The sequence below is a fragment of the Colias philodice genome, chromosome 25, assembly GCF_061535455.1.
Source record: "Colias philodice isolate Cphi_HAF_F1 chromosome 25, ilColPhil1 Martin Lab GWU primary, whole genome shotgun sequence".
Taxonomy (NCBI): Eukaryota; Metazoa; Arthropoda; class Insecta; order Lepidoptera; family Pieridae; genus Colias; species Colias philodice.
In genome coordinates, this window is record NC_143110.1 from 2,086,452 (window position 1) to 2,320,877 (window position 234,426).

At 33.0% G+C, this 234,426-nt stretch overlaps 11 protein-coding genes, 3 long non-coding RNA genes and 4 other non-coding genes across 25 annotated transcripts; 11 read left to right on the forward strand and 7 right to left on the reverse strand.

The window, feature by feature from the left end:
- The first annotated feature begins 10,531 nt into the window (after positions 1-10,531).
- On the forward strand, positions 10,532-27,246 carry LOC149477204 (uncharacterized). Of its 2 annotated transcripts, XR_016317606.1 has the most exons (16): positions 10,532-10,773; positions 11,209-11,340; positions 12,074-12,682; positions 13,360-13,482; positions 14,482-14,609; positions 15,416-15,490; positions 15,832-15,961; positions 16,904-17,022; positions 17,684-17,732; positions 18,225-18,247; positions 18,556-18,670; positions 20,100-20,222; positions 20,860-20,970; positions 21,942-22,057; positions 22,583-22,778; positions 27,175-27,246. XR_016317606.1 is itself a non-coding variant. In XM_089710572.1 (15 exons), exons 1-15 carry the CDS (start codon positions 10,666-10,668, stop codon positions 22,680-22,682), a joined length of 2,061 nt encoding a protein of 686 aa, XP_089566698.1. In that variant the 5' UTR covers positions 10,532-10,665; the 3' UTR covers positions 22,683-23,060. The 2 variants fall into 2 exon arrangements, 1 of the variants encoding a protein (XP_089566698.1); XM_089710572.1 differs by lacking the exon at positions 27,175-27,246 and having other exon boundaries at positions 22,583-23,060.
- Positions 25,347-32,452, reverse strand: LOC149477205 (PSME3-interacting protein). The gene is made up of 7 exons (XM_089710643.1): positions 32,320-32,452; positions 30,606-30,704; positions 28,913-29,033; positions 28,188-28,296; positions 27,315-27,409; positions 26,650-26,770; positions 25,347-25,526 (listed from the first exon to the last, which is right to left on the reverse strand). The coding sequence occupies exons 1-7, from the start codon at positions 32,414-32,416 to the stop codon at positions 25,443-25,445; spliced, it is 726 nt and encodes a 241-aa protein (XP_089566769.1). The 5' UTR covers positions 32,417-32,452; the 3' UTR covers positions 25,347-25,442.
- Positions 32,453-33,933: 1,481 nt separating this feature from the next.
- strat (RAB interacting factor STRAT) lies at positions 33,934-35,030 on the forward strand. The gene is made up of 2 exons (XM_089710830.1): positions 33,934-34,176; positions 34,528-35,030. Exons 1-2 carry the CDS (start codon positions 34,036-34,038, stop codon positions 34,762-34,764), a joined length of 378 nt encoding a protein of 125 aa, XP_089566956.1. The 5' UTR covers positions 33,934-34,035; the 3' UTR covers positions 34,765-35,030.
- A 1,836-nt stretch (positions 35,031-36,866) lies between these two features.
- On the forward strand, positions 36,867-36,939 carry TRNAV-AAC (transfer RNA valine (anticodon AAC)). The gene has a single exon. It is a non-coding gene; the product is annotated as a tRNA-Val (tRNA).
- Positions 36,940-39,387: 2,448 nt separating this feature from the next.
- On the forward strand, positions 39,388-39,460 carry TRNAV-AAC (transfer RNA valine (anticodon AAC)). Its single transcript has one exon. It is a non-coding gene; the product is annotated as a tRNA-Val (tRNA).
- Positions 39,461-53,317: 13,857 nt separating this feature from the next.
- LOC149477209 (uncharacterized) lies at positions 53,318-77,778 on the forward strand. Of its 3 annotated transcripts, XM_089710579.1 has the most exons (6): positions 53,318-53,410; positions 53,541-53,571; positions 73,571-73,649; positions 74,170-74,196; positions 75,412-75,492; positions 75,769-77,778. In XM_089710579.1, exons 1-6 carry the CDS (start codon positions 53,355-53,357, stop codon positions 77,388-77,390), a joined length of 1,896 nt encoding a protein of 631 aa, XP_089566705.1. In that variant the 5' UTR covers positions 53,318-53,354; the 3' UTR covers positions 77,391-77,778. The 3 variants fall into 3 exon arrangements, with proteins under 3 accessions (XP_089566705.1, XP_089566707.1, XP_089566706.1); XM_089710580.1 differs by lacking the exon at positions 74,170-74,196 and having other exon boundaries at positions 53,319-53,410; XM_089710581.1 differs by lacking the exons at positions 74,170-74,196; positions 75,412-75,492.
- Positions 77,779-80,998: 3,220 nt separating this feature from the next.
- Positions 80,999-90,696, forward strand: LOC149477210 (facilitated trehalose transporter Tret1-like). 2 transcript variants are annotated; one of them, XM_089710595.1, is made up of 8 exons: positions 80,999-81,101; positions 81,581-81,810; positions 82,295-82,615; positions 82,820-82,946; positions 83,230-83,307; positions 84,045-84,262; positions 85,482-85,664; positions 89,812-90,696. In XM_089710595.1, exons 1-8 carry the CDS (start codon positions 81,044-81,046, stop codon positions 90,052-90,054), a joined length of 1,458 nt encoding a protein of 485 aa, XP_089566721.1. In that variant the 5' UTR covers positions 80,999-81,043; the 3' UTR covers positions 90,055-90,696. The 2 variants fall into 2 exon arrangements, with proteins under 2 accessions (XP_089566721.1, XP_089566722.1); XM_089710596.1 differs by having other exon boundaries at positions 81,088-81,105.
- Positions 90,697-91,243: 547 nt separating this feature from the next.
- LOC149477211 (facilitated trehalose transporter Tret1-like) lies at positions 91,244-103,201 on the forward strand. 2 transcript variants are annotated; one of them, XM_089710600.1, is made up of 11 exons: positions 91,244-92,109; positions 96,751-96,822; positions 97,888-98,120; positions 98,631-98,784; positions 99,352-99,521; positions 99,867-99,987; positions 100,528-100,626; positions 100,810-100,868; positions 101,323-101,481; positions 101,918-102,100; positions 102,789-103,201. In XM_089710600.1, exons 2-11 carry the CDS (start codon positions 96,786-96,788, stop codon positions 103,017-103,019), a joined length of 1,446 nt encoding a protein of 481 aa, XP_089566726.1. In that variant the 5' UTR covers positions 91,244-92,109; positions 96,751-96,785; the 3' UTR covers positions 103,020-103,201. The 2 variants fall into 2 exon arrangements, with proteins under 2 accessions (XP_089566726.1, XP_089566727.1); XM_089710601.1 differs by lacking the exons at positions 91,244-92,109; positions 98,631-98,784.
- A 5,868-nt stretch (positions 103,202-109,069) lies between these two features.
- Positions 109,070-118,619, forward strand: LOC149477212 (facilitated trehalose transporter Tret1-2 homolog). 2 transcript variants are annotated; one of them, XM_089710604.1, is made up of 10 exons: positions 109,070-109,109; positions 112,395-112,627; positions 113,674-113,827; positions 114,283-114,452; positions 114,916-115,036; positions 115,596-115,688; positions 116,293-116,351; positions 116,724-116,882; positions 117,491-117,673; positions 118,355-118,619. In XM_089710604.1, the coding sequence occupies exons 1-10, from the start codon at positions 109,073-109,075 to the stop codon at positions 118,580-118,582; spliced, it is 1,437 nt and encodes a 478-aa protein (XP_089566730.1). In that variant the 5' UTR covers positions 109,070-109,072; the 3' UTR covers positions 118,583-118,619. The 2 variants fall into 2 exon arrangements, with proteins under 2 accessions (XP_089566730.1, XP_089566729.1); XM_089710603.1 differs by lacking the exon at positions 109,070-109,109 and adding an exon at positions 109,295-109,376.
- An 11,486-nt stretch (positions 118,620-130,105) lies between these two features.
- Positions 130,106-190,183, forward strand: LOC149477213 (serine protease inhibitor dipetalogastin). Its single transcript, XM_089710589.1, has 12 exons — positions 130,106-130,245; positions 162,357-162,492; positions 178,561-178,701; positions 179,157-179,304; positions 179,720-179,881; positions 180,532-180,675; positions 182,996-183,160; positions 183,595-183,756; positions 184,220-184,345; positions 185,945-186,121; positions 187,649-187,807; positions 188,703-190,183. The coding sequence occupies exons 2-12, from the start codon at positions 162,444-162,446 to the stop codon at positions 188,779-188,781; spliced, it is 1,512 nt and encodes a 503-aa protein (XP_089566715.1). The 5' UTR covers positions 130,106-130,245; positions 162,357-162,443; the 3' UTR covers positions 188,782-190,183.
- Positions 161,026-161,117, reverse strand: TRNAI-UAU (transfer RNA isoleucine (anticodon UAU)). The gene is given in 2 exon segments: positions 161,026-161,061; positions 161,080-161,117. It is a non-coding gene; the product is annotated as a tRNA-Ile (tRNA).
- Positions 161,556-161,647, reverse strand: TRNAI-UAU (transfer RNA isoleucine (anticodon UAU)). The gene is given in 2 exon segments: positions 161,556-161,591; positions 161,610-161,647. It is a non-coding gene; the product is annotated as a tRNA-Ile (tRNA).
- Positions 180,942-181,710, reverse strand: LOC149477216 (uncharacterized). The gene is made up of 2 exons (XR_016317610.1): positions 181,068-181,710; positions 180,942-181,028 (listed from the first exon to the last, which is right to left on the reverse strand). It is a non-coding gene; the product is annotated as an uncharacterized LOC149477216 (long non-coding RNA).
- Positions 190,184-194,138: 3,955 nt separating the features above from the next.
- Positions 194,139-195,864, forward strand: LOC149477217 (uncharacterized). Its single transcript, XR_016317613.1, has 3 exons — positions 194,139-194,710; positions 194,837-194,898; positions 194,974-195,864. It is a non-coding gene; the product is annotated as an uncharacterized LOC149477217 (long non-coding RNA).
- A 488-nt stretch (positions 195,865-196,352) lies between these two features.
- On the forward strand, positions 196,353-202,758 carry LOC149477218 (facilitated trehalose transporter Tret1-like). The gene is made up of 9 exons (XM_089710602.1): positions 196,353-196,499; positions 198,060-198,169; positions 198,490-198,609; positions 198,870-199,025; positions 199,346-199,513; positions 199,761-199,893; positions 200,904-201,133; positions 201,589-201,783; positions 202,103-202,758. Exons 1-9 carry the CDS (start codon positions 196,436-196,438, stop codon positions 202,367-202,369), a joined length of 1,443 nt encoding a protein of 480 aa, XP_089566728.1. The 5' UTR covers positions 196,353-196,435; the 3' UTR covers positions 202,370-202,758.
- A 26-nt stretch (positions 202,759-202,784) lies between these two features.
- Positions 202,785-210,371, reverse strand: LOC149477219 (ovochymase-like). Its single transcript, XM_089710629.1, has 7 exons — positions 209,962-210,371; positions 205,309-205,388; positions 205,141-205,192; positions 204,703-204,893; positions 204,220-204,374; positions 203,553-203,681; positions 202,785-203,071 (listed from the first exon to the last, which is right to left on the reverse strand). The coding sequence occupies exons 1-7, from the start codon at positions 209,982-209,984 to the stop codon at positions 202,925-202,927; spliced, it is 777 nt and encodes a 258-aa protein (XP_089566755.1). The 5' UTR covers positions 209,985-210,371; the 3' UTR covers positions 202,785-202,924.
- LOC149477220 (uncharacterized) lies at positions 205,731-208,332 on the reverse strand. The gene is made up of 3 exons (XR_016317608.1): positions 208,094-208,332; positions 207,544-207,680; positions 205,731-206,705 (listed from the first exon to the last, which is right to left on the reverse strand). It is a non-coding gene; the product is annotated as an uncharacterized LOC149477220 (long non-coding RNA).
- A 1,082-nt stretch (positions 210,372-211,453) lies between the features above and the next one.
- LOC149477221 (complement factor I-like) lies at positions 211,454-222,732 on the reverse strand. Of its 2 annotated transcripts, none has more exons than XM_089710622.1 (9): positions 222,646-222,732; positions 220,155-220,263; positions 218,629-218,752; positions 215,838-215,905; positions 215,303-215,354; positions 213,439-213,638; positions 212,931-213,085; positions 212,222-212,353; positions 211,454-211,609 (listed from the first exon to the last, which is right to left on the reverse strand). In XM_089710622.1, the coding sequence occupies exons 1-9, from the start codon at positions 222,646-222,648 to the stop codon at positions 211,466-211,468; spliced, it is 987 nt and encodes a 328-aa protein (XP_089566748.1). In that variant the 5' UTR covers positions 222,649-222,732; the 3' UTR covers positions 211,454-211,465. The 2 variants fall into 2 exon arrangements, with proteins under 2 accessions (XP_089566748.1, XP_089566746.1); XM_089710620.1 differs by having other exon boundaries at positions 213,439-213,641.
- Positions 222,733-234,426: the final 11,694 nt, after the last annotated feature.

Here is a 234,426-nt window from a genome sequence, read left to right on the forward strand (position 1 = left end):
ACGCTGATGGTACGATATTTTACTAAAACCTTTCTTATTTTAAAAAAAATACGTGTGGCACTCGGGGACTGCTAAAGCTATTGCATAGCATGCCTTCAAGCCACACCTCCGTGCCCGTCGGAGTGGGGAGCGTGAGGTTTTTTCGTTACGGAATTTCTGGATTTGGTCCCCGCACTCAGGGCCCGCGATAGAAGCTATGCAATAGCTTAAAAATTTCTTTGTAACGAACTCTGATAACATTAATGAGTCTACTTCAATTTTTGTTTTCTTGTATCAGAATGAAGCTTTAAATTTGTGGCAGTTTATTTTTTTTAAATATTGCAGGGCCCTAAAATATTAATGATTCAATCCGCCTCGTGCTGTCTAAAGTTAACTCGTGGAAATTGCCTAACTTCAGACGCTGTTCGGTAGACATTCATGGGTTTTGTTCATGTGTGTTTAAATAGTCAAGTATTTAATAATAAACAGTGGTTTCAATAATATGGCCTCTTTGGTAAAATAGTTGCGTTATTAATATTGAGAGAACTTAGTTTAAATAACTTGTGAAGATAGATTAACAAAGATATTTTGGCCTATCCAACACAACAACTTTTTTATTGTAAAGAAAATTTATCAGTTCTTTCGAAATGAAAACATATTAAGAAATTCATCAGCCTCCCAATAAAAGAAAAATACTTATAAATAAGGTATTATGTATAAAAAGTAACATGGTCTTATAGTTTTTAAATAAATATAACCTTATATTTTTTGGAAATATTTTAATATTAACGTATACGTATGTATTTACAACATATTTGTTTACCTTGAAATATAGTCCAATATAAACAGATAGGTATGAGATAATATCAAGTTATCAACTAATATAGAGAATTGGGATTTATTTATTTGTTCAATATAATCATTTCGAACACTTTACATTCGGTTTTATGAATTGTTCGTATCAATTAAATAAATAAATAAATAAATATTATAGGACATTATTACACAAATCGACCTAGTCCCACAGTAAGCTCAAAGGCTTGTGTTGTGGGTACTAGGCGACGATAAATATAATATTATAAATACATATATAGATAATAACACCCTATTGATAAGCGAATTAATGAATTTATTGCAAAATGCAATTTTATCTATCTACTATATTAGCAATAGTAATGAAAAGTATAATATAAGTAATTAAAATAAAGGCTTATATTACTGATATGGATCGATGATTATAATTTATAAATATAGAAATTAATATATTATGTATGTAGTTTCACTAACACTAGAATATGTACTTACCTACTAATAACAAGCTACCTACGGGAACTGTTGCCTGAAATAAATAAGTTATTAATACAAATTGGTGGTAAAAATTATTTTTTATTATGGTGGTAAACATATCTTATTTCCTTTTATAAATTCCTTTAAACTCACAAAATTACTAGAAAAATTTTATATTTTTAGTTTTTACCCAGTGTGATTGACAAGAACTTTTAGCGTGAATGTATTTTAAAACTAGTAAAAAAAAGTCCAACGTAATGTTTTATAGTGTCTGTCAATCATTTTTCTGATATTCAGTCTGTATGTTTATTGTTTATGTTACGATTTATTATATATTACCTATTGTTTTAATATTAGAAGAAAAAAATGTTTATTCAACACCACGCAAAAACAGACCAATAAGAGAAAACGAAAGTATAAACAGTTGAATATAGAATAGAACCATTAGTAGGTAGGTACTAACCTTGTACTAACGTATTACGTAATAAAACCGTCTGTTTGAAGAAAAGAAGGAAGACAATGTCTTCCTTCCTTCATGATGTCATCATCTAGGAAAATCTAATCTATCAATGGAAAATTCAAAATGCGCGGGAAAATCCACGTCTAGACGCGGGAAAATACCGTCTCCCACGCATAGATGTCGCAAGAGCATTTCTGTTTATTTGAAAATGTCCGTACTCACGTTTGTGTGTTGATATCATCCAATAAACAAATGAAAATTTGTTTTAACAACTTACATTTCCGTTTGGTTAGTTTTACTAATTTTTGAATAAATAAATAAATAAATATTATAGGACATTATTACACAAAATCTGAATGAATCTTCTTGTGTTGTTAGGTTAGCCAAGGTTTTGTAAGGATTTTCAAGTACCTCAGTATAATTCCTGATCATCTTTTAAGTCTTTAAAAGTCTTCTTCTTCTCTTAATTAATGGCTCCATCCGATTAGTAGGGACTCCGCCGATATCCAGTAGATTATTAGGTAGGTAAATTTCAGTCTTAAAAAATCTTCCTTGACATTCAAAACTTAGAAAATAGTTATTACAGCTTTGTGAATGCTTATCGGCGGTGGTGATCTTTTTTTGAGGTACGTAAAGCTGGCGATGAAAAATTAGCGAAATTAAAAAAAAACAACACCAGAATTTGTTGCTTATTTGTTGCTAATTAGTTGCTATAATGACGATTTTGTTGCTCAACCCGTTCGCTGAAAATCAGCAACAGTTCTAGCTTAACGTTAAGGTAGCGTGAAGAAATCGGAAAAAGGGATGGATCGTTGCAAAAATGCAGGTGAATTTGTTGCTAATTTGTTGCTGCATAAAAACAGTGAAAATTTTGAATTTTTTTCATTGGCGCCAAAAATAACACAGGCCACGTCAACTTAATTGTCGATTTTCGGTAGTGAAACATAAAAAAAAATTTGTTGCTCCTCACATCGTTCACTGGCACAGTGTACAGAGCCAGCAACAAAATAGAAACCGGAAGTAGAGTTAATTTTGAAACCGGTTTGCTAGAAAATCGTCCACGCCAGCTTAACTGTCGATTTTCGGTAGTGAAACATAAAAAAAAAAATTGTTGCTCCTCACATCGTTCACTGGCACAGTGTACAGAGCCAGCAACAAAATTTAAACCGGAAGTAGAGTTAATTTTGAAACCGGTTTGCTAGAAAATCGTCCACGCCAGCTTAACTGTCGATTTTCGGTAGTGAAACATAAAAAAAAAATTTGTTGCTCCTCACATCGTTCACTGGCACAGTGTACAGAGCCAGCAACAAAATAGAAACCGGAAGTAGAGTTAATTTTGAAACCGGTTTGCTAGAAAATCGTCCACGCCAGCTTAACTGTCGATTTTCGGTAGTGAAACATAAAAAAAAATTTGTTGCTCCTCACATCGTTCACTGTCACAGTGTACAGAGCCAGCAACAAAATAGAAACCGGAAGTAGAGTTAATTTTGAAACCGGTTTGCTAGAAATTCGTCCACGCCAGCTTAACTGTCGATTTTCGGTAGTGAAACATAAAAAAAAAAATTGTTGCTCCTCACATCGTTCACTGGCACAGTGTACAGAGCCAGCAACAAAATAGAAACCGGAAGTAGAGTTAATTTTGAAACCGGTTTGCTAGAAATTTGTCAATTTATTAACTCTACTTCCGGTTTCTATTTTGTTGCTGGCTCTGTAGACTGTGTCAGTGAACGATGTGAGGAGCAAAAAATTTTTTTTTTATGTTTCACTACCGAAAATCGACAGTTAAGCTGGCGTGGACGATTTTCTAGCAAACCGGTTTAAAAATTAATTCTACTTCCGGTTTCTATTTTGTTGCTGGCTCTGTACACTGTGCCAGTGAACGATGTGAGGAGCAACAAATTTTTTTTTTATATTTCACTACCAAAAATCGACAGTTAAGCTGGCGTGGACGATATTCTAGCAAACCGGTTTCAAAATTAACTCTACTTCCGGTTTCTATTTTGTTGCTGGCTCTGTATACTGTGCCGGTGAACGATGTGAGGAGCAACAATTTTTTTTTTATGTTTCACTACCGAAAATCGACAGTTAAGCTGGCGTGGACGATTTTCGAGCAAACCGGTTTCAAAATTAACTCTACTTCCGGTTTCGATTTTGTTGCTGGCTCTGTACACTGTGCCAGTGAACGATGTGAGGAGCAACAAATTTTTTTTTATGTTTCACTACCGAAAATCGTCAGTTAAGCTGGCGTGGACGATATTCTAGCAAACCGGTTTCAAAATTAACTCTACTTCCGGTTTCTATTTTGTTGCTGGCTCTGTACACTGTGACAGTGAACGATGTGAGGAGCAACAAATTTTTTTTTTATGTTTCACTACCGAAAATCGACAGTTAAGCTGGCGTGGACGATTTTCTAGCAAACCGGTTTCAAAATTAACTCTACTTCCGGTTTCTATTTTGTTGCTGGCTCTGTACACTGTGCGGGTGAACGATGTGAGGAGCAACAAATTTTTTTTTTATATTTCACTACCGAAAATCGACAGTTAAGCTGGCGTGGACGAATTTCTAGCAAACCGGTTTAAAAATTAACTCTACTTCCGGTTTCTATTTTGTTGCTGGCTCTGTACACTGTGCCGGTGAACGATGTGAGGAGCAACAATTTTTTTTTTTATGTTTCACTACCGAAAATCGACAGTTAAGCTGGCGTGGACGATTTTCGAGCAAACCGGTTTCAAAATTAACTCTACTTCCGGTTTCGATTTTGTTGCTGGCTCTGTACACTGTGCCAGTGAACGATGTGAGGAGCAACAAATTTTTTTTTATGTTTCACTACCGAAAATCGACAGTTAAGCTGGCGTGGACGATATTCTAGCAAACCGGTTTCAAAATTAACTCTACTTCCGGTTTCTATTTTGTTGCTGGCTCTGTACACTGTGCCAGTGAACGATGTGAGGAGCAACAATTTTTTTTTTTATGTTTCACTACCGAAAATCGACAGTTAAGCTGGCGTGGACGAATTTCTAGCAAACCGGTTTCAAAATTAACTCTACTTCCGGTTTCTATTTTGTTGCTGGCTCTGTACACTGTGCGGGTGAACGATGTGAGGAGCAACAAATTTTTTTTTTATATTTCACTACCGAAAATCGACAGTTAAGCTGGCGTGGACGAATTTCTAGCAAACCGGTTTCAAAATTAACTCTACTTCCGGTTTCTATTTTGTTGCTGGCTCTGTACACTGTGCCAGTGAACGATGTGAGGAGCAACAAATTTTTTTTTTATGTTTCACTACCGAAAATCGACAGTTAAGCTGGCGTGGACGATTTTCTAGCAAACCGGTTTCAAAATTAACTCTACTTCCGGTTTCTATTTTGTTGCTGGCTCTGTACACTGTGCCAGTGAACGATGTGAGGAGCAACAAATTTTTTTTTATGTTTCACTACCGAAAATCGACAATTAAGTTGACGTGGCCTGTGTTATTTTTGGCGCCAATGAAAAAAATTCAAAATTTTCACTGTTTTTATGCAGCAACAAATTAGCAACAAATTCACCTGCATTTTTGCAACGATCCATCCCTTTTTCCGATTTCTTCACGCTACCTTAACGTTAAGCTAGAACTGTTGCTGATTTTCAGCGAACGGGTTGAGCAACAAAATCGTCATTATAGCAACTAATTAGCAACAAATAAGCAACAAATTCTGGTGTTGTTTTTTTTTAATTTCGCTAATTTTTCATCGCCAGCTTTACGTACCTCTTTTTTTGGCTACCCTCGTTTGGCCGGTTAATTATAAAAAGAAAACTTAATAATTCTGAAACATTAAAATTGCCACTTTTAAACCACTAGACGAACAATTTTTTTTTAATAATTATTACATAAATCACGTCTATGAAGCAATTATAATATAATTATCATACTAAGATTATGAAACACGTGAAACACGTTTGTAGCGTCTGATGTAATATTGAATTAAAATGGCCGACTGTTGTGGTTGGTGTCACTGATTTCTCTAATTAAACTTTCAACCTGATAAAGGAATGCTTCGTTAAATCTGGTTTCTATCCTTTGTTTTATATCAAACGTTTTACAACCTTATAAACATGCTTATAAAAAATTGTTTCAACAGATACCGTCTTATATGAAACCATGATAATATTTTAGACCATAGACAAGGACAAGTTAAACCACTGTACTAAAGTTAAACCATGATATTATAAGTTTTAAACCAGATCTTTTAAGTTTTTGTAATAAGACGGAAAGGTTTCGATTACTTCTTAAAACTTGACGCAAAAGCCTTATATTACGCGTTATTCCTACAAATTGATTTTAAAAGAAGAGAAGATATTTTCTCAAATAAGTGGACATAATTTTTGTAATAAAATAAAGTTGTAATATGTTACAAAAGTTAAACCATTTCTCATTTCACGAGCACCCTATATTCGCGCGTACATTCCATACGTCATGTTGTAAATCATTTCATGCAATTGCGATAATCCATTTTCAGAATTCAATATTAAAATTATCGTGTAAATACAGATACAGCGAAAAATTTAATATAATTAGGTAAGGTCACGTCGAAAAATCGTTCATAAATTAAACTATCGTTTTGTACGTGATTGTACTTATCTTACATCGTTTTCTCGCAGAGTAATGTATTTAGTAAATTTAAAAATTTTGCTTTTAAATATTATAATATTATGTACCTACTAGATTCTCGTAGTGTTTTCTAGATTTTTATCACGAACGTTTAAATCTTCTATCTTTTTAGAATTTCAAGGATGTCTACAAAGTCAAATCTACTTGGTCCATGCTTGTATCTGTGTATTTCATTAAAATTGGTTCAGAGGATTCAATGGAAAATGTGAATACAGAAAAAAAGATCAAGTAAGTATTTCTTCTCTATAAAATAATATATTAGTCGTTTCGATTCGCGCATGTGGCAAGTATGTGAAGCGCAATTTAAGAAAATCTTTGAATGCAATTTTTTTTTCAACAATTTGAGCTTTCCCTCCAGGAGGCATTATAAAGTTCACCTCTATATTACTAAACATAAAACACACTAAATCATTATTATAACAAGTCCATATGAAATCCACATTCCTCTTAGCCAAGTGATCTTGCAATCTTGTAATCGAATAAAACGGTCGACCGGCCACTATGAGCGTTAATGTGTCGAAATTAAACGCTTTCAGGATTTTACTGTGTGAATTGGGAAGCATATTAACTAAATATTAAGCCAATTAGAGCTACTCTTGAGCTACTAGATAAGGCTTTTGTGCTTAGTGATGGACGTGTAAACTGTAAAGTGTCTTTGTAAATTTTAATCATGGGAGAGATCAGATATGGTATTCTTAGTGATCATAGTTAAATCATTGATTAATTTTTAAAATACAAAGTTTTGCCTGGTTCAACCTGAGAACGAATAGAAATAAGCCTGTCAACGATTACCAATATTTTCAATGTAGGTAAGTCTTTAAACGAAAACAAAGTAAGTAGGTATTGTCGGTACGATTTGTGATACCTTCAGGTAAATTGCAGTGGATCATAAAATATAATAAATAATTTATAAAAAACTGTAGGTAAGTATTTTATTTATTTTACTTATATAAACCTAAACTACAAATTATATTGAAGGTATTATTATGTAGGAGAATAAGGTACAATTTATTAAATATATTATGTTATGTATGGTCGGTCTATCACAATATTGCCTACCCAAAGTAAAATAACAAGCAAAGTGGACAATATAATATCCTTCAAGGTACCCTTTCGATAAACAGGTCCCTCAAATCGGTCAACTTGTGGCCATATCATTAACATTTAAATTAAATAGGTACTAACTTTGGACTATACGGCAGAGACGTAATTACACAGTTGGAGCCCCTTACTGAATAGTACAATTAATAGTATTTTATATTTTGCACATAGTCTGTCTTTTAGTAAAGAAATTCGTTGATGTTTTTCAGCTATATGATTAAAGAATATAAGTAAATTCCATTGACTAGGTGCACATAATATTATTATCTCATGAATGTTTCTAAAAGGGGTTGGTGGGAGATTATGTACTCGATCGCTGCTTGAAAAAGTCTCTTATATGTGAATTGTGAAGTACTATAATAGCAAATAAGTTAATTATTAGGTATATTATTATAGGTATACGTATACGTCAAAATAGTGACTGAATTATTGATCTTAAAAATGGTTACAAATAATTCTTAGGCCCTGCAAGCTCCGGGCCCCAGGCTTTTTGGCAGTATGTCAACTTAGTGTTACGTGACTGACCAAAGGGTCGAACATAAAGGGGATTCTTAACCTAATCGTATTGGGAACCAATTATGCTTTTGCGATACAGAATCGATCAAATTGAAACGTCCGTCTTGGGTATTAAGAAATTACATGTTTACGTTTCCTATATATTATGAGTCGTACATAGGGCGAGTTTGTACGTTATGTGTATTTTGAAAAATATAAAAATACTAGCGGTCCACCCCGGCTTCGCCCGTGTACCTACATGTTTAAACTACCTATCCTATCTCTCAAGTTGGATCGAACTGCACACGGTGTGCGAATTTTATTATAATCGGTTTAAGTGGTTTAGGAGTCCATTGAGAACAAACATTGTGACACGAGATTTATATAATATTACTAGCGGTCCGCCCCGGCTTCGCCCGTGGTACGTGTTAACATTTTCTCTCCATAAGAACCATCCTCATACTTCAAGGAATATTATAAAGAAAGAATTAGCGAAATCGGTTCAGCCGTTCTCGAGTTATGCGCTTACCAACACATTTTGCGATTCATTTTTATATATAAGATATTAGATAGATTTACATTGACTCACAGCAAAAAACAAAATAACATTATGTAACTAAGTAGATTTTTAAGTGTGTGTTTTAACCGTATATGCGATCGGAATTGCGGGCAAAAGCTAGCATATAAAACTATCATAACTTTTCAGCAGAACCATATACATGTACCAAATTGGTACAGCAAAGATCACTGCGGGCCCCTAAACGCGAGTTATTAAACAAAACCCGATAAATCCCCCTCACCTACACTTAACGGGCATCAAATATCGTCCGATCAAAGAACTTGTGAAAGCTTCCGCCCTTTCAGAAGTGATTTACAGGATATTGCTATGTGCGGTGTTATTCTGATGCCTGTGAATAATTCCATAAAATGTTAAAAATACTTTGCTCTGGAAATCTTGATACTTTCTATCGTGTGAAAATAACCTAGTGGCTACGTATTTTTTATCTTTTAACAGGAGATTGATATTTTAATATAAATAACAGCTGTAAATCAGTGATACAGTATTACAATATAAGGAAATATTATAATACTGCGCTAGTGATATTAGGTACTGTTATAGGTTTTGACTCATATTTTTGACGTTATAATTCGATAGAGCAGGCTGCACGCACGAAAAAACATGACTCATGCGGCGTTACCTCGCTCTGAGGCGTTCCATGTGAGGCTTGAAGTGCAAGCGAGAGCGCGGAACGAGCGACAAAGAAGCACAATCGGACGTTGTCACGATCTACTATCGTCAGTAAACCGACTTTACAGACAACCAATTTTTTTTATTTACACAGGGTATGGTATCACCAATTTTAAATTATAATATTTTAACATACATCAATTGGTTGTAAGAGTTTACTAAAATAATTTCAAAAGTAATATTCCTAACAATCATCAGAATAAGGCGCCATAAATGTATTGTACATCCATTAATCATCAACTTGATGCCGATCAAGCATGACTTGTTGTTTTACTAGGAACAAGGTTAATCAAGTAAAAATAGCGAAAGAAAATTAATTGGAGTTTTTCATTCGCTTTGCGGTTCAAATTTCATAATTTTGTACACGTCAGCGCTTTTATATCAGCTCATAATAATTTAACCTATTGAAATATTCTACTGAAGTATTAATTGTATTGATCATGGCTATTATTAATTATTATAATAAAATATGCATGAAATAAAATTAATATGCGTGCATAGTACTGTTTGGTACGGCCTTTATTTGGATGTTACTAAGCATAAGGCCGCCTTTCTATCTGCAAGAAAACTTGCGCTAGAAATGTCCGACAGTCTGTCTGACAGCAGCTTGCAAGTCTACTTGCACTTTGCAGGTGGAAACGCGGAATTCGACTTGCAAGCTGCTGTCGGACAGACTGTCGGACATTTCTTGCGGAAGTTTTCTTGCAAGTGGAAATTGGAAACGCGGCCTTAAATTTGCATAATATTATCAGACTATCAGTAGGTACTGTTGTAAAAATCGTACCGTGATGCTAAAAATGCGAAATATGAATGTTGAAATTTTTAATAAATAGTAATTTTAAAATTAGTTATAGCCTAAGCTCAGAGCATTAAACTAAAAAGCATATTATAATATTCTCATATATTATTTATTAAGGACATTAATATTATGTATATAAAAAACCCCTAAAAAACGGACATCATTAACTGCATTGCTACTCCCACAGAACATTATGTGGCTACTCCACTACAACTTCCATCAAAGTCATTTTCTAATATCTTGATTCAAGTTTATTATTAAAAAAATTAAAAGAGTTCTCAGGTTCGAATTTCAACTCATCATTTTTTTATTAACTATTAACGTAATTTAATAGTAAACAATTTTAAACATAATAATATGGTATATTTTTTAAATTCAATTTCAAATAAACGAACTTAGTTTGTACTTTTATAACATAATGACATTATAAACTAACGTGAAATGGAATGGTGAATACATAATACATATTACTCGGACATATTATCTATGGATTGTTCATGTCAAAATGTGACATTGCGTGAACATAACTATTTCTTCGCTCAAAGCTTTATTTACATGAATTTTCGGCATAAAGTAATAATTCAAATAGAAATAGCGAAACATTCATGATCTATCCAATATAATAAAATACATTCTGATTTCTAAGAATGGCTAGTCTTAATATTTGTCGGATATGCCTTAGAACTGATATGAAAATGTACAACTATGATCAATACCTGTTAAAATCACATTACGAGGAAGTAATGGATTTAAAAGTAAGTATTGTTGTATTTATTACATTCAAAAATAATATTCAATAGTTTTTTTAACTTAAACTGCAACTTTCCACCCAAAATTGAATATAATATACTTAGGTATATTCGATGTATTATTCCGAGACTAAATGGTAGGAACAAACATAATATACAATAGGATAAATACAAAACCACCAACGCAATATAAGATAATGAAACTGTCAAAATTAATACTCATGTTACAAGGCAGCAAATATGCTAAACAAGCTATATTATAAACATGAAAATTTTATGTATGTTTTTCTCTTTCACGGGAAAATCACTGAAGGGACTTTGATAATACTAAGCAGTTATATATCTTACACATAAGCTATAGAAATACTTGCATTTACTCCCTGATTAGTTTATGGGTGATACCACATAACACAGTTAGTTTAATTATAATTAACATTTTAGTTGGATAAAGAGGATGCGCTACCAAGGTGCTTCTGCTATGAATGTGCATCATTACTGCAAAAATTTCACAAATTCAAGGAGAAATGCTTCAACGGGAAAAAGGTTCTCGAGGATATTTTATGTAGAGGCAGTGTAAGTTTACAAACTAATAAAGAATACTAGCGGCCCGCCCCGGCTTCGCACGTGGTACATATGAAAAATAGATGTTGGCCGATTCTCAGACTTACCCGATATGCACAGAAAATTTCATGAGAATCGGTCCACCCGTTTCGGAGGAGTATGCAGACTAACATTGTGACACGAGAATTTTATATATAAGATATATAAATCTATTAATAGCCACATTTTGGAAAAGCCCTCCACGAGCGCTAAAAAACTATCTACACATTTTTACACACTCTTTATGAGCTTCACCTGTATATTTGTATGTAACCAATTCTTTTAGACTCAATTTGACCCATGTTAAACAGACAGATTTAATTCAAACTTTGTACATTTATCAAGGATTGACAATACAATAATTTCATGACTTTGTTTGCATGTTTTTTAGTTTTTTCAATCTGTAATAATTATTACTAATTGTAATACTATAGTAAAAAGTGGACTCAAATTTTATGTCACTACTAGCTGCGCTCCGCGGTTTCACCCCCATGGCTCCGTTCTTGTCGATCTGAACGTTATGATAAATAGCCTATAGCTTTCCTCAATAAATAGGCTATCCAACACCGAAATAATTTTTCAAATCAGACCAATAGTTCTTGAGATTAGCGCATACAAACAAACAAATAAATTCTGCAGCTTTATAGTATTTGTCTAGATTAAAATTTCTTTGTATATTAATTATACAGTTTATTTCTTATTTCAGATAACTTATGAAGCAGTGGACATATTGGACAGGGAATATCTTAAATTATCTGATTTGGGATATAGTCATGATAGATGGGGTACCATAAATAACATAGAGGACATAAAAATTATAGTCCCTAAACGTGAAGTTACTACAGACACTCAAGATTTAGACATAGATAATATTATACCAGTTAACAAAGTTGAAATCTTCACAGATTATGAAAATTTCACAGACAATGATGATGTATATCTCACAGATGAAGAATCGGATTATTTTGAGAAAATTAAATCAGATAATAAAAATTTTGCAGATAATAAAAAATCCACAGATTGTAAAAATATCGCACATATTGAAATTGATTTGCCTAAGCAAATGAAAACAGATACCAAAAATATCAAAGGCTGTAAGAATACCACAGATAATAAATTGAATATTTCTCAGCGAATGGAAACAGACGATATAGATTCTGATATAGAAGATAATAAAGAAAGAGTAAAAATTAAACTTGTGAGAAAGAAAAAAAAGAAAATGGTAAACAAAAAGTGTGGCGCTACAAAGATTAGTTTCATTTATGAAAGTGATAATTGGAGGATTATTACTTTGACAGAAGAGGAAGCTATGAAGGTAACAATATATTTTACTTTCTTCTGTGTTTTGTTATCATTTTTAAGCTATTGCATAGCTTCTATCGCGGGCCTTGAGCGCGGGGACCGAATCCAGAAATTCCGTAACGAAAAAACCTCACGCTCCCCACGGGGACGGGCGCGGAGGTGTGGCTTGAAGGCATAGCATGCAATAGCTTTACCGCAGCAGTCCCCGAGTGACAAACGTCTTTTTTGTCAGTTGATATATTATGTGTTAAACCAGTCGGTTTAACACACATAGCCACTCACCTACATGCAGCAGGGTCAATATTGTTAGTGCACCTTTAATTGGCTCCTTAATTGTGATGTGTATATATTCATTTTATTTTCTTTATTTAAGAATCATAAAAGGGTGGGTACATGTGTACTAAGGCTAAATACATTTTTGTTTTTCGTTACGCGTGACATTTTCCGTTACGCACCATCTTTTTCTTATCCCAACCAAGCGTTATTCGACGTATTTCTGTAAAGTTGCATATAGTAAATTAATTTTTGAAAAAATAAGGTCATAAAGAAGTTTCACTTCTTATACTAGTACACGCACACATTTTTATAAATATAAGTTGGCGTATGCACAACATGTTATATGTTGAAATGAAATGAAATAATTTGTTTCCATAGTTTACACTTTATTTATTTATCTTAATTCTATTACAGGAATTTAAATTGCGCGGTGAAGATCGAAAATATATAAATTCACCATACAAATGCACTGATTGCTTAAAAGGCTTCCCGAGAAAGGACAATTATATACGACACGTCGAGTATGTACATAGAGAGGTATTTATTTATTTATTTATTTTTATTTTATTATTTATTGCACACACAAAAGAAATAGAGACACATACAGTACAGACAAGAGGAAAATAATGTGTACAAACGGTGGCCTTATCGCTAGGTAGCGATCTCTTCCAGGCCACCGTAAGTAATATGTAAGGAGAGACGTATGTACGAGGTATGTGTTTTTAATGAACTACAAAACAGAAGGTTTTCAATTTTGTGATTTTCACAATTCTACCATGAACTAGCTGTGCTCCGCGGTTTTACCCGCGGTGCTCCGCTTCTGTTGGTCTTAGCGTGATGATATATAGGCTATAGCCTTCCTCGATAAATGGGCTATCCAACACCGAAAGAATTTTTCAAATCGGACCAGTAGTTCTTGAGATTAGCGCGTTCAAACAAACAAACAAACTCTTCAGCTTTATAATATTAGTAGCCTGGTAATGACATGAAAGATAGACAAACGTTAATATTTTCTCATAATCCTACAAAGTACGTCTGTCTGTTCGCTATATACTCAAAATTGCTGAATTGATTTTTGCTTTCGTTTTTACACAACAGATAACATGGTTCTCTAGGATCGTTTTAGTATATTTAACTAGATTTGCGCCCGCGGCTTCATCCGCGTTTTCTAAGAAAAATCCGCATAGTTTCCGCACCTGTCGGATTTCCGGGATTATAAAAGTAGCCTATGTCGTATTCTGGGTCTTCAGCTACTCACATACTTAATTTAATTGTATTCGGTTCAGTAGTATTTGCGTGAAAGAGTAACAAACATCCATCCATTCACATTCCATCCTCACAAATTTTCGCATTTATAATATTAGTAGGATTTGTTAATTTATAGACTATGCTACACAAGAAATAAATATTCTCAATTCGACTGATTTTTGTTCTAGTTTATTTGAAATCAAAATAAATAAATTTTATCCAGTTCTGACCAGGTTTTTCTTAACAATTATTCTAATAACAAAACTGATATTTCTATATAATTTACAGGCAAAAGGCAAGCTTGTGTGCAATTTTTGCAAAGCGCGATTCAGAATCCCTTGCTACATGCGTTATCACCTGAAAGATCACTACACCAAGTATGAATGCGCCAGATGTCCTGTTGTTTGTATGACTGAGTGAGTATACACATGATAATATCACAGAATACATAATCACACCCCGGACACTCCATACAAAATTATCGTTTTGACAGTCACACTGTAGAGACTGCAAATGTGTGTGTTGACGCTTTATGGTTGGCACATTTTTGACTAGCGTAAAAAAAAAATCACGTTTTTCTGATGAAATACATCCGTAAACAGCACAATATCTAACCATTTTCTACGAAAAACGATAATTACAAATCCAAAATAATAAAATTACTTTAAGTCAATTTGATTAATGTTGTCAATCTTCGTAGCTACTATTATGTATTCTGTGACATAATAGTAGCTAAACGCTACAGAACGGACACTCTCCGCCTCCCGCCAAAATTAAACACTTACCTCGCCCCGCACGATCAGGCTATAAATGGTCCATATTTTTCTGCAAGGACGATACGCAACGAAGATTGACAACATTAATCAAATTGACTTAATTTTATTATTTTGGATAAGTAATTTTATTATTTTGGATTTGTGATTATCGTTTTTCGTAGAAAATGGTTAGATATTGTGCTGTTTACGGGTTATTTCATCAGAAAAACGCGAATTTCTTTACGCTAGTCACAAATGTGCCACCCATAAAGCGTTAACACACACATTTGCAGTCTCTACAGTGTGACTGTCAAAACAATAATTTTGTATGGAGTGTCCGGTTTGTGCTAATGGCTTAGTATAAAGAGAGAAAATTGTTATGTCTACAAACATCTTACTTTAAACGCGATTAAAATGATTTGTTGTAAAATAATAAATTGATTTAATTTAGTCTATTTTATTTTTAGGCAATCAGCACTGCACCATGAAGACTCTCACAGTGGACAAGTTAAGAAATGCAAACATTGTAATGTGGAATTTAGGTAATTTATATGATAATATTATTATTTGTTTAAAATAAAATAGCCTATAGTATAAATAACTGTAGGATTGAAGTGTTCCTCTGAAATTTTATACATTTGTTCTTATTCAAGTTCTACTTTATGCTTTATTTATCCATACTATCCATACTATAATATTAAATGCGAAAGTAACTCTGTATGTCTGTCTGTTACTCAATCACGTTTTAAATACTGAACCAATTTGCTTGGAATTTGTTATAAAGATATTTTGATACCCATATGGCGTGATTGAGTAACAGGCAGACAGACAGAGTTACTTTCGCATTTATAATATGGACATTAATAATAGTAACATCTTGCAGACACTCATCCACATTCTACACGCACTTACGAACGCACAGAAGTGACCACGTGTGCACGTCGTGCGGCGAGTCGTTCGTCAGCGAGATCGGCCTCAAGCAGCACCGCAGTGCCAAGCATCGGAGCAACATTGTAAGTATATATTATGTCGTGGCCATATCGTAGATTTGCTCATTTTATGAAATGGCCAATTTAGTTTGGCCATATTGTTAAATCGTCAACGTTTCACGATTTTCGATCTGGCCAAACGTGGATGGCCATTTCACGAAATGCGACCATTTTTGTTTCTTTTTTAAAAAGCGCACGCTCGCTTTGCTTGCTCGGCTCGTGCGTTGTTTATTAAAGTCTAACCTAACCTAACTGTTTTCTATTGAAAAAACCATTCGCTTCTGGTATTCGCCGGCGCTACCGCGGCACTAACTTAAATGACAATAAACAATTTCTTATAAAATATTCTGAATTTTTTAATGTTTTCTCTCTAAGATATTGTATACGATCTGGCCAAATGTCGATGTGCCATAAAACTATGATGATCAAACTATGTTGGCCATTTCATGAAATGAGCAAATCTACGATATGGCTACGACATGTACACACAGACACACGAACACAACTCGCACACAGTACACAAATAGACACATAATTTTTTAAGCATACTATAAATTAAATTTGTTACACAAAACCAAACAAAAATACAAATCTAGCCAAGCAATAGGTAACTGGGTGTAAACGCACGAAACATACAAACACACAAGCAAGCATACTAGCTCTAGAATTTCTATAAAATATAACGTCTAAAACAGGCACCTTTCTATAAGACTAAATTAGCTTCAGAGCTCAATAATTATGTTAGCCCCAATATTTCTTGGAACAGTTTGGAATAAACTGTTATAATTATTGCAAAAAATGGGTAAAAATACTGCCGTGATACGAGACAATTAATTAATAAAAAGACGTTTTTATATTACAACATACTAAATTATCTAAAAGTATATTGAATGAAGCTATAAATAACCAAACAAAAATTAAAAACTACTTTAGAAACTCAAAACACCACACGTTTACATTTTGCAGGACAATCTTGATGACGAGGATGAAAACACGTTTTGTGTTCGTTGCGACAAAAACTTTGACACAAGGAAGGCGTATGAGGAACATTTCATACATTCTGTACTACATGCCGATGAAGGAATGTGAGTATTATTTATACTTAATATTATAAAGCTTAAGTTTGTTTGTTTGAACGCGCTAATCTCAGGAACTACGAGTCCGATTTGAAAAAAAAAGACATATGGCACTCGGGGTCTGCGACGGTAAAGCTATTGCATGCTATGCCTTCAAGCCACACCTCCGAGCCCGTCGGAGTGGGGAGCGTGAGGTTTTTTCGTTACGGAATTTCTCGATTCGGTCCCCGCGCTCAAGGCCCGCGATAGAAGCTATGCTATGCTATATAATATATATTTTTTTCGGTGTAAGATAGCCCATAATTATTGAGGAAAGCTATATGCTTCGACCAACACCAGCGGATCAATAGTATATAGCAGTCAGGGATTACATATCCAATGTTTATAACAAATAAATAAAAAATGTTGTGTGGTTTTATGAAACCACGGTAAAAGTGAAACTGTTCGAACGGTTCCGAACACTGCTTTGTGTAGCGCATGTCGCGTGACGGTCGGCTGCCGAGTAGGTATACCTACTTACAGTAGCGATACACGCGACATGCGCTACACAGACCAAACAGTTTGAGACGATGTAATAAAAGTTTCACTTTAATACCACTCTAGTTTGAATAGGCCTTTATAGTGTCAAAGATTTTTGATGGAATTTATAAATAATGAAATTTTGTTTTAGCGACGATTCCCAGCCGAAAAATATAATCAGAAAGCAAATACTGGAAAAGGTAAGGCAAATCCATAAATTATTTTTTATATGGCTAGCATATTATGGACAAAATTATGTTTTAAGTTTTCGAGAATTCATGCACTTTGTGAATATAATAAACCAGTAATTTGAATAAAAATAAATAAACTAAATCGGTTCAGCCGTTCTCGAGTTTTGCGCTTACCAACACATTTAGGGATTCATTTTTACTATCCATACTATTATATATATAGTTAGTTACTCAATCACGCCTAAACTATTGAACCAATTTTCATGAAATTTGGTATGGAGATATTTTGATACCCGAGAAAGGACATATATAGGCTACTTTTTATCCCAGGAAAATCCCGGAAATCCCACGGGAACGGGAACTATGCGGGTTTTTCTTTGACTGGGCGGGCAAAGCCGCGGGCGGAAAACTAGTACATAATATAATAATTGTTTTGTGTAATATAGTAGTTATATATACGTAAAATGTATTTATTTTAAAGTAAATTTTAATTGATTCCAGGTTAAAGGTGCAATTAGTAGTAGGTGAGTGGTTAACATAATAAATGATTAATTTTTTAATAATTAATTAAAAAAAATTGGTTGTCTGTAAAGTCGGTTTACTGGCGATAGTTGAACGTGACAACGTCCGATTGTGCTTCTTTGTCGCTCGTTCCGCGCTCTCGCTCGCACTTCAAGCCTTACATGGAACGCCTCAGAGCGAGGTAACGCCGCATGAGTCATGTTTTTTCGTGCGTGCATCCGGCTCTATCGAATTATAAGACGTTGTCACGTCAAAAATACAAAGATATTTTTTTATTATTATTATTTTATTAACATAGTAGCAATTTCAGTGACACAGGTGCTATTCGAAAACAAATTCGAAAACCGAACACAGGTGAAACGAATCGAAAGTGGATGGGAATCGGGCGGAAGAGGATACCAAGGAAACCAACGACTTGTCACCAGGTGAAGAAATATAGTTTTTAATCTATACATATTGTTAGACGTAACTTTTAATTTAATATTTTTGTAGATGAATAGTAATCTACACTAATAATATTATAAAGAGCAAAACTTTGTTTGTTTGTTTGATTGTAATGAATAGGCTCATAAACTACTGGACCGATTTTAAAAATTCTTTCACCATTCGAAAGCTACATTATCCACGAGTAATATATTATGATAGGTTTTATCCCGGAAATTCCACGGGAACGGGAACTATGCGAGTTTTTCTTTGAAACCGCGGGCGGAGCCGCCGGCGGAAAGCTAGTTGTCAATATAGTTGTCACTATTTCCTGTCCGAACATGCTTAGCTGTCGAATACTATAAAATGCCGCCTTCCTTTGAATCGTGGCGCAATCGTGCCTAGAGGCACAGACGATGTTTATACGACGTTTGACCCAACTACCCTCACTTTGTTAATAGTCGTTGACTAGCTGTGATTTGTTATCAACTGTCTACATCAATTAGGCAGTAGAATCGCAGTACATTCTTAATACATTAAATATATGGGAAAGTAGCTAGAAGGTAGAATAGTGTCTTTTTCAGTTTTTCGTGAAAAATCGGTATTTTGTGAAAATATCGTTTTTTTGTGAAAAATCGCATTTTTGTAGGTTCAATGGTCAGTAAATATAACGACAAACTAATATTTAACCTAGATCCCGTGTAATTTCTGAAAATATTATAATAAAATCGTAGGAAAGTCAAAGTTAGTTTGCAGTTTAGCGTTTAGCGTTTGAAGCGATATAGGTATAGATCCCACCGTGGGATTATTGCGTTCATAGTTTTTTTGATGAAACCAAAATTTTATGTATAATGTAGACTATATAAATAACAAGTGAATGGAATTTTTTTTCCAAAAAATCGATTAGAAAAAATTTAATTAAACATGCTTGCGGCCAAATTTTGACTGGCAACCTAGTCGATATAATATATTCTCCTCATTATACACACATAAAATTTTGGTTTCATCAAAAAAACTATGAACGCATTAGTCCTACGGTGGGATCTTAGACTAATACTATTGGTTATTTACAAACACATTCCTCGCTACACATCCTCGCACATTATTGGTTGAAAAGCACCCTTATTGTGGTTTTATTTTTATTATGACCAACTCACTTAGTATTTAACATCATTAAAATCTATACTTAATATTATAAAGCGGAAGAGTTTGTTTGTTTGTTTGAACGCACTAATCTCAGGAACTACTTGGTCCGATTTGAAAAATTATTTCGGTGTTAGATAGCCTATTTATCGAGGAATGCTATAGGCTATAATATATCATCACGCTAAGACCAACAGGAGCAGGGCACTGCGGGTAAAACCGCGGGGCACAGCTAATATACTTGCTTTATAAATGTGTTTCTAACTAATTATTATTATTTTTTCGCAGTGCGGCAAATTTTTCAAAACGCAAAATGAGTGTATGAAGCATCATTACAAAGAACACCCGCGTACTTCTTTCTTCCCGCCGAGTGAAAGACACATTTGTGAAATTTGTGGCGCTTCGTTGGCGGTAAGTCTTTTTTGTAATTTTTTTTCTCAAATTTAAATTATTTTCATTTGCTAGAATGTTAATTGTTAGTTTAATTAGTAACAAATATAATATAGTTGTAATACCAACAATATTATGTGGCCAGTTGAATTTATTATTTAACCCGCATTTGTTCCCGTTTTCGTGGGATGTACGGCATAAAAACTATTCTACATGTTAATCCAAGTTACCCTCAATATGTGTGCCAAATTCCAAGAAAGTAGTTTCAGCAGTTTTTGCGTGAAGGAGTAACAAACATCGATGCATTACAAACTTTCGATTTTATAATACAATTAGTAGGAAGGATTTGAAGCTTTTTTTGGAAAAAAGACGATCTTTTTTTAGCTTTTTAGGAAAAAGACGATTATTTTTGAAGTGAAAACTTCTTTAGCGGCGTTGAGCACTTTTTCTGTAATGGGTATAAAATCTTAAACTCGCGTCAGGACACGTGACCTGATCGAAAAAGCGTAAGACGGATACCATTCCAAAATATCAAACATGCTCAACGATAATAATCAAGTTTTCACTTCTGCCGGCACTCCCGGAGTGCAACCCGTCTTTTTTTTATTTCTAGACATATTTTTGGAAAAATATGATTATATTTTTATCGATTTCACAGCCGGGAAGTATAAAGGCCCACCACAACAGCCACACGAAGCAAATATTGCACACTTGTAACATTTGCGGCCGGCAGTTCGCCGCTAGCGTTTCTTATAAACGACACCTTTTGGTATGATTATTTATCTATTTAAGGGCCGAATTTTAAATCCTTGGTTAAAACTTATTCGTCGAATAATGTATTAAACTACCATTTTAAAAACGTATTCTAATTGCCCGTATTTGACAGTGACAGTGACAGTGACGTGACATTTTAATAGCATCGTTTAATACTTTATTGGACGGATAAGTTTTATCCAAGCATTGAAAAATCGGCCCTAAACTGACTACTTACTTGACTGACCGATTGGCTTGGTTGGTATTGGCCCTGCCTTCGAAGCCAGAGGTCGTGGGTTCAATTTCCACCCGGGGCAAATATTTGTGTGATGAACATAGATGTTTGCTCTGTGTCTGGGTGTTAATTATCTATATAAGTGCATATTTATTTAAATTATATATGTGTAAGAAATAACACGCGAGTCCTGGTTAAGTATTAGTTTGAATGTAATAAGAATGTACTGCGATTCTACACAGCTACCTAATTGATGTAGGTAGTTGATAACAAATCGCAGCAAGTCAACGATTATTAGCAAAGTGAGGGTAGTTGGGTCGAACGTCGTATAAACAACTTCCCAACTCCGAGCCCTAGGCACGATTCGTACTGTTAGTTTGTGGTGTATTTGTGTTTAAAAAAAAAACACAAATATAGTAAAAAATATTTATTTTCACAACATAACTTTTATTCACAATATATGTATATATTTCACTTTATGATTCACAGTATAGAGCTTAATGAATTCTATAATATAGAATAGGGATTCGTCCCCTGCACCCCGCGCGGTTACTAGTGCTCCTTTCAGGCTAAGCCGGAAAGACCGTAGCTTAGGTGGTTTGCGACCATTAAGAGAGAAGCCCGTAAACTAAAAAATCAACGCGTTATATACATACAATATTGCTGACACCGCGATATAGGCCGGTGGGGTTTATAGCCCAAGTCAGCAATATTGGACGGTGTATTGGATTTTCGATGTTTTTTTTTTTTAGACGCACACAGGAGAAAAGCCATTCCCATGCACGCAATGTGGGAAACGGTTCACGCAAAGCAACAGTTTGAAGCTCCACCATAATACTGTTCATCTCAAACAACCGCATCCGAAAAGGTACAGCCGTTTTTCATATGTTTAAATACATTCAGTTTTATTTTTGCAAAAAAAAAATTATTTTGATTATTTTTCCGACCCAAATATCGACCAATAGAATTGCACCATTCGACGTCACGTGGTACAACCTACATGGTATTATACTGATAATTTTTTGAAAATTTTCTCTGGTCGTTGACGTCAAACTGACAGGTTGAATTCAATTGTGAAATTATTGGCCGACATTTGGGACGGAAAAATAATCCCCCGAATACCACACGAGCTTCAAAATTATCTGGCATTTCCCTCAAGGTTCCCTGCAAACAAATAAAGTCGTCAAGTTTTTCAGGAAAAATCACTCGCGCTTCGCGCTCGTGATTTTTTAACCTTGACTAAAAACTTGACTCCTTCATTTGTTTGCAACGAACCTATCGGAAAATACCCGATAATTTTGAAGCTCTTGTGGTATTATAAGTGATTATTTAAGTACTAATAAGTAATGTTTCTTTTTGTTTTTTTTTTTTTAATAAAAAAATACCGTTTCAGAAATAGGAGAAAGAAAAAGGAAGAGTTGGAAATTACATTTGAAGATACTCCAGAAAAAATTAAGAAGCCGGGAATAGAAGTACTGAATTCATTATGGTAAAATTGGCTAGAGTACAAATCTATAGGAATATTATAAAGCTGAAGTGTTTGTTTGTTAGAACGCTTTAATCTCAGGAACAAGGGAAAAATTCTTTCAGTGTTAGATAGCCCATTTATCGAGGAAGGCTATAGGCTATATATCATCACGCTAAGATCAACAGGAGCGGAGCAATGCGGGTAAAACCGCGGGATACAGCTAGCGTGATGTAATATACTAAATATAAATTTGAAATAAGACTATATAGTTTCATAATTAATAAGAACATGAATTAGCAAGTTTTAGCTTTTAGGTAATTCTGGAATAAAGCGCGTCACACACGGTGAAGATACTATATTTTATCTTAAGATACTGTAATATAAAATATGACAGTGTCTTAAGATAAAATATTATACCTTTACCTTATGCTTAAGAATTTGTAAATATTTTTTAAGAGTAAGGAATTTTATGTTTAAAATAGAAATAAGGAAAGCGCCATCTAGTCTTAAGAAGGAAAGTACGGATTTTTTGTAGAAAAATGAACAATGCAAAAAAAATTTCACGTATTTTTATGTGATTATCTATAATTTCAAACTTATATTATTATTTATAGTGTTCATCTAGTTATAGTATATTCTTTTTATTTAGTTAATAATAATAAGAGTCTTATTAAAATATAAAACATTACAGTGTTCATTTAACAGTTTTATATGATGTTTATCATGTTCTTTCAACTAGAAGGCTGGACTGATTTTCGTGAAATTGACAAGTAACAATAGATCATAATTTGAATAAATGGTGGTTTGTGTTGAAAAATAATAGTTTTTGAACTATAAAGTGTTACACTTTATAGTTCAAAAATTAGTATTTGTTCTTGTAGAATTATGCGTGGCATGTGATGTGATTTTTATATTGTAGTAAATACATTCTCAAATAAAGTTGTTTTATTTCTTACCCAAACGATACATTATTTCCTATAAGTAAACATCACATACATAAATAAGAGTCCGCCTCCTAGGAACAGTGGTTGACGCGTGAGCGTAGCTCCGAGGGGTCCTGGGTTCGATTCCCGGTGGAGTTGGCGAAAAAAAAATTTCTCTGTCTGGCAGGACACAGAAGGCTGATCACCTATTTGTCCCTAAAGAAAATCGATCAGTGAAACAGACGTATAATACATCTGCCCCTTACCCCACTAGGGGACATGGGACTTCACTGACTTTTTTTTTACATACATAAAATATGATGATGAACGGCAAAATTCAACCAAAAATAAAGTTGTTTATAAGGTTAGTACCTACCTACTAGATTTCTGTCCGCGGCTTCGCCCGCTTTTTCAAAGATAAAAGCGCATAGAACTTATTGTTGCTGTGGGATTTTCGGCATAAAACCTATCCTACATGTTAATCCGAGTAACCATTTGTGCCAAATTTCATTGTAATCGGATCAGTTGTATTTGCGTTAAGCGCGTCACACACGGTGAAGATACTATAATATTTTATCTTAAGATACTGTTATATTTTATATTACAGTATCTTAATTTACAACAGGATGATGTGCGTCATTTGTAACAGGATGGCGGTTCTACAGGGGTCTTAGTACGCAATGACAAAAAGAAAAATGATGGTCCGAACGCTGATACCGGATGCGTTAAGATACTGTAATATAAAATATAACAGTATCTTAAGATAAAATATTATAGTATCTTCACCGTGTGTGACGCGCTATACTCTTTCACTTGTCCGTCCTCACAAACTTTCGCATTTATAAGTAGGATTAATAATTATAGATCATAGTCGATAGAGCAAGAAAAATGACTATTTAACGTTCAAAGCATAGAAAGAGAGAATGAGTCACAGTAATTTTATTGTTTAAAAGGATCTACAGTTCATTATCTTTCGCTATAAAGTAGTGAATTCGAATATTATGCTTCATTTTGCACGACGGAGATACATAGATAAGATACTGAGATTTTCTCTCTTACCAACGTATTCGAGAGCTTTTACTCTATGTTAGCTACGCCCCATCCAATAATTTAATTTAAAAAAATATAATTTGTATAAGGGTATTGTAGTAAGTATCAATGTTTATTGTAATCTATTCGTTTTTAAGTATAATCTGTAAAATACGTCATAGGCACGTTAGGTATTTGGGCAGTTCTTCGTCCTCCACGTACCTGAGCAAACATGCGTTGTAAGAATTTATTTTTTCTAGTTCCAAATCTGCAATAAAGCCAAATCTACAAGCGACTAGCCTTCTTCATCACTACAAAGTATAAAACAAAGTCGCTTTCTCTGTCCCTTTGTATGCTTAAATGATAAATCTTTAAAACTACGCAACGGATTTTGATGCGGTTTTTTTAATAGATAGAGTGATTCAAGAGCAAGGTTTTGGTATATAATTTATTAGGTTTTAGACAAAGCGGGCGAAGCCGCGGGCGGTAAGATAGTATTTATATAACCATCATCTACAATCAGGCTCCTTTAATACTTTTAGGATCATTATCTATCTATTTACGAATATAAAGATGACGAGTTTGTTTGTTTGGACGAGCTCATCTCAGAAACTACTAGACCCATTAATAATGTTAACATGTCTTTATGCTATTATAGGGCATAGGTTTTATATTAATATAAGTATGCTACTTAAAAATGGGGGTTCAAAACGAAGTCGTGAAAATAAAACGCATCATAAAACTAAAACATGTGTATTTCATATTATATTTATTGCGGGAATCAAAATATATTACAAATACATAGATAATTCTAAAACACTTAATACTAATGTTTAACTCTTAGAATCTTCCTTTCTCTTGTCGCTCGACTCCGGTTTCCGTCCAAGCAAATCTCTTTTGCCGCAGCATTTGTCGTTCTGAAATCGAAATATAAAGAAATAAAATATTATCTATAGGTATCTACTAATATTATTATAAAGCTGAAGAGTTTGTTTGTTTGTTTGAACGCGCTAATCTAAAGAATTACTGGTCCGATTTGATAAATTCTCTCGGTGTAAGATAGCCCATTTATCGAGGAATATAGGCTATATTATATCATCACGATAAGACCACCAGGAGCGGAGCAATGCGGGTGAAACCGCGGGGCACAGCTAGTATATTATAAATACGAATTCAATCTATACCAATAATAAAATTATAATATTGAAATAATCGATTTTTACTAAATGCATATGGATGTATCTATATTGTATACACTACATATTATACCAAAATAGTAATTTTTACAATGTCTTGTTGCGGTATGAGGTCCTGTGTTCTATGGAACTGTTTGTAAAGTTGTATTTAGTCATAGATTATTTTTAACTGGTAGCACGCAATTGAAGCCACATTACATATTTTACAAGTAATTTTTTGTACTAAATTTCCAATAACAGGATATTATATTTGAAGGATTCTAGATTGAAGGCGGGTTAGAATCCCGCCACGTTATCAATTTTTTTTATCCTTTAAAAATATTTATACAACATATGAATGGCATAAAACCAAAATATCAAATTCAGGCTTATAAGCGATAAACCGCCTATACAACACTATGTTTTAATATTTTTATTCCTTTCGTTGTTACTGTTATATCATTACTAGCTTTCCGCCCGCGGCTTCGCCCGCTTTGTCTAAAACCTAATAAATTATATACTAAAACCTTCCTCTTGAATCATTCTATCTATTACAAAAAACCGCATCAAAATCCGTTGCGTAGTTTTAAAGATTTAAGCATACATAGGGACATAGGGACAGAAAAAGCGACTTTGTTTTATACTATGTAGTGATTACATAGTATAAAACAAAGTCGCTTTCTCTGACCTTTACCCCTTTAAGCCTATACCCCTGTATATGCTTAAATCTTTAAAACTAGGTATGCAACGTATTTTGATGTCGTTTTTTTTAATAAGATAGTGATTCAAGAGGAAGGTAGCATATAATTTATTAGGTTTTCGACACAGCGAGCCATAGAAATCTGGTAAAATATAGAACAAATACCTCATCATTATCAGAAGAATCATCGCTGTCTGTAGTGCTATCGGAGTAGTGTCCGAGCCCGGGCAACACTCCGACACATCGCATAGCACCCAGTGTTTCCATGTCTTCTATTTTTGGTGCACTGAAAGTCAAACCAAATACAATTATTAAGCTATTGCATAGCTTCTATCGCGGGCCTTGAGCGCGGGGACCGAATCCAGAAATTCCGTAACGAAAAAACCTCACGCTCCCCACGGGGACGGGCGCGGAGGTGTGGCTTGAAGGCATAGCATGCAATAGCTTTACCGCGGCAGTCCCCGAGTGCCACACGTCTTTTTTTATCTTATACATATTATATTTATTTCTTTGCTATGTATGTTTGTCACTGAATGTTAGACAAGATTCGACTGATTTATATGATATTTTTTGTGTCTTGAGGTGTTTAGTGAATCTATAATCTATACTAATATTATAAAGCTGAAGAGTTTGTTTGTTTGAATGCGCTAATCTCAGGAACTACTGGCCCGATTTGGAAAATTCTTTCAGTGTTAGATAGCCCATTTATCGAGGAAGGCTATAGGCTATAATATCATCTCGCTGAGACCGACAGGAGCTGAGCCACGCGGGTGAAACCGCGAAGCGCAGCTAGTAAGTGATAAAATATAAGTATAATTAAAATATTATACCTCTCACTGACAAGTCCATTTTTAGGTGGTGTGGCTCCTTTTTCCTGTTTCTGTTCCCCTTCCATTTCACTGGCCTTCCGCTTTCTTACCACTACCTGTTAAAAATAAAAATAAATAATTTGGAAAATCCAAAAGTGCACGCCTCATAATTTATTTTTAATAAATATTTATTAATTATTATTTTTGTTTATTTAATAACAATTAAACCACATCGAATCAGACCCTGAAAAATGAAAGGGTTCTATTCCTGAGCATACTCAAGCGTAAGAGAAAAAAAAAGACTCGATTAGTAAAGTATTTCGGTCGCTATCGTGTTAACAAGAAAAAGGATCCGCACATACAGACACACGGACGTCCAAGACAGAACTTTTTTAAACTGTTTTTTAACTAGTTTAAATAACAAAAATGACATCAAAAATATCATGAACGTTAAAAATAGTGTTTTTTCTTAATATGTGTGTGTATGTATTATCTTACAAGTGCAATGTATGATACATAAAGACATTTTAAGTTTGAAAAATCAGATGTTTTGCGCGAAGTGACAGTAGTACCCACCTCAACGCTTCGCTTATGAGGCGTGCAAAATAGTATTATTAATAAAAAAAATATTTAAAATTAAATGATTATAATATTATGACTAGTACACAAAAACTATTATGTAACAATATTAAATTACGATCAGCCGATATTTTTCAGCTACTACAGTTATTTCCGATTTCAATACAAGAAAGAAAAAATCTTTTCATTTTATAACATTCAATAATTAATAGCTTATTATATGGAGATTTATTAGATTTATTACTTACACACTTTTTATTTGGATTTTTAATGTGTTGTGCAATATTATCATCACTATTAACTTCTAATTCTCACCCCTTGAAGTTTATTCTTCTGTGTGTTTGTCTGTGTGGACCTTGTTGGCGCCAGCTGGGCTCTTAGCCGAGTTATTTCTTCACTTTCAGCCAAATTCGACACTCGTTCTCTGTAAATAATATTATTTTATTTATTAATTAATTACTTCACCATAGAAGACATGTAAGATGTAATCTATAATAAAAAAAAATCGCATAATGTGTTGGTAAGCACATGACTCGAGAACGGCTGAACCAATTACGTTAATACTTTTTTTATAATATTCCTTGAAGTACAAGGCTGATTCATAAGAAGACAAAACATAAACATTAACGACGGGCGAGCCGTCGCGGACAGCTAGTTTTTGATAAAAATATATCTTACGGAACATATTTTGTTTTGTATTAAAAAATAATGAATCACTGAAAATTAATATAAAAAAAAGTCATGAAATAGTGCAAGATTCTTTATTGTATACTTTCATAGTCTGCATGATAAAACTCTTCACCTGACATCGAAGAAGGCAGAAAATTAAACATTGATTCTTATTAATATTGCATAGCTTCTATCGCGGGCCTTGAGCGCGGGGACCGAATCCAGAAATTTAGTAACGAAAGACCTCACGCTCCCCACTCCGACGGGCTCGGAGGTGTGGCTTGAAAGCATAGCATGCAATAGCTTTACCGCGGCAGTCCCCGAGTGCCACATGTCTTTTTTCTTACAAAATTAAACAAAATGCCAATTACCTGAACTCCTGCATTTCCTTATGCTCCTCAATGCTGATCTGCTGTGCTACCTCCGCCTTTGTCCTTTCTACCAGGTCGAGGAAACCGACTTCGTCGTCATCTAACCCTCTGATCATGTTCTCTGGAAATTAATAAAACATATATAAAATACAACCAAAACATTTTACCCTTAGTGAAATGGTTACTAAATAAATAAATGCATAAACATTGAACTGTGAAATTCTAGGTTCAATCTTTAGGGTTTATATTTCTATCTTTCTTAATTCTATGTTTCCAAGAAACTTAAATAAATAAATATTATAGGACATTATTACACAAATCGACCTAGTCCCACAGTAAGCTCAATTAAGGCTTGTGTTGTGGGTACTAGGCGACGATAAATATAATATTTAATAATTACATATATAGATAATAACACCCAGACCCAAGAACAAATAATTGAGTTCATCACACAAATATTTGCCCTGACCGGGGATCGAACCCGGGACCGTCGGCTCAGTAGGCATTTACTTTACCACTGCGCCAACCGTGTCGTCCTAAATAAGTCCTAAATAAAAAACATGTGTAATTAAGAGGGATTAGGGGGTCAGCGAAAATTTAGCTATTCGCGCCTTAGGTGAGGGGTGAGGGGGTTCGCGTTTAGTATGGAATCAACGTGCTCGAAATTAAAAATCTTAAGCGCCATTCACATTTTTATCAAAAAGTGAATGAAAATATTTAGTATTTTCTAAATAGAAGTTAAAAGTTACATAATATAAATTTTTTTTTTTTTTTTTTTTATTATTATTATTGACATCTGCGATCAGTCAACGGACTATGAGCAGATATTTGGACAGAATGATTTGGCGATTTGAGAACCAGAACCAGTGCCCTAATTCCCCTTTCTAACGTAGCTCAACATCAACATTAGCTCTTTTCAGACGTTTCCTGGGCTTTAGTTTCAGCAATTGCTGGGAGAGCGGATTAGGATGCATTACAAGTCTTTGCTTATGCTTCTTGAGGTATTTTGTAGCTTCCTCCTTAATTGTAGGCATTTCTAAGTACTCATGAATTTCAGAGTTGCGAGTGAACCATGGAGCTGCTGTGAGCACTCTTAGGATTTTGTTTTGCACCCTTTGCATGCACATTAGGTTGGATTCGCTAGCGGAGGCCCAGAGTTGAATACCATATGTCCAAATAGGTTTTATTACTGCGCAGTACACTCTAAGTTTATTGCTTAGAGAAAGTGTGGATTGTCTACCCAAGAGCCAAAGTAAGTTTTTGAAGCGGAAGTTAACTTCTGTCTTCTTCTTCTTTATATGATCTTTCCAGGTGAGCCTACGATCCAAGTAGAAGCCGAGGTACTTCACGCAATTAGACTGTGGTAGAGTTTCTTGGCCCAAATGGACAGGCGGGCAGAGACCATGTCTAAGTGCAAATGTGATGTGATGTGATTTAGGCGCACTTGCTCTTATGCGCCACTTATCTAGCCAATCTTGGGTTTTATTTAGCTGATTCTGAAGAATATAGCTAGCTTTCTCTCGATCTGGATTGCATACTAGAAATGCGGCGTCATCGGCAAATGTTGCTATAGATACCCCTGGGTACATAATATAAATTGGCAGCTTTTTGTTATTAATGCTAAATTATATAAGTATGTACTATCAACAATGATTAAAACCTAATAGATAATAAGAATAAAATAAATACGCACTTAGCTTATGGGCCTCTTCATATTCAGCCTCTTTCTTCATGCGTTGTTCTTCCAAACGCTGATACAGTGGCCTCGTGTCGTACGGCTCCTCTGGGGCCTCTGTAATAAGAATTCAAGTGTCATTATGAAAATTGTGTGTTTGTATACTGAAATCTACGTCGTAAGTAAAATGGTCTAACTTAAATTTTAAGATATGAGTACTTAATAAAAATATTTTGGAATTAAATATGGTAAAACTGTACATTATAGGACATCGAATTTACGTACATCTACATAATACATGAATTTTTGTTTCACGGGAACATGAATTTATAAAAAAAATACAAATTTGATGACGGATAAATTTTCACCAAGTCCCAAATTCAGATTATCGAAAATTGTAATACATATCGATTATGGATTTGTTTTACTAACTTTGTTATCAAATAAAGAGGCTAGAATAATCTTCTTTTTAAAAATTTATAAATATCATAATGCTGAAATACCTACATCAATATTTCTAAACAAAGCAAATCTATCGAAGTACACATAGGCGATAATTCAAGCAATGAATTCGGGGTTTCTTTAGAGAACTGCCGCACGTATTATAGGTTTTTTGTGGGGGGGGGATGGGGGGGAGGAGGGGGGGACCCTCCCACCAAAAGGGGAAACTTAGGAAACCAATAGTTTTGGAGAAAAATCAATTTTCCTATTCTAACCTCAAAATGTATGGAATTGGTGTAACAAAAATTTTACGATACATAAATAAAATACAAACAAGTTGTGAAAACCTACGTAGTTTTTTTTATTTGAGTGGGAATCGCCCTAAAGTCGCTTCTAGCACTCGCCGGCCGCTGCCGCGGCACGCTCGCTTCGCTCGCTCGGCTCGTGCGGCAGTTCAAATGTTAACCTAATACGCTCGTCGCTTCGCTCCTCGCTACCTATTTGAATACTAAAAGTAAAAGTTTAATAGTTTTTTCACCTACGTAGATTTTTTTTAAGCTATTGCATAGCTTCTATCGCGGGCCTTGAGCGTGGGGACCGAATCCAGAAATTGCGTAACGAAAAACCTCACGCTCCCCACTCCGATGGGCACGGAAGTGTGGCTTGAAGGCATGCTATGCAATAGCTTTGCTGCCCGAGTGCCACACGTCTTTTTTGTTTGAGTGGGAATCGCCCTAAAGTCGCTTCTGGCACTCGCCGGCCGCTGCCGCGGCACGCTCGCTTCGCTCGCTCGGCTCGTGCGGCAGTTCAAGAGTTAACCTAACACGCTCGTCGCTTCGCTCCTCGCTACCTATTTGGATATTAGAAATAAAAGTTTAATAGTTTTATAACCTACCTACGTAGATTTTTTTTTTGTTTGAGTAGGAATCGCCCTAAAGTCGCTTTTGGCACTCGCCGGCCGCAGCGTAAAGTCACAGTACAGTGAAATGGAACGTCTTGGTCCGCTTTTTTTGCACAACAAAACGGATAAATGCACTTTTTTGGCACAAAAAATTATTAACTTTAAAAATTTATAACTAAAAAACTACAAGTTTCCTAACGATAATATTTTGGAATTACAATCTTACATTACCTAGCTAACTAAAAATATAAATATTTCCAACAAATTCGTGCGGCAGTTAACTAAAGCCAACCCATGAATTCGTCGTTTACATTTAATATTGTTATATTAATGTTAATCGTAATGATACGATATGAAACGTAACCTTATTTGATTGAAAAACACTGATACCTTGAGGCTGATCTTCTGTACGGACTTTTTCCCATTCCTCTTGACGCCGTCGTCTGGCTTCCAAAATTTCCGATTCAGATATAAATCCGGAACTCATTTTATTATACTTTAGTCTACTCGGATTTTTAATTAGATAAAGTAAACTGACGTTTTCTGTGTTGTCAGTTTTTGATGAAATAAAAATAGAGTTGTCACAAAGTGAATGATTCAAAATCGGGAATGAATGAAATTGAATCGATCGTCTAGTGAATATTTAGTGTGTAACAATATAACACCAAATAAACACAACAATTACAACAAACACAACGTAATTAGTTACAATTAACGAAAAAATTAAGAAAACAGTAACGTAAACATCGTAAAAATAAAAATAAAAAAATGATTATAATTACATTATACTAGTAACTTATATCTTATATAGCTTTATATATTACAATTAGAAATAATGTTATTTTATAGTTTGAAATGATGAACTATTCACACTCATTGTTCATTCATCTGATTGAATGAGAACTGAATTCCTCACTATTACTTTAAATGTGGCAACATTATTTTACAAAGTGACATTAGCTGCTGTCAGTTTACTTTATCTAATTAAAAATCCGAGTTAAATCATAAACGTTATGTTGACACTGACAGCAACTATGACATCGAAATTCTAATGTCAATGTCAAAATCATTTTTTTTTTAATAAAAATACCGGCAAAAATTGAAAACATTCCCCGTTTTCCAATTACAGCACTAGAGCGCATTATGTGGCATAATGCTTAACGTTGAATGTTCCAACTACAGCAACGCTTCGCACAATCGAGCACTAGAAAAAGTAATGCGCGTGAATTGATGCGTGCAATCGATTTATCGTAACTAATTATTAATTGTTGGAAAAAAATTTAAAGCTTTCGTTTCATTGTACTTTTTTCGAAATAATCAAAGTTAATTCAAATTGTGTTAAAAAAATAAATATAAGTATGGATGAAGGTACAAACATTGAACAAAAGGTACAACTCTATGAATATTTTTTTTTCAACACTGAATTTAGCGCAACCTGCTGGTGCGTTTCATGTTCCAATTATTAAGCATCAGCATAATTCGGCATTGTGCGGCACTGAGTCGCATTATGCTCTGTAATTGGAAAACAGCCTGTTGCTGCATACTTTTATTGATACTCACTCATTCGTACGAATAGCGAGGTAAATAACTAAATAAATTATACAATATACATCTGCCTCACTAAGGTCTCACTGGATATTGGCGCAAGGATGTTATGGTAAGTAAAAAACTAACAATGTACATACAGCATAATATATAAATTTATATTGCTCTAAGCATTATTAATTAAACTTTGGAGTAGTTAAATTTCTCTAAACCAACAATACATTAACTGGTCGTTGCTCTATGTTTTAACGAAATTGTAAATATTTTTTTTTTAATTTAAAGATAGGTAGATATGCTTCATTTATTATATTATTTTAACAAAGAAAGTAATCCATGAATTTATAATTTCAATCACTTTTCCTATGCACTTTTCAATCACATGTTTTTAAATTTTTAAACAAGCTTGCGGTTACGCACCCACTTTCCTTTTTTTAAGAAAAAAAAAATGAAATTGACAACTGACATTTGACAATTTGTTAGGTTATGTTTGAAGTTCTAAGGTGAAAATAACCAAATATTTTTATTATTTTTAGTAAATATTTACAGCTATATTAGTCAATTATGTCTGAATCGGACGCTATAGATAATAAAGAAGCCCAAAACGAATTGGTGGAAGATGGCACTAACAAATTGTTAGTAAGATGCAAATTTTGCGGTTCAAAGATTTTAGACCGGAAATCGGGAAAATATATGAAACAAGAGGTATTTTATTCTTTCCATTTCACTACCTTGCACTTAATTAGATAATAAGCTAATATTTATTACGTAGCGTAAATTTAGTAATCAATATTAGCCGCCGTATACCGCTATGCCCTGGTTAAGCCGGGAACGGCGCTATTTTCCAACATTTTCATATTTCACTTATAGGCTCTTTAATCTGGCTTCATCTGAACTGTTTATACATAATACTCCGTATAAAAAACGATACTTCAATTATTAAGTATCTAAATCTTGTATACTTCCGCTTTCTAATCTCAGTATGAAAGACGACTTTAATAAAAATACTTAACAAATAATAAATATAATAATGAACATAAATTATGACGTTTGCAGAAGGACCTCCCTCTAATGGAGCAGGATAAGAACTCAGATGGACAGGTCCAAAGTGAAAAAATCGACGAATTTTATTTCGTAGAAAACATGTACACTTTTGAGAACATTGGTTTTACGCACACAGTAGATAATTACAAGTATTTAAGTTGTGCGGATTGTGACGCAGGCCCCGTCGGCTTCTACGATATGAACACTAAGCATAGTTATGTCGCTCTGTCTAGAGTTAAACATGAATAAGTTTAAGTAACGTTACGTTAACGCTTTTGCAAGTCTGAATATAGAATAACATTATGTGAAATTGTGAATTTTATTATTTGTCAGTCAATAGTGTAAGGGAACTTGTGGTTTTCAAATGTTAAATTTATGATTAAAGTAAATAATATGGAATATTTTCCGTCAGACCCCACAATAAGAAATATTATTATTCTTTAGCTGTTTGCCATGACTCTGGAATTTGTATAAAAAAAAAAAATAGTTTATGCCACTGGCAACATTAAATTTTTTTTTAATGTTCAGAGATAGGTTAGATAGGTAGTACCTTTTTATTAGTTTACTAGATATATGTAAACAATTTTGTATTATTTTTTTGTTAGTGTGGTCACTGGTCAGTTTGAACAGCTTACACTTGATTACTTAGTAAAGGACATTCATTATTCAGGGTATACCTATATAATATATAAAAGGATATCATAAGCTGTAGAGTTATTCTGACTTGCATTTACTATTTTAAATTTCATTCAACAATAACATTAACTAAATTTAAAAAGAGATGAAATTCAATTGCAATAAAAATTTATGCATATAGAAAATTAAATATTTATTATTTTAATATTTTATACTATATTATGTAAAATTATATTTAAGAGCATGGGGAAACTACCTATGCATTTTGTAAAAATGTATCTAAATTAATATTATGTTTATTAATCACTACATAGTATAAAACAAAGTCGCTTTCCCTGTCCCTATGTCCCTATGTCCCTTTGTACGCTTAAATCTTTGAAACTACGCAACGGATTTTGATGCGGTTTTTTTTAATAGATAGAGTGATTCAAGAGGAAGGTTTATATGTATAATAACATCCATTAAATAGTGGAGAAGTACTGTTATTTTTGAGGTTTCTAATGTGATGTCGTAAATTTTTACATTTTTTCCGCTTACATTGCAAACGCAGGCTGAACCCTACGAGTTTTATCATAATAATGTACTAAGTATTATACACATTGAAAAGGTCTACAGAAAAGTCCGCGATGGTGTATGTCTATCTCTTATGGATAACCCACAATAACTTTTTTTTGTCATTTACTTTTTACGACAAATAATGGCTAATTTTCGATGCGATTTTAACCAATACAGCATTAATCCTTAACCAATTAAATACCTTGAATACATTGTTCATTTAATATAGATCTATATGGCCCTTTACACCGTATGATTTAAGTGAATATTTTCGAAGATTTTACAGATTTAAAAATTGCGGGACGTAGCGTTTGCGGTGGTACCGGCCGGCCGCCCGGCTATCGGGCGAGTCGAGCGGGCCGCTATGTTTTTAATTGTATATACAACGTTCACAGTTTTTCTGTAGTGTATTTTGTATCAGCAATGCAGTTTGCACCCGTGCGAAGCCGGGGCGGGTCGCTAGTTATTATATAAAATTAAAAAGCTCTGAATATACATAAAGTATTTAATCGAGAAATCAGAGTTAAAAAAAATCAATATTCCTTAATCCTTGATACCAGCAAGAAAAAAAAATAAACTTGTGTTTATAAATTATAAGCATTTTATCTCTATGCTCATTATATTATCATTCCAAAGCTTATCAAATGAAATTCAGGTGAAAACATTATTATTTTTTACAATCTGTAAATAAATGTGTTATCACTGCTTTTATGGACTTTTATTATGTACCTTTAAATAAAAAAAAATGTATTTTAGTGTCACTCACTAAACACTACATTAATTTGATGTAAACTGCAACGTCTGCAACCCACTGAAGTATAAAAAATATACATAAATACATTTGTATACTTCAGTGGTTGTAGGTATACATAAGTATATAACTACTTAATTATGTATACAGTGAATTCGATTTTCTAGAAATGTAAGAACTAATAAATTAATACCTAATAGTCTTAGTTCTATATAGACGTTGTTCTGCCCTATTGCCCGCTTTTCGTGTTTTCTCTTCATAAGAACTTTCCTTGTGTCTTAACACTCTTAAAAAAATAGCCAAATTGTTCGACCCGTGCTCGAGAGCATCATAATCTGTAAAATTTTCTAATATACATAATATAATGTGGTCTTTGAAAATGTACGGTAATTTTGATCCACGAATATCGGTTTCCGTGGTGTAGCGGTTATCACATCTGCCTAACACGCAGAAGGCCCCCGGTTCGATCCCGGGCGGAAACATACTTTTGTATTTTCCTATTACTTTTTTTCATGTACTTACAAGTTATTTTTTAATACTCGTGGTTTGATTAATTAATTGAAATCATTAAAAATTGCACTAATTTTATTATATACATAACAATAATTAATTATTAGATTCCTATTTCCTAATGCTATGAAAAACTTCTTCTAAGGACTGCGTAGGTACTAGGTAGGTACTGAAGAATTTAATTAATAAAACTAACATGCAAATATGCCTAATTATACAAATAATGCTAATAAGAAATAAGCAATAGGTACCTACGCAAATACTTAGCTGTTGGTATGTAATGGTCGCTCTCACGGTTCAAAAGTCAGCATACATAACACATGTAGGTACATGGCGGCTATTAAAAGCGCTTTTCTATTTTGGCGCGAAATTTGAAATTGGAACATCACCGCAAACAATTAAAAAAAAATTACTTCAAGATTTTTAATGCGAAGTTAGCACAGGAAAAAAGTTATACAAAATTTGTGTTAGTTTTCATAATTTTTTAAGCGCTTTTTAAATTTCTTATAACCGTCGCATTTTCTATGCAAGTTTTTTTTATCCCGAAAATCGCAAATCATATTATTGTAAGTGGAAAGGTGTAGAATGCAGATAGGTTAGTGTTCCGGGAGCAGCACTTTGAATTTATCTTTTTCGCTCACGTCGAGTCACGTCACCCACAAAATTTCGCGTCATTTGTAACAGGATGGCGGTTCTACAGGAGTCTTAGTACGCAATGACAAAAAGAAAAATGATGGTCCGAATGCTGATACCGGATGCGTTAAGATACTGTAATATAAAATATAACAGTATCTTAAGATAAAATATTATAGTATCTTCACCGTGTGTGACGCGCTTTATAGAATAATCAAGAGTCTCGTGTTTATTTAGAAAAAACTTAGCTCGTTTCATGGCCACATAGAAAGCTAGCGAGTACCTCGTTACTGCACAATGCGATTATGCGCGCGGTGTGGACGGTTGTGTTGGATCGCGCGATCCACCTCACCATGGACATCTCAGAAAGTCGAATATCTCAAATTGAATAGCATTCATTCTTGCAAAATTGTGTTCCACTTCATCTGAAACTAACTCTGCGTACAGCTGAGTCCCAGATTCCAATCGATTTTTGTAAAGTTGTTTCACCCAAAACCGTCGATTTCTTTTTTTTTATTTTTTGCGCAAACATTTCAGTATAATAAAAGTTACTGCTGCAACGGCAAGACGCCGCCGTTGTACGTGTGACTCCATATCGTACAAGAGTTAGACTGGCTGAATCACGGATCGCCTTAGGATCACTTGGAGCGCATATTTTGGATCGCAAGTTTTTAAAGTGGATCGGCCTAACATGATCCACGATCCATGCTCCGCGATCCTGGATCGCGGATCGCGGGATCACTGGATCGGCCGGTGTGGACCCAGCTATTTATGCATCTCCGGACACACTACCGGATCGTGAATAATTTACGTGGTTTTGTACTGAATGATTTGAAGGTAGATTAATTGGCAGTACATAGGTAGGTACATGTATTTATGGTCCAACGTGTGTAAATAAATTTAAACTTAACGTCTTAGATTCTTTGTTTTGGCCCTATCACACATTATTAAAACGAAAGTTGTCTATTTTCCATCTTGTTCGTTATCATAAATTAAGAAATTTCAATAACTATGTACTTAAAAAGATCTTAGGCTATCTTATCACTTTTATTACATATTCAAAATATCAATCGAAATAAAACAGTGTTTTAAATCTTAAAAATATTTCATTCCAGCCTTGAGGAAAATTAAAAATAACGATTTAACTTTTTTTTTAAAGTTAAGTACATCGTTATTTTTAATCCTGTAAGTTTTTACTTACAGGATCGAAAAATTTCAAGGAATAAAATAGGTGGTAAACCGTAAAAGGTAAAACCACAGACTAATAATAATATACTACGTATACAAGTAAAACTATGTCATGACGATTTAAAAGTGCTTCTCGAAGTACCTAGTATAATTGAACAAATAAATGTTTAAGTTTGAGAATAAATACTACGTATACGCACTTTTACTCGTAAGCAAGTCTAGATAGTTGGGCCTAGTGACATAAAGCCTATGCTGGGTCAGTGACCTGTAGGCTGTATAGGTAGTATTTGGCCGGAAATTGAATCCGAACCACGCAGCTTTTAGTTTCAGACCTAGGTTATAGTGTGTATCCGTAATATGTAGTCTATAGGGCTGCAACCTACGTGTAAAATAATATTATTACGAATTTTCCTTCACACTATGATTAATCGTATTTTGCGACGATATAAGCTTTTATGGATTTTGAATACATAGTTTTTAGAGGTTGGGTAGGAAGTGTTTGTGATACTTAAGTACTAATAAATAAAAAATATATTTTAAAACATATTTTTTTTCTAATTTGAGAAACATGGTTGTTTTTTGTTGTCACACCTACATCGGTTTCCGTGGTGTAGCGGTTATCACATCTGCCTAACACGCAGAAGGTCCCCGGTTCGATCCCGGGCGGAAACATACTTTTGCTTTTTGACAACCATTTTCTAAGGCTATGTATTTTCTTCCTTTTTATTAAGTACTTACTTAAAATTTTGCCTTGATTTTTCAACTAAAAAATGGTCCTTACTTTACGTACTACTACTAATTGTATATCCCTTGTAAATAAAAATGTAAACAAGTGATAGCCCTAATTAATTTCTATCTAATAATCGATGGAGTTGATCAAATTTTCGCCCCATATTAGGAAAAATACGTGATATGCTGTGACATTCGTATTGAGTCGGTAGAAATATTTCATCAAAGTAAATAAGCTGCTATTTGGACGCATGCACAAAGCTTGAAATGTTTTCTGATTTTAGCATTATTTTAGTAAAATAACATTGGTTAAAAATCTTTACTAAAGGTAAATAGGTATAAATTATGGGATATTATAATAATTTGATTAACGAGGCAGTCAACTAACTTACACATAGACACATATTATACCTAGGTAGGTATTATAATGATTAAGCTCTAATTAATTAATAATTATAAAACTAACCATTTGTTTGAAGAAGGTAAACTTCATTCGTTTCTAATTGCCTACGAAACAATTTGAAAAACACAGTAGGTAGTAGAAAAATGTATGCGATAGTTAGTAAGGATGATGATGCTAGAACCTAAGGCTAGTTTAGAATACTATTTGAGGGCCATATGTAATACTATGTAATATGTATTATGTCATTGTTACTGAGGTTTTCACTTCTCTGAAATGAAAGTTTCGTGCTTACCATACCAATTCTATTCATTTAAACATAGTCCTTATGTTTTACAATACTTACACAATACAAAACTTATATTATTATTTAACAGTTAGTGATAATATAAGTACATAGTTACTATGTAATGTTCCGGAACTTCGGGGTACCCAGATACCAGTATAAAATTACGAGGGAACGAAATATAATTGATAGAAAACTCCCCTTTAAACTAAATAACTAAATTTTCTTCAACTCTTAGACTATTTGTTACTTAAGTACCATATTTATTTTGAGTGGCCCTGCCTTCCAAGTTCCAAGCCAGAGGTCGTGGGTTCGATTCCCACCCGGGGCAAATATTTGTGTGATGAATGATGATTGATGATTGATGTTTGCTCTGTGTCTGGGTGTTAATTATCTATATAAATATTTATTTAATAAAAATTATATAATATATGTATGAATGTTTATCAGTCATCTAGTTTCCATAACACAAGCGAAAGCTTAGTAGGTATGGGATCAGATCGTGCCGTATGTATTTATTTATTTATTTACCTACTTGTCTAGTATTACCAACATTCACACGCATCTCACCAAAAGCTACAAGTGTATAAGATAGCATCTTCAGTTAGCAAGTAGGATTGCTATCTTTATTTAATGGTACATACTACATACGGTGTTGTGAAGATCTTATCAACTGGTCACGATCTCGGATTATATTGGATTAAAGCTTTATAGTGAGAGTTGTTAGGTGTGAATGAATCCCTTACTTGACTAGCTTTCCGCACACGTCTTCGCCCGCTTTGTCTAAAACCTAATCTAAGTATACTATATTAATAAAAGCTGACGAATTTGGCATATGTATAATCTTGGCTTTTCAACTCTTTATTCTATTCTAAACTAAGTTCTGAACATACAAATCTATTCTATACTAGCGGTCCGCCCCGGCTTCGCCCGTGGTACATGTTTACGTTTTCTCTACATAAGAACCATCCTCGTACTTCAAGGAATATAATAAAAAAAGAATTATCGAAATCGGTTCAGCCGTTCTCGAGTTATGCGCTTACCAACACATTTTGCGATTCATTTTTATATATAAAGATTTAAGCCGTGATAGTGTAAGAGACGGACAGTTTTTCGCATTTGTATTTCGCATATTAAAGTATTACTGTATATGTATTATTATGTGTTCAAAAAACTCTCTTTTATCATATAGTTTATGCAAATTAACGTGATTGGTCCCAATTAGTGCTTCATTAAAAATATACTGCTAAGTTCTAGCACAGACTAATAATAATATACCTACTATACTCTGTCCATTATATTATTTGCTTTTTGACAGCTTCACGCCTATGTATAATTGTATTGTCTATGTTAAAATGTCATACAAATAATTATCGTACTTCATGGACAGGTCCCGCCCACTTAGTGATGCCTACACAGAATTATTCAATGATGGGTCGATAGATTAAAATAATCGATAGAAATACTCTGTAAAATATATCCGATACAGAAAAACTCTTCTATTATGTTATATAATTTAAACGTAAAGACAACCAAATTGTAAGATAGAAACCAATAAATAATAAAATATTAGTTTAGTTTAGTTTTAATATACAATGCATAGATATGTGGTCTTATTATTACATATCTTATTAGTACGTTTACGTTGTAATTATTATTTACGTACCTGATTCGATTTATGATAATATTTTGAATTTATAATTGAAATGGTATCACAATCGATAATCTTTTGAACATCACTTCTGGTATCACCCGTCGAGCTGTCAAAAAGCAATTCTTATAGTGGACAGACTATAGGTTCTAGCATTGAGAAGAATCTCTAACAGTAAAATGCAAACCTTTGATCTTTGTGTTACAATTGAGATGCTTAGCTATTATTAGCGAATTTGCGATAAATATATTATAATATTATGTATTGAAATAGTACATTTGTAATACTTTTGTCTAACCAAGAGTCGTGTTATTTTCTCGTTTTATGACTTTCACATATAGGTAGCCAAAGTTTATGTAAGTAATAGTTGCGAAAAGTTTAATGTCATACAGATTATATAACTAGTGGTCCGCCCCGGCTTCGCCTGTGGTACCTACATGTTTAAACTATCCTATCTCTCAAGTTGGATCGAACTGCACATGGTGTGCAAATTTTATTATAATCGGTTAAGTAAGTGGTTTAGGAGTCCATTGAGGACAAACATTGTGACACGAGATTTATATATATTTAGATTTACAATGAATTCTACAAATAATAAAGTATTTATATATTTGAGTATTGTATTCGACTAGATATTTTTCGTTGTTTTGAAGCGTCAAATTACCTAAGTATATTATGTAAAAAATCTTGAAAAATTAACTAGTGGCTACTGATCATAAATTCTTCAAATAAAATATGTTTTATAATTACGAGTGTGTACTTATCAATAGGGTTGTCATATGGGAAATTATAGTAGGTACCGGTAAAACCTGCTAGCTTTGCCAACGGTTGCAGACTTTGCCATAGCCAACTTTTGAGGGAAAAAGTGTAGTCACATCTTAATATCAGTTTTTTGTCATGTATGCATGCCTGTTTAGTAAAATTTATGAGTTAAATGGCAGCACCGAATGAGATGTGGCAACCCAGTTTGTTTTTGAGATGTCATTTTCGGCGGTTACTTTTTTCGAATGTTGGCGGTAAGAAACTTAGTGCTCCGGAACTTTTACAAAAACAAACGGGAAAAGCATTGCCTACGTAAGTATTTTTTTGATATTATGTTAACATAATGTTCTTTAGCTAAATAAAAGCTGATTTACTGTGCTACAAGCTACCTTTACTTCGCAATTGGTATTGGTAAATTCAACAACCCCAATCACAACGTCTGTGATGGTGACTTTGCCATGTTTTGTTGGAGGTTAGGGCTGCCACAAAATTTCTGATGAATATTTTAATTAAATTGTCATTGTAAGTACCTACTGACTGGTGAAAAAAAATATAAATAGTTAGGTAGCCAGGTATGAAATACACAGTGCATGTGCTTAAAATGAAGGTTGTTTTACAAAAGGTATTTATTTATTTATTTATTGCACACACAAAAGAAATAGAGACACATAAAGTACAGCTAATAGGAAATAATGTGTACAAACGGATTTTAAAACTTGATTGGATTGGTTCCTATCAAGTTTAAAATAACAACAATTTTTATATTCAATCAAGATCATATAAATAAGAATTTGTCATTGTTTAAATCTTTTAGGAATGTCGTGTAATGTGTGATATTAAAAAAAAGTTAGTTAGTTTAATGAATACTATTTTTTTTGTTTTATTATGTAAAACAATTCAAAGTTAAGAAACTAACTAGAAGTAATTGATTATGTTTTTTTTTTACTTTTACTAAATTGTTCCTACTACGAAAACATTTTTATTTGACAACCCTAACCCTAACTTCTTCTTATATAGGAAATATTTTGGAAAGGTTGGTGAATTTGCCACCTTCTTAGAGAGTTAAATTACCAGTGCTAAATAATATAAAGTTTTTACTTTATTTTACGGGATATAGGAAGAGTGCAAATATATTACTTTTTAACCTCATAAACTCCAAAAATTTCATTTTTTCTTTCATATGGCAAATTTACCAGAAGTGACAGCTAACTTTGCCATAATTGTTTTTATGCTTAAAATATTATAATTTACAAAAATGAAATAGATATTTAGTAATAATGTAAATTTTCATGAAATTTACTACGTCTAGGTGCAGGTTACTCATTACGTTTTCATACAATTATATTTTTTTAAAGCGAATCAAACTTTTTGACACATGAAAAAGTGGCAAAGTAAGCAGGTTTCACGGTAGTAACAATTTAGTAATCTGTCGTATAGGCAAAAGTTTATTGACTTGCTGGCCATAAAACAAACTTCCGATAGTAATTAGTAATTATATTTACAACAGCTACGTTGCTTACCTACATATTTTTGGTGCCTATTATCAAAGAGAATACAAATACTACGTAAGACTATTATTATAGGTTTTATCTTTACACATAACCCTATTTCCTTTTATTAAAACAAATACATATACTACACCAAAGCTTACATCAAAATCAGTACAACTGTTTTTACCGTGAAACGGAAAATACACACATTCGTGACAAGATTCATATTATACACAATATAATTAGTAAATTATTAATAAATAACGTTTTATGACTTTTTTGCATTTAGCATGATAATCTAAATATTATGCGAATCACAGATTAAAATACCTACGCAATTTTCATGCAAAGTTGTGGTTTTGTTCATTCAATAATAACAATTAGAGACTTATGCAATATGCTAATTGTTTACGTTTTGATGTACTTACATCACATTTCTTTCTCGTGTTTAGCATTATTATATAACAAGCTGAATAAAAACGTTGCTATGACAACCTAATCATATTAAATATATTATGTACTAGCTTTCCACCCGCGGCATCGCCCGCGCAGTCAAAGAAAAACCCACATAGTTCCCGTTCCCGTGGGATTTCCGGGATAAAACCTATCCTATGTCCTTTCTCGGGTATCAAAATATCTCTATACCAAATTTCATGCAAATTGGTTCAGTAGTTAACCCTTAAATTGTCACCCCTAGATAACTTGTGTTTATAATGTCCAAATTTGGAGGATGTATTGGAATTAGGATAGAAAAGAGGAAAATGAAAAAAATAATTAAAAATTTTAATTTTTTCTATTGTTTTCACTATGTCACATAAAACGGACACTGCCAATTATATGTACATGTTCGAACCGTCACATATAACGGACATTGCACATTATTCCTGCAACCGTGGTACATGAATACAATGCACATTTTCAACTCTGTAATTCAAAATTATTATCAAATTATAATTATGAACGATCTAGAATAAGCTTTTCAAACATCTGTCTTAAAATGTTGGTTAAAACTTTAACGATATCGTTAAAAATAATGGATTTTAAAAAACGACACTACCAAAAATCACAGCCTAAGAATATGCTAAGAATTGGAATATAAATAGTATTACATAGCCTGAGAACTTATCTAATACACCAAGAAAGTCCTCTTCCCATTCCTTATATTGTACAGATTGAAATGTGTTTGCTTCATCGTATGCAAAGAAGTCGTATTATATACCATGCCTGAGGTACCAAAACAAACAGGAAATTTAAATCGCTTTTTTTTGGATTCTTTGGCAAATATTATATCCATTTTCTGCCAGTTTTTTTAATTTGTAAGGTATTATTATTTAAATTTTCAAACATTGGGTGGTATTTCTGGTAAGTAACATCATGCTGTGGCTGAAGAACTACTGAGAAGTAGGGAAGATTCATCTCGCACCGCATGTAATGGCTGTAATTCTGCAGCAATAATATTTTGTTGATGGTAAAAATTCTGACTTTTTGGGTCTTCATTGTGTCTCAAATCAATATGTCGTATAATTCCGAAGGTATGGTGCTGGGGGTAAATGATTGACACTGTTATCATAGTGAAATCACTCCCGTAGGTCTACATTTCCTTCAAAATCGTCATCTCAACTCAACGCCAGACTCTTCAGCTTCCGCCAGAGGTAGGGAGGGAATTTTTTATTGATTGCCAAGTCATGCTCCTCTAAAACATTTTAAAAATAGAGAAAAATATATCAAAATGATGACGTTGAAAATGGAGGGCCTTATTGGCAACGTCCGTTACATAGGACATGTGAAGAATACCCTAGTATATACTCCAAGTTGTCAACGTCCGTTTTATGGTACATCGTATATAAACTAAGATTTGTATTCCAAATATTGTAAAATATGTAAAAATTATGTCATAATACTATACTTACAATCGTATTCTAACTAATAATATAACATTATAAGCAAAATAGCCAAAATACTTACAGTTATTATCAATTTTATCGGGAGAGTCAAGAGATCCGTTTTTTGCAATTTTCAAACGGTCACCATTCGCGACTGTACTTCGCTTTGGTAAAAAAACCTGCATGTACGCGAAGGACATAGCTAGTACCTTCCCAATATACCGATTAGCAAAGCTTAGGTCTGCTATAACAGCGCCAGCATGTGTGTAAATTGGTGTAAATACTATGTCCTTTAAAACTGACGAAATCAATTTAAGGGTTAAGGCGTGATTGAGTAACAGTCAACAGACAGACAGACAGACTTTCGCATTTATAATATTAGTATGGATTTATACTTTAGGACCATTTCTCAGACTTTCGGAAAATACAAAAAGAAAATTTTAAATATTGTTTAAGTCGTTTTAAAGGAGATTGAAAACATTGTGACAGGAGAATTTTACAAATGGTGTTTATACGCGAAAATATAGAATTTTTCGCGAGCCCTTGCCATCTACATTTGAAAAAAATCGTGTCATGTTTATTTTAGTTTGTTAGAAGTAATAAACAAATATTATGTTTATCTCTGTATTCGTTTTAGATGCAGAAAAATCATTTACACACTGACAAGGGACTAGGGAGAGAGGCATTTTTAATGATAACGTTGAGGAAATTTTCTGAAAAAATATATACATTAGAATCCTATTTCTTTTTCTAAACTCGTATATATGTCGTCGTCGTTAGGTTGAATCTGCTATTTGATTGAATGACTAGCGTCTTCATTGAATGACGATTGAATGAGTTCTCTCATAAAAGACGGACATACAAAAATCATAAATATAAGTCTAGTTGGTGCCCTTTGTATGTAATCTTAGTTTATGAAATCGTTACGTTTGTGTTAACAGCCGTTTTAATTACATGAATAATAAGTTTATCTTCTAATTTTACATCATGGTGTAATGAATATGCCATTTCGTTATATGCTAATTTGTTATTTGGATTTTATAATGCGAAGTCAGTAATAGGGTTCCCGAACTTTTTGCTACGGAATCCTAAAAATTTTTTACTTTTTGGATTTTAGACATTAAATCATGGTAACTACACGTTATGTATATCTATCCTGACTTCTAAAAACGAGCAGACATCGATTTATGTATCAAGGGATTTATAAGTAGATATACATTTGAAGGTGTGTGTGTGTATTTAATTTTAAATCATTCAAATGCTTTATAAATCAGAATTTTTCTTAGGAAAGAAATAGTTGAGACGGGATCCGAACCCACGTCTTTTGCCTTCTACTTATACACATTTAGTTCAAAAATAATAATCTTCAATCGCATTACGACGTAATTTACTGTTAATAGATAAAAAATCAACGTCAAATATATTTTAATTTTTTATAACACAATGAGTTCTTTGACCTTAGTCCGTCGTAACTTGTAATTGTATAATCATTTAGTTTTAGCTGACAAGTTGAAAAATACCTATTTGACTAAATTTTTATTAATTGCATAATATTTTGTGTCATGGTCAATACTGGGTTTGAAAGAAATTTGTAAGCTCGGATGTTACAATGTGGATAATCGTGTTAAAAATACCAATAAATAAAAATTATTGAAGTGAAACTTCTTTATCGGGGTTGGAAAAAAATTTAGTGTAACATTTTTCCGTTACGCGTGACATTTTTCCGTTACGCGCCATCTTTTTCTTATCCCTATCACGCGTGATTCGACGTATTTCTGTAAAGTTGCAATGTAGTAAATTATTTTTTGAAAAATAAGGTCATAAAGAAGTTTCACTTCTTACGTGTGTAATGTGGTTCTTCTAGATAACTATGTTGAAAATATTTTTGTATTAAAAAAGCTAATATTTTAGCTCCACGAACGAACTAACCTAACCCACTCCCTTATCCAAATCAACGAGAACGACTACTCTAAATAACGTTCAGTCAAGAAGTTGAATGTTCTAGTCAATCAGTCAAATAGCAGATTCAACCTGATGACTGCGACAAATATACGTAGGTATGCATATTGCTTTAAATATTTATCTGTCTGTCTTCGCTTCGCTAAAGCGTATCGAAAAGACGCGTGTAAATAAATCTTATATGAATTACATACCCCTCTAATATGTGAAGATTTAAACTTAACTATTTCCGTGTAGTTTTCAACAACAATATCATGTTTTGCTTCGCTTCGCTTAATTAAACAATTAATAGACGTTACTTTTTAATAATATACTTAATAATTTTTTCAAACCCTTAAAAATATCAATAAATAAAATTAACAACACTTTTCTTCACAACTGTAAAGTAAAGTTGTCCACAGTCATTAGATCGACGTAAAGCCATGCGTTTTGTGTTTTACTCATTTATTTCATTGAAAAAGGTCATCTTTAGTTTTTATTGCAACATATTAATAGATGAAGACGACAATTGTCTTTGTAAACTTTCGGAGCCTTGTATTTGACCTTAAAGAATGGTATCTATAAAAGTAACTGTTTATTGGAAGTTAACATGCATTACATAACAACACATTAGTTTATAATACCTAACTACCTAATTGTTAAACTTTATGGGACCTTTATTTTTTATTTTAACAATAACCTTCTAACAGATTTAACCACAGACTAATAATAATATACTACGATTTAACTATCTACAGGCACTCCGAAAATATATAAACGAATACAAAACCATTCTGAGCGTCTTATTTTTTACTTGTTTTAGTTGTGTTGTTTTAGAAGTATATTGAAAGCTTGTAATTTTTAAACTGCATGTTGCTACATGCAGTTTAAAAATTACAAAAATTACAATTACTTTATGCTTAAAGTTATAGGAAAAAATAGGTAACATTATGTGGATTACGGCCCGAAACCATTGATAAAAATCCCGAAACCCTCTCGAAAGCTTGTTTCTTTGCAGTGGGAACAAATATTACCAAACTGATCAAGAATAATTACGATGAATATTTGCTATACTTTATTACTTACTGAATTAATGTTTTATTAGAAGTTTATGTGGAGTTTCAGGTGGTTTTAGGTAAATAAATAAATAAATTATTATCTTTACCTTAGATACTGACATTCATGATCTTTGTGTCTGGTATTTACGAGACAAGAGTAACATATACTATTTCTTACGCGGTTTAACATCTCATTTCCATGGAAATTTTCTTTGACCGCGAAAAACCGCTGGCAAAAGATAGTATAGTTGCGAAAACTTTTCGTGGGTGATCATGTAAGACAATCACTTGTTAACAGTCACATAATACTATCTAATGTAAATATAATTTAAATACAATGGCGCGAAAGCGTGTTCATTAGAATGACATTTAGTGGAGATATGTTTCAATGTTTTTTTTTTGTTTTAGGGGCGTGATGACCAAGGCTTAACCTTTAGGGTTGATATAATATTATGTTTTGTTATGTATTACATACATTATGTAATGTAGGTGGAGTTAAATAGGGCATGAGGTGGAATTATTGCATGATAATATTTTCACAGGAGTTTTTGTTTTTGTTGTAGTAAAAGTGATCAACTTTTATAGCGGGACGGATTGAAGATATTTAAATGTTTAATCTTAATGTTGCAATCAGACTTGTATGTATTACATTAGTATAGTATCATTAGTAAGGGCTAAGCTTTGAAGTATATTTATAAACACACTGTTGTGCTTTTCTTATTATAATATTTATTTGGGTTGCTCTATAATAGCCTTAATAGTGAATAAAGTTTATAAATTCATTACGTAACAGTCAATTAAACAAACATTGTAAGTACAAAGCTATAAGGTAACAAGGATTTTAAACGGAACTTAAACCGGTTTAAACTTTAACCGGTATCCGTGAAAGTTCTAATTTAATAATTACGAGAAATGATAATATTATATTGATAAGCGGTATCGATTCAAATGTTTAAAGTATATTAATTGCAATTTGCACTGCTTTGGAATATCTACATTCTACGTACATTATTATATTATACATAATTATAGGTACTAGCTTTCCACCCGCGGCTTCGCCCGCGTTGTAAAAGAAAAACCCGCATAATGCTCGTTCCCGTAGGATTTTCGGATAAAACTATCATATTTTCTCTTTATACTATGATATTATGTCCTTTTTCGCCTCACTAAGTATCAATCAAAATTCATCCAAATCGGTTCAAAGACAAAGACAAACAGACAGAGTTACTATCGCATTTATATAATCTAGGATTAGGATAAGGATACAATATTCAGGATAATTAGGATATTTGGGGTAGCTAGGATAGTTAGAATTAACTCAAAAATAACTAAAGTGGTTTCATCAAAGCTCTTATGCAGAAAATCTTCAGAAAAATTCATAAATTAAGTTGTAAATTATTATTTTTATTCCTTTGTAAATTGAAATAACTTTAATATTCAGCAACGAAAAAAAGCCATAACACCACATGTACATAGTAACATGCTGAAGAAATGTCCATTTCAAAAATGTTAAATGAAATTTAAAATCTCTAATTGTTTAAATTCTTCAGTTCCTAGCCATTCGTTCCGGCGTCGGATACAGACGATTCATAAAAATACTAATTATACAGCATTAAAATTATAATTCCTTACATAACGCAATAGTTAATAATATGTAATAAGAACATTATGGCTGCAACTTGCATTATTTTTACAATTTACATAGAGCAATGAAGATTGCTATGTTAAACAGTTTTACGACCTTTATCAATGGTTAATTAAAATCTTTTATATTATAATTTATAAGTGCGAAAGTGTGTTTGTTTGGCTTTCTTTCACATCGTAACGGATTGATTTTATGATGTGATATTTGTATGAGGAAGATAATTATATAGTAGGTACTAGTTGCGCCCCGGAGATTTATACACATTTATCCGTTCCTGTTGGTCAAAGCGTGATGATAATATATAGCCTATAGTCTTCTTCGATAAACGGGCTATCTAACACCGAAATAATTTTTCAAATTGGACCAGTAGTATTAGCACGTTCAAGCAAACAAACAAACTCTTCAGGTTTATAATATTAGTATAGATACTTTTTACCGCCCCGTATACATCTTATTTCCATGGAAATTTCCTTTGACTATGCGAGCAAAGCCGCGGGCTGAAAGCTAGTACATAAATGCCACACGATTTACAATAATTAATACATTTTCAAAATAAGAAACCTTAATTTGAATATTAAAAAGCTCCCGAACTTTACAATGAGACAAACATAAACTTAACTTACTTTTCCAGCTTATAGTAGTACTCAAAATGTTTTTGTTTATGTTTACGAAAAGCCTTTTTTTAAGTACCGATTCGATGTCACTTCTACCGATAACAATTGACAAGAAACTCGATAACTCTTTTTTAAAAGCACCTTTGTTTTCGTAACACACGTATTCAACATGTCTTATAAAAAAGCTGATTAACTTTGAGATTGTTGTTTCTAATTTGACCAATTAAATATCTAAGAACCATTATTTCAAATTAAACTTTCGATTAAAAAAGAAGCAACCATAGATACATAATTTTTGTAACACCTATGTAAAGCTTTGATAATTTCTTATGTATATTGTTTATGCTTCTACAAAATACGTTTGTTGAAAAAGAAAATAATTTTCTTTAGACAACACTCGTGTTATTGAAAACAAAAGATTTTCTTTCTTGATTAATGGGTACATAACAAATGGACTTAATCTATCAATCACTTGCACAAAAAAGTTTAGTGAGCTTATTTTAATAAGATAGACATAGTTTTATATTCATATTTCATTAAATTGACTAAGGAATATTAAAGTTATGCAGTTAATAAAAGTTATGCAGTTAATAATCCTTGATAATCCTTGAAAATTTGCTTAAACATTTGCTTTGTATTTTTTATTATTTTGATGTCACCTTCATAGTTAAAATATGAAATTTATTGTCTTTGAATTTGAATAATTTTTGTCATCTTTATGGTGGCAATATATTTTTAATTTTTATAGTGTATTTCCAAAAGGTCTTTATTTTAGCTGCTTATCTTTGGAAGAATTTCAAGAACATAATTGACAACATTTCATTTTTTATAAGGCCATGAAAGAAAAAAACCGTTTCTTTATTTTGCTCTTGCGATTACAGAAAAAAAAATATTTCATTTTTTAATCGCATATTTTAAGAGAAATTAAATAAAAACGATAAATGTGATGATGACGTCATACATACGGAGGAATAAAAATGAGCCATAGCCTAATTTAAAAAAAGTTAAAAAAAAACTATCACTGACGTTTACAGGGTATGGCATGTGTCAAATTTCATATTAATGTCATTTTTGTGAATTTTTCATGTCAACAAACTTTTAAATCGTGTTATTGTGTTTTGATTTTCTAATTTAATCTCATTAGCGCGATGTTTGTTTGATTGGAGGTGGACCAATTCATTTATATTATACAAATAGTGCCTAGTTATAGTGTTCATAATTTTCTTGAAATAAAAGACTTTGTTTACTTACTAAAAGTTGTATTTATTTAACACTTTCCAACGTTTTTGGGATAGTATATTTGTTTCCTAGAAATTTTCAGCACCCCATAATAAATCCTGCATAAAGTCATCATCATCAGTACTTGTGAATAAGTTTCTTTTGTTTAAAATTTGGATCAGCAAATAACAAATTACAATATTTACAAATCTTGACGAATCAAAGTGACAAATGTGCCAAAATGTCAACTGTCAAGTTTTTTTTTTTTAAACTAGTTATGTGGCAAAGGAAAAAATGTATTCCTCCGTATGTATGACGTCATTTGGCGCTTACGACATTTTAGAATGAGATGATTTTAAAACTCAAAAATATGAATGAAAACTTCGATATTTAGAAAAATCAAAAAATACATGTATCATAATTTTTGATCTAGTTTTCATTAAAATAAAAAAATAAGTAGCTTAAAATTTTGAAATGTTGTCAATTGTATAGAAATAAAACTAGACATCAATATTCAATTGCAATGCCATTCCCGATTAAAACCATAGATAAAAATAACAAAGCTGTCTTTTGTTTCGCCGACTTTATTTCGAATTGTTCTGAAACTGTGAAACAGACAAGTCCATAAACCTTCGGAATTCCTTGCGCAATTTTTACCTAGTTTTATTTTGATTAATTAAGACATTGTTCTTAGTTTTACATCGTAAAGTGTGCAAGGAAGATTCTTGGGATGCGTCGAAGATTCTTAGTATTTGAAATTTAAACTAATGACCCCCAAAGGCGCGAAAACTAACCCATTATTAAATAATCCCACGTAAGGAGAGAAAAGTTTCAAAATGGAGGTCGCATTAGAATGGTGGTAGTGTCACAGAAGAGGTTATAAGCGTGCGCTATGAAACGCTCGTGTACATTCTGTGTTTACGATTGTCAACGTGACGTATTCGAACGGTCAGTTTGAAAATAGAAGACTGAATTGGATTCGGCCTTTGCCCTTAAAAAAAATTGTCTATGCTTTTTAAATGGATTCCCGCCAGTGAACGTGTGTTGTGATATTAATAGTTTTTATTTTTTATTTTAGCGGTGCTAATTGTGTTTGGAAATTAATCATGGTGAGTTTTCTTTTAAATTAGACTAGATGTGGAATTAATTAAAAAATTAACTAACGGTTCGATATATTATGTTTTCTCTTGATTTTTGTCGTAAAATAAAATCTTACGTTAATTATTATTTTAAATAAACAAAATATTATTTTTAATTTATTTGGTTAATTTAATACATTTAAAAATTTATACTCATAGACATAACAAACTTTAAATAATAATTTAATAATCAACCAAATAAAATTAATATGAAAATTATCCGCAAAATGCACTTGCGGCTATTTATAAACACAATATTAACGAGAAAAAGTACAAATAATATATAAAAATATAGTATATAATTAAAACGTGCAAAACTTTTATCTCAAACAATCCCAGTATGCAATCCATATATTTTTTTAACATCTTCACGGTTCATTGTTATTTACGTAATAATGATTGTCGTACGAAGATACCTACTGTGTGAATCGTGTTATCAGGGCAAAATATAAAAACGCATGCAAAACCATTTTACTTGAAATTATTTTAATGAGCCATTTATTACGGTGTGTGCGTATTATGAAGGCAAATAAGGCATACTTTTCTATGTTGTCATGAAGTAAAAAAGTTACTATGAAAGCTACTATTTAGTAGTAAGCAACTACTATTTGGTAGAAAAGCTTACTATGGAAGGTTATTGACATGTTAGAGTTGTTTATAATAGGTAGTAGCTGTCCTAACTAATTACTAACTACATATATACAAGCAGTCCACCCCGGCTTCGCCCGTGGTACATGTTTACGCTTTCTCTCCATAAGAACTATACTCATAGTTCAAGGAATATTATAAAAAAAGAATTAACGAAATCGGTTCGTTCTCGAGTTATGCACTTACCAACACATATACATAATTATTAATATATTGTAGGTTCCAAATGTGAAGCGGTAAAGATGTAATTTTCTTATGAGCTCAATGAAATTTTTGCAATCAGCGTCAATATATACAGACTTCTTAGAGAACCGCTGAAAATGGCTATATCGATTTTTATGAAATTTCTGTGTTTGATAGGTCTAAGACTAGGGCGTAGACTGTATTTTTCCTCCTAAATGATATGTCAATTCAATTATATAATTATTTTCTTCATAGTATCATAATTTGTTTTTGTAATGTCTGTAATATATTATTATATTATGGTCCGGGAGCCAGCAGCAGATTTTATGACCAAGTTCCTCTCAAGCGGTAATTAGTAAAATGCATCAAAGTATAGTATTATGAAGCCTCGTGAACGTCAGCTGGAGCTCGGTTGGGGGGAAGAGCGGTTGTAGCCTCCCGTATCAGCTGACGGTTTTTCCACCAAGATACAGCCAGCTGACATATATATTTATCCACAGTTACATATAAGCTATCATCAGGTAAATTTTTGTTTGAGAGGAAATAACGGAAAATAAATTTTTCTTTAAAATTAACTTTCATGTTCGAGACACCAGCTGACGTATAATATACACCATGTTGTAACCAGCTGACTGTTTTTTTTCGTTGAGATATTGGGTTAGCTACAATTTGACAAATTTTTAGCTGAGAGGAAATGAATGAATGAATGTATTTTTTTTCCTATGTGCGTGGGAGGCTACAACCGCTCACCCCCCCAACCGAGCGCCAGCTGACGTTCACGAGGCTTTATAATACTATACTCTCATGCGTCTGACGAATTATCTCTTGAGAGGAAATAGTTAACCAAATTTGCACCTGGCTCCCTAACAAACAACAATACATAAATTAACATACATATATTATTCATAATTCTGACTTATATATGCATTTGACAGACATTGCGATTGTTAAAAATATTTAACAATGAATGAGGAGGAATGAGGTAACTTATGACGTCACATTTAATTCTATATTTAAATATTTGCATTAATTGTTTTATAGAAAAGTCAACAAAATGATATTAATAATGTAAACAAACATTCAAGAGTTCAAAACATCTTTATTGCGCGAAATCAAACAATTTCCAATTCTAATCAGTAATCAGCAACAACACAAAGCAGTCATAAACATTAAAATATTTAATATTTTTTGTAATTACGACTGACCGGTTGGCTTGGTTGGTAGTGGCCCTGCCTTTCAAGCCAGAGGTCGTGGGTTCGTTTCCCACCCGGGGCAAATATTTGTTTGATGAACATAGATGTTTGCTCTGTGTCTGGGTGTTAATTATCTATATACGTATTTATTTAAAATTATATATATATATATATATGTATGTTTATCTGGCATCTAGTTTCCATAACACAAGCGAAAGCTTAGTATGGGATCAGATCGTGCCGTGTGTGAAAATTGTCCTGAAATATTTTTATTAATATGATACTATTTTTTCTTCCTTACTTTACCTTTTTATCGCTCTAATCCATAGTAATATTATAAATGCGAAAGTAACTCTGTCTGTCTGTCTGTTACTCAATCACGCCTAAACTACTGAACCAATTTTCATGAAATTTGGTATGGAGATATTTTGATACCCGAGAACAGACATAGGCTACTTTTTATCCCGGGAAAATGACGCAATCCCGGAAATCCCACGGGAACGGGAACTATGCGGGTTTTTCTTTGACTGCGCGGGCGAAGCCGCGGGCGGAAAGCTAGTGCGGAATAATGTGGCATTCTGAAAGAATTTTCAAAATGATTGATCGAGCTTCCTGCTTCGTTGTATAATTGTTTTTTGGTACATTTTGTTCGTTTACAAAAAAAAATTGCTCTTTATTTTATTAGATACTTATTACTATCTTTTTTATGTAAGAGGAGGCAAAAGAGAAGACGCGTCATCTAAGTACCTGGCGAATATTATCATGGAGGCAAATAAATAAATAAAAAATGTTTATTTCGAAACAATACATAAATACAAAACAATTTTGACACGACGATCGCCTCAACTAGGAACATACCTGTGCTAGAGACGATCAACGCCTTCCTCTCCAGACTTAGCCAGTATTGTTTAGTTAATTTTAATTTAAGTATGTTTTGAAGTAATTAAAGTGTTAATGCAATACGTATGTCGCAGGCAAATTGTAGTATTTCGCCGTTTACAAACGGTCGGCGTTTTGTATTAAGTAGAAAATTCGTAATCAGAAAATTCGTAATCAGAAGATTTTGGTTTAGATAAGGGGGTGGGTTAGGTTAGGTTCGTGTTTTTTAAGACTACACAGAAATAGGAGCCCCCCGAAGTGGGGCTCCGTCGGCTCGCGACCGTCTTTTTGTAGAATTTTTGAAAAAGAAGAATTTTCGGCATATTACAAAATGCCGACCGTTTGTAAACGGCGAGATTATACAATTTGCCTGCAACACATACATTAGTATATATTAACAAGACAAGATATTTTTAACATTTTATTTGTGTGCTTTTTGAATAATATTAAAATGTGCTATATTCTTTTTTGATTTAATTAACCTTGTTAATTCAAAATCATTATTATTTATTAGAAACAAAACAATGTTCGTATCTATAATACCTACAATATTAATAACTTAAATTGGTGCAACTAAGAACTTCGTTAAAAAGATAATAAGGCTCCAGATAGTATAATAATCGAAAATCATTAAGGTAATATTTTTATTTTTTTCCTAATGATTCGGACACCCACCGTTTCTAAACTATTATGTATACTATTATATTATCTGTGCTATTATATAATAATTCGTGAATGAACATTTTGTAATAGCAATAACAATTTACCTTTAATCATTTGTAGTGAAAGCGCGCGTAAAATTTTTAAACGTTCAAATTTTCTTAACAAGTCGTAATTAGCATTTTTGAACGATTTTGATATGGTTATGACTTATGAACGTAAAAGGGTTAACGTCTAAAATAATTACATTTAAGTATATCCCATCAAAAACATCCTGTAAAAAACCCAAGTCTCGCAGCTCAGTCTTTCTACCGTCAAAAGTTGTGAGATCCATGTAATACCAACAAAATATAATGAACAAGATTTTAGTATTACAAAATATCGAATATATACAGAAGTAATCTAATAAACTTCTAAAGCTTGCAACATTACCTATTGACCGCTTGCACAATACGCAAATAATTTGAAGATGCAACCTATTTACTTATGCATTACTAGATGGCTTCGGCTTTGCTATGGTGATGTAATTTGCATGTGAAAGGAATTCTATAAAATTACAGCAAAAATAAATTCTGCTATCAATCAATTCGGAGCTTTTTAGCTCTTAAGGAGACTTGCCTTAAATATAGCCTCCTTAACATTTTAATAGCATACAGAATATAGACCTTATGGGACTTACATCCTTTAGGTATTTAAATTGTTACGAAGTTTATTATATTAAATTAATGATAAAGTACCTACTTTCTATAATTTCGAGAAGTTTCAGTCTTATTAAGTAGAGTCTATTACCGTGATAAAGTCCCATGTCCTCTTATGTGATACTAGCTGTGCGGCGCGGTTTTACCCGCATTGGTCTTAGCGTGATGATATATACTCTATAGCCTTCCTGTATAAATGGGCTATCTGACACCGAAAGAATTTTTCAAATCGAACCAGTAGTTCCTGAGATTAGCGCGTTCAAACGAACAAACTATTCAGCTTTATAATATTAGTATAGATGATGCAAAAGCTCTTCACATTTGTTAATTTATACCTACTATTCTGATAACGAAGGTGAAATCAGAAGTATCTTGACGTAGGTAACGTCAAGATATTTCCAAAAGTCACAGAATACTTAATAGTAACCCACTTGTATTATCCATTGGAACAGTAAGGTTAAAATAAGATGTAATACGCATATGAAAGGTGTTAACAGAAACAACACAGGTCGTATGCTTATGAAGTCAGATGTCACTTTGTCACATATTTTAAGTAATATGCATTAAGGCCCTTCGCTCATGGAGCTACTCAAAAAGAACTAGTCACAAACTCAAATTACTAACGAGTTGCCTGAGCGTCACAGCCCATACATCTGCCCACCATACACTAAAGTGCAGTAACAGCAAAATCACGATTTCGAGTAAAACGCATTTAAAGTTAAGAATTGATTTTAAAAAATCAACAGAATGATAAGCAAAAAAATTTGAATGCAGAAAGGTTGTAAAGGCATAGGTTCACACGTTAAAGCAATAAAAAAAAAATATATCTTAATAACTGAATTTATTATGGCCATTTATTCTTTTTGGTGCCTATTACTGCATAGCCTTTTTTGTAAAAAATACCATTTTAAACTTAGTAAAATGCAGCAAAAAGCCCTATTACTGCGTTTGGATCAGTTATTTTGTCAAGAAACCCAACTAACATGCAGTAAGGTCAAAAAAATACTGCATTTTAGTTAGTTTTTTAAGAAAAAAGTGTTCAATTTACTAGTGCAGTAAGAAAAATAGCTAGTTCACAGTTGCAGTATTTAAAACATTAACTGCACTTTAGCTAGGAATAATCATATCTGTGTCATTATGCTATCCAAACTAATCTGCAGTAATGCTGTATTTTACTGCGTGTTAGTCAGTTTATAATGATAAAAGAATGTTAAGTATTCACAACTAAAATGCGACAAGCTTTGATTTTACTGCATTTTAGTTGGGAGTTCGTGACAATAAATTGTATTTTCTTAATTTGCAGTAAAAATAGCTTGTATGGCGGTAAATTTTACTGCGTATTAATTTTTTTTTTAATTTTATTCCAGAAATATAAAACTATCTAAAGAACTGTAAAATTATATTGCTTACTGCATTTTAGTTATGAAACCTTAAAATTTAATCTGCAGTATAATTTATACTGTATTTTAGTTGGGAAATCACGCCAAATTGTTAATTTTTTTCGTTTGCAGTAAGTGAAAACTGTTAAATAAAAACCATTCTTATAGTCTTAGAAATAAGTAAGTTAATTCAATAGAAAGCTTAAGAAACCCGCTTTCAGAATCACTAATAAAACGAAAAATCACAAAAGGGCTGTTACTGCTCTTTAGTCTCTGGTGGGCAGACATGTTCTATGGAGATTCGCACACGACGCGACTAGTTACTAACTGGTGAGTAACGCGTTAGCAACAAATCACGCGCGACGCGTCGTGTCGGTCTCCACGCTACTGGTTTCCCGAGTTTCTTTGTTTTTTATGATAAAAATGAACGAGCAAACATTGACAAGTAACTGAAACCTTATAACTTGAGTAGCGTTGTATGCGAGATACAATTTGTAACTGGTTTGTAATCGTAATTACTATCAGTCATTTTTGAGTAGCTCCATGAGCGAAGGGCCTAAGAGTCAAGACAAAGTTTTAGTTACGGTTTCAATAGTCTTCATATGTTCTATTATGAAAATACAAATGCAGTTTTAATAGTGATGACTACAAAATGCAATAGAGCATTTGGTATTTAAGTTCTTCAAAATAAGTGCGAACCTTTTATATTAACGTTATGTTTATCTTTGACTGAATTTTATACTCTATCGCTAATCTTAAATGAGGGTCATAGCGTATATGCAAAGATAAATAAATAAATATTATAGGACATTATTACACAAATCGACCTAGTCCCACAGTAAGCTCAATTAAGGCTTGTGTTGTGGGTACTAGGCGACGATAAATATAATATTTAATAAATACATACATATATAGATAATAACACCCAGACCCAAGAACAAATAATTGAGTTCATCACACAAATATTTGCCCTGACCGGGGATCGACCCCGGGACCGTCGGCTCAGTAGGCAGTTACTTTACCACTGCGCCAACCGCGTCGTCACAAAGACAAAGGCAGGTGTTTTAAACATAACATGTCATCATTCTGTTTTAACTTACATAGTTAAACTAGATCATTACTATACTATCAATTTATTTTATACAAGTAAATACACCAAATAACTACACTTTAAAATATTCTGCATTTTTGCTATAACTAAAAAACAAAAAAAAAAACAAACATAATGCCCACTTGCACAGTGCGCTATTTTTAAGAACGTATGTGTGCACTCGCACATTGCCATTTAACATTAGAGGTTTCTCAAAGAGTGTCAACAAATAGACCGAAGATTTGCCAAAATTAGTTCTTGCCTCACACTATTTTATACCCAGTGTAGTTTCACACGTCTGCATTATTTAGCAAATTGTGATATAATTTGACCTTTAATGAATAAATGTTTGCTTATCTCAGTTGTTTTGTGCTGTCAGCTTGATGTTTTAATCTTTGATTGCAATTTAAAAATTCAGTTCGCATCCTTACGAAATATTTTAAGCTATGTTCATTATGTTTTTAAATTGTGTACTTATAATATTTGAGAAGCTTACACAAATAAGATTGCATTTACCTTTAAGATACAATATTATTAGAAAGACGGTTATGAAAACAGTATTGCAAATGTTAATCTCAGCAAAAGTTCAGTGGCTGCTATTAGTCAGAAATGGTTTGATACAATTGCTTACTTGTATTATTTTTCATTATGCGTTGCTTAATTTCTGCAGATCCGTTCTTGGAAAAAAAATTAAAATAAGTATATCGATTTGAAAGTCATTGACTGCAATCGCTTAAAATTAAAAAGCTTTCCTTCAAACAGCTTTCAAGACGTATCTTACATAGTTATAAAATACATTATACGAAGATGAGATAAACAAGAGAATTGATTCAAAATTGTGTAACTGATAATGTTTATCATTATGTACCCGCTTTACAATGGGCAGTGTTGGCCCAACAAATGCTTGTCAAAGTTTGCTGCTATAATTATGAATAAACATTTACAATGACGGCCGATTATAGCCACTGGCCCTCTATCGTGATTGCCTGTACTCGCCCAACGCTGCCCATTGTGAAGAGGGCCCATTATGTATGTAAAGATTGCTACATATAAATACATTGAGGCCAATTGACCACTCACAGAAAATTGGTCCACTATTATTATTATTTAAGACTTTTGAGTCGTGCGAAATCTATGTAATAAGTAATTGAAGAGATGCATTCTGAAATATTGTTTTTGTGTATTGCCGATTATTTGGAACAAGGTTAAATATGATAGTTAAGTCGATAATACCAAAAATAAAGATATAAATCATAACGATTATTGAAGGTCGAAAGTTGAGCACTTAAATTTATCGACGGAAAATTCCTCTGTACTCAATATATTATTACTTCAATAGGCGGATCCACACAGAGCGTTCAGCCTCGCGAAGCAATTGCTTCGTGAGGCTGCTCGCTCTGTGCGGATATACATTATCAAGTTCGAAACAAGAAGAATGTGGGAATATTTAATAGATTTTTCAATTTAACTGCACCTTATATATATGACCATTACTCCAATACGACATTTGCACAAAATTAAAATAAAAACAAATAAGAAAAAACTCAACGGCTTTTTAAACTTCAAACTTTAAAAAAAAAGACGGGTTGCACTCCGGGAGTGCCGGCAGAAGTGAAAACTTGATTATTAACGTTCAGCATGTTTGATATTTTGGAATGGAATAAATGAATGAAAAAATCCGTCTTACGCTTTTTCGATCAGGCCACGTGTCCTGACGCGAGTTTAAGATTTTATACCCAACGCCGCTAAAGAAGTTTTCACTTCAAAAAGTTTAAAAATAAGTTTATTATTTATGTTGTGCAATTTGAACTATATCCTACATGAATAGAGTGTATATTGCAATGCATTGCACATTCACTGTCAGTGATTAGGACATGAAAAATGATTTGCGGTTTTATAAAAGCCTTTGTGGCAAATTGAGTAATAAAATATTGGAGCTTTATGTTGTAATGGATGTCTTAGTATTTTAAATGAGTGTCCATCAATTGTCTTGCAAATAGACGATTAATTGATCTACCATTCTATTTCTATTGTGGTTCGGTTGAAAGCAATGTAATTGAGAAGGTATGAGCTAATTATCAGGTAGAGACTTTAAATAATAGCCTTTTCGGCCGGATCATTTTCCTAAATGAAAAGGAAATTGATTAACTATATTATTATTAGTCCAGATTGACAACCTAATTAATTTTTTTTTGGCATTTGTTGAAGTTAAAATTCTATAGACGCGTTGAGAGTAATGAAAAGTCGCGTCATGGCAATACCGTCACGTCACGAAGTCAGGCGACGATTTTGATCTTTGAATCTTGCCAAAGATGTTTTACTCCAGACACGTGTGCTCGGCGTACACGCATTTTTTAATTATTATAATTTTCCTGAATAATTCTGTAAGACCTTCAAGCTTTCAAAACTTAAATGATATTTCCAAACACGTCTTAAATAGCATTGGTACATCAGCAAGTTATATATATTGTCTCACAAGGCAGGGGTCAGAGGTGAGGATCGAACCTGTACCCAGTTTCTACAACCTAGAACTTTCTCTAGGACCTGACCTTAGCATTTTCACTAACGTCTCATCTTAATTGAAAGGGTACTGTCGTGGAGATTCTCTGCATAATATAATATATAGATTTCTACATATATGCAGTTTCACGTTTAAATTTACGTTTTTAATATGTATTAGTAGAATGTTTTTATAGATTTTTAAGCTATTGCATAGCTTCTATCGCGGGCCTTGAGCGCGGGGACCGAATCCAGAAATTTAGTAACGAAAAACCTCACGCTCCCCACTCCGACGGGCGCGGAGGTGTGGCTTGAAGGCATAGCATGCAATAGCTTTACCGCGGCAGTCCCCGAGTGCCACACGTCTTTTTTATTCAGTAATATTATTATTATAAATGACTCTACTTTATAATTACGAACAAAACCGGGTTTGGTATTTCTACTCCTCCACACATTCTGATATTCATCATCATCATCATCAGCCCATATAATATTATGTACCTACTGCTGGGACACACGCCTATGAGGGCACAGGCCATAATCCACCACGCTGGCCAAGTGCGTTTTTTTAAGCTATTGCATAGCTTCTATCGCGGGCCTTGAGCGCGGGGACCGAATCGAGAAATTCCGTAACGAAAAAACCTCACGCTCCCCACTCCGACGGGCTCGGAGGTGTGGCTTGAAGGCATAGCATGCAATAGCTTTACCGCGGCAGTCCCCGAGTGCCACACGTCTTTTTTACACGCTTTATATTAGCTTCACCTGTATGTTTGTATGTTTGTAACCGACTTCTTTGGGCGCGATTTTGACCCACTTTAAACGGCCAGATTTCGTTCAAACTTTGTAGATTTATTGAGGACCGATGACAATACACTAATTTGATAAAATTATTCCATTTTTTAGTTCGGTTTCTATAAAAAGCGTGTTTTTTAGTTTTTTTAAACTATTATTATTATTTTAAAGGCACCCGGCCAAGAGCGGGTTGGCGGATGTCACATGTCGTCGAACTTTTGATTCTTCGACATGTCGGTCGGTTTCTTACGATGTTTTCCTTCGCCGTTCAATCTATACTAATATTATAAAGCTGAAGTTTGTTTGAACGCGCTAATCTCGGGAACTACTGGTCCGATTTGAAAAATTATTTCGGTGTTAAATAGCCCATTTATCAAGGAAGGCTATAGGCTATATATCATCGCTAAAACCAACAGGAGAGAAGCACTGCGGGTAAAACCGCGACGTACAGTTAGTTTCTGATATTATGTAATTTCTTTATAAATGCAAACAGTTGAACTTCCGCATAAATAAGAATTCTCGAAGTTCATAGAACATAATTAGAGATCCTCGTTGCGCAAGCGCATCTCAGCATAATGACTCGCTATTGGCTAATTGATGGCTCTCTCACGATTGGTCTATTTTGAATAATGACATTCCATTTTCGTGTCTTTTTATAGTCTGAAAGAAAGTTTGAATTACGAAGCTTTTTGAAAGCATGAAACGTACCTATTAATTTGGTATACAGGGTGATTTTTTAACACACGTAGGGACAGATGAAGCTAATAAATAAGCTTCATCGGTATATTTGTATGTAACAGATGCTTTTAGACTCGATTTTGACTCACTTTTACAGGACAGATTTAATTCAAATCTTGTATATTTTATGATGATTTCCTCATAGCAAATGACTTTACTATAAATTACCTGTACCTTAAGTAAAGTAAATTATTAGAGGGTTATCTATTCCTATTTTAAAGTAAAAAGATGAGTGAAGATATTATGCCAAATTTATATTTTAAACTAGCGGTCCGCCCCGGCTTCGCCCGTGGTACATATTTACGTTTTCTCTACATAAAAGCCATCCTCGTACTTCAAGGAATATAATAAAAAAAGAATTATCGAAATCGGTTCAGCCGTTCCCGAGTTATGAGCTTACCAACACATTTTGCGATTCATTTTTATATATAAGAGGAAGAAGAGAGATGATTAGTAGCGGTAAACAGGTGATAGTCGTTAAAATAAAATAGAATTTCGACCACCTGTCAAACCTAATATTTAGCATTAGATTCGCTTTCAATACATTGTAAATAAATAAAGCCTTGGCTAGCTAATCAAAGTGAAGGGTGTCAAATCATCTTCAAAGGTCCTACCGATTTTGTATACTTTATGTCGCAATTTTAGACCTTGCTGTGTATTAGAAGCATTAAAGTTAATAACAGTAAAGGACATGTTATTACAAATAAATCTATACATAATATTCTAAAGCTGAAGAGTTTGTTTGTTTGAACGCGCTAATTTCAGTAACTACTGGTCCGACTTGAAAAATTATTTCAGTGTTAGATAGTCCATTTATCGAGGAAAGGAGAAAAAAATATATCATCACGCTAAGACCAACAAGAGCGGAGCAATGCGGGTAAAACCGCGGGGCACAGCTAGTGTTAGATATCGAGTATCAGTTATGTAAGAGTAAAGTACTATATTATGTGTGGTTTAAGATACGATAATGGATCATTGATTGGCTTATTTTTTTGTTGTGGTGATTGCGTATTTTTGAAATATGGACTTAAAACCAATGCAATAACCTTTCTTTTCATTTACACTGATGAGATAAATCTCCATACATCAATGTATATTTCACAGAACTCCCTTCTCTACTTAAATGGGAAAAAAACTCTTCCTGTCTGTCTCTTCTGTACGCCTAAATATACTCGACTGAATTAAATGAAATTTGCTACAAAGATAGTTTGATACCTGAAAAAGGATATCGGATTTTATCCCGGAATTCACACGGGAACGGGTTTTCCTTTGTTATTCAATAAAGAAACGTAATTATGTTCTTAAATTACAAATAATAATTTGGAAGCAATACATTAACTATAACAGAAAATAAATGTTTGTTGTAGATAATTATAATTATAATCTTATTATAATATATAAAATTCTCGTGTCACAATGTTAGTCTGCATACTCCTCCGAAACGGGTGGACCGATTCTCATGAAATTTTCTGTGCATATCGGGTAAGTCTGAGAATCGGCCAACATCTATTTTTCATATGTACCACGGGCGAAGCCGGGGCGGACCGCTAGTCTTATATATAAAATTCTCGTGTCACAATGTTAGTCTGCATACTCCTCCGAAACGGGTGGACCGATTCTCATCAAATTTTCTGTGCATATCGGGTAAGTCTGAGAATCGGCCAACATCTATTTTTCATATGTACCACGGGCGAAGCCGGGGCGGACCGCTAGTAATATATAAATCGGTATTTGAAAATGCTCTATCATCATATACTTAATTATTATTATAAAGTTACTTGCAAATTCTGTGTTGTAACTGAGTTGACAAACTATTACACACAACATTTGACAAATGACTATAAATGTGTGTTATTCAAGTTAAAATTAATCGTTCATTGACAATGACTCGCTAAATAAATGTTTTGTTTCTTATTTCACACATACGGACAGTTGAACTATGACATAACTTTTAGAAGTTACATCACAGACCTACTATAAGGTGCTATATAAGTCTTTACTTATCATTGACATTAAATTCAATAAACATAAATATTTGAGAACCATCAAATCAAAACATTTTATCCTTGTTACCTCTGTGAGTCAATCGAGAGTTTCGTACAAGAAATTATTGGGCGTCTCATCAAAATAAAGCTACTCACGAAAAATTAGCTTGATAGTAATCAAGTGCAAAAATGGGCGATGAATCCTGAACTATTATTAATACGAATTTTATGCCAATAAAAGAAACAATAGTCACTTAAATGGGTTTTAAATTAAGTAAGAGTACGTTGAAAATGTCACTACCAAACTAGACGAACGAAATATAACGATATCATATCCATAATATTATAAATGCGAAAGTTTGTGTCTTTGTTACTCTTTCACGTAAATACTACTGAACCGATTACAATGAAATTAAGCACACATATAGAGGGTAACTTGGATTAACACATAGGATAGATTTTAATCCCGGAAATCCCACGGGAACGGGAACTATGCGAATTTTTCTTTAAAACGCCGGCGAAGCCGCGGGTGGAAATCTAGTACTATCATAAAATTAGTTAAAAATAAAAATCTGTCGTCAAAACTCGACAGAATCCAAAAAGAAACCTTTCAGAACACCTCTGATGACGCCCACGAAATAATAAAAACAGTTTTCACCTTTGCTAACATCAATTTCACATTGTCTTATTTTTTGTGCAAATGTTTCATCATCGATTACCTATTATAGATACATATACATAGATGTATATAGCAAAACTAGCTTTCCGCCCGCGGCTTCGCCCGCTTTGTCTAAAACCTGAATTATACACTAAAACCTTCTTCTTGAATCACTATTCACTCTATCTATTAAAAAAACCGCATCAAAATCCGTTGCGATGTTTTAAATATTTAAGCATACGGAAAGCGACTTTGTTAAACTATGTACTATGTAGTGATGACGAAATTCACAAATTAACACGTTGATCATGCGACATACTCGCTCTACCATTAATCTTGTTTCATATAATCTGATCGGCTCATGACAAATTAAAAAAACTGATATTAATCCACCATTCCCACAGCGTGTGAGAAATTATTGCAGCACTATTTGTAATGGATTGAGATATTTGGTCTCTTTACGTGGTTTTGATTGGCTGATGGTACAAGAAAATAAATTGGACGTTTTTATGGTGTAAGTACTAGAGGTCCGCCCCGGCTTCGCCCGTGGTACATATTTCGCAATAAAAGGTAGCCTATGTCCTTTCTCGGGTATAAAAATATCTCCATACCAAATTTCATGCAAATCGGTTCAGTAGTTTAGGCGTGATTGAGTAACAGACAGACAGACAGAGTTACTTTCGCATTTATAATATTAGTATGGATTTTTAAAGAATCTGCTCCAGTTGATTATACAATATACCTACTGGCAAAAATATAGTAAACAATGCCCGATGTTATAAAAAATATTAATAAACAATAGATTGGTTTTGTGTTGATATGTAGATTAGAGGTTGATCAAAAAATAAACAACATTTGATTTTAATACTAGATAGAAGATATTAAATTATTTATTTCGGACGTATACTGCACCGTTTAAGGCTTCGATATTAAAATAATGTTTGTTCTATCATACTAATCACTACCCTTGATTAAAAATAATAATTACCTTGGCCTTGCCAGAACTCGAGAAATGATGACGACTCTTCTATAAGCTCTGCTCCATAATTTCCATTTGGGCAATATTTCAATAATTTATGGAACGAAGTTCTTATCGCGCGTTACGAAAGGGGTCTAGACGGAATTAAGACCAAAAGTTGAAGGTAACGACACTTTTTGCTAGTTGTAAGCTGTGCGGCGTGCGCGTGTTTCTCTGTCTGTCTATTTTCGTAACTTCGTTCCATCCGGGTGTCCCTTGACACCTCTCAAGTTAATCAACAATTAATCACAATTAGCGTGACATGTTAAGTTTTTATATAATTCGCTCCGAATACACACAACAATGACTGTGTTGATGGTATCGGGAACAAAAACCTTTCTCACGTCTGGTAATTGTAGTAATTGATAGCAAATATTTGTTTCTTTTTACCCGACTGCGAAAATGTAAGGAGGGTAATGGTTTGGGTGTGTTGCCTCAATAGAAAACAAATGTGTGCGTGTACTAGTACACACGTAAGAAGTGAAACTTCTTAATGACATTATTTTTCAAAAAATAATTTACTATATGCAACTTTACAGAAATACGTCGAATCACGCGTGGTAGAGATAAGAAAAAGATGGCGCGTAACGGAAAAATGTCACGCGTAACGAAAAAATGTTACACTAAATTTTTTTCCAACCCCGATAAAGAAGTTTCACTTCAAAAATATTTTAAATTTCGGATTGTCTGCTACATGTGTACAAACATATACATTATACATAACTAGCTGTGCCCCGCGGTTTAGCCGCAGAGCTCCGCTCCTGTTGGTTTTAGCAATGATATAAAAAGACTAAAGCCTTTGTCGATAAATGGGCTATCTAACACCGAGAATTTTTTTCAAATCGGACCAATAGTTCCCGAGATTAGCGCGTTCAAAGTTCAAACAAACAAACTTCAGCTTTATAATATTAGTATAGATAAAAGTTTATTTTTATTTAAAACTAAAGTTTGTTAGATATATTGGTCCTATTTTTAAACACTATTGTGTTTGGCGTGGCGAAATGTTTAAAAATTGCCCAATACGTAAGAATCACTTGAGTTCACGCTTCGCTGTTTTGGGGTCAATTTGAAACACAAACTTTAGTCTTGTGTGCATACATTATCATCATTTTATGTATTTTGTATGAAATTAAATGTGGGATGGTAGTTTTATGGGTTATTACTGCTTAATCGAGGTAATGTGAATATTTATTATTTGTTCTTCACAAACTATATAATTTTATATAATAATATTTGTCTTTGATTATTCCGTTATTATAAACTGTATTGTTTACCTTGTGTTTGATAGAATCTATACTAATATTATAAAGCTGAAGAGTTTGTTTGTTTGTTTGAACGCGCTAATCTCGGGAACTACTGGTCCGATTTGAAAAATTCTTTCAGTGTAAGATAGCCCATTTATCGAGGAAGGTTATAGGCTATATATATCATCACGCTACGACCAACAGGAGTGGAGCCACGGGGCTGAAACCGAGCGGAGCAGCTAGTGTTATATATTATATTATAATGAAGGATAAACAGAAACACTAAAAATAGCGATACATTTTTCGCAACACTTTGTTTGTACGAAATTTATCGTATAAAAGGATCATATTTTGGCAAGTTCTAGCCAAATATAATATAATTGCAATAAGTAAAAAAATCATATTTAAAATATTTAACTTCTTTAGTTCCGCTTGTGCGTCAAAATAACACTTTTTAAGTGGTAATAAGCAATTTATGTCTGTTATATAAATTACAACGAATTACCAATGCTCACGGCACGCGAACAATCAAATTATACACTATACTATAAAAATACAACAATAATATTACCGTTAATTTAATATAATGGCATGTTGGATGAATTTGACGAATAATTTAAGCATTATTTGTGTATAATATTGCTCTTTACATGTTGAAATCGCGAGTGAATGTAATGGGTAATAAATCTCATATTTTTTAGAAGGCTGTGTTGGAAAGGGTGTTTTTTGAGTATCTGTATTGTACAAAAGTATAATATATGTTAGGTACTCATTATTGTATGTATGTTTCTTGGCCATGCTCTATAATGTAAACGGCTGAATAGTCTGTATTTAAAAGGTGTCAATAGATTTGTTTTAACTGTGATAATGACACTCGAAACTCTTCGTTAAGTTCAAAAATATTAGTTAATTATTTTCGATGCCTCTATGTTTGACTAAAATGCTGCTTTATGATTATAATAATAATTAATAATGGACTAAAATGTTCTGCTCAATTTCACCGTAGGTCGAAAAGAAAACTAAAAAGATATATGGCACTTGGGGCTAGGAATACGACTAACAGATACTTACCACGTGTTAGTTACATAATGTAAATTAGCTTGAAGCTAGATTGAAGCCAATTTATGGAGCTTTAGCATATCCAAAGATCCATAAATTAGGTTCAATCTGTCACTGACATATGCATCGAATCATGTATTGTTAATCAAGGAAGTCGATTTTGCATTTCAAGACGAGCGTTGCAGAATCGATATTTGGCGAATCGATTCGTCTGTTACATCACTTGGTCTCGATTCGTGACAATGGATGTGGTATCGTAAAACATAATATTATTATATAGATAGATATTTGTTGTGGATACGTAACTTTGTTTGAATGCTATCTAGCTTAGATCTAGATTTTAAAAGTAAACTGTTATCTTTGTAACTATATATTGTTTGAAGCAACAGATGTAATTACTAAAGTTATATAAAAATCAGACGAATTCACATTAAAAAGTATTTTTTTGAAGTGAAAACTTCTTTAGCGGCGTTGAGCACTTTTTCTGTAATGGGTATAAAACTTGACCGTGACCTGATCGAAAAAGCGTAAGACGGATGGATATCAGACATGCTCAACGATAATAATCAAGTTTTCACTTCTGCCGGCACTCCCGGAGTGCAACCCGTCTTTTTTTTTATTTAAACAAGATACGGTTTAATTTTGCGACAGTTTTAAGACATAAGAAATAAACATATAAGAATATAGAATAAGAAATAAATTGCGACAGTTTTAAGACATAAGAAAAAAAGTACCTATACCTTTTTTAAATAATATAATATAACTACATAAGCTTATTTTTCGTTACGTACAGATTCTGTAAATTATGGAATTATTCCATACTAGCTGCTCCGCGCGGTTTCACCCCCGTGGCTCCACTCCTGTTGGTCGTAGTGTGTTGATACATAGCCTATAACCTTCCTTGATAAATGGGCTATCTAACAGCGAAAGAATTTTTCTAATCGGACCAGTAGTTCCCGGGATTAGCGCGTTCAAACAAACAAACTCTTCAGCTTTATAATATTAGTATAGATAACTGCAGGTAACTACCATACCTGCATAAAGTCTGCATTGTCGAATGTTAGAGTTCCTGGATATACCTACCAGTTGTTTTTCTTCTCCGATTTGAGCGATGGGAAGATAAATTGAGCACTCACTTCCATTTTTGCACCTATGATGTTTTTTTTTGGGAGGCCACTAAGCTACAATTATCTTTCAACAGATTGTGTAATAATTTAAATATTCATACATACTCATAATTACAGAATTAAGAGAAAGGAAGTATTTAGAATGAGAGTTCAACAAGATGCAACATGCATTACGCGTGTAAAATGACTACATTCGTACATAATTACTTTAAAATTCTAAATAAATGGTAAGTACCTTTGGCAATTGGCCATGCATTTTCTATATCGAAAAGTTTTGCTCAATTATTTACTTTGCAGTTAATAGCTTTATTTTAGGAAATTAGAAGCTCAAAAACGATTTATGGACCATTTTCAAAAAAAATTGTTAGTAAGTTTACAATAATTATTTACATTTTATGAGGAAATTGGGCTTTTTTAATTATTTCGATATAGAGGTTTTATTTTTTAATAAAACTTAGCGCTTTTCAAATAATAACTAAGATTAGGGTTATCCTCACCTATAGGCTTAGATCATTAAGTCCTATAGGTTAAATAACTATTTATATTTGTTTTACGTGAATGATACATAATATGTAACAACTGGTGATGAAACTTTTTAATAAATAAAAAAAGACGTGTTGCACTCGGGGACTGCCGCGGTAAAGCTATTGAATGCTATGCCTTCAAGCCACACCTCCCCGCCCGTCGGAGTGGGGAGCGTGAGGTTTTTCGTTACTAAATTTCTGGATTTGGTCCCCGCGCTCAAGGCCCGCGATAGAAGCTATGCAATAGCTTAAAATAAATAAAAAAATTTTAAATAGCTTTGTCTTGATAAATACTGGTTATTATGTTTTTCATCCGTTAGTAAGTAATAAAAGGTCAAAGTTAACGCATATTGGTCAGCATTTTCTAACCAATCAAGAGAGCACATGTGCGCAATTTCTCTAGTTTTCTAATAATTGATATGATGTAATCGGCTTGGGAAAGGTCAAAAAATGATGACTAATGTTAGAGTGTACAGTATTCTGTTACATGCGTTTTGTTTATGACATAGGTAGCTTATGTAATGCGTGTGGACGGGCGGGTGGAACGCGACTTTTTTTTATTGTTTTTAAATCGGTGGTATTGTTTAGTCTGTGGTGTTTTTGTTGTTGAAGTAAACAATTAATCAAATGTATAAAAATTACGATTTTTTTGTATGATACAAACATAATAATATTGTTAATAAGTATTTGATTAGTAAACTAAAAACTTTTCTCTTGATATCCAAATTCATAAGAAATTGTAGTTTTAAAATTATGTAGTAAGTAGAATATGTTTGTCACACTTACTACAACAAAGAAGCATGCATATTATGGCAGGCCGCAACTGAATAAGATCGATTAATAAGAATTGCGGACATATTGAAACAGCTAGAATAAAAAATCTCGCCACTGTAAAAATTATTTATCCCAACAAAATAATAAATGGAAATAAAAACATTTTTATTTAAACACTCAAGTTACAAAAGCGAAAAGCATCCTTTTTATTTTTAAAATACGAAACAAAGCTAATGAGCAAGTCATCAATCTGCATGATAAATAACAATTAATGTTTTTTTTTCAATTGCGCAATATGTCTAGCACTAAGCATTGTCTATTGTGGGTTCAATTCCCAGCAGGTGACGTGTTAACAATGGCTTATCTTCAAAGCAATTTAATTAGAACTTGATTGATTGCTATTTGTAATTTTTAACGTAAGCTTAAAATTTTGAATAATTTGAAACTCACTGAAACTTGGGAAGAACTATATTATAACATAATCACTTTTCACACAATTGAGAAATTTGATTATTTTTTTTTATTCTAGATTTGTTGCGAAATTACAACATTGACTATTTATTGTTTTCAAAGGAATCTCTTGTATAATTAAATTGAATACATATTTTAATCAAAAGCACTTAAATGAGTGTTTAATAGTGCTCAAAGCCAGCTAAAAACTCCTGCCTCACTTACGATATGTGAAAATCGGTGTGTTGTTCCTTTGGAAGATTTTTTAGATTTTTTTAAAATTGTGTACAATTAAAAAAAAATCTTCCAAATATAATTCCTTCTTTATGTAACGTAACTATGTAATAATAAATATTAATTTTTAATTCCAGATGCTGCGGTGGTGTGTTGCGGTAGCGCTGGTCGCGCTCGTCTGCGCGGGAGCATCCGATACACACTCGAGTCGCTTCCGTAAGTGTTTACAATCAATAAAAATAATGATTTGAAGTTTTTTATAGTATTGGTTAATTTTTATTAGCGTTAATTAGCAGTTTTATGTTTATTACATAGATAAGAATAACAGAGGTTGTGAAAAAGCCTGTAGATGTTAACCCCAACTATTTATACAAATCCATTCTCATATTTGATGAAAATGTCTTACCTCTAAATTACTGAACCGATTTTGATGAAATAATTTTGGCATTGTGATAATTGAAAATTCAAAAACAAAGATAGTAGTATTTCATTGAGATTATAATTTGTTGAGCAAGCGACGCAAGGGCGAAAGCTAGTTCTTGTATTCAATTTAGAATAATTATTATACTTTAATTTAAATCTTATCTTAAGAATATTGTCCTTTTAGTTATTTATAGCTATTGTATTATAAATTTATTTTGTGCTAACAAATATGTGTTTCAAGTTATAGCATCTAGTATTTGTGTCATATAACCCACAATGTAAGTTCATGTACTAACTAATACTATTTTTACAGAACTGAAAAAAATAAGATCTAGGAACGGTACGTACACAACACATTACAAGGGCCTTTTAGGGAATCAATTTTATTTATCACTATCACACAAAAAATTTCGAACCAATTATCCCTTATAACTCAAACAAAGAGAATATAATAATATTTTTTAATAGTAATTATAAATATAATTTATGATTACTATTCAAACTATGTACACTGTACAGGGTGTCCCGCGCGTCGTCGCGTCGCGTCGGTGTAATAAGCGCATTAAAACATAATATAGTTTTGCTTACACTGATTACGTAAAAAATACTTAAAAAAAATATGATGTCAATATATTTTTATTAGATTTTTCATAAACCGATTCGGAATATATGTAGGCATTTTGTCTATGAAAAGATAATCTTGGGCGAAAGGGCATATTCCCATTTAATACACATAGAGTTTAAGAAATCATCCAAAAGGAAAAAAATAGTCTGAAATTTTATAAGTATTTTTACGTAATCAAAACTATAAATTCCATTGAGCTTAGTACACCGACGGTGGGACATCCTGTATATTTATAATTATATCTTTTAAATTTTGCATATATCCTATCACCTTTAGAATGAAAGGGTCATGGATTTTAGGTAATGGCTCTCACTTTGCTTAGACCTACACTGGAACACAGCTTTTTTTTAATTGGTTATCGTGTATTTATTTTAAATATTGGTTTTGGAAGGATATGGTTGATTATGGTCTAATTTATGTAGTCTACGTTTTCTTTTTAACAGGTTTCTAACAAATTATTAGTCTTACTTCAGTATTTCAATTGTTGGTGAAGCTGCTGTAAATTTTTTGGTTGTAATTGTATTCGTTTTTCTAATTTCGTCTTTTTCACTTGAAGTTATTTCAATAACAAGAAATGTATCTGGAAGATTTTCTGAATTAACAACATTGGGTCGTCCATTTTCTGTAATTCTTTTAATAACAAGTAATGCATTTGAAAGTATATCTGAATTAACATTGGGTCGTCTTTTCCCGTAACATTCTTCTTTACTAATTTTCAGGTTTGGACATTAATAGGCGATATTCCCAGCATGGTTACTAATTAGTCAAATTATCATCGACCATAATAATTTGAATAATACCTTCTAGAATTCTTCGACTTCTGTAGTTAGTTAACGTCTTCTTCTCTTCATGGAGAATATATCTTAGGTGATGGCATTAACGTTCAAAGTCATTTCCTATCATTTTCCTGATATCAAGGAAATTTTTCAGCTGAACATGGCGATTCAGATGAAATGATAAGTCAACTTCTGCATTGGATTCAGGGATTTTCTCAGCAAAGGAATAGAAAAGGTCTGTGTTAGGCTAATAATAGTGAATACGTTTATTTAATTTATTGTTATTTAGGTATTTTAGTCAATTCCTGGACACCATAATATTGTTTTCATCTAGTCGAGTTCGCAACTGACTGAAATTAGGATGTAACGACTTACATTAAAATAATTTTGTAAATAATCATGAAGTTTAGTTTTGAGATCACCAAATCACAGCTAAGCGTTGCAGCACATTTTCACTATTGGCAAATTTATATATTTACGAGATTTTAATATTTATTTTCAATAATTTCAGCTCGCCAGTATTTCGGAGGGAAGCCTGAAAGACCACGACCTTTTGAGCCCGCTTCTTACCTCCCACCAGTGACGGGATATCCTCCAGCAGGGTCGCGACCAACGCCATCCTACAGCGAAGGACCTTCACCAACTTACCAACCAAGCTCGCCGTACCAACCTTCAGAACAACCTTCTCAACCGAATTATCCCTCAAGCTTCCAACCAAACCAGCCAACTTCTCCAACATACCAACCACCACAAACTTCTTATCAACCACCGCAGACATCTTATCAACCGCCACAAACGTCGTATCAACCCCCTCAAACTCCTGAACAACCTGCGGAAAAACCGTCATATACTTATCAACCCACATTTTTCCCCAATCAACAAGTAACAAATCAACCAAGCCAACCTTCTCAAAACCAGCCCGAGACGGATGAACCAACCCAAGACGGATTTATACCTAACCAAACGTCCCCATCACAACCTAATCTGCCAAGCAGTCCTGAAGGAACTGCACCAACATACGAAACATCTCAACAAACAGAGGGAACTCAAAAACCACAAGAGAACGACTATGTTCCAGCTCCTTCAGAACCTGATGATGACGACAGACATCCTCCACATATTCACGCTATTTCTGTTGAATGTGGCAAAGAAATGATGACAATTAACATCGAGTTCAACAAAGCTTACAATGGAATCATCTACTCCCAAGATCACTACAAAGAATCTGAATGTATTTACGTCAGGGAAAACTCCAATCAAGCAAAATACTCTTTCACCGTTAGTTTAAATACATGTGGTACAAGATTCTTCAGTGATTTCGAAAATGAGGGACAGGCTTATCTTGAAAACGTTTTGGTACTGCAAAACGAACCAGGAATTCAAGAAGTCTGGGATCACATACGCAGAGTGAGATGTCTATGGGAAGGAAATTTGACTAAGCAATTAGTGTCTTCATTAAGTGTTGGTATGTTGAATCAAGTGACAAGCAATTTCAGCGGTGATACAGCCATGGCTCGTTTGGACATTCAAACTGGTAGAGGACCATTTGCACCTGAAGCTAATGGTTTAATCAAGATTGGAGAAGTAATGACTCTAGTAGTTTCTGTAACAGGAGATGCTGGTTTTGACATCCATGTGCGAGAATGTATAGCAAGAGACGCGGATAACAACAACGTTGTACCTCTAACCGATTCAAACGGTTGTGTGCTCAAACCGAAACTGTTTGGAGCGTTCCAGAAAACACGAGAAACAGGCAACACAGGAGCGTCTATAATAGCATACGCGTACTTCAATGCTTTCAAATTCCCAGATGAGATGGACCTAATCATTCAATGTGAGGTTGAATTATGTAAGACAGACTGTGAAGTGTGTCCAAACCCGGGAAGTACAGAGCCCAGAAGGAAAAGACGAGACGTCATTCACGTAGGTAATAGAACAATGGAGCCAGTGACGACAATTGGAAAAGGCTTAAGGGTTGTCTTTGCTGAAGATTTACCGAGAGAGCCAGATTTCTGCGTATCTCCTGTAGCAGCTATATGGGGAGGATTCATGGTACTTCTAGGATCTTTAATGAGCAGTATCATAGTGTCATTCTGTTGGCAAAAGGCACACAGCGATGTGAAACTGTCGTAAATAATGTAATTTATATTTTTAAATACTCAGAAGTACAAGAGGTTTGGAAGTTTACGAAAAATTAAGAAGTGTAGAGAATAATCGGTACTGTAGATAGATGCTGTAATATACTTTTAACATTAGGTTTTAAGATAAACTTTTATAAAGATCCTGTAGGAAAAAGTAAAAGGATGTTGAAAATCTATGGTTTTCAGTATTTTGTAACGAAACACTGCCAATAATGCCTGATAGTTACTTTAACTCAGTTTTTTAATAAATAAGAAGTCATTTCATAAGCTTTTAGTTGCCTATTTATAACAAACTTACACAAACATAATGTTAGATAAAATAAGTATTTTTAATTTATATGTGATGTACATAATAGTTTAAATAAAAAGTTTAAATATTATTGGTTTGTTTTATTTTAAGCCATATGTAGCCTAATTATATTACAATGAAAATTTATAGCAACATTTTTTTTAAATAATTACCTTTGCTTTTATAAAGAGAAACTATAATTAATTTGGTGTTTATGGAAAAAAACATATGATTTAAGATAGGATTATAATATATTTATCTGTATTCTGCCACGTTGTCATTTCATACGTGTAACCTTGGTACGGATAGCAAAAAAAATATTATTTCCTTAAGTACTTGATTTTTTACTTTTAAATTCAATGTTTTTAAATTGAACGTTGATTTATGATATTTTTGGAGTCATAAAATTAAAATTAGCCGCTCGTCCTGGTTACGACAGAGATTGGATATTTAATGCAGCAAAAATTTTAATGCAGCATAGTATCCAGTCTGTGATAGTATCAGTCCGGATTTCGGAATAATGCTGCATTCAACAAGTGAAAGATTTTTTTTAATCAGCTTAGTTGTAATTGAATAAATGAATTATATTTATAGATTAATAGGTTCTTATTGTATAGAATTATATCGATTTATTGCAAACTATTAAATCGATTGAATAAAGCCTTAGTATATTATTTTCATTTTAAAGTGAAAATATAGATATAAACTAAATATTTTATTTTTTGCTATCTGTACATAAACGTAACAATAAATAATACTATCTAATATTTACACAAAGATAAACAGATGAAATGCTCGCACTGCGTATACTTTAATTACTACTTAAATATATTTAAACGATTAAAATTGTCTGTTATTGTAAATATTTGATGGCACTTTTAACCACTTTTGACGTAATCAAAGACGAAGGTGTAATAACATTATTTTAGAACGGCTAAACTGATTTCGTTAAATTTTTTTTATAATATTCCTTGAAGTACGAGGATGGTTCTGAAGGAGAGAAAGCGTAAACATGTACCACGGGCGAAGCCGGGCGGACCGCTGTATAATAATACATTTTACTATTATCAATTCAATATTCAAATATATTTTTTTAAATATTGTTTACAACTTCTCTCCTCTTCATCTACCATAAAACTACTAAATACTAAATTTATTATCACTTAAATAACATTTGTTCAGTGTCTGTGCTATTCGTCTTAACTAATTGTTAACTTAAAGATAAGCAATGTATTTGAGAAACCGATAATACACAGAGCAATGATCACTATGAGCTGGTATTTTTTCCTGTTATATACTAATATAGTACATTGTTCTGCCTGCTACAAGCCGAAAAAAGTAGCCGCATTGATCGATTACGCTTCGTAGCACATTTTGATCCATTTTTATTATACAGGCTGTCCCACTTTTGGTATACTACGCTCAAAGGAGGTTATAGTTTTGCATATGCTGAGTACGTAAAAAATACTTATAAAATTCCAGACGCAGTTTTTTTTTCAAATAGATGAATAATTATTAAACCTCTATATGTACACCCATGTCCCATAACAAGCAACCCGCCCAGCTTTGCTACCAGCACGTGACCTATCGTTTAAGATTATGTTTTCATAGACAAATTGCTCACATTAGCGAAGCGGTATATGCCGGCTGCGCGAAGCTAGAGAAGAAAACATGGATTTCAGGAAAAAATTTAGCAAACATTTTTTGATAAAATTTTGTTGTTTAAGTATTTTTTACGTGATCAGTGTATGCAAAACTACAAGTCCCTTCGCACCCTGTATAGATTAACTGTTTACTATTGCTCTAACCTGTAGCTTTTTTCGCATGGATTTCCTCATAAAAATAAGTTTAACAGATGCAAGAAAGTTTACCACAAGAATGCAAACTAACCCTAGTCTTGATGGTTTTGGCTAGGAATTTAATCTTCTATAGGTATACAATGATATTAATTATATATATAAAATATAATTGTAGGTAGGTATAATAAAAATGAATCGCAAAATGTGTTGGTAAGCGCAAAACTCGAGAACGGCTGAACCGATTTCGTTAATTCATTTTTTAAAACATTCCTTCAAGTACGAGGATGAAGAGGAAGCGTGTGTATGTGCGTACTTATGTACCACGGGCGAAGCCGGGGCTGACCGCTAGTATTTGAATATATTTAACGGTTGTATCAATGATTTTAAATAATAATAATAAATAATAATAATTTTAGGTTGGGTTTCCGTTTTAATTACCTACATTTCATTCAGGTAATTTCATCCGATATGCACATGATAAAATCGACATGACATATTTTAAGTTTAATGTACAATAACTTAATATTACCCCATTAAAATATCCAAGCATTATAATATTATTATCTATGTTAATTTGTAAATTATTTATTTTTAAAGAACTCATTCAGGCTTCATGATCAAATTATTTTTAAAATAAAAAACTCTTTCGAAGTAACTATATAATTTAATGTAAAGTGGAAGAAAGCGTTTACAGAATATAAATGTCAGATTTTGTCATTGATATAAATTTTGGTATTCACATGTTTATTTTACTTGGACAAATCAGGCAATAGTAACCTATCTAATTAGAGATGTGCAAAGTCTGTAAAGTCTACATAAATATCTCTACAAACACAATTGTATCCGCCCCGGCTTCGCCCGTGGTAGGTACATATTTCGCAGTGAAAGGTAGCCTATGTTCTTTCTCAGGGTATAAAGATTGTCCATGCCAAATTTCATCAAAATTAAGCGGGAAAGCGTAACAGACAGACAGACAGACAGAGTTACTTTCGCATTTATAATATTAAGTAGGGATGCATTATTACGACAGCCAAAAGGCACAAATAATCACGACCCGAGAGAAATTAGGCTTAGGATCAGGTCAGCAGGAGCTTTAAGAGCTCCGAGGGGGTCGCGGAAGAATTCTAACAAATACCCGCGGCCCCATCATTAAAGCGGCTCGACGGAACACAGTGGGGTTTTAGTCGGTAAGAATCCGACATAACCCACGGCTCCTTCCCCGGGGGCCGTGGGTATCTTTGGAAGATTTCCCCACTATAAAAAAAAAAAAAAAAAAAAAAAGGAGCTTTAAGAGCTTTTACCTGATTTCTAAACTATCTTCTTCACTTAATTTGAGGCACCAAAGAAAATAATTGATAATCATATCACAAAATAATTGGCATATTGAGAGGAGATCCGACGTAAAAGCGAATACGTAGAGATAACTTGAGATCATAAAGCACTTTTGTATAATTTGCATTATCTAATCCAGCACAATAAACGATAGATATGCTATAAAACAATGTATTGTGTACGTTAAACTATTTTGCTCTGGAGTGTGGTGGATTGTGTGTTAAAATGAGTGAAAAAGTGAAAACTACTGCGATGTTAGTTCAGATCCTGGCGACTATGAGCAGTGAGTGAGTTTGAATGGTGGAAACAGATAGCTGATAAATTATTTTAAAGTTTTACTGAGATATTTGAATTTGACTAGTTAAGTAGGGTAGACTTTCCGAGCAGAAATAAAAAAAAAATACACTCTGTAGTCTTCATTTTGAGTAATTTAATGTCATAAAAAACATAGTTTCATACCTATACTTACTTATAAATATACACTGAGGAACAACTCGATATAGATGACTTGCAAATAAAAAACCGTCGTCAAAAATGATATTATTCGTTTGTGAGACAGCCTTATAACATTAAGTGTTATACCTAACTTTTCTTTCTGCAGCGGTATACTGTATCTACAACTGATTTAGATATCACTTCTTTTAAAATTATCCAATAAGATACTCTACGTTAAACACGATCTGAATAAATCGCCTTTACATAAATCCTTCGTTTCCTTAAGAAATATCGTTAGGAAAACTAAATGTACCCATTATTTTGCAGTTGCCTACCTAACCGGGTTAACAGGCTTCGTCTACGCCTGGCCGTCATACACATACGAAACGTTTACCACTAATAAAACAGTTCTAACTGAACCAATGACACCCACACAAATATCTTTGTTGGGAAGTTTGACGAATATCGGTGGGTTGATGGGAACGCCTCTGTGTGCGTTGGTCGTGGATAGGATTGGTAGGAGGTATTCTGCTATGCTGTTTGGATTGCCTTTTGTTGTAAGTAAATAAGCTTAAATTTCAGATATTATGAATCAAAAGCCTCCGTTTTGGCTGTCTGTTCGCACCGATTTCCATTCTGTTTTCATTAATGAATAGCGTGGTTCTTGAGGAAGGTTTTGGTCCTTTAATTTGTTAAGTTTTACGCAAGCTGTAGAGTTAGTTTGTTTGCTAATCACAGGAACTACTGGTACGATTTGAAATGTCTTTGGATAATCAATAGCAAGGAAGGCTATAGGTTAGCTTCACATCACGCTACGACCGGAGTTAGAAATAAAAATGTTGCAAAACCGATTAAAATATTATTCATATAATAGCAGACGAAGTTTTATTCACCTACGTAGTAAAGTCCTAGTATTATTGTAGTATTCCTATTACAATTCTATAAATATAAACTTTCAAACTTCTGTATTGTTATAACAATAATTTTCATATCATACATAACTGTTACATTTGTAATCGATATAATTACATTGCTTTTCAGATCGCATGGTCAATAATATCACTAACAAAGTCGATAAACGTAGTCCTCTTCTCTATTTGGTTCGCTGGTTTTGGCGCGGGTGGGCAAGCAGTATCGTCAATATATATTTCAGAAATATCACAAGATTCAATACGAGGCGCTCTTACTTCATCGACTGTGTCTGGTTTCTTTATTGGATTACTGCTGTCTTATTTCTTGGGAGGACAATTGACATATTACCAAGTGGTTTATGTTCATTTGGGACTGTCGATACTGTATATTCTGTTATTGGTGTTGTTGAAGGAATCGCCTGTGTATTTAGTGCAGCAAGGGAAGGAAAAGGTATTATTATTTTTATGCGCCTGTTGGAATTTATGAGACATTGATGATAAATGCTATTAATATTAAGTAGGCGATATTTTTTTCTTTTTCTCATTGTTTTTATAGTACCTATCCATCGTAATCACTAAATATAATTTTTTTAAATATAATTTCATTATAGTAACAGCTTTACCATTTTGGAAAACAAAATCTTTTTGATCACAGGAAGCAGCAAAATCGATTGCATTTTACCGTCGGGTTGATGCAAAGTCTAAGGAAGTTGAAATTGAATTAAGAAAGATTAAAATGCAACTAGATCCACGAATTAATCAAATATTGCAAGGAGATGAAGGTAGCTTTAAAATTGTCCTAAAAAAGATAATTTGGAATGAAATAAACGAGTCATTTCTATTATTATTCCTGAAAAATTAATTAATACTATTTGACGATATACTTAAGGAAAACTTGTGGAAATCTATAAATTGTTATCATAATTTTGGAAAAATTCGATATTTGCGGAAAATATTTCGATGTTTTTTTTATACATCTTAGACATTAAGTTCGTTTCCAGTGATATAAAGAGGACCTTTATACCACTACCACTTTATTAATTAATAATAATTAAAATATTTCAGATCCATCTGCAGCTACGGATTTATTAGAAAAGCCAGCGGTTGCAAATGAAAAGAATCAATCACCTTGGAAATTCTTAAGTAAGTCAATTTTAATTATATTATTTTGAATGAATATTTAAACAAAACATGTTACTGTATACCAAAATGATTATTAGTCAAATTTTGTTTCGACAATAATACGAACATAGAAAATAACAAGAAAGCACAAATGTATGAAAAGACGGCCATAGTTACAAGAATTTTATCCAAGCATTTTACAGCATATTACATAGGTATCTACTGAAAAATTCCGCACTGAAAAATAACCGCTGTTTCAGCCGATAAAAACATATAATATATGTACTAGCTTTCCACCCGCGGCTTCGCCCGCGTTTTCAGAGAAAACCCCGCATAGTTCCCTTGCCCGTGGGATTTTCGGGATAAAACCAATCCTATCTCTCAAGCTGGATCAAACTGTACATGGTGTGCGAATTTTATTATAATCGGTTAAGTGGTTTAGGAGTCCATTGAGGACAAACATTGTGACACGAGATTTATATATATATACTAGCGGTCCGCCCCGGCTTCGCCCGTGGTACCTACATGTTTAAACGATCCTATCTCTCAAGTTGGATCAAACTGCACATGGTGTGCGAATTTTATTATGATCGGTTAAGTGGCTTAGGAGTCCATTGAGGACAAACATTGTAACACGAGATTTATATATATGTATTAAGATTAAGATTAAATCTCATCACTCAAGTTTATTCCTCTAAATTCTTAAAGTATCCAATCAATACTGAAGGAGGTAAATTAAAGTCATTTTCTTATTTCAGTGAAGTCAGAATCATCAAAACGGGCGTTATTCTCAGTTCTCTTCATTATGGGCATTACGATTCTCATGGGGTCAATCGTGTTACAAGTATATGCTGAGCCCTTGTTCAAAGAGGCTGTGCCAACCATGCACCCGAATTTGTGCTCTATTCTATTGGCCATAGACTATCTTATTGCGGCGCTAGTTTGCGCATCCGTGATAGATAGATTTGGGAGGAAGGTAAGATAGTAATTGTTGTAATCTTCTAGAAATATTATAAAAACATGCGTAACGTGTTATGAAAATGTAAACCAAACTGCACACGTGTCAGAAGTGAAACTTTTTTGGCAAGATTCAAAGATACTAAAATCGTGGCCTCCATGACGTGACGGTATTGTCATGCGCGACGGTGAAATTTTACTTCCCGATTTAAATAAAAATGACGAAACTGATTTTAATGACGTTGCCATTTTTCTTAAGGCTACATTAAAAGAATTACATTATTTTAAACAAACCAAACTGAAGCAAATAGTTAGTTATATTTAAAGGTTAATTACTTAACAACACATAGGTAATCAGTTAAGTGTTCAGCCTGTTTAAAAATTATAATTGTTTCATGATTTCACTTGTTTTTGATCAATAGATTTACATGTTCGGTCTAACGTGAAATTTTTGTGTAATAAAAAGTGGGTTAGGAATTTAGTTTCGTTATTAACAAAAACGACTTTAACTGTATTAATATAAAAGTCGATATTGGCCTTCATAATATCGTATATTATACTGATAACAGTAAATTAATATTATCTTCAATATTTTGATGGATTTTTGCATTAGGATAAATAGTGATAAGGACATAATAATAGGTATGTCAAAAATTACATAGTCTTTTTACTTAAAGCGGTAATATATTGATTAAGGGCCGATTTTTCAATGCTTGGATAAAACTTATCCGTCCAATAAAGTATTACACGATAATATTAAAAACGTCACGTAAACTGTCAAATACGGGCAATTAGAATACGTTTTTAAAATGGTAGTTTTATACATTATTCGACGAATAAGTTTTAACCAAGGATTGAAAAATCAGCCCTTACATATTTTTTTTTCGTATTTACTCAAGCCAATATAAGGGTGTTTTTCCACCATAGCTGATATGCTACCTTGCTGTGGATGCATTTGATATCCACCAACCATATACATTGATACATATAGCTTAGCACAACAAAGTAGAGACAAGAGAGTAGCGTTGTTGTTAAAAAATATTGTTTGTAAGATTTGAGATTTTGCAACGCTTACAAAAAAATATCTTAGCTTAAAGCCAGCAGCTATCATATATATTTCCTACTAGCTGTGCTCCGCGGTTTTACCCGCAGTGCTTCGCTCCTGTTAGTCTTCTCAAGCTTTATAATATTAGTATAGATTTCCTATTAATTTCCTAATGAAATCTAAAACCTTCCAGGCGCTGATGACAGTAACATCCATAGCGTCGGCCATTTTTAATATTCTTCTCGGAAGTCAGCTACACTTACACTGGGCACCACACTGGTTCACAGCATTTATCATCTATGCGTACAGCTTTGTGTTCAACCTTGGAGCAGCTGTAGTACCTTTTGTTCTTACCGCTGAGGTTTTTCTTCCTGAGGTTGGTATTATTAAGTTCTTAGTTAGTTTCTATTGTTAGTAGAATTCTTCTAATGCTAGGCGTCCATTAGAGGCGGATCGGGCCGGGCCGCATCGCAACGGGCCGTCTCTAATAGACGCGCTGTTTGCTCCTGAGTCCACCTGTACGGGGCGCGGCGGACCGCCTAGGCGGATTTTATCTAACAGACGCTCGCCGCTCACATCCGCCTGCCTGCGTCCACTAGACGGGTCGGGGCGGGCCGGGCCGCAGCGCACGGCCGGCAGAAATCCGCCTGCGAAGCGATATCCGCCAATGCGTTGCGGCCCGCCCCGACCCGATCCGTCGCTAATGGACGATGTTTCATACAAAACATAGGCCGGCGTATTTTTGCGTTGCGATGCGGCCCGGCCCGATCCGCCTAGTGGACGCCAGCCATAACGGTGCATTTACATTAAACGAACATAGAGCTAGAGCTAGAGCAAGAGCATTCTTTCGTGATTTTTAGTGTAAACGAGAACTCGTATTCAGTGTTGTTCAGTATTAGAACATTGCATATAATCTTTTCGAACGCACTAAGAACCACAATAGAATGCTCTACGTCTGTTTACACTAAAAGAAATTGACATAGTGGGGTTAGAATGAGCATTCGTTCGTTTGTTGTAAATGCACAGTTACAATGCTAGGTGTCATACTACTCGGAAACGGCTTGGCCGCTTATGAAATTTTATATGTATGTGCTGCTCTAATTGAATCAAGTAAATGAAATGAGGATATAAAAGTCATTTTTTATTTATTTAGTCATTTGTTTCCATAGGTCGAGTATTTGAAATAAAAATAATAGGCCGCAAAGATTTGACAACGGACAAATATGAAATTTATTATTGATTTTTTGAAGTGAAAACTTCTTTAGCGGCGTTGAGCACTTTTTCTGTAATGGGTATAAAATCTTAAACTCGCGTCAGGACACGTGACCTGATCGAAAAAGCGTAAGACGGATACCATTCCAAAATATCAAACATGCTCAACGTTAATAATCAAGTTTTCACTTCTGCCGGCACTCCCGGAGTGCAACCCGTCTTTTTTTTTTCTTAAGAGCCCATTATACTGAAAGTTTAGGCATTTTAGGCACTGAGACGGCTCGCGCCCGCGTTGCGCAGGAGCCGGCGCGGCATGAACTCCGGTGACCTATGAAGGCGGGCGAATACGCCACAGTATAAATAAATCAGTAGTTCGATTTTATTTGATCTCGTAGGAATGTATTTGATAAATAAATTTACTACTTATCCTATACCATTAAACGAGCAATATTTGCATATTTATATATTTGTTTGTATATATACAGTGTGGAAGTTTTCGATGTGCCCTGAATGGAAAGTACTTGAAATACTAGGGATAGCAAATTTTTCTGAAAGGTAACATTCCTTTTTCAAATTTTACTTTATTTTTAAAATCGATAGAAACAATATAAAATATAATTTATTTTTAATTTCTCGTAAAAATATTTGCTCTTAGAAATAAAAATATCATGGAATCTAACATTTTTATTGTAGAATCAACATCATCTCAACATAAAGAACGCTTCTGGTTTATTGGTCTATTTTATACATACATTTAAAGTTTAAAATGAAACTCTCGTTCTGGATACATTAATTTATTTTCTTCTGAAAATATTGGTAATAATAATTAAAAGTAAAACAAATAAAAAAGGCAAAATAATATGTAATTGAATATAAGTATGTAATAAGTATGTTAGTGTATTCAACCAACTTAAAAAGTGTGAGTATTTTACAACAATTTGAATAATAATCAATTAATGATTGAAAATGACACCCGTGACGAAAAGATGTAAAGTTTTCGTCCGCACCATCTTGAATTTTAGTTTTGACCTCATATTGGTTAATAGCTACCCCAATAACCATGAAAATGATACCCATGACGAAAAGATGTAAAATTTTCGTCAGCGCCATCTTGGATTTTAGTTTTGACCTCATATTCGTTAATAGCTACCCCAAAAACCATGAAAATGACATTCATCACGAAAAAAGTCAAATTTTCGTCGGCGCCATCTTGGATTGTTGTTTTATAAAAATAATATTTGTCATACTCATTGAATACAGATCAACCAACATCATAATAGTCTTTCTACTAGTACTTCAAAACTTTGCCGCTATTCCTATTCAACAACCCATATAAAAGAGGATCTCAGGCAAGGTAATTTTAAAACATTTTACAAGGTAATTTTTTTAAATCACTACCTACATAGTATAAAACAAAGTCGCTTTCACTGTCCCTATGTCTCTATGTCCCTTTGTACGTTTAAATCTTTGAAACTACGCAACGGATTTTATAGTTCTTTCGATTCCCGGTCGAAGAAAATGAATTTTTGAAAATCTTTGAATGCAGTTCTATTTCTTTTTAAAAATAAAGGAAATTTGCTATCTCCAGTATTTCTAGTACTTTCACCCAGGGCCCATCGAAAATTTCCACACTGTATTTACAAACAAATATATTAATATGCAAATATTGCTCGTTTAATAGTATAGAATAAGAGGTTAATTTATATTTACAACAATAATCCTAGGATAACAAACAAAATCAAACTACTGATTTATTTATACCGTGACGTGCTCGCCGTTTTACTCGCCGCTCGGTTCTAATACGCGAGCGGCGACTACAACGTGGTCGGGAGCAAAACTAGCACAGGTCCTCCTTCGATGACGTCCGGCTGGACTCTGGCGGCACTGACGTGGTGCGCGCGAGTCGCATTTTACGTATTATATTTTATATAGAAAAAAATAAGGGCTAAATTATAAATCTATCCAAAAATTTCCCTGTAAAACCTGATTAGTAAATTAAATGTAAAATTTTCATAAACATAGCGTTCCCCTAATTCTCATAAAACTGATTATGCTTTCAAAATCGATGTTACTTCTGATTTTTTTTTGATCGAGTTAAATGTTTAATATTGTGTTTTTATCCAAAAAAGTCACTAGATCAAACGTTTATCTGTGCTATATATTTTTTTAGGATTTTAAATATGATGATTTCTATCCAAAAACCATGATTTAGAAACATACATTTTGAACAATGGCCCCTTAAAAAAGGGCGTGTGCACGTGCGAGCACACGTGTCAGAAGTGAAACTTTTTTAAGCAAGCTTAGTCGCCTTATTCCACGACTAGACAGCATATTTGTCATGCCGTCCTGAAATTTTACTCTCAACGCGCCTAAAGAAGTTTCACTTCAAAAATCAAAGTACATAGTTGATATATTAATTATCTTCCAGTGACCTCTCGATGAGTATGTGTTTAGTAAAACAATGAGGTTTGAAATACACTATAAACATATAATATTGTGTGTGACCTAGAAAATTTTTGCTTATTATCACAAAACAGAGTGTTATTATCTTTTCGATACTGTTTTAACTAGTTTTTGTATATCAGTGTTTACATTTCACACATGTTTGATATTTAATAGAAGTTAGTAGAAAACTATTGTAGTATTATAAAATGCAATAGTTTTTAAGGATGGATGTAGGTATGTGTATGTATGTATGTTTGTTACTCTTTCACGCGAATACTACTGAACCGATTACAATGAAATTTAGCATTAACACACATATAGAGGGTAACTTTTTTGAGATTAACACATAAGATTATCCCGTAAACCCACGTCAACGGGAACTATGCGGGTTTTTACTTTGAAAACGCGGGTGAAGCCGCGTGCAGAAAGCTAGTTAGATACACATAATTTTAACTATCTACATTACCAATATAAATGATATATCATAATTTTATAGTCTGATAGTGCATTTACATCAAACGAACATAGAGCTAGAGCTAGAGCATTCTTTTGTGATCTTTTAGTGTAAACGAAAACTCGTATTCAGTGTTGTTCAGTATTAAAAAATTGAATTGAATCTTTTCGAAAGCACTAAGAACAACGAAAGAATGCTCTACGCTTGTTTTCACTAAAATAATTTGATATAGTGGGGTTAGAATGAGCATTCGCACAAAATCGTTTCGAACGCATTTAGAATAACGAAAGAATGCTCTATGCCTGTTTACACTAAACGAATTTGACATAGTGGCATTCGCTCGTTTGATGTAAATGCACTATTAGATAAAATGTTTCGATTTCCCAAAATTTGACATGATTTCATTTTACAGGTTCGAGGCCTCGGAAACAGCTTATCCATGGTTTGCATGTGGGTCATGAACTTCGTGACCCTCATGATATTCAATCCCCTAGTGGACAAAATTGGTCTAGGACCTACCTTCTATTTCTTCTCTATAGTGTGTTTAATTGGAGCCATGTACAGTCAGTTCTGTCTACCAGAAACTAAGGGACTTTCAGCTGACGCTATACAAGTATTGTTTTTGAAGAAACGACCAGCTTCTGTAAAGGCTTAGGTTTAGAGAGACTACATTCATAAGCGTGATTTTGATCGTGTAAACTTTTAACAGACTTTTATTGGCTTCACCTGTGCGTGGTGTAATCAACTCCCATTTTTACTTTGAACGCACATATTGCAAAGCGCAATTGTACACTTATCAAGGGTCATTTACAATATTATAATAGTTTCATAAGATTAAATAAATTTATAAATCAATTAAAAATTAGTATACTTTATAAGTAGATTTTCTACTAGCTTTCCGGCCGCGGCTTCGCCCGCTTTGTCTAAAACATAATAAATTATATACTAAAACCTTCCTCTTGAATCACTCTATCTATTAAAAAAACCGCATCAAAATCCGTTGCGTAGTTTTAAAGATTTAAGCATACATAGGGACAGAGAAAGCGATTCTGTTTTATACTATGTAGTGATGATGAAGCTATCTTAAAGTAACGTTTTCTTTTGATTAAATAGTGGTTGTGTGATAATAACCTTTATTTTATACCTTACTAGCGGTCCGCCCCGGCTTCGCCCGTGGTACATATTTACGTTTTCTCTACATAAAAACCATCCTCGTACTTCAAGGAATATAATAAAAAAAGAATGATCGAAATCGGTTCAGCCGTTCTCGAGTTATGCGCTTACCAACACATTTTGCGATTCATTTTTATATATAAGAAGAAGATTATTATTTACTTCTTTCAAAACTATTTCGATTTATAAGAAAAAGAATAACATGTAATGTACCCTTGAAATAAGTGGAATGGTGCATGTTAAAAGGGTTTTGCAAGGCTATCGTAAAAACAACAGGTTTTCCTGTTGACAACCAATTCTTGATACTTTAATTATTTTATTGAAATAAATTCGTTAGTAATTAAAACGGGGAACATAATGAATATAATAAATTAGTAGTAATCATGTAATTGATATAATAAGTTTCTACAATATATGTAGTAGAGTTAGGTATAAATAATTATTTTGTATTCATATATTTGTATAATTTTTTCAAATTGTATATTTATTTTGAGACAGTATTGAAAAAAGATAATAAATCAAACTATATAAATAATAATAAATTGAATTATTGTTTATTTATAGATCTTTAATCGGAATTCATTAAAAACCATGAGTTTTCCTTATCCGATTAAATGCCTATGTAACTTTAAATTGATTTTGAATACTTGAATACAAATGATTTCATAATTATGCGTGTGCGCAGACACCTGTGTCAATAAACTTATATAAATTTAACGAGTAGGTATACTATGTCTATTTAATTATATTGTACATAGAACATCACTACATAGTATAAATGACGCTCTTCGCCGTCTGTATGTATGTATGCTTAGATCTTAAAAATTTCGCAACAGATTTTGATATGGTTTTTGATGTGAAACTTCTTTAGGCGCGTTGAGAATAAAATTCCACTGTCGCGTCATGGCAATACCGTCACGTCATTAAGTACGGCGACGATTTTGCTTTTTGAATCTAGCCAAAGAAGTTTCACTTCAGACACGTGTGCTCGGCAGTCGGCACACACGCTCTATTTTTAATAGAGTAGTTCTTGAAGGTTTTAGTATATAATTTGTATATAAAATAAGTATTGCATTATGTATTTGTGTAGTAAGTATATAGGTAAATAAGTTTTCTACAACACGGGCGAAGCCACGCGTAATCGTATATAAAATAATGTTATCTTAGCTCATTGAGAACTTGTTTTAAATTCTATACGAAAACGTGAATTTTAATGTTATTATTCGATAGAGGTGTCAGTCGATTGAGTAATTGGACCTGTATCAGTACTGGTTTTTGTTAAATTTACAACGTGCTATGTGACTGTGCAAATATGTAAAAATTGCAAAAAAATTTACAAAAAATATATTTATGAATAATATACCTACAATTTTTTCAATATTATTTTGAAATGAAGTTCTATAAATAAGTGACTAAAAATACATGGGTGTGAACGTGTTTTTATATATAAAAAAATCGTGTGTAAAAAGTAATTAAAAATTGCGTGTTTTAGAGTGTTGTAAAGTTGTTTGTATCAACAAATCTTTTCACATTAGAGGTATGTTGTTTTTTGTTGTATTGTGAGGTTGTTTTATATTATACTGGATAAGTGATTTTATTAAATAATTAATGTATATTTGACAAATGTTTTATTTTTTATTCATACTATTAATAATTGAGATATTCTTGCAACAAAATAACTCGTAAATAGTGCATGTAACCTATAAACATAAAAATATCTAATTTAAATAAGTTATATTTAACTTTATAAATAATTTATAATAAATGGAATTTAATAGATTATAAATATTTTGTTTTTAAAAATTCCACAACAAAAATATTCACTCGTTTTGATCACAAATTAGAGCAAAAATATTTGTTATTCACAACAACTAATGATTATAAAAAACATAAATAATTTTGTGCGGTCTTGTGGTCATTTACCTACATTATGCTAAAACGAATGTTTTTATAAATAGTAATCAGCTATAAATATTCGGCTATGAATCATTAGGTACTGTTCTATCGATAAAACAATATGGCAGTAAATTACTTTATTTCGGCATTATAAAACGCAGTACTTTATTCAGTTTTGATTGTATTTTTACAAATTTGCATTTACCTAATCAATACATCGTGTAAAATTAAAAAAAATCGGGTGTGCCGAGCACACGTGTCCGAAGTGAGACTTCTTTGGCATGATTCAAAGATAAATACCAAAATCGTCGCTCTACTCCATGACGTGACGGTATTGCCGTCACGCGACCTTGAAATCTTAAACGCGCCTAAAGAAGTTTTACTTCAATAATAATTATTCTTGTATAGGTAAGTGCAGTTTATAAAAAGAATGAATAATGACTGCCAAAAATTTTCCGTGCAGACGTCTGCCTTGATGAACAGGTTTTTAATTTAAGAAAAAGAGAAAAAAACATGTAGATATTCCTTTGGAGATTTATTTATAATACAGGTAACTTATGACACCAATTGCGATTACAGATATTAGGTATAAAGCTGGAGTTTTTTTGTTTGAACGCGCTAATCTCAGAAACCACGGGTCCAATTTGAAAGTTATTTCACTGATAAATAGTTCGTTTATCGAGGAAACTTATAAAATATCATTAATGTTATTTTGCGTGATTATTAATTCTATTACTTAGAAAAATAAACATTTATGGTGTAACCACAAAACGATTTAAACACGGTCTAACTTTAAAACTTTTTTTTTTAATTTAAAGGGATCTGTCTCTTTAATAGTTGTCTATGTGAAATACGACAAAACCAGATTAAAGGGAACCCGCGCTTAAAGATAAACCCTGTCTAAAGTTTTTTGTGGTAAGACAGTTACCTTTTAATTTTAGCTGTCTTTCCGTGAAAGTCCTTTTATAATCTGTCAAGCCATTTCAGAGATAAGTCAGAAGGAAAGAAAATAAAAAAAAATGTACTTACACATTCTTATACTATAGGTACCAGCCAGTAAACGAACTGAGTGTATAAATTAATATATTATGTAAAAATACACAGAAAATATATTTTTTTTGTTGGTAAAAAAACAGTGTCGCGGGAATTTTATATACCAACATAATATTATGTATTTACTTATGTAAGAAAATATATCAAAATCAAACTGACTATACTTTAATTTTACATAGGTAATTAGATTCCATATTTATACTTAATTTGCATAATTTCAAGGTGAAATTATTTACATAAATACCTATGGACTATAACATTGTGATAGATAAAATATTATGAAGTTTATTTAATAGTTATTTATGTATCTTTTAGGAGTTTGTAGGTGTAGTTTAGAAAACAATAGGCTTCATCATATCCTTCCAAAACTTCTTAGAAGTGTGTAAAAAAATTTGAACCTTTTTTAAATTAAGACTTGTAAAGCATGTACATATTATATTAAGTACAAGCTGGAATTCTTATCCTAATAATATGTTATGCTCCCCGTGGTTTTATACCTGCGTAAAAATAAAAATAAAATCGGTTAACAAGCGATAAGTAGGATTTCTTACGAATAAGATATTTTTTGTGTTTTCATTTAATTGCAATATTGTTGCTTTGAAAATAATATTTCAATTTATTCCTACTTACGTCAAAGTAACTAATTTAACTATGAATATGATATCATTACACGGGTAATAAACTGCATACATTTTGTTAGAAGGTATTGAAACTACTAAAATAAACTAAATCTTTCGAGAGTTTGTTTATTACGTATCTTGCAATTCACTTAGTAGCAACAGTTTGACAAGATTAATCTCAAAATAAATCAAACGATATCTTACGAGATAAAACGATAACTATTTAAATGGTTACGTATTTTGACGTTAAAATAAACAAGAAAAAAGCCGTGTTGGTTGGTAGAGATCACCTTTTAATGATAAGCTCTCCTTATATTATCATAGCTGTTTTTGTTTTTCATTATGTATGTTTGTATGCTTCTTATATTTACAACTTGACCCAGGCTGGCATTACGATGATATAAAAAAATAAGAAAGAGACTTATTTAAATTTACATTCATTAAATATGTTAATTTCGTTGCCAAATTATTATTTCCATTTATGAATTGTCTGCCTGCTTGTATCTCGAAAATATTTCATTGAAAACATCTAAAATTGAGTTAATAAATATAAATATTCAATATCAATACATTATCTGTAGGTATAATCTCTAAATGTAGAGCAGATATAATTTCTTTGTAGATTAATCGATGTTCTCATTAATTATCATAAATCTTGCAATCACATGCAATTATTGATGTAAACGAATAACCTTTTATTAAAGGTTAAAAATTAATAAAATAAATAAATATTTTCAGGACATTTTTACACAGCGCACGAACGGATCCCATACTAAGCTTTCGCTTGTATTATAGAAAACAAATGGCTGTTAAACAAAATATATTACATACTTTTAAATAAATACCTATATATAGACTAGTGGTCCGCCCCGGCTTACCGTATGCGTACCTACATGTTTAAACTATCCTATCTCTCAAGTTGGATCGAACTGCACATGGTGTGCGAATTTTATTATAATCGGTTAAGTGGTTTAAGAGTCCATTGAGGACAAACATTGTGACACGAGATTTATATATATGTATATGTATTAAGATTACATACTTTTAAATACCTAAGTATATAGATAATTAACTACTAATATAAAAAATGCAAAAATTTGTGACGATGGATGTATGTGTATTGTGTATGTATGTTTTACCCTTTTACGCAAATACTACTGAACCGATTACAATGTTTGGTATGAATACCCAGAATAACACATAGGCTACTTTTTATCCCGGAAATCTCACGGGAACGGGAACTATGCGGGATTTTCTTTGACTACACGGTAGAAGCCGCTTGCTAGCTACTTAAAAAAGCTAGGTACTTAAAAATAAATACATATGAGGTTAAATTGCATTGGTGCATACTGCATATATTTAGAATTAAATCTCACAATAAGAATAAATTGAAATAGCGAGAGATTTCAAATGGATAAGACTTTTCTTAATAAAAAAAATATGATAAGATACCATACTATCATTTCTACAGATGTTTATATGCAGGTCAGATCTAGACGAAGTAATACATATTTTATTAATTTAATTATTATTAATATACATAATAATAAATTATTAAAAGGGGTAAGTGATTATCTGATATGAATAATAGTTATAGTCTCATTAGTTTTTGATAAAAATATATTTTTTGTTAGAAGCTATTTTATATTTATAATTAGCTTTCGATGTACCTATTTAAATAATTTGAAATGACTTATTTAAAAATAATTATAGATCGGAATTTAGTGGATTTTTGTTGCAACTATATTTTAATGATTTGCATTAATTGTTAAAAATAAAATTTTGATTAAAATCTCTCTAACGCAGCGCTTGAAAAATTGATTTTTGTTTCTATAATAATATACCTAAAGACTACAAAATAATTGATTTTTTTGTAAATTCTGAAAAATATATAGCTTAGAATGTAAATTATTCTACTGATAATAGTTTTTCAAAACTATTTAATTAATTTTATTCCACGCGTATTGCTCTCATAAATTTAAAATTTTTGTGTGTTACAAAAAAGTTTCATTACTTTTCAATTATATATTCAATTCAATTCAATTTTACACGTTTTTAAGCTTCTCCTGTATGTTTTTATGTAACAAAACCTTAGAATTCATTGTGACACACTTTTAACGGACAGATTTAATTCAAACTTGATGATGAGCGTGATGATATATAGCCTAAAGCCTTCCTCAACAAATGGCCTATCTAACACAGAAATAATTTTTCAAATCGGATGCGTAGTTTCTGAGATTAACGCGTTCAAGCAAATAAACAATCTCTTCAGCTTTATAATATTAGTATAGAAGCAAAAAACATACAGTTTTTTATATTAAATTAAAATTCATAATATAATCCAAGAGTTTATCACGATAAAGATATCTTCTTCTTATATATATAAAATTCTCGTGTCACAATGTTAGTCTGCATACTCCTCCGAAACGGGTGGACCGATTCTCATGAAATTTTCTGTGCATATCGGGTAAGTCTGAGAATCGGCCAACATCTATTTTTCATAATATGTACCACGGGCGAAGCCGGGGCGGACCGCTAGTAGTTATGTAATATTATATTTGATTTTCGCGTAATAGTTACAGTTGTATGATGACATATCTTGGTTTCAGTATCTACGACGGTATGAGGTGACAAACACACGAAAATGGGCAAATTAAGGCAGTATCAGGTCACTTTGGCATGTGAGTATGAGTTTGTTTTGGGGATTTGTTTATGAAAAGTTATGTGAAATAACAATTAAGTATAGATTTATGTTAAAATGTGATAAAGTGTGAAAAAGGTATATTGTGCCTGTATGTTATGCATTTTCATAATATACATAGTATAGAATAATTATAATATTATCTGTGACAATATCTAGGTTTATTCTATTGCATATTTCTCGTATCCTAGTACAATGGCCTTTTTCATTATCTTGAGTTGTGTAATGAATGTTATCTATGCATTATTTTGAGAACAACTATCTTTGTATTGTTATTGAACAATAATTGTATTGATATATCGAGTTTATAGCGATTGCTTACTGTTTAGAATATCTTTTTATTTGCTATATGCTCGTCATAATGTCCTAATTATCTTGATATTGTATTGAGTATCTAAACAAAGATTTTAAAAAGTTATTTTTGAGCGTAAACTGTACTGTGTAATAGCTAATTTGTTGTCTAATTTAGTGTTAGACAACTTATAAGAAGGCTCTGGCGGCATCACGGGTGACTGAGTTGGTCAAGCGTCCGCCCCGGATTGGCATGAAAAAAAGCGGGTTCAAGTCCCGCCTCGTGATCGAATTTTTTATAAATTTATATATATATTAATTTAAAATTATAAGAAAATTTAACACGGAAATAGTGTTAATGTAATAACATTGAAAAAAAAATGAAAGCATTATAATTATAATAAAAGTGTAATATATTTAGATTTATGATACGATAAGGGACTCATAAACTTCATAAATCTTGTAAATATTTTATCACTCACATTTTTTTATAGGCTTATTTTTATTAAATTATGATTGAGGTTCTAGTATATACGATTAAAAATTACGCAAATAATAATATAATACGTAATAACTAATTTCATATAATGTATTATCATTATATTATAATGTAACTAATTGTTCAGAAACTGTAACAGTATTAAAATTTTCTAGTGTTCAAAAATAAAAAATTGGGAATGTTATTAAATTAAACACAATACCAATTCCATAATATTTATTTATTCAATACATTATACATTATCTTCATTTGCAGGTTCCCTCGGGAATTTCATAACAGGCGTTCTGTACGTCTGGCCATCGTACACTCTTCACCAATACACGTCGAACACTACAACACTATTAACAGAACCTATGACAGAGGTGGAAGGTTCCTTACTTGGCAGTCTGCCAAGTTTGGGAGCAATGGTTGGGACTCTGCTTGCTGGTCCGGTGATAAACGGTCTGGGAAGGCAGAAAGGTGGTCTGTGTATTGCTATGCCGTTTGTGGTGAGTTTTGTTACAAGATATAGCCATATAGGTAAAATATGTGGTATTAGTAAGTAAGAAAATATAAGGCAAAAAGTACAAACAGGTGGAGAAGTTTTAAGGAAAACTGAATTAGGTACAGGAGTATGTTCGTCAAAATATAGAAGTAGGAAATTTATATTAATGGATAAATAGGTGCACGAATTCTTATGAAACCTGAACTAGTGATAGAGTTTTAATTAAAAGTTATAAAGGTAAAATAAACAAAATCTTGTTACCTACTGCGGGACTATAAAGTAGACGCATTTCGGTTAGTTGGTCAATTAATGCTACTTATTCATTATTTACCTACTTGATTTCAAACCGTTACATCATATACTTAATATTTTATCCATTGCAATATTAATCACTATTTCAACAATAGGTTTATTTCGTCGTTAAAGTGGTGTTAGCTACTATTAAACATTCTGTGATTAAACAAACTAAACCCAACCCTGTTCTTCTAAATCATATATATTCTTACTTGAACAGTTATCATGGCTAGCAGTGGATCTAAGTTCGTCAGCTATATTCGTTCTATTGGCAAGGTTTGTGGGTGGCATGGCATGTGGAGCCTCCTTTGTTCATAGCCCAGTGTTTGTGTCTGAAATTGCTGATCAGTCAATACGAGGGCTTTTGGCTACAGGTAATTTTGAAGTTTTTACACATAAACGATATTATACTTTTAGTGTTGTATTAAAATTTACCATTTAATGGTAAAATAATTGTAACAGATATGTTTGATAATAATTTCAGGACTATTTTCACACACGGCACGATCTGATCCCATACTAAGCTTTCGCTTGTGTTATGGCTGATAAACATACATATATAATTTTAAATGAATAGATAATCAACACCCAGACACAGAGCAAACATCTATGTTCATCACACAAATATTTGCCCCGGGTGGGAATCGAACCCACGACCTCTGGCTTGGATGGCAGGGTCACTACCAACCAAGCCAACCGGTCAGTCAAAATTAGTGGTAGATTTTAGCTGCAATAATTAGTTTTAAAGAAAATGATTTCATAATATTATTATTAATTCTTCTTTACGTTATAGATCAAGTTTCTGTATATCTTAATAGACTTATAGGTATTTTATGTACAGAAGCATCCTCTTCATTTACCCCTTATTATTATAGAAAATTATATCTCATAACATTGTTTCTGTTTTTTTCTTTATATAAATTGCTTTTATTTTCTTTCAGCTCCTATGGCGTTTTACTGTTTCGGCATTTTCGTTTCATTTGTTATGGGCTGGACACTCACTTTCAAATACATCATTTGGATTAATATATTCTTTTGCCTGTTGTATGCGGCGCTTTTGATGTCGGCCAGGGAGAGTCCTGTATTTTTGTTTATGAAGAATAATGAAGAGGTAATGCCACTTTTTTTAATTAGTGATACTATTTTTTTTAATTTCAAGAATATTCGCAAGGTATTTCGTTTTCATACAAAATTTGCTATCATGACTTGATAGGGACAGTGCCTCATATTTTTATTTTGTGACAAAAATCTAAATATTTCCTCCAAAATCGTCTCTATTACATAAAATAATTACTAAAATTTGCTCTCACACTCAAATCGATACAGTTGATCATGAATTCAATTTTAACTAACATTTCTGTCACACATTGTTATGACATAATTTTCTGTAGTGATTGTATACTTTTTCGGTTTCGGTTTTCTTTATTTTGTAATTTATCTTATTATCAATTTTCAGGAAGCAAGACAATCCATCGCGTATTATAAAGGAGTATCACCAGAGTCTAAAGCAGTATTAGAAGAATTATCTAGACTTAAACAACAATTGTTACCTTCTGTTGAACTCGTGTCTATAAGTGGTAAATATTCAATCATATTTATAAGTTTTAATTACGTTTCTTTGATGTTCAGAATATGTGTCTCTTCAGAATAAGTCTCGTTTCTCCTTGTGAGCAATTGTTAGATATGCGTTATATTTTTTTATTCGCTAATCTATTGTCTTTCTGGACACGTAATCGATCTGCCTTTTGGGTTCTGTCGAAGTATCGAATTTATTTGTTAGTCCCAATTGGCAATTAAAATCTACGACTTCTAGGATTAGAATCCCACCACCGTTCTGCGTACTGTACCAGGCTGTCGGTTAAAATAATGTTAATTAAATAATTCACGATCTTGCGATATTATCATATTAATTGTCTAAAACAATACGATCATTCGCAGATCGGTTTGTAAGACCTAATATGGATACACAATCTTGCTGATATAAACTAAACATAAGTAGGTAGGCACAAAAGATAGAAGTTGGTCAAAATGAGTTTTTGTTGAGTTTTATCAACTAATTGTCATTACTAAAGTTAAGTAATTTAAACAATACTAGTTTTTTAATATTTTTATTTTAGGAGATAGTAAATTTGAAGAAGCCGAGAAAGAAAAATTAAATGATGAAGATAATGAAGTACAGAATGATACGGAGAAAATGCCAGCTTATAAAATGCTATGTAAGTATTTTTTAAAAATTAGTGATATAAAAATTAAACGGAATAATCAAATACTTGAGTGCAGAAGTCTAGTTGAATCTATGAATGTGCTTTTACTTTAAATTGCAATAGAGTGAGCTCTTCAGCTTTACAATATTAATATACAACTATAGATTTAATAATTTATGACGTATATTTTTACAGTGTTTTCTCCAACTTCGAGACGTGCTTTCATTATTGTTTCATTGACAGTATCCTTTCAGGTGAGTGCCAATTTACAAAATAATTATTAAAAAAATATTTATTTCCATCTACAATCAACACATTCAAATCACAAAATATAAACATAAATCGTTCATTCTTAGACTAAATTTACATGCAAATAGATAAATAAATTATTGCATTTCTTTCGATAATATAGACTTTATTGTATTTTTTCAAAATTCTATGGTATGTACATTCTTAGAGAGCACAATTTCTAATTTTATCGGATTTCAAACGAGATTTATTCATTATATTTTTATTTATTATCCCAACGTTTCGCACACTGTGCAGCGAGCGTGGTCACGGGGAGACACGTGAATAAATCGCGTTTAAAATCCGTTAAAATTTTTAATTTCTAAATGTAACTCGCATAAAATCAAACCCAAGAAAATACCACAATTCTGAGTTTTCAACTATATTTGGTCTTATTCATTTGTTTCCATGTTTATCCAGGTATTAATGGGCATGGTGGCAGTGCAAGTATACGCTAAGGTGATATTCTCACAAGCGGCGCCGAGTCTATCGTCGCACATGTGTTCCGTGATTTTCGCACTCGTTCTCATGTGTGGATGTGTGTCCTGCGCTTTATTCTCGGATAAATTTGGGAGGAAGGTAATGTATTGAGAATATTTTATATTAAAAATAGGACTATCTTAACTAATGTAAAGAGGGCCTTTTTTGTTCGTTCTGATTTAACTTAGAAACTATTCAACCAATCTTTAAAATATCTATTACCAAAACATTACCATGTTAGATCTTTAGCCAAGCCAGCAAATTAACATCTACTAGTAATATAATACTTGTTCTCGTTCTTTTGTTTCTTTGTTTCAACGCGCTAATCTCGGGAACTAGTGCAACGATTTTAAATTACTTTTACTGGTGGATCAGAACCCTAGAAGGCTTGTGGATAAAGCTACTGCCTGCTGGCCTAGTGTATAATTTATTTCTGTACTGTCGTTAGTTAGTAGTAAATTGTTATAAGACTATTTGAAATTAATGTTATTAATTTTTGACTTTGACAATTACAGTTATTAATTTTATCTTCCAGCCCCTCATCATCGGCTCCTCCATCATAGTGGCGATCTGCCTCATCAGCATGGGAGTGTTGATGCAGACGAACATCGCCCCTGCCTGGGTGACAGCGGTCATGATCCTTGTCTTCTGCTTCGTGTTCATGTTTGGAGCTGGCAGTGTGCCGTATGTGCTGCTGGCTGAGCTGTTTTTGGCTGAGGTTGGTTTATATGACCGTCAAGTGATTTAGATTTTAAGGAATGTTAGCATAACTTTCTGAATTCAAAAAAAAATCGATAATTTATATTTACTCGCTTCAAAATATCTACGCCTAATAAATACTCTCTGCCTTTTCTTTACGTAACTTTCTTTCAGGCGTAAAATATTTACAGATAATCAAATCTTGATGAATATGACACTAGGGTTTTATAATCTGGATTGTACAACTGCTTTTTTTCTAGGCACAACCTACCTAGCATAAAATAAACTTCATTCTTGTAGGTATTTTTTGTATTCTTGGTACAATGGCGGAAATGTGAACAATGTCTTAATTATAAAATTATAGAGCATAGAATATGTATATTTGTATAGAAATAATAGACATTTTACTATTTTTAAAGTTTTAATTTAAGTGTCAGATGCATTTGGTTTCTTTAACGTAAATTTTTAACTTATTTTAACGTGATAACGTTTTAGTCGGGTGACATGTTCAGAAACTTGTGTCACACGAAAACCTCACGAGCGCGATCGCAGGTATAACGAGAGAGAGACGGACCGATCTACCGTCTCATCTCGAGCGCTGCCACCAATAAGACGTTATCACGTAAACATCTCGATCGTAAACCTACTTTACAAACAACCAATTTTTTCATTAAGTACATTAATATCTCAATTTTTCCTCATTCCAGGTGCAAAGTTTAGCATCAATGATAGTGATGGAATGGGTCTGGCTTCTGAACTTCCTTCTAGTCGGCGTGTTTCCCTTCATGAGCAAGGAACTAGGTATCTACGGATGCTTCTATGTCTTCGCAGTTTTTGGTATATTGGACGCCTTGATCGGAATCTTCTTAGTACCCGAAACTAAGGGTCTATCTAAAGAACAGATACAGGATAGATTGAGAGGTCGACGGGCGGTATAAGACTTTAGAAGAGTTATTATAATTTAGTTCTTATATGCTTACAATTAGTTTTATTTTGAACTGCAGTGTATTTCTTGTGTATTTGATAAAATTTGTGTTAAATAGTTAGTTATGGACTGATGATGTATTGGAAGTGGTTGTAATGTAAATTAATAGTTTGAAAAAGTAACATAACTGGAATGGATAAAATAATTATAAATGTCTAAAGTGCAGCTTTTTTCAGTTTTACTATCTACATAAGAAGTTACCGCTCGATCTAAAAATATTTTGAAATTGCGTAATCTATGTCAAATCATTCAAGCTGATACTTTGTATAAAATAATATAGAGTCACCTTTTATAGGTGAAGATATTGCTTAAAATCGGTTTAGTAATTTTCAGTTTATTCACATCAAACAAACATCCAATCTATTTTTCTTTTTCTTTATAATATAAGTTGCTATAGTGAAATTTATGATCCAACTATTCATTTGATAATTCAAATAATTTATTATTTATTTCATCCTACTAGCAAATATTCGCTTCAGTTCAAAATAAAATATTTATTACGAAGAAAATAGTGTTTAACGTATTATGTACATGTTTAATAATAATTATTAATATAATAAAGAAGAGTAAAACTTTCTATTGTAAAGAAGTGCCTTCATAATAAGGTCCAAGTTATATCTAGCTCTAGTTTAATATTTAGGGAACGAGCGCCTTTTAAATTTAATAAGTAAAATTAAAGTGCTTTATTTTATAAAATACCATTAAAATATGTCTAAGAGTTCAAGGTGATATGCGAACAAATAAAATTTTGTGCAAATCCTAGTCTTATCTATATGATGATATTTGAAGGAATTATTTTTGATATGTAATGTTTTGATACTAAAAGTGTGTAATAGACTGGGGTAGAAGCCTTTAAAAATAATGAAAAGATAAAAAAAATCGCAGTCGGATGAAACCCATTAGAAAAGGAGGGGAATATGATGAAAATAAAAGGAAAAATAAATTACGGTCAATCCGAGTTCGGGAAGTGGGAGGGGGGAGCTTTTAAGATAAAAAAATGGTTTCTCTCGATTTCCGACAAAACTACAAGTCCTACAGAAAAAAGTTTAATGGCAAAGTTGTAGGTAATTAAAAGTTCTACAACTTTTGTATTAACAATTTTTTCACATAACCTCAAAATTTAGGTGAAAAATTCAAAAAACCAAGTTTTTGGTCTTTTATTTTTATCTACTTCAAAATTTATTGTTTTTCTACGAAATTTGGTGGAAACTTACTTTATTATGTCCCAAGTACACTGTAATTTATTTGATTGAAAATATTAATTTTTTCGCCTTATTTTGAATTAATACCAAAAAAACAACCTAATTTTCAATCGAAAAGTCACCCGTCAAAATATCAGCTTTTTTCAAAAACTGGGGGTGCCTTTTATTCATTGAAATCTCTACTTTTATATGGTGTAAAAAAAAATAAACACCACTATAGTAAATGTTCTCAGGAAATGCATACAAACAGTGTGATAATGAGCTTTTACTAAATCAGGCACACTTCTCGAACTCTATATCTTCTCTTGTATCGGTTTTTCGGTAATATTTCAAAAGAAAAATAATTATCTGTTCTAAGTTTAATATTTTACAGCATATTCAAAAGCAAATTCATGTCGATAAAAACATTTCAGGCAGTTCGAGAAGTGTGCCTGATTTAGTAAAAGCTAATTTTCACACTATTTGTATGCATTTCCTGAGAACATTTACTATCGTGGTGTTTATTTTTTTTACACCATATGAAAGTAGAGATTTCAATGAATAAAAGGCACCCCAAGTTTTTGAAAAAAACTGATATTTTGACGGGTGACTTTTCGATTGAAAATTAGGTTGTTTTTTTGGTATTAATTCAAAATAAGGCGAAAAAATAAATATTTTCAATCAAATAAATTACAGTGTATTTGGGACATAATAAAGTAAGTTTTCACCAAATTTCGTAGAAAAACAATAAATTTTGAAGTAGATAAAAATAAAAAACCAAAAACTTGGTTATTTGAATTTTTCACCTAAGTTTTGAGGTTTTGTGAAAAAATTGTTAATACAAAAGTTGTAGATCCTTTTATTACCTACAACTTTGCCATTGAACTTTTTTCCGTAGGACTTGTAGTTTTGTCGGAAATCGAGAGAGACCATTTTTTTCTCTTGAAAGCTCCCCCCTCCCACTTCCCGAACTCGGATTGACCGTAATTTATTTTTCCTTACATTTTTATCATATTCCCCTCCTTTTCTAAAGGGTTTCATCCGACTGCGATTTTTTTTTGTTTCAAAAATTATCTACTCTAGTCTATAATGTTTCTTACTTCTTTTAAAGTTTTACAATACAATTTTATCGTGTAATTAATAATCTACTATATAAAAATAAGTCGGGTTTTCCTTCCTGACGGTATAACTCCAGAACGCACGAACCGATTTCCACGGTTTTGCATTCGTTGGAAAGGTCTCGGGCTCCGTGAGGTTTATAGCAAAGAAAAGGTGTCTCTGGTGGCGAAACGAGTTCGCCCGGTTTGCTAGTCTATTATAATTATTATTGTGACAATGAAAAGTCTTGAAAAAGTCGAATATGAAAAATTGTTTGCGATTTTTAGAGTAGGTACTCAAAAGATTTTATTGAAATCAGCCATAACAGTACAGTTTATCTACACATAATAATTATGTACCTACCTATATTTTTGATCATATTATTATTCTCTTTGAAACTGCAAAACAATATACGTAATTTAATATAAGTAATTGTTAAGAATTGTAAATAAATAAATATATTTAAGTGTTAATATTGTTATTAAACGCATATTCCTTATCTGATAATGTATTTTTAGTTACCCCCAGTGTCTTATATACATTTAGGAAATAACGTGGCATTATGGAAAAGTTTCTTCAACATTTCATGTTTTCCTGGTATCTAAAAGATTGTAATACTATATTAGGTAGTTAGGTCCGTAGGTTATTTATAGTAACATAATAAGTTAAAAGTAATTTATATAGTATACTAGCGGTCCGCCCCGGCTTCGCCCGTGGTACATATTTACGTTTTCTCTACATAAAAACCATCCTCGTACTTCAAGTAATATAATAAAAAAATAATTATCGAAATCGGTTCAGCCGTTCTCGAGTTATGCGCTTACCAACACATTTTGCGATTCATTTTTATATATAAGAAGAAGATTATTGTACTATACACACACACACACACACACACACACACACATAACTACACAAATATACACACACGCACACGCACCCACATGCACACAACTCATCACTCTTATTTGGCAATTTTTTAAATACGTCATAAGACGTACGTCATACGTCATCAAAATCTTAAATCAAGTAGGTAAGTTAATAAGTAGACATTATAAAAAAAACATGATTTAAACTGATAGAAGGTACTTAGAGATGGGATTTGAAGTTCTAAAACTTATTACAAAAAATATTTTGATGGATTGGGTGTATTCTTGTGAGAATTAAAATAAAATAATGTGACAAATTGTGTTTTGAGAAGACAATAATATGATAATATTCCTCGAGAAGCATGATTTACCAATTACTTTCAGTCTATTTGCTTTGCCACGTTTGCTTTAGATAAGTTTTTGTATGGTTTACACAGTGTGAACTGTTGCAATGATGTATTTTTTATAAACTGCTTAAAAGTAGTGATGGCATAATTTTATTGCCGAGTCATGTCATCAAATTTAAAGAATATTTCGTAATCTCCTATTGTAATAAAAAATAAAAGCTGATAATATTTTTATCAAGAATATTATAACAATGGTATGATTAAACACATAGTGGTTTTTCTCTAAAACATTAGATTTAGACCATAAAGTAGGTACAGCTGTATTTCCAAACGCTTGCGATAATCTATGGTCCTCCTGAATTAATATGATTATTTTTACGACCCAAATATCGACCAATAGAATTGCACCATTCGACGTCACGTGGTACAACCTACATGGTATTATACCAAGTATTATACTGATAATTTTTTGAAAATTTTCTTTGGTCGTTGACGTCAAACTGACAGGTTCAATTCAATTGTGAAATTATTGGCCGACATTTGGGACGGAAAAATAATCTCCCGAATACCACACGAGCTTCAAAATTATCTGGCATTTCCCTCAAGGTTCCCTGCAAACAAATAAAGTCGTCAAGTTTTTCAGGAAAAATCACTCGCGCTTCGCGCTCGTGATTTTTTTAACCTTGACTAAAAACTTGACTCCTTCATTTGTTTGCAACGAACCTATCGGAAAATACCCGATAATTTTGAAGCTCTTGTGGTATTATAAGTGAAAATCGCGATCTGCAAAGCTATTCTTATTTTTTGTATACATATTTAAAAAATGTTACATATTGGAACTTTTAATAAATGGAGGCGGGCGGTGGCACCTTTGCCACAGCTTTTATAGGTGGCATCATTGATACAGTATTTGTATAGTATGTTATAATGTTTCAGATAAACAATTTTGTTTGAATTGAATTGAAGCCAATTTATCTAATGCAGATTATATTATTTTATAGTAAAAATTCCAAGGTTTGATTTTCGTTAATATGTCATTTTGTTTGTATGATGTAATCTTGATAATAACTGAGACAATATTAAAAATTATTTGTCTATAGATATAAAGTATAAGCACAGTGTCCTAGTTGACAAAGATTATATTTGATTATGATGCAAAAATTACTGTTTTTATGTGAAATAACGTTATTTTTGGAAGCCTGAAGACGGCCAGCTTGTTTTAAAATAAAGACGAAAGTTTGGATGTTCTAGTAAATGTTTATTTCTCAATTAAGCCAAAATTACTGAAAAGATTTTGATGAAACTAGTCTGTGTAGAGCCTAAAGTCTAAACATCAGAATAATACGAAACTTTATTTCTTCTGATTAGATACTAGTTGAATTGTGAGATTTGGTAAAGATTGCAATTTAAGTAGAATTTAATGATGAGATCGTAAAGTTGGAGGATATTTAAGTATGAAAGTTTGTTTATCATCTATACTAATTTTATCTATACTAATATTATAAAGCTGAAGAGTTTGTTCGTTTGTTTAAACGCACTAATCTCGGGAACTACTCGTCTGATTTGAAAAATTATTTCGGTGTTAGATAGCCCATTTATCGAGGAAGGCTATAGGCTACATATCATCACGCTAAGACCAACAGGAGCGGAGCACTGCGGGAAAAACCACGGAGCACAGCTAGTTCAAAATAAAATAGATTTGTATGGATACAATAAAATTATAGACCTGCCTATCAGTGTTTTGAGCGTCTCCTTCGTATAACTAACAGTCCTGGATACTATTCTCTAAAAATAGAGTTTTCACGGACACAGAAGACTAATTTGCCGAACTCGATCAGAAAAACAGATGGAAAATCCAAATGCAAGTACTAATAGCATCAAACAATCCAAATATATCATATACTAGCTTACCGCCCGCGGCTTCGCCCGCTTTGTCTAAAACCTAATAAATTATATACTTAAACCTTCCTCTTGAATCACTCTATCTATTAAAAAAACCGCATCAAAAATACAAAGAAAGGGACATAGGGACATAGGGATAGAGAAAGCGACTTTGTTTTATACTATAATATAGTGATAGTGATAATATAATTGGATTCACGAGTTCACAAAATATTATTATTACAATTATATATTGATAGTTAACTTATTCAATTAATTAGTAATAAAATCATTAATGATAGGTAATATTATAACTGACCCGAGTTATTTTAGATATGATAAAACACACATTTATTAGTTAGATCCACAAGAAAACAATACGAATAAACACAATTATCACAAACAATTTACTACCTTAATTAAAGATAAAATATGTATTTAATTTTTGGTTTCGCTACTGTATCATTGAATAAATATCCACTATCTAATTATTATGTATAAATGAGAGAATGTGTCTTGTTATTTCAAGTATTACTATATATTATGTGGGAGTGACTGTTATGTTAATTATTAAAGTTTATTAAATAATTTAAATAATTTGTTAAGTGCAAAGTGAAACAAAGAACAAAGATGGGGAGACAGCACCAGTATCTAACTACGTTAGCAAGTATGGATAGCCTTTTTAATTATTTTAATGAAAATTTGACAGAATACAGTATTATATTATATATTTTAGAATACATAAATAACTAACTTAATTATTAAATTACTTAATTATTAGTTACTTAATTATGAAATAACTTAATTAAATTACTTAATTATTTAAATTATTATTTTTTTTATAAAAAAAAATGATTTAAATAATTTGTTAAGTGCAAAGTGAAACAAAGAACAAAGATGGGGAGACAGCACCAGTATCTAACTACGTTAGCAAGTATGTTGAAAGCTTTTTAATAAAATTATTTTGAAAATTTGAATACAGTATTAAATTATATATTTTAGAATATTTAAATTACTTGCCATAATTATGAAAGAAAGAAAGAAATTGAAAGAGAATTTATTGCCAAGATGCAATTAAAATAATAAACTTTTATTAAAAAAATCTTTTATATTGTAAGTACTTATCTTATTGTCTCCTTTTCACTTTTTATGAAAAATATTTTATAAATACAGTGAATTTTCGGCAAATGCAAAAAGATAAATAATCTCGGTAGATATTTAACAATAATTAAAAGTTAACACCTACTTCAATCCTAGAGAAAAATATGAAGGCATGAAATTAGTTTTTAAAGCTTTTTTCAATAAGAGCCGGAAAAATACGATAAGCACCAAAATATATTTTATAATATGCATGACTCTACAATTAGCCTCCTACAGCGATTAACGCGTAAGCATAGAACCGAAGGGTCCTGGCTTCGATTCCCGGTGGAGACTACGAAAAAATATGTCCCGGTCTGGCAGGACAGAAGGCTGATCACCTTCTTGTCCCTAAAGAAAATCGATCAGTGAAACAGATGTATCGCATAATGCATCTGCCCCTTATACACTTGGGGACATGGCACTTTATTTTTTTATGACTCTATAATTATCCCCGTTATATACTTACCCGCTAAATTTCACATTCATGGTCCAATACTTCAATTAGAATACCTATAGATTTTTTAAATTTCGTTTATAGTCCGAGAGCCAGTTGACTTTCTCTGTTACATATCTACTATTGATTATGTAGTTGTGTTTATTGAATAACATGTTTAATATTAATTTTCATTGTAAATAATTATAGTACATTGCCACAGCTGATATCTAAGAGATTTATGACTAGTATAAGTAATTATGATATGATTTATTACTAATATTAATTATATAAATAGTAACTGGGACAATAGCATTGTTTATAGGTTATGTAAACTGAAATTAAAAATAGCTATTAACTATATACAGGGTGTCCCATTATTGGTATACTAAGCGCGAAGGGACTTGTAGTTTTGCATACAGTGATCACGTAAAAAATACTTAAACAACAAAATTATACCAAAAATTTTTTGCTCATTTTTTTTCTTAAAAATTAAAATCCATGTTTTCGTCTCTAGCTTCGCGCAGCCGGCATATACCGCTTCCCTAATGTGAGCATTTTGCCTATGAAAACATAATCTTAAACGATAGCTCACGTGCGGGTGGCAAAGTTGAGCGGGTTGGGGTTAGGGGTGTACACATAGAGTTTTAAGAATTCATCTATTTGTTAAAAAAATTCGTCTGGAATTTTATAAGTATTTTTTACGTACTCAGCGTATGCAAAACTATAATAACCTCCTTGGGGCTTAGTATACCGTTGCTGGGACACCCTGTATATTTTGTATAATACTTTGAATATTTTCTTATGTATGATCTTACGTTAGTATTACAGATTAATAGATTACTAGATTCACTTTGTAGAGAAAGAAATACTTACCACGTTTTAATTTTTAACTGTTAATACTAACTCTTGTATTGATAATTAGTATTTTGTTCTCTTATTACTACATAATACTAATTTTACTATAATACTAATTTTAGAATATTTAAAAAATGACGTAATTGTATTTTTCTTAAAAGTCTCGATATATTTTTTACAGGAGTGAGAAAATTATGTAAATAGTTTTTCATTGAGACGTTTTTGTAATTTCTAAACTACGTAACAGATGACCTTTAAATTGATATGAAAATAATAAAAATAAAAACAGATTGAATAAAACCAAATTTCGCACTATTGAAACGCATTTTACGTTTATCCCTGAATATACAATATATCTATATCTATAAAACTCAAAGGTGACTGATATAGTGATCTATCAACGCACAGCCCAAACCACTGGACGTATCGGGCTGAAATTTGGCATGCAGGTAGATGTTAGGACGTAGGCATCCGCTAAGAAAGGATTTCCCGAAATTCTTGCGGGAACGGGGAAAAACGGGGATGCACGTACAAAGTCGTGGGCGGAAGCTAGTTATAACTATTTTACAACTATGAATAAATGGACCCTACCCTTTCTCCTGATATAGTCTTGATGTGTCTTGGCTCTATTTCAGGAGGATTTGCCTAATTGTTAAAAGTTATTAGGTTATAAGAATCGATAATATATTATTTCAAGCTAAGCCAATTTATAGGTAGGTATAGGTATAGGTATCTATTGTATAGGTATCTATTGTGAAAAAATAAAATAACTTAAAACTGTAAGTTTAAAATCTTTGATAGTACTTATTATAATATTTTTTATTTTATAATTAAATACTTAATACTCTTTTGACATTATCACACGATGACGTAAAAATTAAGTCCTCGTTAAATTTGTCTCTACATTGTTTTATTTAGATAATTTATTTAATACTAAGAAAATATAAATAAAAACGACCTTCACAACGTTCAAATACTTATAGTATCTAATATCTATAGAATTTTCCTTGCTAAAATTGTTAATAGAAAATTATTTGTGCTGATTTAACTTGTAATAATAATTATCCCAAATATTTATTCATTCAACTCGTAATTTCTTTGTAGTGCATTTTATCAGTTCGGTTTAATTATTTTTGTATAATATTCATTCGTAATTTGTCTTGGTTTGAATTTAATTTGTTTTAATCTATAAAAGCCACTCTTTTAAGTGCAAACATTCGTACAATGTAACTATGTGTATAATAAAAAGTTGCAAATGTAGTTATACGCATGTGGGTTTGCGAATTCTTGCAAATATTAGGCCTTTGAGCGGTTATGTACAGCCAGCTTTCCGCCCGCAGCTTCGCCCGCTTTGTCTAAAATCTAATAGTTATAAATTATATCCAAAAAACCTTCCTCTTCAATCACTCTATCTATAAAAAACAGCATCAAAATTCGTTGCGTAGTTTTAAAGATTTAAGCATGCATAGGGATATAGGATCAGCGACTTTTTTATACTATGTAGTGATAATACATTTGCAGGTGTCTTCGGCTATTTCATATCCGGGATCCTCAACGTCTGGCCCTCATACACACTATCGTACTACACCAGTCAGAACACAACATTACTATCAGCCCCCATGACGAGTATGGAAGCGTCGTTACTGGGCAGTCTGCCAGCATTAGGTGCTTTGGTGGGAACAGCGTGTGCTGGCATGGTGATCGACGGGTTGGGCAGGAAGAAAGGTGGTCTGGTGATCGCCATGCCGTATCTGGTAGGTTTTACAAGGAACTAGCTGCTCTCCGCCCGTGTTTTCAGAGAAAAACCCGCATAATTCCCGTTTCGGATAAAACCTATCCTAAGTGTTAATCCAAGATACCTTCTATATGTGTGCTAAATTTCATTGTAATCGATTCAGTAGTATTTGCGTACAACATGTGACACACATACACATCCATCGTCACAAACTTTCGCATTTATAATATGACTAGCGGTCCGCCCCGGCTTCACCCGTGGTACATATTTACGTTTTCTCTACATGAGAACCATCCTTGTACTTCAAGGACTAATAATAAAAAATTAATTATCGAAATCGGTCCACCCGTTCACGCGTGATGCCGTGACCAAGGAAATCGGGTTTCGGGTTCCAGTAGGCGACTCCTATAACCTCTGTTATGATCATTATGGGTGACGCAATTTGAGTACCATCAGGCAATGCATCTGCTTATTTACCTTCTCATACCCTAAAAAATAATTAAAAGAAAGTCTCAAAGAAACAGCAATAATCATAAACCAAACAGGTTTATTTTCATGTGGGTATTGTGTAAATTCCTATTACTTATCAAATTGTAAATAGTAGATACTATCAAAACAATCAAGAATACAATTTCAATTTTAGGTTTCTTGATAATAATAATAATAAATAAATATTTTTTCAGGCCATTTTTCACACACGGCAAAATCTGATTCCATATACTAAGCTTTTCGCTTGTGTTATGGAAACCAAATGACAGATGAAACTTACTATGTAATTTTAAATACACAATGAAATGGAAAATTAACACCCAGACACAGAGCAAACATGATGTTCATCACACAAATATGTGCCCCGGTTGGGAATCGAACCTACGACCTTTGGCTTCGAAGGCAACTAAGCCAATCGGTCAGTCAATTTTTTAAAAACATAAACAAATAAATATAATATATCCACAACATGCACTCTTGTCCCTAAAATAGAAAAAATTTCAATTTTAAAGGAAAATTTGATGTGCTCTATTAGCGATAAACACGACAATGTTTCAAATGAACTTAATGTTTCAGTTATCATTGCTCATGATAGACATGACGTCATCAACTGTCGTGATACTTGTTGCGCGATTTGTTACTGGCTTCTCAGTAGGAGCTAGTTCTGTTCATGCGCCTATCTTTATATCAGAAATCGCGGAAGAATCCATCAGAGGCGCTCTGGGATCAGGTAAAATTATTAATATATATTCTGCTATAGACGTCCATAATATAAGGCATTAGTCCAACTACCATTAAAACTCGGAATTCTCTGCAGAGCTTAATAATAATATTGTCATTTTACGAAACAAAAAACATAGGTACAGCTAAATCATAGCTGCAGTAATGTCAGGTGTAAGTACTGGAGAAGACATAATGCAAGACAATAATATTATATACTTGCTTTGTTATCTTGTATGTATAAACTAAAAAGCTCGCTTTAATATGATAAACTCATGATATTATTGTATTGTCACCGATTCTTGATAAGCATACAAAGTTTGAATTAAATCTGTCCGTTTAAAGTGGCTCAAAATCGAGTAAAAAGTTACCAACATACAGACGAAGCTCTTATATTATAAGCTCGTGTTATTTCTCTTATAACTAAAAATTTTATTGGTTTTAATTTAAAATCTTTGTTTTCAGCACCCATTGCATCATACTGTATAGGTACTATGGTTTCATACATCATGGGTTGGGTGTTAACATACAGATACACAATTTGGTCCTGTATTGCTCTCTGCGTGGTTTATATTGGTCTGCTCATGTCAGTTAAAGAAAGCCCAGTATTTTTGATGAGGAAGAATAGAGAAGATGTGAGTATATCTGTAACTGATTATTATTAATCTTGAATTAAGTATATTTGTAGGCAATTCAACTAAGTAAATATTATTTGTATGGTACGTGAATGTTTTGTTCAATTACAAACGCGAAAGTTTACAGAAGTGGATCTTGATTTCTTTTACGAGAAAACTGCTGATGAAAAAATGATGATATTAGATGTGGATGAAATTTCATTTAATATTTGATAATATTATGTATCTTTAATCGTAAGCTAGAACTTTGCATTTAAAGATTTCTGTGAAACTTTTTCATGGTACGCTACCTAAACATATCCACGAAATTTAATTCTTCGTTTCACGCACATTATATTTTTATGATAGTGATTTCAAACCTTATCAATGGACAAACCAGTTAATAAATATATTATTAAAATCCTTATAAATCTTAATACATTTGCTTATATTAGTATACTAATGCATTTAATTTTCTTTATAGGAAGCACGTCAATCAATAGCGCACTATAGAGGTGAAGAACCAGACTCAAAAGTTGTGATGGAAGAACTTTCCAGACTGAAACAACGTTTATTACCCGCAGTGGAACTTGTACCTATTAATGGTAACTTCATTTTTCATTGAGAAGTTTTAAATGTTTCTTATTAATAAACCCTTTAAAAATAAAAGAGAAGACCAAACTTGTGATAGTTCCACTATCTTTTAGTAAATGTTCAAAAGTTGTTTTTTGAAGTGAAAACTTCTTTAGCGGCGTTGAGCACTTTTTCTGTAATGGGTATAAAATCTTAAACTCGCGTCAGGACACGTGACCTGATCGAAAAAGCGTAAGACGGATACCATTCCAAAATATCAAACATGCTCAACGTTAATAATCAAGTTTTCAGTTCTGCCGGCACTCCCGGAGTGCAACCCGTTTTTTTAAGAGAAAAAGATAGATTCTCGTCGCCGACATAGGAATGTTGTGAAATTTTGAATTTTTATACTAAAATTAAAAGGAATAAGTTTTCTCTTGTACTCCAGACCGTACTTTTGTGTTACGTGCTCAAGCCATTATATATAAATTAGATCTAGAGACAATATGATGATTAATTGATTATTGATTGTATGTTAATTGTTAAATACAAATTCCTTACATAAATCAATACCTTATTATCCCTTTTCAGAAAGTGAAGTAGAGAAAGCTGAGAAAGAAAACTTGAATGATGAAAACGATGATTCAGCCGAACACAAGAGAATGCCGTCGTATAAAATGCTATGTAAGAATCTTATTTAGCAAAACAATTCGATACATATACAGGGTGTCCCACTGTTGGTATACTAAGCTCAAAGGAGGTTATAGTTTTGCATACGCTGAGTACGTAAAAAATAATTAAAAAATTCCAGACGCATTTTTTTTCAAATAGATGAATTCTTAAAACTCTATGTGTACACCCATAACAAGCGAGCCGCCCAACTTTGCCACCAGCACGTGAGCTATCGTTTAAGATTATGTTTTCATAGATAAAATGCTCATATTAGAGAAGCGGTATATACCGGCTGCGCGAAGCTAGAGAAGAAAACATGGATTTTCAGGAAAAATTTAGCAAAAAATTTTGGACGTAATTTTTTTTTAAAGTATTTTTTACGTGATCAGTGTATGCAAAACTACGAGTTCCTTCGCGCTTAGTATACCAATAGTGGGACACCCTGTATAAATGAAATAAATATGGATCTAGAGAGTTAAAATTTGTTGATTGGAATATTTTCGCTTTGATTGGAATATTAACAATTGAAACTTACTAAAATTGTTTACCCGCGTACAGCCGGGGCCAGAAGCTAGTATAGGATAAACATGTGATGATTGAATATCTTTAATTTCAGTGGTGTCACCTTCTTCGCGACGAGCATTTATTACTGTAGGATTAGTAATTTCATTGCAGGTTAGTTACTATCAAAATACAGTAAAGAGACCATAATACATATTATAATTAATGCTTTGTCATTTTTCCGTCAAATTATAATATTAAAACCTAACTTTACATCAGGAAAATTTTTATAAAATATTATGGGTGGTCCAAAGAAGCACAGCTAATATTTTTGATATTCTTTATCACTTTTAAGGTCTTCTTTTTCATTGTATCTATATTTCGTACTGTCCCACTGTTTGTTATTCTAACTCATAATATTCAAAAAAAGTTATACCTTTTTAGTGTTTACGAACACAACTACATACTTACTTTACTACCATCCTCTATGCTTACTAACACTACTTACTCTTTATAGTGTTAATATTGTTTCCTATTTCTGACCAGGTCACGATGGGCATAGTGCCAGTGCAAGTCTACGCCAAGGACATCTTCACGAAAGCTGCTCCAAGTCTTTCCTCACACATGTGTTCTGTTATGTTCGCATGTGTTTTAATGGCTGGGAGCTTGAGCTGTGCGCTGTTTTCTGATAGGTTCGGCAGGAAGGTAAGATTTGGAAGTTTTGGGTTAAGTTATTGATTAAAGATTAATTACTTCTATGCGTCATAAGTTCGTTTTACTTTGTCAGTGTTCATTGTTTATCCTTTATAATTTAAAATTCAGCATGAAATGGTTACTTTTCAACTTTTTAAATTATCTAACTATTGCTGTTTTTGCATAATTTAACAATACTGCTCTAATAATCAACATGATATAATATAATATTATAAGCAATCATGAAGAATTATTTAATATAGTTTTTGTCACACAGTAATAAGTAATGAATAAAACAAATAATATTCATAATATGTCTATCTAAAGTAGGTATCCTAGCTATTTCATTTATCAAAATTCAAATGCAAAATTGATTTATTTTTTCATAATTTTTTACATATTTTTTGACGTGACAACGTCTTATAATTCGATAGAGCCGGCTGCACGCACGATAAAACATGACTCATGCGGCGTTACCTCGCTCTGAGGCGTTCCATGTAAGGCTTGGAGTGCGAGCAAGAGCGCGGAACGAGCGACAAAGAAGCACAATCGGACGCGACGTTGTCACGTTCAACTATCGTCAGTAAACCGACTTTACAGACATTTTTTTTTCATTCCAGCCGTTACTTCTCTCCTCTGCTATTGGTGTCTGTCTCTGCCTGCTCAGCATGGGCTTCCTGATGCAGACAAATATAGCCCCTCCGTGGGTGAGCGCAGTGCTCATTCTGATGTACTGCTTCGCTTTCGCTTTTGGAGCTGGTAGCGTACCGTATTTGCTGATGGGAGAAGTTTTTATATCTGAGGTATGTTATATGTAGTTACTTATTCAATTATTTATCTTTGGGATACAAACTATACAGTGTTTCTTAAAATTAAAAAAAAGACGTGTGGCACTCGGGGATTGCCGCGGTAAAGCTATTGCATAGCATGCCTTCAAGCCACACCTCCGAGCTCGTCGGAGTGGGGAGCGTGAGGTTTTTTCGTTACGGAATTTCTAGATTCGGTCCCCGCGCTCAAGGCCCGCGATAGAAGCTATGCAATAGCTTAAAACAAAACATTTACTGTGACTTTTGCAGATTTGGTAATTATTAAACTTGGTGTGTGCTCAATTGGCTTTTAATTAAAAATTGTTAATTACATATACTTATTATGTTAATTTCAAAGAAATAAATTCTGAAAAATTATCGTTTTTACCGGACTGTCCGTTAGGAGGGTAATGATTTCTAGATGGTTGTACACCTTACATATAACCGAAACGATAAAATCAATACAAATAATAGGGTCCCAAGACACAAGTATTCCACTTAGTTTGGGACCCACTGTCGTACATTAATTGTAAAACATAAAATGGACAAATAAATTTATTTCATTTCATTTCATTCATTTCATAGTTACTTTTTAGTTAAGCAAATCATTTTTTAGAACCAATAGTTACAAAGACCATCATTTACTTCTCACTAAAATCACTAACGTTACTCTTACAGGTCCAAAGTATAGCCTCCATGGTCCTCATGGAGTGGGTCTGGGTACTCAACTTCGGGATCCTGGCGGTCTTCCCCTTTATGGTGGAGAACTTTGGAGTCCATGGCTCCTTCTACTGCTTTGCTGTATTCGCTGTTGTGGACTTCATCGTTGCTCTCATCATGGTGCCAGAAACCAAGGGCTTGACTAAAGAACAGATACAGGAGGCATTTCTGGGGAAACAGAAATAAATGTTTTGGAACATTTTGTGCTTTTATTTTGAGTGTTACAAGCTTTAATGTAATATAATTTTGTTTTTATTTAATTACATTTTTTTATTGATACTTAACTGTTTTTATTAAAACATTAAACTATTCGATCATATACATTAAAAAACTTTTTTACAGAAGTAATAATTCCAAGTAGATATTCTTTATATTGTAAATCTCGTCAATTTTAGGGTGCACTCACACACATCAGTCACCGTCAAGTCACCGATGACTGATCGGTGACGGTTTGTGTACGTATCCACAAACACCAGTCACCGTCATGTTGTCCGTCAGTCACGTCGCCGGTTTGACTGAATCATTGAACACATACATCAGGTTAGTGAGTGATTAGACGTGTGTCACGCTAGAGAATATGTAGCAATTGACGGTAGCACGACGCTGACTGAACTGAGACGTGACGGCACCGGGTGAGTGGGGATAAAAGTATGATACATGTATGGAAAGATTATTTGACGTGCCTGACCGGGGACGTCACTGATAGATTTCGTGCCGGCGACTGTCGTGTGGGAACAGAGTCATACTAGAACTATTGATACATATTTTTTTTTAATCCTGTCCGGTGACGTGCCGTGACGGTGACTGATGTGTGTGAGTGCACCCTTAAGCTTTGGTTTTGAGATTTTTAGACGCCTTATGAAAATAATGGCAATTTTGTTGCGATGGCAAAATTATTACTCCTATCGAAAAATTTACTATTTATTTATGCAACGAATACTGTGATAAAAACAAGACAAACTATGAATATTTCGTTTGTAAGAGATTTAGTAAAGTCAAATAATACAAAAGATACGATAGCAAAGATATAAATAGTTAGAAGTGCAATAAATAAATTTTACCAAAAGGTCTATTGAAATAAACTACACAAATGTGGTTAAATAAAAAAATAAAAGTTTTAAAAGAATAAAATAAATTAGCCAGTACTCGAACCTTTTTCGCCTTACCGTGGCGATGTCGGATCGCTAATATATATCGCTATAAGCCAACTCAGCAATAGATCTTTGTATACTGTGGTTACTGGCAAATAAATTAATTTGAATTTGAATTTGATATATTCTACAAAATTGCAATGCATAGTATAAACTTGACAACAATGTATTTAAAAATCATTAAAAATTTATGAAAATTTTAATAAAATTGATATTAATATATTCTTACTAATTATATATTTTATGCTCTGCCCTATTCCTCTCCTCTAACTTACTTCCGTACGTCTGGTTGTCTGGAAGAAATCGCTATTTAGCGATAAGACCGCCATTTGTTTTAATTTATAATTAGATTAAGTTCCTACTTCCTAGTTAAGTTATTTCAGAGCAATAAAGTATGAATAAATAAATAAATAAAATTTCGCACTAAGCAGCAAAATTTACTGTGTAAACTGTAAACTAATTTCTCACAAAATACTAAACTACTTCAATACTAAGTGGAATTTAACAAATATATAATAATACTAGCGGTCCGCCCCGGCTTCGCCCGTGGTACCTACATGTTTAAACTATCCTATCTCTCAAGTTGGATCGAACTGCACATGGTGTGCGAATTTTATTATAATCGGTTATGTGGTTTAGGAGTCCATTGAGGACAAACATTGTGACACGAGATTTATATATATTAATAACAATATACGTACCTTTACTAACTTCCACATAATTTTACCAACCTGCCTTTCTCTTTAAACTTCGCAAATACACGTAAAATCATATAACCGCCTTTGTTCAGAAGTAAACCGTGCTCAGAATATCGGTCAATGCATTGGCTTGAGTATAAATTAAAGGCTGTGAGTTTTCTTCTTATAAATCTCAATCCGCGTTTCAAGATTAGTCACATAATGACATTACTATATATGAATACTACACTGATTATAGAAAATATCTTTCGAAAAAACATTATTCGAGAGTCGTAATTAGGTACCTCTACATTAATATACAGGATGTCCCACTGTTGGTATACTAAGCTCAAAGGAGGTTATAGTTTTGCATACGGTGAGTACGTAAAAAATACAGAAGTATTTTTTATTTGAAAAAAAATGCGTCTATATAGAAATATAGACGCATTTTTTTTCAAATAGATGAATTCTTAAAACTCTTTGTGAACACCCATAACAAGCAACCCGCCCAGCTTTGCTACCAGCGCGTGATTTATTGTTTAAGATTATGTTTTCATAGACAAAATGCTCACATTAGAGAAGCGGTATGCCGGCTGCGCGAAGCTAGAGAAGAAAATTTTTTTACGTAATTTTGTTGTTTAAGTAGGTATTTTTTTACGTGATCAGTGTATGCAAAACTACAAGTCCCTTCGCGCTTAGTATACCAATAATGGGACACCCTGTATAGCCATGATAAATTATCATTGATAATATAGCCTTATAAGCGTTGATACTAAGCGTGTATCAACGTAGTTACATTTTATTCAATTTTGCACTACGCAAAGCTACAAAACGTAAACACATTTCTATGGTAAACACATACAATTTATCAACACAGTCAATACAAAATTGCAGTACACATAAGACAATACTTTTCCTACAGTGTAAAAAGAATCAGCATTCTCCGCCTAAATTAAATGCATACATGAACATCTTCATAATATAGTACATACATACATAATATTTTAGCCATATAAACTACATAGTAGTAATACAGTAACCCAAACAACAAAATTGAAACTATTGACTCCGAAGTCCGATCCGATCATGTAGCAACTCCCAACTACCAAATACCAATACAAACGTGGTTCAATACAGATTAGTTAACCGAGATAGCAGCTGTTTAAACTATTCAGTTAAGTTAACCGGAGCGCTAACTTGTTGACGGTTTGGTTAAATTCAATTAAACTTAACCGAACTAATTGTGGGAGCTTTGGTTAGGCGGTTTCAGACGTGCTGCGGTTGATTCGTAGAATATTAAATATATAAACTTGCTACTACAATATTATAAACGCGAAAGTTTGTATAAGGATGGATGAATGTTTGTTATTTTTTCACGTAAAAACTAGTGCACCGATTACAATGAAATTAGGTATGTAGGTAGTTGAAGACCTAGAATAAGACATAGGCTACTTTTTATCCCGGAAATCCAACAGTGACGGGAACTATGCGTGTTTTTCTTTGGAAACGCGGGTGAAGCCGCCGCGGCAGGCGGATATCCATTTAACAATAAACTTTTCTATAGATATTGGAAAATAAATGTCTGTGTCAAGATAAAATTATTTAAAAAAATCGTCGCCAGTAGAAATATTATTACGTCTTATTTCTCAATTTAAAGTTTAAGTCCTGACAAGAAATATACGAATTAAATTAGCAAAAATATTCAGACATACAAATACAGAAGTTTAATATTAAAAGCTACATGTTTTTAATCTCTTGCAAGTCTGAATTCACCTGTGCCAAGCTTCGTTAGACTAGTCTTTTTGTTAGTACTGTTACTAGAAGCTGCATTTTATATGATATAAAAGTAACATTAAACTTATTTTATTCGTCCGCAGTCCACATTATTTTAATTTAAATAACAAGGTATATAATAAGTAACAACGAAAAATACTGATGGTTACATTGTTATATAGGTTTAGGATCTATTTTTAATGCTCTCCCGGATCAATTTAATAATAATAGCAGATGTTAAACGCAATTTATTCATCAAAATAGTTTTCAAAGGAAAACCCGCATAGTTCCCGTTCCCGTGGGATTTCCGGGATAAAACCTACCCTATGTGTTAATCCAAGTTACCCTCTATATGTGTGCTAAATTTCATTGTAATCGGTTCAGTAGTTTTTACGTGAAAGAGTAACAAACATCCATACATCCATACAAACTTTCGCCTTTATAATAGTATATTATAATAGTATATTAAGATTTCGACTATACTATTCGGTACTGTACGGCGAGAGTTGTTACTGGGAGACGTATAATGATTAAATGGTATTTAAAATTCATTTAAAAATCTTTGACTTCTATTTTTTTTATGACAGAGGAGGCAACAATGCAGACGCGACGCCTGAAGGTAAGTGATCAGCGTCACCCAAAATGCTAAAATAAATAAATTCAACTTTAAGAAGATACTAAGTTTAATTTGCGCGAACGTTCGCATCTGGGGGCACGGTAGTGGCCCCGCCAAGACGAGCCAAGCGAGGCGCACGGGCACTACCTACCTTTTCTCGAAGCGCTTCGACGTTTTTTTGAACCCTCATAACTTGGGTTTGGATTATGCTAGATCAACAAAATTTTCGGGATATATTGTCAATAGCGGACTTATTGAACATATTAAGTTTTAATTACATTAGCTTTTATACTTCAGATTTTATTTATATCTAAAAAACGCTAATTTCGTCACTGACTCACTGATGATCATCAAAATTCTTAATGTATTTTCTAATGTCCTAGAAAGCTGAAATTTTGTATGTAAGCTAGTATTAGCACACAAACAACAAAAAAATTATAAAACTTGTAACTTTCATCCCCCAACCCCTTAAACTAGGGGATGGGAGTTTGTATGAGACCTGTAATTTTAAATTAAATTTTGAGGACGCTAGAGGTCTAATCTAATAATCTAAAACTTGGTTCCCCTAGATATATATATATATATATATATATATATATATATATATATATATATGTATAGGTACTCCTTGTTAAAAAAAAAATTTGTTACAAACAACCTACAAAAAGAAATGAAATCCCACCAAAAACATTTTCATGTAAAATGTTGCCAAGACGAGCCCATATGACTCGCACTGTCAAAAAGTTATCAGATCTCATGTAGAGCCAAGCTTCTAACACTACACGCCCTAACTCTACAAGGCCTAACTTCACAAACTCTACACCTTAGTCAAAATATGTGGCTTGGCCGTTCGTTACTACAAGAACTATTGTATAACACAAAAGTAATGAACAGTGAATTAATTTTTCACCTTACGCCGATGTGAATGTAGCGAAATGGCCAAGCCACATATTTTGACTAAGGTGTAGAGTTTGTGAAGTTAGGCCTTGTAGAGTTAGGGCGTGTAGTGTTAGAAGCTTGGCTCTACATGAGATCTGATAACTTTTTGACAGTGCGAGTCATATGGGCTCGTCTTGGCAACATTTTACATGAAAATGTTTTTGGTGGGATTTATGTTTACTGTAAGCACACGCAGTAAGTGTGAAGTAACCTAATCGAAATTCGATTATTCACATAGGTATACATTGGTTGCTGCAGATTTATATGGACAAATTGTTGGAGCTGAGCAAGCAATGTATATTGCATGTACAGTTATCCTTTGTATTGAACTTTATCGCTTTTGCTATTTCCTAGAGGCTTAGCTAAGTCACGTTGTTATAGTTATTTATGTAGTGGTGTGAGCACGTTTCCATTTAGCGTGGTGGTAATTGGTGATAATAGTTTAGTTTGATGATTTAATTACAATTAAAGTGTATTTGCTGAAAAAATGAAGGTGCTAGTTATTCATGTATTATGAAATACAAGGAAAAATAAACACAATTTAAAACGTTGCGTTTAAACGTTAAAATTACAATTCGCAATTTAACTCTTTCTAATAGGATATGCTAATGTGAAACTTTGATGATGACTTCTATTCTGAGTTCTGATGTGGCGATCAGAAAAATGCGCACTATATAAGTTCAAGCTAAAGTAGCAAAGCACAGATAAAAGAATAATAGATTTAAATATTTTTATGAATCAGCTTACTTAGATACGAAAACTAAATTGCATATGTATAAGAGACAGAAAAATAAATGGTTTAGGAATTAGTTTACGTTCTTTATATTTGACACCGGATTCTTAGTTGTATAAATTGAAGCATTTGCATTTCTAAAACGCGATGAATAAAGCTCCATTCACTTGTGTTAAGGAAAACTAACTAAATTAAGTCTTTTTGTAAATCTCGAATAGACTTAGGCAATTCCAAATAAACAATCTTATCAGATAGGAGAGAGTAGTGGCCATAAATGGACGTCATTAAGATGCACCCACTTAAATAATGAAAGTCACTTTCGGTCCGATCGCTAACCTAGTCATGTATTGGATAGTTTAATAAAATTATTGTAGTCTAGTATTTACCGAGATAATTTAGTCAAGAAGAAGACAAGGGATAGAAAGAAATACTGAATGGCAATGACGAGGTTGTAACTTGTAACTCAATGAGAAATGGAAATACGGATTCAAATTGTACCAAATATATTTCCTTAAACACTAAAAATGTAACTCGACTTGTCTGAAGGTTATAATGCTTAAGGGCCGATTTTTCAATGCTTGGATAAAACTTATTCATCGAATAATGTATAAAACTACCATTTTAAAAACGTATTGTAATTGCCAATTGCCCGTATTTGACAGTTTACGTGACATTTTAATATTATCGTGTAATAGGTACTTTATTGGACGGGTTTTATCCAAGCATTGAAAATATCGGTTAAATACAATTTATTTAAGTCAAACTCAAACATGTATTCATTGAACTAGGCTTTCTTCAGAAGCGCTTTTGCGCGCGGTTCGCAAAGCAGTTTACAGGGTTTTAGAGCCGGCAAGAAACTACTAACTAGTTGCACTTTTAAAAACATGTTTACTTCACATTTTAATTCTTTATTTTAACATAATTTTTATTGAAATCCTGATAGATAGAAAACAAGTACCTCTAAATTCAAAACTTGCATAGAATAAAACAGAAGATAATATATTATGTGTAGATGTATGTACCTATAATATGTTAAAAAGAGTACGCTGGGCTAAGGCTATGGCAAAAAACAATCAGCTAACCTAACAATCAAATACATAATAATATCATCAATATAAAAACATAAATTTCGATAAGTAAATAAAAACTCGTGGAGTATAGAATAAAAACTAGTAAACAAATGGTTAACAGTTAAGATCTAGTTCACGGAGATTTTGCAAATGCCTACGTAGAAAATAATAAAGATAAGATCTTTTAAAGTATTCTGGCGACAAAACAGCTTAGGAATTTAAACCTGAAACTTTGAGGGTACTAAGAAAAGTGTATTCTATTTCGTTTAACGATTATGTCTTAAAACTATTGAAATTACTTGATCTGCTTCACTTCAAGATTTGACTAAAGTAGGCACATCGATCATAAATGAAACATAGAAACACATTATCTATAATAATGATAATAATATTATAAAGCTGAGTTTGTTTGTTTGAACACGCTAATCTTGGGAACTACTGGTCCGATTTTCAAAATTATTTCGGTGTTAGATGGCCTTTTTATCGAGGAAGGCTATAAGCTATAATATATCATTACGTTAAGACCAACAGGAGCGAAGCCACGCGGGTGAAACCGCGAAGCGCAGCTAGTATTAGTTAAAATAATTAAATCAATATGTTTAAAATAATTAATTTGCTTCACTTGACTGTGTGGTGTATTCTGGATATCTACAAGCCAAGCAGTACATGTGCTACTCGCAAAGCTTAGGTATAATATACTCCAATATCTTTCTGTTATAATAGCCATAAGAAGAAGCAAAATACCTTATCTATGTAGAGCTATAAAAATTTTATTTATTTATTTGTGGGACTTTAACTATCTTTAAATCTATTCTTAATATTATAAAGCTGAAGAGTTTGTTTGTTTGAACGCGTTAATCTTGGGAACTACTGGTCCGATTTGAAAAATTCTTTCAGTGTTAGATAGCCTATTTATCGAGGAAGGCTATAGGCTATACATCACCTCGCTAAGACCAACAGAAGCGGAGCACTGCGGGTAAAGCCGCGGAGCACAGCTAGTTGATCTTATTTGGAAACGGGGAAGGTGTTGTTTATTTTCGTGTAGGTTGTTTAATGTTTTCCTAATTATCCATATTATGGTGGCGAGCAAGTACCCTATGGCCTATACCTTGCAATCAGACTTAAATATCATTTTATGACCTAGAAGGCGATATATAATGTGCTAATTTCAGATTGAAAAGCGCGGGAATAGTGTTAACTTCTATCAGAAGCGTAGAGTGCCTTGGCGGGGATCCGTATAAAAATTTGTTTGGGGGGCCTTAGAAAGGGTAAAGATTTCTCACAAAAGCGCACGTTGGGGGCCCCTTCGCAGATACGGTAGCTACCTACCTATGCCTTCTATTCACTTGGCTTGTGTGTTCTGTACGCATCATTATTCAGTTATACATCTTATAATTCATTACACTTTCATCTCATCTGAACGCAAGTCTCATAATCTTGTGGCAAATTAAGTCTGATCAAATTCAAACATTTATTCAAGTAGGCCTCTTGAATTGTCGCACTTTTCTACGTCCGTTTCAGAAGCTGTTTGTTAACCGATTTCATAAAGGAGGATGGATTGGATTGAGAAATCCAACTGTATTTTTTGTTTAGCTTCGTTACCTCAGAATATTTGAAGATTCTGTTTGAAGTGAAACTTCTGGCGCGTGGAGAGGAAAATTTCAAAATCGTGTCGTGGCATTACCGTCATGTCATGGAGTAAGGCGACGATTTTGCTATCTTTGATCTTGTCAAAGAAGTTTCACTTCTGACACGTGTGCTCGGCACACACACGCTTTTGTATGTGCCTTCAGTAGCTTTTACTAACATACAAAAACACAAATCTTTCCTTCTATTATTAGTTTAGATAGCCTCCGTTCCATAAAGTAATCTTATATATAAAAATGAATCGCAAAATGTGTTGGTAAGCGCATAACTCGAGAACGGCTGAACCGATTTCGATAATTCTTTTTTTATTATATTCCTTGAAGTACGAGGATGGTTCTTATGTAGAGAAAACGTAAACATGTACCGCGGGCGAAGCCGGGGCGGACCGCTAGTTTTTAATAAATTATGGGTCATGCTTGGAAGTTATACGCATACTAATTACTATAATATATTACAAACACGGTAATTAAATATCGTAATGTCTGTCACGCTGGTCCTGAGGTAATAATTTTAGATGCATATTTCTTATAATTATTTGAGCGGTCACCTTTTTTAATACGGCGTTGTTATTTAAATAAAGATCAACAGACTATTCAAAGAAAATCTCTATTATGTAGTTTTTGTTGATGTTGTAATGTTATGAAACTTGTACTATTTTCATTTAGTACTTAGCCATTATATTATTTTTAGCTGTTTTCTCTTAAAATACAGCGTTTTCGTGTTAAACCCTTTCTTTGACACCATTTGTAACAAACATAACAGTTATTATTACACCAGTATATTTACCATGTGAATTTAGGTCAACAGTGGTCAGAATTTTATTCGTTACTTACGTTACTTTGCAATTTTTACACTTATATTGCCTTGTTGCTGCTAAATAACAGAAAAAAATTAAAACAACTTATACAATATTAATTGATAAACAGATGGTTAAACAGTTTATTCAAAGAATACAAAAACAATGTTTGAGTTTGAGTTTGAAAAATAAACGCATTTTACCAAAAATGCGTTCTGTCTGACATTTTGCCTGCTAAAGGTAATCTATATCGTCTTTTATTTTAATTTATTTCAATGTAATGGTTGTATGAGTTTGACTTGATCGGTTTCACTAGATTCAGTTGAACAGTATGTAAGTTACTGGTTTAGGAATTTCTCTTCAACTTAATTTAAATTAAATTTATTAATTCCCCTTTTTGAGTATACCTCTCTTTATATAGATACTTATTGTTTAAATAAGAATAATTTAAGCACTTCAAAATCAATGTACTTTTTCCACCTAACTGTTATCTTTAAAGCCGGTTCACAGTTTCGAAATTTTAAACTCAATTAACAAAAGTGTTGTAACTGCATCATTAATCTTCATATTATAGTATTGATTTACTACCCGCACCTTGTTTAATTAATCAAAGCATTCATTCATATTTTCAAGCATTTTTATTAGATGCTACAGTAGTTTATTATTTCGTTTTGAAATGTTTATTAGCGTTCCGTACCCAAAGGGTAAAACGGGACCCTATTACTAAGCCTCTGCTGTCTGTCTCCAGGCTGTATCTCATAAACCGTGATAGCTAGAAAGCTGAAATTTTCAACAATGAGTAAACAAAAATAATTAAAACATAATATTACTACATATTAAAGCATAAACAATAGTGTTTAGTGTCTGTGTTTAGTGTACTGTAGTACAATATGGCACTAATCAATTCCATGAGGCAGTTATTTGCAATCAAAAACCAAATAAATTAGAGAATTATAATAAAAGGATTCCGTTCCTGGCCGCAAAGTTTTTCTTTTTAAATATACGCCTAATGAATAAGGTGCCAATCAATCAAAGAGGTTCGTAATTTTCAATTCAGAGGTTTTATAATCACGGTGACTTTGCGTATAATATTTTGATCTTGATTGCCAAAATGCATTTCTGATAAAATCTGCTATTTGTGTGGTAATAAGGAAACGGCATTATGTTTATATTTTTATTTTATTAACAAAAAATCTTGTTCACTTTGTCACAGGGTAGATTGAGAAAGGAATAGAACTTTGATGCATTTTTGGCAAAGCGAAAAAGTACACTTATTTTTTAATTAAAACTTCGTAATACGAAGGTAATTGAATATTATTTTCATTCGTCTTTTTTATATTTTTGAAGTGAAACTTCTTTAGGTGCGTTGAGAGTAAAATTTCATGGTCGCGTCATATCAATACAGTCACAGGCGACGATTTTAGTGTCTTTGAATCTTGCCAGAAGTTGCACTTCTGACACATGTGCTCGGCACACACGCTTTTTTTTACTTTTTCATATTACAGTTCAAGTTCCTTATTCGCGGGTAATAGGTTCCGTAAATGTGCCGCGAATAGAGAAACCGTGAATAAGGAATGGTAATTTGTATGGAGTTATAGGGAATACGTTCTTAGGTGACGAAATAAAAAAGCAAATACATAAAGAAACCAGTTTAATTTAAGTTTTTGACCAAACATATTTATTAATTACCATTTAATTAGGTATTATCTTCAGGTTTAGGCAATGGCTTGTCACTTTTTACTCGTTTTTCATTTTTTTTAGTCGACATTATAAATTTGTAGTTGTAGTTCAAGCGTTTACTAATGGTTTTTATTTAGGTAAATACATATATGTATATACCGATGTACCGATTCGATCCGCGAATAAAGAATTTTGGGCCGCGAATATAGAAATTAGGTCGCATTTTTTCCACCCGCGAATAGTGAAACCGCGAATGAAGGAAGCGCGAATAAGGAACTTTGACTGTATAATATAGTTGGCTTGATCAAATTGCGGTTTCTATATTATAATAATTAATTTAAATTTAGACGTTGTATTCTAATTTCTAATGCCTTCCCGACTTTTTTATCACAAATAATTTTATTGTTATTTAAAATTGTACTTTCCTATTTTTTAATTATAAGTAGGTTAAAAGTAGTTTCTTATTCTCTTACCTTTTAATAAATCTAATTAATCCCAATTAAATCATAATTGATTTTGGATACCAGGCGCGCATAACAGCTTAGCAGCTTCGCGTCGTTTGAAAACGCTTAGAAAACTGAGCGCTGGCATCGGTCCTCATTAACCCACATGCTGGTCAGTGAAAGATGGAAACTAACATAGGTGGTATAATAATATGAGGAGGTACTTACTGCCTCGGGTCCAGTTGGCACCGCGGCGCCGCCGGGTTCAGACGTGTGCTGTGTTTGTTAAGTGTTTGTGTGGACGTGCGTTCGGGAATATTTTGAGTAAGTTTTTGATGGGTTTTAAAATTGTAATAGGAAAAAACGGATGTTAATTTTTTTATGTGGAGTAAAAAGTTTTTGAATTTGAAGGATTTTTGATTTTGAAGAACAAAAATATTTTAGGAAAAAAAGTAAAAAAAATAAAAATTAGTTTTTTCGATGATATGATAAAGTTTTTTGTTACTGCATGGTAAGAAAACGCCTATTATAAAATATAATAAAAAAGTTTATCAGAAGTCTTTATAAGTAGGTACAGGGATAAGCTCTTAGCACTATCTTAAAATATTCTATTCAATTTATCGACACAATAAAACTTGGACTGTAGGTACTTTCTTTGTTGACAATTGACATTACGAATTAATGGCGTCATAAACAAAATTTAAAAAAGGAATATTAGCTTATGAGGTAATAAATACATCGCTAGCTCGGAAAGACACATGCAAAATTTTCAAAAAAGAAGATGGTTCTTAATTCAATTATATATTTTTTGGGTTTGTTACCTCAGAACTTTTGATAGGGTGAACCGATTTTGATGATTCCTTTTATAAATGAAAGCTGATGCCTTCCAGATGGTAGGTACCATATATTTTTTTTTCTACCTAGTTCTGACAATTGAAGGTGGAACTTTGCTTTTTTTTCAACATAAATAATAATTAAAAAATGTAATTCAATTAAAAAGGATACGGTTGACTTTACTTCGGAAATATTTATAGTCGCACTTTATATAGTTTGGCAAAAAGAAAAATTTAACTGTGCAAATACGCGGAAGTTCAATAAATGTTTATATTGAATTTATAGACCGTGTTTATTGAACTGATAACCTGTTTGTTTAACCACTGCGATATAAGATATTATAGCTCACTATATAACAGAAGATTAAATCTAAAATGGTGTAAATAGTTTAAGATCTTTAGTAGTTTAAGATCTAGATAATAAAAGTTTTATGAATCTTAAAATCTAAAAACGATGTGAAGTGATAGTGTAGTAAAGTTTAAAAACATATAAAATAACTATTTTTAAATGTATGAATTTTCGTTGAAGTTTAGAGTTGGTTAAATTTTTTTTGTTGCGAAATAAAATGCTGGACTTGTCCAAAATAACTATTGTACCTAGGTCTTAAAATATATTTTATACAAAAATTATAATAACCCGTATTTCTATTAAAAATTGCGATTATCGAAAGTTCCTTTATTACTTTAAACTCAAGAAGTTCAATTTTTTTTACTCAATTATGTAGTGTTTTTTTTTCATAATTGGCTAACAAAACTTGACTAAAACGTTTATTGAATATAATTAATCTTTGTGTTTATCTGTGCCTATGTAGTATGTACCTACAGACTTTCTGGAGAACCAGAAAAACAGGCCACTTAAAATGTTGCTAGGTTGACTTGCATGCACACTTTACAGTTTTACGTTTTACTTGAATTTTTTGAGTGAGAGAAAAGTTGCTGGTTAAATTAAAAGTGGGTATTTTTCTGTGTATAAAACATGCAAATCGTTTTACTTGTACCTACTTATTTTTGATATTAATAATTTTTTTCGAGAAAAAAAGTATAAAAAATTAGATTCTAAATTCCACAAATCATACACTTTTCCTATTTTGACATATTATGAGTTCATATTATCATTCAGAATTTATACTCAAATAAATTAACTTTCTTCCGAATAAAAAGTACGGCGTCTCAAAGGAATTGTAATTGATATAATCACCAATGGCATAATGCAGTAAATAAACAGGCTACTAATTAAGTTGTCAGGTCACTGAACCCTGTAAACGAAATGACCCAAATGTACCATTTTTGGCAACTTGCATTACGTGGGACTGACAGACAGACGTTTTAATACCTTCCTTTTGAAGTTTGCGTTTCGATACATCATTTTGCAGCGATCGTCTTTCGTTCTTTCTTTTTCCTGGTTCATTATAGCTGAGATGTTCTGGGTAGAGCTAATATGAAGTCTCTGTCTGTCTCATCACCTTTTTACAAAGTCTCATCATCTGGTCTCACCACTTAGTTTCATCACCTGCTCTGATCACTGTCTTATAGACAATACCTGCAAACAAACCCGCATCTGCCCTAAGGTGCCTTATACATATTACGATTTCGACTCGTTGAAGTAACAAAATATGACAATTTTTAGACCTTCAAGCGTAGAGTGAACAGATAGGTATCTTCTAGGGAAGCGCGTACTATCTTAGACCACATCTCAGCTTAACATCAGACGTAATTAATTCAGGAGTAATTAATTATTATTATTGCAATACACCATCACCTAAAGCTTCGTCTTTTTTTCGGGATCAACTAGTTGGTTGAGTATATAATAACTTGTCATAGTTGCCTTCTTTTTTCGTACCAAGAATAGAAAATACAATGTTATCACCGTCATCGATTTAGCTTATTTAATTTATTTTATACTTACTTAAATACTTTTGGAATGTTATTATTTTCTTGACAGAGATATTTTCGGAGACACAAAAAACAATCATCATTTTTTTTCGAAAATTATCTCAGTAGATTCGTTCGAAAACTTAATTCCTCGTTCAGAAACTACATACGATGACCTCCTTTGATTCAATGGTGAGATTAGGGTCACGCGTCGAAAGTATCTAAGTTCGATACATGTATATCCGGTCAAGTGCAAATTCGCTTGTTTATGTACACATTTGACGGGTTCAAAACGCGTTTTAAAATAATATACTTAAACAAAAAAAAAATGTGTGCGTGTACTAGAGTACACACGTAAGAAGTGAAACTTCTTTATGTCCTTATTTTTCAAAAAATAATTTACTATGTACAATATTAAAGAAATACGTTAGTCACACGCTCGTCGCTACCTACTTAAATATTTACACCGGCCGCTGCTGCAACTCGCTCGCTTCGCTCGCTCGGCTCGTGCGGTAGTTCAAAAGTTAACCTAAGATGCTCGTCGCTTCGCTCCTCGCTACCTATTTACATATTTACACCGGCTGCTGCTGCAACTCGCTCGCTTCGCTCGCTCGGCTCGTGCGGTAGTTCAAAAGTTAACCTAAGATGCTCGTCGCTTCGCTCCTCGCTACCTATTTGAATATTTACGCCGGCCACTGCCGCGACTCGCTCGCTTCGCTCGCTTGGCTCTTGCGGTAGTTCAAAAGTTAACCTAAGATGCTCGTCGCTTCGCTCCTCGCTACCTATTTAAATTTTTACACCGGCCGCTGCTGCAACTCGCTCGCTTCGCTCGCTCGGCTCGTGCGGTAGTTCAAAAGTTAACCTAAGATGCTCGTCGCTTCGCTCCTCGCTACCTATTTAAATATTTACACCGGCCGCTGCTGCAACTCGCTCGCTTCGCTCGCTCGGCTCGTGCGGTAGTTCAAAAGTTAACCTAAGATGCTCGTCGCTTCGCTCCTCGCTACCTATTTGAATATTTACGCCGGCCACTGGCGTTTTTAGCTTATAAAGGATTTCGACTTAGGCGGATTTTGATTGGACAGAGAGTTTGAGGTTTATTCTTATAAATTTTGAATTCATAAAATTATAATTGAACACCTGACACCAATCAAGCATTAAGCAAACACGTGTTTACGTGAGTCATAGATTTATTATCGTATACTCCTAAAATGTTTTCTAAGAAACAATAGTGTACTTACATTGTCGGCACGTTCTTAAAGTCGGTAATTTATTTTTGTTCGAACAATAGAGGTAATAAATTCCTAATGATCAAGTTGTAAAGGTTGTAAAATAAAAAATATTCTATATTAAAACGTATATATATGTATAATATGTGCGTCATTAATTTCTGACTGTTTCGAAATTTGGTGCAAAATAAAATAGTGTGTAAATAAAATTTGTAAAAAATCAATAAAATAAAACAATTGAGTAAAGATCTATAGGCATATTATGTATGTATTTATACAAGATATGTATATTATATATTTATACAGGGAACTTCTCAACGTGTTATCTATGAAATTATACTTTTACTCAATTGTTTAATTTTATTTACACACTGTTTTATTTTGCACCAAATCTCGAAACAGTCAGAAATTAATGACGCACATAGTACATAATATTATATACATATTAAGACAGAGGTTAAGCTTAAATAACTTGAAAAATAAATAACATGATCACGCCCACGTGTTGGTGTTTTAAAAAATTCAATCAAAAACTGAGGTTAACTTTAAATACAATTTTAGAAAAATAAATACCACAATCAACATTCAAGTATTAGAAAAAATTGATACCATAATTCCACCCACGTGTTAGTGTATTGAAAAATACAATCAAAAAGTGAGGTTAATCATAAATAACTTAGAAAAATAAATACCATTATTACACCTAAGTACCTATTAGAAAAATATATATAATTACTTATTTACTTTTTTTAGAAATTCACTGGAATTAGAATAAAAACAAACCCTTTGATTTTGCTGATCACTTTAATATAACATGTCACACACAGTCACGAGTAAGTACGGCGTAACGCAAAAATGTCACGCGCGCGGCGTAACGGCAAAAATGTCTCACAAAATTTTTGTCCACCCCCGATAAAGAAGTTTCACTTCAAAAAGAAATCGACATCTTGTTTGAAAAACGCGCGTCTTTTCTATGACCGTAGAAACGTATTTTTTTAGATAATAATATGTAATGTTGTTAAAAATACAAGCTGCAGTCCGTGGCTTTACGTGTGACTGGCTATTATTTATGACCACAACTCCTAATTGTCAGAAATTTGTCAGCTTTTCGTGTAAAAGCTCACAAATTTCACATTTATAATAATAGTAGGATTAAAAAAAAAACTTGAATAATTCAAAGTTGTCATCATATTATAATACATCGTTCCTCCAAAAATAAGTAAATTTATACAAAAATTATACATTCTGAATTATGCAATAATGATCTATAAGGTCATTGCACGATCTAGCGCGCTAGATCTGGTTTTATATCCGAAATATAATTAATTGGTCATAGTTATGCTAAACAGATGGATTTCTTGTTAAAAAACTGGAAATGTCTTTAAGACGCTCCTCCTATGTGAGTTGATGTTATTTTTATTAGTGATTTATTTCACAAAGGTGCATATTATTCGTTTCTGAAGTACGAGCTTTCTATTGATAATTTTTAAACTTGAGAAGTTTTATGTTAACCTCAGTTAATTTGACACAAAAAATACCAAATTTCTCATCGGACCTGTAGTTGAGATTACCGCCATTTCAAACAAACGTAACGTACAAACTCTTCAGCGATACAATATTAGACAAGACTTTTAAAGTTCTTTTTTGTCCTTGTATTTATTTATATTTGAATGCAATAAATTGGAATATAGTGCACTATAAAGAAATCAAAAGTCAAAAGCTATATCATACTTATAGCATCGCAATCAGTGTTGCCAGTCCTAAAATTAGTAATTATGGTGTAGCGGTAAAAGCCATGCTTAATGTTGATTGGAGGTCGCGGGTTCGATTCCACAGAACACATTCAGTTCCGCTCTATTTTATGGTTACTATTATACATACATTAACGTCTATCGCTCGTTAAAGTTGCATTAAAAAATGCGTAACTGTTTTTTAGTTTCGTTAATGATGTTTTGTTACGTTTGAATGCATCTGTTTAGACATGTCATTGTATGGATTGAATAATTTAAAATGTATGAGGAAAAAATTAATAAATTTACATCATCATTATTTTTTTATGATAACACTAGCTGCGCTCCGCGGTTTCACCCGCGTGGCTCCGCTCCTGTTAGTCTTAGCGTGATAAAATATAGCCTATAGCTTTCCTCGATGAATGGGCTATCTAACACCGAAAGAATTTTTCAAATCAGACCAGTAAGTAGTTCCTGAGAGTAGCGCGTTCAAACAAACAAACAAACAAACTCTTCAGCTTTATAATATTAGTATAGATTTAAGTTCAATGAGCATCGTAAAAAAGTAAACATTACATATTTTGTGGTCTTCTTGTGAGATACCTCTAGAAGCAACTGGCTTTTGATAAATTTTTGCTAGTGCAGTTCATAAAACCTATATAATATTATGCAGTTCATTAAAGTCTATTAATTATACGTATACGTACTATACTTTATAATCTAAACTATGATATTATAAAAATGTTTGTTTGTTTGTTTGAACTCGCTAATCTCAGGAACTACTGGTACGATTTCATAAATTCTTTCGGTGTTGAATAGCCGATTTATCGAGGAAGGCTATAGGCTATACATATATTATCATCACGCTAAGACCAACAGGAGCGGAGCAATGTAGCGACACCTCGCTCTGAATCGCGCAAGCGAAATGTTTTCGCTACAGAGCTATATATACAACTTTCCGACATCATCCATCGGGGCCTTCACGGCCGGCCAGTCAAGTAGACTGGTCGAGGATCCTCCCTTTTTCGATGGAGGAATTCCACCTTCCTTCCTCCACAGTGGTGACCCCTGACAGTTCACAACTCCTTCTGTCCATCCATGATGTCCATGCTCACCTATCCCTTCCCCGCCTACGATCACCGCCGCCAGCCAGCGCACTCGGCTTCAAATGGAGTCCTGTCCACTACCATGTGCGATCGCGCATGCTTGGTCAGCTCCGCAGCCATCCTCACTGCACACTCCGACTCACTGGAGCATTACACGCAGCATCACCGCACTCGGTTCCGACTCACCGTGAACTAGCGGCTTCCTGTTCCGACTCACTGGAACATACCTGGCACTGGCAAGGCAACTCGTACTACGACCTCCGGTCTCGGAGGGGAGTCCTGTAGCGACACCTCGCTCTGAATCGCGCAAGCGAAATGTTTTCGCTACAGAGCTATATATACAACTTTCCGACATCATCCATCGGGGCCTTAACGGCCGGCCAGTCAAGTTGACTGGTCGAGGATCCTCCCTTTTTCGATGGAGGAATTCCACCTTCCTTCCTCCACAGCAATGCGGGCGAAACCGCGGGAAACAGCTAGTGCATAATATATTGCACAAGTCATTTAAACCATAAATGGAATATCTCGCCTTGTTCGAATATAACTCGATATTATTCACAGATAATAAATAATAAAATACATTTCACCTACATGTAATGTTTTCTGTTAAACAATCCGTGAAATAACTGTAAATGCAACGTAATATTGCATAAACTGTTTTCCATAAACATAGGCATATTAATATTCATGAATTTGAGTATTGTATAGAACTACGCTTATAATAATCGTTCGATAGATCGTATTTGAAACTAGGGAAATATTATATTATTGTAGGAAAGTTCGTGGTGTCAAATGTGGGATTATTTCGTTGAATACACCTTTTAAAATTTGATATAACCTAAAATTAGTTGATGGTTGGTGGGTTACCTTTTCCTAGCATGGTAATGATTTACTACATAATTTTATTGTCCATTCATAATATTATGCCGATTTAAATGTTATTTAGTTAATCTATAATAATATTATAAAGCTGAAGAGTTTGTTTGTTTGAACGCGCTAATCTCAGGAACTACTGTTCCGATTTGACTTCTACTATAAAGTCGAATTATTTTATCATAATAAGATCTTGTATTCATTTAAGAGTTTTGAAAATAAATACTTTTTCTTTCATGTGTAAGTTGTAATTTTTGAACTAAACCTTTTTATAGCGATCCACCAAAAATAAAACCGTAATAAAAACAATACATTATGCATTCTGTACGATTCCGTTATTCCAATATGATAATGTTTCTATTTATTCATAGTTCTGCGAAATAACACATTCTACTGGAGATTTCATAAGATACTATCATGCTTCATTTGGTTAGATTGTTAGATAAAAAATAAATAACATTATTGTATTTATTTTTGTTATTGCATAGCTTCTATCGCGGGCCTTGAGCGCGGGGACCGAATCGAGAAATTCTGTAACGAAAAAACCTCACGCTCCCCACTCCGTCGGACACGGAGGTGTGGCTTGAAGGCATGCTATGCAATAGCTTTACCGCGGCAGTCCCCGAGGGCCACACGTCTTTTTTTTATATAAACATATTCGTTTTTTGTAAATTCAGTTAAAAGTTTTTAAAAGAGATCAGACTTACTGAATTTCTTGCCAAATCTGTAAAAACAACTTTTCGATTGGAATTTTAATGAAATAATAATAGGCAGTTGTAAAAGTTTATCCTTTTAAAAATGTCTAAACGTTCCAAATACAAATATTTGAAACTTTATTAGTAAGTAATTTTTATACGACTTTTGTCTAACTTCAATTAATTTCAAATCAAACAAATAAATTAAATCATCAGACCATAAAACTCAATAGGTACTAAGCAGTAAGCATATTTCTTAAAATCCTGCCTTACCAACTGAAGATTTAATGCTTTAAAGTTTAAAGTACTACAGGTCCTTTCCAAAGAGTTAAATGTTAAGAGCCCAGGAGTTCCAGAGTCATTAAGGCAAATTATAATACCTTGAAACATTAAGCCCTCAATTATGGCAACAGTTAAAGGTAATGGTCAATAATTGCTACGGTAGCGTTGCAAAATACCTAAATTTGGGGATATAAAATTGAAAATCTGACAAGACAAGTAAAAAGGAGATTTGAAAAGCTTGTTTGTAATCGAAATTAATGTGGGTCGTCAATCAATCATTTTATACTCAACAAACAAATAAAAAATTGAACATTTTTTTTGAAATAGGAGTTCCAAATAAGTTACGATTTTGGTATCATCTTATCTACAATTGTTTTAATTATAAGTATTTTTTTGGCGTATATCGACCATCAGACCATATTAATTTTATTCATGTTGCATTTACATCAAAATAAGTATTTAATATTCTTTACAAAAATAATCTTATCAACAACAACATCAAATTCTATCTTTATAATACCAAGAACTAAAGCATCAAAGCACCCGTTAGAATCGTTAAATATTTTTAAATAAACATAAGTTTAACAAGAGTATAAACCTAGTCTATAAATAGACCATCTAATAAGGCTAACTGACCACTCCAGTCTAGAAATGGCGTCACTGTATGTAACTTTTATCGGTTCAATACCATCTCTCGTAATCGATTTACCTTCTTGTTTTATGACTAATGAAGTTTTGTTTGCAGTTTTAATGATTTGCTCAAGGAACAGTTAATCTGGCTATTTATATCTAATATTGACTTACTGTATCGTAGATATGTGCATGAGTTGAGTAGTCGTTGGACTTTATGTTTGATTTCATCGGGTTAAAAGGTGGCAAATGCTAATGTTAGTTTATCGTCTACAATAAACTTGATATCTTTGAATTTGATCCCAAGTTATCCATACTAATATTATAAATGCGAAAGTAACTCTGTCTGTCTGTCTGTTACTCAATCACGCTTAAACTACTGAACCAATTTTCATGAAATTTGGTATGGAGATATTTTGATACCCGAGAAAGGACATAGGCTACTTTTTATCCCGGGAAAATGACGCAATCCCGAAAATCCCACGGGAACGGGAACTATGCGGGTTTTTCTTTGACTGCGCGGGCGAAGCCGCGGGCGGAAACCTAGTTTTATATAAAATACATATGACTTCCTTAAAAACGCAACAGTCAAAATAAATCTAGCGCTTGTTTGACTTTTGAGTTTCCTTCGAAGTAGTTATTCTTTCTAATCCTTCACTTCATATCGACACCAAACGCTTTCAACAACTTTATTAATATGAAAGAATACTTCATAAAACATAAACCTAGCGTCAAGAGCTTTTGCTTACACAGTTAAACTGAATATAAAATCACATTTACGACCCACAATGCTCTGAAACGATGCCGTAATAACGCAAAAGCATTAAACTCGTGAATCTGACGCAGCAGTGTATCAAGACTTTGATCGTTTTTTCTCAACTTTTACCAAACCGGTACTAGGCGATTTGCTTTCGATGTTAGCGAAATAAAACTTTTTCCGCAATCCCATGTCAAGAATTGCAAGTTTCACTTGTCGTTCAGAATATCTAAGTGCTGAGAAATTCCTCGTATATATTATAAATGTTACACTTTTGAATTGAACTGTGTTTTATGTAAATGTGATACGGATTCTGGTGCTTAGCATAGATTATCGTCATTATAATATTTCGTAACCCAGTTTCGTTATTAATTATTAGCCGTTGTTTTGATGTTGTCCATAGTATGATAGTTAGTACAATAGTCTATTTTATTTTGTATCTGATGTTTTCCTTAAAGACCTGGAATTTTATATTGGAAGCAGAATTGGTTTCTACTTAACCCGGCGTCATTGTGGTAGTATGATAGTTAGTACAATAGTCTATTTTATTTTGTATCTGATGTTTTCCTTAAAGACTTGGAATTTTATATTGGAAGCAGAATTGGTTTCTACTTAACCCGGCGTCATTGTGGTAGTATGATAGTTAGTACAATAGTCTATTTTATTTTGTATCTGATGTTTTCCTTAAAGACCTGGAATTTTATATTGGAAGCAGAATTGGTTTCTACTTAACCCGGCGTCATTGTGGTAGTATGATAGTTAGTACAATAGTCTATTTTATTTTGTATCTGATGTTTTCCTTAAAGACTTGGAATTTTATATTGGAAGCAGAATTGGTTTCTACTTAACCCGGCGTCATTGTGGTAGTATGATAGTTAGTACAATAGTCTATTTTATTTTGTATCTGATGTTTTCCTTAAAGACTTGGAATTTTATATTGGAAGCAGAATTGGTTTCTACTTAAACTAATAAATCATGTATTTACCGTAGATGTTATTGTGTACTTAATTAATATTTATATAGATAATTGGCCATGTAATGAGTATAATTGAGGTTATAAATTCCAGCTCTTATAAATAATATTATAGATAGAGTTATTAAGGTCTGTCCCCGCTATTAGAACTGTGCGAGCCGAGTAAGTAATTACTAACATATATTCTAAATTCCTTGGACTATTCTCTGCTGCATACTGCGGTAGGGTCAGTGATCTCCACTGTAATTGAATTCATGCAGAAACTTATCCAAGCGCTAAATCAGTACCGTAAACTTTACTTCTCCTAGCAACAAACTTAACTGTTTCCAAGTTTGATCCAAACAAAAACGATTATAGAAATAGGACCAAATGTAGATCCCCGAGACACGCCCACAGCTGTATTTAATAAATGCGAGATATGGATCCAAAATGTTAATTCGTTTCGTATCGGAACAACGCGGTCTGGTTTACCAACATTTAGAATAATAATGGACTTTGTCTAGTAGACAATAGGGATGATAATTTAATGGCATATTAAGTCAAAGCAGAGAAATAAATTTTGAGCTGCATATTCCTATGCTGCTATCTTTGTCCGCTCACTACAAATGTCCTGAGATTTTTTGCTGAAGGCTAATTAAGAAACTAGAATTCTATTTTTTTACTTTGACAGGATAAGACGTCTGTTTTGTAGTTATAATCTCGTTTAATTAAGATTTATATTAGAGATTTAAGCAGGCAAAAACTAGTTATCATGAGAATGATAGCTATATTACTGCGAATGTTTATCATTTGCGTCTAGACTAGATCATTGATAAGTCCAAGTAAGGTTTTGAGGTGGAAAAAGTGTGTTTTTTATTTTAAATTTCATTCACGTATCTGTGGCGCGTATAGAGAGTTTCAACAATGAGAAATTTAAAATTCAGTATTGTAACTTCGCTTCGACTTAATCAAGCCCATTCTTGGTGGTTTCACCGGGCATTATATCTCGAATTACCATTGAATATCAATTTTAAACCGTTGTCCCGGCAATCGCAACCAATAAACTGTCTTTGTGTGACTAATGTTGTTTATTTGCGAAATAGCTACGTCCCGTGGTTGCACTCGCGTTAATGACTTTTTCGGTTCAATCCTACTTTTCCTGATTCTTATGACATATCATAATAAAACAGCCTAAGTTACTCCTTATAACATCAGCAATCTGTCAGTTAAAGTCCTTTAAAATCGGCCCAGCCGTTCCCGTGATATATGGTTACATAACAAACAGATACATAGACAAACAGACAAAAATTGTAAAAATTACTATTTTGGTATATCTCTTACGTCCATATTATGCATTTAGTGAAACGCTGTTATTGTAATTGTACAAACGGACACTCCAATTTTATTATTTGTACAGTATATAGATGTTGATGTTGAATTCTCAGGAAAATGTAACCTAAATACGAGTAATCTGCTCGATAACTGCTTTGTCAAAAGAAAGTTTTTATCTTGATGTTTGTCCTTGATTTTGGCAGCGGACGAACTTGATTTTTTAATTGATTCTGGACACGACAAATATATGCTAAAACTTGGCTAAAACGGAAACTATAAAACTGACAAAAATGGTTTTTTAATTAATACAACGAACATTATTTTTATTGCTTGTTATTAGTAATGATAATAAAATAAGAAAGACATTTTTTTATTTTTGCAAGAACCATCTTTAATGTTATGTATAAATTAATGCATTATACATTTCATTAGTATAAATTTATTGCGGAAATGATAAAGAAATCAAACTACAAATTTGAATATAAATAACTTTCCTTTAATTCTACTTAATTAATACGCATAAGAGGCTGATAAATAAACAATTATAAACGAAACTAATTCTATTCAAATCACAATCACAATAACAATTGTAACAACGAAGTAGTTAAATTGAAACCAATATAACTTGAGCTCTCCTGTCCGTTTTCAATGAACCATAAACGAACGAACCTGTAGATCGCAGGTGCTATCAAGACTAACTTTAGCTCGTTCAATTTATCTTCATCTCCCACCTTATTCACAACTTTTATAAGCCATAAATGTGTAAATGCATTCATTTCTTCAAGTGCACTTAGATTAACGTCACCTTATATATCTTGATCATTAAAGCTGGCTACTCACGTACCTGCCCCAGGGGCAATAGTGGAATAATCTCGGTTACACGGTGGTCAGAGCAATTTCAGCTGTTCTCTAAAACCGGCTACTCACGTACCTGCTGCAGGGGCAATTTTGGAGTTGCACCCTTAATAATTGGCTCCTGAATTGTAATTTGTATAGGCAAGCAGGGGCAATTTTGAGAACAAAAGATTGCTCCAACCGGCTGACAAACGAGATTGTTCCAATATTGCCCCTGCTGCAGGTACGTGAGTAGCCGGTTTATAAGAATATGCTAGGGAGCAATAAAATAGTTTTTCACATGTTGCTAAATTGAGGCATTTAAACGTGGATTGACATGTAATAAAACACTAAATTCCAACGTGATTTGAATTTGAATGGCTGGGAATTTTTCATTATAATATCTTCGTTGGCTTGCAATAAAGTGCATACTTGTTTAGATTCTTTATAAAGCGTGGTGTTCGGTTTAAAGACATTTCTTGTGTATTTTAAAGCCAAGAATTTAATAGAATGTGTGCTTGGAATTTCTTGATGGATGCGATGTAACAAATAAGAATATGTAGCAAAATATGTGATGGAAAGAAAATATTTAATTTGTTATTGGAAAAACATTACTAGGGTAGCTTGATTCGAGTGTTAAAAACATTATCGTGTAAGTATCTAATATAGGTAGGTAATTTAAATAAATATTTCGGCTCAGTCAGATATGATTAACTTTGATGAGCGGTTCGTCAAATTTTCTCATGAATGATTAACAAACATACGTCGATTCATTCTTACAAAATTTATTAAGTACTATCAACACAAAATGAAAATTCCAATCTTCCATCACCCGTAGATTACCTTGACAATATGTCAGTCAGGGCATTGCCTTTTATACAAATGTAGATTATAGGAACTAATTTGCAACAGTAGGTGCCGTTGTTTTAACAAAATAAAAAGGCAGGTTTACGGTCTGCCAGGGCTTTAGTCCATGGCTTTGTTTCCATTTCTGATTACTTCGCCATTATTAGTGTTTTTATTTTCCCTTCTCACCGCTTTTTTTGGACAGACTGTGCTTTAAATAGTTTTATTGTTATGTTTTATATTAACTGCTGCTTCTCGTCTTGTCTCTGTTCTTTCTTTGTTAGGTGCGTCTTGAGTATTATTTAAATTAATGAAAGGGTATTGTAGATTTTTTTGTTCGTTTACGGTAAAATATGACATTAAAAATAGGACAGAATATATTCTTCCACTTATCTATATATAGCCAATACTTTACTTAGGTGGATAATTTTCAAATTTCTAAACTCAAATTAATCACTGTTCAAATCACACAAACTGCTCATCTCTGCTATTAAAAAAAATAACTAAAGAAGCTCAAAGATCATGCACACATGGAAACGTGTCATCCTGCCCAAAATAAAATTGAGAACAAAATATTAAAAATTCAACGCTGATTTAAATTTAGATAAAATACTAGCGGTCCGCCCCGGCTTCGCCCGTGGTACATATTTACGTTTTCTCTACATAAAAACCATCCTCGTACTTCAAGGAATATAATAAAAAAAGAATTATCGAAATCGGTTCAGCCGTTCTCGAGTTATGCGCTTACCAACACATTTTGCGATTCATTTTTATATATAAGATAATACAAAATATTTAATGTGTCAAATCTAAATATAATATAATATAATATAATCTAAATCACTTCTAATTAATTTAAAATGAAAGTGAAAGTGTCCAATACACGACTCTCATAGCTTATATCCCCAAATATTATAACCATTATAATATGCAGTCTATTGTATTCCTACTATATATAAATGAAACTTCCCGTCTGCATTCTTCATTTATTATCCGAGTTACGCTAGACTGATCAGAGTTGGATCGCTTTTAACTGGATCTCCTTGTGATAGATTTAACCTTATTTTCTGTTTAACCGACTTCACTTATTAGTTAGTGATTCAGGAAAGTTGAACAAAATAGTCAATTTACTTTATAGAATTAGGTGTAAACTTTAAGTTGTGTTCAAATATTGTTTTTTTTCCTATAAGGTATAATAATATAACATGTTTTACTCGGTAAATAAGCATTCTTATTAGAAAATACCTAGTTGATTAAAACGGTCAAGTTTTTAATAAATCGTTATTGAAATAAAAACAAATCATAAAATCATTGCTCATTATAATATTAGTTTAGATACGCGTATTTATTTGCAAATTGTTCTTTTTCTCTTCAAATCAAACGCTTAAAACGTTATTACATTATAAAGAAGTGAAAATTCAAATTGCATCCATTCAATACCATGAAATCGATATTTATCTAATTTGACGTCCGCAAAAAAGGCAAACTCATCTACGCTTATGACTTGCAAAAAATATAGAACAATACAATCAGAAAGCGCTTTCTCAACATTATTGTTAACAAAAGGTTTTAAACACACTGAAATGAAAGTGATGAATGATGATAATCGAGTGACCATCTACTGTGATGATTTTGTTGATATGGCACGGTTTTGAGGCCTTGCTAATGACGGTTTGAAAGTATTTTTTAACTGTCAATGCATTCATTGACAGTTATGATATGATACATCATTATGTATCATGCGAAATTCTCCAAGTATCTACGTCTTTAATTGTATTAAATACGTTATAAAACTAGCTATCCACCCGCTGCTTCGCCCGCGTTTCCAAACAATAACCTGCATAGTACCCGCTCCTGTGGAATTTCCGGGATAAAAACGATTCTATGTTGTTATCCAAGTTACCTTGTATGTGTGTGCCAAATTTCATGAAAACCGGTTTAGCACTTTTTGTGTGAATGAGTAACAAACAAACATACAAACTTTCGCATTTATAATTAAGTCTTCTTATTAGAGGACAAAAAAAACACTATTTAAGTTATTGAATGATCGTAGTATACCTACTTCGGATAAATTATTAAAATTACTGTAATCACACTTTGATGCGTGAGTGACGTGTCCTGTATTCGATTCTCGGTGAAAACTAATAAAATCGATAGATATCAGTGATAGATGTTTACAGCATTACCCCACAAAAGGACATAGATTGATATTTCAATGTATCCGGTCAAGGGAGCATCACGAAACGGTTAAGGAAAACATCGTGAGGAAACCGACATGTCGAAGAATCAAAAAGTTCGATGACAGTCATATGTGACATCCGCCAACCCACACTTGGCCAGCGTGGATTATGGCCTGATCCCTTATGGGAGGCTCGTGTCTCAGCAATGGGATTTGGGAATATATATGGGCTGATGAAAAGGAAATAGAAATTCAATTTATAACAACGAATATCGTGATTTCGTATCCACTTGAAAAATAGCTCTTTCTGGCGTAAATACATCAAAAACAGACCTGACATACCTGTTAAAATTGTATCTATTTTTATCAATCGAATAACCACCCGTGACTGCACGCTTGCCACCCAACGTTAAGTTTTTAGGGTTCAATACCGAAAGGGTAAAAACGGGGCCCTAATACTAAGACTTCGCGGTCTGTCTGTTTATCTATCTGTCCGTCCGTCACCAAGCTGTAAGCTCATCAATTGAGATAGAAGTAAGAGATAGAGTAGACAGTTGATATCAGAGTTGATGTATTTGTGTTGTCGCTATAACAATAAATAACAAAAAAAAATATAGTTCGTGCAACACTTAGATAAAGATTAGATAGGTGACAATTTCTTTTTTGCAGTTGATCCATAACATAAATATACGGAGCTCTTACTGTCGTGTGTCCGACTCGCACTTAACGATTTTTTATAATATAACCATTGTATAAAAAGTGAATGGGCAGAGAATTAAAGGGGACAAAAACTAGACGACGAAATAAAAGTACGATGTTCTCGTTGTGAATGAACAGCAAACACTTTGTGAACTTTTTGCTTTTTAATTTAATTTTGAGTTTGCAATGTCACCTATCGAATTTAGGGTTAGATGAAAACAAACCTACTATTTCGCTAACCATAACCTTCAAAATACATAAAAATCACAGATTGCGTTGTTGAAAATCAGTTTCTGCCTCTATCTACGACTATCTTACTTCTATGGTACCTACTTCTATGGTACCTAATATTATAAAGCTGAAGAAATTGTTTGTTTATTTGAACGCGCTAATCTCAGGAACTACTGGTCCAATTTGAATGGTCCTATTTATCGAGGAAGGCTATAGGCTATAATATATCATTACGCTAAGACCAAAAGGAGCGGAGCCACGCGGATGAAACCGCGAAGTGCAGTTAGTAAAAAATAATCGTATAAGCAGCATATAATATCATAGAAAGCCTAAACAAGAATCTAGTCTAGTCCAGATCTCTCTTCGATATCACAGATGCTAATTAACACTCTACAAATAGAAAAAGTCGTATCAAATTCTTCATTATCTGTTTATAACCTATCACCACAGATAATAAACTAGTACATACCTGTGCGAGTCGGACTCGCGCACGAAGGGTTCCGTATTATTATCCTTAATAAATGTATATTTTTTAATTTTTAGGATTTGTTGTTATAGCGGCAACAGAAATACATCATTTGTGAAAATTTCACCTTTCTAGCTATCACGACTTATGAAGTACAGCCTGGAGACAGACAGACAACGAAGTCTCAGTAATAGGGTCCGGTTTACCCTTTCGGTACGGAACCCTAAAACACATAAGAGTCAATGTCACAATTACAATGTTATTTTGTCAGTTTTTTTATCTGTACTCGCTTTCAAATCGTATAATTAGCTGATTTAATGATGACTTCGTTGCAAACGCACTACGCATACATTAATACGAGGCGAGGCAAGTAATTGACAGACAGACAATTTTATAGTGTAATTATTGACTTGTTTACTTTAGTAGATGCATAGTACATATAATATTATGGTAGATGCCTAGAATATAGAGAGATGTATATTATGGTAAACTGTATTAAAAACTTTAAAAAAATATATATACCGGCCGAATTGATAACCTCCCCCTTTTTCTGAAGTCGGTTAAAAAGTACTTTAAAGTTTTACGATAAATGTTGGTCATACTTGTGATGTTGTTATGAATAAAAAAATGTGTGCGTGTACTAGTGTACACACGTAAGAAGTGAAACTTCTATATGATCTTATTTTTCAAAAAATAATTTACTATATGCAACTTTACAGAAATACGTCGAATCACGCGTGGTAGGGATTAGAAAAAGATGGCGCGTAACGGAAAAATGTCACGCGTAACGAAAAAATTTTACACTAAATTTTTTTCCAACCCCGATAAAGAAATTTCACTTCAATAATTCTAAACTTAAAAATGATTTTATGAATATACATAGTTTTTTTAATCACAATATTTTTTGCATTGTATTTAATAAATGAACACACGGAGAATTAACAATTACTTAAAGTAAAAGTATTAAATCAAGAAATCCAACATACAACTTGTATACGTAGTATAATATTATTAGTAGTCTGTGATACAACTGACGTGTTTCGACTTTAATTGATCGCACAAGTCGCTCGTTTGCTTCGTGCCAATTCCGTTCACAAAAACTCCATACAATGAAGTGCTAACAGCAAAAACATGACAGCTTTAATTGGCTAAAAGAAATTTAATAAATTTATAGGTCATTTTTTGTTGACCGTACGTTTTGGTGTCATACTTGACATAGAGACCTCGTATGAACAGGATGGGTATTGGAACGGTATATTTCGCTTTTTGTAAGCTCATTTGAACTTTGCGCTTTGATTTTTTATGTAAGGAAGTTTGTTAATCATGTTTATTGAGTACTAGCTGTTCTCCGCGGTTTCACCCGCATTGCTCCGCTCCTGTTGGTCTTAGTGTGATGATAGAATATAATATACTAGCGGTCCGCCCCGGCTTCGCTCGTGGTACATATGAAAAATAGATGTTGGCCGATTCTCAGACTTACCCGATATGCACAGAAAATTTCATGAGAATCGGTCCACCCGTTTCGGAGGAGTATGCAGACTAACATTGTGACTAGAGAATCCAATCCCGCATCAAAATCGCGATCCCGCAAGCCTGCGGGATTAAGATCATCAATCCCGCGGATCCCGCGGGATTTGCGGGATTGATTTTAATTATTATTATTTTTGTTTCATGTAATTTAAAGAAAGAAAATACACACAAATATTTTTTTTTATGATTATTCTTATCAACATGAAGCAAAGTTATCACTTATATTATAAATTAAATATAATGATGATGTTTAAGACAATACAAATTACAATATTCACAATATTTCACGTTTCATATTTAGATTTTTATTTGAAATAGAACATATTCATTGGTTTTAGAGGCATTTTAAATCAGCTTATTTTTTTTTTAAATACTTTCGAAGAAATGATAAAGTATCTAACGTTTCATCTTTTAGATTTGATCTTATGTTGTTGCATAAATAGCCAGCGGCGGAAAAAGCACGCTCGGCTTCCACACTTGTAGGCGGAATTGACTTTACATAAGTATAAACAGCTTCCAAATACTTCCCCCTATTCCCTCCACATTCAAAAAGTGTCAACATCAAATCAGGTGAATTATCTCGAGTGGGTACACGCACAGCAGCTCTAGACTCTGCCACCCATTCAGTACGCGCAAAGTTAAATCCCCGTGCGCCGTAGGGGAATCCCCAGTCATACAGTACCTACTGGAACTGACATTGATTACGTTCCGTTCCGTCCGATAATAGTTCAGATCATCGCCTGAGCCTATTTTTCTTACTTTTTTCAATCCCGCGAACGTGCGGGATCCCGCATGAGTAATCCCGCATTTTTGATCCCGCAAAAAAGGTGCGGGATCCCGCATTAGCGGGATCCCGCGTTTGCGGGATTGGATTCCCTAATTGTGACACGAGAATTTTATAATATATAAGAGATTAGGCTATAGCCCATATAGCTTGATGATATAATATTATATAGATATGATTCCAGACAATATAGCTTTTTCTTGTTAGTTTGTGTATCGTTTATTTTTCAGAAAAGTCATTTTACAAAACGATAGATAGGCAGCTAAAGCCTGAAAAATTTGTATATATTTATAAGTATTACATATTATGTGCTCTTCGAAACAGTCAAACAGATAAACAAAATAGGTACCATAGATACCTACTTTTTCCTCTGTCATTCCATTGTCTACAGAATGAAGACAATAAACAGGTTGAATTATCCACTATATTAATTATATAAAAGCTCTTCCGTGCATTTTATTAACACTTACCTACACTAAGACTTAACAGCCTAAAATACCTGTGTCTATAAATTAAACTTTAGAACATTCTACGTTGAAAATTCACAGTTCGACAGTAAAATTCACAAAGACAGTTTGAGTCGTTAAAGCAGTACATGTCCACATAAATACATCAAAATAACTCCAGCCGTTCCAACGGGTTTATAATAATGATTAAAACGTATTCTACTGGTATGAGGAAATGGTCTAATTGTTTTGAAACTCGTTGAGACAAAGAGACGTTAAATATATTATTATTTTGTACTCCATAGTGAATTTAAATTTATGTTCTTTATGGTAACTGTTTAAACCGTTACGCATTGTTCATAGGCTGTGTGATATATGCATTCATTTTTATAACAATTGCATAGTCTGTTGTTTGAATTGTCTATGTAAAAATAAAAAATACAGTCTCCTAAAATAGAGCAAGGCAGTTTCAATAGTTTGTGATGTGTTTTATTTTGTTTCAAATACCTAATGAAGACTACTGATTTAATAGAAAATTAAATAAAAATTAATTAAATAAAATAGCATATAGGGATCACGTATAAGTCCAATGATAAAATACTTTTAAAAATTTTCCAGTAGTTCCGGCGATTAGCGCGTTCAAAGTTCAAACTAACAAAACCCATTCTTTGATAGTGAACAAGTGCTACAAATGCTACAATATTAGAGACTAAAATTAACTATCCTACTAATATTATAAATGCGAAAGTTTGTGAGGATGTGTGTGTGTGTGTTTGTATATGTAATACTACTGAACTGATTACTACTAAATTTAGCACACATAAAGAGGGTAACTTGGATAGATTGAACACATAGGATAGGTTTACTCCCGGAAATCCCACGGGAACGGGAACTATGCGGGTTTTCCTTTGAAAACGCGGGCGAAGCCGCTTGCGGAAATCTAGTAGATAATATTTCAGCATAGAAAATTTAATAAGGGTCGAGGAACTAGGCTGTATTTCTAAATAACAAGCCCTAATTCTATCTAGATATATCTTTAAACCTAACAATGGGAAAGCTACTATCATAAGCCTAGATCTAATTCTATTCCAACTTCTGTTTTAATGGACCTTTTCATAATTTATAGGTTTAGAATTGAGATAAAGCTTTTATTTTAAACTAGCGGTCCGCCCCGGCTTCGCCCGTGGTACATGTTTACGTTTTCTCTACATAAGAACCATCCTCGTACTTCAAGGAATATAATAAAAAAAGAATTATCGAAATCGGTTCAGCCGTTCTCCAGTTATGCGCTTACCAACACATTTTGCGATTCATTTTTATATTTATAAGATTTATTTAAAGTTCATGTTTGTAACGTCTTCTTGTATTTGTCTCTTTGTTTTGTATTTATGATCTGTAGGTTATCCCTTTTTAAAGGTGTCATAATTCTCAACTTATAAACACACATAATATTTCGATGTACGAACATTTTCCTTTTGAATCACTCTATCTATTAAAATAACTGCATCAAAATCCGTTACGCAGTTTTAAAGAATTAGCATACATAGGGAGAGACAGCAGCTGCAGCGGTAGCGACTTTGTTTTATTACTATCTTCTTCTTCTTCTTCTTATATATAAAAATGAATCGCAAAATGTGTTGGTAAGCGCATAACTCGAGAACGGCTGAACCGATTTCGATAATTCTTTTTTTATTATATTCCTTGAAGTACGAGGATGGTTTTTATGTAGAGAAAATGTAAATATGTACCACGGGCGAAGCCGGGGCAGACCGCTAGTTTAATCATAAATCAAATCAAATATCTTTTGAATTGGTTATCCAGTATCCACAAAGCAATTAAATGATTTATTATATAGGGCTATATATTAGAACTAAAATAACAGATACAATCTAGGAATTCAGTCTAGACACAGCTGGTATTGTAAAAACGGTATCTTGATAGCCTAGTACCGCAATAAGGTCGTTGTTATATAGCACGCTATAAAACAGCTTTGTTAAAATAGCCGGCAAATTGCCAGAACGTGCGCCTGCGTAACCATGACAACATAAACAAATAAGTTTGAAAAATCAGATGTTTTGCGCGAAGTGACAGTAGTACCCACCTCAACGCTTCGCTTATGAGGCGTGCAATTATGCCCGCAAATTAAATGAAAATAAAGAAACTATGCTTCTGTATACTTTATTATTCTTACTATATTAACTTTCAATATGAACATCATTTTTATTTGCAAAATGGCTCTTACAGTCTGTTCCTAATACAAAATTGTCAGTTCGTCTTTATTTTTGATGTTTGGGCGATAAAATCCACCACAATTTTTTACACTTACCAAACACAAAATGTTTCTTTCTATCATAACTGTCATCCTTTTGTATGAATTTTTTAACTTAACAACCATGACAGGTATAATAGTGCCATATAGCATGCAATATTATAGCATTTACTCCACACAGACCTAATCTTAACACCATCAGGCACGCTCCAGTGACAATTAGGATAGTAAAAAGAGTCAAGCGAGATAATTGTGTTTATTACAAAAAAGACAAGCATTATTTCCGCTTTTATAGACTAGTAGTTCAGTGGTTAACGACTAATAAAGGTCTACTGGTTCATTTTACATTGTTGTGAAATAGCGTTATGATTTGTGAAGAATTGACCATAATCCATTTTAGGTGTTAAATATTTTAATTTTAAGTTCCATTGCGGATCGGGATGCGCGCATCATAGATTTTATTGTTAACTTGCTGTGCCCCGCGGTTTTACCCGCAGTGCTCAGCGCGCGCTCACGCTAAGACCAACAGGAGTTGGTCTTAGCGTGATGATATAAAATAGCCTTCCTCGATAAATGGGCTATCCAACACCGAAATAATTTTTCATATCGGACCAGTAGTTCCTGAGATTTGCACGTTCAAAAAACAAACTCTTCAGTTTTATAATATTAGTATAGACTAGCTGTGCCCGCGACTTCGTCCGCGTGGAATAGTGACTGCATAGTAGTTACTACTTAACACACAATTATTGAGTAAACACGTCTTGAAACACGTACTACCATAAACAACTAAATTATAAGTACTTACAGATTATTTTACAGTTAAGAAATAAAAAAAATAATAACACAAAATAACTGTTAGTAAAATTAAAACTAAACTGAGCTATAAAACTTTGTTACAGAAGAGTTCAAAATTTCCAGGGTGTGGCTATCCTCTCGCTCCCATGTCCCCCTCTTCTTTCACAGCCTTTCAACCCTTCCCTTTCCATCCCTAGTAAATGGCAGAACCGATTTTGATGTAAATAATATTATCTAATTGTACCTATATGTACACGTCATATCCTATCGTTTGATGCTCCATTTGGTTTATTTATCTATCCACTGTCGTCTGTCACCCCTAAAGTGCCCTATATGTAATAAACGGATGAACCGATTTCGATAAAACATTACTAATTGTAATTCACCCGTTATGCACATTCATTTGATATATCACTTAGGTAGGTACTATCACAATATTTGACAACATTCGTTTCTTTCATTCCCACTTATACCTATACAGTAAAGTAAAAAAAGTAGTCAAATTTTACCAAAATCGGTTCATCCATTTATTTGATATAGGTATAAAAGTGGTAGATAATAAAAAAAGTGAATTTTGACTCAAGTGACATATGAAATGAAAGGGGAAATGCTCGGAAAATCCCCGGAAAATGCCTGGGAAATTCCCGGAAAATGTCTGGAAAATCCCGGAAAATAACCGGAAAATGCCAGGGAAATGTCTGGAAAATATCCGGAAAATGCGTGGAAATGTCCGGAAAAAGCCTGGAAAATGTCCGGAAAATGCTCGGAAAATCCCCGGAAAATATCCGGAAAATGCGTGAAAATGTCCGGAAAAAGCGTGGAAAATGCCACTTCAAATTTGCGAAGTAATTAAAGCAGAAAACCAAAAAAGAAAAAGAAAGCTAAAATCTTTCATATTAAATGTACATACGGGATATTCATATTTCATACTTAATGTATGGGAGGGTTTAAAGATAATTTTTTAGATATTTCTCGATTTATTTTTAAAAATTTATTACGGCCATTTTACTCATTAGGTTAAGTACTTTCGATATCAGTTTAAAGTTTTTTGTTATCTGTAATACTTACGGAAAAATCGCCTGTGCACACTTAACCATTACACCCTGTATATAGGTATAGTAAATGGATGAACCGATTTTGATTAAATATGTCTAATTATACTTTACACGTCATGCCCTTTCATTTCATATGTCACTTGAGTCAAAATTCACTTTTTTTATTATCTACCACTTTTATACCTATATCAAATAAATGGATGAACCGATTTTGGTAAAATTTGACTTATTTTTACTGATAGGTCGTTCACTTTCATTTAATTTATCACTAAAGTATATTCGACAACTTTAGTTATTTTCATTCCCACTTTTACCCCTATATACCTAGTTACAATAAATGGATGATCCGATTTTGAAACAGTTTATTTAAGAACCAGCGTCGGAAAATATGCTGCCTAACAAAAAACATCATCTAATTCGGATTACCTGCTAGCGAGCTACGGTGGCACAAACACACACACACACAGCGGTCAAACACTTATGACCCATATTTTTGCATCGGGGGCTAAAAATATAATATAATACGACATAATTTAAAGGACATTTTATGTATAAAATTTACCTAGAAATAAGTATAATTTTAATTTAACCCCCCCCCTACTACCTCAGCTTACCCCCCCACCCTTGGGGACTTTCGATATGATCACTTGGACATAACTGTAGCGTATAACAGATAACTTACGTTTTATCGTACACTGTATGTGTACCATAGAATGCCTTAGCAAATGTTCGCCGTGAGTACTTAAATGGTCATAACTTTTTTATTTATGAACCGATTGACATGAAATAAACACTAAATGTTAAATGAAGATTACAACAATATATTAGTGAAAACCGCATCGAAATCGGATAAGCCGTTTCTGAGATTAGCGTGTTCAAACATACAGACAAACAGACAAACAGACAAACAGACAAAAAATTTTTTAACTACAGTTTTGGGTTTGGGATCGATTTAATAATAACCCCTGCTAATTTTTTTTTACATGTTTTCATTGTACAGACACCACTTTTCTAGAATTTTATTATATGTATTGATTATTAATTATAAAAAAGACAATCTTAGCCTTATACCTGTTCTAGAAACATTCCCAATAACATTATATATATGTAATCTTTTTCCAAAACCAAATTAAAAATTCAATTTCAAAAATATTTTAGGTTATTTTATAACTTTCGGCCTCCTTCAAGTGTCCATTTAAATTCATAACATGGAGATAAACACAACTTAAACTTAATCCATCTCACGAATATTAACTTTACCGTTACTTCTCCATAACGTAGTATGTGCTGTTATATTCTAAGCTTTATAATATTTACTTAATGTTAACTTACATACTCGGCCTTCAACATAGTTTATTTATAATTTTATAGCAGTATGCGAATTCTTGGAATAGGGCAAAATTTAGATATTTGAAAAAAATATACCGGTCGAATGGAGAACCTCCTTTTTTGAAGTCGGTTACTTAAATAAACAAAAAACAGGATTTCACAAAAATACGGATACACATCTATGTCTATTTTAAAGTCTTAGACTATATGCCTTACTGGCTCTGCCCCGCGGTTTTACCCGCATTGCTCCGTTCCTACTTCCTATTGGTATTAGCGTGATGATAAAATATAGCCTACAGCGTTCCACTATAAATGAAGTATCTAACAGTGAAATACTTTTTCAAATCGGACCTGTTATTCCTGAGAATAGCGCGTTCAAACAAACAAACAAACTCCTCAGCTTCATAATATTATCATAATATTCCTAGAAAGTCTCTACAAATTATTAAAACGATTCAAATGAAAATAAATAAATCATGAGTTAATTCATAAAAATAAGTTAGCGTAATCAAATTATCGTGATATTAATCGAGACAACTCGCAAATTGCTAATAATTTATAATTATTTTGATGTAGCAGTTAAATTTGAAAGCTTAATTGTTTTATTTTTCTACTAAGTATATTTTTTAAATCTTTCATATTTTACTGGTTGGCGCTTTCCGTATTGCCAGATAGGTCAGTTATCATCTCACAGATTAAAAATACAGAAACAACACCGATATATTTGCTCTTAATAATAAGTATAGTTAAAATAAAAATGTGTGCGTGTACTAGTGTACACGTAAGAAGTGAAACTTCTTTAAGACCTTATTTTTCAAAAAATAATTTACTATAATATGAAACTTTACAGAAATACGTCACATCACGTGTGGTAGGGATAAGAAAAAGATGGCGCGTAACGGAAAAATGTCACGCGTAACGAAAAAATGTTACACTAAATTTTTTTCCAACCCCGATAAAGAAGTTTCACTTCAAAAAAACTATAAAACACGCTTAGTAACCGATCCTTGACAAGTGTACAAAGTTCGAATAAAATCTGTCCGTTTGGTATGGGTCAAAATCGAGTCTAGAGGAGTCGATTACACATACATACATACATTTTACAAACATACAGATGAAGCTAATAAAAGCGTGTTACAAACTTTAATGACTTCGCTTTAGGACATACAATTAAAACTAAATTTACCGTTCTTTTAAAAAATAGGGTATTCGTGTCATATTAAATGATAGATGGGTGTGATTAAAACATAAATGAGTTGTTAATTAACTTGATCTAGATTCGAGAAAATATTTCGCCCACGCATGAAGTTTTTATTTTTATGTTCGAGTTATATTTATAGTTATGTTGTTATTTTTAAATAAAGTAACCGGCGCAAATTTATAGATTTGTGATGCCTAAATTAATTGCTAATTTTGAATTTTGATTATTGGAATTTAGATATTCTTAACTTAGATATTTCCTGTTACCTACATCGTTTTTGCATTTGACAAAAAAAAAATGTTTTTGACAAAGTAAACAAATTGTTTATATTCTATTGTTGACTTTCAAATGAAGTTCAAGATTGCATGTAGCCGAGTTTATTTAACAAATTCCGTGAAATTGGAAACTCCGTGCCAGCTACGTCGATATTTTACTCTCGTAAAGTACCAGGCAGACAGAACGTACGTGAAAGTTTTGCGATATTGTCCATTATAACTTTCATCTGCACCGAGGTCACGGTGAGTTCAAGCTCAAGGCTATCAGATGACCCGTTTTATTTTATGCGACCCTGGTACAATTTGTTAGAACAATGTTGTTGATCGATACTGGGAATTCCTACTTTGTCCCTGGTATCTTTGGAGTTAAATTATTGTTTTGATTTATAATAAAAATTTCAAGTTAATTTTTTTAATTATTCGCGTTCGACTAAAATATAACATTATATTATATTATGTATGTGTAGTATTATGACTAGCTTTCCGCCCGTGGCTTCACCCGCGTTCAACAAACATACACACACACATACGTCCTCACAAACTTTCGTATTTTTAATATTACTAGGATGTTTAAAATACTTTTAGTCTTTACTTACATAAATCTCCTCAATATATAGGACAAAAAGTTCACTCTGCGGTGTCGGGTGTAGATATGCGCAGGCAATATAGTAATATATGTAGTAGAGCTGTTTCAAAATGGGCCAACAAACACATAATATATTTGATCATAAATAGTATGCTCTTGCAAGCACTACATCAAAGTACCGTCAGAGCAAGTATTTTGCACAATCCAATTGTTTCTGTAACTGTTTATGTTGCGAACTGTACCGTTGTTATGTGTGTATGAGGAATGTTTATATTACCCTAGTACTTATTTGACTGTGGTTTTGCTTGTTTATTTCAAAGAAAATGTTAAAATTATTATTTTATTTATTTTCTACGTTTTTAACGGACACAATAATTATTTTAAAATATTGCATAAAAACCTTTATGTACTTGCTTTCTACGTTATTTTTCTTCTTCTGCGTTTTTACTTGCGTTAGCTAATATTAAGTCTTTATTAAGTATTCTGTGCCTGCGTACTAAATTTCATGCAAATTGAAACATTTTTGCGCGACAGAAAAACTTGATTTATAATATTGGTAGGTAAGTCTTGAAAAAAAAAACATCTTAATTATTGAGTAAGTACCTAATTAGTGTAACATTAAACTAATTGAAACAAATCCCAATACAGATATCTATCATTACATTACAATATCATTAGACACTTATTCATATTTCACTAGCTGTGCCCCGCAGATTTACCCGCGTTGCTCCGGTCCTGTTAGTTATAGTCTTGACGTTATAAATTATAATATAGCCCACAGCCTTCCTCGATAAATGGGTTATTTAATGGTGAAAGAATTTTTTCAAATCAGACCAGTATGTCCTGAGATTAGTGCGTTCAAACAAACAAACAAACTCTTCAGCTTTATAATATTCGTATAGATGTAATAAAGAAGCAGTAAAGGTACCTAGAATCATGTTCGAAGCCGTAAAACCAGATAAAAATAAACTTTCTCACAAATAAGACAAATTATACGGTCCCAGTCATTTTGTGTCGTTCCAAGAATTAAGGTCTTGAAATAAAACCAAAGTAAAAAGTAATTAATACTTTGGAAGTATCGATGTGTCTCTTTGGTACTGTGGTTAAAGATTGATCGAAAGGTCCAAGGTTCAGTTCTGAGAATTATACCGACCTACTAAACTTTACTTGTCTATAAGGATTGGTTGATTTATTTTGAATGGTGATTTTTAAATCTTGGATTATAAGTGCTTTCATAGTAATTTATTTGCCATTTAAGGAGAAAAATTACAAAAAAAATATGTATGGCTACGTAGGTTTCAAATATGGCATAACAATAATTAAACTATGGTAATGGCAGCTGTTAACGACCGTCTCTCTGGTACATTGGTTGACGCGTGAGCGTAGCACCGAGGGGTCCTGGGTTCGATTCCCGGTGGAGACGAAGAAAAAAAATGCCTCGGTCTGGTAGGACACAGAAGGCTGATCACCTACTTGTCCCTAAAGAAAATCGATCAGTGAAACAGATGTATGAATAATGCATCTGCCCCTTACACCACTTGGGGACACGGGACTTCACTTTTAATGGCAGTTATCATTTTATTCTCCGAGGACGGCGACATGAAGTCGAAATCATTAGAAATAGAAAATGTTTTCCAGAAAAGCTCAGATTTTTTTTCTTGGTTGCCAGTAGTACAGTAGTGCCTAACTAAAAAACAAATTGAAACACGAACGAATCATTAGACACACCAACAGACTAACATGTATCGAAAAGGAAACAATAATTCATCAAAACGAATTTTAACAACACGAATTTCAAATCAAAGCACCCTTACCTCTAATAAATTCAGTATATATATTTTAGACTTTCATAAATTGCATTGTTTTCACCGACCCGAATAGAACGGATTTACCGTTTCGATATTAACCTGAATTTCATATTTTACTCATTATTCTTGTAGGCGAGAAAGCCTATTCAAGGTGCACTTGCATTGACTTAGGAACAACTTGTAAGTTACAGTAAGTATATTGTAACTTAGAAGTTACAACTAGTAAGTTACTGTATTCTTTGTAGGGATATAAAGAAAGAGAAAACGACTTTGTTTTATACTATGTAGTGATTATATAATAAGCTTGTTGAATAAGGAAAGGCAAAGGCAAGCAAAGTCCATTTTTAACTCGCTTTTATTAGCTTCACCTGTATGTTTATAAGTAACCTGTATGTTTAAAAGTAAAAAAGTAGTAAAAGTAGACCTTTAGACCTAAGACCTTGAGACCTAATTCAAACTTAGCATTTAATAGAGCTTTTCAAATACTCTATCATACAAAACGTTTTACTTAGATTTAAGTAGATAAAGCATAAAATCCATACTTAATATTATAAATGCGAAAGTAACTCTATCTGTCTGTCTGTTACTCAATCATGCCTGAACTACTGAACCAATTTGCATAAAATTTGGTATAGATAAATTTTGATACCCGAGAAAGGACATAGGATAGGTTTTATCCAGGAAATCCTACGGGAACGGGTTTTTCTCTAAAAACGCGGGCGAAGCCGCGGGCGGAAAGCTAGTATAATATAATCACGAATCACGATAGAATTTTCTAATAATATTGTGCTGTAGAGCTTATTCGGTACATACAAACAAACATAATATTTAAATTATATCAGATTAACCTCTTAAATATAAATATAATAATTTCAATTCAAAAACGATACGTAAAATTATACATAATTACAAATTACAATAAATTACAAGCTATCATCTTAAACTAGTGATTATATCGCAAATACTAATAAGAACTAGAGTAAATATTAATTATACTAATGTAGGTACGTAAAGAATGTATTTATGTCTGTCATAGTGATCATTTTCTCGGTTTGCGCCTACAATGTTGTGTCTAAACTAGTTAACGCTTGTGACTTTTTCTGCTCTGTTAAATATAACAATCGTATCAGACTGACTAAAATTTGAATTGTGTCTCTTCCGTACGTATATAGGAAAAAAAAACTTGCCAGATTTTTAAGCTATTGCATAGCTTCTATCGCAGGCCTTGAGCGCGGGGACCAAATCGAGAAATTCCGTAACGAAAAAACCTCACGCTCGCCACTCCGACGGGCACGGAGGTGTGGCTTGAAGGCATGCTATGGAATATCTTTACTGCGGCAGTCCCCGAGTGCCACACGTCTTTTTTTTTACATAACAACATGTTTCGTTAACCTTAGGTATATCTCTCTCTATGCATATTAAAAATTATGTCTCTTTCACTATACATAAGTAAATATTTTTTTTTGTCAAAAAACACAAAAAATGCTCCAGGTGAGGCTCGAACTCACAACCCCGGCATCGCTCACGGCCACTGCCCTATAAGTACCGTGCGCTAACCAATTGCGCCACTGGAGCTATGGTCCTGGTTTCGAATTTAGGCAACACTTATATTAATTGTATATTTTCGAACGACCCTCTTATTATTTAACAAATTTTGTTTTACAAAAAATTGAGGTTTAATTTTTGAAGTGAAACTTCTTTAGGCGCGTTGATAGTAAAATTTCAGAATTGCGTCATAGCAATGCCGTCACGTCATGGAGTAGGCCATGATTTTGGTATCTTTGAATCTTGCCAAAGAAGTTTCATTTCTGACACGTGTGCTCGGCACACACGCTCTTTTTTTAAATGCAGGGCTGATAAGTTGATAATTTTGTCGAAGACTGTTTTTTTTTGCAATAAAGGGAACGTTCCTACTAATATATCCTTAGTAATTATTTAGTAACCTATGACGTTGTCTATGACGCTTCGATTTTACTATCGTTCCTACATTTTTTTGTGAAAAGCACAAAAAATTGCTCCAGGTGAGGCTCGAACTCACAACCCCGGCATCGCTCACGACCACTGCCCTATAAGTACCGTGCGCTAACCAATTGCGCCACTGGAGCTGTGGTCCAGGGTTCGAAATTAGGTGTTATATGTATAGATGTAGTATACCCACTTATAACATTTTAAAACTAGAAATATGTTCATAATCTTTTTTTCTTAATAGTTAAGGAAGTTCTCAAATAGGCTGTTCGACGTAAAAGTTTCAAAAATAAACTTTATAGCTTCTAATCGACTCAATAGAAAAGGAGGTACATTAGTTTTAAAAAGATCCTTCTCTAGTTTCGTTTTTTTACTTGTGTGAAAGTCGTGTCAAAAATGGTGCAATTTTTTAAGGCTTTTAAATATCTCTGAATATATATAAAATAGTAATAACTACTTATTTAATTTATTAACTACATACCTATATAATATGTTGTAAGTTGTATTATAGATTACCTACTTATCATTTTTAATCCACTTCAACACGAGTAAAGCTGGGATATGCAGCTACATTATTGTCAACTAGATTTCCGCCCGCGGCATCGCCCGCGTTTTTAAAGGAAAACCCGCACAGTTCCCGTCCACGTGGGATTTCCGGGATAAAACCTATCCTATGTGTTAATCCAAGTTACCCTCTTTATGTGTGCTAAATTTCATTGTAATCGGTTCAGTAGAATTTGCGTGAAAGAGTAACAAACACACACACACACACATCCTCACAAACTTTCGCATTTATAATAATATTAGTAGGACTATATTAATACTAATTTTCCTCTTTCCTTGTTACAGAAGCCGAACATCATGACCGAATGCTACCAGTGAACAAGATAAATTAGTGAATTTTGAACTTGTGTGTAATAAACTAGTGATTTCAAAATGGAGGTCAAATCTCATCTCATCGCAGCAGCTGTTATTTTGGTGTTCGGTAAGTACTTTAACTAATTATCAAATAAAAATGAAAAAAAATAATATCAAAACTAAATAGTAAAAGATATGATAGCTTGAATATTTACTAGTACTTACAGGATTACCGTTATAAAAGCACATTCAAATCGAATCATCCGTTTAGGATCTACTATACATACCTCGCCAGTCGCCACACGTTTTACTTATTACAGTAAATAAAAAATATTTCGATATAATAGTTGTTCTAGTGATTTCTTTGACATTATAAAATATGTTTTATCTTTCTTAAAAAACAAATGACGATCATTATTTATTGACATTATTATAAACTGTTATTCCTAAAACATTAATAATTCAGTTGTATAAATAACTAGCGGTCCGCCCCGGCTTCGCCCGTGGTACATGTTTACGTTTTCTCTACATAAGAACCATCCTTGTACTTCAAGGAATATAATAAAAAAAGAATTATCGAAATCGGTTCAGCCGTTCTCGAGTTATGCGCTTACCAACACATTTTGCGATTCATTTTTATATATAAGAAGAAGATTTAATGCGATTCGTTGAACTATGCAAATGAAACATTTCATCATTGATAGGGCGTTGATTAAATTTTCGCATACGCAAATTCGATTACGAATACACAAAATAAAGCCAAATGTATCGAATATTCACGTGAATAATTATGCTGCTTTTACTGAAATAACATTAAAACAATAATAAATTTTACATGAAAACCTTCTATTTAGTTACATGATGTGTTTCGAAATTCCACTGGCAGCTTTCGCATTTATAATACTAGCTGTGCCCCGCGGTTTTACCCGCATTTCTCCGCTCCTGTTGGTCTTAGCGTGCTGTTATAAAACCTATAATAGCCTTCCTCGATAAATGGACTATCTAACACCGAAATAATTTTTCAAATCGGACCAGTAGTTCCTGAGATAAGCGCGTTCAAACAAAGAAACAAAATCTTCAGCTTTATAATATTAGTATAGATTTGTAAGGTTGAATTTGTTGGGAATCGTATCCACTACCTGTGGTACCTACTGAACCAACGGAGTATTATCAAGCAACAAAGATTACCTACATTCCATTTATTCATAATGATTTACATTCATGCCGCACTCGCAATAAATCATCTGGATCATTGATCGATAGATCGTGATCGACGCGCTGCCAATAACCGTTAATGTGACATTAATCGATTATATTGATCCTTGTTGTGTTTAACCTTTTAATAGCTTTCAATGAATCATTTATTTCGAACTATCGGTTAAATGGTTTAATTGTTACGAAGGTCGTGGGTTCAATTGAGACATTTTTATATTTTGAGGGTACTTCTAGAGATTTCTGTTCTTATATATAGTACTAGCTGTTCCCCGCGGTTTCACCCGCATTGCTCCGCTCCTGTTGGTCTTAGCGTGATGATATATATTATATAGCCTTCCTCAATAAATGGGCTACCTAAAACCGAAACAATTTTTCAAATCGGACCAGTAGCTCCTGTGATTACACAGCTAGTATACTATATGCCACAACACACCACTACACGGGACATGGCACAACACTCTTTATTTAGTAGTTCGTTACGCTCAATCGCTAAAAACTATGTCAATTCGTATTTAAATAAATCAATTGAAGAATTGCTTCTTCAATCCCATTCGTTTCATATTATACAGATTAACTTTAACACTATTTTTTTTGCGAATAAAATTGGGTCTTAATCAATCAGTAAGCTTTTGAGAACACCCTGTAATTTCGGTCCGTTAAACAGCTGATAATAGGAGCTGTCAAAACAGAGCGTCGAGTTAATGTAACACATTGTAACACGTACGCTCATACACTGAGCCTGTTTTTGCTAAGTTAGCGGTATGCCTATACAGGATGTTACATTTTAAAATTATATACGCTTTATGAGAGTTAAAAATAGAAGTATTTTAATTTGGTATTCATTGGTTTTTAATGATAAATTAAAAAAGCAGCAGTTACAACTGTAGTTACTTATTAAAATATCCGATTATTTCTCTTTTAAAACTATATTTAATTTAATTTAACTTTTACCTACCTCCGCTGTACTTATTTATTGTTTTTCACACAATCTGTTGGTTGCCTGGAAGAGATTACTTGTTAGTAATAAGGCCGCCTTCTGTGTTGTATGTCCTAGCTTAAGTTTTTATTGTACCTACTATTGTTATTTTTGTAGCACAATAAAGTGTTTAAAATAAATAAATAAATAAATAAAATATATTTATATATATTTTATAATGTATTTTTCTTCAATAGTAGCAATTTGACATATTTTAATCGTACTTATTTGTAAACACACCACGAAGTCTACAATTTAACGGAATACTTTACATTAAAAAAAATACGTGTGGCACTCGAGGACTGCCGCGGTAAAGCTATTGCATAGCATCACTGTGCCGGTTGGAGTGGGGGGCGTTAGGTTTTTTCGTTACGGAATTTTTACATAGCTTCTATCGCGCTCAAGGCCCGCGATAAAAGCTATGCAATAGCTTAAATATATTTAATAAAACACAGAACACGCTGTATAAGATATAACTCATGTCGTTATCTCCGCGTTAACCCACATCGTTTTTATCCTTACTGTACTCGCGATAATGTGTTTAATTCCGATTATAAGTTATAACTATAATTAAATTTTATCTAATTAGTTTATATGTTAGGTATCGATACTAATTAAAGCATGAATTATGAGGTTTTTAGACTTTGAGTGCAATTATTTAAAGTGAAGTGGTTCGTTATTACGAAAAAATTATGCTACTTCTTTCTCTGTTAATAATAAATCCATTTTAAAATTTTACCTATGACAGAATACTCGTCTACCTATATGAACAATTAGGTAATAGATTTTCTACACAAATTACTGCCAATTTTTTTTGAGAATTGCGCGATACAAATAACACAAACGAAGCAATAACTCTTGTATTGATTTAGGTAACATTTTATGATTGACTAGCTGCTCCGCGCGGTTTCACCCCCGTGGCTCCACTTCTGTTGGTCGTAGCGTGATGATATATAGCCTATAACCTTCCTTGATAAATGGGCTATCTAACACCGAAAGAATTTTGCAAATCGGACCAGTAGTTCCCGATATTAGCGCGTTCAAACAAACAAACAAACTCTTCAGCTTTATAATATTAGTATAGATTAAAAATGGCTCATTATAACAGTTTCTCACATATTATCATCTATGTAAAAACCATATATTTAACTACCCATGAAGATTATTTGTCTATAAATAGATATAGATAGGCGACTATATTTACTCTCGATAAATCTCGCAACTTGTCGCCAAACCAGTTGATCGACTAGTAATCATTATATTTGCATTCACGATTATATTGATAATTCTATTTACACACAAACTTACACCGACTTACTTAAAACGTGTTAAAACTGAATTATCTTGATGGAAGGAATCTGTTGATTTATAATAATTGTAAAATATTGGAAAGTTATGTTAATTTTATTGTAATTAAATTAACTTAATTATACTAAATGATTAGTTTATTAATAGCATCTATCAATTATTTATGTTCAGATTTTATTATAGGAATATTTATATCTACAAAAAATAATTGTACAATAATTATATTATTTTACTAGCTGTGCCGCGGGGATTTACCCGCATTGCTCCGCTCTTATTGAAATTGAACTTAGCGTGATGATTTAGTCTATAGTCTTCTTCCATAAAAGGGCTATCTAAAACACATAACATTTTTTAAATCGGACCAGTAGTTCCTGAGATTAGCGCGTTCAGGCAAACAAACTCTTCAGATTTATAATATTAGTATAGATGAGCGTCTACAACAAGAAAAAGGCTCACTGTGTATTTCTACGCATAACACAAAATCAGTCATTCTAATACTTATGTCTATAGCACAGATAATAAATAAAAAATGTTGTGTGGTTTTATGAAACCACGGTAAAAGTGAAACTGTTCGAACGGTTCCGAACACTGTTTTGTGTAGCGCATGTCGCGTGACGGTCGGCTGCCGAGTAGGTATACCTACTCGGCAGCCGCGATACACGCGACATGCGCTACACAGACCAAAAAGTTTGAGACGATGTAATAAAAGTTTCACTTTAATAATAATATAATATCTAGTAATAGCCTATAATGACCCACTTTTTTAATTATTTAGTCATATAACTTGTATAGCTGTACTCCCCAATATAAAGATATTATTCTCTAGAACTGTTAACTGATTACATAGATTATACGCCTTCACATAATTTACGGGAAAATAGTTAAATACGATAATCGTTAAGATAATACTAATTATTGGTATGCAGCAACGCGTCGTGAATATTAATTTTGTAAGTAAACATTATTTTATTCTTTAAATGGATTTGTTTTGTATAAGGTACATGATTTGAGTGCAGTAGCTTAAAGCTTCGAAGTTGATCCCGTCCGATTAGGGCCCTTCTGGCCTCCTCCACTCAAGCGACAGCTCAAGCCGAGGTTCGTGGTCCCCGTCAAGGGGGGACGCCCTTGTGCATGTCGCTACCAGGGTGAACCTTCAGTTCACCCCCGCGTCCGCGTTAAAATGTAGAAGCCCTTCTGGCTAACATTGAGAGACACCACACAAAAAAAAAAAAAAAAAATCGAAGTTGAAGTTATAGGAGACTAGCTTTCCGCCCGCGGCTTCGCTCACTGTGTCTAAAACCTAATAGTCCAGGAGGAATCGGCGCATGAGTACCGAAAACTATTCCACCTCAATTTTTTTACGTGATCCTCTTCAAATTGCCCTACTGATGATATAAATGCATGTTGCCATGGGGCAACCCGGTGCCATATTGTTTAAACCGAAATTGTTTAAACAATTGCAAGGAATTGTTATTTTTCAACCGGACAAATTTTTTTTATATTTTTTATCGAAATACCAATAAAAAAGGTCCAATTACTTTTCACGATAAAGTTAATATTTTCAAAGATATGAATTTTTTAAGGTTTGAAAAATCTCAAATTTGGGTACTTTCGACCCATGAAAAATATATTTAAAAAAAAAATAATATATAAGTAATATTTTTTTTTCAATTCTCTATACAATAGTTAATAATATTGTTAATAGAGATTTAAGAAAATTTCATTGTTTATATCTGTTTTTTAATTGTTAACTTCGCGCGCTCACAAGTACGCGCCGCTTACCTTTAAGTATCGCCGTCTCTCTCTTACTCATGCGCTGCATCGGCCTCTCTGTGTCTTGAATCATTATTTATCATTTATCTTAAAAACTATCAACTTTATCAAGATTTCTAAAGAGAGCAATCTTATTAATAATTAAATTGTCTACAATTTGTTTCTTATATATTTTTTTCTGAAATCAATTTTTTTAAAGTTATTTAAGCATAAATTGAAACATGTAATTAAAATTACTTTTTTGTCAGTTTATATTACTTTTTTGTTATTGAAACAGCAAGTAAGGTAAAAGACCCAGTTATTGACACTGGCCTAGTTGTTTGACACTCGCAATTTGATTTTAATTAAAAGAATGAAATGTTCTCAAAAAACCAAAGATCTTAAAATTTTTAATTCAAAAATTATATTTATTAATTTATTAGAATTGATTTGTTTTTTTTTTAACTAAAATAAAATTTAAAGTGTCAATAACTAGGTCTTTTACCTTATTAATTACATTGAATAACTTCTTCAAACGAAAGTTATAGATGGAGAAGTATGAAATAATAAAACAAGATTTAAAAATAAGTATTTATTTATTATCAATATTATTTTTATATATTATATTCTTACAGTCTTCTGAATCACAACCACATAGAAGTATGCAACTTATATTATTTTTTTTACAATAACAAGCTTTGGTTTTACAGGCTTTCTTACAATTACACGGTTTTTTAAGATTAGTTGGGAATGGTAAAAAACAAATATAATAAAGGTAAAAAACAGATATAAACAATGAAATTTTCTTAAATCTCTATTAACAATATTATTAACTATTGTATAGAGAATTGAAAAAAAAATATTACTTATATATTATTTTTTTTTTAAATATATTTTTCATGGGTCGAAAGTACCCAAATTTGAGATTTTTCAAACCTTAAAAAATTCATATCTTTGAAAATATTAACTTTATCGTGAAAAGTAATTGGACCTTTTTTATTGGTATTTCGATAAAAAATATAAAAAAAATTTGTCCGGTTGAAAAATAACAATTCCTTGCAATTGTTTAAACAATTTCGGTTTAAACAATATGGCACCGGGTTGCCCCATGGCAACATGCATTTATATCATCAGTAGGGCAATTTGAAGAGGATCACGTAAAAAAATTGAGGTGGAATAGTTTTCGGTACTCATGCGCCGATTCCTCCTGGACTATAATAAATTATATACAAAAACCTTCCTCTTGAATCACTCTATCTATTACAAAAAAAAACGCATCAAAATCCGTTGCGTAGTTTTAAATATTTAAGCATACATAGTGACATAGGGACAGAAATAGCGACTTTATTTATACTATGTAGTGATATGACAACCTGCACTAATTAGCCATCGTGGTGGATTATTATTAGTTTGGTATATATCTTTATAATTGTTAGATTTACCAAATATTATAATTGAAATATACGTATATCCTTATACGTAAGTATATCCTTATCATTGAAATATACGTAACTATAAGTCTCACCCTGCAGCTTTGTCCGAATTGTCCATGACTTGAAAATAATATTCGAAAACAGCTTTCCTCAATAACCACATTATATCCATTAGTGAAAATAGAATGAAAATCGGTGCAATAGTTTTTGAGTTTATTGTGAACACACAGACAAATAGATAGACTTTGTTTTATATTATGTGTAGTGGAGTATTTTATTAAAACCTGTAAGTTTATTGCGAACAGACAGACCGATAGAATTTGTTTTGTATTATGTAGTGGAATGTTTTTAACCGACTTCAAAAAAAAGGAGGAGGTTATCAATTCGGCCGGTATGTTTTTTTTTATGTATGTACACCGATTACTCCGAGGTTTCTGAACCGATTTACGTGATTCTTTTTTTGTTCGATGCGGGATGGTGTCGAATTGGTCCCATAAAAATTTTATTCGGATAGGCCTAGTAGTTTTTATTTTATGAGCATTTTTGTCTGTATTTGTAAATGTTGCAAGTGCAAGTTTGAAGTCGGTTGTTTTAACGCAGTTATCACTTGTATTAAAAACTGTGGTTACTCCAAAACGTTCGGATACCGTACGCCCCAGATTCCTTTACCGTAAGAAATAAATACTGGATAAAAGATAAGGGAAATTAAATCGAGATGTTTAAAATTTACTCGCGAGTCGATTGCGATCAATGGATATTTAAAATTGACTGCTAAAAGAAGCAGGTGAATTTTAATAAGTACATATTTCTTCGAAATTTGAGATGGCTGAAAAAGATTTGTACCTACCTTATGGTTTCCTAATTGTTATCTGTATAATTGGTTCAAACATTTATTTTTTAAGACTGTTTAAAAACTTTCATAAGCTTGATGATTAACGATTCTTTCGGTGTTTGATAGCCCATTTATCGAGGAAGGTTAGGCTATATAATATCATCACGCTAAGACCAACAGGAACAGGAACTGCGGGTAAAACCGAGGGGCACAGCTAGTGATAACTATAAATGGATATTTTAGTCTGATATTTTGTCTTGTCTATACTAATATGTATTATAAAGAGGAAAGGTTTGTATGTATGTATGTATGTATGGTTTTCACGCATAACCTACTGGACCAATTTTGATGAAATTTGGCACAGACAATCTTTAGACCCTGAGAAAGAACATAGGCTACCTTTTATTGCGAAATATGTACCACGGGCGAAGCCGGGGCGGACCGCTAGTTAGTCATAAAGCTAAATGTTAAAAGTTAAAACATTATAGACTAGAGTAGATAATTTTTGAAACAAAAAAAAATCGCAGTCGGATGAAACCCATTAGAAAAGGAGATGAATATGATGAAAATTAAAGGAAAAATAAATTACGGTCAATCCGAGTTCGGGAAAAGGGAGGGGGGAGCTTTTAAGAGAAAAAAATGGTTTCTCTTGATTTCCGACAAAACTACAAGTCCTACGGAAAAAAGTTCAATGGCAAAGTTGTAGATAATAAAAAGATCTACAACTTTTGTATTGACAATTTTTTCACATAACCTCAAAATTTAGGTGAAAAATTCAAAAAACCAAGTTTTTGGTTTTTTATTTTTATCTACTTCAAAATTTATTTTTTTTCTACGAAATTTGGTGGAAACTTGCTTTATTATGTCCCAAATACACTGTAATTTATTTGACCGAAAATATTTATTTTTTCGCCTTATTTTGAATTAATACCAAAAAAACAACCTAATTTTCAATCGAAAAGTCACCCGTCAAAATATCAGCTTTTTTCAAAAACTTGGGGAGCCTTTTATTCATTGAAATCTCTACTTTCATATGGTGTAAAAAAAATAAACATTACCATAGTAAACGTTCTCAGAAAATGCATACAAACAGTGTGAAAATGAGCTTTTACTAAATCAGGCACACTTCTCAAACTACCTGAAATGTTTTTATCGACATCATTTTGCTTTTGAATATGCTGTAAAATATTATACTTAGAACAGATAATTTTTTTCTTTTGAAATATTACCGAAAAGCCGATACAAGAGAAGATATAGAGTTCGAGAAGTGTGCCTGATTTAGTAAAAGCTAATTATGACACTGTTTGTAAGCATTTCCTGAGAACATTTACTATGGTAAGGTTTATTTTTTTTACACCATATAAAAGTAGAGATTTTGATGAATAAAAGGCTCCCAAAGTTTTTGAAAAAAGCTGATATTTTGACGGGTGACTTTTCGATTGAAAATTAGGTTGTTTTTTTGGTATTAATTCAAAATAAGGCGAAAAAATAAATATTTTCAGTCAAATAAATTACAGTGTATTTGGGAGATAATAAAGCAAGTTTCCACCAAATTTCGTAGAAAAAACATAAATTTTGAAGTAGATAAAAATAAAAAACCAAAAACTTGGTTTTTTGAATTTTTCACCTAAATTTTGAGGTTATGTGAAAAAATTGTCAATACAAAAGTTGTAGATCTTTTTATTATCTACAACTTTGCCATTGAACTTTTTTCCGTAGGACTTGTAGTTTTGTCGGAAATCAAGAGAAACCATTTTTTTCTCTTAAAAGCTCCCCCCTCCCTTTTCCCGAACTCGGATTGACCGTAATTTATTTTTCCTTTAATTTTCATCATATTCCCCTCCTTTTCTAATGGGTTTCATCCGACTGCGATTTTTTTGCACTTTTTATTATTTTTAAAGGGATCTACCCCAGTGTATTATCATGACATTCAGTCATAAAACATTATAAAAAGCTTGTAAAACGACAAACCACTTTGTAAAAATCAAAGCAGCATTATATATTGTGAGATTTTTATTCAATTAGCGCTTTTAAGAACAATAACAATAAAAGTGTAAGAACAAATTGATTTAATTATGTTATTTATGTTGTTAAAATATGTTATTTTCATACAATAAAAGAGAAATCTTCACATTGTTATGTTTGTGCTTTTTATTTACATGGTTAGTGAATCAACAAACCTTTCCAAACTTTTAGTATTAAAATTTGTTAATTATACTAATATTATAAAGCTGAAGAGTTTGTTTGTTTGAACGCGCTAATCTCGGGTCCGATTTGAAAAATTATTTCGGTGTTAGATAGCCCATCGAGGAAGGCTATAAGGCATAGGCTATATAATATCATCACGCTAAGACCAACAGCAGCGGAGCAATGCTAGGGCACAGCTAGTTTATAATAACAGCTAGCTGCGCTCCGCGGTCTCACTCGCGTGGCTCCGCTCCTCCGCCTATAGCCTTCCTCTATAAATGGGCTATTTAATACGGAAAGAATTTTTAAATTCAGACTAGTAGTTCCTGAAATTTGCGCGTTCAATCAAACAAACTCTTCAGCTTTACTTCTATGATAGTAGTGAAATCGCATTTGCGTTCGACGTCGGGCCGGGTGGCTAGTATTTATAAAAATGAGGCCCTATGATTTATTTGACTTGTACAATCTATTGAATTGGAGCAATAAATCGAATGGATAATTTTACTTTAAAATTTAATTTTAAATTATAACCTCATACTCAACAAACTGGACAAGTTATCTCATGAAATATGCAGTGAAATTGTGGTAAGAAACGCCGCGGGCAAATATTAGTTTAAAACGGTTTATCGAAGTCGAAATGGGTTAATAAGCTTTTAACTTTCTCTGCGATGCACTTGTGAATTACGAGCAGTGAAATGAAACGTAGTGGTGTTGCCAGATTTGTATGGAAACTTTAATAGTGATATTATGAGGTCCATTATTTTGTTCTCGTTGTTTGGACACGGTTACGAGTGTGGAAAATAAAATAAATAAAAATTATTAAGTACATGTACTTACTCGTAAGTACTCGCGCTTCGCGCTCGTGATTTTTTAACCTGAAAAACTTGACTCCTTCATTTGTTTGCAACGAACCTATCGGAAAATACCCGATAATTTTGAAGCTCTTGTGGTATTATAAGTGAATATTCGTCACCTAACCTTTATTTCTACAAAATGTTTCAAAAAGAAAATCACCCTTACGTGAACACCACGGCCATCTATCACACCGCAACAAATAAACAATCGAAGGATACAATTCACAAAACTACAAACAGTATAAATGGTTTCGCGTTGCAGTCCCTGTCTTCGCCCACGGTGTAAACGCGATCATTTGTTAGGGCTGTCCCTTCCTGAATCATTTAGATGACAAATGGTAAGAGAACGCTGTAGGAATGATAATTTCGACATAGAACTGTTCATGATGTATTGTGTGCTTCTAATGCAAATATAATACAATGTTTTATGGATATTAATGGAAGAGAAATTCTGTGTTTTCTGTTAGGTATAGGAATTATGTATTCCACATCTGTTTTGATGATCAGTTTCTTATATATATATATATATATATATATATTAATTTTTCGTGCAGGACTACACATTTTTACACTTATGCAAGCCCTATGCTAGATAGATTTCAAAGATAATATTTTTCATATCAATGATTGCTTATTTTCATATTAAAAATAATTTTAGACGTAAACTATTAACTTATTTGAGTCTCATTGATATGTCGACAACCATGTGATTTATTTCAATAAATTATCCATCATTGCTAATTAAACAGTAATTAACAATGATATCATACAGTTAAAAATAATTGATCGACAAATAAAAATAATATAATAAAAATTAATATCACTATTAAATTAAAAACGCATTGTCACAACTCACAACCCTTACCTAAAGCTAAGTGTTCACTGCTATAATTTATTGATTTATCTTTATAGTCAGAGAGCACGTTCGTAAACTTGTCTAGACTGTTTCTTAATCTTCTACTTTTTATTGTAATTGATATCAAGTAGAACAGATCGTAGTCTACTAGGTGTGGGACTAGTTTTTGCGCATGGTTTTGCTTAGGTTAGATAATTGTATAACGTAATCGGTTGAGGATTGTTTTTGTTGACGATTTGTACAAAAGCGAAAGCTATGGATGTACGTTTGTATGTTTGTTTGTTAGTCTTTCATTAAAAAAAAATGGTCGATGGGGTCTGTTATAATGTAGGTATTTTACATTGTAACTATTTAGTGATTTTACTCCAGGAAATTACAATGAATCTGTGAAACTATTAATTTGGACGTTTAATTTATTTCTATTGTTTATTCCTTTTATTCTTGTACTAACTAAATGATTTAAATCAACATTTAAGAAGTTTTTGAGTCTACCAATTATGGGCGCAATAGCTTTTCCTAAAATACCAAAATCGCTTTTATTTATTTTAATCGCAAAGTGCATTCGAAGTAACATTCGAGCCATCTCGAGAGCTGCACAAATACCATTGACACGGCAATTTCTATTTCATCCAAGAGAAAGTGACAACACGTTTTGCATGCGAATGTACCGTAATCTCTTACTAGGGACCGTGACGGACATGGTAAATAGTGTGGTCACCAAACGGGATCGCCTATGAAGATATGCGCGCCTGGTACTTTAATTAAATAAACTCGTTTTCTGTATGTAATTGGATGTTTTTTATTTATGGTATGGAGTTTGTTTTGTTTATTAATCTTGGTTTGCGGTTAACTCAATTACGTTTATGCATATTAATTTGGATTATTTGATTTCTCGAAATTAGTTAAAAATTTGATTTAATGATAACGGTTTTTTTATTGATAGGTTATTATTTAGGAAAGCTTTCATACTAAAAAAATTACCGAATATTGCAACGTAAATATTATTTTTCAATTACATACAGTTTCTTTAAAGTTACAGATATACTAACAAAATATTATTTTCAACACAATAATATACTTATTGCAAGTGTTTTATTTTTTAATTTACTACCATTCTTCTATCTTTGTCTGTATCTAGTAATCACAGCACCGATTTGAATGAACTTTGCAATAAATAAGATTAAAAACTAGGCTCAAACAGGCTTTTTTTCATAACCGTTAAAAGAAGAGGTAGAAAATGTTTCCCGTCGTTTTTATCAGCTGGGAAAACCGCGAGGCACAGCTAGTTATTTTATAATCATTAACTTTTAAGTACTAGGGAAACATATTAACATAGGTGTACAGGATAACCACCTATATCCAAGAGTTTGACATTTTAACGTAAAAACAAAATATAGAGCACCCTACCAACCTTGAAAGTTGTGGAATGCGGTCACATCCCAATCAAGTATCAAGACGTGTATAGTTGGTGTCGTTGATTTATTAAAAGGAAATATTATGGCCATTGACACAATGGGTAAAGATCGATGCACTACCTACGTGTGTTGTGAAATTACTATAATTGGATTTATGTTAAATTAACCGTTTGCATGAAATTTTATAGATATATTGGAAGTTTCCATTCGATTTTTCCACATTTTCTGCTATGAAAAAAATAAAGATCTAAAAATAAAATTCTGCATAAACACGTATTTCAAGGAAACGTTTTTATTTATAGAAATAATGTAGGTACATAGATTCTATTAAAATTATAAATAAATTTCTCTACCAACGTCGATACTTTATATTTATAAACTAGCGACCCGCCCCGGCTTCGCACGGGTGCAATGCTGATACTAAATACACTACAGAAAAACTGTGAACGTTGTATATAAAAACATAGCGGCCGGCCGGCCGCTACCGCCGCAAACGCTACGTCCCGCAATTTTTAAATCTGTAATATCTTCGAAAATATTCACTTTTAAATCATACGGTGTAAAGTGCCATATAGATCTATATTAAATGAACAATGTATTCAAGGTATTTAATTGGTTAAGGATTAATGCTGTATTGGTGAAAATCGCTTCGAAAATTAGCTATTATTTGTCGTAAAAAGTAAATGACAAAAAATGTTATTGTGGGTTATCCATAAGAGATAGACATATACCATCGCGGACTTTTCTGTAGACCTTTTCAATGTGTATAATACTTAGTACATTATTTTGATAAAACTCGTAGGGTTCAGCCTGCGTTTGCAATATAAGCGGAAACAATGTAATTTTTTACGACATCACATTAGAAACCTTAAAAATAACAGTACTTCTCCACTATTTAATGGATGTTATTATACATATAAACCTTCCTCTTGAATCACTCTATCTATTAAAAAAAACCGCATCAAAATCCGTTGCGTAGTTTCAAAGATTTAAGCGTACAAAGGGACATAGGGACATAGGGACAGGAAAAGCGACTTTGTTTTATACTATGTAGTGATGTAGTGATAAACACTACGCCTAGAAAAATCTTAAAGCGCTTCAACAATTACGCATCAATTACATGAAATATCTCGTAAATTATAAACATTTTAAATACCGCTGTAAGTGCTAAATCTGTGGAATTTAATGTTTTCCTTATAATGGTTTAAAATTTATATCCAGGTGTAATTTATGAATGATTAAAAAGTTTATAGATATTTTTATGCAACTTTTATTGTGAAGGAGTTTCCTTTTACGAAGTCTTTACCATAGGATAATATTATAAGTATGTAAGTACATAATTTATCGGGAAGTCTTTCCTTTTATATTATATAATACTCACATGTATGTTTGTATGTTATATGTTATGTAACCGACTTATTAAGCTTTTGACCCACTTTCAATGGACAGATAAAAAATGTGTGCGTGTACTAGTGTACACACGTAAGAAGTGAAACTTCTTTATGACCTTATTTTTCAAAAAATAATTTACTATATGCAACTTTACAGAAATACGTCGAATCACGCGTGGTAGGGACAAGAAAAAGATGGCGCGTAACGGAAAAATGTCACGCGTAACGAAAAAATGTTACACAAAATTTTTTACCAACCCCGATAAAGAAGTTTCACTTTAAAAATGTGTACACTAATCATAATTAATTAATGTTTAAACTAAATAATAATAATAATAAAACTAGGTATTTTTTTTTTCGATAGTCGTTCATTTTCGTGTTTTTTCTTAATTTCATTCCAACTTACGTAACCAGCCAGTTTTCAAAGAATAAATCCATAGATATAATATTATGTAGCTTTTGAATTTTTTTTAATTATAATTCCAACTGACATAACCAGTCCGTATTCAAAGAAACAAGCCATAGATAAAAATATATAGGTTCGAAAAAACATAAATAAAAAAATATCATAGTGCCACAGATAATAACTATCGCAAGTAGCCATGTGCACGTAATTCACGCAATGCCTAATGATAGAAAAAATAAAAGTTGTCTGATAGACTGCTGGTGCATCCCGGGGTTCGTCCTAATGGAGTTTTCTAGTACCTATACACGCTGGAATCTTGGGGCTATAGAACTAGCGATATTCTTTTTTGAAGTGGAAACTTCTTTAGCGGCGTTGGGTATAAAATCTTAAACTCGCGTCAGGACACGTGGCCTGATTAAAAAAGCGTAAGACGGATTTTTTTTAGCCCTTATATTCCATGCGTAAGACGGATACGATTCCAAAATATCAAACATGCTGTACGTTAATAATCAAGTTTTCACTTCTGCCGGCACTCCCGGAGTGCAACCCGTCTTTTTTTTTGTAGTTTTTGTATATTTTTGTTTTCATGGTCAAATCTTTTTGTAAAATGCATATTTCATTTACGTTTGTTTTATATAATCGACTTCCATCGTAACAAATAGTTATTTAAAATTAACCTGTCCGAGCGTATTTGCCCAGCACACGTATCAGAAGTGAAACTTCTTTGACAAGATTATATGATACCAAAATCGACGCCTTACTCCATAACGTGACGGTATTGCTCTGACATGCCAACGGGCCTAAAAACATAATAATATAAAAATGTACATATTTACCTAATAAAAGCTCCTATTTACTGGCCACCAGACAGACAATGCGTGGCGATTGCTATCGACTAGTGGCATCTAGTGGCGAGATGTTGCGAAGCCTTGCGTGTTTTCACACAATTATCCTTATATTTTATATTTAATTCCCACTGAATTTGCTACTAAATTCTAATCTCTATCGCTGATTCTGTAGTGGATTTATCGAAAATGGCTTCAATTTATACGTTTATGCTTGAACATTTATCTAGGTATTTATAAACTTCCGAGGCTTAAAATCTAATAACTGGAATATTATTTCTCATATTATCAATTTTCTTGTATGTATTTAGGTTCATTGACCATTTTAATACATTGATAAATTAAAGTTGATATTATATTATAAATAATAAATAAATAAATAAATATTATAGGACATTATTACACAAATCGACCTAGTCCCACAGTAAGCTCAATTAAGGCTTGTGTTGTGAGTACTAGGCGACGATAAATCGATAATCGACGATCTTTGTTGTGTTGTAAGTTGTAACCATGTTTGATTACAAATAAATGATTTTGAGTTTGATTTTGAGTGATAAAAAAAACAACCAAGCTAGGATAAAAATTAGTGTACAACTCTAAAAGTCTACGAGAGAAAAAAAATACTCTCAAGCTTAGTCCTTATAATATTTTTAATTCCATTCTATTAATCTAGCTCAAAAATGCAACTATCCTAATTAAATTTCAACTTGTTATTTTTGTTCCAGCGCTATCCTGGTGCGACGGGGCAAGGGACGCATCGTGTCCCCGGATCTGTGGGCCAGCGTTACAGGGGGAGCCAGTTTGCGCGACCGATGGGTACATCTACCCCTCGCTTTGTGAGATGAGGAAGAAGACTTGTGGCAAAGGTAGGTGTGGAGTATCTTACTAGTATCGCTTTGCTGTTTCACCCGCGTGGCTCCGCTCCTGTTGGGCTTAGCGAAATGATAATTATAATATAGACTTCCTCGATAAATGGGCTATCTAACACCGAAAGATTTTTTCAAATCGGACAAGTAGTTCCTGAGATTAGCGCGTTCAAACAAACAAACTTTTCAGCTTTATAATATTAGTATAGATTACCTAACTCTTTTTGGATTTGAACATATTGGATCGACCATTTAAGCAATTTTAATCGAAATGTACATTTTGAGTTATATAACAGTATATAACAGTATGTTAACAAATTTTAAATCGTAATTTTTTCGATGTGATGATGAATTGGAAATATTATAAATATAAAATAAATCTTTCGCGCCTATTTTGAGCATGAAATATCACGAAGTAAAACTAGCATTAAAATGCCATTTCGCTCAATTTCCAGGAGTACGACTAGCACCAGATCAAGGCTCATGCTCCCGCGCACAAGGCTCCAAATGTGACCACAGATGTACCTCAGAAAGGGACCCAGTATGTGGTACTAATGGAAGAACTTATCTCAATAGATGTATGCTACAAGTTGAAATCTGCAGGTAAGATATTTCGTATTCAATGATGCTCTTGCCTCTATGTATTACATTCTTCAGCGCTTTGACTTGCCACGATATTAAGGAAAGTGGCTAATTCCATTCTCAACATATACAATAACCACACAACTTTCACTTACAAAACGTTCGCGTTGGCTATATTTTGTAAATCGATCGAGCAGTTTTTGAGTTGAGTATCCGAACAAACAAAAAAGTTATAAGAACTGCCGATAGAAAACCGAAGAGGCGTCAGGCGACAACTTGTTACTGAAATTTCATAACACCAGCATTATGGTAACGCGAACTCAAAATATTTTGCTCTGCCAAAAATTGCTCAACGCGGCTAAATAAGTTTACGCTTCAATAATACTTTCCTCTTTCCTCTTACAATATCAGTATACCTTACTTTTCTTTCTTTCAGAGTGGGCATCGGGCTCTCCCATCTAGGCGCTTGTAACAATATCAGTGCGCATCGAGAGAACTGCCCCGTGGACTGCTCGCAGGCGCCGCTCGATGGGCCCATCTGTGGGTCTGACGGGAACGTGTATAAGAGCACCTGCCAGATGAAGCTTTTGACTTGTGGGTACGTGAATCATCTCCACATTCTACACATCTTATAGCATTAATTACTTTCAAGTCAATGTTACATTAATGCTAGGAGATGGATGCTCCATGTATTTAATAAAAGAGAAAATAAGATGGCAATTTCCTGTGCTAATAATGTATTTGGTCAATAATTTAAACAATTATATACAACTTTTTGTAAACATAGGTTCTATCGGTTCTATATTAAGTATTAACCTAAGTATATTTTATTATTTCACTAGCGGTCCGCCCCGGCTTCGCCCGTGGTACATATTTACGTTTTCTCTACATAAAAACCATCCTCGTACTTCAAGGAATATAATAAAAAAAGAATTATCGAAATCGGTTCAGCCGTTCTCGAGTTATGCGCTTACCAACACATTTTGCGATTCATTTTTATATATAAGATTACTAGCTTCAGCTCGCAACTGTCTCCGTCACTAGCTTATTCTGAATGCAGCATAATATCTATGTTATTCAAATAATGAAATGGTACGTAACGAAAGTGCATATTATCAAATTGCAGACAGGTTAGACGACGTGCAGAAAAATTATTCACAGCCATTCGATAAAGCACAAATTATCATGGACAGTATAGCATTGATGTAACCTAATTGAGCTTAATAATCAAGAAGATATCTCTTCCAGGCAAGGTGTGGTACGTACAAACAAGAAACACTGTCAAACGACGCGACATTGCCGGGAGTCGTGCTGGAGGGTCGCACGACCGACTTGCGGCTCTGATGGTAAACTGTACGCAAACGCTTGCAGGATGAAGGCTACTAATTGTGGGTGAGTATTCAGTTCAGTGGCGTAGCTATCATAGGGCTAGGTGGTGCAGTGCACCAGGGCCCCGGAGCTAAGGGGGCCCTCAAACCTCAGCTTTGAAAAAAAAAATTTTTTTTTCAATTAAAAAAAAAAAATTGACTCTAAATTCATCAATGTTTCCAGTAAAAGTGTTCAACTGTCAAAATTAGATGACATCACCGATTTTCATACTGTACGCAGCAGCAACGGTTACAGTGTTACTAATAAATAAAATTAAATAATGTCCTATAATATTTATTTTAAAGTGAAACTTTTATTACATCGTCTCAAACTTTTTGGTCTGTGTAGCGCATGTCGCGTGTATCGCGGATTCGCGGCTGCTGAGTAGATATACCTACTCGGCAGCCGACCGTCACGCGACATGCGCTACACAAAGCAGTGTTCGGAACCGTTCGAACAGTTTCACTTTTACCGTGGTTTCATAAAACCACACAACATTTTTATTTATTTAGTATTGACTACCCTCTCAAACACCGAACGGCCCGATCGGGCCGCGCTATGACGAATTACGCCATTCTGTTAAACATCGTGCGGCACAATCGCGCCGCGCTTCCTCATTCGACTTTGGACGAAATCATTGGACGAAACAACGGATAAATTGAAAAAGTATAGAAATGACTTCGAGTCCTTCAAATCCAAGGCCACCGAATCCGCGAGAAAATACGATATCGATCCTACCTTTCCAGAAAAGCGACGAAGAAAAACTAAAAAGCATTTCGATGAATTGGCTTCTGATCACCGATTCGAAAACCAGGAAGAAGTCTTTAGAGTAACTATTTTCATTTTTCAACAATGTACTCGACATAATAATCAATCAGTTAGATGCGCGTTTTATTGGTATGAGTGCAGTTTGTAAATCGTTCGACTTCCTGATGCCAAAAAACTTGCTTAGCTGGAATGAAACGATTTTACTCGAGAAATGAGATCAGTTTCAGAAGAAATATTGCGATATAATTGGACCCAATTTCTCGCTCCAATTTCTTAATCATCTGATTCTCCCTCAATTGATGGAGACGTGGTCTATTCGCCAGCTTTGCAAAGAAATTATAACAAAATATGGCGTGCTCGAAAGTGACCTTACGGAAGTGTCTACAGCGATGCTACTGTTTCATACAATTCCTGTTACTTCCGCGGCAGCAGAAAGATCTTTCAGTAAACTGAAGATTATAAAAAATTATTTAAGAAACAGCATTCGACAAGATCGCCTCCGACATTTATCGTTAACTAGCTTTCCACCCGCAGCTTCGCCCGCGCACGCAAAGAAAAACCCGCATAGTTCCCGTTCCCGTGGGATTCCCGGGATAAAACCTATCCTATTTCCCGGGATAAAAAGTAGCCTATGTCCTTTCTCGGGTATCAAAATATCTCTATACCAAATTTCATGCAAATTGGTTCAGAAGTTAAGGCGTGATTGAGTAACAGACAGACAGACAGAGTTACTTTCGCATTTATAATATTAGTATGGATTGCAATTTGCAATAGAAAATGAGGCGGCATCAAACTTGGATTTGAGTGAAATTATAGACGAATTCGCAAAATTTAAAGCGCGCAAGAGATTGTGAATAGGGCGGAGAATTCTGTTAAAAATCGTTTAAATTTCCATTAATTAATCTCATCTGTATAATAAATATTCTATATTGTCATGTGCGTCGTTGTTTATTTATTCCCTTTTTCTTCTATTAAACACATGGAGATTCTAATCGAGACGACGTATGGGTTTAGCCTACTAGGGATAAGTTCACTTACTGTTTTCTATTCTTATTCTTATCAATAATTTTGAAGGCAAATATAAGTTCAAACTACGCGGAAAGAGGGGAGGAGGAGGGCCCGATTCTTTCCCTATGCACCAGGGCCCTTGTCCCCCTAGCTACGCCACTGATTCAGTTTCTTGTTAAATTACTTTTAACAAATTCAAACTAAAATTAAAAAAAATATGGAACCAGGCAAAATGTAGAAGCAGTTAATACAGTTTTCGTAACAACTAGCTATTCTAGCGAAGTTAGGTACAGTCTGAAAACCACTTATAACAGAGAGAATCAACATCAACAATTATGAAAATATTTATTATTATGCGAATGTTCGATAAGTTCTCAAAGGTTATGTTAGAGTTATACTTAAAATTGAAAATCGGAAAATTTTCGACAAAATTCAAATACGCTGAGCATGGCAGGAGTTATGTTGCTAAAATAATAAAACTACAAATTGGCGCCAAAATTGAAATGATGATTTTTTTTAAATACACATCATTAATTTAATCCTTATAGAGTAACAAATATATTTTCAGTAAGCACGTATTCGAAGTGCCCATGGCATTCTGCGTATCACAAGAACGAACCTCTGGAGGCGAGTACTGCCCCACCGACTGTTCTGACCAGAAAGAAAAGCTGGTGTGCGGTTCTGATGAGAATATTTATAGGAACGAGTGTGAGATGAAGATGCTGAATTGTGGGTAAGTGGAAGATCTCGACTGTTTTGATTATTGATACTAATAAAATTTGTTTTGATAGTGATTGACGTTATGTAGAAACTGAGCAGACAGTCAATCCAGAACTGTACTACAATGTGTACACATATTATTTTAAAATCACATATAACAAATACATTTTGTGGAAATATAGATCTCCTTTGTGTGGTTAATTTGCTTACGTTTTATGTATTGTGTTTCATATATGATCGTATAATAATATGGTAGGGTAACTGGTAGTCTATCAAAAAATCCTGCTAGACAATATCTATAACTTTTTCCAAATTAATCCATTGTATTCATTTAAATAAAATATCACCAAGCATTCAAATGCTTTCTAATTTAAGGCGGGATCGAATTTTTTCTTCTCTTTAAAAAATTATAATTCCAAAATTAACCAAAAACTATCCATCTTACAGCGTCAACAGCAGGAAGATAGTCAAGAAGGTAGACATGGAGAAATGCAAGTCGAAGATAAGCAAATGCATGAAAGTGAAGTGCCCCAGTGAACCGGACCCGGTGTGCGGGACTGATGCTAATGTGTACACCAACCCTTGCTTCTTGAAGGTCGCTACTTGCCTGTAAGTTTCTGTTTTAATTTCCAATAGATTCTGTAAGGTAGAAAATAATAAGATACGTATATTGCTTCGGGTCTTGTTTTGTGTAATTTACAAAAAGAAATGAAAATAGAACTTGGTATAAACTAATGGTGGTTCTTGGAAAAAAGCGTGTGTGCCAAGCACACGTGTTTGAAGTGAAACTTCTTTGGCAAGATTCAATTTCAAGAAGGCCTCACTCCATCACGTGCCGGTATTGCCATGACGCGACCTTGAAATTTTAGTCTCAACGCGCTTCATAAGTCAGGCCCCGGAACCACAGACACAATAGAAAATCTATTGTGTCTGGGACCGATCGGGCCGCTTGGGGCTCAATGGGTTAAAGAAATTTCACTTCAAAAATAGTTTTAAATGCTACCACAGATAAACTATAAACGATTTTAAATTTAAACGATTAATTAATTATTATTTATCTTCTTCATCACAGCAAAGGAGTACAACTCGCTCACTTCGGTAACTGCACGCTTCTCCCGCGACTCGAAACCGACTGCCCTGAAAACTGCGATAATGTGGTCGACCAGCCTGTCTGCGGTTCTGATGGCAATGTATACAAGTGAGTATTGCTTCTGCTGAAGGACATATTGCATTAACGAATTTTACTAATTCATTCCAATTCTATTAAGGGCCGATTTTTCAATGCTTGGATAAAACTTATCCGTCCGATAAAGTATTACACGATAATATTAAAATGTCACTTAAACTGTCAAATACGGGCAATTAGAATACGTTATTAAAATGGTAGTTTTATCCCTACATTATTCCTATAATAATATTTATTTATTTATTTATTTATTTATTCGACGAATAAGTTCTATCCAAGCATTGAAAAATCGGCCCTTAATCTATATTAAATATTAAAAGAATAGATTTAACTGAAGAAGAAGGCTACTTGCATTCTCTGTTGTAAGGTCTGATAGCCATAAACAAAAGTCTAGTCTGCTGGTGTTCGAAATGATAAGTTTAATATTTAAATCCCATCAAAAACATCCTGTAAAAAACCCAAGTCTCGCAGCTCAGTCTTTCTACCGTCAAAAGTTGTGAGATCCATGTAATACCAAGTCGGTTAATCTATTTAGTGTCTACTTGAAGGACCTTCTGTCTTAAGTTATTACATAAGTTATTATCATGCCAATATTAAAAATATTTAACGTTTTAAACAAATAGATCGACTTGGACATCGCTTGATTTGATTATTAGTATGTATCACACTACACAGCACGACGGGCCAGCGACCAACAGGAACGAGAGTTTCAATCGCGTGAGGCGCGAGAGACTAAAGAATCTAATATAATATTGTAATATTCATTTTGTTTTCATGCGATGTCCAAGTCGATCTATTTGTTTAAAACGTTAAATATTTTTAATATTGGCATGATAATAACTTATGTAATAACTTAAGACAGAAGGTCCTTCAAGTAGACACTAAATAGATTAACCGACTTGGTATTACATGGATCTCACAACTTTTGACGGTAGAAAGACTGAGCTGCGAGACTTGGGTTTTTTACAGGATGTTTTTGATGGGATCTCACTTCTTTTTGTAGAGCCTTTCTTTTTGATACCACCACCAACCACCAACTGCATCAATAACTTTGTAATCCCATATAAATATATGGTTGGTGTATTTGGAAAACTGGACCGAAATTACAAAATATTTAAGTTTTCCCATGATTAAGACACTAAACTCTATATGTATTCCAAATATGAAGCTTCTAAGTCTGCTAGAAGTGCCTTGGACTTTTGATGATCGGTGAGTCAGTGAGTGACAAAATTTAGAAACTTTAACAAGTTGTCATTCTTAAACTACTGGTTCAAATTGACTGAAATTTTAAATATTCCGTGTTTATACAATGCCGGATTAGTAACTGAAGATTCAGGTTTCTTGCTTTATCCACAACCGAATTATAGGGGGTCGAAAAAGGCCCGAATTGCTTCGAGAAAAGGATGGTACGGCCGTGCCGCTTTTTTTTTGCTCGACTTGGCGGGGGCACTGCCGTGCCCCCAGATGCATAAATTAAAGCATTAATCAAGTGGATTATCTGATAATTTTTTTTTAACATTGGTCTATAATGTTTTCTCTAGCTATACCAAATATTAATTGTAATACCTAATATTCCTATTATCAAATATATATCAAATAATAACTTTCCAGATCGGAATGTGAGCTCCGGCGGGCCACTTGCGGCCAGCACGTGGTAGCGGTGTCCGTATCCCACTGCCGCACCACCGCGCTCTGTCATGGCGACTGTCCGGATACACCAGCGTTCGTGTGCGGGTCTGATAACCGGTTTTATAAGAACGAGTGTATTATGAAGAAGGAAAATTGCGGGTAAGTCTGTGTGATGTAATAAAGTTTTAAACGAAGGGCCTCCTCAAATGATAAGTTATCAGGGCCTCAATTAGTTGAAAAATTATCATTTCCTTAATTTGCAATTTTAACACGTTCACTGCGGCAACTAAAATGCCAAACTTACCGTTGTTGCGGCATGTCTTCAATACTTCACATCGGCAAGTTCACCACTGTGCGTCATGAGCCATTTTTATCACATCGCACCTACTGACTTTGAAGGTTAATAATTTCATGAAATTTCAAGATATTTCAAAAATTTTTTTTTCGGATAATAGTATATATAGTCTTATATATACCGCATAAATAGCTTTTAGTTTGACTCAATAGTTTAAAAGATATGAGGGAAAATGTAAACCCCTGATTTTGTGAAAAATTATTTGCCATCCCGCACTGCGTTGATACGGCATGTTTACAGTAATAGCGATGGGAAACACTGTAAAATAAAACATCGATATCGATATAAATCAATTTTGTATATTTCAGTCTGTTTGTTAACAGATAACGATAACGATAAGATCGTCGATACAAAAAAAAAACACATATAAAACAAGGTACTTGATAGAGTACTACTCTACTCTCTACTCAGGAAATTGTTCAGTAACTTTTGTTTTAATTTGTTCAGTAACTTTTGTTTTAATGTTTTATATTATTTTCACAACTGTCATCACATTTTTGCATTTATGCTACGAAATAAAAGAAAGTAAAAAAACTAAAGCCTCTAAGGTATCATTGTCATTTAAAAATTTGATAACGACGCGTGCGGTCCTGGTACATCACTATGCGAGATTGACACGCGGCGCGCTCGCAGTACAGTGCGGCATGAGGTGCTTGTCCATGGCAAAATATTTGACATGCCGCACACAAAAGAAACGGTTTCTTTTCTATGCGTGTGTCCAATATTTTGCCATACGATTTTTAAACGAAATTGAGTCCTACTTCAAACTGTGATCACAAAAATATATTTGTCTCTTTTCTAGTCATTGATTAACATATAAAAAACCTCGCCGCACCACGGTGAAAACTGCGATTTTGGGCGCCGCACTGTGGTGTAGTCGCTGATGGCCCGATACTGGACATGCCGCAGTGAACGTGTTAAATGAGATATTATATTCACGTTTACCTCGTGCCTACGTATACAGTTGCAAGAAGAGAGTTGTATTTTACTGTACATTTTTTAAAGAATTTCCTATGTATTTCTGTAGTGATTCCATTTAAAAGCACTGTTCTGGCATTTTACACATGCGTAAAATCAAATAACAACCAATAGGTTATGCTTTCAATCGAAGAGTGAGAAGTAAAATATGAAACGCCTCGAGCTTTCAATCGACGGTAGAAGTAAAATATGAAACGCCACATATGAAACAACATTCGATGTATTGATCAAATAATTGATTTCACTTTATTGCACAGAATTCCCCTCTAACCTCAAAAAATTGGAACAGTAAAATATATTTCCAATATATCCCAAATACCACACAAATAACTTTTTTCAAAATCATATTCCAGAAAACACGTGTTCGTAGTGCCACTAAAGCGTTGCCTAGCGCGGTTCCAATACGCGGGCTGCGCGCGCGTCTGCCCGCCGGAGTACGATCCCGTGTGCGGTACGGACGACAAGACGTACTCTAACTCTTGCTTCTTGGAGATGGAGAATTGTAGATCGAGGTAAGTTGGTAAATGGTGGCTGAATTCTTTCTGTATTTTAACAATTCGATAGCGCTTCTAAACGAAGTCTAATGTAATTCGTAGTAGTAGTTAGAAGAAGTTGAAAGAAGTCTAGTTTAATAAATTAATATTTGCGATTGAGTTCCTGTATATCATTTAAGCAGTGGAGGTCATTTCTAGTGATATAATATCAATGGGAATGAATTTGGAATGGAATTTTCACTTATAATACCACAAGAGCTTCAAAATTATCGGGTATTTTCCGATAGGTTCGTTGCAAACAAATGAAGGAGTCAAGTTTTTAGTCAAGGTTAAAAAATCACGAGCGCGAAGTGCGAGTGATTTTTCCTGAAAAACTTGACGACTTTATTTGTTTGCAGGGAACCTTGAGGGAAATGCCAGATAATTTTGAAGCTCGTGTGGTATTCGGGAGATTATTTTTCCGTCCCAAATGTCGGCCAATAATTTCACAATTGAATTGAACCTGTCAGTTTGACGTCAACGACCAGAGAAAATTTTAAAAAAATTATAATATAATACCATGTAGGTTGTACCACGTGACGTCGAATGGTGCAATTCTATTGGTAGATATTTGGGTCGGAAAAATAATCTCTGTTATTTTTTGATATGGTTAAACCTTGTTGTTTCACTCTCAATTTTTGAACACAGCATATTCATCCCATTTCTTGACTTGTAATGATACTATCCTCCCATGTTTCTATGTTGATTTTTTATTTTTAAATCTACTACGTTAATTTCAGAATTATATTTCTTGCTCTTAACGTGTAGAATCTTTGGCCAAACTCTCTCGATAGTTTATATGACGTCATAAGTGTTAATTATATAGTTATATATAGTTAGTCTTATGTTAATTATATTATTTTATTTATTACAGAAGTCTCGTGCAACTCAAGCATCTAGGCACATGTACTGAACCCATCGCTGAGGAACCGAAGAACTATCTATATCGATAAATTCATCAAATTGTGTATCGCATCAGTCATACATTGCTTCCAATGGGTCAACCATTTTACAATTAGTGCCAATTCTTATATAGTGAAATATACTTTATTCTTTACCTGATGGGAGGTAAATAAATATCGTAATGTTTGAAATAATAAAAATAGTAATTCAAATAGGTTTTTAAGCTATTGCATAGCGCGGGACTTGAGCGCGGGGACCGAATCTAGAAATTGCGTAACGAAAAACCTCACGCTCCCCACTCCGACGGGCACGGAGGTGTGGCTTGAAGGCATGCTATGCGATAGCTTTACCGCGGCAGTCCCCGAGTGCCACATGTCTTTATTTTAGGGATCTTTGAAATCATAAAAGTTGAATGATAAGTTAAATCTTTTTTCACCTTTGAATTGTTACACAATATTGAATGTTTTAGTCTTTTAGATAATGCAAAAAATTATAAATTTGAGCAATATCGCTAAATGATGAAATTAATTCAACACATGGCGATATTATTTACCTCTCATATAGAAATATAATGTCTTCCATTTGTGTCTGTAGATTATTTATTAAGTACAAAAATATTTTCAATTTAAAAATCACCGCCATCTATTGGAGCGTGGGTTGAATTAGATGAATAGAATTTGGCGCGTTTATTGAAATTCTTTTGAGATTTCATTACTTTGCTCTCTGTTTTATGTGGTTTTAGTGTCTTCTTAATCATTGAAAAATTGTTGTTTTCTTTTTCTTATATATTAGAAACAAACATACAAGGCATGTAGCTATCTCAAATAGTTAGCATAATAAATCCGGAAGGTTCTAGACTCGATACTCATTTGAAGGTTACTATAGACTAACTAATCCACAGAGCGAAGTACAGGTAGTCATAGACTCTGCTATATCAGAAATTAAACTTAAACCATAGTAAAAAAAGAGAAGTAGGTCAACTACTGACGTTTAGGAGCGGTACCGGTACACGGTGTTGTGTGCGTGTGTCAAGCTTGCGTTCGTACATGAAAATATACTTCTCTCTTTTTACTTTGCTTAAACTTACAAAAAAAATCTCGCAATTTCCTTGCCATTTCATGAACAAATTACATAACTCTTTACGCTATGGAATTTCAGTGTTTTACGTAGCAATGGAAAATAATTTATGGCATTAGATAAGTGTATTATAAGGCTAAGTTCTGACTGTTTATTTATTGTTCTAATTTATTATATAATTAGTTAGTATTTGTACATAATAAGGGATGTTTCCACTGGTCATTGTAAAGGGTGTTTTACAATGAACAGTGGGAAAATATTGCATTTAAAAATCGCATTTCACTTCAATATAATAATTGAGTATGTAAACCATAAACTGTAAACATAATAATCTCTGTACCGATGTTTTATAAACAAATAAATGGTAAAACTGAATGTAAATGTTTTTTATTCTTTCCTAACCTAACCTTACCTACCTACTCAAAGATTTTCTCCGCAGGCTGATATCAAAATAAAATCCATTTAATTATTTCAAGATACTACATTGTCTACAGGTTTAAATACATCTTATAATATAAAAATGAATCCCAAAATGTGTTGGTAAGCGCATAACTTGAGAACGGCTGAACCGATTTCGTTAATTTTTTTTTATTATATTCCTTGAAGTACGAGGATGGTTCTTACGTAGAGAAAACGTAAATATGTACCACGGGCGAAGCCGGGGCGGACTGCTAGTTGCTAATAGACTTAAAACTTACAAGACATTAATTTAATTTAATTATGAATGCGTCTTTTTTTTAAATTCATTAATATCGGTTCATTCATTTTGGCTACATACATAGGCATTTCATTATCTATACTTACATATACTTATACAAAGTTAAGTGAACTATTCACGTTTACTATTGTAGTTACGTCAGACGATTTAACTATGTCAACTCATGGTAGAGGTACTGGTGTGAAAATCTTGTTGAGCACGTGTATTATATAATCCTGCTTCAATTAAATTTCTGTCACAAAACAAACAAATTAACTGAGATACGCTTATTCATACACAACGTGACTTTATTGACGTTTATTTAATATTTACTTTGATTAATTTTGGTGAATTAAATAAATATTTGAATCACGATTACTTTTAGTGTGGGATTTTTGTATAAACTCTTTCCTTAGCAACATCTATACAACAATCATTTTCACATCATATCTCATATCTCAAGAGCACTCTATATCTTACACTAGCTGCGCTCCGCGGTATCCCCCTCGTGGCTCAGCTATTGTTGGTCTTAGCGTGATGATAAAAAGCCTATAAAGCCTTCCCCGAAAAATAGGCTATCCAGCACCGAAATTATTTTTCAAATCGGACCAGTAGTTCTTGAGATTAGCGCGTTCAAACAATCAAAGAAACAAACTCTTCAGCTTTATAATAATATTAGTTAGTATAGATATTAAAATTATTGTAAAAAAACAATATAAGTAGTCTTTGTATTACATGTCTTCATTATAATATAGTAGTAGAATCGTCATAACATAAGTAGGATTATCAAAATATATTTTTTTTGTGGGATCTTTATAAATAGATTTAAAATTTAACTTCCGATGTTTATATTTTTATTTATTTATCACACAAAATAAAAGATTAATTTCGTCAAACAAAATAGTATTATATATAGCAATCATAATTTTTTGGTATTAAAAAAACTTCAAGCCTGCATTTCATCCAAACCAAATCCGAAACGACGTTATCACAATTTTCACCCATAAGGGTGCTTTTTCCACCAATAATGTACGAGGATGTGTAACGAGAAAGGTTTGTAAAGAACCAATCATATCGTTTCATAAAGTTTGAAGTTAGAAGTGTTAGCGTTTGAAGTGATACTTTGGTTATTTAAAAATACATTCCTCGGTACACATTCCTCGGTACACATTCTTCGGTACACATCCTCGCAAATTATTGGTGTAAAAGCAACCTCAATCAATACACAAGTTGCATTTCATCCAAGCAAAACCTGGTGACCATTTCAATAGGGTATCCACACGGTTGGAAGTACGTGGCCATCTCATCAACTAGATCTTGAAATTTCTTGGTAAATTCCTCCAAGGTATTAAAGTTTAGCGCGTCGTGATTGTTAAGGATCATTGCTATCATATAAAATAAAAATTAATAAATAAATATTTCGGGATAATTTTCACACAAGGCACGATCTGATAAATAAATAAATATTATAGGACATTATTACACAAATCGACCTAGTCCCACAGTAAGCTCAATTAAGGCTTGTGTTGTGGGTACTAGGCGACGATAAATATAATATATATTTAATAAATACATATATAGATAATAACACCCAGACCCAAGAACAAATAATTGAGTTCATCACACAAATATTTGCCCTGACCGGGGATCGAACCCGGGACCGTCGGCTCAGTAGGCAGTTACTTTACCACTGCGCCAACCGCGTCGACAAATCCCTTGCTAAGCTTTCGCTGTGTTTATATGGAAACCAGATGGCTGATTAACATATCTACATATATGAATGAATGAATGAATGAAACGTTTATTGCCACAACAAGTTATATTTTATATAATTTTAAATAATGTCTCATATAGATAATTAACACCCAGACATAGAGCAAACATCTATGTTCATCACACAAATATTTGCCCCGGGTGGGGATCGAACCCACGACCTAATAAATAAATGTTTGAGTTTGAGTTCAATACATACCGACGATAACGATGTATAGAAATAAAAATATCCAAAACATGTAGATAATATTAACTAGCAAAATTTTCACTGTTTTTAATAATGTTTTTTATGATCTTCCATTTAAAAAATATTTCAGAATAATGACATAGAATATTAATTATTGTTGTTCTCTTGTTGATAGAATGCATGACCGTGTCAGATTGACATTAATTGTAAATTATATATATTTTTTATTAAATAGATACTAGAGTTACAATAGGTACAATAGCATTTTACACGCATTTTAGTATAGAACTAAACTCGGTGGTTAAATGTTACAAATATGTAATGACGATTCAAAAGTGCTTGTCGAAGAAGTCTAATTAAATAATTAAATGTTTGAGTTTGAGTTTAAAGTGGAGCTAAACAAGACCCGTTATCCTACAGGAACGGGAACTATGCGGGTTTTTCTTTGAAAACGCGGGTGAAACCTCGGACGGTTTCTATACGTTTGCCTGTTATCAAACCTTACCGTAATATGTAAATCAGTCACTACTTAATATTTTATTTATGAAAAATTTATAAATAACTCATCATCACATACCTAATATGTAGGAATTTGACATAATATTATAGCCTTCAGAACGGGTTTAGAATCGAAGCAAAAGTAATCCTAAATACATAATAATACTAGCGGTCCGCCCCGGCTTCGCCCGTGGTACATATTTACGTTTTCTCTACATAAAAACCATCCTCGTACTTCAAGGAATATAATAAAAAAAGAATTATCGAAATCGGTTCAGCTGTTCTCGAGTTATGCGCTTACCAACACATTTTGCGATTCATTTTTATATATAAGATTAATCATCTATACTAATATTATAAAGCTGAAGAGTTTGTTTGTTTGAACGCGCTAATCTCGGGAACTACTGGACCGATTAGAAAAATTCTTTCGGTGTTAGATAGCCCATTTATCGAGGAAGGTTATAGGCTATAATATATCATCACGCTACGGCCAACAGGAGCAATAATATATTACTTGTAATTTTATAAATCTAAAAAAATTGTTTTCTTGAACGCGCTCATCTCAGGAACCAAGGGTCCGATTAGAAAAGTCATTTCATCGTTAGATGGCCCATTTATGGAGGAAGGCGGCTATAATTATACCATCTTGCTTACACTAGGAGCGGAGCAAAGGGGGTAAAACCGCGGGTTACTTATAAAGTTATAATAGTTAGTGAGACTACTGAATAATTATTATGTTCTATCAATAAATAATAATCAATTGTTTGAGATTGCTATCAATAAACCCACCTGTTTTACACTTGTCATACGTTATTTTATGTATGTACAATTTTTTTATGTATTGTATTTGTACAAGTATTGTACTATTGTACTACAATAAACTGTCATAAAATAAAAATGTGTCAAATTATTCATATCTTAATGAAATGTATTTCGGATATAGATGCAAATAATAGATTTTCTAGGCGTGATCTCATTTACATACCAATCCTATCCTATAAAACCATATACATAACCTAGATACCAATCCTATAAAATTAAATGCAATTTATTAGTTTGAACTAGATATTTATTGGGTCCATGGTTTGAATAATTTTTTAGCATAAATATTTTTTGCAACGCTTTTGTGTTTTTTCCCAAAACCCATAGAGCATTCAAAGCAAATACCATTAAGGTGATGAATTAATTTTTCTAACATTTACGGCCCTTTTTAAACCTTCGTAATTTTTATATTATTAAAGTTGTCGTGATGAAAATTCTTGACAAGAAAGTTCAATAGTAACACAATACGTCTACCGTTTTAGAAACATGATTCCATGATATTTTCTCGATAGAAAAAAAATACAAAGTTGTCATTGTTATTTTTTTTTAATCTCTGGCATCTTCAAAATAACAAACGTAAAGTTACGACTTTTTGGATATTAACTATAAAATATACAACCTATACGTCTACCGATTTAGAATTTTGAAATATGCGATGGTTTTGAAATAAACAAGAAATACTTGAAATTAGCGCGCGACCAGCCAATATAGCGAGAGCCGCCCTGTACCTTCCTACCCCGATCGCTGCACGAGTCATTCCCGCTACGGCCGTCACACGGGGAACTTGTGTCGCTCGCGCAATCGTAACAAAGGGTGACAACACGATAAGACAAAATGAGACAAATGGGGACAATAAAGAAAATAAGAAGAAGAAACATAAAGGTTGGAGGAAAAAGAATGCTTACAATTGGAACAAATTAATGAAGTAAGTTGGTTTTATTTTAAATTTGATGATAATTGTATTATAGACGATGTTTGATATGTACCCCTGTTTTAAGTACATAACGAATGTGTAAGATTTTTTCATTTATAGCATAGATAATCTTTTCAGAAATCCGGAATCCAGAAGGAAAATAAACCCACTGATTGTTCACAATGTGAACCCACTCCTTCGTAAGTACCTTTATTCAGTCAAAAATGTATGTTATCAACGCTCTACTTTTTTTTATCGCATGATTCCATTTTTAGCAAAAAGCAACAAAGTGCAAAGAAATAAAAAATCATGGTGAACTTAGTGGAAGTATGGTGGATGTAATATGGAACAGGAGCTCATTGGAGTAGTATTATATTTAAAAAAAATACGAAAAAGTTTCAAGAATTACATTTCTTAGTAGGTGGTAGATAAGTATGTTGTATAAAGAATTTGATGTTGATATTTATTTCATTTATACTTACTACACCTGTGCGGGAAATTGCTTAGTACTAAAACAGGTTTATATTCATATTTACATAGTAATGTGAGTTTTCATTTCGAAAAATTTTGTGTAAGTATATTAAATTGAGTTCCTGGGTGATCTGGAAACACAATTGGGCCCGGAAGATGGCGCTGCAGTCACTCCTCCTAATCACATGAACCGATTTGGATGAATATTTGTGTGCACATTTCATTGTTGTGGGATGATTGGTTGATTCGTTTTCACATTAGCTAATATTATGTATTTTTGTTGTAAACTTAATTTAATGTTTATAATACACTAGCTTTCCGCCTGCGGCTTCGCCCGCGTTTTCAAAGAAAAACCCGCATAGTTCCCGTTCCCGTGGGATTTCCGGGATAAAACCTAGCCTTTGTTACTCGTGGATAATGTAGCTTTCGAATGGTGAAAGAATTTTTAAAATCGGTCCAGTAGTTTATGAGCCTATTCATTACAATCAAACAAACAAACAAACAAACAAAGTTTTCCTCTTTATAATATTAGTGTAGATTATTATTGGTATAAATAAGCCAGTGTTCGTCTCACATTGCTGTACCTGCCTACCTACCCTACCAGGGCCTAACTTTGTTCTGGCTATTTTATTTTGATTATTTGTAATGAATAATTACAATTATAATAGAGTGCAAAAAATAAATACATGCGTCAATATATTTTGTTTTTTTTAAAACAATTTTTTTATTTAAAAAAATATCATTCCGACCGCACCTATTATAACCTGTATTATTTTGTAATAAAGTAAACATTACGAAATAATAATAATTATTAATAATGTCTAAGAAGTTGTTAAAAAGAAGATTATTTGTTTATAAGCAAGAAAATAAAACCAATAAATCAACAATTAAATAAATGTATAACAATATTATAACTGTATGACGACTCCATACATGTTTGTCCCGAGTCGGCCAGCGGCAGCGCGGCGAGTTTGCAAGAATGACTTCGCGTACACCCGCGTTCGCGATAGCGAGCTACTAGACTCCGCCCGCCAAGCAGTGGATTTTTTTTTGTGTATCGTCTTAAGGTTACATAATATTATTTACTCCACGAGATTTATTGACATACAAATTATCTGAATCGTCTTCATTGTCTTCATTATAATAAATTCAAATACAGGTTCAGAAGCATTCGTGAACTATGCTTGTTGAAGACGTGTTGTTAATTTTTGTGTTAATATAATATTATATATCTCATAAGAATTAAATATAGTAATTGTGGTGACAATGAAAAGTTTGATTTCTTTTTCTGAAGGCAGTAAGGCTACGCAAGTGATATGTGCCCTTTTGAGTGAGTGTGTTTTTATTATATTAAATTAGTTTTTATGTATGTATGTTTTTGGTGTATTTGCATACCTACTTATATTTTTATGTGGACAGAAACTATAGTAATAAATGAAATGAAATGAAATAAATGAAATGAAATAAAATGAAATAAATGAAATGAAATAAATTTATTTGTCCATTATATGATTTACAATTAATGTACGACAGTGTGATAATATATTGATTTAATAAAATTGCAGATGCTTTTAAATCTGTCTTATTTCGACTTTTTTATATTTGTGAAAATTACGCTGATGCAATAAATTACTAACGATTCTTACCTAAATATTTTTATTCATATTTAGTAATCAACCTATTTGTTTTGAATTCATTGTGACTTTGTATATTAATATTTAAACAATAATAATGCACAAACATTAACTGGTTTAAAGTTTAAACGTTAAAGTACCTACTTCGAAAACGCATAAAACATGCATCGATAAAACTCGTTTCGAATATTGTTTCTATCTTTTTTCCCCATTTCTGATGCACGCAACCTTAATATGAAGAGAAGAATATTATACTCTTAGGCCGTGTCCGCACTGCGGATATTTTCCGCGCGTATTTTTATCCGCAATTCTGTAACACATTGAATACAAGGTTCACCCGCAGCTCGTGGTTAAAATAATCTATCATTATAATATAACTTTCATCCCCTATATTAACTATGTGTGGGTAGAACATGTCATTTCCATGCGATATAGTCTTGGATATAGTATGTAATAGTCTTGGATATCTACTATATAAAAATAAGTCGGGTTTTCCTTCCTGACACTATAACTCCAGAACGCACGAACCGATTTCCACGGTTTTGCATTCGTTGGAAAGGTCTCGGGCTCCGTGAGGTTTATAGCAAAGAAAAGGTGTCTCTGGTGGCGAAACGGAGTTCGCCCGGTTTGCTAGTAGTATGTAAAAGCATAGAGGATTATTTTATTTTAGAGATCCAAGAAGGCCAAATAACGGCAAAGCAAGACCACGGAATATAACATACCAACAAATTAAAAATAACTCAACTATTATAGAATTTTTTTCAATATAAAATTAATTTATAGCGCTCTTTCTAATATTTATGCTAATTCATAAATATTATAATAATATTAAGGATTGGTTGCGATGCTTTATTTTGCAATGGCATATTATAAACAGCATTAGGAACAAATACATCATCATCATCATCATCATCATCAGACGTACTCATTATCAATCTACTATAGATAGAGATGTACAAAGAGCGGCTTTATCGCTCGTGAGCGATTTCTTCCAAGCAACTCGAATAAATAAATGTTTGATGGTGTGAATAAATTAAAGATTTAACAAATCAATTTCAATTCTACGTCTAATCCTTTCTTGACTAAAATCATACGAAACACTGAGCCACCACTGCTTATTTATTTATTTACAAATTATTATATATTGTACAAATGGCGGCCTTATGGCTCAAAGCCACCTCTGCCAGGCAACCTTCAGGCAAAGGACAAATTAAAACTTACTATTTATTCAATTTGTTTTTTTTTTTTTTTTTCAGTAAATATACCGGTATTCTCTTATGGAGCGTCCATTGGATGGATGTCACCAATGTCTCTTCTCTTGCAATCCGAAGAATCACCAAGGGCTGTTCCTTTGACTGATATTGAGGTAAAGCTTCTATGTTTCAAATAACGAATATTTTTTTTAACAGATGAAATAGAATTTCTAGTAACTTCTTCTAATACCTAAAGAGATACAAATAAACTATACATAATGTGTACTAAATGAAATACGTTAAAGCTCTTGAAACAATTTTTCTGAAATACTGTGCGTTTCAGCTTTTAAATCTTTAAAGGCCTCAATAAAGATTTCCTATATTTATCGTCTCTACTATGTTTAAATACAAACCACATTATTCAAACTTACTATCTCATTAACTACACCAATCACTACGTCATTTTATAAATATGTTTTATTTCACCTTTTAGCTCTCTTGCATGGCATCAATTGCCTATTTAGTATGTCTGCCCGGTTCCTGGATACTAGCTATAATTGCAGATAATATAGGACGGAAGAATACACTGTTTATTATATCTCTGTCTGCTCTTGTAAGTATTGCTAATTAACGTTTAATTTTAACTATTACAAGGACTTGTTTTATATTTATTTCAATTTCGTGTCCCATTATTATCGTTGCTTTAGTAAGTCTTTTATACGTTTTTTACGAAAAATAACGTAAGTAACATTAAAATTATTTCATTCTGTATCGAAAATTAAAATTTATTGTTATAGCATCCAGCTCAACTCACACAATGTTCCTTCCTCATCTTTATGTATATTTTAAATAAATATTAAACTCATTTCTTAGGCTTCCTGGACACTACTCCTCTGCTCTGTAGAAACATGGGCTCTTATAACCGCAAGAGCATTGGTCGGTGTGACCATGTCTGGTGTGTATGTGGTCTGCCCCATATACATTAAGGAGATCAGCGATGACTCTATTAGAGGCAGTTTGGGTTGCTTGGTGAGTGTGTGTTAACCCAAGAAGTATTCTTCCTTATATTATAGTGAAAGTTTATTTGGTTTTCATTCGGGTTGCAAAAGAGTGATTTTATTGATTGATTTTTGTAGCTAAAGACAGTCAGAGGCTAGAGAGTGAAATAGGCTAAGCCACGGTAACACATTTCTCATTTAAAGGGGATTTTTGGCGGAAAGATAGTTATACTTGTATACGTAGTATATTATTGTTAGTCTGTGGTTATACTATATCTGTTAAAAAGGTTATTAAATGATCACACGATATAAGAAAACAAATTACTATGTGTAACATTATACTTGTTTTAGATTGGAGTTTTCCACACGGTGGGGAACTTATTCCTTTACGTAATCGGAGATATACTCGACTACAACACAATTCTCTGGATTTGTCTGTCAATACCGTTCATACATATGTTGATTTTCATAACAATGCCAGAAACTCCGTCGTACCTTATGAAGAGGGGGAAAGACGAGGTAAATGCTTAATTTTTTATTGGTTAAGTTAAGTTTTGATTGGAATAATTTAATAATAGATCTATACATGGATGGAATACTAAACTGAATAGTTAACAGTATCATTAATATAATAACAATGCCAATAAAGATAATTTAAGAAGAAACTAACGTAACTTGTTAACATCTTAGTGTCATGACTCATGATGTAAGATTTATGAAATTGATACTAATAATTACGATAATAATAAAACACATTTTTGTTTAGCAAGCACTAAATGCATTGGCATGGCTGCGTTGTAAATCTGAAAATGACGTAGACGTAATTAAAGAGTTGGAACACATAAGAAATGAGCAAGAAAATGATGCTGAAGCGAATAAATTCCTGCTTAAAAGTATATGTAAGTATGATATTATAGTTTTTGTAACAGATATAGTTAATTACCAAAAAGTGTTTATTGGTAAACTATATATGAGCCTAGATTTGGAATTTAAAGAGCAATGATGTATACAGCTGAATACACTTACTTCTTACAAAATGAGTTAAATGCTATAAGAATTTCAAAATAATAAATCATAAGTATAGATGAAGACATAGACATTTTCTTCTGTGTTAATGATGCATATGATTCTGAAGCATAAATCAATAAAAAAGAGGAAATTATGCATGTAACTAAATCCCGAAGTTTCCAATAACAAATGAATGTAATAACGTTACGCAAATAATCACATTCCTTGATAACCATTACAGCGTTCTATATGGTTCTATTTCCTTAAAGATCAACTGTGTGAAACAAATTTTATATTCTCCGTTTAAACAAACACAATTTAATATTAATAGCACATTATCTTTTGTACTTTGTATGGCTGTAATAAAAGAATTGTAAACAATCCGTGGCTTTCCTAAAAATCTTAATGTAAATAAATGTATTTCTTTTACAAACATTGGATTTGTGAATGTTATATCAAGTTCAGGTATTTCATGTTCATGGTCGAATAGTAATGTTACAGAAGCATTATATTGTAACTAGTATTGTGCCCAAGGTTCTCTCGTGGTTAACTTACATTAAGTTCTTTACCATAGTAACTTTTGAAGTGAAACTTCTTTCAGTGCGTTGAGCGAATAAAATTTCAAGGTCAAGCCATGGCAATAACGTCACGTAATGGACTAAGGCGACGATTTTGGTATCTTTCAATCTTGCCAAAGAAGTTTCTGATACTTGTACTCGACACACGCTCTTTTTTATTGTCACTTCTAACTCTTCTTTAATTTTCATTAAATAAGCACATAAATTGATCTCCATCTATTAGAATTAAAGAAGATTCATTAAATACTATGTAACAGACGCCAATACCTTTTCTTATCATAACTTGCCATAGCATTTCTTATTAGTTTAATTCTATTTTTTAGACAACAACAAAATCCTCTTCAGAGCATTTTGCATTGCACTCATAGCTGTATTGGCAAGAGAGGCGTGTGGAGCTGTTCCAGTTCTGAACTTTGCTGGAGAAATCTTCACAGTAGCGTCCGAAGGTTCAGGGTTAATCCTGTCACCGAATCAACAAGCAATTCTGTTGGGTGCTGTGCAAGTTTTAGGGTCTGTGGTAGCGAGTAGTGTTGTGGAGAAAACTGGAAGGAAGGTAAGAAAATATGTTTGAATTTTATATTTTAGTTTTACGGCATAATATATTTTTAAAGAATAGAAAAAATATCATGTTACTAAACTGAAGACGCGAGTTTGGATCCCGTCTCGATTTATTAACGATAAGAACGTTTGGGAGATATTTTAACAACCAATGATTTAATATAAATTTTCATAACATGTCGTATTTGAATATTTTTTCAAACATTTTGTAGCATCTGAAATAAGAGATATTTACCTAAAACAAAATGGCATATAGCTGTGATGATTAAGGTAATTCCAATCTTATTTCACCATAAATGTTTTCCATTGATAAAATTTATCTCTGAAAAGTTTGTCTGTCTTATAATTTATAGTATTTCTGTTTATATAGCACTTGATAAGTTTGACATTGCTTTGATACATTTGCCATAATGTTACAGAAATAAACTAATGAAGGTTATTTTTTTCCAGTCCCTCATGTTCTTCACATCCCTGCTCTCTGGAATAAGTATGGGTTCGCTGGCAACATGGTTCCTGTTGAAGGAACTGGGTGTGTACGCGACGTCCTGGGTTCCTTTGCTGACGCTTTGTATGTGCATCTTCTGTGATTCAGCTGGTCTTCAGCCTGTTGCCATGGTGGTGGCTGGTGAAATATTCTCGTTCAAGGTAAAAATTTGATTGTTATTTAGCAAAAAGATTTGTAGTCTGCTTCAATTCTTTATCTATGTTAAATTACATTATTGTCTAATAATATGGTATATGGTATGGTATTATTGTCTAATAATAAATGGTGATAATATGTTCACCTTTATTGAAATGAAAAAAATGATGAGAGATATACAATGCATGTTAATTCGTTTATAAACAAAACTAATTTTATAATCGTAGCATCGTCAACTCTTTATGTAAAGTGCAACATTTTAACGTTCTTCATTTAATAGCTACAGTTCAACAGTTTTATAACCTATCAAAACTATCTTTACAGTACCGGGGAACAGTCATGGCCATAGCCATGTCCATAGCATCATTCTCCGACTTCATACAGCTTCTATTCTTCAAGCCGCTCGCTACACAAATCGGTATCTACGTAGCGTTCTACTTCTTTGCCGTTGTCTGCTTCTTCATTGGCGCTTACGTCATCTTCGTCATCCCAGAGACCAGGGGAAGAACGCTCGAAGATATTTATGGAGACTTGATCAAGAAAAAGGATAGAATAGTTGTCGCAGAGAAATATGTGGCGGCAGAACCATGAAGAGACGATTAATGCTTAGAATAACGTGGCTCTGTGATTCGGACAGATTTAAGATGATTGTGGAAAGATGATCGGAATCGGAGAGAAGAAAGTTTATTTTGTATCTCTATCTCCTTTGTATTGATTATGGTTTATCGTTGAATGAATTTATGAGCAGGTGAAAAAAATGCCTCGGTTTGTATATAATATGTGTAAATTGAATTTGACCTCACATTGAGTTGCAATTTGATAACTCAAAATACTTAATATAATTGTGTATATGAATGAAGAAGAGAGGATATTATTAATTTATATTATGTATTCAGTGTGATTGAAAAAGAACAAAGAATCTTGGAATAAATGAAAACATGATATTATTATTAAGTGTTGTAGCAATCATTGTAAATACTATTTATAGAAATAAAATGAATTTAAGTTCCGAAAAACTCTTTTATTTAAATGCACATATCTTTGGTACACATTTTGTAGTTAACACAATTCAATTCGACTAGTCAGATTCATTGTGATCTTATAACCGTTGAAATAGGAGAAGTAATTAAACTAATATTGAAGGTATCATTGAATATTATAATGAGATTCATTGAGACCAAGATTTTGAAGTTCCTCTTGAAGCCAGGATGACGAGGAGGACAAAGAACCAATTTCTGGGATCCAGAGACATGGCCGTATTGCTATACCAGTAACAACCCATTGATTTGTTTTCTGAAAAACAAAAGTTGTCTCTCTTTAATTCAATTATTTCAATAAAATTTAATCCAAATTCTTTTAATCTGAAACAAAGATTGAATATGTAGCTACTAGACGCTTCTATAAAATACATCATCGAGAGATACTCATATTTTGTTATTATTGCGTCTTCGCTTCAACATTAAGTCTATTCTTTAAGAGCAATAATTCCAATTTGTTTTTCAAACACAAGTCTTATCTTACTCGGGATTGGCATAAAACAGACTCCTTTAGTCACTAAGGTTTTGAAGTGAAACTTCTTTAGGCTGAGAGTAAAATTTAAAGGTCACGTCATGGCAATACAGTCACGTCATGGAGTAAGGCGACAATTTTGGTATCTTTGAATCTTGCCGAAGAAGTTTCACTTTTGCCTCGTGTGCTCGGCACACACACTCTTTTTTTATTTTTCACGCATTCATAATAGGTTCATATAATGCTTAAGATTTTGTTAACTTACTCGAGATTGACAGATAACTGGTGCTCCTTTAGTCACAATACAAGCTGCGTCCATCATCGGATTTCCACAATATGATGTAGGGGGTACAGTTCCAAAGTGGCAATATTGGTTGGAAACGTCAAGATCAGTCTGAAATATTAAAATTTTATTTAAATAATTATTGTTATCTATACTAATATTATAAAGAGGAAAGGTTTGTATGTAGGTATGTATGGTTTTCACGCATAAACTACTGGACCGATTTTTATGAAATTTGGCACAGACAATCTTTAGACCCTAAGAAAGAATATCTATAAGAAAGAATATAGGCTATCTTTTATTGCGAAATATGTACCACGGGCGAAGCCGGGGCGGACCGCTAGTAGATAGATAAATAGGATAACCAGAGAACAAGAAATAACTTCCTGATGCAGTTGTTGAAAGTTGTGATCAAAAAAGTTAATCAATAATTTGACAGAACATAGTTATAAAGTGTGGTGAGTTTCATGTCAGAAAAATTAGAATGCAATCTTTGAACGATGAATAATAATTACAAATAAGATGCAGCAAAAAATATCATTGCATAAATCATATACATTAGTTAACCTTTTTGAACAAAACAGTTTTTGCATCTATAATTTTCTCTTTGCCTAATTGCCACGAATACAGATTTCATATAATCAATTACCAGAAATGTGTGACGATCATCTACAAAGCCAAACGAGGTACATCGAGCTTCATTCATAGACATATTGAAATCAATACAGGCTCCATTGCTCTTGTTATTTGCCCATTTAACTTCATCTTGAAGAATAAACAGCGCTAAGTCATGTTCATGTGTTTCTGGAAAAGATTCATAACTTGTTATATTTTGTATAAACTTATCTGTTAGTTAAAATTACAATTGAAAGATGAACTAATACGTTAAAGTCGTGAAACTGGCTCTTAATAACGAAAATTAGTTATAGATTAAATTTTAACCAATTTGACCTAAGTAACTATATCAAATAGTTTTGTAAAATTTTTAGACTGTCCGTCTGGATACCACAATGTCTAGGTATAGTTGTCATGTGGATCATTTCATATTTAGATGATATTTTAGCGTTCGTAAAACACATTGAAAAATACCATGCTCAAAGACATAACAGGATTATAGGTACTAAGTACTAACCCGGATTATAGTCATTGTTAATTTTCCTAAACTGAGCATTATATTTTTTCTGCGGTTTCGCAGACGCTGGCAGTCTTGCAAACACACGTTTATGCTGTGATTCCTTATAACAAGTTGCAGTGGTTAAAACAATGTTGGTCCCTAGGAGAACTCCTGCGCAGAACAATTTCTCTTTCTTCGACTTATCTTTCCTGAAAGCATTTTTGATAGTATAGTACGATTCAAACTTAATGGTGGCTTGAAACATCGTACGATCCGATGCGCAGAAAACAATTTTAGGTATTAGAGGGACGATAAGGGACCCGCACGTTGTGTGCACCCGCACTCGCACTTGCACCTAACTTCCGAACCGCCATTAAGTTTGAATCGAACTATATCAAAATGACAATAGATTTTAGGTATATTTTTAATATAAAAAAATTATTATAAGCTACTTACTTAAATAATGAAACACACCATGGACATTCCTTTTGACGTAGCGACAAACATTCTGAAATCGTATGAAAAGATAAAAAATTGATTTAGATTTTTTTGATCTAGTTAAATCTTATTAAAGTTTCTAGTAGAGAATTGTTAGAATCAAGTAATTATATCGTTCAAATGTACCTTGAATATTAGTTGTATTTGATAGTGGAGTAATAACTTTATTACTTGGCCCACATTCTTGATACATTCCACAACTCACGCTAAAACAATAAAGGAAAGGTTAATAAAATATGTTATTTTGTATCACCATATTATCTTAATATAATTTGGAAAATCCAAAAGTGCACGCCTCATAATTTTTTTTTAATAAATATTTATTAATTATTATTTTTGTTTATTTAATAACAATTAAACCACATCGAATCAGACCCTGAAAAATGAAAGGGTTCTATTCCTGAGCATACTCAAGCGTAAGAGAAAAAAAAAGACTCGATTAGTAAAGTATTTCGGTCGCTATCGTGTTAACAAGAAAAAGGATCCGCACATACAGACACACGGACGTCCAAGACAGAACTTTTTTAAACTGTTTTTTAACTAGTTTAAGACGAAATACAATCATGCTTGTGCACCTTTTGGGCTACGCCCCCTGGGTGGAGCATAAGAGCGCGCGGGACGCTTCACAAAAATCCCCTCGCCACGCCACACAACTGAATAGATGACGGAAACATACGGAACTAACGGAGGTTCAATGAACTTTACTTATATTCTTATATTCGCGCGGTTAAAGCTGAGTAAAGCGATCCGGCAACGTCTTTTCGTTGCCGGGCCCATCGAACTAGAAAAATCGACCTTTGTTCCTTTGCACGAAGGTCGATTTTTAATTGGTACAAATCTGATTACAAAAACTGAGCTTGTGACTAAATTATTTTATGATGTAATTACATATTTGTTATTGTTAGAATTGTCGCTACCTACGTTACTAGCTTATTTTCAAATCTTTGTAAACAAATTTTATAGTTTTTCGACATGGGGACTTTACGTACAATCTCTTATATATATAAAAATGAATCGCAAAATGTGTTGGTAAGCGCATAACTCGAGAACGGCTGAACCGATTTCGATAATTCTTTTTTTAATATATTCCTTGAAGTACGAGGATGGTTTTTATGTAGAGAAAATGTAAATATGTACCACGGGCGAAGCCGGGGCGGACCGCAAGTATGATAATAAAAATACATAAAAGAATAATGCTATTTACGTTTGTTTTTTTTACATTATTATCGGTTTTAAAAGATTAAAAAAAACGGGTTTTTGTTTTTATATCATATTTATTGAAAAAAAAAACAATAATAGACAAAAAAATATTATTTACAATTTTGATTATTTTTGAATAAATATATCCGACATTTTGATATACTTATTATACTTATTATACATCAGATATTTTCGAATGCTGGTTTTGTTACCATTTTATTGTTCCAATGTTTATCTTCTTGATACGACTTCTTCTCCTTGTTCCGTAAATAAATAATATGTCTCTTGCCCGTTACTTTGAGCTATCCTTGTACATTGAGGTGCTGAAACAACCATAATAAGTTATAATAGGAGAAAAATTAATTGATAATACCTCTTATAATACCACGATTATTATAAAAATACTGTCATCAAAACTAGAAAAAATTGCACAGCTGTGTACGTTCCTTTGTCGCTTTATTATCCTAGCCCGTAATAAACTCGATTGTCGGCGTCATACATAGCAAACTTTCTGAGAAAATCGTTCTTTTGTTTGCAAAATTTTACGGTTGACCGCAATTATTATAACAAGTGCTTTTATAAAAATTAGTAAAAAATTTCGCAGCTGTGTCTGTTCGTTTATCGCTCTATTGTCCTAGCTCGTAAAAAAGTCGTTTGTCGGCTTAGTTACCTACATACTTCATAGTTACATAACTACAAATTTTTCAAATATTTTTTATATAAAATTTATAAGTAATTATGCTTATGCATAATATGCAAATAGTATTCATAAAAACAAATAAAAAAATTATTCATACATACATTCATTCGAATTGATATATGTATAAATAAATATCCTTTATCTAATCCTGTCTAGATCTAATCCTTGTCTTGGGATTGCTCACATGTGTATAGAATTGTAAGTAGATCAGCAATAAGCCTAAAATAGCATGATATCTAATAAGTAAAAAAAATACAATTACCGGTGCAGTGAAAGACCTCAGACAGTAGTTATAATACAATAAAAAAACAAAAAATTTATACGCAATAGGGTTGAAATAAAAATTGTTTCTGATCTCACTGGTAATTACCTACCCGTCAGTGATAACTTACACTAGTCTGAAATATTCCACTATCTTCAATCTTATGACTTATAAATAAATGACATAAGAATAAACTTACACAAAAAAAGTACTATGTGAAACTGTCTGAAGATCCATATCACTTTCTGGTAATCATGGTTGGTCTAAAAGACCAACGTGTCTTTATTGCGTCCTGGCTTGCAAGCTGCACGTCGGATTTTTCGTGGTCGCGCTTCGCTATTAGAAATAAACATACATACACAAATCATTAGTATATTTATTGGAAAATGAAATCTCAAAAAACAACTAAAACATTACCTATTTATACCAATAATAAAATTATAAATAAAAATAAAGACAGAGTGCATAAAATTATAAAATCTTGATTTGTGCGTTGCTAAATTCAGACTTTGTAAACATATATGTACTAATACAAAAATCATAAATAGGTAATGAAATCTCAAAATATGACTAAAATAATATTACTTATTTCAAATAAAAATAACTATCAGATTTTCATTTATGCGTTTCTCAATTTAGACTTGTAAACATATACCTAGTAATCAAAATATTTGAAGTTGAAATCTTTAGACTTGTAGCGACCTAAAGACATAATAAATATAAATAAGCATGATAAACATTAAACTTACCTATTTAGATTCAATAACTGTAGTTTCTTCATCTGCCTTCGCAACATTTTATTCCTAATGTTCTCACCATCAATGTTTTGGCCACCAAAATTCACCATGTTTATGAAAAACTTTAGTAACACTAACACTAAATCACGTATGCGAGTAGACAACGGCACCGCGCGAAAAAGTTGTACAGGACTGCTCTCTAAGACGCGTTGGCGTCGACTAACAGGAGGCGGAACGGCGGAAGCGACCGGCCTGCGCACAATTTTTTGATCATAGTTTATAAATATATTTTTTTTAAATTACTGATGTATTAATTGAAAAATCTAATCCCGTACGTCCCTCAAGAATTGAATGGAAGTGGATGTGGATAAAGTTTCATTGATATTACTTTACTATTGTCCAAATGAAATTGATTCACCGTTTAATTTTTGGGCAACTTCACAACGTTTTCTATCGAGGCAAATTTTGTCAATCGTGTTTCGGTTCCCAAACGTCACTAAACAAACTCTTCAATTAAATAAATCGATAAATAAAAAAAATCTAATTCAAAGTTTTTGAAGAAAAAAATTAATTCTCCGTGCGCTCGAAACGTCTGTTTTGGGTCTCATTTCGCCTTAAATAACAAAAATGACATCAAAAATATCATGAACGTTAAAAATAGTGTTTTTTCTTAATATGTGTGTGTATGTATTATCTTACAAGTGCAATGTATGATACATAAAGACATTTTAAGTTTGAAAAATCAGATGTTTTGCGCGAAGTGACAGTAGTACCCACCTCAACGCTTCGCATAAGAGGCGTGCAATATATAAATCTCGTGTCACAATGTTTGTCCTCAATGGACTCTTAAACCACTAAACCGATTATAATAAAATTCGCACACCATGTGCAGTTTGATCCAACTTGAGAGATAGGATAGTTTAAACATGTAGGTACCACGGGCGAAGCCGGGGCGGACCGCTAGTCTTCTTATATATAAAAATGAATAGCAAAATGTGTTGGTAAGCGCATAACTCGAGAACGGCTGAAGCGATTTCGATAATTCTTTTTTTATTTTATTCCTTGAAGTACGAGGATGGTTCTTACGTAGAGAAAACGTAAACATGTACCACGGGCGAAGCCGGGGCGGACCGCTAGTTATTAATATACAAAATACAAAGGCTAGTAAAACGCAAGAACACACGCCCATGCATAGAATAAATATCAATACAATTGCTAATACAACAAAGCATACAGACACCAGTGCAAACGCCAATACAAACATCATTACAAAAGCTATAACACAGTCCGATACGAACGTTGGATACAAACGTGAAAACAAACGCTAATATAATCAATGACCTATTATACTAGTAGACGCGGCATACGCCAACATCATTGCACTAAAAAACAGCGTAATTAATACATACCTACTTACTAACGCATTATCACCAATACAGTTGTTCTCTCTTTCACTCTCACGCACGAGACATAATACATGTCTCACTCATGTACTTCGTAATAACAACTGCCGATTAAAATATAAAAAGAACGTCCAGCCACGCCGCTGAATGGTGCGTGACTAAGTGAAATTCGGGCACTTAGCTGAGTTCTTTCTTGCCAAAATAGAGAGCGGGTAACGTATCTAGCTTTTTTATATATCATAGAATATAATCGATACTACAAAATTAGTAAAAGTCCATGCAAATGCGAACACAAACGTTTGTGCTACTGCAAATATGAAGTCCACTACAAACATTTACCTCCTTACCATTGCTTTAAATAATTATCATATTGTTAAATTTTTTACATCGGCATTCAAGCTTTGGACAATATTATGTGTCTGTTACTTGCCCACTAGAAAGTACGAACCAGAAAAAAATTTTTGAAGAAGAACTAACCTATTTTCTATTGTTTTGTTCATCTGCACTTTACAGTATGCTTTATCCACACAGTTCCCACCTTCATTAATGACGTCATATTCTTTCGGTTTCTCTATCTGTAAGTGATTACATTTAAAAACTTTATTAGACAGAAATGAATTTGAATTGAAATGGAAAAAGCCAAGTAATGGAACAATAACATAATTACATAAAGAAATATAGAAACCACTACTCAAAAACGACTCAGTACTTAAATAAAAACATTAACAATTCAAAAAAAGGGAAAAGAAAGAAAGAAAGAAACTTGAGCGATGTCAAGGGACATCCGGATGGAACGAAGTGTTAAGTTAGAGAGAGACAGATAAAGAACCACGCGCACGCCGCACGCGGGCTTACAACTCTAGCAAAAAGTGTCGTGACAACTACTTAGACAACTAGGTCTATTATAAATAGGTCTAGAAATCATAAATTGAAAAGATATTGCATTCCTTTCTTATACATATAAATCCATTACTTTAATAATATTATAAATGCGAAAGTAACTCTGTCTGTCTGTCTGTTACTCAATCACGCCTTAACTACTGAACCAATTTGCATGAAATTTGGTATAGAGATATTTTGATACCCGAGAAAGGACATAGGATAGGTTTTATCCCGGAAATCCCACGGGAACAGGAACTATGCGGGTTTTTCTTTGACTGCGCGGGCGATGCCGCGGGTGGAAAGCTAGTGTATTTATAACGAAAGAAGATTTAATATATTTAAATCATTTTCCTATATTGTATATATGAGAAATTTGGTAACTTCTCTATACAAAACTACTTTGTTTCAAAGTAATCAAAGTAATGAAACCCCAGTATCCAGGAAATTAATTTTATGAAAATGTTTTAGTGCAATGGTCGGATAATATAATAGTATGAGGTAAATTCCTTTAAATGCTTATAAAGTATGTAGTGGTAAGCAATAAAATACAAGAATCAATAATATCCATTTATTTGGTATCTTTTATTTTACATTAAAGGTACTTTATTAAAAACTAAATTAATTAAATAAATTATACTAACGGTTAAAATATATCAATAAACACAATTAAAGAAAGTCGAAAATTAAAAACGAAAATCGATTAAGTATTAAATTAATAAAAACTAACAACTAGTTATTACTTTAATAATTTACCAATACACAATTTATTTAGGATATATCCTAGTCCTAGTGTTCACTATTGAGTATTCTTTTGAATTGAGTATTTTTAATTATTGATTTTACAAGTAACCAAAGCTTTTGAAATATAAAGGAAAAAAGTCTATAAAATGTGTATCTTAAAATCGTTTGTATGAGTAAAGTGACGTCATACCAACTGCGTAATACGGTCCAACAAAAAAAATCCAAAGATATCTCAAACATAATATTTTGCGACAATTAAACAGCATCGTTTCATACTAAATGTTTCTATTAAATTATGTAAATTTTTATTAAAAAATATTATAATTTAAGTACGTCCATGTGATGATTGAATGATAATTTATTTTGTATACTGCGAAACATTTACTCCGTTCTTAGATAGTTCCTTGATCAGCCAATCCGAGGCCGGATGGATGGATCCAAGTTGCGCTTTTGAATTCCTGCAGGGGCCTCTCGCCAATCCCGCCACGATTAAATCATTGTTCTGGAAAAACAAACAGATTATTAATTAAAGTTACCAAAATATTGATATCTACCTTTTATAGGTCAATATTAAAGTGAAACTTTTATTACATCGTCTCAAACTTTTTGGTCTGTGTAGCGCATGTCGCGTGTATCGCGGCTGCCGAGTAGGTATACCTACTCGGCACCGTTCGTGTTCGGAACCGTTCGAACAGTTTCACTTTTACCGTGGTTTCATGAAACCACACAACATTTTTTTTTAATATTTTGTCTGTATTTCAATTTTATGAGTTTAACTATAAATCAATAAAATTAACAAAAATCGATAGATTATTAGAATTGCATGAAATAACGCACTTGATGGCCGATAACTTATGAACATTTTTAAACAAAATTAAGGTGCAAATAATATTAAATAATTTGGGAATAAATCTCAAGATTTCCTATATCCAAGGGTTATGTTGATGGTTAACCTAATAGGCGATCACCATCCCATGAAAATTTTCTGAGGCAGGAACTCTGCAAATTCGTTGTCTGCTTTGAAGTGATAAGGAAATGATTGATGAAGTGAATAAAGGAATAAACTGGGAAACGGGCAGTTAGTCTGAACATATAAATAATAAATTCTACTTACATCCGTCATGCATATAACAGGCAAGCCTGGAGAGACGAGACAATTGTCATCTTCGAATAGTAAAGAGCCGCACGCCGCATCTGCACCTTGGCCACCTTTGGTACAGCTCCCTTTTTTAGTTTGCAGTATAGTCTGGAATTAAATCAAGTTTCTTAAGTCTAAATTTTCAACCTGCAAAAAGAGGAGGTTTTAAATTGAATTTTTGGGTATGTTTACGATGACTTTGATGATTCTTTTAATAAGAAAGATAGTGTCTTCCGGTTGGTCCCATATAAATTTTGTCTAGTTCTAAGATAATATAATACTATCGTTTATATAAACAATCTATTAAAGCAGAGCTATTGGAACAGATCATATTTTTTGTTTAATAATTGGTAGATTTTATTTACGGACAGGCAGGTTATGTGCTTTGTATATCGAGCCAGGTGGACATGTTTTTATATCTCCTGTCCTTTGAGAATCGATTCCGGTATGCTATAGTTTTAATGCTATGCTAATGGATTTTCCTAGTCAACAGAATTATGAGACGTGATCACAGAATATCGAATTCCTTTAAACGTAAAAGCCACTCAGGAAAAAAGCACAAGACAAGAACTTGTTAATTATATTGTTTGTGAAGTCTCTTTTTAATTTTATTTCCTTTACCTACAGTGCTGCCATATCTTTTATCTATCTAATAAATAGAATAAATAGAATATATAGTACGTACAGATTCAATTTCATCGTTATAATTGAATCCAAAAGCATAGCAGGCATTGTCTAAAGGCCACTTGATGTTGAGACATGCGCCGTTGTTGTTTCGACCATTGTTCCATACCACGTCCGTCTCCAGCATGAACACTGCTACGTCATACTCATGACTACCTATAATCACATAATTTATTTGTCTATAATACTATGCTTATTATGCTTTATTTCCTTCTTCTTGTCCAGATGACTAACACTATATTTTATAACTAGAACAACTTGACCAATTATAATCATATTTCATTTGTTGGCTTCATCTCTAATTGCAAATCGATATTAAATTATTAAAATACAAAAAAACCCTTGTTTTGTAATGTTAGAATAAGCAAATGAGCTGATGGGTCATCTGATGACAAGCGATCACCATCATCCATGAACATTTTTAAATACGTTGCCCGTATTATACATTTTTGTTTTTGTTTTTATATATTTTTGTTTGGCCATGAAACAGTAAGATATCTTTTTATTACCTGTGTTGTATTGCTCATGTTCAGCCCTCGACCGGACTAGATAGGTCTTCTCCGGGTCCTGGGAGCCTGGTACCTTGGCGTGGATAATCTGGTGATTCTTGGCAGCTCTCATACATGTGGCTGTGGTCAGAACCGCGTTGAACCCGACGAGAATCCCGCCGCAGAACAGACCGGAGTTCCCAGGCTTTACGCCCTTGGATCTGCTTATCAAATACACATTAATACCATCAGCAGAGGAGTTACCGTGATATCTTATACTAGCTGCTCTTCGTGGTTTCACCCACGTGTCTCCGCTTCTGTTAGTCTTAGCGTAATGATAATAATATATAGCCTATAGCCTTCCTCGACAAGTGGGCTATCTAACACCGATAGAATTTTTCAAATCGGACCAGTAGATCCTGAGATTAGCGCGTTCAAACAAACAAACTCTTCAGCTATATAATATTATTATAATTATAATTATATTATTGTATAGATAGATTATTTCCAGCGTATTAATACTGTTTTAAGACAACATGGTAACCCTCCACACCTATTTTTATTAAATAACTAGCTTCCGCCCGCGACTCCGTCCGCGCAGATGTCGGTCTTCGCGTGGATGGTCTCCATTTTGATTAACTCTGACAATGACATCTTATAAATATCTATTGGACCCAAATACGGCTAGGCCTATAATAATACGCAACGTGTGTTCGCGGTTCTACAGAACAACGTCTATGGATAAAACTGAAAAATTAAGATTAATTTTTTTTCTACGTATTTTTCCAGGATAAAAAGTATCCTATTTTACGCCCAGGATAATAAGGTATAAATTATAATTATATACCAAGTTTCATCGAAATCGAACCGTTAGTTTTCATCACGTGAAAACTAACGGTTCGATTTCGATCTGTCTTCACATACAGACAGACAGACAGACAGACAGACAAAAAAATTTTTAATCACATATTTGGGTTTGGTATCGATCCAGTAACGACCCCTGCTATTTATTTTTTCGATATTTTCAATGTACAGAATTGACCCTTCTACAGATTTATTATATGTATAGATTGAATATTATATTAATACTCAATCACGGAATTATCAATATTGATAATAATAATTGTACTTATTAATTATAAAACATTTTCCTCCAATAAAATAATTAATAATTACATCAGTTAGTGTCAGGGTTATGACAGATATTGTCTGGGGTTCAATAAACGGTAAATAAGTAAAATGTATTATTAATAAAGTCCATTTAGTCAGAGTTCGAATACCGAATAAATAATAAATTAATTAATATAGATTTTTGAAGTGAAAACTTCTTTAGCGGCGTTGAGCACTTTTTCTGTAATGGGTATAAAATCTTAAACTCACGTCAGGACACGTGACCTGATCGAAAAAGCGTAAGACGGATACCATTCCAATTTAAGTCTTGTTAAAAAATATCAAATATGCTCAACGTTAATAATCAATTTTTCACTTCTGCCGGCACTCCCGGAGTGCAACCCGTCTTTTTTTTTAATAAATAGCGTGGTTTTTGTGGATGGTATATAATTTGTTAAATTTTCTACAAAGTAAGCTAAGCCGCGGGCGGAAAGCTAGTATATAAATAAAGTAAAGTTACGTCAAGATACGATGACATAGAGTTCAAAAACCGACTAAATAATAAATAAATTCATTAGTAATATTCATTCATTTAAATAACAAGTAGGTACACGAGAGTGATATAGACTGCTTTTTAGCGCGGTGAAACATCTCATTCCCATTGTAATTTCCTTTAACAAAGAGGGTGAATCCGGGCTTGGAAAGATAACCACAGATAATGTAATAATTTAAGTACATAATAATATCACAGTATTACAATAGATAATATACTTACTTATACAGACCGACGCACCATGGACATGAATCCATTTTTGTCGTTAGACATTCTGGAAATAGAATTAAATATTATGTTTTACGGGAATTACACAAAATGACTTTTAACACGTTATTAATGGAAAAATGTGAAGGGATAGAATTTGTAACAGGTGATTTTGTAGCGTTTTAATAACTCAGGCCCCGGAATCACAGACACAATAGAAAATCTATTGTGTCGTGGACCGATCGGGCCGTTCGGGGCTCAATGGGTTAAAACTTAAAAGTCTACCAAATATATATATATATATATATATATATATATAGGAAGAAAGTTATCACTTTTAAAAATAAATACAAATTAAATTGAGATTAAACAACGCTATTGATAATTACAATTTGATTTTTGGGTGCTAAACGAAAATATTGATAAAAATCCATTTTTACTACAACGATAATGTAAAACAAACGTGTTTTTATAACAGTTTTAGATTATTCTTTCAATTTTTGTAATTTAATAGCTTAGTTTATTTACTAAATTAAACACAGCTATTTACCTTCGTCTACATTCTTAGTAGTATTCAGTGTGCAACACCACTCACCTCGCTGACATGGCTTCTTCGATCTGAAAGATTATCAATTATTAACTCAAACTCACAATCACGCTCAAAAGTAATACTCTAAACTCTAAAGAAAAACTTACGTAGTAATTACCAACATATATTATATTTATTAATTAATCTATGGTAACACTGTTTGATTCTGCGCGTTACAACCTTTGGTCCTAATCGCCACGAAATAATTTTAATGAACTCTGACATTTTTTGGCGGAGTTTTAATCGACAATTGTAATTCTAATCTATACTAATATACTAATAATATTATATAGAGGAAAGGTTTGTAATTATGTATGTATGTATGTATGGTTTTCACGCATAAACTACTGGACCGATTTCAAAAATTCTTTCACCATTAGAAAGCTGCATCTTCACTGAGCAACATAGGCTATATTGCATTTTGAAAAAAATTAGAGATCCTTACCAAAAATGCAATAATGTAACCCAAGGTGTAAAAAATTCCTCAATAAAACTTCGGTCATCGCGTGCGCTGCGGAATCTATTGAAGATAGAACAAAAAAATGTTCTACGGTATTATAGAATGGATCAATATCTACAAGAAAGTCCGCGATACCATATGTCCATCTTCAGTAGTTATGTTACTACAACAACTTTTTTACGTTTTCAAAGTAAATAGAAGTGCCGACAGTAATCAAAGCATGTTATCCATACACATATAATAATCCTTATCCCATTAAATGATGTATTATTATAGACTGTTTCAATACTAGCAAAATACTTTTTAAATGAAAAAAATGGATATTCCATTCAAAAGATATATGTATAACGAATTTTTAAAAGTGTCAATCTACAGAAAATAGTAGGTATACTGTTCAATACAATGAGCAGGCCGTAGTGCGGGACGGGGTAAAGGTGATTTTCATGTGATTAAAAATTAAACCTATAGTCCGACCTATAGTAGACTTTTCACTGTCACGATATCGCTATCGCTATGCGGGTAAAACCGCAGGGCATTGCTAGTTATTTATAAAATCAATGTATTCTGCACTCCTCTCTATATAAACTGCAGGTGTACCTAATTTCATCAACTTCTTTCGATGCAGTAATGTTCAAAGTCTACTGTATCGCTCATTATAGTCTGTCCACTATAAGAATTGCTTTTTGACAGCTCGACGGGTGATACTAGAAGTGATGTTCAAAAGATTATCGATTGTGATACCATTTCAATTATAAATTCAAAATATTATCATAAATCGAATCAGGTACGTAAATAATAATTACAACGTAAACGTACTAATAAGATATTAGATATGTAATAATAAGACCACATATCTATGCATTGTATGTTAAAACTAGGGATGTAACGATACATGATTTTGCCGATACGATACCGATACCGATATTTGTAGTAATGTATCGGCGATACCGATACCGATACCGATATAGATGGCTTGGTAGAAAAATAAATAGTGAATTATGCATAAAAAGTTACCAACATTTAACAGAGACTCAACTGTTAATCGTATTCTTTTAAATAAAAATGACAAATCAAAAAACAACAAAACCATTTATTTTAGTATTATTATTTTACAAAGTCAGTTAAACTTTAAGTAATACACATACAATCAGTACCTAATAAAAGTTTACTATTGGTAGAGTTTTTTCAGAAAACAAAGTGCGCATGCGCGGGCGGCCTCCCGCATCGTTCATTGGGCGCGGTTTTTTGAATTGTTTGATATCGGTATCGGTTGTTTTATTATCGGCGATACCGATATATCAGCTTGCCGATTATATCGGCCGATAATCGGTATCGGTATCGGTATCGTTACATCCCTAGTTAAAACTAAACTAAACTAATATTTTATTATTTATTGGTTTCTATCTTACAATTTGGTTGTCTTTACGTTTAAATTATATAACATAATAGAAGAGTTATTCTGCATCGGATATATTTTACAGAGTATTTCTATCGATTATTATAATCTATCGACCCATCATTGAATAATTCTGTGTAGACATCACTAAGTGGGCGGGACCTGTCCATGAAGAACGATAATTATTTGTATGACATTTTAACATAGACAATACAATCCTTCATAGGCGTGAAGCTGTCAAAAAGCAAATAATATAATGGACAGAGTATAGTTGAGTTTACTTGCGTAGGCTTAAAAAAATTTAAACAATTTTTGAGCATGGTTGTGAGTAATAAACTCACAACTCACACTTTCTGAGTACTGAACTCACAATCATTTATTGCTTCAATAAGTATTACATATTAGGTACATTAGTTATTTATTTATTTATTTATTTATATAAGGCACAGTTACAGGATATAATCCAATTAAATTACGCAATTTGTAGGACAATATGTCTGTTGAATTATATAAATATTAACTTAGTGAAAACAAAAAAATCAGCTGGTTAGTAATCATTTATGATGACCTCGTTATCGATACACATTGGAAAGAGGGGTGGGAAAGGGAGGGAAAGAGGGGACTCTTTGATCAAACTATAGATTTTGTAGGACACATATTTTTTCGAATAATTTAGATAATTATCTTGAGATTGAACAAAAAAAAAATTCAGTTTGTAATAAATATTTGAGAACCATCAAATCAAAACATTTTATCCTTGTTACCTCTGTTAGCTACCACAATCGAGAGTTTCGTACAGGAAATTATTGGGCGTCTCATCAAAATAAAGCTACTCACGGAAAATTAGCTTGATAGTAATCAAGTGCAAAAATGGGCGATGGATCCTGAACTATTACCTCAAATCGTTATCAATCAAATTGCCTCCTTCTAATAAGTTGTGTTCATTATCACAGAGTGAGTGAGGTACGCATCGTCCCAGTTGATTTTGGTGCGTATAACACGTCGCATTACTAACTGGTTCTGAAAGAAAGAAAAAAAATTGAATTTAAAAAAAAATGCGTTATGGTCATGTCGTTTTATACAAATTCTATTCTACTAATCCTACTCCTACTAATATTATAAATGCGAAAGTTTATGAGGATGTATGTGTATGTGTGTGTTTGTTACTCGTCCATGCAAATACTACTGAACCGATTACAATGAAATTAAGCACACATATAGAAGGTAACTTGGATTAACACATAGGATAAGTTTTATAATGGAAATCCAACGTGAACTATGCGGGTTTTTCTTTAAAAACGCGGGCGAAGCCGCGGGCGGAAAGCTAGTATATAATAAGGAGCGATTATCAAGTTTCTAAACCTTAGTTACTAGTTTTAGTTGTGCGTTGAAATGAAAGTTTTTTATTTTCGTTTGTTAAGTATTGCACGCCTCATAAGCGAAGCGTTGAGGTGGGTACTACTGTCACTTCGCGCAAAACATCTGATTTTTCAAACTTAAAATGTCTTTATGTATCATACATTGCACTTGTAAGATAATACATACACACACATATTAAGAAAAAACACTATTTTTAACGTTCATGATATTTTTGATGTCATTTTTGTTATTTAAACTAGTTAAAAAACAGTTTAAAAAAGTTCTGTCTTGGACGTCCGTGTGTCTGTATGTGCGGATCCTTTTTCTTGTTAACACGATAGCGACCGAAATACTTTACTAATCGAGTCTTTTTTTTTCTCTTACGCTTGAGTATGCTCAGGAATAGAACCCTTTCATTTTTCAGGGTCTGATTCGATGTGGTTTAATTGTTATTAAATAAACAAAAATAATAATTAATAAATATTTATTAAAAAAAAATTATGAGGCGTGCACTTTTGGATTTTCCAAATTATTTGCTATTATTATAACCTATGTTTAGATAACACCTATGTCATAGCAGAAGCTCATATTTATCAGAATAATATTATTTTTAATAATTGTTACAACATAAATACATAATATATTTAATACTTTTTATATTTTTTTGCTCTTTTATGCTTTTTGTACCAATTATGCAGTCAATTGTTGATAAATTAAACTTATGTCCGATAAAAGATGACTTAGCGTTCTAACAGACGAACGGCAAGTTGTGAACGGCAGAGGCTACTTCAGCCGTCGCCACATGTCGACGTCAGTCGTCGACACGTTTGACATTGATGGCAAACTGCAAGCGTTTGACGTTTGACGGCATCTGTTTTGCGTGTCGACGGCAGCCGTCGACATATTGACTGCTGCCGCCGACGCGTCGACGACTGACGTCGACATGTGGCGACGGTTGAAGTAGCCTCTGCCGTTCGCACCTTGCCGTTCGTCTTTTAGAACTCTTACATAGGCAATATGATCTAACACTTAAACAATTAAGTTATTATTCTACAAGACTTACTACTTGGGTCTAAATTTAGAGATTTCCTTTTACTCGCAGTCGTTATCGAAGATAATAATATGCCAAATCCGAACATCAGCCATAGTAATACATTGAAGTGCCCCATCTTCTGTAAAGATAAAAAGTACAGTTAAAAAAACACGCTTTAAGCTTTAATACAGCGTTTAAAAACCTGGGATCCGCGACCATATCCCAGGGGGTCCACAGAAAAATCAAGAAAATTACGAAAGCCTTAATGAAAAAAAAGCTCCAGAGCCTCGGTCACCGCCGCAGAGTGGCCAGCTTATCGGTCTTCTATCGGATACACTTTGGAGAGTGCGCTGCGGAACTGCACGATCTCGTTCCGCCATCCCCGTTCTTCTATCGATCGTCGAGGCGCACAGACTCTAGGCATCGCCATATGGTGGACGTTCCATGTACCCGGACTAAGCGGTTTGGTTCCACATTCTTTATCTGAACCGCGAGGGACTGGAACATGCTTCCTGAGTCTGTGTTCCCCGACGAGTACAATATGGGGGTCTTCAAGCGTAGACTGAACAGGTACCTTCTAGGGAAGCGCGTTCCATCTTAGACCACATCTCAGCTTAACATCAGGCGAGATTGTGGTCAAGCGCTTCCCTATTACCAATATTAAAAAAAAAAAAAAATGACCAGACTATTCTGAAGGCCGGACTTTGAATTTATACGTTTTAAGATGGATAAGCTATTTCATGGCTAGGGGTCCGCCTTTGGAAAAGGTTGGGAAAGGCTGCTAATATGATAAGCTCATCAAATTATTGCATTGTCACCGGTCCTTGGTAAACAGTACTACACCGTTTGAATTAAAACTGTAGATTTAAAGTGAGGTCAAAATCGACTCTTTCTCTATCTTTCTCGAAGATTCTTACATACAAACATACATGTGACTTGTGAAGTTTATAATGGTGTGACAATTTATTATCTATATATTCTACTAGAGGTCCGCCCCGGCTTCGCCCGTGGTACATATTTCGCAATAAAAGGTAGCCTATGTCCTTTCTCGGGTATCAAAATATCTCCATACCAAATTTCATGCAAATTGGTTCAGTAGTTTAGGCGTGATTGAGTAACAGACAGACAGACAGAGTTACTTTCGCATTTATAATATTAGTATGGATATAATATTATAGAACGGAAGAATTTGTTTGTTTGTTTGATCGCGCTAATCTCAAGAACTACTGGTCCAATTTGAAAAATTATTTTAGTGTTAGATAGCCCATTTATCAAGGTAGGCTATAGGCTATATTATATCATCACGCTAATTCCAACAGGAGAGGAGCAATGCGGGCTAAACCGCGGGACACAGTTAGTACATAAAATCCGATATAGCGAAATAATCATCTATAATTTTATTTTATATAGAGAAAATAATCAACTAATTTGTTTGATTGTCATTATTTAAAATAAAAACCTGCCTTTCCTTGTAACATAGATATTTCCCGATTCAAACCAGGTTAAGTTGAGAAAAAGGGCTTGATATATGCTTTAGAATACAACTTTAACATACATATAAATAATATTATAGAGTTGTTACCAAAACTTAATCAAAATGGGTTCAACAGTTACGTGATATTGTATAACAATACAAACATTACAACTTTAAAGATTTATTTATATGAATTATGAACCCATGCTTGACTCCAATTACAGCAAAGATAAGAATATAAGAAAACATATTGTTTATGTTAACTTGAGGAAATTAATTCATTTTATCACTATAATATTATAATCCGTGCTTATATCCATACTAATATTATAAATGCGAAAGTAACTCTGTCTGTCTGTCTGTTACTCAATCACGCCTAAACTACTGAACCAATTTGCATGAAATTTGGTATGGAGATATTTTGATACCCGAGAAAGGACATAGGCTACCTTTTATTGCGAAATATGTACCACGGGCGAAGCCGGGGCGGACCTCTAGTACATAATAATTTTAATTACAAATATTTGTCGACCTATTCTTAGACTTACCAAATATATGCAAAAAAACATTACCTAATCCACAGAAGGAAAAAAGGAAAAAATCTGTCAACCTGTATGAGAGGAGCTTTGTACAAACACTGCTACAAGATAATTTAATACACAATTTACCTAGGTATATGAATAAAATATAAAATCTAACGCATAAAAAGATTTATTTGTTACTAGAGGTCCGCCCCGGCTTCGCCCGTGGTACATATTTCGCAATAAAAGGTAGCCTATGTCCTTTCTCGGGTATCAAAATATCTCCATACCAAATTTCATGCAAATTGGTTCAGTAGTTTAGGCGTGATTGAGTAACAGACAGATAGACAGAGTTACTTTCGCATTTATAATATTAGTATGAATTGCACACAATACTCAAAATACATCACATCGTGTATCTTTCGCACTCAAAACGAGTTTATTATGTTTTGGACGCTATTAAAAGTCAAGCACCAAGGTCACCACAATATTATATGAAATCTGATTATTAATTAATAATAATTACCATGTTTAATGTTTCACACAACCTTCTCTCACGAGATCACAAAGTGAACTACAAGTTGTAACTCAATTTCAATAAAATCCAGTTGCAATTATACTAGCACTAATGACTCATGTGATAATACCACTTACTTGGTCTACACTCCGCCACGATGGGCCAGCACGGACAGATTCTTACTGGCCCAGCGTGGTGGATTATGGCCAAAGCCTTCATAGTAGGGCTGTATCCCTGCAGCAGGAAAACACTTGCTGATGATGATATTACATAGGCTGTAACACTGACATGATTTTAAAAGAGCAACTATGGAGTTTGTTGCCGGTTCTTCTCCATAGATACTGCTTTCCGAATCGGTGGTAAATGTTAATATGTAATGACGATTCAAAAGTGCTTCTAGAAGAAGTCTAATTGAATAAATAAATGTTCTGAGTTTGAGTAATAAATTGATATTAATATGGAACCAGTGGGTATACGATACTTTCGAAAATATATTATAATTTTATTTTATGTAAAAAATTACTGTTTTCAAGATATTATTAGAAATTTTCAAAAATAAGAGAAACGTGCATGATTCATTTGATGTTCTGAATGGTATTGCCTTTACACATTGTATTTTAAGCATTCAAAACTAAAAAAATTACAGTCGAATTTAGAAACTCATAATTTTTATGAAGTCGGTCGATAATTTCATTAGGTAGGTTAAAATCTTAAAATTTACCTATTTATTTGCCTATCATATGATTTATTCAACGCTATACCCTGTATAACAACATTTTAGTAGGTAACATAATCATAATATACTGAGATCATTAGAATAAATAAAAATATTTAGAATCTTCTGCCTACATGCGGGTATCCCACAAGAACAGCCTTATCTTTATATATATATAAAATTCTCGTGTCACAATGTTAGTCTGCATACTCCTCCGAAACGGGTGGACCGATTCTCATGAAATTTTCTGTGCATATCGGGTAAGTCTGAGAATCGGCCAACATCTATTTTTCATATGTAGGTACCACGGGCGAAGCCGGGGCGGACCGCTAGTATTATTATAATATTACTAGCTATCTCGGAAAACGTTTTTCTGCCTTATTCTAACCACTTAGGGGTTCGAAAAATATTGTGCGATTCTCAGACCTATTCGATATGTACTTAAAATTTCATGAGAACCGGTCAAGCCGTTTCGGAGGTAACTACAAACGCCGCGATATGAGAATTTTATATACATATGTATATTATATACTAGTGGTCCGCCCCGGCTTCGCCCGTGATACCTACATGTTTAAACTATCCTATCTCTCAAGTTGGATCGAACTGCACATGGTGTGCGAATTTTATTATAATCGGTTAAGTGGTTTAGGAGTCCATTGAGGACAAACATTGTGACACGAGATTTATATATACATATTAAGATGTTACTAGTGGTCCACCCCGGCTTCGCCCGTGGTACATATTAAGTATCCTATGTCCTTTATGTCTATGGCTCTAAACTACCTCCCTGCCAATTTTCAGCTAAATCGGTTCAGCCGTTCTTGAGTTATAGGTAAGTGGAGTAACTAATTCGACTTTCTTTTATATGTATAGATATATCATGAGCAAATAATATATTAACAAATATATTTTAATATAGCTTTTTCTCATGATAAATTGCAGTTCAGATTTATTTACTACTAAAAAGTAGCAAAAATATCCATAATTGGTAATCATTGGCGTACAATACTGACGTATTAAGATAACGTCGTACGCATTGGACAAGTGCCTACGTCAAAACTCAAAATGTCATTTATAGTCATATACTATCTGCTCTGAGCTCTCCTTAAAAGCCTTCTAGACTACAGGCCCATGTTGAAAAAATTATGGGTCATTTGACCCACCAGGTGACCTATCTAGAATGATATAAGAGCATAAAATAATAAAATTCAGCACTATGACGTCACTTGTAAGCTGTCCACCTGAGTGCAGATGAGAATTCGAAAGTTCAGGTGGAGATTTTCTCCCCTTGTCTCCATGATTTTTGTACGGCGTTGCTGAATAATGGCTTAAAAGCAGTATAGAAATAGTATGACACAGATGCCGTACAAAAATGGTGGTCCACAAAGTCTGAATTTATTTTTATTTTTCGACAGTTGCTGGGGTAAATTTGGTCATTTGATTTTGTACGGCATCTGTGTCATACTATTTCTATACTACTTTTAATCAATTATTCCGCAACGCCGTACAAAAATCATGGAGACAAGGGGAGAAAATCTCTACCTGAACTTTCGAATTCTCATCTGCACTCAGGTGGACAGCTTACAAGTGACGTCATAGTGCTGAATCTTATTATTTTATGCTCTTATATCGTTCTAGATAGGTCACCTGGTGGGTCAAATGACCCATAATTTTTTCAACACGGGCCTGTAGTCTATTCCTCGTGTGTAGGAAAATAATATGCTAATGTTAAACACATTAAACAAACCTATACCACCGCCTTGTAGAACCACAGCGTAGAACCAAGGGTGGATCTTGGGTTCAATTCCCAGTGGAGACGAAGAAAATGTCTCGGTCTGGCAGGACACAGAAGGCTGATCACCTACTTGTCCCTAAAGAATATCGATCAGCGAAACAGGTGTATGCATAATGCTTCTGCCCCTTACCCTACTTGGGGACAAGTGTACAAACAATTAAATCTGTCCGTTTAAAGTGCGTCAAATAGAGTCTAAAATATCGGTTACTTACAAACATAGAGGTGACCTAATAAAGCGTGATAAAAGATAGAGGATTTTGTCGAGCTGATATAACTAAGGGGTAAAATAAATTAAATACAATCTGCCCCTCCTCCTGAACATTCATAAAAATCGGGCACCATTACCATTTAAGTGATGTTTGGTACCAAACTTGGAAACAAAATACAAATGTGCAAAATCATAATATAATATTATTTTGATAATTTTTCCTATACTTCGGAATGCACGTAATATGTTAATATTTTGTAGAGATGATTCATACATAATATATCTACAGTTAATTTATATGTAACATTATTTATAAAAGATAGTGACCCAGGGAACTTTTAATTTTAATTTTCCTTATTATTCGTTCTATTTTTTTCCGTAATAATTTTAATGATGAATAAATCTTATGCAACAAGTTGGGTTACATTTTGTATTATGAAACAGTTACCAAAATGATTGTAATACCTAGTAAATAGTTAATTGAGTATATAACTTTTTATAATTATATAAAGCTAACTTTCCACCATCGGCTTCGCCCGCGTAGTCAAAGAAAACTCGCATAGTTCTCGTTTCCGTGGACTTTCCGGGATAAACCTCTATCAGGTCTCAATCTATCTCTGTACAAAATTTTAAGTAAATCCATGCAGTATTCTTAGTGTGTATTTAGGATAGAGTAAGGCAGAACAACATTTGCCGGGACAGCTAGGAATATTACCTACTAGCTTTCCACCCGCGGCATCGCCCGCGCAGTCAAAGAAAAACCCGCATAGTTCCCGTTCCCGTGGGATTTCCGGGATAAAACCTATCCTATGTCCTTTCTCGGGTATCAAAATATCTCTATACCAAATTTCATGCAAATTGGTTCAGTAGTTAAGGCGTGATTGAGTAACAGACAGACAGACAGACAGAGTTACTTTCGCATTTATAATATTAGTATGGATTATAAGATTTCTCAATCATATAATATAGGTAAGGAATACCGAATATCTACATCATTTCTGTATCCGTTTAACCGTCTAGCTGTATGTCATGGTCATTTTACATTGTATTCCTTGATGAGACCATATGAGATAATAATAATGTACATAAATTGTAGAATTTTTGTGATACAGCTTATGAATTATGAAACTTAAATGTTTCCAAATTATCAATACTTAATTTCACTTATACAGCTTTTGCTAACATAAATATAATTTAAATACAAATGAAATAGCTAAACCATAATTATCTTATTTAACCGATTTCAAAAAAAGGAGGTTCTAAATCTAGCCGTCTTACAAAAAGCCCCCTAGGAAATAAAATATATTTTATTATTATCTAAGTACATACTCGGTAAAGATGCAATCTGAGCACATGAGTGTTGAAAATTTTATAGTTTTTGATATATTTTACGTTACACATTTATTTTACTTAAATATAGAAAATATTTACATTGTAATATATTAGATTTTATTTTAGGTATTATGCTTTACCCTAAGGTAGTCTGAACGTCAGTCATATTTTTTAAAGTTCTTCATTTAGGTACTCTTATTTTCCTGTATTTTTTTTTAATAATCACTACATAGTATAAAACAAAGTTGCTTTCTCTGTCCCTATGTCCCTTTGTATGCTTTAATCTTTAAAACTACGCAACGGATTTTGATGCGGTTTTTTTAAAGATAGAATGATTCAAGAGGAAGGTTTTAGTATACAATTTATTAGGTTTTAGACGAAGCGGGCGAAGCCGCGGGCGGTAAGCTAGTTAGATTATATTTTATTTATTACATAATATTAATATATGCTTCTTTCCTCTTAGCGCATGTAATTGGGAAATTGTTATTGATAAGAATGACATTGATTATGACGTTATACCACAGAATATATTATATAATAGTACCTACTACGTAGTTATACTAGCTTTCCACCCGCGGCTTCGCCCGATATGTCCAAAACCTAATATATTATTATATACTAAATTTGAATTGCTCTATCTATTAAAAAAAACCGCATCAAAATCCGTTGCGTAGTTATAAAAATTTAAGCATACATAGGGACAGATAAAGCTACTTTGTTTTATACTATGTAGTGATTTTCGACACGCGGTTTTACTTGCATCGGTTTGAAAATTGCTCATATTTTATGTTTTGTAAAAATATTTTTTTCTGAATCGATAATAATATACTGTACAAGATTAATATATATTTTTTGTTTAAATGATTAGGAAAAACTTTTTGTGGGTTTCTCTATAATCTGACCCAAGAAGCTACGTAAATATTTTTATATACTTAGAATTTTTATAAATGTGAGTGTTTGTCTCTCTTTAAGTCGTACACACGGACCGTTAATCTTTAAAATAATATTATGATATATTCATTGCAACATTTATCAATTATTGGAATGTGAATAATGCATATTATTATTAAATAATATATTAATACGCTTGTATTTTATTGCTTTTCCTAGATGATTAATATATTGTTTTCTCATTATAATTAACTAGGTTTCCGCCCGCGGCTTCGCCCGCGTAGTCAAAGAAAAACCCGCATAGTTCCCGTTCCCGTGGGATTTCCGGGATTACATCATTTTCCCGGGATAAAAAGTAGCCTAGTCCTTTCTCGGGTATCAAAATATCTCCATACCAAATTTCATGAAAATTGGTTCAGTAGTTTAGGCGTGATTGAGTAACAGACAGACAGACAGAGTTACTTTCGCATTTATAATATTAGTATGGATATTGGTGTAATAAATATTGCATCGTGTGATTTAATATGAATATTTAAGCTTAAATTATTTTGATATAGGATACAAATACACTTAACTTTATAATATTACTAGCTGTTACCCGCAGCTTCGACTGCGTGTAAAAGATAAATTTTCATAGTACAAACTTTCATAAACTATTCTATGTTATTGGAAAATTTTTTTTAGCGGATGCCTATATAATAAGTCTTAAGACATCTAGGCTGCATGCCAAATTTCAGACCAATCCGTTCAGTGTCTTGGGCTGAGCGTTGATAGTTCACTATGTCAATCAGTCAATCAATCACCTTTGAGTTTTATGTGTGTTTATTTTAGATATTAATAAGCTTGTTTCTGCCTCCTTGAGTTGAATTCCTGGTGGAGACAAAGAAAAAAATATGTCTTGGTCAGGCAAGACACAGAAGCCTGATCATTTTCTTGTCCCTAAAGAAAAATCGATCAGTGAAAGAGATGTATAATCATAATCATAGGTGCACGACTCATAATGTGTATTATAACCTTAGCTATTGACGTAATGACAAAATGTTGTATATAAAAGTTATTCCTCGAAAAACAATCTACAAAAATGGTCTGATATCATTTCTTCGTAAAATGATAAAAAAAGGTTTAAGTATTGAAAAATATAAATAGCTCTAATTTCTGAACATTTTCTCATATAACTTTTTATTTATTGTTCTACGACAAAAAGTTACTGGGCCAAAATTGTAGAGAATTTAATTTGCAACAAATAATGTTCACAATTTTTTTTATCAGATAAATAGTTTAAGAGATATATCGTAAAAATCATTTCAACCGCTAAGTTTTACACAAGTTTAAAAAAGGAATTTTCTTCTTTCGATTTCTACATTTATTTCCAGTTAAATTTTCTTGAATCAATTTTTACCAGTGATAAAAAAGCAAAGAAAAGGTGTCTCTGGTGGCGAAACGGAGTTCGCCCGGTTTGCTAGTTATCTATAAAGTGATGTACAGTTTAGGATATTTTTTTTTTTTTTATTTATTAAAAAGGTTCATCACCAGTTGTTACATATGTATCATTCACGTAAAACAGTAACATAGGATTTACACATTATTATGCACAACTATTACAGATGAACACTACATTCACAAAGATTAATAATAAAATTAGGCGATATCTTCTTCTATACACAATATATCTATACAATCAAACAAAAAAGAAATGTGTGTGCTCTTATCATTAAAGAGTTCTGATTAATTACAACAGGCAATATAAAAGTTATTAGGTACATTATATTTCATCTATATATTACGGAAATAAAGATATTTGAATTTGAAAAAGAATTAAGTCTTAATGTTAATGTTAAGCATTGCTTTCCGAAACTTATAGAGGGAGTCTGAGAAAATATCCACTGAGTTGCTATATTTATTGTGTAAGGTGCATAGTCTAGGAATGGGGGAGTTGCGACCCAGAACAGTTCTGTTTTGACGTGCAAATAGCAAGTTCGTAATTTGTTTCCTTGGATAATGCTTAGGGATATTGAATTTAAATTGACTAAGTAGCTTCTCACAGTCAATTGCATTATGAAAGACTTTGTACAGGAAAACCATATCCAACAGATCTCTGCGTTGTTCCAACGATGTCATATTAAACTTTTTCAGTCGGCTTTCATACGATTTCAGATTTTTTGATTCGCCTGCGTAGAACACTAAATGGTTTGTGAACCTGCGTTGAATACGCTCTAATCTGAGGATATGTGTTGCATAGTGTGGGCGCCAGACAACAGAACCGTATTCTATTATACTTCTTACTATAGAGTTGTATAAGATAATTTTTGTTTGGGCATTTTTAAACATTTTTGTATTGCGAATAACAAACCCTAAAGTTTTTGAAGCTCTTTTTACTATGTCATCTATCTGCGGTAAAAAAGTTAACTTTTTGTCCACCAATATACCCAAATCTCTTATAGTGTCGACTTCATTAATAGCGGTGTTGTTAATAACATACTCGTGCGAGATAAGACCACTTACCCTTCGGCAAAAATTCATATGAAAACATTTTTTAGTGTTCAGTATCATGTTGTGATTTTTGCACCAGGTAACGATTCTATCCACGTCGTTTTGTAGGGTAACACAATCTGATGGTGATTCAATAACCTTCAGTAACTTAAGATCGTCTGCGTACATGAAGGGAGTCGAGCTATGTATGCATTGAGTAATATCGTTTACAAATATGTTAAAGAGAATAGGGCCTAAATTTGACCCTTGGGGAACTCCAGAGGTAATATTATATTTCATTGATTCAAATCCATTAAGAACTACGTAGAATGATCTTCCCTGTATGTATGATTTGAGCCAATGCAAAAGTGAACTTGCTAAACCATATTCCTCACATTTTGAAGCAAGTACGTGATGCGGTACCTTGTCAAAGGCTTTGCTAAGGTCTGTGTAAATAACATGTACTTGTTTTCCCATATCTAATGCCTGTGAAATGCTATCAAGATAGGTGACAAGATTTGTAGTGGTTGATCTCATTTTAATGAATCCGTGCTGGTGATTGGAGATATAGGGTTTGAAATATTCCTGCAACTTACGACTAACGAATGATTCTAGTATTTTACCAAATGCACAAAGTAACGAAATAGGCCTGTAATTTTCTATGTTAGAGTTATCTTCACTTTTATAAATAGGTACAACCTTAGCCACTTTCCAAGTCGCAGGGAATGTGCCCGTACTCAATGAGCGGTTATAGATGGTAAGTAAGGGCTCAACTAATGTATTTGCACATTTCCTGATGAAAATGTTTGGTACGCCATCGTAGCCAGAACCCTTGTCAATCTGTAGGTTAATTAGGTCTTGGAGTAGTTCTTTCCGCGATATTTTAATACATGCAAATGAGTCTGATGTGCGAGTAAAGTTTTTGGTGGATGAGGTACTTGGGCTTGTCGTTACACTACTATGGACAGATGAGAAATATGCCCCAAACATATTGCAAATTCTTGTACCGTTACTGGAACTCTCATTATTGTAAGTCATCAATGATGGAAAGTTCTGGTTGTTATTTTTGCGTGAGTGAATGTAAGCCCAAAATTTTTTGGGATTCTGTCTCAATTGAGCCTCTGTTTTGATCATATACGCGTTATAGCATTGCATAAGTAATTTATCACAGCGTTTCTTTAGTAATTTGTATTCTAAGTTATCTAGTGGATTTTTATATTTTTTATAACGCTTTCTTAACTTCTCTTTTTCTCTCAGTCTTTTTATAAGATTATGTGAAAACCAAGGTGGATATTTTTTACTCTTACAAGGAAAGTAAGGGACGTTTGTTCTAATAATATCATCAATATAAGCATAAAATGCTTCGACCATCTCATTCACATCTTTACAATTGTTCAAAACACTCTTCCAATCTGTATCATATAGAGTTTTATTAATTTCGGCGTAATTTGCTTTAAAAAAATTATATTTCAACTTAGTGGGATTCGAGGCAAGGCAGTTTGTAATTTTCAATGATGTATCAACTTTAATCAATATTGGAGGGTGTTGTAAATCTATTTTACTAAGAACCGAGGATGTACTTTCTACCTTGCAACTACCTATATCAGTGAGTACTAAATCTAAAACTTTGTTACCAACGTTTACATTAAAATTTAATTGTTTAAGATTGTTTAAGTAATGGAAATCTACTAAAGTTTGAGCTATACTTGGTAAAGTGTAGTTGGGATCGTCAACCAATTTCCAATCTATACATCCAATGTTAAAATCGCCTATTATAAGCTTCGGAAATGTGCAATGCTCAATAACTGTACTACAATTATCCAAGAAATTACATTTCTTGGATAATTAAATTTATTTATATTACGTGGATTACCAATCGTGTAATTAAGGAAATTGTTGCGGAACCGAGGCAATAAGGATTTTTCGATCGTAGAGCACTTTTTAATTCTTTGTATTATTTATTTATTTATGATACTTCATTGTAAATTTATCAGGAATCGAAATGAAATGAACACAAACTTTTAAAGTGTACAATAGGCCTTATTGTTTAGAAGCAATCTCTTCCAGGCAACCATAATATTAAAGGACACGCATTATGAGTCGTACAAAAAATATTAATTGGTACTTGAAAAACATTTTTTGACGTGACAACGTCTTATAATTCGATAGCGCCGGCTGCACGCACGAAAAAACATGACTCATGCGGCGTTACCTCGCTCTGAGGCGTTCCATGTAAGGCTTGAAGTGCAAGCGAGAGCGCGGAACGAGCGACAAAGAAGCACAATCGGACGTTGTCACGTTCAACTATCGTCAGTAAACCGACTTTACAGACAACCAATTTTTTTTTCCTTATTGTTAGTTATTATAACAAAATTCCAGAGTGTAAAATTAAGTATAATATCACGACAATAACAATAATGCAACAATATTATTATATGAATAATTTAAATTAGTTACGTGAGTTTAGAGATAAATCATAATAAATTATGTAGACTTATGCATTATTCTTAGGTTTAATGTTTAATATTAGTATATTGATCCTTGTTTATGAAATTAATTAGGTATATTGTATTGAATCAAAATCGTGTAATTCACAAGATATAGAACATTTGTTTGTGTGAACGCCCTAATCTCAGGGACTACTACACCGATTTAAACAATTCTGTCACCGATAAATATGTACATGATACTTGAGTGCTATATGTTATATATTATTATGTACCACGAGCGAAGCCGGGCCGGACAGCTAGTTTAATATTACTTATCGTTAAAATGGTATTAAAGTGAAGTATTGTGTCCATGAATGCAAAATCATTATGAAATATGATAATATTAACTCAAAGGTAACTGACTGACTGACAGACATAGTGATCTATCAACGCACAGCTCAAACCACTGGACGGATCGGGCTGAAATTTAGCCTGCAGGTAGATGTAAGGACGTAGGCATCCGCTAAGAAAGGATTTTGATCAATTCTAACCCCAAGGAGATAAAATAAGGGATGAAAGGGACGATATTTTCCACGCAGGCGAAGCTGCGGGCAACAGCTAGTATGTTAATAAGACTGGTAATATTTCATCATGTTTATATGATTTCCAATGTTCTAAAATATAATTAACTAGCGGTCCGCCCCGGCTTCGCCCGTGGTACCTACATGTTTACGTTTTCTCTCCATAAGAACCATCCTCGTACTTTAAGGAATATTATATAAAAAAAATAATTATCGAAATCGGTCCACCCGTTCACGCGTGATGCCGTGACCAGGGGAAATATGGATTCATTTTTATATATAAGAAGATAATATCATCATTATTACATGTTTGATTTCACTGCATGAACACAGTTGATTGCAAAAGATTTTTTGATGATTTTCACTCTTGTTTTTCCTTCACTGATTGAACAGAACTGATAATTGTAAAATTAATTTACCATTTACCATTTCTTACACCAATCTAGAGTTAAACCCCGACTTTTTCCTTAAAGTCAAAGGTCTTTAATAAGCCACAACTGCAACATAAACATATTCATAATATTATCTTATGCTAAAATAATTATTATAAGCTCTAAGTATATATGTTTCCTGGACTATTCAGATATTTAGTTATTGAAATTCCAACGACAAAGATCTCATTTATATTTTACTCCTTCTAAAATAATTTTTATTATTTCATGTTCACAAGCTTGTCTTGAAGTAAAATGACAGGCGCACACAATTTATAATTAACTAGCGGTCCGCCCTGGCTTCGCCCGTGGTACATGTTTACGTTTTCTCTCCTTAGGTTGTTCAACGCATATTATAAAAAAAATAATTAACGAATCGGTTCGACCGTTCTCGAGTTTTGCGCTTAGTAGCACATTTGGCGATTCATTTTCTATAAATATTATTTTAAGTTGTATAAGTATTATAATTTAGCAGTTCTTAAAAAGAAAATATACAAAAATCACTTACGTACAAAAATATATTTGAAACGTAGGTATAAAATAATTTATTGAATAAATCGTGTTTAAAAACCGTTAAAATCTGCATTTCGTGTAATAATTCTTTGTTTCTATGTTACTGTTACATTATACAATCTCGTTTTTTAATTGACAAACGAAATGATTCAATAAACATTTAATTTTGATTAAACTTGTTATGTACCTACATATAACACGCCTTAATTATTAGAGGATGCATTGGGCCACCCAAGAAGGATGTACTTGATAGCGATTCACGATTGCGACATCGCGCACACCTGCGATTCCAGAGAGTGTTGCGGCAATCACCACCACCGCGACGCTGCAGCTGCCCCGCCGAGGACGACGAGCACTCTTGGTTCCTACATTGAACGGGAGGGACGTAGTTTAAGTTAGGAATAATTTATAATGTAATTTTTTTAC

Coding starts and splice junctions, on each gene's coding strand:
- LOC149477204 (XM_089710572.1), top strand. CDS start 10,666: ATGGCTAGTCTTAATATTTGTCGGATATGCCTTAGAACTGATATGAAA. Junction 17,733..18,224: donor GAAAGCAAATACTGGAAAAG/GTAAGGCAAATC, acceptor AATTGATTCCAG/GTTAAAGGTGCAATTAGTAG. Junction 20,971..21,941: donor CTTATAAACGACACCTTTTG/GTATGATTATTT, acceptor TTTTTTTTTTAG/ACGCACACAGGAGAAAAGCC.
- LOC149477205 (XM_089710643.1), bottom strand. CDS start 32,416: ATGAGTTCCGGATTTATATCTGAATCGGAAATTTTGGAAGCCAGACGA. Junction 30,705..32,319: donor TACAGAAGATCAGCCTCAAG/GTATCAGTGTTT, acceptor TTCTTATTACAG/AGGCCCCAGAGGAGCCGTAC. Junction 29,034..30,605: donor TGAAGAGGCCCATAAGCTAA/GTGCGTATTTAT, acceptor ATTAATTTCCAG/AGAACATGATCAGAGGGTTA.
- strat (XM_089710830.1), top strand. CDS start 34,036: ATGTCTGAATCGGACGCTATAGATAATAAAGAAGCCCAAAACGAATTG. Junction 34,177..34,527: donor GAAAATATATGAAACAAGAG/GTATTTTATTCT, acceptor TGACGTTTGCAG/AAGGACCTCCCTCTAATGGA.
- LOC149477209 (XM_089710579.1), top strand. CDS start 53,355: ATGAAACGCTCGTGTACATTCTGTGTTTACGATTGTCAACGTGACGTA. Junction 53,572..73,570: donor GTGTTTGGAAATTAATCATG/GTGAGTTTTCTT, acceptor TTTTAATTCCAG/ATGCTGCGGTGGTGTGTTGC. Junction 73,650..74,169: donor TACACACTCGAGTCGCTTCC/GTAAGTGTTTAC, acceptor CTATTTTTACAG/AACTGAAAAAAATAAGATCT.
- LOC149477210 (XM_089710595.1), top strand. CDS start 81,044: ATGAGTGAAAAAGTGAAAACTACTGCGATGTTAGTTCAGATCCTGGCG. Junction 81,811..82,294: donor TGTTTGGATTGCCTTTTGTT/GTAAGTAAATAA, acceptor ATTGCTTTTCAG/ATCGCATGGTCAATAATATC. Junction 84,263..85,481: donor TAGATAGATTTGGGAGGAAG/GTAAGATAGTAA, acceptor AAAACCTTCCAG/GCGCTGATGACAGTAACATC.
- LOC149477211 (XM_089710600.1), top strand. CDS start 96,786: ATGGGCAAATTAAGGCAGTATCAGGTCACTTTGGCAT. Junction 96,823..97,887: donor GTATCAGGTCACTTTGGCAT/GTGAGTATGAGT, acceptor CTTCATTTGCAG/GTTCCCTCGGGAATTTCATA. Junction 98,121..98,630: donor GTATTGCTATGCCGTTTGTG/GTGAGTTTTGTT, acceptor TTACTTGAACAG/TTATCATGGCTAGCAGTGGA.
- LOC149477212 (XM_089710604.1), top strand. CDS start 109,073: ATGGGGAGACAGCACCAGTATCTAACTACGTTAGCAA. Junction 116,883..117,490: donor CTGATAGGTTCGGCAGGAAG/GTAAGATTTGGA, acceptor TTTTCATTCCAG/CCGTTACTTCTCTCCTCTGC. Junction 117,674..118,354: donor GAGAAGTTTTTATATCTGAG/GTATGTTATATG, acceptor TTACTCTTACAG/GTCCAAAGTATAGCCTCCAT.
- LOC149477213 (XM_089710589.1), top strand. CDS start 162,444: ATGGAGGTCAAATCTCATCTCATCGCAGCAGCTGTTATTTTGGTGTTC. Junction 183,161..183,594: donor ATGAAGATGCTGAATTGTGG/GTAAGTGGAAGA, acceptor TCCATCTTACAG/CGTCAACAGCAGGAAGATAG. Junction 186,122..187,648: donor ATGAAGAAGGAAAATTGCGG/GTAAGTCTGTGT, acceptor ATCATATTCCAG/AAAACACGTGTTCGTAGTGC.
- LOC149477218 (XM_089710602.1), top strand. CDS start 196,436: ATGAAAAGTTTGATTTCTTTTTCTGAAGGCAGTAAGGCTACGCAAGTG. Junction 199,894..200,903: donor ATTCCTGCTTAAAAGTATAT/GTAAGTATGATA, acceptor TCTATTTTTTAG/ACAACAACAAAATCCTCTTC. Junction 201,784..202,102: donor GTGAAATATTCTCGTTCAAG/GTAAAAATTTGA, acceptor CTATCTTTACAG/TACCGGGGAACAGTCATGGC.
- LOC149477219 (XM_089710629.1), bottom strand. CDS start 209,984: ATGAACAAAACAATAGAAAATAG. Junction 205,389..209,961: donor AACAAAACAATAGAAAATAG/GTTAGTTCTTCT, acceptor TTATTGTTTTAG/CGTGAGTTGTGGAATGTATC. Junction 204,894..205,140: donor TGGTGTGTTTCATTATTTAA/GTAAGTAGCTTA, acceptor AAATGCTTTCAG/GAAAGATAAGTCGAAGAAAG.
- LOC149477221 (XM_089710620.1), bottom strand. Junction 218,753..220,154: donor TCTAAATTTAGACCCAAGTA/GTAAGTCTTGTA, acceptor TCTTTCTTTCAG/AACCAGTTAGTAATGCGACG. Junction 213,086..213,438: donor ACATGAGCAATACAACACAG/GTAATAAAAAGA, acceptor ATGTGATTATAG/GTAGTCATGAGTATGACGTA.